The 280,609-nt window shown below is 36.6% G+C and overlaps 28 protein-coding genes, 3 long non-coding RNA genes and 8 pseudogenes across 55 annotated transcripts; 18 read left to right on the top strand and 21 right to left on the bottom strand.

Moving 5' to 3' along the window:
- Window positions 1–16,950: 16,950 nt before the first annotated feature.
- Window positions 16,951–18,193, top strand: LOC104757156 (cytosolic sulfotransferase 7 pseudogene; annotated as a pseudogene). Its single transcript, XR_015585937.1, has one exon. The product of XR_015585937.1 is annotated as a cytosolic sulfotransferase 7 pseudogene (transcript).
- An 18,822-nt stretch (window positions 18,194–37,015) lies between these two features.
- LOC104757157 (cytosolic sulfotransferase 7 pseudogene) lies at window positions 37,016–39,895 on the top strand (annotated as a pseudogene). The gene is made up of 2 exons (XR_015587209.1): window positions 37,016–39,195; window positions 39,562–39,895. The product of XR_015587209.1 is annotated as a cytosolic sulfotransferase 7 pseudogene (transcript).
- A 353-nt stretch (window positions 39,896–40,248) lies between these two features.
- LOC104757158 (GEM-like protein 1) lies at window positions 40,249–43,862 on the bottom strand. The gene is made up of 4 exons (XM_010479883.2): window positions 42,101–43,862; window positions 41,877–41,978; window positions 41,211–41,482; window positions 40,249–40,616 (listed from the first exon to the last, which is right to left on the bottom strand). Exons 1-4 carry the CDS (start codon window positions 42,315–42,317, stop codon window positions 40,437–40,439), a joined length of 771 nt encoding a protein of 256 aa, XP_010478185.1. The 5' UTR covers window positions 42,318–43,862; the 3' UTR covers window positions 40,249–40,436.
- On the top strand, window positions 42,569–43,840 carry LOC147923992 (uncharacterized). Its single transcript, XM_087496584.1, has 2 exons — window positions 42,569–43,560; window positions 43,837–43,840. Exons 1-2 carry the CDS (start codon window positions 42,569–42,571, stop codon window positions 43,838–43,840), a joined length of 996 nt encoding a protein of 331 aa, XP_087352710.1.
- Window positions 43,863–46,949: 3,087 nt separating the features above from the next.
- LOC104757160 (chaperone protein dnaJ 1, mitochondrial) lies at window positions 46,950–52,884 on the top strand. Of its 4 annotated transcripts, none has more exons than XM_010479885.3 (19): window positions 46,950–47,348; window positions 47,450–47,507; window positions 47,948–47,989; window positions 48,094–48,188; window positions 48,266–48,349; window positions 48,441–48,479; window positions 48,556–48,666; window positions 48,750–48,785; window positions 48,893–48,980; window positions 49,418–49,482; window positions 49,594–49,656; window positions 49,742–49,814; window positions 50,199–50,290; window positions 50,681–50,752; window positions 51,220–51,276; window positions 51,434–51,482; window positions 51,564–51,633; window positions 52,007–52,096; window positions 52,545–52,884. In XM_010479885.3, exons 1-19 carry the CDS (start codon window positions 47,331–47,333, stop codon window positions 52,570–52,572), a joined length of 1,230 nt encoding a protein of 409 aa, XP_010478187.1. In that variant the 5' UTR covers window positions 46,950–47,330; the 3' UTR covers window positions 52,573–52,884. The 4 variants fall into 4 exon arrangements, 2 of the variants coding, with proteins under 2 accessions (XP_010478187.1, XP_010478186.1); XR_015587211.1 differs by having other exon boundaries at window positions 47,090–47,348; window positions 49,616–49,656; XR_015587210.1 differs by having other exon boundaries at window positions 47,090–47,348; window positions 49,616–49,656; window positions 52,581–52,884.
- Window positions 52,706–54,305, bottom strand: LOC104757161 (purine permease 3-like). Its single transcript, XM_010479887.3, has 2 exons — window positions 53,448–54,305; window positions 52,706–53,347 (listed from the first exon to the last, which is right to left on the bottom strand). Exons 1-2 carry the CDS (start codon window positions 54,132–54,134, stop codon window positions 52,997–52,999), a joined length of 1,038 nt encoding a protein of 345 aa, XP_010478189.2. The 5' UTR covers window positions 54,135–54,305; the 3' UTR covers window positions 52,706–52,996.
- Window positions 54,306–54,887: 582 nt separating this feature from the next.
- LOC104757162 (purine permease 1) lies at window positions 54,888–56,419 on the bottom strand. The gene is made up of 2 exons (XM_010479889.3): window positions 55,504–56,419; window positions 54,888–55,432 (listed from the first exon to the last, which is right to left on the bottom strand). Exons 1-2 carry the CDS (start codon window positions 56,197–56,199, stop codon window positions 55,064–55,066), a joined length of 1,065 nt encoding a protein of 354 aa, XP_010478191.1. The 5' UTR covers window positions 56,200–56,419; the 3' UTR covers window positions 54,888–55,063.
- Window positions 56,420–57,762: 1,343 nt separating this feature from the next.
- LOC104757163 (putative hexosyltransferase MUCI70) lies at window positions 57,763–61,778 on the bottom strand. Its single transcript, XM_010479890.3, has 9 exons — window positions 60,864–61,778; window positions 60,306–60,569; window positions 59,970–60,183; window positions 59,760–59,869; window positions 59,431–59,630; window positions 59,001–59,104; window positions 58,592–58,779; window positions 58,301–58,500; window positions 57,763–58,191 (listed from the first exon to the last, which is right to left on the bottom strand). The coding sequence occupies exons 1-9, from the start codon at window positions 61,105–61,107 to the stop codon at window positions 57,958–57,960; spliced, it is 1,758 nt and encodes a 585-aa protein (XP_010478192.1). The 5' UTR covers window positions 61,108–61,778; the 3' UTR covers window positions 57,763–57,957.
- An 11,735-nt stretch (window positions 61,779–73,513) lies between these two features.
- LOC147923993 (uncharacterized) lies at window positions 73,514–76,423 on the top strand. Its single transcript, XM_087496585.1, has 6 exons — window positions 73,514–73,891; window positions 73,977–74,082; window positions 74,195–74,472; window positions 74,825–75,444; window positions 75,537–75,636; window positions 75,695–76,423. The coding sequence occupies exons 1-6, from the start codon at window positions 73,514–73,516 to the stop codon at window positions 76,421–76,423; spliced, it is 2,211 nt and encodes a 736-aa protein (XP_087352711.1).
- Window positions 76,424–80,262: 3,839 nt separating this feature from the next.
- On the bottom strand, window positions 80,263–81,201 carry LOC147923994 (uncharacterized; annotated as a pseudogene).
- Window positions 81,202–82,228: 1,027 nt separating this feature from the next.
- LOC147923995 (uncharacterized) lies at window positions 82,229–83,126 on the top strand. Its single transcript, XM_087496586.1, has 4 exons — window positions 82,229–82,363; window positions 82,453–82,723; window positions 82,798–82,909; window positions 82,991–83,126. The coding sequence occupies exons 1-4, from the start codon at window positions 82,229–82,231 to the stop codon at window positions 83,124–83,126; spliced, it is 654 nt and encodes a 217-aa protein (XP_087352712.1).
- A 13,504-nt stretch (window positions 83,127–96,630) lies between these two features.
- On the top strand, window positions 96,631–97,795 carry LOC147923996 (uncharacterized). The gene is made up of 5 exons (XM_087496587.1): window positions 96,631–96,765; window positions 96,852–97,116; window positions 97,321–97,396; window positions 97,485–97,627; window positions 97,707–97,795. The coding sequence occupies exons 1-5, from the start codon at window positions 96,631–96,633 to the stop codon at window positions 97,793–97,795; spliced, it is 708 nt and encodes a 235-aa protein (XP_087352713.1).
- A 7,969-nt stretch (window positions 97,796–105,764) lies between these two features.
- Window positions 105,765–106,987, top strand: LOC104757164 (uncharacterized). Its single transcript, XM_010479891.3, has 3 exons — window positions 105,765–105,908; window positions 106,012–106,169; window positions 106,531–106,987. Exons 1-3 carry the CDS (start codon window positions 105,828–105,830, stop codon window positions 106,610–106,612), a joined length of 321 nt encoding a protein of 106 aa, XP_010478193.1. The 5' UTR covers window positions 105,765–105,827; the 3' UTR covers window positions 106,613–106,987.
- A 45-nt stretch (window positions 106,988–107,032) lies between these two features.
- On the bottom strand, window positions 107,033–111,392 carry LOC104757165 (nonsense-mediated mRNA decay factor SMG7-like). Of its 4 annotated transcripts, none has more exons than XM_087496074.1 (6): window positions 110,703–111,392; window positions 110,195–110,333; window positions 109,604–110,104; window positions 109,408–109,530; window positions 109,142–109,317; window positions 107,033–109,036 (listed from the first exon to the last, which is right to left on the bottom strand). In XM_087496074.1, exons 2-6 carry the CDS (start codon window positions 110,273–110,275, stop codon window positions 107,224–107,226), a joined length of 2,694 nt encoding a protein of 897 aa, XP_087352200.1. In that variant the 5' UTR covers window positions 110,276–110,333; window positions 110,703–111,392; the 3' UTR covers window positions 107,033–107,223. The 4 variants fall into 4 exon arrangements, with proteins under 4 accessions (XP_087352200.1, XP_087352202.1, XP_087352201.1 ...); XM_087496076.1 differs by having other exon boundaries at window positions 110,195–110,276; window positions 110,703–111,219; XM_087496075.1 differs by having other exon boundaries at window positions 110,458–111,213.
- Window positions 111,393–113,883: 2,491 nt separating this feature from the next.
- On the top strand, window positions 113,884–114,790 carry LOC147923997 (protein RALF-like 4 pseudogene; annotated as a pseudogene).
- Window positions 114,791–117,775: 2,985 nt separating this feature from the next.
- LOC104757166 (VQ motif-containing protein 4) lies at window positions 117,776–119,239 on the bottom strand. Its single transcript, XM_010479893.3, has one exon. It carries the CDS (start codon window positions 118,836–118,838, stop codon window positions 118,044–118,046), a length of 795 nt encoding a protein of 264 aa, XP_010478195.1. The 5' UTR covers window positions 118,839–119,239; the 3' UTR covers window positions 117,776–118,043.
- A 1,343-nt stretch (window positions 119,240–120,582) lies between these two features.
- LOC104757167 (non-classical arabinogalactan protein 31) lies at window positions 120,583–184,259 on the bottom strand. The gene is made up of 3 exons (XM_010479894.3): window positions 184,228–184,259; window positions 121,606–122,368; window positions 120,583–121,149 (listed from the first exon to the last, which is right to left on the bottom strand). The coding sequence occupies exons 2-3, from the start codon at window positions 122,270–122,272 to the stop codon at window positions 120,839–120,841; spliced, it is 978 nt and encodes a 325-aa protein (XP_010478196.2). The 5' UTR covers window positions 122,273–122,368; window positions 184,228–184,259; the 3' UTR covers window positions 120,583–120,838.
- On the bottom strand, window positions 131,034–133,998 carry LOC104757168 (B3 domain-containing transcription factor LEC2-like). Of its 4 annotated transcripts, none has more exons than XM_010479895.3 (6): window positions 133,253–133,998; window positions 133,070–133,144; window positions 132,222–132,322; window positions 132,061–132,107; window positions 131,858–131,931; window positions 131,034–131,559 (listed from the first exon to the last, which is right to left on the bottom strand). In XM_010479895.3, exons 1-6 carry the CDS (start codon window positions 133,697–133,699, stop codon window positions 131,260–131,262), a joined length of 1,044 nt encoding a protein of 347 aa, XP_010478197.2. In that variant the 5' UTR covers window positions 133,700–133,998; the 3' UTR covers window positions 131,034–131,259. The 4 variants fall into 4 exon arrangements, with proteins under 4 accessions (XP_010478197.2, XP_087350400.1, XP_087350398.1 ...); XM_087494274.1 differs by having other exon boundaries at window positions 131,034–131,541; window positions 133,070–133,141; window positions 133,253–133,883; XM_087494272.1 differs by having other exon boundaries at window positions 133,070–133,141; window positions 133,253–133,883.
- LOC104759475 (uncharacterized protein At2g29880 pseudogene) lies at window positions 138,087–139,163 on the bottom strand (annotated as a pseudogene).
- LOC104757170 (S-protein homolog 21-like) lies at window positions 146,559–147,353 on the bottom strand. Its single transcript, XM_010479896.2, has one exon. It carries the CDS (start codon window positions 147,198–147,200, stop codon window positions 146,796–146,798), a length of 405 nt encoding a protein of 134 aa, XP_010478198.1. The 5' UTR covers window positions 147,201–147,353; the 3' UTR covers window positions 146,559–146,795.
- LOC147923998 (uncharacterized) lies at window positions 159,176–163,027 on the bottom strand. The gene is made up of 2 exons (XR_015586359.1): window positions 162,858–163,027; window positions 159,176–159,476 (listed from the first exon to the last, which is right to left on the bottom strand). It is a non-coding gene; the product is annotated as an uncharacterized LOC147923998 (long non-coding RNA).
- Window positions 166,862–168,890, bottom strand: LOC147923999 (dof zinc finger protein DOF1.4). Its single transcript, XM_087496130.1, has 2 exons — window positions 168,605–168,890; window positions 166,862–168,399 (listed from the first exon to the last, which is right to left on the bottom strand). The coding sequence occupies exons 1-2, from the start codon at window positions 168,668–168,670 to the stop codon at window positions 167,452–167,454; spliced, it is 1,014 nt and encodes a 337-aa protein (XP_087352256.1). The 5' UTR covers window positions 168,671–168,890; the 3' UTR covers window positions 166,862–167,451.
- On the bottom strand, window positions 176,048–180,425 carry LOC104757172 (glyoxysomal processing protease, glyoxysomal). 4 transcript variants are annotated; one of them, XR_015587213.1, is made up of 14 exons: window positions 180,023–180,351; window positions 179,874–179,920; window positions 179,572–179,752; window positions 179,425–179,472; window positions 179,281–179,340; window positions 178,957–179,085; window positions 178,694–178,804; window positions 178,474–178,577; window positions 178,272–178,357; window positions 178,088–178,182; window positions 177,324–178,015; window positions 176,910–177,099; window positions 176,590–176,681; window positions 176,048–176,487 (listed from the first exon to the last, which is right to left on the bottom strand). XR_015587213.1 is itself a non-coding variant. In XM_010479897.3 (14 exons), the coding sequence occupies exons 1-14, from the start codon at window positions 180,086–180,088 to the stop codon at window positions 176,240–176,242; spliced, it is 2,136 nt and encodes a 711-aa protein (XP_010478199.1). In that variant the 5' UTR covers window positions 180,089–180,425; the 3' UTR covers window positions 176,048–176,239. The 4 variants fall into 4 exon arrangements, 3 of the variants coding, with proteins under 3 accessions (XP_010478199.1, XP_087352204.1, XP_087352205.1); XM_010479897.3 differs by having other exon boundaries at window positions 177,324–178,002; window positions 180,023–180,425; XM_087496078.1 differs by having other exon boundaries at window positions 177,324–178,002; window positions 178,694–178,823; window positions 180,023–180,244.
- Window positions 181,736–183,773, top strand: LOC104757173 (uncharacterized). The gene is made up of 4 exons (XR_762377.3): window positions 181,736–181,976; window positions 182,218–182,378; window positions 182,580–182,778; window positions 183,346–183,773. It is a non-coding gene; the product is annotated as an uncharacterized LOC104757173 (long non-coding RNA).
- A 1,294-nt stretch (window positions 184,260–185,553) lies between the features above and the next one.
- Window positions 185,554–187,131, bottom strand: LOC104757174 (dormancy-associated protein 1). Of its 4 annotated transcripts, none has more exons than XR_015587215.1 (4): window positions 186,767–187,128; window positions 186,453–186,666; window positions 186,088–186,214; window positions 185,554–185,924 (listed from the first exon to the last, which is right to left on the bottom strand). XR_015587215.1 is itself a non-coding variant. In XM_087496080.1 (3 exons), exons 1-3 carry the CDS (start codon window positions 186,873–186,875, stop codon window positions 185,888–185,890), a joined length of 366 nt encoding a protein of 121 aa, XP_087352206.1. In that variant the 5' UTR covers window positions 186,876–187,131; the 3' UTR covers window positions 185,554–185,887. The 4 variants fall into 4 exon arrangements, 2 of the variants coding, with proteins under 2 accessions (XP_087352206.1, XP_087352207.1); XR_015587214.1 differs by having other exon boundaries at window positions 186,453–186,672; window positions 186,767–187,102; XM_087496080.1 differs by lacking the exon at window positions 186,088–186,214 and having other exon boundaries at window positions 186,453–186,672; window positions 186,767–187,131.
- A 7,957-nt stretch (window positions 187,132–195,088) lies between these two features.
- LOC109130178 (defensin-like protein 153) lies at window positions 195,089–195,872 on the top strand. Its single transcript, XM_019239380.2, has 2 exons — window positions 195,089–195,176; window positions 195,495–195,872. The coding sequence occupies exons 1-2, from the start codon at window positions 195,116–195,118 to the stop codon at window positions 195,674–195,676; spliced, it is 243 nt and encodes an 80-aa protein (XP_019094925.1). The 5' UTR covers window positions 195,089–195,115; the 3' UTR covers window positions 195,677–195,872.
- Window positions 195,873–199,070: 3,198 nt separating this feature from the next.
- Window positions 199,071–200,349, top strand: LOC147924000 (uncharacterized). Of its 2 annotated transcripts, XR_015587217.1 has the most exons (3): window positions 199,086–199,353; window positions 199,448–199,516; window positions 200,167–200,349. It is a non-coding gene; the product is annotated as an uncharacterized LOC147924000 (long non-coding RNA). The 2 variants fall into 2 exon arrangements; XR_015587216.1 differs by having other exon boundaries at window positions 199,071–199,516.
- Window positions 200,350–218,187: 17,838 nt separating this feature from the next.
- LOC104757176 (receptor-like protein 4) lies at window positions 218,188–222,079 on the top strand. Its single transcript, XM_010479900.2, has 9 exons — window positions 218,188–218,559; window positions 219,015–220,070; window positions 220,276–220,423; window positions 220,627–220,698; window positions 220,828–220,899; window positions 220,992–221,063; window positions 221,177–221,254; window positions 221,365–221,546; window positions 221,641–222,079. Exons 1-9 carry the CDS (start codon window positions 218,490–218,492, stop codon window positions 221,769–221,771), a joined length of 1,881 nt encoding a protein of 626 aa, XP_010478202.2. The 5' UTR covers window positions 218,188–218,489; the 3' UTR covers window positions 221,772–222,079.
- Window positions 222,080–222,386: 307 nt separating this feature from the next.
- LOC104757177 (tyrosine--tRNA ligase 2, cytoplasmic) lies at window positions 222,387–228,132 on the top strand. 2 transcript variants are annotated; one of them, XM_010479901.3, is made up of 21 exons: window positions 222,387–222,525; window positions 222,900–222,978; window positions 223,103–223,256; window positions 223,377–223,660; window positions 223,738–223,834; window positions 224,001–224,106; window positions 224,190–224,272; window positions 224,351–224,496; window positions 224,683–224,788; window positions 224,975–225,034; window positions 225,157–225,173; window positions 225,292–225,378; window positions 225,655–225,808; window positions 226,188–226,471; window positions 226,556–226,652; window positions 226,737–226,842; window positions 226,920–227,002; window positions 227,091–227,233; window positions 227,353–227,458; window positions 227,667–227,726; window positions 227,834–228,132. In XM_010479901.3, exons 2-21 carry the CDS (start codon window positions 222,920–222,922, stop codon window positions 227,852–227,854), a joined length of 2,253 nt encoding a protein of 750 aa, XP_010478203.2. In that variant the 5' UTR covers window positions 222,387–222,525; window positions 222,900–222,919; the 3' UTR covers window positions 227,855–228,132. The 2 variants fall into 2 exon arrangements, with proteins under 2 accessions (XP_010478203.2, XP_010478204.2); XM_010479902.3 differs by having other exon boundaries at window positions 222,440–222,525; window positions 222,906–222,978.
- Window positions 228,133–234,767: 6,635 nt separating this feature from the next.
- On the top strand, window positions 234,768–235,761 carry LOC104757178 (ethylene-responsive transcription factor 12). The gene has a single exon (XM_010479903.3). It carries the CDS (start codon window positions 234,913–234,915, stop codon window positions 235,492–235,494), a length of 582 nt encoding a protein of 193 aa, XP_010478205.1. The 5' UTR covers window positions 234,768–234,912; the 3' UTR covers window positions 235,495–235,761.
- A 2,795-nt stretch (window positions 235,762–238,556) lies between these two features.
- Window positions 238,557–239,589, bottom strand: LOC104757179 (ethylene-responsive transcription factor 11). Its single transcript, XM_010479904.3, has one exon. The coding sequence runs from the start codon at window positions 239,329–239,331 to the stop codon at window positions 238,822–238,824; it is 510 nt and encodes a 169-aa protein (XP_010478206.1). The 5' UTR covers window positions 239,332–239,589; the 3' UTR covers window positions 238,557–238,821.
- Window positions 239,590–251,791: 12,202 nt separating this feature from the next.
- LOC104757181 (B3 domain-containing protein At4g34400-like) lies at window positions 251,792–254,527 on the bottom strand. Its single transcript, XM_010479905.3, has 7 exons — window positions 254,298–254,527; window positions 253,189–253,558; window positions 252,953–253,096; window positions 252,626–252,838; window positions 252,507–252,530; window positions 252,326–252,417; window positions 251,792–252,228 (listed from the first exon to the last, which is right to left on the bottom strand). Exons 1-7 carry the CDS (start codon window positions 254,373–254,375, stop codon window positions 251,977–251,979), a joined length of 1,173 nt encoding a protein of 390 aa, XP_010478207.1. The 5' UTR covers window positions 254,376–254,527; the 3' UTR covers window positions 251,792–251,976.
- A 227-nt stretch (window positions 254,528–254,754) lies between these two features.
- Window positions 254,755–256,360, bottom strand: LOC104759476 (putative F-box protein At1g60180 pseudogene; annotated as a pseudogene).
- A 3,250-nt stretch (window positions 256,361–259,610) lies between these two features.
- On the top strand, window positions 259,611–261,223 carry LOC104759477 (putative F-box protein At1g33020 pseudogene; annotated as a pseudogene).
- A 3,003-nt stretch (window positions 261,224–264,226) lies between these two features.
- LOC104757182 (uncharacterized) lies at window positions 264,227–264,910 on the top strand (annotated as a pseudogene).
- Window positions 264,911–266,091: 1,181 nt separating this feature from the next.
- On the top strand, window positions 266,092–268,980 carry LOC104757183 (MACPF domain-containing protein NSL1-like). The gene is made up of 7 exons (XM_010479907.3): window positions 266,092–266,601; window positions 266,710–266,948; window positions 267,046–267,247; window positions 267,331–267,411; window positions 267,516–267,699; window positions 267,793–267,959; window positions 268,032–268,980. The coding sequence occupies exons 1-7, from the start codon at window positions 266,332–266,334 to the stop codon at window positions 268,722–268,724; spliced, it is 1,836 nt and encodes a 611-aa protein (XP_010478209.1). The 5' UTR covers window positions 266,092–266,331; the 3' UTR covers window positions 268,725–268,980.
- Window positions 268,981–269,518: 538 nt separating this feature from the next.
- LOC104757184 (serine/threonine-protein kinase-like protein At1g28390) lies at window positions 269,519–271,465 on the bottom strand. The gene has a single exon (XM_010479909.3). The coding sequence runs from the start codon at window positions 271,107–271,109 to the stop codon at window positions 269,694–269,696; it is 1,416 nt and encodes a 471-aa protein (XP_010478211.1). The 5' UTR covers window positions 271,110–271,465; the 3' UTR covers window positions 269,519–269,693.
- Window positions 271,466–272,445: 980 nt separating this feature from the next.
- On the bottom strand, window positions 272,446–274,633 carry LOC104757185 (protein NUCLEAR FUSION DEFECTIVE 6, mitochondrial-like). Of its 6 annotated transcripts, none has more exons than XR_762379.3 (5): window positions 274,121–274,554; window positions 273,901–274,016; window positions 273,143–273,184; window positions 272,802–272,867; window positions 272,446–272,605 (listed from the first exon to the last, which is right to left on the bottom strand). XR_762379.3 is itself a non-coding variant. In XM_010479910.3 (4 exons), exons 1-3 carry the CDS (start codon window positions 274,270–274,272, stop codon window positions 272,848–272,850), a joined length of 288 nt encoding a protein of 95 aa, XP_010478212.1. In that variant the 5' UTR covers window positions 274,273–274,633; the 3' UTR covers window positions 272,446–272,605; window positions 272,802–272,847. The 6 variants fall into 6 exon arrangements, 3 of the variants coding, with proteins under 3 accessions (XP_010478212.1, XP_010478213.1, XP_010478214.1); XR_015587408.1 differs by having other exon boundaries at window positions 272,690–272,867; window positions 274,121–274,367; XR_015587409.1 differs by lacking the exon at window positions 273,143–273,184 and having other exon boundaries at window positions 272,690–272,867; window positions 274,121–274,633.
- A 785-nt stretch (window positions 274,634–275,418) lies between these two features.
- On the bottom strand, window positions 275,419–276,904 carry LOC104757186 (uncharacterized). The gene has a single exon (XM_010479913.3). The coding sequence runs from the start codon at window positions 276,712–276,714 to the stop codon at window positions 275,686–275,688; it is 1,029 nt and encodes a 342-aa protein (XP_010478215.2). The 5' UTR covers window positions 276,715–276,904; the 3' UTR covers window positions 275,419–275,685.
- Window positions 276,905–280,609: the final 3,705 nt, after the last annotated feature.

Genomic DNA, 280,609 nt, shown 5'->3' on the forward strand with positions numbered 1-280,609 from the left:
AAGAAGTGTACTCATCTCTAAATTAAATATAATAATTCAAAACCAAAATTCGTAAATAAAAGAAGAAACCAAAAAACATAAAATCATAAAGTAAAACCATAAACTAATCTTCAGAACCTTCAAAGTGAGTTTGCATATTCAAAACTTCAAGACATGGATAGTTGATTAGAATCTGTGTACAGCTGCATGCGGTAGTAATCATTGTACGACCTGAAAACATAACATAACATTAGTATTTACTATCACAAAGTTACCATAATAGTTTAATTTATACACTCACCTTCAACATTATTAATTTGACCGAATCTGACTATGCATATAATAATGCCTTCATCAATTTGACGGAGTCTATCGTAAAAATACTCCAAATACCCTCTTCTCAGATGACATCTCAAACGTATACCACTTTAATAGGAACAGGAAATTAGTAAAAAATAATAAGAATACGAAAGAGTAAAATATTGTTTGTATAAATAATTAAAAAATCTTACTCTTCGTTTTCAAGTTCAAAAAAAGGCCGGTGTGCATGTTGTTAGCCAAAATGTATTCAGATCTTTCCACACGAGACGTCCAATTAAATCTAAATGAGAATAATTACTAACTAATCACTTTGAAATATTGAATTAAAAATATGTAAGACAACTAAAATAATTGATACACTACTTACCAATACACATATTCGGATTTATAGAGCCAGAAAGGACATCTTGGAAAGTTACGAATGAAAAATAATCTTTTTCATTCAAAGAGGGTATCAGCTGCGCTGAAGTCATGCCACTTGAGAGTATTTTGAATTGATGGGTAGTAGGCCTAAAAGTTCCAACAACGGGTGTTATATCAAAATTAGATAAGATCAACTAATTCCCTTCGTTAAAAAACGGTTTGAAGCGTTGAACCAAACTCCTTTCAAAAGATCCATGTATCTTTGAACCCTAGAGTGAAAACATATCAAATATTATTATAATTGCTTATCATTCGGAATAGATGTTTGTGTTATTACCTGCTCATCCGATAGCACAAACTCGATAACGTCATTCAACGCAGCACTGCAAACAAATCTTCTGATAATCTTTACCTTGATCCTTCTTGGGATGAGTAAAGGATGCAAGTCGGCAATATAAACACAGGAATTAGGATCAGTCGTCATGTTTCCGCGTGTCAAAAGAAATTATAATGCACTCAAAGCATCTAATGAACACATATATATATATATATATATATATATACAAAATCAACATACAAATAAAATATAGGGGGTTTATCATTATAAACATTTTAAGAATTAAAATATTATCTTGTGAGATAACGATTGATTATATTGTATTTTATCCAATTTTAGTTTAAGAACATTATAGTAACATATATCAATGCAATATTTAAATAAATTATGAAGTGTGAAAAATATATTTTTTTAGATTTGCTGTTTGAGAATCATATCTTTTTGTATATTTGTTTAGCATATATTTGTTTAGTTAAGTCTGTTTACCTAAATTTGTTTTCAATTATATTTCTAAATTTAATTTCGTGATTTTATTATTTTCCAATTCACAAAAAAACTCAATATCTTGTAATATAAACACGTTTAGGAAATTATACCAGGTTCGTTAGATCTATTATAAAGATATATGGTAATTGATTTCTGATAAGGGAAATATTTTACTCGAATTTTAAAAATGTTTAAACTGAAATTACAAAGATTGTTAACCATTAAATGGAATACGAAGTTTATCCCAATGAATTTCAGGCACAACACAATCTTTTACATCTTTCTCAAGAATATCCCTAACGTCTTCCAGCCTCTTACACTCTTCAATCAAATCGATGCGTCTTTCCAAAATATCATTCATTAGCGTCAGTTGAGCATCGACGGTTTCAAGTTGACAGGTGAGTTCCGTCGATTCTTCTTTCTTCTTCATGTGCTCTTTCACCATATCGATAATCGCGGTGAATCGTTTCGACGTTTCCTTCTGTGACTCATCTCTAGATTTCTGAAACACCTTCTTAACGATGTCGATTGCTTCATCCTAACATTGATAATCGGACATGGGTTCTTTGCGTTTTCTACAACTTTCACCTTCCATCGCGAAATTCGAACCTATAAAATTTAAAAATAGATTTGGTTTGCAAGTTAAAATCTGAACCAACAAAAAGCTTAAAAAATATCTGATAACTTACCTGAAAGTTACGGATGATAATAGGTGGTTAAAGAAGTTTAGAGGACTTTTTTGGTTAAGAAGAGACAACGAAAGGTCTGGAACTCACAATATAGGAGAGACGAAAGTGCTTAATATATGTCCAAGGAGTCGCGAAGCCTGTGCATGTTGTCGTCTCATGAGATTAGGCCCATTTAAGTTTATTAACACATATTGTTTGTGCATTTTTAATTACGTAAAGAAAAATTCAAACATTATGAAGTCATATACATTAATATTTCACTGGAATTTATTTTTAAAATACTATATAATATAATAGATAATTTTATAAATTTAAATAATATAAAATATAAAAATATGAGCATTCTTGTCCATAGTAACAATAATCCAGTATTGAAATTTGAAGATTCAAAAGTAAAGGTAAATAATTTTAAACATGTTGATGTCTTTTTTGGCTTTGTTCTTGGTGCGAGATGACTTCCAGGTATTCTTACAACAATTCAATCATTTTTTTGTGCATGCTCTCTTTCTGGTGTTCCTATAACACAAATCATAAATTAAAAATATATCTTCGGAACATTAATATAAGAAACTAACAATAAAGTGTAACATACGATCGTCTAAATATTTCAACTTCTGGAATCTCCGGGTTAAGTCTAACTTGAGTACATATAGTGTTGGATACAGACCTCCTTTCTACAACACATTTGATTTGGAATTCTGAATAGTTATGTATTATCAAATCTAATTTAAAACATTCTAAACGAATGAATAGAGTATTTACCTTGGAAGACATCAATTACACCCCATCGAATAACACATATAAGGCTTTCACCTATAGAATCTTTGTAAGTCTTATAGAAATCGTCAGCCGCTATTCCGGTTAACTCACACCGCAAAAGCATACCACTAAATAAAAATTTCAAAAATATCAAACGTTAATATATTTAAGCAGTGTCCATTGGATAATATGTTTAAACCAAATACCTGGAGTCACGAAGGTCAAAGGAAATTCTATGGTACATAGAGTACTCTCGTGTTTCGTTCCCTTTTGGAGACGAAACTTGCTTCTTATACTCTTCTTCTTCAGTCTCAGCATCTTCACTTGTTTCAGAATCATATTCGTCGTCTTCAGTATCATCTGTGTCATCCTCATCATCGCCTTCACTATCTTCTTTGTCTACATACAATATTTCACAAAAGCCTTCATCTTCTTTATCTTCCTCTTCTTCACAATAATCCTCATCAGAACAATTTCCGTCATCGTATTCATTTTTGGATACATCAGAGTCGACATCATCCGAGTCAGTGTCATCTAGATCATCAACATCGTTTGCCAAAGTATCTCGGCAGCACATCTTTAGCAACTTACGAATATGATCACTTTGTGATCTAAGCTCATACTTGTTGCCATCATTCGGATCCATCGAGTCTTTTTTATCGTTCCAAGTATCCATTTTACCAACATTGGTAACTTCTCCAATGACATCTTAAAATATAAGACGCAAACTCATATCAAAATAATGTATAATATATAAAGATAGTCAATTATGAAAGTTTCTAAAGTAGATAAATAAAATAACTCACCGATCAAGTAATCATCACAATAAGAACCATTTAATATTCGATTATAATGGATGAATTCAAAATATTCTTCACCTCCAACAATTGAAGTCTCACTAATCTTGGTCTTATACAAAATAATAATCTTGTATCGATGCGTGGTAGCTCTGCATGACCCATATTGATCGACAACTTTAAAATTTTCAAGCTCAATCCAATTGCCAACATGAAATTTGGACACAAATCTGTCATAAACATCACCACGAAAACTACACTGGATCTTTCTACCCTAATAAAATAAAACAAATATAATTAGATTTCTATCAAAATATGGAAAACTTGATTACCTAACAATTTAAACAATTAGCAAACCTGATTATCACTTAGGACCATCTCTAGGGTTGAACCAAGACGAAGAGTTTTTTCTTCCCATAAACACAAAATCCTAACACGGATTTTCCAATCATATTTTGAAGGATTCAAACGTGAAACACGATCAGTCGGAGAATTCGTAGCCATAATTTAACCTGCACCAAACGTAATCAATTATTATATACAAATTATGATTTTCAAACATAACTAAAGAATTATGTGTCGAAAGTTTTAAAGAACCTTGGAATATTCAAGAATTTTGGATATTGTACTTAAGATCTGTCAAACGTCTCTGTATATATATAACCTTAGAAATTAGTATATTTTCCTAAATACTAAAATAAAATATTATGAGATTCGTGTATTTATAATTAATAATAGATATATGCAAATATATCACATATATATCTCTTATATATTTTTATTTACTTATTTAGACAATATTTACTTGCATCATAATCTCTATATTATGTAAAATCTAATTAATATATTTCATTTCCAAAATATAATTATTTTTATGTTTATCACTTTAAGTTTTCAATAATTATTATCATTCAGTTAATGATCCGTATGAAAAAAATATATATAACATATTATAAAGGTATATATGTCATTCATCTGATTATATAAATGGATGCATCTGTCATTCATGAAAGGTACTGAAACAACCCGACCCCTTTTTTTTTTAACAATTAAATACAATGTAAACAATTATGCAGCCTATACTACTAAATTAAACCAATAACAACCAGTACACACAGCAGAAACATACCAACCATACAATAACAATCCTAAGCATTCTATCGATCAACCTATCATATCTCTAGCCAAGGTTCCATCCTAAACAATATAACAAAGACCAACAACACACAAACGAGACCCTAGTTCATCCTCCTCCTCATCGCCATGATTCCACGTCACATACCTGCACACCACAAACAACAATTGAGATGCGTAAGTATTATCATAAATACTTAGTGAGGCCGTCCTCCCATTTACTAGGTTTTACACACAATCATTTGAGAACCCCCAAGTCTAAGCAAGCAAACAAACACAAGCAATACATCAAACCAGGAAAAACAAGTCTCGGTTGAGACTGGTATCGACCGATGCTACAAGAGAGTGTCGACCGATGCTCCACAAACAGTGTCGACCGATGCCACAAGAGAGTGTCGACCGATGCTCCACAAACAGTGTCGACCGATGCTCCACCCAAGGTGTCGATTGATGCCTCTTCTGCAGACACGATCTGCGCGAATCCGAACGACGAACTTCCGATTCAATCCACCCCGAAATCGTCTTAAACTCACCCAAATGCCTCAGAAATCACTGGGAATCACGAAAAACAAAGAACCCAAGCAAGCAAACACCACAAAAGACAAGGAAACAGCCAAAACAAGAGAGATCTCATGCTTAGATCAACCATGGTCAAGCACTCACCTCAAAATACAGAAGGAAAAAGGTCGAAGAACGGTAGAGCAACTCCTTAGGAAGCTTCTCCTTCGTTCCCAGCAACAGAAAACTCAAGAATAGCCAGCAATCTCACTAAATCTCTCTTAGGAAACTCAAGAACACACTTTTCTCCCTTTTTCTCTCAAAAACACAAACGGCGACAGAGGAAAAAGACTAAACCCTTATTTTGTCGATCTCCCCTTTAAATAATCGGTTAAACCACTAACCAAACCATCCCAATCGAAAAATCGCGAATTTAAACAAACCGGTCGAACCCAGAAAATAGTGGTGTCAATCGATGCCACTAGGGTGTCGATCGACACTCCTCCCAAAATCACAAAATCAGGTTCGCGGATGTTACAATTCTCCCCCACCAATAAGGATTTGTCCTCGAATCCCGCAACACCGTCCATCCGTCAAGAACCTCCGTGCCACCGTCAACACGGCCCGCACGTCCTCCGACCGGACTAAATACCGTCAGCCAAGGTTTTCCATGCACTGTCGCAACAGCCCGCACACCTCCGACTGAACCATGAGGTCTCCCTCTAGTCAATATACTCACATCCTAGACATTATTTGCTCATAACTCAGTGCTTTCCCCGTCCGTGGTCGCAACCAACAAATCATGCCGGCTCGCTATTAGGCCAACCGCCTTAAGCTACGGCATCCAGAAAGTCACTCACACACACACTCCCCCCGCTCTCAGGTCGCAACCTTCGAGTCATACCGGCTCACTGCCAGGCCACAGCCTACAGCTACGGTATCCGGGGAGTCTCACACGCCCACTCCCCCCGCTCTCGGGTCGCAACCCTCGAGACATACCGGCTCAGTGCCGAGCCACGGCTCATAGCTACGGTATCCAGGGAGTCTCAAAATCCTGCTCTAAGGTCGTCACCCTAAAGCGCGCTCATGGATCGTCATCCAAAGCAAACATACCACTCCCACTCTCTGGCCACAAAGTCCATTGAGCTATCGGTATCACATGAGTTGGGCCCACACAATCCTGAGCAAATAAGTCCGATGTCAACGAGTATCTCCCGACTAGATCTACCTCAACACTTTCCATTTCTGGAAACTTCTATTTTTAGAAACTTTCCATTTATAGCAACCTTCTATTTATGGAAACTTTCCATTTATAGACTCCCGTGCTATTTCATTTCCAGTGATTTTTCACAAATCCCAAAACCAAAGAACTCCAACTTTTATTAGAACCTCAAATGCAATAATCGTTACAACTCCAAATGAAAATACATAATAAAAGAAAGAATACAAAAGCTAAAACTAAGCGCCGGAATGGACACCCGGTCCTCCCTTTGGCTGCGCCGCAACCTCCATCATCTGCCTCCTCTTAGGACAGAAAGGCCTGATATGCCCTTCCTCCCCGCAATGATAACACACTCGACGGTACTCCTGCGAATCACCTCCCCTGGCCCCGGTTGCCGACACGTGATCCATGCTCCCGCTCCCATAACCTCCCTGGCCACCTTGGTTTGCCACTGTCGTCTCTTCCCGCTTCCTTTTACGCCTTTGCTCCAACTGCCTATCCTTGTTTGGAATGCTCTGCTCCAATGTCTCCTCTAAACGAACCGCTGGACTGACCACCACTAACTGTGACCTCAAGTCATCCTCTATCCCAGCTGCAACCTCAACCAGCTCCGCCCTCGTGGCATAGCTCCTCACTCTGCACCGAGTCCTTAGATCATCTCGCAAAGCCAGCAAGAACCTCCGCACCTGAGCCGACTCTGGCTCCCAAGCCCGGCCTGCATACCCCACAAGCCGACTGAACTCTGCATCCAGCTCCCGCACTGTGCGGTCCCCCTGAGTCAACCCCAAGAACCGTGCCTCCATGCGATCAAGAGCCTCCTGTGGAAAATACTTGGAGTTAAACTCCCCACAAAATCTCCCCAAGACATACCCCGCTGCACCCTCCATGTTGTCACCGACCTCCACCACACACGAGCATCTCCTGACAAGTAAAACACTGCCAGATCCACCTTGTACCGGTCGGGAACCCTAAGCGAAAGGAAAATATCCTCCATCCGCTCTCTCCACTCATCCGCTACACTCGGATCGGTACTTCTTGAGAAATACCCTGCTCCCACATGCCGCAGCTGCTCCATCATCCGCACATACTGAGCATCCACTACCTCGGCCCCCGGCTGCACACCTGCCTGCAAACCCGCCACAGGCTGCACCGCTGGACCCTGCCCACCACCCACTGGCGGCACTGCTGGATCCTGCCCACCAACCACTGGCGGCACTACTGGATCCTGCCCACCACCCACTGGCGGCACAACTGCTGGAAGTCGCTGCAAAACCTGAGCTAGCAAGTCCATTAAGACATCCTCCCTGCCTAGAGCACCTCCCGCTGCAACCCCCACACCCGGGGCAACACCGTGACCAACACCGTCACCCAAACCAGCCTGGTCTCCAGACACTCTAGGATGAACCTGTGACTCCGCCACCTCCTCACTGGCCATGCTCTGGGCTACACTCACACTGGCCTCAGGAACCTGACCTCGTCCCCGACCACGACCACGACCACGCCCACGACCACGACCACGACCAACAGCACCCTCTCTAGCCATCTACACTACCCAGAACAGAAGGCTAAGCACACAATTCAAAAACCGCACATAGAGTACACATCTTACCGTGGAATCTCATTGAAGGCTCGAAGAGGATGATACTAGGACTCAATACCGCAAACAAATTTACTAACTGCTCATAATCAATTCCATCACACAACATCATGCATCAAGCAAAAGGAAAATAATTCACCCAAGTAAATTCCTAACCGCTCTAACCATCCATTTAACCATCCTAGAACCGTAAAGGCTCTGATACCAAAATGAAACAACCCGACCCCTTTTTTTTTTAACAATTAAATACAATGTAAACAATTATGCAGCCTATACTACTAAATTAAACCAATAACAACCAGTACACACAGCAGAAACATACCAACCATACAATAACAATCCTAAGCATTCTATCGATCAACCTATCATATCTCTAGCCAAGGTTCCATCCTAAACAATATAACAAAGACCAACAACACACAAACGAGACCCTAGTTCATCCTCCTCCTCATCGCCATGATTCCATGTCACATACCTGCACACCACAAACAACAATTGAGATGCGTAAGTATTATCATAAATACTTGGTGAGGCCGTCCTCCCATCTACTAGGTTATACACACAAGCATTTGAGAACCCCCAAGTCTAAGCAAGCAAACAAACACAAGCAATACATCAAACCAGGAAAAACAAGTCTCGGTTGAGACTGGTATCGACAGATGCTACAAGAGAGTGTCGACCGATGCTCCACAAACAGTGTCGACCGATGCCACAAGAGAGTGTCGACCGATGCTCCACAAACAGTGTCGACCAATGCTCCACCCAAGATGTCGATCGATGCCTCTTCTGCAGACACGATCTGCGCGAATCCGAACGACGAACTTCCGATTCAATCCACCCCGAAATCGTCTTAAACTCACCCAAATGCCTCAGAAATCACTGGGAATCACGAAAAACAAAGAACCCAAGCAAGCAAACACCACAAAAGACAAGGAAACAGCCAAAACAAGAGAGGTCTCATGCTTAGATCAACCATGGTCAAGCACTCACCTCAAAATACAGAAGAAAAAAGGTCGAAGAACAGTAGAGCAACTCCTTAGGAAGCTTCTCCTTCGTTCCCAGCAACAGAAAACTCAAGAATAGCCAGCAATCTCACTAAATCTCTCTTAGGAAACTCAAGAACACACTTTTCTCCCTTTTTCTCTCAAAAACACAAACGGCGACAGAGGAAAAAGACTAAACCCTTATTTTGTCGATTTCCCCTTTAAATACCCGGTTAAACCACTAACCAAACCATCCCAATCGAAAAATCGCGAATTAAAACAAACCGGTCGAACCCAGAAAATAGTGGTGTCGATCGATGCCACTAGGGTGTCGATCGACACTCCTCCCAAAATCACAAAATCTGGTTCGCGGATGTTACAGGTACTCTGTCAAAAGTATCTTTAAAAGACATATTTGAACATAAATTAAAAATCCCATAAGAATTATTCGCATAATATGCGAAAATATAGGTCCAATATTAAAACAACAAACAGCTGAACTTAATTCAATAATAAGTAAACGAAAGTTTTTTACGAAATTTAGGAATAAGCCAACAAATCTTAACATTAGATCGAATCATTAGAATCACTCTCATCTTCTTCTGAGCCGTTGTAATCTTCATCGTCTGATGTATCATGGAAACAAAGACTGCGAAAGATAAAGGAACATAATAACTAAAACATCTTATAATAAAGATTCCATATTAATAATCTGTCATAGTACAAGAAATTTAAGAACTTATAGTGCAGGATCTGTAGTGAATGCTCTTGCTTCGTTGCCAGGTAAAAATTTAGAACATCTTATTTGAGACATTAGACAACGCCGACCTTTTTAAAAAAATAAGTAAGTTCCAAATCTTTAATTTGATATATTGGCTTATCTAAAACAAATGCTTATATATTGCTTAATACCTTCAAAGACAGAGATTCTCCAAAACGTAAGCAGACACAATAGTGGTTCACTGGCATAGGAAGGACTTGCAACATGTTGTTCCCATTTTTCACGAAATTCCGAACATGTATCACCGACGGCAATACATTCAACCTGTTCGTTACTTTGCAGTAAAAAAAAAACAACAATTGACAACTTCAGTCTTAATAATTATGTACTATTTTCATTGGCAAAAATAAATCAAATGAGGTAGTACTTGTTTTTAAAATTTTAAAACTATAAACTTACTTGATGTCAATTACAATAAAGGGAAGAACCTCTTTCAGACCATTGAATCCAACTTCATTTTCTAGGAAAACAATTTTACGACCTTGCCTTACCCTTACCACCGTTCCACAAAAATCTGAAAAAATCAAAAAACTATGAATCTAAGGAAATAATGTTTTATAAAAACAGTAAGTTAAACAGTATATTTAAATTAATTTACCAACACAACAATTCCTCTCATCTTCTGCAGCATTTTCCACTGTTAGTGCATCTATTAGATGAAAAAAAATTGTCTCCACATCTAGGAGGGATCGGAGTGATGCGAGTTTGGCGAGTGATCAATATTTCGAAAGAATTGTTACAATTCCTGTAAATATTCTGATTTTTAACAACTTGGAACTTGTAAAGAAGAAACCATCGTCCTTCTTGCAATACGTCTATGTACTCAGCAAAGTAAAGCTGACTTCTGAATTTAGCTTGAATTCTTTTTCCCTAAATTATATGAAAAAACTAATTTCAGATTTAAACTTTAAGGAGGTGATGGATATAAATGGATTGTTACCTTCTCATCAACCAAGATCAAACAAATGTAGGTAGGCTGCATTATAATGATTTCGGGTATCCACAGCCTTAGTACTTTAACAGCAACACTCAACCTATCTGTTGATGGATTCAAATCTTCTATGTATGCAACCATCTCCTTGTTTGGTACTTGCTTATTTTTTAGAAAGAAGAAAGGTGAGAGGTTAGACGTTAGAAAGAAGAAAGGAGAATAGGAAGAGTGATTGGAAGTTATGTAAAACAATTATGTCAATTTGGTAATGTCAGTTCGAAATTGTTTTAACCAATGCGAAGACTTTGAAAATAACAAAAAACTTTTTTATTTGGACTTGCATCCATACATGCATTCGTTCATATTCTCGGTTTGGATTTTGCTGTTGCTTGAATTAAAGTTGTTACTAATCGCATATACCATAATTTTTTCAACGATCTCAATTTCTATTGAAATAAAAATATGAGAAATATGACGATAACAGCTTTATATTGTCTTCCACATAATAGCTTTATGACGATAAGTATTTTATATGTATTGAGAAGACTGTATATTTTACAAAACTCATTAAAGTGAAATAATTTCAAAAAGATGAAAGATAAATATAATAAATTTAAGACTACTGTTACATTTAAAGAAATTTTAAATTAATTTAACGAAACAAATATTATAGGAATATTGTATGGCGATTGAAATTGTCTTCTCCTTGATTTTCTCTTCCATATCATATCTCTAGGACACCAAACTAATGGTTTTGGAATTTCAGAATAAGTAATTCCTTTGGCTTGAGCAACTTGTGTATTGAATATAATCCATTCCGAGAATTTAGCTGTCGTAGCCATCAGACGATTCATACCATTATTCTCAGGACCATCTTCAATGTAGCATTCCCTAGGTGAAACCTGTTCAATATTTTAGTTAAAAGTAAATCAAAATTACCAAATAAAACATGTTTATATAACATTTTTAAAATGGATAAAACATGGTAGTATTTAAGTTACACATAAAATTACATAACACGATTATAAAAAAACGAAATACCCGTAAATCGAATCCATGGATATCTACGATCATAATAGTCCTGAAACATGGCAATCCAAGTTTAGACAAAACTATTATTTATTATAAACTATAAATAATTTAAAAAAGGAAAATACAATCGTGATAAGAATTATAATTATAAGAATTATAATTATAAGAAATAATACCTGATATTATTTAGTATCAAAGTCTCCTCCACAATACCTAAATCGAAAAATTATTATTATTATATTATTATATATGAAACAACCATACAAACAGGTACAATTACTCTGTAGATCTGTAGTGAAACTAATATATAGTAAAATCTAGTAATATATAATCTCTGGCTCGCAACCAATATAATTTTGAGATCATGACAAAAGAAACTAATGTAAATCATCATTCAAAATAGTAAAATGTTATACCCTTTTTTAAAGGTGAACCAACAATAACCGAAGCTTGGTGAGATTCGAATGTTGGTTCCCAAGAAAACACTACACGAACAGGAAAACACATTAAATTAGGTGAATAATACAAAACAGTAAGATTTGAAATTTTACTTTCCAAGTAACAGCTACACGAACATGAAAATAAAAGTGAATCATAAGAAACAGCAAAATCTGAATACAATTATTATAAATGAAACAACCATAGAATCAGGTAAATACAATTAATCTGTAGATTATTCATAAACACATTATAGGAACACCAATATAAATTTGAGATCATGACAAAAGAAACTAATGTAAATCATCATTCAAAATAGTAAAATATTATACCCTTTTTTAAAGGTTAACCAACAATAACCGAAGCTTGGTGAGTTTCGAATCTTGGTTCCCAAGAAACCACTCACAATCAGGAAAACACATTAAATTAGGTGAATAATACAAAACAGTAAGATTTGAAATTTTGCTTTCCAAGAAACAGCTACACGAACAGGAAAATAAAAGTGAATCATAAGAAACAGCAAAATCAGAATACAAATTAGAAATTGAGAATATGAACGAATCTATAAAAAACGATTTTATACCTTGATTAGAAGATAAACCAACAACAACCAAAGCTTTATGATTTGTGGATCTTGCTTTCCAAGAAACCACTATACGAACAGGAAAATAAAAGGGATCAGTCGATGTATCATTAAAAACAGCAAGATCGGAATACAAATAAAAATTTGAGAACATAATAAAAGAATTATTAAAATTCAAGAGAAGAATGCTTTTTTCGGGTTATGGTGAAAGCATACAAAATCATTGTATTTATAGTTGTAAAGCATCTATCTTTTTAGGGTTTCTAGGTTTTTAGGGTTTACAGAAAGGAGGTGTTTTCTCATCGGGCTTTTTCATGCAGAAACCCATAATTTTTATTTATGGGGATCTTTAAAAAAATGTAACCTAAGCCCATTAATTACCCAATTTATGCGTGTTATATTATGGTCATGTATCCTTTGATTAATCGTGAAAGAGATCTTATTCATAAAATTTAGGGATTAATTTAGCAAATTCTATTTGTGCAATTAACTTTTTATGCAATTAGATTATTTCTAATCCGATTTTTGATTTATTTTTAATGCGAAAAATAGGTAATTTTACGTCCAGAGGCAAAATATTTCAACGTGAAAGGCAATTTCATTAATGGTATAATGGTAAAATTTTGCTGAGATTGAATGTGGGACGTTTTCACTTCTCGTTTAATATAATTGATTTGAACCATTAAAAACTTTCAAACCAACAACTATTCCATGTCTACTCTATTTTCCTCATGAATCCTTTGAGATTTAGAGGGGTATTGAACTTGGTATTTTAAAAGAGTTTAGAGTATTATTAAAATCTTATGTTATTCATTTGATAATTTTTAAAAATCTTCTAAAATCCTATGTTTTTCAACTTGAATTTATTTAAAATTATTTAAACTGATCTACAATCTCTTGTTATTCAATCAGTGATTTAATAAACTTACTAGAAATCTACTGTTATTCAAAATTTCACAACTTAAAGAAAAACTTGATACTTTGTATGATTCTATGAGACTTTTTTTTTGTTTTTTAGTTGAAAAATATGTCTAATAAAATCACATCTTCTGAGGTAGGTTTTAAAAAGATTTCAGTAATAAAAAACTAATTGAAATAAAAAGATGGGTCACATCTTCTTGCTCATCCCCACTCCTCCGCTCCAATCCCACCACCCGAGAATTCGGTCTTAGTCCGTATTTCTCAATCCTCATCTTACTACTAGGCTTCCTCTCTCGTTTCTCTCTCGGTAATTGGAATGTCTACATGTTTCTGTTAAGCCGGTGACTTAACGGAGTGGACTGTTAGCGGCGTGACCAACAATCAGAGATAGAGTGAGAGAAAAATAAGGAAGAAGAGAGTTTTGGAACCAACTTGATTGTAATTACTTGGATACGGCAACCCTAGAATGGGATAGCCTAAATACAACTTCAACAATGTTTCACTTAAAGCGACAACGCTTCATTATTTATTAAACATAATAAAGACTCTCCTTGAGACCAAGTCTCTCCCACACTTCATCAGCTTCTTCTTCCTAGCCACTTTACTTGTCTTTCTTCGACCACCCTTGCCTTGATCTTCTTCCCTTCGTCCTCATCTTCTTCTTCATGAAGGCAATAGGAATCCTTAGCCTATCAGTTTCCTCTTCTTCTCTCCTTCATCCTCTCCTTTCTCTATCTCTCTCTCTCTCAGTTATATCTGATTTCAATTTCTCACATATCTAAAGTCTCCGTTCAAGCTAGTCAGTAGATTCCCAGATCATTCTGACATCGCCACTCTTCATGACAACTTTGAGTATGATTCAAAATCCCCCTTCTGCTTCTATATTATTTTTTAATCATCACTCTCTCTCTTTGATTACTAATGTTCTTGGGACTATGTAGGCATGCTGTTCATGATTTTTGAAGAAACTAGAGAAGAGTTTTAGGGAAAAGTCTTTATTATTGTGTTGTGCCTCTTAATCAACGATAAAGAGGGTTTATATAACACTAGGTATTAGGGTTTACGACAATATTACGGTTTATAATAACCGACATAACAAAGCCCAACATGGGCTATCGGCCCATACACCAATACTCCCTCGCACGACAAACATGGTACGCAACACGCAAACTTTGCAATAGAAAAGCGAAACACATATGTCGTGGACACTTGTCAAGGGTAGATAAATTATGTCAACAAACTCTTCCGGGCATAAACTTCAATTTTGAAAATAGGGGTAGAACATCAGCTCGACTTCGGTCTTTGGTAAAAGAGAATAACAACATCCCGTGGGTGCAAATCCTGCAATCTCCACAAATAATTGTCCTAATCTCGGACAGTCCACAAATCGGACTAAAAAGAAATTGACCTAAAAACATGAGCGTTCCAAACAACTCCCCTGTAATGGTAAAAACTATTATCAAATAAAAGCTCAGAAAGATTCATAATTCAAACCCATGTAAACCATAAACCCTAGAACCCTAGAACCATCATCAATAGTTTAAATAGAAAAAAACCCCAATTAATTATTGCAAAAAAAAAATCAAAACTATCTCCCTCTAACAAGCTGGATCGGAGACACCACACCAAATTCTCCCATCAAAACCATAAACTAAAAAGAAACAATGACGTAATTTGTTTTTTTTTTTTTGGAAAATCAAATAATACCCAAATAATTAAAAAAAAAAAAAAAAAAAAGAAAGCACATCTACGTCTTTGTCATCGTCTGGTTCGTCTTCATCACCACCATCATCTTCACATCCCATGATCATTGGATCATAAGAACACTAACGCGAAAGCTTTAATTAGTTTAGATTTACAAGAATCATCTGCTCTGCTCTGATACCATGAAGAAACTAGAGAAGGGTTTTGGGGAAAAATCTTTATTATTGTGTTGTGCCTCTTAATCAATGATAAAGAAGGTTTATATAACACTAGGTATTAGGTTTTACAATAATATTAGGGTTTATAATAACCGACATAACAGCCCAACGTGGACTATCGGCCCATAGACCAATAATTTTCGAGATTACAAGTATTTAGAACTCGTGTTCGTGTTGAGGGAACTGTGGAGAGTGAGCTGCTGCTAACACCTTTTCCTTTTTTGGATTGTGTAGGCTCTACCATTCTAACATGCTTTGAAGCTTCTTTGCTACATGAAAGACTGGAGTCTAATTCCCAAAAAGGTATTTATATACTCTTGTTGTGTTCTGGATTCTAGAGGAAAAGTGTTGTTGAGTTGTATATGTTTTTAATTTATGAATCATCCACCTTGGTTTTTCTCTAGCCTTTGCTTGTTAGGCTCTCTTATAGACTCTTTTTTGTCATCTTCTTCTTCTTGTGCTTCTTTTTTTTTTTTTTTTATCTTCTTCTCACTAACTACTTTCTCTTTTTGTTGTAGGTTAATCTCAACACTAACCTCGGTTTATTTTAGTATTGCAAGTTGCCCATATGTCGACGCAAGATGAATAATTGATCATTGGCGTAATATTCATCATTTTAGAGAGTACTAGGATAAGAGAGCCTGTGACTTGTGTATGACTGGGATAAACTCAGGCATTTGCCTGTCATTGATGCAAAATCATGGTACACAATCGTATATTTCAATAGCAAAGCGTGATCTCGTTTGCTAGTTGATCATTCTCATCAGAGCATGATCACTTTGCCTTCAATTATAACTATCATAAACTCTTCAACAGAAAACATATGTTGTTTAGTTGTGCCTTTTATTAGTCGAGCATAAAATCTCTAGACGTGCCTTTTATTTACAAAATGTTTTTTCTTTGTGCCGTGAAATATTCTAAAATCACCTAAACTTCAATAACAAAATCTCACAGAATATAAAAACTTTAAAAAATATAAAAACTTTAAAAAATAAAAACTCAATCAAAATTTTCAAATTCAATACCCCTCCATGTCTCTTAGGCATACCAATAATGTCCTACACGTTACCCGCATTATAAATACTGTAACTTCACGGTACAGCTCATCTGAATAAAATAACATGCTTATCCTGACTGATTCTACACGTTACCCGCGTTATAAGAGCGTTATCGAGCAACACAACAAATGGTCATGTTTTGCCTTAAACTAAACAAAAGTCAACGACACACTTGAAATCAAGAAACAAAAAATGGATGATGAGAAAGAGATCCCAAAGAACCTGCAGAGAGAAGACGACGAAGAAACCATGAATCTGATCTCATCACTTCCCTCAGACGTAGATTTTGATGGTAAAGAGCTGTTCAAGTATCAAGGATGTTGGTACGAAAACAAAATTCTGCTAGGAATCCTCAACTTCCAAAGAGGGTTCGAGCCACAAGACACTGACATAGTCATTGCTTCGTTTCCCAAATCTGGCACTACGTGGCTTAAAGCTCTCACAGTAGCTCTCTTGGAGAGATCCAAACACTCTTCTGATGATCATCCTCTTCTACTTGATAATCCTCATGGGCTAGTACCATACCTCGAGCTCATCTTCAAAACCTCAAAACCAGATCTGACCAATATTTCATCATCCCCGAGGCTATTCTCGACTCACGTGGCATTCCAAACACTGCGAGAGGCTCTCAAGAACTCTCCTTGTAAGATTGTGTACGTGTGGAGGAACGTGAAAGACGTGTTGGTGTCTTTTTGGCACTTCCAGTGCGCAATTCGAAAGATAGAAGAAGAGGGAAGCATGTTGGAGTCAATATTCGAATCGTTTTGCAGAGGAGTCATCAGTCACGGACCATTTTGGGAACATGTATTGAGCTATTGGAAAGGAAGTTTGGAAGATCCCAAGAACGTGCTTTTCTTGAAGTACGAGGAGTTGAAAACAGATCCTAACGTGCAGCTCAAGAAACTTGCCGAGTTCTTGGGTTGTCCTTTTACGGTGGAAGAAGAAGAGAGTGGATCTGTGGAAGAGATCTTAGACCTTTGCTCATTGCGTAACTTGAAGAATTTGGAGATCAACAAGACCGGAAAGATGCCTGGAGGGGCCTCTCACAAGATCTTTTTCCGTAAAGGCGAAGTTGGTGACTCGAAGAATTATCTGACTCCTCAGATGGAGGAGAGAATTGACATGATCATCCAGGAGAAGTTTCGAGGTTCCGACATAAAATTCTAAGTTATGAGTGGTTTTATTTAACCTTTTGTTGCTATGTATTTTATGATGTCTTTATCATTTGTTACTACTATACCTTGGTGTCGAATTCGGTTTCTTTCTTGAACTGAGAACAATAATGTTGAAACCAAAACCAAAGTGCAAAAGCATATTGGACACATCAATTGGTATAAATAAATGAATGAATACTTATTAGTATATAGTTTTTTCGATATTGTAATGTCTAATTGATCAATAAAGTAATCGGTAGTAACCGTAACACCCATGCACGTTCCCTAAAAATGAGAGAATTAACTTGGAGGCTTCATGTCTCGCAAGTTCAGGTGGCACCAACCTATTAGACTCAACAAGCTTCTGCCTCAGACCGTAAAACACATCTTTATCCTTAAGTTTGAAGAAACTTCAGAGAAATTTCGAATTACATCGTATATCGTGCAATAATTTCAGAATATAATGTAATTTCAAGGATCATCATGGTGGAACTAATATGGATCCAAATGGAACAATATAAGATTCCATGGGGTTGGTTTGTTTAATAAAAAGGAATAGTCATTCATATAAAAGCAAATGAACAAAAGCAACGACTATGTTTATAAGCAAACGCCAAGAAATTTCAATGGTATCAAAAGACTTAAAACACACTGTTCCATATATTTAACTAGGAGGTGCTCCGTGCTACGCACATTTGTCTTCATATTTTTCCGTAAGTTTAGATTTTAAAACACCCAATTACTACGACATTATTTTGTACAACCCAAATATCTATATATACATTTTGGGTTTCACCCTTTTATTTATATATATTTACAAAGTTAATCCTTAAAAAAATTCCAAAAATAGCATTACATCAGATTTTGTTTTCTAAATATTTTACATATCATTCCAACTAAAAAAATACAGCAAATCAATATGGAAACAGAAATTATGATATATTTAACCACACCTTCTATTTTGTATTGAAGATATTCTTTCTATGAATCTTTTGCAAAGAAAGAAAACAACAATTTAATTACTATTTTGTTTTTCAAAACCTGTGAGTTTTGATTCTTAACGTAAGAAAAACTTCGATTCACATCTATTTAAATATTATAATTAACAAAATGAAACAACCCTTCCCGTTTTTTTTTTATACCTTAATTTACTAGTGGTCCTATACCCACTAACATCCTATCAACAATCAATAACCGCGGCTAACCAAATAAAACAAATTTCCATTAAACCAAAAGAATTCCAACAATTAAAAACCAATATCCAATAACACCATAATCCAAATAAAGAAATAACCAAAAGCTAACATCCTACAATGTTCCATTGACTTAATCTAGCAACCTAACAACTGCTAAACCACAATCAATCAAGCCTCTAGAACATCCCTTCATCATCGCCTTGATTCCTTGATCACACTTTGCCTTTACCTGCACATCACAAACAACAATTGAGATGCGTAAGTATTATCATAAATACTTAGTGAGGCCGTCCTCCCATCTACTGGGTTATACACACAAGCATATGAGACTCCCAAGTCAACAAACAACAATAACACAATTAATACATCAAACCAGGAAAATAAGACTCGGCAGGTACTAGTGTCGACCGATGCTCATATGGCCAGGAAATGCGCAGACTTAGTCAAACGGTCCACAATGACCCAAATAGCATCAAACGTCCTAGACACAGGCAAACCCACCATGAAGTCCATCGTGATCAAATCCCACTTCCACACTGGAATAGGCAAACTCTGTAATAAACCACCAGGAACCTGATGCTCCGCCTTCACCAGCTGGCAAGTATCACACTTCGCCACCCAGTCGGCTACGTCCTTCTTCATCCCGACCCAGTGATAATACCGCTTGAGGTCACGGTACATCTTGGTCGCCCCTGGATGAATAGAGAACTTACTCGAATGAGCCTCTCTCAGTATCTCCTACCTCAAATCCTCACCCTTGGGCACACAGATCCGACCATGCACAAGGATAGTACCATTAGCAGAAACCTGATACTCTGCACCCGCAGCCTTAGAGGCATTCACCAGCCCCTCATAGCTCTCCTGAGCTAACCTCACTCTGTTCAACAAATCCGCTCTATCAGCTGCCTCCAAACCCAAAGGTTCTTGTGAGATAGCACACAAACTCAATGCACTAATCTCACCTACCAATGCCTCCATATCCTGCTCCTGAGCCGAAGCCACCCGCTTCCGACTCAAGGCATCTGCAACCAGGTTAGCTTTACCAGGATGGTAAGCTATATCCAAATCAAAATCCGCTACTAACTCTATCCAACGCCTCTGCCTCAAATTCAGCTCAGGCTGAGTAAAAATGTACTTCAAACTCTTGTGATCTGTAAATACTTGTACCTTCCCACCATACAGATAGGATCTCCAAATCTTAAGAGCAAAGATCACTGCTGCCATCTCCAAATCATGAGTACGATAATTAGCTTCATGCTTCCGTAACTGCCGCGAAGCATAGACTATAACCTTCCCTTGCTGCATAAGTACACAACCCAACCCCACTCTAGAAGCGTCTGTATACACAACATAAGGCTCGTCCTGCTCAGGCAGTGCTAACACCGGCGTGGTAGTCAACATCTGCTTGAGACTTGCAAAACTTGCCTCACACTCTGGTGACCACACAAACGGGACATCCTTCCCTATAAGCTTAGTCATCGGCTGAGCCATATTCGTAAAACCCCGAACAAACCTCCTGTAGTAACCTGCTAACCCCAGGAAATTCCGAATCTCAGTGGCGCTCTGCGGCCTCGGCCACTCCCTGATGGACTGAATCTTCTCTGGATCCACTGAAACTCCCTCAGCTGAAACAATATGACCCAAGAACCCCATCTCACGCTGCTAGAAACTGCACTTACTCAGCTTAGCAAACAACTTCTGCTCCCGCAGCTTCTCTAGAACTGCTCTCAGATGTACTGCATGCTCCTCAAAACTCTTAGAAAATACCAGAATGTCGTCGATGAAAATGATGACTGACACGTCCAGAAACTCCTGGAACACGCTGTTCATCAATCTCATAAACGCAGCTGGCGCATTTGTCAACCCAAACGGCATCACCACAAACTCGTAGTGCCCATATCTCGTCCTGAAGGCCGTCTTCCTCACATCTGCCTCATGTATAGGAATCTGATGATATCCTGATGCCAAGTCGATCTTGGAGAACCAAGTAGCACCCCTCAACTGATCCAACAACTCATCAATCCTCGGGAGAGGGTACTTGTTCTTCACAGTAACTCGGTTCAAACCCCGATAGTCAATACACAACCGAAAACTCCCATCCTTCTTCTTAACAAACAACACCGGAGCTCCCCACGGTGAACAACTAGGACGGATAAAACCCTTGCTCAACAAGTCCTCCAGCTGCTTCTTCAGCTCTGCCATCACTGCTGGTGCCATCCTGTAAGGAGCCTTGGATAACGGCATCGTCCCCGGTTCCAGCTCAATAGTAAAAGGATCCGACCGAGATGGTGGTAATCCCTGCAATGACTGGAACACATCCTCAAAGTCCTCCACAACCGGAATACCGCTAACCGTAGACTTCCCCACTGACTCTGGTATAGATATAGTAACTAGATAAGCCTCACGGCCCTTCTCGATCATCTTCCCAGCCTGAACGGCTGAGATCACGAGACTCCCTGAAGTCGGTCTAATGCCCTGAAAAACCAACTTCCCTCCTGGACGCTCAAACTCCACTCTACCCCGATAGCAATCCAAATGCACCTTATACCGATGCAACCAATCCATACCAAGAATAACATCATACAACGCCACTGGACTGATAAGCAACTCCACTGACCACGACTCTCCTGCGATCTGAATATCAACTCCTCCAGCTCGTCCAATAACCCTTAGGAACTTGCCTCCCGCAACTCTGACAACTCCTGAACGCTCTCCAGAATCCCCTCTGATCCCCGCACTCTCGGCACACTCTGGAGTAATGAAGCTATGAGAAGCTCCAGAATCAAACATAACATGGGACTTAAACCCGCCCACCAACAAGGTCCCTACACAAACCACATGTGTTGAGAACCTAACACTTGACCACAAGCAAAAACAAATATAATCTGAACTATTGAATTGACTAAGTTCGAATCTCAGAAGTTATACCTGTGATCGCTCCTGCACTAGTGCCACCGGGCTCCTGGGTCGAATACACCTGTGACGTCGGCTCGATCCAACCCACCGGCTGCACACCGTGCTGCACAGCTTGCTGCATCCCTGGCTGAGCTCCAGCCTGGAACACTGCTACTGCCCTCTGCTGCAACTTGGGACAACGAGACTTGATGTGCCCCGTCTCTCTGCAATAGTAACACACTCGGGTATCTATCCGCGGCTCCGTCACCGCCCGCTGCTCTGTCACTGCCCGCTGCTCACCTCTCTGTGGACAGCTAGTCACCTTGTGGTCCCTGCTACCACACCCAAAGCATCTCGCACCACCGTGCCTCGATCTCTGCATGACATCAAACTTCCGCTTCTGCCCCTGCGCAGGCTTGCCGCCCTTGCTAGGAACAGAAGGCGGCTGAGACTGCTGTGGCTGCACCGAAGAACTGACCACAACCACCTGTGACCTCAAGTCATCCTCTATCCCAGCTGCAACCTCAACCAACTCCGCTCTCGTAGCATAGCTCCTCACTCTGCACCGAGTCCTCAAATCATCCCGCAGAGCCAACCAAAACCTCCGCACTTGAGCTGACTCTGGCTCCCATGCCCTGCCTGCATACCCCACAAGCCGACTGAACTCTGCATCCAGCTCCCGCACTGTACGGTCCCCCTGAGTCAACCCCAAGAATCGTGCCTCCATACGATCAAGAGCCTCCTGAGGAAAATACTTGGAGTTAAACTCCCTCACAAAATCTCCCCAAGACATACCCCGCTGCACCCTCCGTGCTGTCACCGACCTCCACCACACACATGCATCTCCTGACAAGTAAAACACTGCCAGATCCACCCTGTACCGGTCGGGACACCTAAGCGAAAGGAAAATATCCTCCATCCGCTCTCTCCACTCATCCGCTACACTCGGATCGGTACTTCCTGAGAAATACCCTGCTCCCACATGCCGCAGCTGTTCCATCATCCGCACATACTGAGCATCTACTACCTCGGCCCCCGGCTGCACACCTGCCTGCAAACCTGCCACAGGCTGCACCGCTGGAACCTGCCCACCACCCACTGGCGGTACTACTGGATCCTGCCCACCAACCACTGGCGGCACTACTGGATCCTGCCCACCAACCACTGGCGGCACAACTGCTGGAAGTTGCTGCAAAACCTGAGCTAGCAAGTCCATCAAGACATCCTCCCTGCCCGGAACACCCTCAGCTGCAACCCCCACACCCGGGGCAACACCGTGACCGACACCGGGCCCATCCGCCCTGCCGTCACCCAAACCAGCCTGGTCTCCAGACACACTAGGATGAACCTGTGACTCCGCCACCTCCTCACTGGCCATGCTCTGGTTCACACTCACACTGGCCTCAGGAACCTGACCTCGTCTCCGACCACGACCACGACCACGCCCACAACCACGACCACGACCGCGACCAACAGCATCCTCACCTCTAACCATCTGTATCATCCAAGAACAGAAGGCTAAGCAAAGAATAATTCTAATACACAAAAACACAACTTACCGTGGAATCACAACAAAGGCTCGAAGAGGATGTTCTAGGACTTCATGCCACACACAATTGACCGACTCACACAGTCAATCACAGCATGGAATCCTAAACATCAACAGCAAAAACACAATGAACCCTAGACCTAGAACCGTAAGGGCTCTGATACCAAAATGAAACAACCCTTCCCGTTTTTTTTTTTTTTATACCTTAATTTACTAGTGGTCCCATACCCACTAACATCCTATCAACAATCAATAACCGCGGCTAACCAAATAAAACAAATTTCCATTAAACCAAAAGAATTCCAACAATTAAAAACCAATATCCAATAACACCATAATCCAAATAAAGAAATAACCAAAAGCTAACATCCTACAATGTTCCATTGACTTAATCTAGCAACCTAACAACTGCTAAACCACAATTAATCAAGCCTCTAGAACATCCCTTCATCATCGCCTTGATTCCACGATCACACTTTGCCTTTACCTGCACATCACAAATAACAATTGAGATGTGTAAGTATTATCATAAATACTTAGTGAGGTCGTCCTCCCATCTACTGGGTTATACACACAAGCATATGAGACTCCCAAGTCAACAAACAACAATAACACAATCAATACATCAAACCAGGAAAATAAGACTCGGCAGGTACTAGTGTCGACCGATGCTCAATCGGTGTCGACCGATGCTACAGGAACTGGTGCCGACCGATGCTGAAATGGTGCCGATCGATGCTACTCAAGACGGTGCCGATCGATGCTCCACAAAAGTGGTATCGATCGATGCCTCTTCTGCAGACACGATCTGCGCAAAACTCAGCGACGAACTCCGATTCCAATCAACACAAATTCGACTCCAAACACGTCTAACCATCTCGGAATTCACTAGAAATCACAAATACAATGTACCCAAGCAAGCAAACACCACAACCCACAAGGAATCACACAAAACAAAGGAGATGTCATGCTTAGATCAACCATGGTCAAGCACTCACCTCAAGAACAGGAAGATTGGATTGAGAAACGTGGGAACCAACACCTCCAGAAGCTCCCCCTTCGTTTCCAGCAACAGCTAACACTTCTACAGTCTCAGATCTCTCCAAAATCTCGAAGAACAAGCCCAGAAAATCTCAGAAACGTTTTTCTCTCTTTTCTCTCTTTTCTCTCTTTCTTTTCACTCAACGGCGACAACAATGAGACTTCCCCAAAACCCTTAATTCGTCTCTTAACACCTTAAATGCGATTTAGGGATTTTAATTGAACCAAACCGAACCAATCAGCAATTAAACCGAACCCGACCAAACCGGAACACATGGTGTCGATCGATGCCCCCAAGGGTGTCGATCGACACCCACACCAAAATTACAAAATTGGTTCGCAGATGTTACACAAAATATAAACTTAATAAAATTTTAAAATATTACGAATATGTAAAATTAAAAATTTTAAAATACTATATAATATGGTTATATAGTAGATGGGTTATAAAAATGACATGTTGAAATTAATAAAATATCATTAAATTTGTGCTAATACGAGTTAAATCCTTATTTTATTATTTGTCAACACTATTAATATTAGAATATTTGACATATAAAAATTAAGTTGATTTAACTAAGATTGTTTAAAATAATTAAATCATTAGGTAAAATATGACTTAATCATAGTATATAAATGACTTACTATGTATATAGATCCATTATTTTTTGTTATATTAATTAAAATCAAAATAGAATCTTAAACACTAAAAAAACAAAAAAATATAACAAACAAATGTTCATAAAGTATATTACGGGTTAAAAATTAATATAAACATTTAGCCGCACAAACGATCAAAAAATTTAGTTATTCCTCTATTTGGAAAACATCCAATATTTAATAAACAAATACAATATAAAATTATACTAAATAAAAGTATGAGCTATAAGCTTCTAAGGCTGTCCATCTAAGCTTTAAAACAACTAATAGGGATTCAACATGTCACTAATTAACATTTTTAAAAATTTACAGAATTATTTATTAAGAATTATTTTAAACAACCTATCAGGATTTGACATGTCATTCATTAACATTTTCTAAATTTCCAGAATTTTTTAGAAAAAGGAATATTTTAAATTTAAGGAAATAAAAAAAAAACTATGTACAATATCCCACATTGGCTAGAAAATTTTTAGACAATGGTTCAAACCAGTATAAATAAGATTAATATGCTTCCAACAACGAATGAGCAGGAAAGTTTGATTTATCAGGCGTCCAAGTTTAAAAGTTTTATTCGGTTTGATCCGGTTTTTTATTTGATCAAACCAAAACTTTAAAAAGTTTCAAAAAAATATTATAATATTTAAATTTTTAAAAAATTTAAATATTATAAATATTGAAAATTTTAAAAGCTCTTAGCTTTTAAAAAGTTTCTAAATATTATAATTTTAAAATTTTAATAGTTTAAAATATTATAAATATTGAAACTTCTAAAAGTTTTAGCTTTAAAAAGGTTTCAAAATATTATAATTTTAAAATTTTAAACATTTTTTAACATTTAAAAGGTTTTTAAAACCTAAGCTTTAAAACAACCAATAGGGATTCAACATGTCACTAATTAACATTTTTAGAAATGTGCAGAATTTTATATATTAAGAATTATTTTAAACAACCTATCAGGATTTGACATGTCATTCATTAATATTTTCTAAATTTCCAGAATTTTTAAGAAAAAGGAAAATTTTAAATTTATGGAAATAAAAAAACTATGTACAATATCCCACATTGGCTAGAAAATTTTTAGACAATGGTTCAAACCAGTATAAATAAGATTAATATGCTTCCAACAACGAATGAGCAGGAAAGCTTGATTTATCAGGCATCCAAGTTAAAAAGTTATATTCGGTTTGATCCTGTTTTTTATTTGATCAAACTAAAACTTTAAAAAGTTTTAAAAAAATATTAGAATATTTAATTTTTAAAAAAATTTTAAATATTATAAATATTGAAAATTTTAAAATCTCTTAGCTTTTAAAAATTTTTAAAATTTTATAATTTTAAAATTTTAATATATAATAATTTTAAAGTTTTAATAGTTTGAAATATTATAAATATTGAAACTTTTTAAAAGGTTCAAATATTATATCCAAACATTTTAAAAGTTTAAAATATTATAAATATTGAAACTTCTAAAAGTTTTAGCTTTAAAAAGGTTTCAAAATATTTTTATTTGCTTGATTTATGCTTATTTATCAGGTTTCCAAATTTAAAAGTTATTTGATTTATTTTAGCAGATTAATTTTTTTAAAGGTTTAAATATTTTTTATAGAATGTTTAGAAATATTATAAATACCTCCATAAAAATGTTAAAATATTATAACTATTTAAACTCTATAAAAAGTAAAAGTTTCATTAATATTTAACTCTAAAAAAAAATGTTACAGATAATTAAAATACATCTAAAGTTTGAAATATTTTAAATATTTAATCTCTTTTAAAAATTTAAAAGTTTAAGAATTACTAAATATTATATGTCAAATTTTTTAATATCTTGAAAATATCTTACTTATCTCCGTTTGTGCTTTATATATATCTCTTATGAGCTGTAAAACATGTTTTTGTGTATAACTTTATAGATGATTTGATACTTTTACAGTAAAATTTTTATTTTTAAGTCTAAGAAAGAAAGATTGACGTCGCAAGACATTGATTTGATGTTATTTAAGTTTAAAGAAGAAGGATCGACGAAAAGCACAAATATTGTTTTTACTATACATGAGTTCATATTACTTTCTCTGCAAGTAAGGATTTTGGTTTGAGAAATATATGGATGAAATTATCAATAATTGGGTGCATGTGTTGACTATGCTGGTTTTCATGAATTGCACAATTTTTATGAGAAAAAATGATTTTAGTCTTGGAGTTTGATGGGTTAACAAGTTGGGTGGTAGTCTAAAAAAAAAGGTTTTTTCAGTGAAAGAATGTGAAAAAGTTGACGAGGAAGCACAAGAAGAAGAGTATAACAAAGAACTGGACGGTAAAAGTAACGATGTGAGGTTCACCAGTTTGATCCGCCTCGCCTGGACGTCGAGTTAGATTCATGATTTTTTTTATCAGATTTGATTTTGTAACATCCGTGAACCGAAATCCCGGTTTAGGGGATTGCATCGGTCGATGCAAGAGGTGCATCGGTCGATGCATGTGCAATTCTCTGCGTTTTGACTTAAGTCAAACGCTGCGTTTTGGTCAGAAGAGAAAGGGGAAAACCCTTAGGGTCGTGTCTTTGTCTCATTAGACGTGTGTGGCCGTTTTTGAGAGAAAAGAGAAGGGAGAAAGAGTCCTTGAAAGTTCTTGGAGTTTTCTGGAGATTTGAGGCGTTTCTTGGTGAGATCTGTAGCTGGGATTGTTGTAGGAGCTTCCTAGAAGCGTGTTCTTGCTTGTTTGTTGTTCAGATTCGTCTTGGCACAGGTAAGTGCATGACCATGGCTTATCTAAGCTAGAGATCTCTCTGATTTGCTTGTTATGTGTTGTTAGGCTGGTTAGATTGTTATTTGGGACGTTAGGAAGCTTTCTTGTGGCTTGGGATCGAGTTTCGTGGTTGCAGGAACGAAGATCCGGCGAGAAGCTTCGGAGGAAAACGATGCTCGGCATTGCATCGGTCGATGCACTTTGTGCGTCGGTCGATGCAGATGCGAGGACGGCGCGTAAACTCTAGAGTTTTCGTGTTATGTCGAGTATGCATCGGTCGATGCATATCTTGCATCGGTCGATGCAAGTTAACCTTGCATCGGTCGACGCAGATCTTGCGTCGGTCGACGCAACCTCCATCTGGTGTCGGTCGATGCATGTTGGTATCGGTCGATGCAGAGTCCTGGTTTGTTATTGTTGATTGTTGAATGTTGTTTGATGGTTAGAGATGTCTCTATTGCTTGTGTGTATAGCCCAGTAGATGGGAGGATTGCCTTACTGAGTGTTTATAAAATACTCATGCATTGCAATATGTGTTTGTGGTGCAGGTAAAGGCAAAGTGTGATCGTGGAATCAAGGCAATGAAGAGGAGGATGTTCTAGGGACTCGGTTTTATGTTGTCTGGCTTTGCTAGGTTGCTAGAGTTGGGTCATTAGAACATTGCTAGGTTGCTGGTTCTATGATTCCTGTTGTTTTGGATATTGATTATGTTGGAATATGGTTATATTTTATTATTGGATTATTATTGAATATTGGTTGGTTATTTCCGCTGTTGAATGTGTTTGTGGTTAGGTGGCTAGTGGGTATGGGACCACTAGTTGTAGTTTATTTTATTATATTATATTTATTATTTATTTATTAAAAAAAAAGGTTGGTCGTTTCATTTTGGTATCAGAGCCCTTACGGTTCTAGGTTTGGGTTCACTAGGTTTCTGTTGTGATGTTTTGGATTGCATGCTTTAATTGATTATGTGAGTTAGTCAATTGTGTGTGGCATGAAGTCCTAGAACATCCTCTTCGAGCCTTCAATGAGATTCTACGGTGAGTTATTATTATGTTTCTTTGTGTGGTATTGATATGTTTTATGCTTGCTAGCCTCTGTTCTTGGAAGATCAGTGGTTAAGGTGTTTGAGTTGTTGGTCGTGGACGGGGACGTGGTTGTGGTCATTGTCGGGCGGGTCCCGAGGCCAGCGAGTGTGTGGTCCAGAGTTCCACGAGGAGGTACATCAGAGGATCGCAAGTGTATCAAGAGGGATCAGAGGGGGTTAGCCGGTGAGCATGCCGGTGGTGCTGGGAACCCAGGTGTGGGGTTGCAGCAGGTGGAGCCCAGGGTCGAGATGATTGCTTGGCGGATCTGTTGGCGTGCTGTTGGAGCGGTTACCGAGAGGGGTACCAGTGTAGGCTCCAGTTGTGCCGCATGTGGCGGGGTGCAGCCGAGGGCTGCGGATGTTGAGGACTTTCCACCTTATGTTAAGAGGTTGGAGCGGTTGTAGATGACCGGTATGAGATTATTTCTCAAGAGGTATCGGGCCTAGAGAGGCGGATAGGTGGACATTTGCAGTTGGAGCAGATATTTCTCTGCTTGGTAGTTAATCCAGTTGGATATTATAAGTTGAGTGGGCAGGTGTAACATTGCAATGTTATACTCGGACCACAGGAGGTAGTTGTGTCGAGAGATGTGTATAGTCGTTAAGGATTGTTGCTCTTGAGGGGATGGTGATTCCCCTAAATACCGATAGCTCGAGGGGCTGAGGGCTCCGAGAGTGGCAGAGGGGATTTTGTTCTCCTGAGGGGATGAGTAGTTCCCCTAATACCGAGATCTTGAGGATTGTGGTCCAAGAGTGAGACGGTATAACTCGAAGACGCTGGTCTGAGAGTGAGATCGGTATGACTCGAAGGTTGCGACCTAAGAGTGGAAGAGTTGGGAGCAAGCAATTCCTAGGACGTGAGTATAAACATAACGATTGAATGTAGACCTCGAGAGATTGACGGTGGTTATTCTCGGGTTTTGGATGTGTTGACCTTTGGGTGTTGACCTTTGGGACAGGGTTTTATGACCAGAGCGGTTATGAATGTTTGGCTGTGCGCCAGGATTGTGAGGCCGGTGGTGCTAGAGTCCCGAGAAGGGGAGTTACAGCAGGTTTGAGCCGGGAAAGGCATGGTTGCCAGATACATAAGTTCACGATAAGCCTTCATGGCAGGATAAACTAATCGTTGCGACGATGTTGGATGAAGTTCATTGGAGATGGACAGGGTTGCTAGATTCAAGGTTTTGGTAAGCTTGTTGGAGGGAATAAGTCAAGTGGTTTGAGTAAGCGGCCTGCAAAGCATTTGAAGCGGTGAATCAGAATATGCGAACGTATGGTACTTGTTTGTTTTATTACGTTCGTATTGATGATTTACTGTGGAAAATTGCCAAGCGAAAAGCTATCTTTGGAATAAGCTAACTTGTGGAAGTTTCCCTAACTGGCAAGTTACTAGAGGTTCTTGGAGGAACAAAAGGGTTGATATTCAGGTGGCGGCGAGTTGATGTCGGCATACTTGAGTTTTTTTTTTAGTTGAGCTGAGTAAGTAACTAAAGGACTTATGGAGCAAGGGATTCATACGCTCTAGTGTATCACCGTGGGGAGCGCCGGTGTTGTTTGTGTAGAAGAAGGATGGGAGTTCCAGGTGGTGCATTGATTATCAGGGTTTGAACCGGGTCACTGTGAAGAACAAGTACCCTCTTCCTAGGATCGATGAGTTGTTGGATCAGTTGAGGTGTGCTACTTGGTTCTCTAAGGTAGATCTGACGACGGGTTATCATCAGATAATGATAGATGAGGCAGATGTGAGGAAGACTGCTTTCAGGACGAGGTATGGGCATTGTGAGTTTGTGGTGATGCTTTTCGGGTTGACTAACGCGCCAGCAACGTTTATGAGATTGATGAACAGTGTGTTTTCAGGAGTTTCTGGATGTATCTGTCATCATTTTCATCGATGATATCCTGGTTTATTCTAAGAGTCCTGAGGAGCATGCAGTGCATTTGAGGGCAGTTATGGAGAAGCTGCGGGAGCAGAAGTTGTTTGCTAAGTTGAGCAAGTGTAGTTTTTGGCAGCGTGAGATGGGCTTTCTGGGTCACATTGTTTCTGCAAAGGGGGTTTCTGTAGATCCAGAGAAGATTCAGACTATCAGGGATTGGCCTAGACCGCAGAATGCCACAGAGATCAGGAGTTTCCTTGGTTTGGCAGGATACTATAGGAGATTTGTGCAGGGGTTTGCAAGCAAACGTCCTATGACTAAGTTGACAGGGAAGGATGTTCCTTTTGTCTGGTCAGAAGAGTGTGAGGAAGGCTTTGCAAGCCTGAAGGAGATGTTGACTACTGCGCCAGTGTTGGCTTTGCCTGAGCAGGGAGAACCCTATGTGGTTTATACAGATGCATCTAGAGTTGGTTTGGGGTGTGTTCTGATGCAGCATGGGAAGGTGATTGCCTATGCTTCGCGGCAGTTGTGGGTGCATGAAGGCAACTATCCTACTCATGACTTGGAGATGGGTGCTGTAGTTTTTGCCCTGAAGATTTGGAGATCTTATCTTTATGGTGCAAAGGTACATGTGTTTACAGATCATAAGAGCCTGAAGTATATATTCACTCAGCCTGAGCTGAATTTGAGACAGAGGCGGTGGATGGAGCTTGTGGCAGATTATGATTTGGAGATAGCCTATCATCTTGGTAAGGCTAACACGGTTGCAGATGCTCTGAGTCGGAAGAGGGTAGCTTCGGCTCAGGAGCAGGAGTTGGAGTCTCTGGTAGGGGAGATTAGTGCTTTGAGCTTGTGTGCTGTTGCACAGGAACCGTTGGGTTTGGAAGCAGTAGATAGAGCAGATCTTCTGAGTAGAGTGCGGTTGGCTCAGGAGAAGGATTTGGGGCTGGTGAATGCCTCTAAGGATGTGGATTCCGAGTATCAGGTCTCAGATAATGGTACTATCTTGGTGCACGGTCGGGTTTGTGTGCCCAAGGATGAGGAGTTGAGACAGGAGATTCTGAGAGAGGCTCATGCGAGCAAGTTATCTATTCATCCAGGAGCGACTAAGATGTACCGTGATCTCAAGAGGTACTATCATTGGGTCGGGATGAAGAAGGATGTAGCGAGTTGGGTTTCGAGGAGTGATGTGTGTCAGCTAGTGAAGGCTAAGCATCAGGTTCCTGGCGGGTTACTGAAGAGTTTACCCATTCCTGAGTGGAAATGGGATATGATCACCACGGATTTTGTGGTAGGATTGCCAGTGTCACGGACTTTTGATGCTATCTGGGTCATTGTGGACCGGTTGACTAAGTCAGCACATTTTCTGGCCATTAAGAAGACTGATGGAGTAGCGGTCTTGGCTAAGAAGTATGTGAGGGAGATAGTCAGATTGCATGGGGTGCCAGCGAGCATTGTGTCTGACAGAGATTCCAAGTTCACTTCGGTGTTCTGGAAGGCATTTCAGGCAGAGATGGGCACTAAGGTGCATATGAGTACAGCTTATCATCCCCAGACAGATGGACAGTCTGAGAGGACGATCCAGACGCTGGAGGATTTGCTGAGGATGTGTGTGTTGGATTGGGGTGGCCATTGGGCAGATCACCTGAACCTGGTAGAGTTTGCTTACAACAACAGTTATCAGGCGAGTATTAAGATGGCTCCTTATGAGGCTTTGTATGGGAGGCCATGTCATACACCATTATGCTGGACTCAGGTGGGGGAGAGGAGCATGTTTGGTGCTAGTTTTGTTCAGGAGACCTCAGAGAAGATTCGGGTTCTCAAGCTGAACATGAAGGAGGCTCAGGATAGGCAGAGGAGTTATGCTGATAGGAGGAGGAGAGATCTAGAGTTTCAGGTAGGAGACAGAGTGTACCTCAAGATGGCCATGTTGCGGGGTCCGAACAGGTCATTGTTAGAGACTAAGTTGAGTCCGAGGTATATGGGTCCATTCAGAGTGATTGAGCGGGTTGGACCAATAGCATATAGATTGGAGTTACCTGAGGTTATGCGTGCATTCCATAAGGTTTTCCATGTGTCTATGTTGCGGAAGTGTCTCCGTGAGGGTGAGCAGGTATTGGCTAAGATTCCTGAGGATCTTCAGCCTAACATGACAGTGGAGGCGAGACCAGTGAGGGTTCTCGAGAGGAGGATCAAGGAACTTCGGAAGAAGAAGATTCCTTTGATGAGAGTCCTGTGGGACTGTGATGGTGTTGAGGAGCAGACTTGGGAGCCTGAGGCAAAGATGAAGGCAAGGTTCAAGAAGTGGTATGAGAAGCAAGCCGCGACTTGAGCTTGTTTAGCCTGGTCCCATCTGTAATCTGTGGCTGGAGCGGGAATGGAGTATTCCAGCCCATCTCTCTTGTTACTCGGTCGCTTGGGGTGGCTGATTGTGCGACTCAGTAACAAGATGAGGTGGTGTTCGGGGTACAAAGTTTCCGTGAGACGGGGTTGGAGAAAAGTTCCCGGGATTAGGAGTTTCCAAAAGTGGAAAGTGCTAAATATGGAAAGTTTTATCGGAGTTAGAATTTGTCCATTTTAGCGGTGGGAAGCCTTGGAGGGGCTTTTGTGGCCTTTGTGGCGGACTTTCGAGTCAGAGTGCCTGTGTGTGGTGGTCTTGTTGGACATTGTGTGGCCTTTGTGGCGGACTTTCGAGTCAGAGTGCCTGTGTGCGGCGGTCTTGTTAGACATTGTGTGGCCTTTGTGGCAGGCTGTTAGCCAATTGTGTGGCCTTTGTGGCGGGCTTTTAGCCATTTGTTGGCCTTTGTGGCGGGCTGTTTAGCCAGAGTGTCTTTGTGACGGTCCTTCGGGACAGATGGTCTTTGTGACGGTCCTTCGGGACAGATGGTCTTTGTGATGGTCCTTCGGGACAGATGGTCTTTGTGACGGACCTTCGGGACAGATGGTCTTTGTGACGGTCCTTCGGGACAGATGGTCTTTGTGACGGTCCTTCGGGACAGATGGTCTTTGTGACGGTCCTTCGGGACAGATGGTCTTTGTGACGGTCCTTCGGGACAGATGGTCTTTGTGACGGTCCTTCGGGACAGATGGTCTTTGTGACGGTCCTTCGGGACAGATGGTCTTTGTGACGGTCCTTTGGGACGAGTGGCCTCGGTGGCGGTCCTTTTTAGGACATTTGTTTGGCCTTGGTGGCGGTCCTTTTTAGGACATTTGTTGGGCCTTGGTGGCGGTCCTCGTGAGGACATTTTTGTTGGCCTTTGTGGCGGCCCGTGTGGCGTGTATATGATCCTTGTGTGGTCATGGGGTATCCCGGTGAGGGGATATGTGGTTGGTAGGACATTGAGATGTTTTACGCGAGCCACGGGAAGGAAACCTGGATAGGGATAGGACTCAGACGTGTTCAGAATTGTTTGCTCGCGACTCTTGGGGGACTTAGGTTCTCCTAGTACTGCTATATTCAGAGACTTTGTGGCTCGGGAGTATGGTTGGTATATCGACTTCGGATGACGATCCGAGGGCGCGCTGTAGGGTGGCAACCCGAGAGACGAGTTTGGACTTTTCCTTATATCATTTGGCATGCAGACTTAGGTCTGATGAGGAGCCAATAAAAAACTCAAGGTTTAGGCCTATGAGTAAAGGGAAGTCCAAAAAGTCAAGAGCAAATGACGCCTGGAGCGTGAGTTTATCGCCTAGAGGTGACCTTCTGTGGATCGGTCGGAGGAGTGCGAGCCGTGGAGACGGTTGCACGGGAGTCCTTGGCTGATGGTTGTTTGGGATTCGAGGACGAATCCAGTTTGGTGGGGGAGAATTGTAACATCCGTGAACCGAAATCCCGGTTTAGGGGATTGCATCGGTCGATGCATGTGCAATTCTCTGCGTTTTGACTTAAGTCAAACGCTGCGTTTTGGTCAGAAGAGAAAGGGGAAAACCCTTAGGGTCGTGTCTTTGTCTCATTAGACGTGTGTGGCCGTTTTTGAGAGAAAAGAGAAGGGAGAAAGAGTCCTTGAAAGTTCTTGGAGTTTTCTGGAGATTTGAGGCGTTTCTTGGTGAGATCTGTAGCTGGGATTGTTGTAGGAGCTTCCTAGAAGTGTGTTCTTGCTTGTTTGTTGTTCAGATTCGTCTTGGCACAGGTAAGTGCATGACCATGGCTTATCTAAGCTAGAGATCTCTCTGATTTGCTTGTTATGTGTTGTTAGGCTGGTTAGATTGTTATTTGGGACGTTAGGAAGCTTTCTTGTAGCTTGGGATCGAGTTTCGTGGTTGCAGGAACGAAGATCCGGCGAGAAGCTTCGGAGGAAAATGATGCTCGGCATTGCATCGGTCGATGCACTTTGTGCGTCGGTCGATGCAGATGCGAGGACGGCGCGTAAACTCTAGGGTTTTCGTGTTATGTCGAGCATGCATCGGTCGATGCATATCTTGCATCGGTCGATGCAAGTTAACCTTGCATCGGTCAACGCAGATCTTGCGTCGGTCGACGCAACCTCCATCTGGTGTCGGTCGATGCAGAGTCCTGGTTTGTTATTGTTGATTGTTGAATGTTGTTTGATGGTTAGAGATGTCTCTATTGCTTGTGTGTATAGCCCAGTAGATGGGAGGATTGCCTTACTGAGTGTTTATAAAATACTCATGCATTGCAATATGTGTTTGTGGTGCAGGTAAAGGCAAAGTGTGATCGTGGAATCAAGGCAATGAAGAGGAGGATGTTCTAGGGACTCGGTTTTATGTTGTCTGGCTTTGCTAGGTTGCTAGAGTTGGGTCATTAGAACATTGCTAGGTTGATGGTTCTATGATTCCTGTTGTTTTGGATATTGATTATGTTGGAATATGGTTATATTTTATTATTGGATTATTATTGAATATTGGTTGGTTATTTCCGCTGTTGAATGTGTTTGTGGTTAGGTGGCTAGTGGGTATGGGACCACTAGTTGTAGTTTATTTTATTATATTATATTTATTATTTATTTATTAAAAAAAAAGGTTGGTCGTTTCAGATTTTAAAACACAACTGATTTTTATATTTTTAAAAATTATGTACATGAAATTTAATTTTTTACTTAATAGTAATTTAAAGTTTTGTGTAAAATAATATTTCATTACCGTCATCAATCATATATAATTTTTATTAAAATAAATCAAATAAACCCACACGTAGCGTGGGTTCAAAACCTAGTATAAATAATAATAAAAATTATAGTTATGGGTTTAAAATAAAAAAACGTAGCGTGGGTTTAAAATCTAGAAATAGGCATGTAGTTAATTAGATCCAAATTATAGTTAACTAGGTCCAAACAAAAAAATACAAGTGTCATAAAAATAGTAAGCAAGTGTCTATCTAGTTAGCAAAAATTGTGAAAAACCTTCTCATATTATATAAGATGCACAATATACCACTACGATATGCATTTACCATTGGACCTTCAAGGACCATGACTGCACCGCTTCTTGAAGGGTCTTCACAGCGCTTTCGTAAGTCACGAACCCCATAAACCAGAACTCGTGGTTGTCGATGGAAATCACTTGTATGTATTTCTCGGATGTGTTCACTCTGCTTGTTGATGGGTTCACTAATGCCTTCAGCTGGTTCAACGAAAGTATCACCTGATCATATGATACCATCAGTCACAGACTCTACAAAGAACGATGACATAAAATAGACTTTAAGGTTCTCAAGTAAAAACCCAAATGTCAAAATCTGTTTTGATTGATACAAATCAGCAATGCAGAGATCCTTTTGTCAACCCTTATACACTACATTTGAACCAGTCAAAACTCTCAAACCAACAACTATTCGATGGCTCTATTTTCCTCATGAAATAGCATGTCTTTTAGGCATACCAATAATGTCCTGTCCTACACGTTACCCGCATTATCAATAACTTCAACGCTTACAGCTCATCTGAATAAAATGACATGCTTAAATTATTTTATTTCGTATCCTGATTCACGTTATCCACGTTATAAGATCGTTATCGAGCAACACAACAAATGGTTATGTTTTGCCTTAAACTACAAAAAAGTCAATTCAAATCAACAAACAAAAAATGGATGAGAAAGAGATCCCAAAGAACCTGCAGAGAGAAGACGACGAAGAAACCATGAATCTTATCTCATCACTTCCCTCAGACGTAGATTTCGAGGGTACAAAGCTGTTCAAGTACCAAGGATGTTGGTACGACAGCAAAATTCTGCCAGGAATCCTCAACTTCCATAGAGGGTTCGAGCCACAAGACACTGACATAGTCATTGCTTCGTTTCCCAAATCTGGCACTACGTGGCTTAAAGCTCTCACAGTAGCTCTCTTGGAAAGATCCAAACACTCTTCTTCTGATGATCATCCTCTTCTACTTGATAATCCTCATGGGCTAGTACCATTCCTCGAGCTCATCTTCGAAACCTCAAAACCAGATATGAGCAATATCTCGTCATCCCCAAGGCTATTCTCGACTCACGTGGCATTCCAAACACTGCGAGAGGCTCTCAAGAACTCTCCATGTAAGATTGTGTACGTGTGGAGGAACGTGAAAGACGTGTTGGTGTCTTTTTGGTACTTCAAGTGCGCAATTCTAAGGATAGAAGAAGAGGGAAGCATGTTGGAGTCACTGTTTGAATCGTTTTGCGGAGGAGTCATCAATCACGGACCATTTTGGGAACATGTATTGAGCTATTGGAAAGGAAGTTTGGAAGATCCCAAGAACGTGCTTTTCTTGAAGTATGAGGAGTTGAAAACAGATCCTAACGTGCAGCTCAAGAAACTTGCCGAGTTCTTGGGTTGTCCTTTTACGGTGGAAGAAGAAGAGAGTGGATCTGTGGAAGAGATCTTAGACCTTTGCTCATTGCGTAACTTGAAGAACTTGGAGATCAACAAGACCGGAAAGACGGCTAGAGGGTCCGCTCACAAGACCTTTTCCGTAAAGGCGAAGTTGGTGACTCGAAGAATTATCTGACTCCTGAAATGGAGAAGAGAATTGACATGATCGTCGAGGAACATTTCCAAGGTTCTGATTTGAAATTCTAAGTTATGTGTGGTTTTATTTAACCAAAGTACGTACCTTTTGTTGCTATGTATTTTATGATGTCGAATTCGGTTTCTTTCTCGAACTGAGAACAATAATGTTGAAACCAACCAAAGTGCAAAAGCATATGCGAAGCATCAATTGCAATGTTCCCTAAGAGCAAACCCAATGCACATACTCTTGGGATGTCTCTGATTTTTTAAGTAATATAAACAAAAAAAAGAAAAGTTTTAATCGTTATTTTTGAGAGACACAGGTCTCTGCGGAGATCCGTTTAGATACACAGAGACCCGACACGTGTCCGACTTTTATTGGTTTAGTTTTGTTTTATTATTATTTTTTTTAATCTTTTCTTTGTTTTCTTCTCTCCCTCGACCAAATCGAAACGAGAGAAACACAAACGATACAATACATCTCGCCTCGTCGTCTTCTTCTTCCTGCGACTGTATTCATCGAGATCGGTTGATGAATACTGTGGAGAAAGAGATCAAAACCGATCTCGCCTCGTCGTCTAAATCGATTCGACGCAAGTCTTCGATTGGGTTTGTGTTTGGGTTTCTCGATCGGGTTGTATCTCTTTACTCATTTCTATTTACACTTCTTGTAGACCATTTTAATTGCTCAAATCCACTGTTTCATGTTTCATGTTTGTGTTGTTTGGTTCTGCTCTTGTCAGTGTTGTTTAGTTCTGCTCTTGTTTGTGTTGTTGGTTCTGCTCTTGTTTGTGTTCTTTGGTTCTGTTCTTATTAAGTGTTGTTTGGTTCTGCTCTTGTTTGTGTTGTTTGGTTCTGCTCTTGTTTGTGTTGTTTGGTTCTGTTCTTATTAAGTGTTCTTTGGTTCTGTTCTTGTTTTGTTTTTCTCATGTGTGTTGCTTCTTATTAAGTGTTGTTTGGTTCTGTTGGTTCTGTTCTTGTTTTGCTGTAACCAGCTTCCGTGAGTGAATCGAGAGTTGCTTTAACAGCGTCCAGCCCTTGCTTCTCTCGCAGGTATGATGCATTCTGAAGCCAACAAACCATCGTGAGTCCTGCTTCTTTGCCTCCAGCCGAAGCACCAAACCCAGTTCAATATTGCTGGTTCCAAGGGTACGGCTGTGATTATGTCTGTGGAGTACTTCTGCTGTGAGCGTCCTAATCCTATACTTCAGGTGAGAAATCTTTATTCGGTATTGTGATCAATTACAACAACCAAAGCTCTGCATCGTTCTTGTTCTTGGTTTTGGTTTCTAGAGTTAGTGATCGGACTAATTAGACATTAGGAGATTCAATTTAATGACTGATACTTCATGTTAAAAAGATCTTGAGTGGTTCTTTTTCATGAATTTGAGATATGGGAGGATACATTATTATCATTAGAGGTATCTAAGTGCTTACTTGTGAGATTAACACATGACTCTGAGAACTACTTTGTGTCTTTGTTTGGTGGTGAATATATTGAGTTTGATTTACGATGCATTGTTTTGTGGCTCAGTTGGATTCTAGTTAATTTAGTGGCTTTGGTTTTTGTATTTCAGATCGATGCATTGTGTAACATAGTACCGAGACAGGTGAAAGCTGAAAAGGCTGTAACTTTGATAAGGGAAACTGTTGAAGACCTTATTGCCAAGTGCAAAGAAATTGTTGAAAGAGAAGGGGAAAGAATCAATGATGAGGAGTATGTAAATGATGCTGACCCAAGTATCCTTCGTTTCTTGCTCGAAAGCAGAGAAGAGGTTTTAACTTTTTTTTCCTTTTAGTTCACGAGCAAACTTGGCCATTCATTATTGCAAATTGAAGCTGATGTTCAATTGTATGACATTATAAAATATACTTTAAACATTTTTTTAATAAAAAAAGTTAGACACCCAAGGATGACTAATGGGAGGACAAAAGTTAAAAGAAAGGATGTGAAGAAATTTGTATTATCTTTAGTATTATTAAAAGATATAGACACTCAAATGAGTATGTGCATTGGGTTTGCTCTAAAAATGAGAGACTTAGACTTGGAGGCTTCATAGGTGGCACCAAACTATTAGACTCAACAAGCTTCTGCCTCAGACCGTAAAACACATCTTTATCCTTAAGTTTGAAGAAACTTCAGAGAATTTCGAATTACATTGTATATCGTGCAAGAATTTCAGAAAATAATGTGATATATATCAAGGATAATGGTGGAACTAATATGGATCCAAATGGAACAATATAAGATTCCATGGGGTTGGTTTGTTTAATTAAAAAAGTAGTCATTCATATAAAAGCAAATGAACAAAAGTAACGACTATGTTATAAGCAAACGCCAAGAGGACAAAATCTACAACACATTGAGATAGTATCAAAAGACTTAAAACACACTGTTCCATATATTAATGCACAATACCACTACGATCTGCATTTACCATTGGACGGACCTTCAAGGGCCATGTGACTGCACCGCTTCTTGAAGGGTCTTCACAGCGCTTTCGTAAGTCACAAATCCCATAAACCAGAACTCGTGGTTGTCGATGGAAATCACTTGAATGTATTTCTCGGATGTGTTCACTCTGCTTGTTGATGGGTTCACTGCCTTCAGCTGGTTCACCGGAAGTACCACCTGATCATATGATATCATCAGTCACAAACTCTACAAAGAACGATGACATAAAATAGACTTTAAGGTTCTCAAGGAAAAAACCCAAATCTCAAAATCTGTTTTGCATAGCAGAGATCCTTTTGTCAAGAAGTTTTCTGCTTGGTTGGATTGGAATTCAGCTCATGTCTGGGATTTAACAATCCTTATACACACTACATTTGAACCAGTAAAAACTCTCAAACCAACAACTATTCGATGGCTACTCTATTTTTCTCAGGAATCCTTTAAGATTTAGCATGTCTCTTAGGCATACCAATAATGTCCTAGTTGGGATACTCAACAATATCCTTAGAAGCATCATGTACTGTCCATATAGTGTAGATAAGAAAATTCGCTACTGTCTATGTAGATGAAGTATTCTAGTACATCTATATGTATATATAGATTCATTGGAAATAACTAGAGTCACTAAACCCAATACTGTCTGTATATGATAACATGAAAGTAGTTACGCTATATGAATCTTTAGTCTCAAACTGTTCTCTTAGATGTAAAAAAGACATCAAAATAGAGAGCTCCAAAGAGAAAGGAACCATCACAGGACAGCCAAAATACCTTGTAATAGCTCCACTGAGTCTGCTCGCCCTCTTTGTAGGAGAGAGGATTGTCACTGCAGAAGGCAAGCTTGTGAGTCGAAAGATACATAACTCCCATGACAGGACCAGCAGATGTAGACAAGTAGCAAGCATAGGTCTTGCGAAGCTGCTCCTCAGGAAGGCAATCAAATGTTTGCTTGAAGACCTTTTCATATCCACCTTCTGCAAGTATCTTTGTCCCCTGAGCAATGCGCGAAACAGCAGCATCGGCTACACTTGGACCTGTTTTCACTGCAGAACAGGGAAATATATAAAAACGTTATATCTCTCAGTTCAACCATATGTAAATAAATACTAATTCCTCACAAAAGCAAGCAATAAAAAAACCAAAAGAGAGAGAGAACTTATGAATGATTTCATCATTTTCAGAGAGTCTTTTTCTAATTGCACTTGGCTTGAACTCTACAGGAAGAGCATATATATGACAAGTGATGGCTGGATTTGGTGTCGGTGGTTGAACGTGAAGTGAGATTGCGGAGTTTAAACGATGAAGAAGCATAGATTGATGAACACTAACTTAATTAGAAAACATAACCAATAGAACTAACTCTCCGAGAGACAGTAATCTCAGATTGATACGCAATTCATATGATCAAAGGGGCAGAAGAAGAAGGAAGACGCTTACAGTGTTGCCAAACGTTTCCGGCGAGATCCTCGGCCTTCTTGGTAGCTTCGGCAGCCATCTTCCCCCATTTACCTAGCGTATCCTTAACCGAATCCATCGTATCTGCCAACCAAACCAAGATCAATCAATATAAAACAAATCAAACGCAGAAATAGGATTAGGATGCGACGAATCGGATAGAGAGAAGAAGAAGAAGAAGAAGAAGAAGAAGAAGAAGAACTCACTCTTGGGAACAGGGGCAGGAGAAACGTAAGGATTGGACTCCGGAGGCATGGTGGTGGCTGCGGCGGGGATGGGCTGAGAAGGAGGAGGAGGAGCGACGTCGGTAGGGTCGAGCTTAGGGTAAGGAGCGTAGTCAGAGGAGTGCGAAGGTGGAGGCGGCGTGGCGGTGGCGGGAGTAGAAGAGATCCTGCTGGTATCATGATTCTCTTGCCCACTCATGATTTTGATTTTTCTTGGCGATTCGAGTCTCGCAGCGCAGGCAAACACAAAAATAAAGAAATTATTGAATTTTAAAGGATCCTTGGGAACTTATTAAACGGGTTGGCTCTGGGAACACCATTTCTATATGGTCTGATCCTTGGGTACCAGCTCAATTCCCGAGACCAGCTGTCAGTAAGGGTCCGTTAAAGGATCCTTCTCTTCAAATAAATCATTTAATTGATAGACAAACTAATACTTGGCGTATAGATATGCTCAATGAGCATTTTGATCCACTTGATGTTGCATTGATAAGGGCTATACCATTGGGTGGTAACCAAAAGGATGATCCTTTCGGTTGGCATTTCACAAAAACAGGAAAGTACACAGTCAAATCAGGCTATCACACTGCACGTCATGGTGTGGTTCGGACTTTTGCAGCCACTGGTTCAGGCCCGGACATTACCCCTCTACTCGCTAGTGTGTGGAGGGCCCGTTGCCCACCCAAGATTCAACATTTTATGTGGCAGGTTTTATCTGGTTGTATTTCGGTTTCGGCAAATTTGGGACGACGGGGTATTGCTTGTGATTTACGGTGTGTACGATGTGGTGCGGACATGGAGACTATTAATCATGCCATCTTTGTGTGTCCTCCGGCCCGCCAGGTTTGGGCCCTAGCACATGTACCGGTGGGACCAATTTCCTTCCCGACAGAATCTGTGTATGCGAATGTAGATCATTTTTTAGGGAAACAGAACCCTGGGGCTCATGTTGCGGCTTTCCCATGGCTTATGTGGTTTATTTGGAAAGCAAGGAATACACGTGTTTTTGACAATATTGTCGATCGGCCGGAGGATATTGTAAAGGTAGCAAAGGGAGAAGCTGCAGCGTGGCAGCAGGCTCAGGAAGAGGACGCTCCACTGCCAACTGTTCCAGTAGTTTCGGGGATACCAGTTAGGGTGGCTACTGCTTCACTCCCTTCGGTTTTTTCGGGATACCAATGCTTCACTGATGGATCTTGGAAAGCAGGGGATTTGTACGCAGGTGCTGGATGGTGTTGTACCTCGGCCCAGACAGCGTTGCCATTCTTGGGAGCAAAGAATTTCCGGCAGAGTCTATCTCCATTACATGCTGAAGTGGAAGCGTTCCTTTGGGCGATGCGCTGCATGATCGGCCATGACTTCAGAGACGTGGCTTTCTATACCGACTGCTCAGACTTGGTGAAGATGGTGTCCTCCTCTTCCGACTGGCCAGCGTTCTCGGTGTATCTTGACGACATCAAGACCGATAGGGAAGAATTTTCTTCTTTCTCTTTATCTTTAATATCTAGAAATGCTAATGTAAGGGCAGATTCTTTGGCACGCCAAGCGCGTACATCTCCGCACCAGGTTTTGTTTGTAAACGATTTTCCTACCAATTGGCTCGTTTGAGCTGATCTTTTGTTGACAAAAAAAAAAAAAAAAATTGAATTTTAAATTTGTCTGGCAGAGTTCTCCGCGTTTGTCATTTTGGCTCTGACTGGTAACATGGTTTTTTGAAGTTGAGTTGCAGAGAATATTATAATTCGATGTATCTTGCAGTAAAAATTATGTAGTAAAAATAGCAGTTTGATGTAATAAATTGCTGTAAGAATATGATTTATCAATCTTACCAAAATTAATGACTGGTGACACTTTTGTGGTAGATGTTGCAGTATGTATTATTTAATTAATTTTAATTGAAAATGATTAATAATTATAATTATTAAAAAGTATAAATTTAATAAAATAAAAGAAAATAAAATGTATTAGTAAAAAAATATTAATAAAATAAATTAAAATAATTTAATAATAAAATATATTAATAAAAATAACTACATGTATTTCATAATATTTACAATCTTATGATATTTAGATCTATGCCTAATTTGATTCAAATGATAAAAAAAAATTGGCAAAATATAAAAAATTCAAAATAACTAAATAAAGAAGTTATTAAATAAAATAAAAAGGTAAAATATATTTTTATTGATATATGAATTAAGCAAAAAACAATATTTTGTTTTATCTATATTATTAAAGCAGAAGTACTCTCTAGAGTAAAAATGGACAATGACTTGGTTTTGGTAGGTTTTTCATTAAAAATGATTAGAGAATCACAAAATTTAATCTAATTAACCTATAGTTTCGATTTCTTTAAATGACAAAAATACCCTCGGTGGATCACTTAAAAAATTGCCGGGTCGGGATGCGGATCCTAAAATATCCGACTACAGAAGGAAAAAAAACCCGCGGATCTGTTTGTATTCCAGAATAATATTTTTCGGATCCAGTATATTATTTCATTCAAGATTAGTTATTTAAGATTCCAAACAAACTCATTCGATATAGGCAAACACTCTGATTTCATTTTCTTTTAAGGTATTTAAATGAAAACCATAAATTTTAATCACCAAAAATTCGGATATTTCCTTAATTACCGAGATTGATCTTAACAGATAATCTTTTAAAAGGAATATTTAGTGATTCAGTTAAAATCTTTAAAAACGAATATTCAAGTTACCAAATCTGACTAAATTGCTTGATTTCCGATATTATAATATTTCCTTAACGAAATTATAGTAATTAATTGTGAGTAGTATAGATAGAAAGAATTAAAAACGCAGAAATTATATATATGTAAAGTTGTAAACTAATTTACAGAAAAGGTGTACTGTATATCCCACATCGACTAAATATTTTGGAATATGGTTCATAATCACTATATATATGTGACTAACAATGTTTTGAGTACAAATGAGCAGGAAACTTGGGGGGGGGGGGGTTATTGGTTTAGGATTTAGAAAGAATTTGAATGATTTTAAAAGTTATGTAAAATATGTTGTTATTCAATCAAGACTTTTTAAAATTCTTTAAAAATTTGGTGTTATTGGTTGTGGATTTGTAAAAAGTTATCTAAAATCTTGATAAATCTAGTGTTATTGGATTAAGAGTCTTATAAAGTCATTAAAAGTTTTATGTTATTCAATTAAAACAAAAGAATCATGGATTGTTAATGAATTCAAATTTTGTGTTATTGGTTTAGGATTTTATAACATTTCCTTCATAACAAAAGTCATGAAAACTCTTTCATCAAATAGAAAGATTTTGAAAGATTTTATGAAATATTTTACAAGATTAGGAAACACAAATCAGCAAGATTTAAAATAACTTCCTAAACAATCTCTTATAGAATCCTTCATTTTTACTTTCTAATTTTCTATGATTTTAAAAATCAGCAAGATTTTTAAAAACACAAAGTCATTAAAACTCTTTCTAAATCCTAAACCAATACCTCCCTCTTGATTTATCAGGTGTCCAAATTTAACAGTTTAATTTGGTTCTATTTGAGAATATTTAAATTTTTTAAAAGTAAACATATTATAATATATTTACATTTTTTAAAAAAGTTTAAGATATTATAAATATTTAAATTTTTATAGAATGGTTAAATTATTATAAATATTTGAACTCCGTCGAAAGTTTAAAATATTATAATAAATTTTAAGTCTATAAAATATTTAAGTAATATTAATATTTTAATTCTTAAAAATTTAAAATATAAAACTTTTTTGAGTTAAATCCGTTAAAACATGTATTTTTATCAAACTATAAATTAAGTCATGGAAGTAGGGTATGTCTATCCTCTTACGAAACTACTATCCGATATTGCGGAGTGTCTATTCTCTTACAAAACTACTATCTACTATTGTGATGTGTCTGTTTCTGTGAAAAACTATATTTTACAAACTACTTACTCTATTAGGATTTCCAATTTACTGTATAACCCCAAATATACAAATAAACACTATATAAACAAAGAAAATAAATCAAATAAAAAACTATATTACAAAAATACAAATTACAAAAAAATAATAACTAACAAAATATATAATCCCGTGCTGTAGCACGGGTATCACCTAGTATAACTGTATTTTCGTTTTATTTAATTAAAAAATTAGCTAACTCAACTTACCACATCCTAACTCATGAAAAATTCCATGATGTTGAATAATCTTTTGAGTTAACAATTTTACAAAGGATATACCTCAAATTTGTACATCAACCATAACACATGATTATTCAAACTCAATTTAAAAAAATTTAGTTTTATTCTTGATTGGTAACATTTTTGAATAAACTTTATTAATCGTTGATTTGTATAAATGTAATGTTTTTTTAGTCAAAGTCGGTTTAACATATATAGTGCATTTTTTATTCAATTGATTGAAACTTAATGCAATCAATCTGTCACTTTGTTATAGTCTACTCTAAGTTCTCTACTAGAGAGATTTCTCTCCATCGAAAAAAATAGTGATTAATTTTTCAACAGAACATCGATATGAATCTGAAAGCTACTAAAATTTAAACTAATTCATCATTGTTACAATGTAATTTTTTTGATTACTTAGTGAAATATTAATTACTACTATTTTTTTTCGATAGATATAGGTCGATGGTCTTTATATTCTTTTTCGTAATCCGGCTTCCGATAGTCATGTTATGCCGTGTTGAAAACATAGCGACCACACCCTACCTACACGATAGCTGCCATCGGACTCTTTGAAAGGTCTCATAAAACTGGAAGTAGAACATTGCAATCTTTAACAAAAGGAATACAATCTTAACTGATCCTGGGAACTTTAGCCATCCCATAGAGCTTGCTTTTCTTATGATCCAAGAGCACTCAGGTGCACAAAAAAACAAATCGTTCTCCAAGCTTTCTGACTCATTATTTTCTTTACCGCTACAAAATAATGACTGCGAGTTTTTATGTGGGTGTTTTTTTTTTTACCATTTCTTAAATTTACCAACCCATTTCGAATCTTCCGAATGAGGTAGAGAGACTGCAGACAAAATTGGGGGAAAAAAAGGCCAAAAGATTTAACGAACGTCTCTGGGGTCTTCTTCTCTGGAGTCTGGCATAACCGTAGGGTTTAACTCTCTCTCTCTCTCTCTCTCTCCGTATACACAAACCTCTGGGCTTCTCTGCTTTTTGAATCAATCCAATAGAGTCATGCGACGATTCAACTGGGTTTATTTCCTTCCTTCATACCCCTCTCTCTGGAGTTTTAGATTTTGATTTGATTCTCCGAGAAAGCTAAAAAAAATCGTCTGTTCATCCTTTCTTCGTAGGTTCTGCGGCATTTACAGGCACGACGAACATTTGATTCCTCGTTGGGATTTCGACTAGGTAATCAATCGATTATAAAACTGGGGATTATTGTTTTAGCCGGAGGAGATCATAATTTTTTTTTTTTTTTTTTTTTTTTTTAATTTGTTCTTGTTTCAAGAGAATCAAAAACAGACATCCATATATCATGTTCGAAGGTTTATGGCCTTATCCTGGCTGATTAAGGTGTTTATGTAACACTGCAACGGCAATGTCAGTTTATTTATGAATTAGATTTCCAATGTTGTGATGATAAGTTTAGCTGAAATGGGGGTTTTAGGGTTTGTCAGGCTCACAGGTTGATTTCAGAGAATTTATATGTTTTTTTCTGGAGGCATTCAGGATGCTGAGGATGTAGTTGTACTAGTTAGCATTAGGAAATTTCTAGTTGATGTTTGTGTTTTATCTATAGGAGGAATATACGCTTACTTTACTTGGAAGTCTTTAAATACACTTTGCAGGGTCTCAGAAGCCGTTGTTCGAGCGTTACATTCACGCTACAGGTCTTGCTTTTTTCGCCCTTTGCTTTCTCTTGATGGAGAAAGTGTGTTTTGTTATCATTTTCTTGTATTAAATGCTTCTTTTGGTTTTGGATAATGATTCTCAGGAATATCATGTGCCAGTGCTCGTAGTAATTACTATGATGTTCTCGGTGTTTCTCCAAAAGCTACCCGCGAGGAGATTAAAAAGTCATTCCATGAGGTGAGTCTATTGGTCCGTTGTTAGGAAACTGTCCTTCAACTTTACAAATTAATGAGTGAATGTACAAACTGTTGCAGCTTGCCAAAAAATTCCACCCTGATACAAATAGAAATAATCCTTCTGCAAAGAGAAAATTCCAAGAAATAAGAGAGGCATATGAGGTATTTATTTTCCCATCTCCCCAATCTGAAATTATCTGTGTAATTTGAATGTAACTTCTGATGTACTTTTGTGTTCGATTGACAAACTTAGACCCTGGGAAATTCAGAAAGAAGAGAAGAATATGATAAGGTAACCCTTTTCTTGTTGTTATTTATTCGGTGGTGATATAACTAAACAGATTTCTTTCTGTTATCACACTATACAGCTGCGCTATCGGAGTTCAGATCATGTAAATAGTGACGGTGGTGATGCAGAGAGGTTCAGACGTGCCTACCAATCCAATTTCTCGGACTCGTTCCACAAGATTTTTTCTGAGGTACAAATTTATTTCCAATTTGTCTCATCTGTTTATGTGACTACTGACTAGTCAAATCTCTAACATTAGTACACTTGATTCAGATATTTGAGAACGATCGGTTTCAACCTGATATTCGGGTCAGTTTCTCTGATTCTCGCTTTAATTTATACAATTGGAAGCAGGTTGACATATGCAAATCTCTCTTCAGTAATACACATGCTTATCTTGTTCTAAATTGAATTAGGTGGAACTATGGCTTTCTCTTTCCGAAGCTGCAAAAGGGTGCACAAAACATTTGTCCTTTGATGCATATGTCTTTTGTGATTCCTGTGGTGAGTAGCCCCAGCCCTAGAATATCAGATATCTTCTCTTTTGATTTACTAATATTGAAAAGCCAGTCATGGTGCGCAAGATTTCCTGTAAAGATGCTTGACAGTATATACACTTTAGCTCTTAACTCGTCATTGTAGACTATTGTTCAGTTCAGTTGCTCAAATAGTAAAATAAAGTCCTTCTTCGACCCCAAAAAAAAAGTTCTTAAAAAATAGAGTTTTCTCGAAATGGCTCTGTGATCAATCAATGCTAGTGTAAATGTAATGTACAGTTTTTGCCTCGCTTTTTTTCCTAATTTCTTGTAACATTTACAGCTTTTTTTCTTTGAATTTTTGCTGATTCTGTCAACTTAGAGAAGACGAATGAGTCACTTGGGTGACTGTAATATTGTTGCTAACCCATGACTCGCAATCTCTCATCATTTATCATTTTACAGATGGGCTTGGCCACCCTCGTGATGCTGCCATGGGAGTTTGTCCAACATGCAGGGGCGTTGGACGAGTAAGTGCCAACTACATATTATAATCTTTTTGTTTTCTTGGAGTTTGGAGGTTTAATAAATTATACAATTTCTATTTACAGTACTATGTCATCTGTCTGTCTCTTTAACAGGTAACTGTTCCTCCTTTTACAGCATCATGCCAGACGTGCAAGGGGGTGGGACACATTGTTAAGGTCTGAGAAATATGCTCTTTTATTGACGCTTCAGTAATTATCTCTCCGTCACTGGTTACAAGTATATCTATTGTCTATTCTACAGGAGTATTGCATGTCTTGTAGAGGATCCGGTGTTGTGGAAGCTACAAAGACAGTTAAACTTGTGATCCCTGGGGGTTGGTTTTAAATCTTCATGCTTTTTCTATCATTAACTTGGTTTTTGATTCTAAAACATATCAGTTCTGCTATGAAATGAGTTGCAAAATTTCATTCACACTGTTTACGTTCCTTTCTCTGAGGATTTGTGATTGAGATGATATTGGTCACACTTATTGTATGGCTGTATTGTCCTTTTATTATGGTTGGCAATGTGCATTTCCTGGTTAATTGTCTTTTGTCTGCACCTGGTATTTGCGGCAAATACCAAACAAAGAATTTAGAACTGTGATTTCCCGAGTATAATACATGACTTTGCTGGACTAGATAATGAGAATTTGGTTTTCGATGGCATAATTCTGTCAATCTCTAATTTGCTTTCTTGTCTCTAAACTTGACCATAGGGGTGGAGTCTGATGCTACGATCCCAATTCCAGGTGCCGGCCATGTAAGATCGAGAACAAGTCAACCTGGGAACTTGTATATCAAACTAAAGGTTTGTTAAAAACACCTTTATTTTTATCAAAGTTTGCTTGTATACATTTTCTGAGATGTGCTTAGAGAAGTTTGAATCGAACCCACCTTGACTTTGATCAATTAAGCCTAAGAGATAAGACAATCGATGCAAGCATCAAAGTCATATTATAAGTCATATATTGACTTTGAATGAATTCATTCCAAATATAATCTACACCGTTGTTCACAGATTTACACCGTTGTTGTCTCCAGTGGTCAACATATAATCAAGACTTATTTCATCTAGTAAATAGATTGTTTATGCTTCTTAAGCTTCATAGTAGTCTTATATGTTATCATCGCTCTTGCCCATGTACTACATGTAGCATTTTCCATTGATGACAAATACCTAATCTTCTTCTGTTCACAGGTTGCTGATGATTCAATTTTCACTAGGGATGGCTCAGATATTTATGTGGATGCTAACATTAGCTTTACACAAGTAAGCACACTGGTGACTCCTAATTTTGGGTTATAAGCAGAGCAGTACCTTCTATGTTTTCCCTGCATTGTGACACTTTGTGGTCAAAAGCCGTAAACCACTAGCTGATAAAGCTATGCAGTAACATAATTTAGATAAAAGTTATCTGCAGTCTAGCTGAAAATTAGTGAGTTTTGTTCTATTCAACTGGTTTATGTGCCAAAAGTTTAGAAGCATCTATATCATTATGTATAGGACGCTCTTGTCTTATAACTAGATAATGTGGCATATCGGTTCCAACTCAATTTGATGACAGCAGTGATAAATCTCAAGTGCATGCTGCTACAGTATTTTGTCACCAAGCCATAGTACCTCGGCTAGAGTATTTTTCTTATGTAGTGCATCCTTTCATGTCTTATGGTTTACGTTGTTTCTATTATTGTCTCCTTGAGCCATACTGGACATTTCTTAGAAAACTTACTTGACAGGCCATTTTGGGAGGCATAGTTGTGGTGCCAACGCTTTCAGGAAAGATGCAGCTAGACGTAAGATTCCAGTGATATTGATATAATATTTTGTTTGTTACAATTTGACATTTACGTTTGCAACCGAGTACAAGTTGCTTTTCATCCTCTTACCAAGAGGAAGGTTTAGATCTCAAGCCTTTGGAAATAATGAGGTGCCTTATTGTAAATATTGCAGATACCAGAGGGAACTCAGCCTGGTCAATTTCTTGTTTTAAGAGGCAAAGGTACATATATTTATCAGCCCGTATGGTCATTTTGTTTTGTATATATGCTTAGAACTCTTTTAAATAGGTTAGTTTGTGCAGGACTACCGAGACAAGGCTTTTTTGTAGATCATGGAGATCAGTATGTCCGTTTCCGTGTCAACATTCCTACGTAAGGTTTCTTCTATTTGGAGTTCAAGATATAATTTTGTTGGAGACACCCACATAATGCTATGCTAAAAACTCTACTGGTGTTTGGAACCAAAAAGCACTTTCTAGTTCTAAAAGTTGATGTTTTCGAATTAGTTTCCCTGCCTTCTCTTACTTTGCATCCGATTATAGAAATTCATGTTGAAATGATCAGCTACTTGATATTCTGGTGGCATGTGGGTTTGTTTGGGTTCTCTTCTTGTCATTTCCGTGAAGGAAGGACCGATACTACGTGCTTAATTTTTGAAATCATCATATAACAGGTTCGCTGAGCATATGTTGATAGATTTCTGGTATATGCTTATGCGGTGTACTTTTTTCCTTGTATTCTCTAGTGAAGTGAATGAACGTCAGCGTGCTATACTGGAAGAGTTTGCAAAGGAAGAAATCAACAATGAGTTGAGCGGTTCTGCTGAAGGAAGTTGGTAAGCAAATAAATTTTATTTTTACAATTGTATATGTGGCTAGACCTAAATGGATATATCTGGTATAATTCACCTCAGAGGAATGTAGTCGATTACAATAGAAGAATTAGTGATAAGTTGATGTTACTGGTGGATTTTTGCTAGGCCTAGATATTAGAGTTAAGAGAGCGGATATTTAGATAACAGACAGAGTTGAAAAAGGAGATAATAGGTTCTCTCTTGTAAGCATGTAGAATGATACTGTATCCGTTCTTGTATTTTTGATGCACTCATGTTTCAAATAGCTTGAAGCTCTAGGGGAAACAGTGTAAAGAACATGCTGTTAGAAAAAAGCTAAAAGATTTGTGGGGATTTTCCTTTTTACATTATTGATTCAACTGAATGTTATCTCCTCTCACTAGTGATTGTTCCTTATAGTAATGAAGAATCATGAAAATGAATCAAACAGGATTTACCAGAAGCTCTCTACTGGTTGAACTTACAGGTGGAATCAAACGGGTCCTCAGATCATACGCGATTTCTCGTTAGTCGTGCTGCTGGTGCTATTGTTCAACAAGTTAATGGGATGAAACCGCCACGAGAGATGAGAGATAAAATCATTCAGCAGAAGACAAAACAAGACTAATTTCATCTATTGCTGGGAAAAGGAAAAGTTCAACATCATAACAGAAAGGGCAAGGCTCATGATTTTGACTTAATATTCTATCACAAACTCATTTGATGTGAATAATAAGAGACATCCACAAGTACAGCTGATAAAAATAAGAAAAGACAAAAAAACTCCTTTATTTGTTGTGTTTTTTGCCGTAGTTCCACAAGTTCTCAGACATCCTCTAATCTAACTACTGGGCTGAAATGAGTGCTATGATGTCTTTTAAACAATCTATGATTCGTTTAGTTTTAACACTCACTTATGGTTCTTGATGACAAAGAACTCTCCTCCTGCTGAATTCTCTTTTTATCGTTGTCAGACTTTATCTCACCATAAAAGTAAGAGACAAAACCCCAAAGGGAGAGAGCAAGAGAGAGTCCCTTCTCTGCTTGAAACTTTTCATGGTAAAATATAACAGCTAAAACCTCCGTGATGGGCAAAAGGACTGATATCATGATACCCGAGACGAGAGAAGATGTGCAGAAGATTAATCCAATGGCTCCCAAGAAGAAGCCTTGCCATATTATAGCCGAAAACACAGCCACAACATAGAACAGTACCTCTCCAAGCTTGAACTCTTTTGCTTCTTTTGGTAGAGCCTGCAAAAGAAAAGAAAAATAAGGAGGGAAGGATTCAAGTAAAACCATCTCGTGTTGAAACTCTTTTGCAGGTTTAAGATTCAAAAGACTACTGACTAACCTTGAAATCACCAGCGATGGACATACCAATGAGGCTGACAATAGAAGCAAGGAAGCACAAAATCATCTGGAGAACGAGCGTATAGCTCAAGGGTTGCTTAGCTTTCTGGTAAGCAAGTTCCACTAATGGCAAGATAAAAGCATACACAACAGCTGCAGCCACGGTCACCAAGAACCCAGTAACGTATTGCTTGTGGGTCTCATGAACGGGCTTATCAGTTTCGGTATGCATTCCCAATACCGCAGCTCCAACAGTCAACAACACAACAGCATTAATGGTAAAAGGAGTAAACTTATGTTTAACCATGAAGAATGAGAAGATAGCTATAAAAGCTAACTGTGAAGCAATGATGAGAGCAGCCGTTGAAACTGGGAGATAAGCTATACCATATGCATACAAGTAATTATCAAAGCCAGAGAGAATGCCTATGAAAATAGCCGCGCCAAGAAGGCGCGGTTTGATAAGAAAGAAACTTGTTGCATTTTCGCCTCCATTGTTGTTTCTGCGCCGGTGAATGTAAGAGAAGAGCAAAGGGATGAAGATAACAGGAAAGCCAGCAGTTTCAAGAAATGTAGAGAACCAAATCCTTCTGCCACCATTGTTGAAGTAGAGACGCATAATCAGAGGACCTCCACAGTTTCCTATGGCTAGGATTATGCAGTTTATGATCACAAGAGCCTTCGCCATTTTTGTCTTAATTTTTTCTTCTAAAAAAATATTGTGGATGTTTTTGATTTCTTGTTGGGTGGTAATGAAACTTTTGGGGGTTGGTGGTGCTGGCAGGATTTAGTTATATGGTTGGTGTGGTTCTGTCTTTTCCATAGATCTTTGTGTTTCTTAACCCAAAAGATCCTCTCTAATGCCTAAAACATGAATTTTCCTAATTTATGCCCACGAATTTAGGTAACAGTTTTAATTTTGTATTCAAACGTAAACATGATCTCATAGACCGGATAATAATGATATCCATATTCATATCCATACAGTATTTAATTTTACGTTTTATCCAATTCTACAGTTTTTGACTATTGGATTTATTTCTTTTTCTAAATTTAGTGCAATGACGTTATGAATTATCAGTTCTATAATTGGAAGGTTTTAATGGTGAGTTTATTGGTTCTTTGACTCTCTTTATTACAGTATTATCTTTTTTTCTTCGTTGATTTAAATAATACTCCCTCTGTTTCACAAAGAGTGTCATTTTAGAGGGAAAATTTTTGTTACACAATGTGCTTTGATTAATTTTCAATGTGCTTTGTTAAACAGAGGGAATATAGTTTATTTCATACCAAAAATAAAGAACAAAAGGTTGAAAATTTTTGTTGAATAGAATTGATATGTACCATTTTATCAAAGATGCATGCATACTGTTTTCTCAATGTTTATCCAATTCTTTTAAGGAAATTATATCTTTCGTTTTTTGGTTTGTAGACTCATCACTTTAGCATTCTATCTTTACTACACGTGTACTAATTTGAGAAATACATTCATACATATACACTTAAATTATATAGACCATTTAGTTATACTCATAATCACACACATTCACACATGCTATTCAAAACAAAGACAAAACATAACAGTTATTATGTTATAGAAATGCGGAAAAAAACCTTTTAAGCAACAGAATCACTAACTGCAGGAAGAGTAGTAGGCAACTCTGTCTCCGTCTGCTGAGGTTTGTCGACAACTTTCTTGCCGGATTTAAACTCACCGTAGAAGTAAGAGACGAATCCCCACAGAGAGAGAAGGAGAGAGGCACATTTCTCAGCTTGAAACTTCTCCCGGAAACAAACGACGGCCAAAACCTCTGTCATCGGAAGCAGAACACTTATGAGAACACCTGAAGCTAGAGACGATGCACAGAACACAATCCCTATGGCTCCTAAGAAGAAACCTTGCCATATTATTCCTGTGATCACTATCAGTGCATAGTAAAACGCAGATCCTCCGATCTTGAACTCTCTTGCTTCTTTCGCTATCACCTGCAAAGAAACACACATATGATGATGATAGCCTTATTACTAAAATAAGACCATGAAAAAACTTTTTGTACCTTAAAATCTCCAACGATGAACATCCCAACAACGCAAAAGCAAGTAGCAGAAAGGCACATAACCATCTGAATCTCGAGCACAAGTGGGAAAGTGATTTCTTGTCGAGCTTTCTTGTAAGTGAGCTCAACGAGCGGCAATATGAAAGCATAGAGAACAGCTGCAATCACAGTCATCAAGAACCCAACAACATACTCTCTGTGGCTCTCGTTAGCCGGTTTGTCTCCGTCGCTGTGCAACGCAAGGATTCCAGTACCAACCGTCAACAAAACGACTGCGTTTATAGAGAAGGGAGTGAACTTTTGCTTGACCAGCAAGAAAGCGAAGAGAGCATTGAAAGCTAGTTGAGTTCCGATTATGAGGGATGAAGTGGAAACTGGCAGATACCGTAACCCGTAAGCGTATAAGTAGTTGTCAAGTCCTATGAGCAGCCCTATGACAGTAGAGGCGATGAACAGAGGAGTTTCCATTAAGAAAAGCTCTGTTTTCGCTACGTTTTCGGCCTTGTTGCGGTTGCGGCGGTTGAGAAAGGAGAACAAGAGAGGGATGAGGATGATTGGACAACCAGCGGTTGATAGGAAGCTCATGAACCAGATTCGTTTTCCACCATTGTTGTAGTAGAGACGAGTTAACAAAGGACCTCCACATGTTCCTATAGTGAGTATAATACAGTTTATGATCAACAGACCATACTTCATATTCTACTGCTTGCTGTTTGATGTGTTTGTTGTCCTTTGTATTGGAGTATTTTGGTGATATATATCTGATCATCAGAAGCTTAAGAGTGTCAACGAGCAATAATTATATGTGTTTTTCGTAGATTTTTTTGTTTTGTTTTGTTTGTTTGTGGTTTTGAATCGTGTGATAACATTATCACGTAGCGGTCGAGTTTGCGATTTCAAATGGCTGTAGTGTACTAGGATTTTAATTTTCAACTAAGGATGGTCCTTTCCTTTTTGTTCTATCGTGAAAAAAATAAAGAAAGAGAGAGAGACGTGTTAGTTTTTGCGCTACACACATTATGTATGACAAAACAAAGAGTTGAATTGTTCAAAATAGAAATCTTTTCTATTAAATTATGTGTTACATTAAAGAGAAATATCGTCTTATATACTTGGTTTTGACGACTTTTGATATTTTGTTATGAAAAAGTTAATCAATCAACCAGTTTACCATACTTGAATACATGGAATGCTATAGCTGACATAAGCTATTTTGTTTGTAGACTTGCTCTTGATTTTGATTTTTGGCCACTAGTGTAGTTGTTTCGTAGCTCTGATATTGTTCAACTCAGACTAGTCGTTTGGCTTGAACGAAGTGATTCAACTTGTGTGTTTCTACACCATTTTGTTTGATGTGTAAAAGTTCGACCATAATAAATAAACTTTGTAACATTTCCTCTTGTACATAAACCATATATTATAAAAGTTTCAGAAATATCGGTGTCTATTATTTGAGAAATAAATTTTACAATTTGATGGGAGTAGTTATAGTTACTTTTTCATGCATGATTGACGTATAATATAAGTTAAAATAACATTTTATAGCTTGGAGACCAATAGTCTAAGATAACATTAGGACTCAAAAATTGATGAAAACAACATGCTCTTTTTTTTTTTTTTTTTTTTTTGGCAAACAATGAAAACAACATGCTCTAGCTCACTTTATTCCACACTTAAGGCTATTGATTTTGACCCTCTTATGTAATGTGATGTGAGTCACATGTAATTCATGTATACATAAATAAAAAAAAGTAGAATTATATTCTTTATTAGAAAAGAACAACAATTGGTCATTCATTATTGAGCACCAACAAGTTGATTTCTATTTATGATAGAGCATGTAATCATGGCCTCAGAAAAGAAAGATTCCATTAATTCTAAGGAATTGACATGGTAGTAGAAACCAGAGAGACATATGCATAATGCATGCAAGCAAAGACCATAAATTCAAGATCGTTTAGTTGAACAGATAATGGAATTGGTGCAGCATACGCACATGACCAATCAATGTTGTATACTTTTTTCTTTTTAATTGAATATATAAATTGATTTTTCTTTTTTTTTCTTTTTAAGTTTTGCAAAAAAAGGCTGTCGCACAAGTATATCCAATTTTGACGTATACAGAATTATACAAATTTTTTTTTGCTCATTTTGATCATTAAACTGAAGGCTTAACGTTTGTGTCGGGTTTACTCCAAGACCATATACACCAACTTACAAAACCAAACTCGGGAAGTCTCTTAGGTAGGTCGATTTAACTTTCTTCAAAAATTCAAAACTATAATTTATTATCCAAGTACAAAATGTTCGTGTATATATATATACATAAAAAATTGATTTTGAATCCTTAAGAATCAAATAGAGAAACAAAAAATAAAATAAACATACTGTGTGGTAAAAATTTGCAACTTTGTGGGTTTGGTGATGAATGAAGAAGGAGAACCCCAACAACTCTTAAGCTGAATCTGGTAATCTTACAGGCAAATTAGCTTTCCTGTGACCCCTTTGAGACCTTCTGTCTCTTCCACGTCTTCTAGGTGGTGTTGTGCTAACCCTTCCACTTGACATTTTCCTAGGCAAATCGCTGATCATTAAAACCGGTGGGGGCGGTGAAGGCGGTGGAGGAGAAAAATTAGGCACCGGAGGTCGTTGCCTTGCAAATCTTTCTTGCTCTGCTCGGTGATATCTCTGCATTTGAGAGTCCGGGTAATGATAAAGTCAGGATCTTTTTTTTTACTACCTTTTCTTTAACACTAAAAGTGTCAGTCAGCATGAGAATGAGAAGAAGAATAATCACCTGAACTACAAAGTTGCGTCTTTCACAGTCAAGGAACATGCTTACTGTCCAGTTTGTTTTTGCTGCAATCTTATCTCTTACTGTTGAGAAACTGATTTGATCTCTAGAAGTGAATCGGTCAACTTCGTTAAACCAAAGGCAAGTAAAGAGGTTGCTGATGGGAACATGTTCTCTTAAAATGACACAGCCTTCTGGTACGTCTGCATAGCCCAACCATAGAGTTGTGTATATATAATAAGTGTTTGATCCCCAAAAAGGGAATTTTGGAAATAGTAAGCTAAAGAGACATACCGCTAGTGATTGGCAATTTTGCCACTGAATAAGGGGTTAACCCTTCATTCTTGTAGAAGTCCACCTGAAAGTCGATAGAAGCGTTATCATATTTACCAGCAGCTTTGTTTGCTTCGGCTTCCACTAAGACGTCAAATCGTTTGTAATGTCTAGAGATCGCAAAAGTAGCATTTTTCCTCCACAAGAACCTGATGAGAAGAAATGCAAGGTAAATAGCTGTAGTCCAAAAACATACTTACTAAGCCCTTTTACACTCAAACAGTGAAACTTATACAAAACGATTGGAATTTTTAACATTACTGGAATGTTAAGCACAAAACCGTGGCGGAATCTTTGTTATTTGGTAACTGCAGGAAGCTACATAGAAAACGACAATTAAAAGAAGGATCTACGATATGATAGGCCTCACCTTTCAAGAATTTGATATGGATCTACGACAAGCTCAAGCTTTCCGTCAATCCATAAAGAATAGCGAGCATTTGGAAACATCCTATGAACAAGAAGCTTAGGCACCTGCAAAGTACGAGGCATCAGCATAACAATGGCATTTATAATCTCTCTCTTTACTCTGTTCATTCAGCTATAAACCATGTAAAGTTAGTTGTAAACTCAAATCTGACTTTTTTTGGGTTTTTCTAAGAAGAACTATTTGCTCTCCGGTTAATAGTAAACAACTTCAAGCCTGGTCTAAATCAAAAGAATATAATTACAGAAATGTGGGTAATAACAAGGGGAATTATCTAGCAAGCCATTAAGTTAATGTTTCAGTTTGGAGTAACTTAATGGATTATTTCGTCCATAAACTTTCTTATTGAAAATATAAGAGAGGTGAATTTTACCTTTCCATTGCGTCTTCCATCTAAATAAGGGAGATTATGAACAACAACAACTCTCCATATCCCTACTTTCTTGTTTTCATCAAGGCCTCGTTCTTTCTTCAAAATTCTTTCCGTATCTTCATCGACAAACATGTAGAAGCAAACTGTTTCCTCTGAATATTTACTGATATTTTGTGGGGCTTTAACATCATCAAAAGCATCTACAAAAAAAAAAAAAAAAAAAAAAAAAAAAAAAAAAGAGACATTCTAACATTAGAAACATGCAAAAATTGGCACAAAAGCCTGGAATTTTTGTTGACAAAATAGAAAAGGATCATGCAAAGCTTTACCAAATACTGCTGAAGCAACAACTATCCCACGACATTGCTTCATTTCAAGAAGATCTGCCTCATCAATGTCAAATCCTGTATTCCGTCCAGGTTGAGGTCCTTTGACAAACCTGATTAGAAAACCATGGATAAGAAGTTAAGAACAGAAATATACTAAGATGAGACAGAGAAGGACCAGGGAATTACGAAAAGTACTACAAAGATACTTACCCACAGTGTACGCTCATTGTTTCTTTAATGTCAAAAGAATCATTCCTATGTCTCAAAGTAGGATAACCACCAAAATCTGACCCTCCAAACTCTGTATCTCTGTTTAGTGGTTCTTCGTATATATACGTTAAGTTTTTAAGAACAGGGGAAAATGACGGTGCACTTGGCATAAAGGAAACAGCGTCTTCTACTGGAAGGTAACATACAGGGCATGCTGAAACCAAAACCAGGCAGAACAAACCAATACTGATCATCACAACAACGATATTGTAGTGATCTCAGAAAAGAAAACGTAAATTGCAAAGAGACCAAAAAATCAAAGAGTAAGTATCTTACGGCGTGGTCCTGTTCTTTTTCTGTCTGCTGGTGGGGGAGGTAAGCTGAAACTATTACAAGGATGTCCTTGAGGAAGCGTATATCCAAGAAAATGCATAGGAGGAGAAGGAGGAGGGAACACTACAACATCTTTTGCCTTGAGCGAAATATTTCCAATATTCATGTTCTGATCTTCATTTATCTCTAACATGTTTGAAAAATGTACACCTGAACTGCCATTGAAATGAAGACTCGGTGGACCTTGAACTTCCTGACCATCTTCACCTAATTACAAAAAGAGCAGCAAAAGAACAGTCACAAGTCAGTTTCTAGTTCATCTTAACCATTGTATTACATTACAACATCTTAAAGCCTTACTCGATCACCAACTCTACACAAACTTTAACTCCACAATTCTAAACCCAAAACAAAACACATTGTTCCAAAATCAGAACTAAAGACTATTCCAGCCGAACCTAATACACGAACTCAAAGCTAATCCAAGTTCAAGAAGCTAAAAAAAAAAACAGAACATAAACAACCCCAACTTGTCTGAAAAAACAAAAAAAAAGTGAGAACCTTTGCCGACGTAAAGGACACGGAGGAAGACGACGGCGGAGATTAAGAAGAGAAGCAACATGCCGATCTTCTTACGACCAACGAATTTACAGATCCAATGTACAATACCTTCCCTCTCTTTCTGCATCTTAGATGGTTTTGTACGCGTGGTCGTAACAGTGGTCTGGATAGGGAAAACGACGCCGTTAAGTCCCGTCTTCTCCAAGGAACCATAGCTACTGGATCGAACGCCCAATCCAGTCATCGTCTTTTAAAAATCCCCACCGCCCACCCCCCCACCTCAAATCATCATCAAAAACTCGAATTCGATTGTTTCCCACTCAAATTCAGATCAACAAAGTTTAAAGCTTTACGATTTCGATTTATGCTGAACCCAAAAAAAAAACTCGATTCTTCTGGGTTCTCTCTCTGATCTACAAAAATTGAGCTCGAATCACAAAAAAGAATTGAAATTGGAAAATTCACACAGATCAAGAGGAAATTAAAAAGGTAAAATCTTTGGAGAAACAAAATCTAGGGTTTGTGAATGGGGAAGATAAGGGTTTTGATTCCTCTGAATCAAGGAATCGCTCTCACGAAGAAGACATTAACCAAAAATAAAGTCACTCTCTTCTTCGTCTCCTTCTCAAACATAAACATAAACAAAAATTAAATACCACTGTCAAAACAATTACATAATTCCGCGTTTAAACAAAAATGCATTTTTGATAAATCTTTTATCCAATTTTGTTGTCTATTTATTTTTCTTTTGTCTTTGTCTTTTTTTTTTTTTATATATTTTCATTTTAATGTGAGAAATATTTATGTGTATACAAATTTGGATTTCGGTCAAAACTTTGATATGATTAATGTTTTACAACTTTACGAAAAATTAAGCACGTTGTATTAATTTTTCTTTTTATAAATGTTACTACTAGTTAATAACCTCTGTGTGTTTCTACGAAATTAAATAAATAAGTTATCTTGTGAGTCGTAAATGGGACAGATGGCGATATGTAATTGATGGGATGGGGAAAACTTTAAACATCATTATAATAAAATTAAGAGGGCTATTATTATTGTTCCAAACACTCATGTAAGCATATCATTATAGAGTTTGTGAATTGTGACAACTAAGATTTTTTTTTTTTAAACAAAATTTAATGAAACGAAAACATTAGTTTAATCACTAACCTAGCAGCCACTCTTGAATCCTGTCATTATTATTCGTATCTGTCGCTCTTATGATTGTTTAGTTTTTTTTGGTTTTAATACATTCTGTTTCATAATAAATTTAGTTTTAAGTTAATTTTTAATGTGCTCTTTGATTTTTTTTTTGGTACATGAAATATTTACATAACAGTGTGTAATTCCTTAATAAAATTGATGTTATTTTTCCCCCAAATACTACTCTGTCATTAATATATTGAGTAGGATACAAAAAAAAATTGTTTAAATATAAAATTATTTTCATTAGTAGAAACATTTATATGAATGGATTTGCAGATGTTCGGTAAAAAAAGGTAAACATGCTCTTTTAAAAAATGAGAATTTAAATAATACTCCCAATTGCGACAATAAAGACATTGCATTTTTTTTTTTTTTTGTCAACACATTATACCATTCTGGAACTCTCTTTTTCTTCTTACAATTATTTTGTTGTTGTCAGAACTCCTTTTTTTTTTCTTGCTTATTACTGTATTACTCGTGTTTTATTATTACATATATACGACATATGTTAACTTAATTTAAGTGGGGATTATTGTTTTGATATGTGAATAGAGTTTTAAAGACTTTCAATGTTATGTAGATTTTGTTGTTATTAGGTTAAGATTTTGTTTAAGTTTAGTGTTACTAGTTTCTGATTTGTAAAAAATCATTTAAAATTTTAACAAATTTGTGTTATTGGATGACTTTTATAAAATCAATTAAAGTTTTGTGTTATTCAATTAAAACAAAAGAATCTAGAATGATTAATAAATTATTATGTTACTGTTCATGATTTTAGACACTTTTTTTATAAAATAAAATTATGTAAAATATCACAAAAATATAGAGATTGTTTGGAATACTTTACAAAATTTTTAAAAAAATAATCAACAAAACTATAGAATACTCTCTAGCAATCCTTAAAAATCTTTCACTTATTCACTTTCAATGATTTTGTTCCAACTCTTTAAATTTTTTTATAAATTAGAATCCAATAACACCCGCTGAAGCTTTACATTTTTATAATCAAATGAAACTTTTATTTCGTCTTAAACAAAACTATTTTAAATAGAAAATGGTTTAGAACTATTTAAAATTAATTTGGTCAACGGATATAATTAAGCAAGGTGAGCTATACAATCCCAAGTACAGAGCCAAAGATAGTGCATCATCGTAAGAAGATTTGATGGATTCATCCCCTCTCTTATATAAAATGATATAATTAAGCAAAATGAAAACTATAAGAAATAGAATGACATAAAAGTTGCATAGGTTGATTAAGACGTGTTTCCTATTGCTCCCATTAGCAGGATCATTGCTTATGATATGTACTCTCATACTCTTATTGTTTTTTTTTTTCTTTCTTTTGAATAATTAAAAGGTTCTACGCCTAGATTCATTTTTTTAATTAGGTTTTGAACGGTGGCTGCATACACTCCATACTACATAGTGCATACTAACATTTTAGTATGGAGTAGAATGGACTGTAGTATGGAGTAATTAGTGGTATGTACAATACCATACAATAGTATGCATAATACCATACCATTATGAATGGTAAAAATCGGACTATAGTATGGAATGGTGTGTACAAAAATATTAAAAACAATTTTAAAAATATTTTTAAGGGAAATTACTTAAAATATTGCATAAAAGTAGGTTTATTACTAGACTAACACGTTGAGATTTCTGCCTTACTAGAATAACACATAAAAGTTTGCAAATTACTTCTATATCTGAGTTGTGTGTTTTATTACGATTTATGCCATTCTCTTTTAAAACGAAGATCTTAAAAGGAGAAAATAAAAAGATCATAAACCTAAGTCGATCCCTTGAATCTTTGTGTTGTTTGTCTTACGATTGTTGGGTTGAGATCAGCTATTTTTAGATAGCTTGCGGCGTGAAAAGAATCTGTGTGGAGGACGTTTGGCTGGAGGACCACTGATGGCGAGTTGACGGCGAGGTGGTTTGAAGTAGAGGAGGAGGGAAATAAAGCGATTTGGTCAGAGGTAAATTTCTATATCGTGGTTTAGTCTCTATTGCTTACTGTTTTTTTATACCCGAGTATTACATAGTAGGCCTTGTATATTGTATGTTAGTTTTCTGTATGTTGTTGAGCTCTGTTTTTCGGAAGATATTTGTGTGACTTCATGTTGCTTTGTTGCTAATCTAAGCAATAAATGTTTTGTGATATTGAATTAATAACTAAACTAAAGCTTCTGTCGTAGATATGGGGTCAAGCAAGAGGTATCCAAGTAGGTTGTATGGGGTTGGAAATTTTCCACTACCGATGAGAAGCATGCACCACGATTGTAGTTTGTCCAATCTTGGTGGTTTGAAAGGCTTTGTTGGTGATGAGGTGAAACAACCCTTCCCGTTTTTTTTTTATACCTCATTTACTAGTGGTCCCATACCCACTAACATCCCAACAACAATCAATAACAGCGGATAACCAAATAAAACAATTCCAATAATATTCCAACATAAATAATCCAATAACATCATAATCCAAACAAAGAAATAACCAAAAGCTAACATCCTACAATGTTCCAATGACTTAATCTAGCAACCTAACATCAGCTAGATCACAATCAATCAAGCCTCTAGAACATCCCTTCATCATCGCCTTGATTCCACGATCACACTTTGCCTTTACCTGCACATCAAAACAACAATTGAGATGCGTAAGTATTATCATAAATACTTAGTGAGGCCGTCCTCCCATCTACTGGGTTATAAACACAAGCATATGAGACTCCCAAGTCAACAAACAACAATAACACAATCAATATATCAAACCAGGAAAATAAGACTCGGCAGGTACTAGTGTCGACCGATGCTCAATCGGTGTCGACCGATGCTACAGAAACTGGTGTCGACCGATGCCGGAATGGTGCCGATCGATGCTACTCGAGACGGTGCCGATCGATGCTCCACAAAAGTGGTATCGATCGATGCCTCTTCTGCAGACACGATCTGCGCGAAACTCAGCGACGAACTCCGATTCCAATCAACACAGAATCGACTCCAAACACGTCTAACCATCTCGGAATTCACTAGAAATCACAAATACAATGTACCCAAGCAAGCAAACACCACAAATAACAAGGAATCACACAAAAACAAGGGAGATCTCATGCTTAGATCAACCATGGTCAAGCACTCACCTCAAGAACAGGAAGATTGAATTGAGGAACGTGGAAAACAACACCCCCAGAAGCTCCCCCTTCGTTTCCAGCAACAGCTAACACTTCTACTGCCTCAGATCTCTCCAAAATCTCCAAGAACAAGCCCAGAAAATCTCAAGAACGTTTTCTCTCTGTCTCTCTCTTTTTCTCACTAAGCGGCGACCAAAAGAACTCCCCAAAACCCTCAAACTCGTCCTTAGACGCTTATAACACGATTTAGGGATTTAATTGAACCAAACCGAACCAATTCGGCAATTAATCAAACCGGCTGAACCCAGAAATTAGTGGTGTCGATCGATGCCACTAGGGTGTCGATCGACACTCCTTTAAAAATCCCAAAAATCCGGTTCGCGGATGTTATAATTCTCCCCCACCAATATGGATTCGTCCCCGAATCCCGCAATACCGTCCAACTGCCAAGGACCTCCGTGCCACCGTCAACACGGCCCGCACGTCTCCAGACCGGACTAAACACCATCAGCCAAGGTTTCCCGTGCCACTATCGCAACAGCCCGCACACCTCCGACTGACCCTCGAGGTCTCCCTCTAGCCAATATACTCGCATCATAAACACTATTTGCTCACAACTCAGTGCTTCCCCCGTCCGTGGTCGCAACCATCGAATCATGCCGGCTCGCTATCAGGCCAACCGCCTTAAGCTACGGCATCCAGGAAGTCACTCACACACACACTCCCCCCGCTCTCAGGTCGCAACCTTCGAGTCATACTGGCTCACTGCCAGGCCACAGCCTACAGCTACGGTATCCAGGGAGTCTCACGCGTCCACTCCCCCCGCTCTCGGGTCGCAACCCTCGAGACATACCGGCTCACTGCCGAGCCGCGGCTCACAGCTACGGTATCCAGGGAGCCTCACATATCCCGCTCTTGGGTCGTCACCCTCAAGCGCGCTCTCGGATCGTCATCCGAAGCAACATACCACTCCCACTCTCTGGCCACAAAGTCCATCGAGCTATCGGTATCACGTGAGTTAGGCTCGCACAGCCTTGAGCAAAAACAAACACTGATGCCAACGAGTATCTCCCGGCTAGATCTATCTCAACATTTCCACAAAACATTCCCTTTTTAGAAACTTTCTATTTATGGAAACCTTCCTTTTGTGGAAACTTTCTATTTATGGAAACTTTCCAAAAATAGAAACCCGAGCTATTTCTCTTTTCCCATGACAACAACAGTCAAACATAAAGAAAAATACTCATCTTATTAATCTCAAAAATGTCATAATCGTTACAATCTCAACGAAATTACATCAGAAAAAGCAAAAATACAACAACCGGAGCCAACAACCCGCATCCCGAACACCACCTCATCTTGATACTTAGTCGCACAACCAACCACCCCTAAGCGACCAAATATCAAGAGAGATGGGCTGGAATACTCCGTACCCGCTCCAGCCACGGACTACAACTCGGACCCGGCTAGACAAGCTCAAGTCGCGGTCTGCTTCTCAAACCACTTCTTAAACCTTGCCTTCATCCTCGCCTCGGGCTCCCAAGTCTGCTCCTCTACTCCGTCACAGTCCCACAGGACTCTCATCAAAGGAATCTTCTTCTTCCGAAGTTCCTTGACTCTCCTCTCGAGCACCCTCACTGGTCTCGCCTCTAAAGTCATGTTAGGCTGAAGATCCTCAGGAATCTTAGCCAACAACTGATCACCCTCGTGAAGACACTTCCTCAGCATCGACACATGAAATACCTTGTGGAACGCACGCATAACCTCAGGCAACTCCAACCGGTATGCCACTGGTCCCACCCGCTCAACCACTCTGAACGGTCCCATGTACCTCGGACTCAACTTAGTCTCTGTCAATAACCTGTTCGGACCCCGCAACATGGCCATCTTGAGGTACACTCTATCACCAACCTGAAACTCAAGATCCTTTCTCCTCTTATCAGCATAGCTCTTCTGCCGATCCTGAGCCTCCTTCATGTTCAGCCTCAAAACCCGAATCTTCTCCGAGGTCTCCTGAACAAAATCTGCACCAAATATGCTCCTCTCCCCCACCTGAGTCCAACATAATGGTGTACGACACGGCCTCCCATACAAGGCCTCATAAGGAGCCATCCCAATACTAGCCTGGTAGCTGTTGTTATAAGCAAACTCCACCAAACTCAAGTGATCTGCCCAATGACCACCCCAATCCAGCACACACATCCTCAATAAATCCTCCAAAATCTGGATCGTCCTCTCTGACTGACCGTCCGTCTGAGGATGATAGGCTGTACTCATATGCACCTTCGTGCCCATCTCCGCCTGAAATGCCTTCCAGAACACTGAAGTGAACTTGGAATCTCTATCAGACACAATACTAGCAGGCACCCCGTGCAATCTGACTATCTCCCTCACGTACTTCTTGGCCAAAACCGCTGCTCCATCAGTTTTCTTGATGGCCAGAAAATGCGCGGACTTAGTCAAACGATCCACAATGACCCAAATAGCATCAAACGTCCTCGACACAGGTAAACCTACCACGAAGTCCATCGTGATCAAATCCCACTTCCACTCTGGAATGGGTAAACTCTGTAACAAACCACCAGGAACCTGATGCTCCGCCTTCACCAGCTGGCAAGTATCACACTTCGCCACCCAGTCAGCTACGTCCTTCTTCATCCCGACCCAGTGATAGTACCGCTTGAGGTCACGGTACATCTTGGTCGCTCCTGGATGAATAGAGAACTTGCTCGAATGAGCCTCTCTCAGTATCTCCTGCCTCAAATCCTCACCCTTGGGCACACAGATCCGACCATGCACAAGGATAGTACCATTAGCAGAAACCTGATACTCTACACCCGCAGCCTTAGAGGCATTCACCAGCCCCTCATCACTCTCCTGAGCTAACCTCACTCTGCTCAACAAATCTGCTCTATCAACTGCCTCCAAACCCAAAGGTTCCTGTGAGATAGCACACAAACTCAATGCACTAATCTCACCTACCAACACCTCCATATCCTGCTCCTGAGCCGAAGCCACCCGCTTCCGACTCAAGGCATCTGCAACCAGATTAGCTTTACCAGGATGGTAAGCTATGTCCAAATCATAATCCGCTACTAACTCCATCCAACGCCTCTGCCTCAAATTCAGCTCAGGCTGAGTAAAAATGTACTTCAGACTCTTGTGATCTGTAAATACCTGTACCTTCCCACCATACAGATAGGATCTCCAAATCTTAAGAGCAAAGATCACTGCTGCCATCTCCAAATCATGGGTAGGATAATTAGCTGCATGCTTCCGCAACTGCCGCGAAGCATAGGCTATAACCTTCCCCTGCTGCATAAGTACACAACCCAACCCCACTCTAGAAGCGTTTGTATACACAACATAAGGCTCGTCCTGCTCAGGCAATGCTAACACCGGCGTGGTAGTCAACATCTGCTTGAGACTTGCAAAACTTGCCTCACACTCTGGTGACCACACAAACGGGACATCCTTCCCTGTAAGCTTAGTCATCGGCTGAGCCATACTCGCAAAACCCCGAACAAACCTCCTGTAGTAACCTGCTAACCCCAGGAAACTCCGAATCTCAGTGGCACTCTGCGGCCTCGACCACTCCCTGATGGACTGAATCTTCTCTGGATCCACTGAAACTCACTCAGCTGAAACAATATGACCCAAGAACCCCATCTCACGCTGCCAGAAACTGCACTTACTCAGCTTAGCAAACAACTTCTGCTCCCGCAGCTTCTCCAACACTGCTCTCAAATGTACTGCATGCTCCTCAGGACTCTTAGAATATACCAGGATGTCGTCGATAAAAACGTCCAGAAACTCCTGGAACACGCTGTTCATCAATCTCATAAACGCAGCTGGCGCGTTTGTCAACCCAAACGGCATCACCACAAACTCGTAGTGCCCATATCTCGTCCTGAAGGCTGTCTTCCTCACATCTGCCTCATGAATAGGAATCTGATGGTAACCTGAAGCCAAGTCGATCTTGGAGAACCAAGTAGCACCCCTCAACTGATCCAACAACTCATCAATCCTCGGGAGAGGGTACTTGTTCTTCACAGTAACTCGGTTCAAACCCCGGTAGTCAATACACAACCGAAAACTCCCATCCTTCTTCTTAACAAACAACACCAGAGCTCCCCACGGTGAACAACTAGGACGGATAAAACCCTTGCCCAACAAATCCTCCAGCTGCTTCTTCAGCTCTGCCATCTCTGCTGGAGCCATCCTGTAAGGAGCCTTGGATAACGGCATCGTCCCCGGTTCCAGCTCAATGGTAAAAGGATCTGACCGAGATGGTGGTAATCCCTGCAATGACTAGAACACATCCTCAAAGTCCTCCACAACCGGAATACCGCTAACCGTAGACTTCCCCACTGACTCTGGCATAGATATAGTAACCAGATAGGCCTCACGGCCCTTCTTGATCATCTTCCCTGCCTGAACGGCTGAGATCACGAGACTCCCCGAAGTCGGTCTAATACCCTGAAAAACCAACTTCCCTCCTGGACGCTCAAACTCCACTCTACCCCGATAGCAATCCAAATGCACCTTATACCGATGCAACCAATCCATACCAAGAATGACGTCATACAACTCCACTGGACTGATAAGCAAATCCGCTGGCCACGACTCTCCTGCGATCTGAATATCAACTCCTCCAGCTCGTCCAATAACCCTCAGGAACTTGCCTCCAGCAACTCTGACAACTCCTGAACGCTCTCCAGAATCCCCTCTGATCCCCGCACTCACGGCACACTCCGGAGTAATGAAGCTATGAGAAGCTCTAGAATCAAACATAACATGGGACTTAAACCCGCCCACCAACAAGGTCCCTACACAAACCTCATGTGTTGAGAACCTAACACTTGACCACAAACAAAAACAAATATAATCTGAACTATTGAATTGACTAAGTTCGAATCTCAGAAGTTATACCTGTGATCGCTCCTGCACTAGTGCCACCGGGCTCCTGAGTCGAGTACACCTGAGTCGTCGGCTCAATCCAACCCACCGGCTGCACACCCTGCTGCACCCCTGGCTGAGCTCCAGCCTGCAACACTGCTACTGCCCTCTGCTGCAACTTGGGACAACGAGGCTTGATATGCCCCGTCTCTCTGCAGTAGTAACACACCCGAGTATCTGTCCGCGGCTCCGTCACCGCCCGCTGCTCTGTCACTGCCCGCTGCTCACCTCTCTGTGGACAGCTAGACACCTTGTGGTCCCTACTACCACACCCAAAGCATTTCGCACCCCCGTGCCTCGATCTCTGCATAACATCAAACTTCCTCTTCTGCCCCTGCGCAGGCTTGCCGCCCTTGCTAGGAACAGAAAGCGGCTGAGACTGCTGTGGCTGCACCGACGAACTGACCACAACCACCTGTGACCTCAAGTCATCCTCTATCCCAGCTGCAACCTCAACCAGCTCTGCTCTCGTAGCATAGCTCCTCACTCTGCACCGAGTCCTCTAATCATCCCGCAGAGCCAACAAAAACCTCCGCACCTGAGCCGCCTCTGGCTCCCATGCCCTACCTGCATACCCCACAAGCCGACTGAACTCTGCATCCAGCTCCCGCACTGTACGGTCCCCCTGAGTCAAACCCAAGAACTGTGCCTCCATACGATCAAGAGCCTCCTGAGGAAAATACTTGGAGTTAAACTCCCCCACAAAATCTCCCCAAGACATACCCCTCTGCACCCTCCGTGCTGTCACCGACCTCCACCACACACGAGCATCTCCTGACAAGTAGAACACTGCCAGATCCACCCTGTACCGGTCGGGACACCTAAGCGAAAGGAAAATATCCTGCATCCGCTCTCTCCACTCATCCGCTACACTCGGATCGGTACCTCCTGAGAAATACCCTGCTCCCACATGCCGCAGCTGCTCCATCATCCGCACATACTGAGCATCCACAACCTTGGCCCCCGGCTGCACACCTGCCTGGAAACCCGCCACAGGCTGCACCGCTGGACCCTGCCCACCACCCACGGGCGGCACTACCGGATCCTGCCCACCAACCACTGGCGGCACTACTGGATCCTGCCCACCAACCACTGGCGGCACAACTGCTGGAAGTCGCTGCAAAACCTGAGCTAGCAAGTCCATCAAGACATCCTCCCTGCCTGGAGCACCTCCCGCTGCAACCCCCACACCCGGGGCAACACCGTGACCGACACCGGGCCCATCCGCCCTGCCGTCACCCAAACCAGCCTGGTCTCCAGACACACTAGGATGAACCTGTGACTCCGCCACCTCCTCACTGGCCATGCTCTGGGTCACACTCACACTGGCCTCAGGAACCTGACCTCGTCCCCGACTCCGACCACGACCACGCCCACGACCACGACCGCGACCAACAGCATCCTCACCCCTAACCATCTGTATCATCCAAGAACAGAAGGCTAAGCAAACAATAATTCTAATACACAAGAAACACAACTTACCGTGGAATCACAACACAGGCTCGAAGAGGATGTTCTAGGACTTCATGCCACACTCAATTGACCGACTCACACAATTAATCATAACATGGAATCCTAAACATCAATAGCAAAAGCACAATGAACCCTAGTTCTAGAACCGTAAGGGCTCTGATACCAAAATGAAACAACCCTTCCCGTTTTTTTTTTATACCTCATTTACTAGTGGTCCCATACCCACTAACATCCCAACAACAATCAATAACAGCGGATAACCAAATAAAACAATTCCAATAATATTCCAACATAAATAATCCAATAACATCATAATCCAAACAAAGAAATAACCAAAAGCTAACATCCTACAATGTTCCAATGACTTAATCTAGCAACCTAACATCAGCTAGACCACAATCAATCAAGCCTCTAGAACATCCCTTCATCATCGCCTTGATTCCACGATCACACTTTGCCTTTACCTGCACATCACAAACAACAGTTGAGATGCGTAAGTATTATCATAAATACTTAGTGAGGCCGTCCTCCCATCTACTGGGTTATACACACAAGCATATGAGACTCCCAAGTCAACAAACAGCAATAACACAATCAATATATCAAACCAGGAAAATAAGACTCGGCAGGTACTAGTGTCGACCGATGCTCAATCGGTGTCGACCGATGCTACAGAAACTGGTGTCGACCGATGCCGGAATGGTGCCGATTGATGCTACTCGAGACGGTGCCGATCGATGCTCCACAAAAGTGGTATCGATCGATGCCTCTTCTGCAGACACGATCTGCGTGAAACTCAGCGACGAACTCCGATTCCAATCAACACAGAATCGACTCCAAACACGTCTAACCATCTCGGAATTCACTAGAAATCACAAATACAATGTACCCAAGCAAGCAAACACCACAAATAACAAGGAATCACACAAAAACAAGGGAGATCTCATGCTTAGATCAACCATGGTCAAGCACTCACCTCAAGAACAGGAAGATTGAATTGAGGAACGTGGAAAACAACACCCCCAGAAGCTCCCCCTTCGTTTCCAGCAACAGCTAACACTTCTACTGCCTCAGATCTCTCCAAAATCTCCAAGAACAAGCCCAGAAAATCTCAAGAACGTTTTCTCTCTGTCTCTCTCTTTTTCTCACTAAGCGGCGACCAAAAGAACTCCCCAAAACCCTCAAACTCGTCCTTAGACGCTTATAACACGATTTAGGGATTTAATTGAACCAAACCGAACCAATTCGGCAATTAATCAAACCGGCCGAACCCAGAAATTAGTGGTGTCGATCGATGCCACTAGGGTGTCGATCGACACTCCTTTAAAAATCCCAAAAATCCGGTTCGCGGATGTTACAATTCTCCCCCACCAATATGGATTTGTCCCCGAATCCCGCAATACCGTCCAACTGCCAAGGACCTCTGTGCCACCGTCAACACGGCCCGCACGTCCCCAGACCGGACTAAACACCATCAGCCAAGGTTTCCCGTGCCACTGTCGCAACAGCCCGCACACCTCCGACTGACCCTCGAGGTCTCCCTCTAGCCAATATACTCGCATCATAAACACTATTTGCTCACAACTCAGTGCTCACACTATTTGTGGGAAGACCATCCATTATCTATTGTCCAATCAATTGGCAATAAACATTCCTTCGGAGGTATGGTTTTTGGTTGGAGGAAAGCCGTTGAGGTTCTCTCTATATGAATATGAAGAAATTAGTGGTTTAAATTGTGAGAAGATTGATGAAACAGAGTTTGAAGTCGATCATACACCTTTATGAGCGGCTTTAAAGGTGAAAGCTTTTAATGGACCCAACTGGGAGGAGCTAGTTGAGGGTTTGAGAAGCTGCTGTGGGTGGTCTGATGAAATGAAGACGCAGATAGCTCGGTTGTATCTTGTTCATGTTGGAGTGCTTGGTTTATCAAGGAACAGTCGGATTCCTCTGGAATACGCTAAAAGGGCGTTGAATGAAGAAGCATTTGAGAGTTTTCAATGGGGTAGGGTTGGATTCAAGAGTTTAGTTGATTCCATCAAAGTCCTTGGGTTACCTAACAATGCTTATACCCTCCATGGATGTGTCCATGTATTGCTGATATGGGCATTTGAGAGCGTGAAGGTGCTGGGGGCTAGCTACAGGAATGTAAGAGAAGGTGTAGATTTGCCTCTGTTAAGGTGGAGAGGAGGGAGGCCAAGGAAGGATATCGAAGCCTTCATATCCGGGAGCAAACTCCTTAATAATGGGGAGGTATGCCTTCAATTTACGTATACATTATTTGTCTGCATTTTTTCTTTGTGATAGATTATTAAAAGTTATGGTATCTGAAATGCAGCTTCAGACGAAGCATTTAGTACCTAAACCTTTGGAGTTCATATATCCAGATTGGCCAGGACAGTATTGTGTGTATGGTGTAGGAGAAGGACGTGATCAATGGCGAAGTGGATGAAAGAGAATGGGATTGTGTAAAAAAAAGGAAGGGGGAACATACGAAGAAGAGGGAGAGGAGGCAACATGTTGCAGGGGTAAGTGACGATGATTTCCTTGAAACAGCCCCAACCAGCATCCACAATGTCCCCAATAATGCGAAGGAGCAGAAAGAAAGTGTTGGGGACAAATGTTCAGCAGAGAAGGCGTCTGGAGATAAGCATTCAGGTGTGCAGGGTGAAGATGGTAGTAGAAGGTTATTTACTATGGTTGAAACACTAGGGGCGAAAATGGATAATATTCAGATATCGTTTTCTAGAGCAATAGCGGAAGTTGTGTTCAAACTTCAAGGTATGGAGAGTAGGATGGGTAACTTTGAGAGTGACGTTCAACTATTGAAGAATGTTGTTATCAACACAACGGATGGAGGAGCGCATACGCAAGGACCTCTTACATTAAGAAATGACGAACAAAAATAGAGGAGGTATGATCTGCGTACCGTATTGATAAAATTGTTATTATATATCTATTGTTCAGTATGAAGTCTTTGTATTTATCTATTCGAGGAAACAATATCAATTTCAGTTTTGTGAAGTTGTATAATTTTGTAATTATTTTGATATATGATTTTTTTCGTACACACAATTTAGCAATTTGTATACTTTGTCTCTAGTTTAACAGCGTCATATTATATTTCAAATGTCTTGTATATAACGTCAAATACATGTCTTTTGTTTCAAGTCATGGCTATATCAGATAAAGCATTCGGACAAGGATGGTTATAAAGTTGCTAGTTGTGTTAGGAATCCGTTAGCCATTAAGGATAAGGTCATGTGGTCTGGGAGTATTAAAATCGAACCAGAGGACAGTGTAGAGCGAATTCCAAAGCAGATGGTAGACAGTGTACAGCGTGTCAAAAGAGTACAGAGTTGGGAGACAGAGGAAGGCGATAAAAGAGCAAAGTATAATGACAAAGTTGATGGAGCAGGTGCTCAACCCGTTCCTATTAATGTTATCCATCCGGTAAGTGGTGGTAACCCTGGCTCGTCGGATCGAAAGTGCGAATCTGTTGTGGATTTAACCAAGGGGACCAGCAGTCCTGCATCGTCTCATACAGTGAAAGATAAGGAGAAAGCCAGGTATTTTGCATATTTGTTACAAAAGGTGTTTCCTCCATCAAGAGAGTTTGATCTTCTATTAGTAGATCCAGTGGGCACCAACATAGGGTTAAACCCTAATGACGAATCAATGCGAGCTGCATTAATGACCCGACGTGAAAGCCACATTGTAGTCCTATCTCCCGCAGTGTACGATCCTTTTAGTGAGGCAAGTCCTGAGAAAATTGCAAAGCTGATGTCCTTCCTAACTGATGATTTGTAAGTCTTCATTTAGAGTTGTATATAATTAGTGTCTATATTCGGATTTGAGGACTACGATCTATAACTGATTTGTTAATTTTGGTATTCAGGGCTAAAGTACCTTGCACTGGAAATGCCGAATTTTATTTTCGCCTCCTGACCCCTAAACAATTGTGGCCAACTACAACATTCGGCTGGTTATGGGATGCGGTAAGCTTCGTAGCATAACATTTGATGCAGTTAACTATGGTATACTAATGCCTGATAGATGTCACACGTGTTGCAGCACATGGTTACATGTATGCATATGTTCCGTATTAGGGGGACGCAAACGCCATCCCCATATAAAACAGATCGTATTGCTTTTCTCGATCCTTTGTTTGTTAGTATGTGGGCATTCGAATTCCCTAAAATGGAAGCCTCTAATCAATGGGTTTTTGGAGAAGGTTATTTTGAGACGTACGTGGAAAGGCTGCCAAAATACGGAATGACAAACAAGGTGTGGGTTGACGATGTAGACACCCTGCTCTTCCCATACAACCTCGATAACAACCATTGGGTAGCCATCGAAGCTGACTTAGTCCAGCGGAGGCTAAGAGTTTACGATAGCATAAACAGCGGTAGAACCGACGAGAGTCTACAAAAGAAGTGCAAACCGTTCGCAAAAATGATCCCACACTTGATACAAGCATATAACCGGAGGTACAAAGATCAGCATATCGGGGCGGCGGCATTTAGTTACTACCGGGTGAAAACACTCCCACAGAACTATCAACAAGGTGACTGTGGTGTGTACACGTTGAAGTGCTTAGAGTGTATAGCTCTTGGAGTAAATTACACAGGCCTATGTGATGCGGCCATGTCTTCTATTAGGATGAAACTTGCTGCAGACGTGTTTGATGAGGTCCCAGACCGAGACTGCTTTCTCCAACTAGATGCTACGTCGGAGACAGTAGATTATCCGGAAGCTGAGTTCAACTCGGGATCAAAAAGTTGAAGAGGTTCCATGTACATTACCGGAGCAGTATGATTTTGCAAAATTGAAGATTGGTTTTACGCGTGTTGCTAATAGAAGATGCGTGTTTGGTCATTTTTTTGGTAACATGTGGGATTTGAGGATGTCGTTCTTAGATTTTCCGAGGTCTGGTCACTCACATAGCTCCTATCGGTTGATTGTAAACCCTCTTCAGGTGTAGTGTTTTTTGTATATTGGAGGGTCTAGATATGTATCATTATGACGTCTTTCTAACCAGTATTAGTATATGTTAGGCCTTTATCAGATGTGTAGGTACCATCAGCTAAGTAACGGCCTTATTATGGTCTCTGTACACACGTACGTATATTCATATGTGTACGTACCATCAACTAAGTAACAGCCTTATTATGGTCTGTGTACACACGTACGTATATTCATATGTGATCGTACCATCAACTAAGTAACGGCCTTATTATGGTCTATGTACACACGTACGTATATTCATATGTGTACGTACCATCAACTAAGTAACGGCCTTATTATGGTCTGTCTACACACATACGTATATTTATGGTCTGTGTACACACGTACGTATATTCATCAGTGTACGTACAATCGATTTTCTAACGTTATAGACTTGATTTTTAGGTCCATGGTTGGTGCTTAGTTTCTATCCATTTTGAGCACACTAACTTGTCCCTACTGGCAATCCTATGATATGATGAGCGTGATGTGATTAAATTGTATTCAAATTCAGCGAACCATAATCATCCTAACAGACTGTTACGGATCATATGGACCACCTGCGTGAAAGTAATAAGTACAACCAGGAAGAATGTTTATTCGCTACTTAATTTATCGGACCAATAGCAGCTTCGTAGACGTCCATCGCGAACTTCTTTCGGAAATTGTCAATATTGTTGTCGGTGATCTTCAAGCAATCAGTCATCGGTTTGCCCATGCTCAACATTTCTAAAAACTTCATAGTAAAAGGTCCACAATCTCCCGTCCTCAAGTTTTGTCCTACTTGGCTAACCCTTTCAGCGGTAAATGGATCGAGAGGGTAATTGACATCGATAACCCTCTGAAGTAGGTACGGTATCATCTCACACACCGGCTTGATCCGGGACATTGCAAGAGTTTCTCTTGAGGAGGTCATCAAAGGATCGTAAATGGAAACATGTCTCTTTATAACATTTATGCCCACTCCTACCCAATGCTTAGATTTCCAGTTCATTGGAGCATATATAACGTCAACATCTGTAACCCACTTCAACCTTGGTTCGTGGTGCATCCTTTCCCTATTGACGATGTCAATGAGTACTTTGTCCCATCTGAAATTCCGTTTCGCCGTGCTCCTGTTGAATGCTTGGAACCTTCTTGTCAACTCGTAAAAGAGAACGGAGTCCAAAATTACGGTCCTTTGTTTTATCATTTCTTCTCCGTTTTTGTGCCACAGCGTTAGGGCAATCATCTCCATGTGCTGCAGATGCAGTTAAACGCAAACCGGTCGGATTTAAATCCAACAAGAAACCATGAACACCCCAAAATCGTGTAGTTAAAGTTTAAAATATGTACCTGACTATGGACCCATTTTTGGGACGATATAAGAGTAGAGAAGAATAGGATATCTGCCTTGCGGAATCCGAAAAAGGTGTGTACCCGGCGAAATTTTGTAATTATGAATATCCTATATCAATGAATGAGCATATCAATATGTCATCGGAGTAATATATACTACACTTACACATTATCTTGTTTTATCATCTCGGTGAATTTGGCGAATTTCCCATCAGCAACATCTTCCATAGGGTCGTATGAAACCGACCCTGCTTTTATCACTATGGCTTCGGATGGTTGACTCGCACGTATCTCCATTATCACTTCTTCTGCGCGTCCTGTTTCATCCACAATAATAACTGACTGCGGCACTAAATTGTCTGAGTCACCGGGAATACATTCCTCCCCGGGACTTTGATCTGGTTGACCTCTAGTCTCTTTACAGTCCTCTTCGACATCGCGTTCGTTGGGTATTGCTTGGTCTCCAGCCTAATAAGATGCACGTACATAGATTAGTTGTGACGTTCACTGGACCATCTAAGTAGACACTATAAATATGGCAAATATTCGAAATAAAAAATAATTTTGCACTATTGGAGGTTAACTGTTGTTTCTATTTGTACATGTCCATCAGTTTTGTTACAGCCCTCCTCGCCATCGCTTTCCTTTTGTTGACCGTCAACTGCAGTTTCATTTTCTACAGGTATTTCGGTTTTTTTACAACCCTCATCTGACTCGCCTTCCTGACGTCTTATGTCCCTTATGTTACTGTTAAACCACTCTACTTTCCCGCCTTCTTGATGCAGTTCTTCCCCATCCTCCTATTCAAAATAATGAAACTTTTAAGACGCGTGTTCGTAGTAGGAACTTGGTACAAGCTCAATTTTTCACACGTGTAGATTAGAGGAGGTAAACAAATAACCGAATATATATGAGACCCACAGATGGTTATCCCTTTTATGGTTACTTCCTGACCTACCATTTTGTTACAATGCAAATCAGGTTCCATTTTAGTATTCAGCTGCAGCAAAATCTGTTCAATTAAAGGTGGACAATGCTTTATTACGAATATAGTGTTGTAATCTCCATTCCATGTCAAATACTTACATCGGATACGGTTTTAGTTGGTGATAGCTCGACAGCAATGTCCCCCGCGTCATAATCTTGGCGACACTCATTAACTCCATTGTCCGGGGATGGTTCGTTCATGCCACAGTCGTTATTATCGGTTACCCACTCATTAATATGAGTACGGGTTGTATCCTACGGTCAAATATATAAAGTGTATATGATAGGTGCATAAGCAAAAACACCCCCATTACGTTGATTAAGTCGCATTCTAAAGAGGATCTTGTTGTCCATTACCTGGCCTCCAACTAAAGAATCACCACTGACAGAGTGTTGACCATCTATGGCATCCTTCGAACCATCAGTATTCCGATCACCCTGTGCACACCACGATAGCAACATAATTTAATATATGTAAGTAGTGAAAAAATTACAACCCTTAAGCTATTTGTCATATCAACCTTAGCAGTGTCAGCGCATCCCCTGTTTCTGACCTTCTCTCCCTTTTTTTCATAACCATTACTGAACTCATTCTTCGAAACTTTATAGTTTTCCCTCTTCTTTTTTTTGAATACTTCTTCTCTGAAACTGTATGCGAAGCGTAAGAAGGTTCCCCATGTTCGTTTCTTTTAACCTCCAATAGTGCAGCTCTTATCTCCTTGCGGATCTCTGTACGTACGAAAATCTCCATGTTTGCCTGATTTTCCTTCATCAGTGCTTCTTGTTTCCTGTAGAACCGGCTTAGTTCCGCCGCATACCTTTCAAATTGGTCATCGTCGAAACGTTCATCAACAATGGGCGTACCCCCCGGTCGCCCATCAGTTCTCGTGCTCTTCTCTTTCTTATTGTCAATTGTTGCGGTGTCTGTTCTTTTCCTCTTCCGACAGTCAACTGTAACTATATCACCAATTAACCATTAATTTAAAAAAAAATTATCTTTATAGTGAAGCCCTTTGTAATGTATAAATGTTTTTAATACCTTTCTCTTCGGGACGTGTCTGTTTTGGACACCTATCATCACCTCCCATCCATATTGCCTCATCCCATTTGTGGCCAGCTTTAATAAGATTTTCAATGTTGTCAACTTGATGGTCTTCCTCTTCGTCACGCCACTCCAATTCTCCACTATCACAATGCTCCCCACTACCAACCATCCGTCTAATAACTACCTATAATATGATTACAAATATATATACATTTGACGAAACTGATAGATTCAGGTCGTTAACGTATTATATCAACCAAGTACATACCTCTTTAGCAGCCTCGCATGCGAAGATGTCTGCTGTCTTGATTGGCCGCAGTTTAGCCAGATTGTGGATCGATCTTTGATTAAACGCCTGATCTTGAACGTCAGATGGTACTAATCTTGCAATTGCTGGGACAGATTGGAAAGCCAGCAGCTGGAGTGCTAGAGGAAATCCATGAACAGCAACTGATTGTTGCTTGAAAGTTTATACTAAGCTGTCTACGTCTGCTGGACATTTAAATCCTGTAATAGTCTCCAGCGTCCGTTCAAATGACAACCTTCCCCATGGATATTTGAAAAAAAAATCAATATTCTTCGTCATCTCCACTGTCTTCGGATCTGGTTTTACTGGTTGCGTGGCGCATGTTAGAACTCCATCAACTATTATTATCAGCGCTAAAGCTAGTTTCTGCCACGTTTCCATTTCCTCAGTCTCCAACCTTTTGACCAACTCGGAGATCGTTGGTTCTATGTTTTCCCCGAATAGAACTTCCCAAACAGTCATACATCCTTTATCCGTTTTTGTAGCTCTTTCCACATCACTCTTTTTTGGATAATTTCCACATTCGAGACCTGTCAACTCTACAAATTCCTGTAATCCAAACTTGATTGGATTGCCACCAAACACAATCCACATCTCATGCCGCTTTTTGGTCACCAATTGACGGCAAACAAATCCATGAACTAGTTTACCGGAGAACGAGATCTTGTTAGCAGGGATACGAAAAAGCTGCCCAAATGGAGACTCTAACAAGTTTTCCATTTCTTTTGTTCCACTCAGCACCCTCGATATTGTAGAAAGATATTCCGGTTTTGAATACGCATTTATCTTGGTTTTGAGAGGGTAATGGTCAAGAGCAAATAACCTCCTCGGTAGATCCAAGCTCAATTGAGGAACGATCTCTACAGCCTCGGGATCCATCCTATCACCTTGAAGTAACGTACATATTAATATGTACGTACACTAAACCAATTAACCCTAATACCAATGTCTACCAAAGTTTAATTCTGTTGACGATTACGGTTATTTATCCTCTGCCCGCCACAGATACACTACTATTCATCAATTTCACATCCTGGGCTACTCAAAGCGATTCTTAAATGTATTTGCTATATACTCTTCCAACCTAATATAGAATTTGGGGGTACTATCTCTCTTCCAATTTAAAGTAAGAAGCCAAGAGAAACACTTACCTTCTGATTCAACACTGGTGATGAAAGAGGGATCGAAACAAGTCGCCTTTCTCTGATTTCACCCGACCTCTGTAATCTCTTCTTCCTTAAATGTTCCGTCGCCGACTTCTATGGAGTGTCGTTTTGTAGTACTTATCCCAGATCTAAACACCTTAATTCAAAAAATCTACTTGTAAAACAACCCTATCGGACATCCGAATGCGCTGTCGCAGCTGAGGCCTCAGTTTTCCGTCTATTACTAAGAACGAAGATTTTGCCTCTACTACTAAACTATTTTAAAATAATTTTTTATTTATAAACAGTGCAATGGCTGAGCTTTTCTTTAAATATTTTTATTCAAATTATACAGTTCTTCAACGTTATTGGTTCATTTGCACTATATATCAGCCTTTATTCGTCTGGTTAAACCATCATTCACTATTCCTTGATGATTTATAAAGTTTTACATTGAATTGGTTTGTTAAATGAACCAATATATTTTCCGCCAATATATAACGTCGACTATAGGGTCATAATTAAGTAGTGCGTGCAATGTGTCGTCTTCGCTTAACCGGCAGTTACACATGTTAAATATCTAAATGCGATGAATCTGTATGGAATGCAGTCACGACGTTTGAAAAGCCATAATATTGATAATCCATTTGTGTTTGTTCGCTGCTTATATAAGAAGACAAATACACACCCAGTGACCTATGTATTCGTCTCTCAAAAACCAAAATATCACATCACAAAGTAAACATAAGTGCAACAAAGTCATGGTGCATTTCGACAGGCTATCCGATCTCCAGACGTGGCGATCTGATTGGAAGGTTTCTGTTAAGATCATCCGCAAGTGGAGAAAGAGAGAAGGGAACATCGTCACCTTTGAAATGGTTGTTTCGGATGTTTTCGTAAGTGACTCGTCTCATCATCATATTATATGCACTTAATATTAAATGATACATGTACATCATGGTTGAACTTTTTTCCCCCACCGTAGGGAGATAAGATGCAGGCAACAATCAGCGAGGACCTGTTGCCCCAGTTCTGTGCGGGGATTGAGGAGGGTTTGTGGAAAACCTTCTCTAATTTCGTCGTCACTAACGACACATCCGCTGTGAAGGTCGTGGCTTTCAACTACCGGATCAAATTCACTGCTGACACGGTTGTGGACAACATTCGTTGCTTGTCGACCAATCACTACATCGATTACGTCCCCTTCGACCAAATTTACGAACGATGGCCTCGTTGGACCCAGAACTGCTGCTTAGGTAACGTTGCATTGTGTTGTTCCGGTTTTTAATATCATATCCAGTACCATAATTCTAATGACATGACACCATAGACACGATGGGGAAAGTTACTCACGTCGAACGAAGAATATTGGTGGACCATCCAACTGCTCCACGTTTTGCCGAGAGAACCCGGTTGATACGGTTTTCATTGACGAATGATGAGTGAGTCGTTTTCGCCATTATTAGCTTTCACACACTTTAAAGATATACCGGGCTATTAACGTAAGGTGTCTCTGTGTGTAGGGGTCATCACTTGCAATGTGTGGCTTATGATGAGATGGTCGATGATTTCGTCCGCAATATTTGGCTATGCGGAGGCAACCCAGTTGTAGTCTTGCGATTCTGGAGGCCCAAGTTTAAGGATGGAGGTACTGATTAGCCAAACTTATTTAAAACAATTCAATCACCTTTTAAATATAAGATTACTGCATAAAACTAATTTTGGTTACCCTTTTTCCTTATTTTTCCACACCGCAGGAGGGATGGAAGTGGTTAGTTAACCGGGTGTCTCTAAAGTGATATTTGAACCACCCTTCCCTGAGGTTAGAGATTTCAAACTCCGGTTGGAATACTTCGACCAGCGCGAGCGGACTGACGACGATTCGTAGCCTATGTTTCCATTTGTCAATGTTGCTTACATTCCAAACTTCTAAACCACGTTGCTGGACTCTTTATATTATCTTCATTACCTACATCCCAACAATCTATCTTACGTGGATAGGAATAATTTGATGTAAAATGTTTGTGTGTATTACGCATGGTTAATTATATATTTTTTATTTGGTAAGCATCTACCTAATAGTGCCAACCTTTAATGTTAGACGTATGTGTAAAAACGTGTACAAATGTTTATGTTTATGTTTAATTTCAAGGGTTTGGTCGATAATAATAACACGACAAGGTTTCAAACAGTCTTTATTTTAGACGATAAAAAAATGGGAGGAAACCAAATAAAACGTTTATAACTTGATGTTAAACAATTAAACCACAACCCAAAGTACTACTAATAAAACGACCAAACTACTTTAAAAAATAGGTCATTGTTGCTAGTATAACCAAAGTCGCAACAAACACATTGGTCAGTTTTAATTCCATAGTTAATCCATCACTCTTGTACGCAATCAACGCCTTCATCATTTCCAACTCCATCTGATTTTCCTTGTGCATATTTAAGATGTTAGCAATCTCCTCTTTTTGTCCCTGAAGCGCTTCACGCATTTGATTCAAACTAGTTAACTTTAGAAGATCTTCCTTCACTGTTTTCAGTTCCTCATCATAGCTTCATCCCACCATTTAAAAATGTGATAGTCCCCATCCTGCATTTTTTTGCTTATAATGTTTGTTAAAACGAAAACCTCAAGTTATACAAATAAATCTGATCTTTAATCAACCTCGGGGAAACTGTACGTTACTTACCTCTCTATTTCTACAAGTGTAGTGGAGCCTCCCTGGGTTTGTCCTTGTAAAAGAAGGTTGTAGGTTTGGCCTTTCACCATAGTAACAAATCCAACATCTATGGCAGCGGCTCTCTCTGTTTCCCCCAAATCAGACATTAAGAACGAAACTGATAACGTAATTGAAGGAGGGAAAATAAAGAAAAGAGGAACATTAAACTATTAACCGAATATCCAACTCTCTAAATCTAATCCAACATCTATGGCAGCGGCTCTCTCTGTTTCCCCCAAATCAGTTCAATGAACCCTAATTTCCCTGAATTTTATAAGATATCGATTATATTCGGTTAGCTTTTATAGAACATTCTGTTTTGTGCCGTTTTTTGTATTCTAAAACAACATGAACTTTTCCAAGCTGTGTCGTTTTCCACTAGATACGAACGGCGTCGTAAGCTTGATACAGTGCCGGTCCTTTAATAAAGCCCGTAAATCAAGGGCTTTATGCTACAGATTATATTACCGATTTTAGGGGAATCAATATCAAAAAAGGTGCGGTGGTACAGTGGTAGGATTGGCCTTGACTGTCCTTCAGTGTCACGGGTTCGAGCCCTTGTAAAGTTGTAGTAGGAACTTTTTTTTTTCCTACTGTTTGTTAATGGGCAAAATTGGTTGGGCCGGCACTGTTGATAGTTTTGTGTGTTTGCCCGGTGAAACTAAGTACACGTCGTCTATATGGATGGTTTGAAGCTAGGGAATTGCCATTTTAGACCTTTTCGGAATATAAGGAGCACTACGACATCTAGTACACATTTTCGGAACAAAAGGAGCAAAACGACCAAAACGACAGATATTGGCATACACGTTAATTAACATCTTCATTACATAGTAATTTAATTATCTAATGAAACATACGTGGCGAGGTGAAACGCAACACAGAAGGGAACCGACGATACACCTAGAGGATTTCACATATAGATTTGGCCACCCACCACACTCCGCAATTTACACATATGATGTCATAATAATGTGTGTCATAATAACTACTCATGGCACAGTCCAGGAAAGGGATCAACGAACTGGAGGGATATACAAAAGAATCTTTGTACGTGTTTTGACGCGCCGTCTTAAACATACTCAACCGTTGGAACAGATCTTCCCCGATAAGCCGTACTCCCTCTGATTGGAGTGGATAGTGATGTGCATCAAATTGGTGAAGAAAACGAACCGCCATCTGCTCGTCCCCATATAACATAGAGAAAATTCCACATGCGAGAGTGGACTCGGCATCTTCGGGAACGTTGTTTTTTAGTAGTGCGATACCGCGCTCAATGTCTCGCTCCTCGGCAACGATCCGTAGTCCCTCGTTGTAGATTGCTATTCTGTTCCCTGCGTCTAAGCATTTTTCGAAAATACGCCTGTGAATCCCTTCTTCCTGGAGTTCACCATTTGGCTTCCTTGTCGTTTGGAATGAAGAAGGATGTTCACAGATTTGGTAGATGCTGGCAACCTTCAGAACTTCTCGGGCAAGCACCGTATCCACTCCTCGCCGAGCAGCCTTTAATAATGGGCCTGCTCGCCAGAACCCATCAACTACGAGATGCTTGGCTATTTTTATCAAGATCTCGTCTGGCAGATCAGTCTTCTTACGGCTAGAAGTCACCATTTTTTGGGAGTTAATAGCCAAAATTTCGAAAAAAAAAAATTTCCCGCCAAAATTTTTCCCGCCAAAAAAAATTTACAAGGTTTTTAAAAGGTTTTACAAGGTTTCTACCTTATAAAAGCCTTATAAACACCTTGTAAAGGCTTTTACAAGATTTTTTAAAGAGTTTTAAAAGGTTTTTTAAACAACTTGTAAACGCTTTTACAAGATTTTTAAAAAGTTTTTAAAAGGTTTTAAAAGGTTTTTAAAAGGTTTTTAAAAGGTTTTCAAATGGTTTTTAAAAGGATTTTTAAAAGGTTTTTAAACACCTTCTAAACCCTTTTACAATGTTTTTAAAAACGTTGTAAAAGTTTTTAATAACTTAATTCCCTTGATTGAGCTACAAACCAGTTCTTACGCTGCGCCAAGTCCGCGGCAGCAATCAAACTTGAGTTTAGGCAGCATCTTCCAGTGAGACTTCCATTGTTTAGACAAAACACTCGTGGCTATGGAAAGTTTGGTAGGAAGCAGAGACAATATTTGCAGAATCAGAGCTTCAGGCAACTCACTGATCCTGTCCTCATTCACAACACCTAGAATATTCATGTTCCCACCATCTCTTTTGCTGTCAAAATCCAAAACGAAACAAGATTAATTAAAAGATGAGTTAGATTTTGAAGCTTTAACTATTACACTTGTAAGAAACCCTAAAAACAGACAAAAGAGACTAATCATCGTTTCATTGGATTAGAATTTTGTTGAAATCCCCTTATTCTGTTGAATTCTCGCACAAACAAGACATGCGCTTCTTCGACCTCCAAACGCAGAAGAGAATCAGAGGGTTTCCAACGAGACTCCGTAGAGAATGGGGTATTTTGTTTTGTTTATTGTTTTGGGTTTCTAACTAGCTTATATATATAATAATCATAAGCAATTTTTTTTTTTAATGATAAAATTAAAGTTCAAAATATTATTTTCATTATAATTTTGCTATATTGACTAAATAAGTTCAAAAAACCCTTTTACAGCGTTTACAAGTTGTTTAAAATCAACAGATAAATTGTTATACATCAAAAACTGTTGAATTTAGCGAAATAAGAAAGACTTGTTCAGCTAACCTCTTCGTCCACAAGGAGGAGAACTCGTTTTATAAAGCATTCGTGAATCGACCAAGCGTTCAACACCTTGGCGTGGATACACCAACACCAATTCCTTCTCTTGCGGTCCAATTCAGCAATATGATCGGTTCTGAAGCTCATGGTGATCTCAGATTTTGGATATCTCTTACTTTAAACTGTGTTAGGAATTGACGAAGGTTGAGAGCAATTAAAATCTTTACGGAGAGCGAAATCTCGAAACGGCGCGGCCTTTCAACTTTCCATGGTGTCCGTTTAATAAGACCCTAAATGTACGTACCTTCCCAATGTAGTATACGTACATATGTATAGTTTGTATATTTACAAGACTAACAAATAACCGAGAATCATAAATTAATAACGAGATCCCGACCAAAACGAAAGAGGATATCGCTAAGCCCACACCTTAACCATTAAACTCATAAATATTAACAAACATCGATAGACCAAAAATATGTTTCCCTCAATTTGAAACCCTGTACCATAATTGTGATAAACACTTTAAGAGATGGTTTACTCGGGCTTGTTTTAAATAATATTCGGTTATTAGCGGTTTCAGATTTACAAGCAGAGTAAAGGTAGATCAAATATTTAGCTGTTCAGGTCTAGATTAAGGGTGAAGAGCATAATAAAAAGGTATACAATTTATGCATGTATTTCTCATGCATTAACCACAAAAAAGACAAATAAACTGCAGTTAAAAATAATATCTATCTTGAATGGTAACTTATAAAGTGATGACAGGACTTGATGCTTTTCGCCCTTGATCTGCACTTGAACAGCCACATATTTGATTTTTTAGAGAACTAGTGTAAATTTATTTGTAAAATATGCTAGTACGGAAACGTGTCTTTTTCTACAAACCGGATTTGAGTCAAATTATATACGAACTACACAACTTTCCAATTTGACGTCCGGAACAGCCAATAGCTATAGCATTAAATGCGACAAGTACATGCAGGGATTTGACATCTTCTTTTGTGGAAAGTCATTCTTACTTATATTTTGAAATGACTATTATCTCATCATAGTGTTTACTGATCACTTTTTAAGCAAGTAATAATTATAAACTTTGCCCAACGAGTACAGTATATATTTTTGGTTACCGAGACGAGGAGAGAAAAATCTTTATCGTGTGAACCAGTATGATGTTGCGTAAGCATTACGTACACCTTTTCCCAACTAATTACTCTGTGTAACTTATTCTTCATTATGCATTGTGCTAAAAGGACACGCAGAGTAATTATATTGTACAGTATATATACAAATTTCACAACCTACCTCCTTTATTGTTGAAGCATATATAATAGCTCCGATAACGAAATTAAAAAAAAAAAAAATGGCGAAAGCACACAATAAGCTCCCATATCTCCCTGATGATATTTTACTCGAAATCTTTAGGCTTCTCGCAGTAGATGGGCTGTCGCACCTTGCTCCAATTTTAAAGTCGGGTCGGCGAGGACTGAAGACGGTGCTCGACCCCTATGTTCTAAAGGATGCAAACATCTACAACATCTGTTGGCATCCGTTATTGATCCAAACGTCAGACGACCCAAATGGTGGCCCTCAAGATAAAGGGATTCATAGGTGTATATTCAAAAAATGCTTCAAAGCTGGAAACGAAGTTGCAATCTACTACGAGGGCCTCCGGATTGTTGCGGAGGAGAGAGACATCAAGCGAGGCATTTCTGTTCTATCTCGTAACGTTCCCGCAGACGCTGAGGCAACACTGGCATGTGGTATCTTTTCTATGTTATATGGAACCGAACAGATGGCGGTTTATTTTCTTCACTTATTTGATGCACATCACTTTCCTCTCAAATCGCATGGGGTCAGATTTGTAGGCAAGTCTGTGTTTCGCCTGTTGTTTACATACCAGGTGGCACTTCAAAACACGTACAAGGATACATTCCTCTATCCATCTACTCACCTCATCCCTAACCCGGATTGTGCCGCCATTTGTTGTATCCAATCCAGTTTCTTCTCTATAAACTTTCGAGATTACGACATCTTGTGTACTAATTGCGGACTTTGGTGGTTGGCGAAATCTATATGTGAAATCCTTTAGTTCTATAATCTCCAATGGCTGCTCTTTAAAGTTTATTTTTTTTTGTTTTAATGTGCTGTTGTATACGTCTGGTACGTACATGTGAACTTATATGAGCGGTGGTACGTACATCGATAATTTGTAGGGTATGTTATTAAATAAAACAGAACAATATGAACGGGACTAGTCAATGTGTACGTACACGTCACACACAATAGAACTGGTTTGGAACCGTGTACAACTATGTATTTATGTACGATGCCCTGTTACGTTGTACGTACACAAATACATAGGTGTGGCACCGTGTACGATGGCGGGATAATACTAAATAGAATACATATGTTGATTATAAAATAAACTCCGGCATACACCGGATAACGGTTCGAGGTTCCAAAAAGAAAAAAACAACCATCAAGTACATAATATTTCTACATTAACCTAGTTGAAAACGTCTTCACTAAGGTTAAGCCGCAAAAAAATAAAAACATGAAAAGAGGATCTTAAAAGAACGAGCGCAACTCCTGTGCATACCAGTAGAAAAAACAGGACTTACACCCGGTGAGGTAGCTACTGCAAGTACACCTACGGTGGTGGAAGAGAGAAGGCGACGATCTCACTTCAAAAAGGGGACCACGGAGATGGAGGTTCGCAACATGGAACATAACCAGGCCAGCGACTTCAACGGCGGTGTTCATGTGAGGGACCATGAACCAGAAAATATTGCCAAACGCCTCGGCCTCCATCACTTGGCCGGTAAACATTGCGAACAGCACATAAGCGAAATTCGCATACGGATCCGTTGGTGCAAAATAGCATAGCTTTGCCATACCTTCAGCAAAGGTGGGGGAGTTTGAAGCTAGCCTAACGCCCTCAAGATAGTTCGCTATGTTGTGGCCCCTGTAGAGGATAAGCTCAAAGTAGGGCCTGAACTTAGACTCCATAGTGATGAACTGTGGCCACGTGATGAACGGACAAAGTTGAACAGTTTGGAGGTCGACAGTGTTCAGCGCCTCAACCAAGGCGGGGATAGGAGTGACAGATACGGGTATAAAATGACAAGGAGGCTTGTAGGGTTTGGCAGCTTGATGGCCAGGAATATCTCGTTCGGAGGGGTGTTCATTGTTTTTTTTTTTTTTTTCTTTTTGGTTGGAGACGATATGGGCTGTGGATGGTATTTGCTGTGTGTAGGGAATAAAACATCGTCTTACGTACACACATCTATATATAGTGAGAGCAGTGGTAATTTTATTTTTACTATAACAGGTAATTAACTTGATGGTATTTAACAGTTAAATGTACTGATTGTATAGGAATATATTTATACAAAAATGTAATGATTTAATTATGTTTATTAGCCACGCCAAAAGTATCCAACAAGCTCTGTTGGTTCTTTGGTACTCGTGTACGTATATAAGTAAAATTACATAACTGATATTTGACATCTACAACCCTGCAAGTCATATCGATTCAAATTGACTTATATGGACGTCAAATCAGTTGGCCATTGCATTAAAAATTGCAACATGTCATTGCATTAAATACGACTACTAATAGATACAAACACATTGTTAATTTCCCTATATTATATATTAAATATAGTGGTTTCAGTTTTAAGTATAAAAGGGTACAATTCAATTCAACCTACACGGGCATGTAACTGTTGATGTAGGTCTTAGCCATGTACAGAATAAGATATTCGATAAACTATTAGTTTTCATGGAACTAATAGCCAGTTATCACATCTAACAAAGTTCGTGGTTACCTTTATTAGCTTGCCTTATTATGCAAAGGTGCATCGCTGACAAAATACTTCGTTTAATATTAAAATTAGAATTGATAGGAGATAAGGTGTACACGGAAACGAGGAAATGCAAACATGTTTCGTTATAACTACCAAAGCATTTGACTAATTCGGCGAGCGCACCACCAGATTGTGCATTTCCTGCAACGATGCTTGTAAGGGCCCACCATATTGAGTACGTCTTTCTTCCTCATTGAGAGCGCGCATTTTAGTGCGCACGAAGGAGTTGTTATTTCCCCATCATCAGGGTAGTCAAAAAACACACCATAAGTTGTATTGTGTGATGCTCCATATTGAATAAGCTCAGTGATGAGTTCTTCACACATATCTCCAACCTCTTCGGAGTCAAGTGGGTAGTGTTTTATAGAAAACAGCTGAAGCAAATGACCCGCCTGGACTCCGGACCCTTTACAGATGCACAACATGGCAGACGCAAGAGTAGCGTCGGCATGTGGTTGTACGTTACGCAGGAGTAAATTTACGGCCCCTTCAATGTCCCCATCTTTTGTTGCAAGACGAAGGCCTTCATAATATATGGCCGTTGGATTATCCGCATCAAGGCACCTTTCAAAAAACTTCCTGTGTCGACCACCAAACATGATATCATCGGGGTCACTGCACATGTTGAAGATGTTTGCCTCTTTCAAGACATCGCGACGGTAAACTATAGTTTTGCCTCTATTTCCCGAACGTAGGAGTGACTGCATGTACCACCAGTGTTTTGCTGCCATTAGTTTAGCTATTCGCGCCAACAGATCGTTAGGAAGATTTGGGTTGGTCATATTTGTAGTGAAAGTATTATGTGCACATTGTGCATGCAAACGATTTTATAATACGAACTTGTTGATATCGTTGGGGAAGTATTTGGTATGGATATAAATGATACTTGATATAACTGCGTGACAAGATGGCGAGGTGACATCAAACCACTAATTTAATTATTAAGATTTTAAAACATCCACTAACAAAATAGATGGAGTGTCGTTTTGAGAATATTAATGGGCCGTTAATATTTTAGGCCCATTTACATCATAACCATATATGATCCCCCACATCCCCTATTAGTATACACGTGTCACAATTTACTATCTCAATCTCGATTATTCACTACCCGCTCAGCTTAACGTAGTAGCAGACATGACACCAGTTGGCAACTGCGATGTGACAACTGATACCCGCAAAAGTCGTATATGCGAAGACGTAGAAGAGTTGTTTAAGAAGTAAGTAGAGGGATGTGATGTGTCTTGATGAGTACGTTTAATATGATGTATTTGTAATCATTACTAAGTTACGAAATCTGGTCACATTGTGAACTAAATATGTTTCTGGTTAGCATTCTATATATATTCACACATGGTTTGTATGGAACAATGATTACTACGTATTTAGGCTATAGTTTGACCTCTCTCTATGTCGAATTATGTGTTGATTTGTAACTTGTATTAGTATTAAATAAAAAGAAAAATCAAATTATTGCTTTGTTCAGTGCGGAATTTATTAAACCGCTGGGTAAATGGTAGTTGGGTAAAGTATATGCGGTTCATGGGTTAATTGATTGTTTTGGAAACCGCAACAGTAATTTGTTTTTTTTTTTTAATTACGAAAAATACAGAATATTTCTTGATTGGTAACATAACGCGGATTTAAAAAAATAAAACTTAAAAACCGCACTTATGCATGTCGCCGTTCATTGCCATAAATTATTAAAAAACCTGCAACTCCCAACTACAACTCTCCCTTTATTTAGAGTACCCTCCACAAGTTGCAACACATACGAAACATTGTTTTACAAAAATCTAGTGAAAATGCCGCATGCAACTGGAAAAATGCCCGAGATACCCGATGAAATATTGATTAAAATCCTCGGCTTTCTCGCAGTTGATGGTTTGGAGTACCTTGCTCCAATACTGAAGGCAGGTCATCGAGGTGTAGAAACGGCGCTCTCTCCCCAAGTTTTAAAGGGTGCTAACATCTTCAGCTTATGCTGGCATCCGACGATGTTCCAAACACCACATCACCCAAATGGTAGAGTCCAAAATGAAGGGGTCCATAGGTGTATTTTCGAAAAATGCCTAGAGGCTGGCAACAAACAGGCAATTTTTTTCGAAGGTTTCCGGGTTGTTGCTGAGGTGGAAGACATTAAGCAAGGTATCGCACTTCTAACTCGTAACGTTCCCACGGAACCTATCTCGACACTAGCTTGTGGGTTTTTTTCAATGTTAGTTGGGAACTGCGAGATGGCTACTCATTTTCTTGAACTGTTTGATTCACATCACTACCAAATTAAATCGGAACGAGCAAGGTTTCTGGTCAAGGGGTTGTTTCGGTTGCTGTGTAGATATCAGACGGCGCGAGTAAACACATACTGGGACACATTCGTCTATCCTATTGCTCCCTTTATCCCTAAACCGGAATGTACTCGATTGTGTTTACGGGAACATGGTTTCTACTCTCTCCGGTATGAAGATTATGACATTGTCTACACAAAGTGCGGCCTCTGGTGGTTGGCGAGAGCTATATGCGAGATCCTGTAGGTATATTTTATCTTTCAGATGTTTCGCCCTTAACGTACTATCTGACGAATATCTTGTTATCAACGCAGTTCTTAAATCTTCTACAATCCATGTAAGTACTATAAATCCGGCCTTTAGTTTAGAATGTCTCCTGGTGTACTAAACTTGGTTCATGTAACACCTAATGTTGTATCCTTTATAAGAACGCGGTATCTATCGATACTTATTATGTTGTTTAATAATGGTAAGTGGTTGGGTGCGTAAAGGTGGCCAAGGCATCGGAGATGAACTATGAATATAGAACTATATAATTTGTTCTTCACTTTGCAAGACCACTTAAATATGATAGCAAGACGTACACAACCTGAAAGATGTTAGTGTAATAACAACGTTTAAAATTTCAGTGTACGTTCAAGAGTAAGTACGTATAGTGTACGTACAAAAGTTTATACTTTAAGACAAGATGGCGAGGTGACATCAAACCATTAATTATTAAGATTTTAAAACATCCACTAACAAAATAGGTGGAGTGTCGTTTTGAGAATCTTAATGGGCCGTTAATATTTTAGGCCCATTTACATCATAACCATATATGATCTCCCACATCCCCTATTAGTATACACGTGTCATAACCATATTACGGATTTGAAGTCTACTAGTATAATCTACTATCTAAATCTCGATTATTCACTACCCGCTCAGCTTAACGTAGTGGCAGACATGACACCAGTTGGCAACTGCGATGTGACAACTGATACCCGCAAAAGTCGTATATGCGAAGACGTAGAAGAGTTGTTTAACAAGTAAGTAGAGGGATGTGATGTGTCTTGATGAGTAAGTTTAATATGATGTATTTGTAATCATTACTAAGTTACGAAATCTGGTCACAGTGTGAACTAAATATGTTTCTGGTTAGCATTCTATATATATTCACACATGGTTTGTATGGAACAATGATTACTACGTATTTAGGCTATATTTACGAATATAAAACTATATAACTCGTACCTAAATGTGACGTTGGGTGCCTAAATGTGACCATCGGAGATGATTTATGAAGATAAAACTATATAACTCGTACCTTCCCATTGCAAAACCAATTAAATATAATACTAAGACGTACACAACCTGAAAGATGTTAGTGTAATAACAACGTTTAAAATTTCAGTGTACGTTCAAGAGTAAGTACGTTTAGTGTATGTACAAAGGTTTATACTTTAAGGCCTTGTACGTATTACAGTTTGCAAATTGCGTGTACGTAGAATGGGAAGGAATAGTTCGGGCATTATCTCCCTTCATGCAATTTTTATTATGCAAATTAAATATAAATAAAGGTTTCTGACGCAGATTCTTCTATTACGTATCTACGTGGCGCCACCATAATAACGGATGTCAAATGCGTTATACACTACTTGGACAATTATTTCTCTTAAATTCCGCTAGGCTCTACTTAGGGTACACATGACAGCAGTAGGTTGGACGAAGTGACAACTCCTACCCCCAAAGTCGTGTTACCATAAACGTGATGTGATTTATTTCTCAGCGAGTTTTAATTAAACAGTAGTAAGTGACGTATGTCTCGGCACATTACAACAATGAACGGGTATGGTGTTAGCGAAATAAGTATCTCGTTAGCGTTCCATAAATTATAATTACCAGTCCCACTGAGTGCAACCTGAACTTTGAGTTCTTCAAACACCCTTCTGTACAAGTTGCAGTTCCTACTTAAAAACCACAGCAAGCTGGCGTCTGCGTCTCAAAAAATGCCTCATCTACCAGATGAGATGTTGATTATCATCTTCGGGTTTCTCGCAGTAGATGGTTTGAACTACCTAGCTCCAATAGTCAAGGCAGGACCTCGGGGAGTCAAAACAGCGCTTACGCCTCAAGTTCTCAAGGATGCTAACATCTCCAGCATTACTTGCCATCCTTCTTGGTTCCAAAAATTAAATCATCGAAATCGTAGAATAAGAGAGGAAGGGATGCACCGGCGTATCTTCGAAAAATGTCTTGAAGCTGGGAACAAAAAGGCAATCTATTACGAAGGTCTCCGGGTTGTTGCCGAGGAAAGCGACATTGAGGGAGGTATTGCACTTCTAACTCGTAACGTATCCGCAGAAGATGATGCCACACTAGCATGTGGGTTTTTTCTATGTTACATGGGAACCTCGACATGGCGGGTCATTATCTTTACCTGTTTTTTGCATACCACTACCAACTAAATACAACTCAAACAAGGATTTTGGACAGGGAGTTGTTCATGTTGCTGGGTAGATATCAGACGGCGCGAGAAAACACGTACAAGGATACATTCATCTATCTGATTGCCCCTTTGATCCCTTCTCCGGAATGTGCTAAATTGTGTTTATTGGAGCATGGTCTGTACTCTCTTAAGTATCGAGACTATGACATGGTGTGCAACAATTGCGGCCTTTGGTGGTTGGCGAAATCTATATCTGAGATCCTTTAGTGATATTATCTCTTTAGATGTTTCGCCCTAAACGTTTCATCTAAATGTCTTCTGTAATAAACGCCGTACTAATATCTACGTCATAGGGTTTACGCGCACTGAATCCGGCCTTTTGTTTCCATGGTTTTCGATTCTAGTTATTTTTAAGCATGTACCAATTGATGTTGGCTCCTTTCCTTTTTTAACTGTTCTATCTTGCAAAAGAACTATACATAATTGATATATCTGCCTATTGTGTATGTACAACAAAGTGTGTGTGGGTACATGGGTGCTTACGTTTGGTACGAGAAATGTATTGTTTTGTTACAACTGTGCATTCGGTTGGTGAAGTCAGATGTGTACACATCTCTATGATACATAGGTATCGGGCCTCAATTTTAGTAAGCCCATTCGGTATGGATTTGTTGTTTATTTTCTTAAAAATAAGGCCTCAATTTTAGAGTTTGCGTTGAGGCCCCATTTAAAATTTTAAATATTACATCGGACTTACTGAGATAAACAATTTAAAAGTAAACAATACTTGATCTTTTCGTATTGGACCACCCAATGTTGTCGTAGTGGGTGGGCGCCAAAACGTAATTAAGAAACCATTGGGGGGGGGGGGGGGGAAGCATACATCAACAATAAAAATAAAACAAAACCACGTACAAAACGTAAATTAGTTGTCTGTACGTACACTACGAATTAAAGTAAATTTGAAATATAAACCCGAACAAAAACAAAGAAAGCGAAGAGTCGCGCTTATTAGAGTAGGAGAGAGGGGGAGTCGGTAGAAAGACAGAACTACTACTGGCGACGTTTTGTTTTATTTAAATAGCATCACCCTTTCTCCTTTCAAAACCCAGGGTAGAAACGAGTAACACGAAATTATCAGAAAAAAACCATGGAGTTTAGAGTTGATGCCATCGCTGATCTTATACCAGGAAAAACGAATTGGATTATCCAAGCGAAGGTCTTGAATTCGTGGTATGTTACTGAGTTCTTTTGGAAGCGGGTTCTGCTCCTTGCTGATACACGGGTTAGTCCACTTTGCTTTGAAAAATATTTGCACGAAGTTGTTAACCAACGCAGTGGTCTTATACACAATTGATATGCAATTTGTAGGGTGACACAATCGAGGTGGCGTTTTTACCAGGGACCTATAAGAAAATGAGGAAGTATATCTATGATGGTGATTGGTATGAAATTAGGAATTTCAAGGTCATCCAGCCAACACTTAGGGAGAGGAATACACATCATCCTTTCCAAATCAAATTTACTAATGAGTCGACGTTGGGCCTGCTCTCACCGGTGAATCAAAAACACTACTTCCGTTTCGAAGATTTGGGTGATATATCTCGAGGGAGAATTACCCATCCCATATCATTCGGTACGCTTATCTTCAATTTTCAATTACACAAATCGTTTGAAACAACGTTAACAAACGTTTGCTAATTGATATATTTGTGATTATCACTAGTTTTTAGGCCTCATACTAAATAAATAGGTTAGTAGACAATTTCATATCAAAATACATAGGTCGTAACATTTAAAGTATGTGTCTACCCCGAATCAGATGTCTGTGGGTGTGTAGTTGGGGTGGAAGACAGAAGATTGCTCGAGGGGGCAAATGCGGCCAATGAAGTTGTCCTCACCCTACTGAATGGGAGGTAAAGGAGATTTGTGCTACCTTTTCAATACATTTACATTTAAAGTTTTTTCGTATGCCCATTCAATATTAACATGAGAAAATTGTAGGAATGAAACCGTCAAGTGTCGTGCCCTAGATGATTATGCTGCTCGCTTCATAAATGCTTGGGAAGCACTCGGGTGTCATCTTACTTTTACATCCGAACCCGTCTTTTGTATTTTGCGGTTCTGGAAGGTTGGAAGCTACGAAGGTATGTTCGATTTGATAGATCAGATAAGGAAACCAGCCTTGTGAAACCATATACAACTAATTTTGTTAATGTTTTGAAGGTGCTCCTTGCCTCGTCAACACAACCGCCTCTTCGTTGTTCTATATAAAACCAGATTTCGAGGGAATGGAACATCACAAGGAGATGTAAGCTCTTTGTTTTCCTACTAAAATATCTAATTGTATTTGTTGCTACTGTCAAATACGTTAAACACTTTCTATATTTACCGCAAATCTGAAAATGCTGGACGTTACTATATAGAACATATAATGGAGCACGTAGGGGAGAATGCAGTACCTTGAGAATAAAGGAACTAGATGGGCGAAAGGGAGAACTCAGGGAGTTTAGCATATTTATTTAAAGAACCGGCACAGATCTATGCAATTTATTAACTTTTTTTTTCCCCGGTGTGTTTGTACTTTTGAGTGAACCCAATGTTACGCTAATTATGGATAATATATGGTTATGTTTTGTCAACAAAATATAAAATTTAGTACTCCGCAATATATGTACGTACATAACAATAGGTATCTACGATAAGTGAACATGTCAACACTATCCAAACATCGCATTATGTCCTCTCTAATGGACCATATAAAGCCCACAAACAGATATATTTCGCTTTAAAAAGCTTCTTATTCAAACAGAAAACCGTTTGCTTGAGATTTCTAAAAAGCCCACACGAGTAATAGACCCATCTAGGACAGCCGGGAACAATTTCTCCAACAATTATAGTTAAACAAAAATGTGGGCTTAGAAATTAAAAAGGGCCATCATAAACATGTTACAAAAAGCTATGTTGGCACTTAGGAAAAAAGAGTATTATCCTCACGCCAAGAAAAGATAACACGTCTATTGTCGCCCATGCACTACGTATTAGCTGGAATTGTTGTACGGTTGTGGCCAACCTGTTGACACTGAGAACAAGCATGCTGTTTGCGGGGCCGCTTCGTCTCCAACGCAATCTCGACAAAAGACTTCCTCCTCGTCATCTTTGGCCTTCCTGGAGGATTCCTAACAAAAGGCGGTTTACATCTGGACGGTGTAATATCAGTAGGAACGATGCAGGATGTATCTATCGGCATTATCGCCTCCGCATACCCACTGCAGAGGCTGTCTCTGCGGAAGTATGGATGGTGCTGGTTTATAACTGATACGTTGGCAGTATATGCGGCTGCGATAGCATGTACGCATGGCATCCTCTCTAGATCAAAACGCCTACATGAACACCTCTTATACCTCAGATTGACAACATGCGTTGAGTTACCACCACTTACTTCAAATCGATCTTCATCAATTTCTTGAACCTTTAGACGCCTTGACTGTTCAATACGTGCCTATGAGTATATCAAAGCGTAAGTTCATATAACCAAAACAACACAACATATCCACTAACATTTTTCATGCCTTTCGTTAACATATATATCGATGGATATGTTAATGAATGTCACACCTGTAACAGGTTCTCCACTCCTTTGGTGAGTAAAGTTGGCATTGCGGCAGCTTGTTTTCTCCTTGTAGCAAACCAACGTGTCAACATATTTCGAACAGCTTCTAGTAACTCTACAATGGGATAGGCTCTGGCAGGATTCAGTACTTTGTTTAGCGATTTTGCAATGTTGCTCGTGGTGAAGTTGTACCTATCACCAGGAAAGTGCGCCCTGCTCCACTAGGTTACATCTGCACGAACCAAGTAAGCATGCAGTTGCGGATTCGCTTCTTGAATTTGCTGGAAGATTTCTTCGAAATCAACTACACGGTACGCTGCAGCTGCTTTTTTTACCAGCCGGAATGTTTCGCTCCCACTAAATCTCAGGATAATATTCTTGTGAAGATGATAAGTGCAGATTCCTCGACTTGCCAGGGGGTACACTTTAGCGATAGCTTTACCAATAGATTTATGCCGGTCAGATATCAGTGCAAGCTCTTCATCATCAGGAATTACACTACTTAATTGAGTAAAGAACCATTCCCACGACACGTCGTTCTCTGTATCAACAACCGCATACGTCAGAGGGAAAAATATTAAAATTCCCATCTTGTGTTGTCGCTATCAGAAGAGTCCCTTTGAATTCACCTTTCAAAAAGGTTCCATCTACAACTACAACTTTCCGCATATACCTGAAATCCTTAATGCATCTAGCAATTGCAATGAAAACATACTTGAATCTGTCTTCTGCATCAACGACCAGTCTAGTAAGGGTCCCCGGATTAGAGGACCTCAGCCTGTATAAATATGCCGGTAATTCAGCGTATCCACTTTCAGGTGTACCCCTAACATACTCCCGCGCCTTTATAAGTGTACGATGTGCCTTCCAGTAGCCAAGCTATTATATGAAAATAGTCAGTAAAAGACATCAGCACTAAACAATATCAACTAGATCGAATTATATATATGTGCAGTGCAGGCCATAGAATCAACTAATTTCTGACAAACTCAACAAACTTAAGCTACGATCTGTTTGTACACCCTATAAACAAGTACACTCACAGAGCCAACCATAAAACAAACATATTAAAGTATTCCAGTAGCCAACCTGTACACCATATCGTAGGTTGAGCCCATCCCCAATAAGATTTGGCACAACAGAACTTCCCACACCACCAACATAATCCTTGTATAATTGACCTAGGATTGGTGGTTTAGCATTACGGCTACGACCATATCGTTCCATAACAGAGCAAGTATGTTCATGACAATATCTGCGAATATGAAACACCGGCGAATCACCCATGGTTGAAGCCCGTATTCTCCATTTACAACCTTTTACCCAACACACAACGATTAACAAAACGGGCGTTGAATATCGAACATTGTAATCATATTTATCTAATACACTCAGCACCCTCAACCTTGCCACCAACGTTTCTTTGCTATCAAACTTATCCCCCACAGCAATATCACCACCTCCGTTTTCTATTTTGCGAAGCTCCTTCTCAATTGCATCAGCTGCAGAGTTAGTCTTGCGGGTACGGTTATTTGATTCTGTGTTACACACATTTTCCTCTATACAAGACCCACCCCCAGGTCCGTCGTCCAATGATTCCTCTGCTTCATCCGGGGCGAAGTTGGAGTACAGCAGATAGTCTTCATCCCCTGAACTTGCACCATCGCTGTCGTCACAGTAATCAAATCTACTGTTGTCCTCGTCATCTGCTTCATCTTCATCTAGATCATTTCCTACATTATCTTCACCGTCTTCCTTCCGACTCTCGTACTCATCATCTTTCTCTCCCATTTCCTCTGCCACGCCTACGAAATCATCTACAACGACTTCAGGGGTCTTGGGTGTTGGTTCTGGGGTTTTCGGTTTAACTTCCTCGAACAAGGTTTCACCAGATTTAGCTTCGATCTCAATGTATAGCCGGATGAGTTCACTCCTATGCTGTTTGAGAAAGTTTTGAAACTGCCGACCATTCGAAACAATCACCGGTGGCATATAACATCCGCTTTTTTTATATCTATCTAACATATAGCTCAACTTTATCGCGGAAGTTCTTTCACAGAAACCAAAGTCATCGTACACCATAACAGTAAAGTCTTCAAACTTTGTTTCTTTATCGGCAACTATAATCCTGCACCCTTTCCTAGTATCAACATCAAACAACCATCGCTTTTTGTCTACCTTCCACCTCCCACACGCCAATACGATATCTTGCTCTTCCATGGATGAACCGAGATCAAAGATTAAAGAAACTGAGTAGGAAAAAGACGTTTGCTCCGGCAGACAAACAGAACACGATTGATGAATCTGCTACAAACACCATAGATCGGAAGAACAGTAAAGGTGTTTAGATCTTCTTCCAATAAGTCTATTGCAACGCTCGACTGTCTTTGCCAGCTCAAACAAATTCGTGTTATTCTGGTAAGACTTTACAGCTGTCAATCTTGCTTACTAAATCTACCACGGACAAGAAGCCTACCACAACACTACGAAAACTATTTCAAAAAACAAACAAAGTATACCAAAAATATCTGTAAGGAGAGAAGGCTGTCGCATAAATCTGTCGCAACAGGCCATTAGTCTACCATAAATATCTTCCCACCCTGTTACGTTTGCCGCTACACGCGCTTAAAAAAAAAGTCTATCATCAAAGGGAAATTCCTCTACCAACTTAATCTAACGAATCGATTTCATGGACGTCGACCGATAAGTGTACCAACACTACAACTAAGTGTACCATCTACAGTGACCGATAAGTGTACCAAGACTACAACTAAGTGTACCAAAAATATCTGACGTACACCTTTAATCAGTCCACGTGTATATATCTACCATCAAAGGATCAGTAGACTTAGTCCCAACTTCCAATGTTTTTTTTTTCTAATGGCATTAGCCGTAATTACGTTTTTTCTCAACACTAGTTTCAGGGGTAGTATAGGTACAATGTGTTAGTCTAGTAATTACAAACAATTGTATGTTACTTTTGTAATAAGGAAGCTTTTATGCAATATTCTATTAACTCACCCTATTTTTAATCATAATTAACTAATAACTATTACAAAATGTTTTTAAAAATTACAAATCAAAATCTATTATTTCGATTATCCCATAACATATTAGCAATATTGTCTCGTATGTTTACCATATATGGTCTATCTTTTCTCTTGACCTCATCTTGTTCATTTGAGTCATTTTGCTCGTTTTCTGTATGCACTTCTAGAGAATCTTCAAAGAAATATGTATCCAAAAAATTCGAAACTCTAATAAAGCTGTGGAATCCCATCGTGGCGATAATTTCTCTCTTTTGCACTTCTAAATCATATCTAGGATCATCCCTAAGAATCCTCCACTTCTTCTTCCATACTCCAAAAGTTCGTTCTATAATAGAACGTAAAGATGCATGAGATCTGTTAAATAACTCTTCTTTGTTCACTGGCGGAGGACCATTGTTAAACTGTGACAAGTGGTATCTCACAACCCGATTTCATGATGATCTGTAAGGAGCTAAGAAACCTTGCTTATTTGGATAGATAAATAAAGCTTGAATCATTAAAAGTTACCCGTCTTCCGTCTACGTATGCTGCTTGAGATGTCAAAGCCAGATACACATGATTTTAAACAATACACATGATTTTAAATTAGATAGATAAATAAAGTTTGAATCATTAAAAGTTACCCGTCTACGTATAGGAGGATCCATGTTACGACCTTGTGATGACATATCTATAATCACAAACAATATGAAGTTAGTTAATAAATATAATATTAAACTAAAAATTAACTTAAAACATCATATATAAACTAGCTCATCATGCTTAAAAAATTAACTAATAAATTCTCAAATATCTACTTTAAACTAAACTAAAAAGAAAATGAGGTGAGAAAATAAAATTTACTTATGAATTTGAGATGAGATAAATGGTTGATTCAAAAAAGTTTTAGATTGAAGAGATTCAATGAGTAAAGAGAAGAGTTTCTCTCTAGATCTAGATTTTGTTTTTGGGAATATGATTTTTTTGTGGTGACTTTTAATATTTATGAATACATTTATATTTATACTATTAATTGGGGAGTACACAAAAAGATAATAAAAAACAAGACATAACATATATCCATGTTGCCAAACAAACCAATTTACTTACATAATTAAAAATTAATAAAAAAGAACAATATATGGTAAACAAAAACTGTTAAATGAAAATCTAATATTTATGAAAAACAGTAATTACGAAATTAATCTATACTAGTATTTTTGTAGTAGTTTTTGCTCAAAAATATTTTTTGGATTTTTTTTTACATTTAATACATTGACTTTAATATTGGTTACCAAAACTTCAAAATTAATTATAGGTAAGATTTTTAAAAATAAGGAAATCTTTCTACCTCATTCAAATATAAATATATGATTCCTTTTCATTTTGTATTTGAATTTATATTTAAATTATCTTGAATTATTCTATAATATATTTAGTTAATAAAAATTGTGATTTTTCCTGCATATGATGTAATACAAAATTTTAAAAATAAACATATATTACTCAATAGATGAATAAAAAAATACGGATATAATATCCCACATCGTCTAAAAAATTGGCAATGGTTCAAAGTCATACTATAAAAGAGACCAAAATGATTCTGAATACAAATGAGTAGAAAGCTTGATTTATCAGGTATTCAAACTTTGAAAACTTTTATTTGGTTTATTCCAAGTTCTTTATTTTAAAGATTTTTAAAAGGTTAAATATGAAAAATATTTAAAACCTTTAAAAAGTTAAATATGATAAATATTTTACTGTAGATACACAATAAATATTAAAAATTAAGATGATATAGTATGAGTTAAAATATCTCGGAACGGGGTTATATAGTGGGACGGGTTTTATCGATATTTATATAAATAAAAAATATCATTAATTCGTGTTACAGGGATAAAATATCATTTCATTATTTTGTTAACAGTGTCGGTATCAGAGAATATACATATCTAATTAAATTGATTAAATAAATATTATGTAAAAAATAAATTATATTACGGTATTATATGATTTATTTAACAATTATTATACAATTATAACATATTTAACCAACAAATACAACTTATAATTTAAATATTTTAGTTATAAATAAGTTTGCCCCGCGGTGTACCACGGATCCTAATCTAATATTCATATATGTAGAAAGTACAAAGAAACACAACTTTAACCAATGAGATAAAAGTACTAGGATTCAACTAGTTTGAACACGTTTTTACCCAACTTTTACTATTGGTATGGAGTTGGTATGGAGCTTTTATGGAATAAACTGAAATAATCGGACTAATAATATAATTTATACATTCTGCAGTTTTTTTTAATTCCAAACTAGTATGGAGTGCATACTAGTTTGGAATAGTGAATGGCGTACTAGCTGCGAACTGGTCCGAGTTTGGTCTGGTCCGGAGCGTATTGTACAACCATTCACAACCTAAGTCTAGAACCAGATCAGACCATGTTATATGATCTTGTCTCAGGAGTCATTTGAACCCTGAAATCTTTACTAGTTGAGATATTAACTCTTTCGTTACTTTTATTGTTTTGTTCATTACAAAATATTTTTGGTTTTAGATATTTGATGGTTGCGATTGAAAACTGAAAAGATTTTATGTTTTTTTTTCTTTTTTTGTCGGCAGATTTTATGTTTTTTTTTTTAATATTTTTTTCATCCTCTTTTTTATTGTAACCATTTCTTTTATTTCTAACATAAGATAATTCGGACCAAACTCTAACTTATATTCGGGTGAGTGTAAATTTCGATAACTTATTCAGGATTTTCCCATAAATTTATCATATTCGATTGATCAAAACCCATGGGTGCGAGTCTAGGCTGTATACCGAAAGTGTTTTTTTTTTTTGGTAAAAACATAGTATAACCTAAATTCTCAACTACCAACCACCATTTTTTGTCATATAAATATGATAAATTAAATTGTGTGCATCAAATAAAGATATGTTGTAAATGAAAAGTTATTTTCAATGGTTGATCCTTGTTAATGGTTTTAAATGATGATACTTGTAGGAATTAGATTAAAAACTTACAATTTTGCTAAAACATTAGTTTTTACATTAAAGTTTATTGATACGTTTAAACAAAGTCTCACACTCTTATATTAGATGGAATGTACTTACTTTTAGCTTTGGTTATCCGTAAGTTTTGGTTAAGACATCGTTGTTGTTGCCCCCGTAATTGGATTTGCCACCATAAGATTCGGCAGAGATTTTTCTTTTCTTCTGTCAATATGAATGTTACAAGAAATTTTGGAATTAAGTTATACAATAAAGAAAAAGTTCTCCCAAAACTGAGTACTATAGTTACAACTTACAAGTAGTGAGAATGAGACGTTATTAAAATTCCTAATTAATCTTCCAAAACATTATGATCATTGCTTCTACTTGTAGAACTTAACTTCGTCTCGGTTAATAAATCATAATCGTTTCTTTGAAAGTTTAACTCTTTATGACGAAGTCCGATTATTATTCCATACCATATATATATATAACCATAAGAACCGGTTAACGTGATGAAATATGTCCTAAAGTCAACGGTCAATGATATAAACATGGGATTAAATCAAACCAAATTTACATCAACCGGAATAAACCGGTATACAATATCGGTTTAAATTGATCGTTTCCTCGGAATAAAAAAAAAAAAAAACCAGATTCGTCGTTGAACTCAGATTGATTCCGCGAAGAAGAAAGATGGAGAAGAAGGAGGAGAAGAAATCTCAGATTTCGTCAACGGAAGCTGTTCTTCTCGGAGCTCTAGCTCCAGGCGTTAACGTCCGTACATCTTTCTCTCTTGTCTAATTCTTCTTTCACCCCTTTGTGTGATGCTTGCTTGCTTGGTTATAAACCCTAAGTTCAAATCGTGATTTTTGTACAGGGTCCAACATGGAACACTCTGAGATTCGCGTTTCTACTACTGGGTCTTTGTCTAGCTTTCATGCTCTCTGTAGCTTTCACCAGTGGCCAGTCTATGTTGCTTGTTCATGTTGGTTTTCTGATTATCATCGCTGCTTCTCTCTTTATCCTTCTCAATTGGTATGTCAATCTCTTTAACTCAATTTTTTGTTTTAGAACTATTAATCGATTCCTAAAGTTTCATTAGTGTGTCGTATTGTTGCTGATCAGTTCTTGAGTTGTTTTATGTAAGGATTCAAACATATTCCTCTGCATTAATGTTAGCTAGGAGCTGAAGGTGTTCCTGTTTCCATATCAGATCAGGATTTAGGGTTTAGTTTAGAAAAGATCTCATCTTTGTGTTACTTACTTGAAGTCTCTGTTGACCCGTTTTGTAAGATTTTTTACATTGATGAAGATTATGGAAAGAGATGAATGTTACTGAAAGTATGCATCTTGAAGAGCATATAACTTTTGCTTACAATGCCTTTTTGTTCTGTAGGTTTCTTGATCAGACAGGCTTAGTACAAGTGGAGACACAAATGCAAGAGCTGAATTTGCTACCTAATGATAAAACCAAATGACACAAATGCACACACCGGTAGAGGCAGACACGTGTGTAACAGAACAGTTAACTACAGATACTCTTTCCTTGGTACTAGCATATAGGAGGATTGGATTTGGTACAACAAGAAGATCCAGTTTCTATTGTTGGTACATAGCTTTTTTGGCACTCTTTCTTGTTACTCTTTCCTTGGTACTCTCTTCTTGTTTCCTTTTCTTTCTTTGGATTGAGGAAAGAACAAGGGAACTGAAACAAGAACTTCGTCTTGATCAGGATTTTACTTGCTCGATTCTCCAACATTAGTTCCTCTTTTTTTGGTTTCCTTTATTCCTTCCATGTAAGAAGATTATTATTATTGTATACTGATTGTTATCATACGTATACTTGTGTCTAATGGTCTCAAGACTAATCTAGTTCCTCAAGAAAGAAAAGAACTTGATGAATTTAAAAACTTTTCAAGTTTCCTTTCTTTGTTTGCTTATGTTATGTACAACCCAATCCTTCTCTTATTATAGGTTTCAATTCTCTTGAAAAATTGTGCAACAAACACGAGACAAAACAATAACTACAAGTGGTCACGACTTGCCAACTTGGAGATAGTTTCTTGTTAACTCACTCACTTGTGCGTCTTTAGTTGTTCATATGTGCAGGAGAAGGTTCTCTTAACCTCTGACTATTCTCATTCAGCCACTCTTTCTCTCTCAGAAATCTAAGAAACGGTCCGGGATCGTCACTGAAGCCATAAGCATTTGTTGTGTTTTGTTGACCGTTGTAGAGCTTCTCTCCTCTAGAATCATTTTCTTCCATGTAGAGCTGAGGGTAAAACGTTGGGTTTTCAGCAGAGACCGTCGGTTGTTCGTTTGGTGTCCCGTACTTGGCTAAGAGACTGATCTTGGAAGACCCATGAGCCAAGAAGTTTCTCAAATTGTTTGTCCCTTGAGCTTGATAGGAATAGGCTGGTCCAAGATTCCGACTTTCTCTGTACCGACGTAACCATTCAGAAGAAGAGATCCCAACAAATGGTGGATTTGTGTATGGCTTCATAACACCGGGTTGTTCCATATATCTTTTCTGGTCATAGAAGCTCTCTGCTTTGTTAGTACTAACGTCATTATGAAACCAAGAAACGTCTTCAGGCAGTAATGGAGCAGACGGAGTAGGAGGTGAATAGGAAGACGCAGGATGCTCGGGGCTGCTACTAATAGAGAGACTATCAAAGGATGAGACGGGACCTGTTTCATCAATAGGGCCCAACCCGTTTGGTTTATTTAAACCATGTCGTCCATTCTCTTTGTTCTTGTCAACCACCCACGCGCTCAGCGATGGAGGTCTCCCTGAGACAGTGCCTTCTTCTGGATGCAAATGTTGTGGATTCGTGTCCTGAAGGCCTTGCGTAAAGCTGAAACTTTCAGAGCCATTATCCTCTAAGCTATGGTTCACAACGAGTGATAAGGTACGCCTTAGGCTTTCATCGGATGTAGTTGTTACATTTCCTGAAGTTGTGCTATCGGAACTGAGTGGCTGTGTTGCAATACCAGAAGAATAGATTGGAGCAGATTGACACCTTACGAGCGGCTTGAGAAGAATGACTTCTTCCTCTTCTGCAGGCACAGATCTTTCATTCTCAGAAGGAAGGATTTCAACCGGTCCTATTATAACACATTTTCTGTTACTACTCTCTCCATTTCCATGAAAGAGTTCTTCTTTGCATTCCAGTTCACCTGAAGCTGTGTAGAACTGAGTCCTTTGCTTGTCAAAGAATAGCCACTTTTGAGAACCCTTCTTCTGCCTACTTGTGATCTCAATTGCGGCATTAATAATTCGTTGAAGACGAAGCTCCTTCCCTCTATCAAAACTCTCTCTTAGATCCATTTGACGTGAGAAATCCAAAAGTACATGTATGGGAGCCAGAGGAGCCAAAGACTTCAGTTCATGATCTTCCCACAGAGCTACCAACATTTTTGCAGAGCAGTCTTTGCCTTTCACTTCTAACCGGTTCAAGAAATCAACAAGTTCGCCAAAGAAGTAAGATATTGCACTCTCGCTCTTCTCATCAAACCTGTATTCTTCTTCGTCTACCTTGTGAAGCAGAAACGGTAAGTAGTCTAGAAATACAAGTAGAGCAGGTAAGAGAGGGCAAGAATCCAAGGGACTTGTCTTCAAACATCTCTCAACAACTCGCCCCATGACAATGAACACCATAGTTAATGCTAAATTTAGCTTATCTTCCTCTTTTACGTTGTCTGATCCATTAACCTCGGCGAAGTTGTGGAAGATGAAGATGAAAACCACAACAAGTTGGAGAATTTTATAAGGTCCCTTTCTCGCCGTGTCCATAAATTGATAAGACTCCAATATGGCTTCTACATTTCTATCATTTGCTGCAAACGCTGCATCCAGTTCTCTTATAGTTGAGGCAAATGCACAACCAAACTCATCTAACCTGAAACAAACCAGAAAGAATTGAAGAGAAGAACAGTTTTGGAGAAAGGCTTATCAAGAACTTGAGCTAAAAGATGAGAAAACGTTACTAATGATCCAAACTTACCTGGCTTTGAGGAAAAAGAAGCTAGTCGTTCGAACAACCAGGGGCCATAAATCAACTCCAGCCACTAGTTCTCCTTCCGCTTTTGACAAATCCTTCACAGAAACATTTCTCTCTGATGGGTTTAAGAAGTTAAACTGAGCATCAGTAGACAGAGACTTCAAAGGAGAAGATCTGTTCTGCAGTAGATAAAACAAAGCATTTTGAGCAATGTAAGGCAAAGATAACCCAATTGCAGATATATAGAAAGGTATCAGTGAATCAATCACCTTCTCAAACAACAAAAGAAGATTGTTCAAAGCACCAGGAAAAGGTTCTTTCACAGCTAAGCTTCTTACACAGTGATACAGAGCCAAAAATTCATCACCAACATACGTCGCCACAACAGCTAGCTACACAAATGTAAGAGAATCACTCAGAAATGGCAATAAAACAAAACAGAGTAGTGGAAGAAGAATTAGTTACCTGGTTATGAGGATTCCCACTATCAGGCCAAGACTCTGCAGCTTCAAGATAGTATGTAGCTGCAGTTGACCAATTAGGATGTTCTTGCGTTTTCAGATATTGTTCTTTATACCTTTGAAGATCTCCAAGACAGATATAGAAACGATGACACAAGAATCTGCCTTTTTGTACTCCAGATTCTTCAGAGAGTCTGTGGTAATATTCTCTGACTTTGGAAATCAGATTCTGGTAAAACTCAGCTGCTTTTAACAGAAACAACTTGAATGCTTTCATATGCTTGACATGATCATCTGTTTTAAGGCCTTTACGAAACTCATCGATGTGTTTATAGTGAAGTTTCCAGAGACAGAACTCTACTTCTTGAAGCTCTTCGTGCTGTAGATTGCTTTTAAAGATTTGCTCGTAGGTGGAGCCTGTTTTCGCGTATAATTCAGACACATCTGGATGCAAGATACCCTTTGAATGGATTAATGTCCATAGCTGCTTCTCAATGTTATTTACCTGACAAAAGACATTATTCAATTTTGTGTGTTCAATGTTCATACACACAAACAGTTAAAGAGATGCTGTAAGCAAAAACAAGAAGCTTACCTCTACAAGAAACCTAGGGTTATGTTTCTGATCAGCTGAATTGGCATTACTCTTGCGTAATTTTCCAGTAGAAGCTTCCATCCTATTTGGAATCAGACAATAGTGGTTCAAAATTTGGAGACAGAGCACAAAAGCAGGCCTGAGAAACATTGAAATACTAACAAAGATCAAGAATTTATCATAAATAGTAGAGAAAAAAAAGGAAGAAGCTTAGGACTATAAAACACATGAGTGCTTGGTCTACAAGAAAACTATCATCTAACCTGAACTGGATAAGCTTAAAGACAGAAGCTTTGGGTGAAACTAAAGAAACTTAGATGATGAAAATCTCCAAGAAATAAACAGTAGCTAAATTCAAGGATTACAGAGACAAGAACATCAGCTAAGAGAGATATCACAATCAAAGAAGCAAAGTAAAGAGAGAGGGGGAAGATGAGAATCGGAGGAGAGAGTGAATCTTTTTAGAAGGAAAACGAAAAGACAAAAGGGAGAAGAGGATGGACTTTACCAGAAGAAACTTTGACGTACGGAGGTTAGAAAAGAAGAAGCCAAGCGAAGTGTGTCACATGGAAGAGAGAGAAAGGGAGAGAGAGGATTTGGCTTGCTCAGTTGTGAAACGGACAAAGTAGAAAGGTAGCTGATGATGATGTTGATGAATTGATTATGATGGTGATGATGATGATGATGATGATGGTGATGAAGGAATTGAGCTGCAAAGGTGGATACATATCTAATCCATTATTCCACTTCTTCTTCCAAGTGCCCCAACTACTCATTTGTTTCTCCTCCAAATAGTTATATATATTTTTAGTTCATTTTTCTCCTTAAAATTTCTTCAAGGATTCAGCTAAATGATTAGAAAAAAAACAAATAATTTATTTTACTAGGTTTGGTGAATTGGTGATGATGATGATCATGATCATGATGAAGAAATTGAGATGCAGAGGTGGATACATATCTAAATCCATTATTCCACTTCTTCCAAGTGCCCCAACTACTCATTTGTTTCTCCTCCAAATAATTATATATATTTTTTGTTGTTGTTTTCCTTAAATTTCCTCAAGGATTCAGCTAAATAAATTATTAGACAAAACAAATAACTTTTTTTTGGTTGAGTACTTTTTTGAACACAAGTATGTTTAATGTTTTTAATACTAGGTTTGAGATTTTGAGTTCTGGAATATGCAAATTATGCATAGATAAATTTGGAGGAGATATCTAGTGTAATAATGCATGTAGAACCATATATATATATATATATATATATATATATATATATATATATATATATATATATATATATATATATATATATATATATATATATATATATATATATATATATATATATATATATTACAATATATTAGATAAGTAAATTTTAAATAATAAAATAACATGTTATAAAAATATGTTATTTTCTTGAATTTCATAATACCTGTAAAAATAATCCTGTAATTAGTATCTAAGATTTTGCTACCACGTTGGCACGTCATTTTAAAAAATGCTCTAGTATCCGACTTATGTAATGCATAATGCATCTAATCCTACTAATAAAAAAGGAATTTAGAGGAATCAAAAGTTACCCACGCCACATTTAATATTCCTTGACGTTTAAGCCAGACCTTCCTTTATCCTTAACTTTAGGGATAAAGCATATAATGAGCTTTCAACATTTGTCAGACTCGGTGATATATGATAAATTGTCTGACTAGAATTTGGATAGTTAATTTTGTCTAATCAACAGTTGTAGTCTTAAAAAAAAAAAAACAGTTTGTTCGAAGACCCAAAAATAAGTTATATAATAACAAAACAAGTAGAGATATTCAACTTTGTTATAGAATCGATAAGTTGTCTTATTCTATTCCATAAATTTGGAAATCTTCTTGTTCGACAAAATAAATATTGAGAATAAGACTGTTTTAAACTCATATACTTGGTATATATTGGCCCAAACAAATTAATTTTAGATTGATGGATATTTTGTGTGTGTGTGCGTTTGTGTGTTGATCAATATATTCACATATGATCATCTAAACTTTTATCAAATATGAAAAGATGGTAAAAGTTAATAATTCCCACGAAATCTTCACCTTGATCTTAATTTTAAAATAAAACCTGTTTAGTTAAGAAATTGATATCCCACAAATCATAGATTAGCTACAATATATTTGTTTACTTGACATCACCTCAAAAGATGACTTGTCTTTTTGGTTTTATATGTATGTGATGGACCCATTCGTATTAAAAACAAAGACAAACAATGCACGTAATTGAATGGAAATTTACCAACACAACTTTCTTCATTTTTATCATTTTTAAAAAGAGGAAAATATCTTTCATGATTGATGTCGATATTTTGATGATAGATAGATACACATGCGTTATTTTTTAGTGACTTTCTTTTTTTCTATAAAAAAACATATTAATGTTGGAAATTATGTCGATGGTGTCTATGTATGAACTGCAAAGTAATTAGCCTTCGAAACTATCAAAGAGACACTTGAAATATTTCCAATTCTTCAACTTCACAATTACTTACTATTCTGGCTCAAGATCATACTTTACGGCAGTTGGAAACTGTATTCGCGTTATACATATTTTGTGTGTTGTCTTGTCTACTTCGTTTGGTAAATAGATTGCGACGATAAGTACGAGACTAGAATAGTGTGCTTTTGGTATTGACTTTTGCTATTTAGTTATAGAATAATTGTGTGATTTAAGTAACTTCTTAATGACAATAGACATAGTAACCAATGAGACGCGGGCAACGAACGTTGTAGTAGTTGGTCGCTACGTGATTTGACCCATTTCTATAACATGCATCTCTTGATTTTCTTGTCATTGTTATCATTATGAAAAAAATATTTTGAGAAACATAATTGACCGACATCTTACACTCTTTTACCAACTCTACCACTACTCGTCTTTGCTCTTCCTGGCACTTTAATTTATGGAGTACTATATCTATACCACATCGCAATATTGCATTTGTAACTACATTCATAGTGGAAATTTGTATATCATGATAAATGGACGTTTGTCCGAGATTTTTTTTGTTTTTTTTTTAAAAAAAATTTCTTGAAAATTCTAATTTAAAAACTAACTGATTATATATAGGTCTAAAAATTTGACAGACGGTCGATTATTGCCCGGCTTGGTACATATCTAATATGAGATTAAAAATGTGGCAAGGATCCAAAATATGAAATATGTGCTAATTAATAATGAGATCGATCTAATGAGAATATGATCAAAAACAAAAACAAAAATGAGATCTATGAGAATAGAGTTGACGAAATATCTTTATAGAATATGCAAAAAAACTGACGCATAGTTTATGAAATTACGGGGAAGAAATTCCAAAATATTATTATGATAATATGATCCTACATCCTCTTATAGGAAACCAAAATCCAATAAATCACCCATTCACTCTTAAACTTGTTTTGAAATTGGTTACAAAACTGATAATAGAATTACATGCTAAAGTTGAGCATTCGATTAATACTTTTAGAAGGAAAAGAAAAAAGAAGCTAGCCGAATAAAAAGCAGAGCCAGAAATAACTTAGAACAAATATAGATCTAACCACCGAACGGAAAAAATGGAGAAAAATAGTCCTAAAAAAGAGGTTAAAACCCCCAATTTCAAAGTAACAGAATTAACGACCACAAAATAATAACAAGCAAAAATCTCAAAATCTGTCTTAACCTTTTTTTACCACCCAACAAAACCAATCTCTCATTTGTTCTTCTGCACAATCTCACATACTTCTATTTCTCCCTCTCCTTGTCACAAGGAAAGGGCGTAGAAGAAACCAAAAACCTAAACAAAAGGGTAATAATTAAATAACTCATTGTAAAAAACCAAAAAAAAAAAAAAAAAAACAAAAAAAATGGGTATCAAGATGTTACTTATCTTCGGCCTCTTGATCTTAGCTATGGTAGCTAAATCCGCCAATGCCACCTATCCACTGACTAAATCATGCATCAACGGGCAAGGTTGCATCGGAGAGGACGATGAGCTCGAATCTCTAATGGATTCAGAGACAAACCGACGTCAACTCGCAAGAGGACGTCGTTACATTGGCTATGATGCTCTCAAAAAGAACAATGTGCCTTGCAGTAGACGTGGCCGATCTTACTACGATTGCAAGAAGAGAAGAAGGAATAATCCTTATAGGCGTGGATGCAGTGCCATCACGCATTGCTATAGGTACGCACGCTAAAATGATAGAGAGAGGAAGGTTTGATTCATCAACGTACGTACGTTCGATCTTCTTTCTTCATTCTTGATCGTTAAATATTAATTTCCCCTCCTTAATTTCCACCTTTTTCATATATATATATATATATATATATATATATATATATATATATATATATATTTTTTTTTCCATTATTTCTTAACGTATCCTATATGTTATACGTATGATCTTTATATTCTCCTTTTGTTATTTTTTTTTTTCCTTTTAATTATTTAATCATCATCATGATGCATATAAGCTTTTGATTCATTGGTATATCGCTTCTTTTCCTTTGTTGTTGTTCTTTTAATTCGTTTCGTTCATATAATTAAGTTCCGTTTTTCTATTATATACATCATGAATGTTTTAGTATCTTACAATTTGTTTTAAGACGACGGAGCCAAAATGGACATAGTTTTCCTTTCTATATCTTCTTTTGTATTTTATTTATATCGAAACAAACGCGACACATCAAGCTTCGGGTTACTTGTTGAGATTGTTAATGATCATGGAATGATCAACCGATCGAACTAAAAAATTGAATGCATTCTTATTTTATCCAACAAAAGGATCGCCAATAACCTTGACTAAATGAGAAATCATTATTTGAGGTTTCTTTGCTTAAATTTCCAAGATCGAGGGTAATATTTCGGGATGTATCCACATGAAACTATGACTTTGAGATCATGGTTCACATCACATCGTTTTTTCAAGCCAGTTACCGAATATTCAAGCCAGAAGTTCGATTCACGTTGACCTTGGGAGGGGTCTACGTGGCTACATGGTTTGGACCTCGTCTTAGAGCTTACGGCGATGTACACCACGAGACCAGAACCTCGTAATCATTAAGAAAATGTGATATATATATATATATATATAACAAAGTATATACAGAAGAAAAAAAAATGAAAATGTAATGGCTAGATAGAAGTGTTTTGGGGTCTCAAAGCAAACTTGTTTTTGGATTGGAAAAGCCCAAGTCCGAGCCCAAATAAAGCGGGCACCTTCATGCCGTCACCGTAGGAAAAGTCTTTTGGGGTTCAATTTATGATTTTAAATCAAACTTAATTCAACTTCGCAGTTATAAACAAATCGAAGAGTTTCATTACTAATTAAGATCCGTTTTTAATGTTTTTAATTGGAACTGCAGAACTGATATGAAAATGAAAAAAAAATTACAAAGTTTAGATATGTGTTTTATACATAAAAATTGGATAGATTTTGTTAGTGAATTGGTCAAAGTAGAAAATAGAAATTATATTTTATATATGAAAACAAAACAAAAAAAACTTAATAGAGATGAGAGTATATATTAACCGGTCGTACTCAAAACAGCTTCAAGTTCATGGGGGGCAATAAAAGAGCCCTAAGAAAACGTATAATGTTCTCTGCTTAGGCCCATCCTGTGCTCTGACTCAGTTTAGCTAACTGTTAAAAAAAATTGTTTGTTTGTTTGTCTGAGGAAATGTTTGGTAGTTTCGTGGTCACAAGACCCACCCACCTGCACTACTACTTCATTCAGCACTGTATGGTCTTTTTCCAAATTTCATTAAAATTAAGAAAAGAAAATAGAGAGCCAAAGAAGACTTTGAAGTGAGATGAGAGAACCTAACTTTGAAAACATTATTGCTATTCACACCACATCTCCATTACTTTTTTTTGACTTTTCTATTATTTCTTTATAGGAGTAGTTTTTATATAATACACTAGTGAACGAGATTTTTACAAGCGAGCTTTTTTTTTTAATAAACGCTTTTCTAGTTTTTTTTTTGGTTTGGAATATATTCTTTGTTGTAAAAGAAGAAGAAGCCATCTAAATCTTGAAATATACTCTGTAATTTAAGGAATTTAGGTAATATAACATCATCAAAAATCCGGATTGGATTCTAGTGGATAAGATTTTGCCAATAGAAGAATTAGATTGGATTCTATAGTGGGTAAGATTTACCAATAAAGGAATATAACAGTTAAAATATTTTTACAAATGAGTGAAAGAAAAGAAAAAAAAATCTCTTTTATACTTTAAAAAAAAAAAAAAAATTTAAAAAATGAGTCAACCGCAATCGTTATCATAGCACCACTAATAGTGGAAATGGACCACACAAGTTCAACTCTCTTCACATGAGAATTTTAAATATATTTTGGAGAGAGATGAAAAAAGATAATAATAGATTAGATCCGGTCCACCATGAGAAGATTGAGTCAAGTTTAATTTTAAAAACTTTAAGTTAGTCATGAAAGACCATTTAATGACAAAAAAAAAATACTAGTAAACAATTTAAGCATTAATCGTTTCCGTAGACCACGTCCCTTTTGTGCAACCAATTGAAGCACCTAACTAATATTTTTGAAAGTTTCTCTAAATAAAAACTTTGACCAAAGAAAGATTCAAAACAAAGATTTATAAAGAAATGCGATGGGGCCATTTTGCTTGCATATTTGCCCATTACCCTCAATCCATATGCCGCCACTAAAGTTCACCTTTCAACTAAAACATTCACCATGATTTTTTAACCCCAAGAAGATATTACTCTCTCCGTTTCAAAATATAGGATGTTTTGAGTAAAACACGCAGATTAAGAAAATACTACTTTATAAAAGTTCAACCAATCATAAACAAAACTGCATAATATAAATTATTAAATTAATCTAAAAGCTGCATAAAAACCTGAAAACATCCTATATTTTGAAACATCAAATAAACCTCAAAACATCCAATATATTGAGACGGAGGGAGTAGTATTTATTTAGACCCATCAGTGACCACAACTAAAGATTTGTACTCTAAATGTATCCAAACCACAATATTGTTATTGCTATTCATTAGGCTAAAAATATAGGTAAAAAGGGGTCAAAATCTCAAAACAAAACCCTATCTATCATCAAAATCATGAATATATGTATATATATAGTCAAAAGATTCCTTACCTCTCTTAATTAATACTCTCTCTTTAGACAGCTAAGCCCCACTTCCTTCTATCCTCTTTCTTTCTTTCTATTTTCAAAAGAAGATGGTGTGCCCTGTTATTTACGAAAAAAACTCCTTTTTCCCTTTCATCAATACTTAGCAAAAGAAGGTTGGAGGACCAATTTGGTTTCTCTCTTAAGTCTAAGAACAACAATGTAGGAAGCAACAAATTGTGTGTGCTTGCTTGCTTATATACAGTTATTATTACTATAAGATCATTTCAGTCAAATTGGACAACTAATAACTGAATTCAATAAGAGTAGGAGTGGAAAAAAAAAAATACTAATCTGATAGTAATTGTTTTCGTATTCAATTCAATCAAACACATCACAATAGTTATTGAAGCCAAAGCCAAATAAGAGCATATATCAAAAGCACCATATATAGATAGCGAGAAGAGAGATTAATAGTACAATTGAAAGGGCTAGGATTTTTTTTGAAAATTGAGCAAACATCTCAACATTACAAATTTTGTTTTTTTTTTTTTTTTTTTCTTTCTCGTATAATAATAATAATAATAATAATAATTCTCATCAGGATTCATTCATTCATCTCTCAAATTCCCAATTTATATAATATATAGTAATTAAAAAGAAGATCACAAAAAGAAAAAGAATTAAAAATTTAGGGTTCTTCAAGAAGTAGAAGAAGCTGCTGATGAAGAAGAACCTGAGACACGAGGTGAAGTAACAGGGAAAAGAGGAAGAAGGCGTGGCTCTGGATCCATCGGAGTAGTAGCCGGAGACGGATGCAAATAAAAGCCTTTCTCTTTTATAGCTTTCTCTTCGGGGCTCTGGTTCGATGATGACCCGGATCGATCGAACGGGTCGGGTATAAGAGGCGTGACGGGGCTGAGGACGAGAGATGGGAAATCGAGGATGCTCGGGGAGAGGATCTCGTGTTTCCTTGGGGAGAAAGCTGAGTTAACCGGGTTAAAAACCGGGTTTAAAGGATTGATTTTGAGGTTCTTCATTGAATTACGACGCTCGTAGAGACGAAACCCTGAAGCAGAAGAAGAAGAAGAAGAAGACTGTTTCTTGTTTGGTACGGCTTTGATCGGAGGGATTGAGAAAGAGGAGGAGGAGGAAGGAGTGGATCTTGTTGTTGTCGGGTCGGGTTGATGATGATGATGATGGGTGGTCGGGTTTGGTTTAAGGGAAGAACCGTGTTTGGGTCTGTCGGAGGATCCGGTTAGCATCTGAACGACTTGTTTGAAGGATGAAGTGTCTGCTTGAACGAATGTTGTCGGGTACGGGTTGCCGGATTCGGATCTTGTTGTTGTTGTTGTAGTAACGTGTCGGGTTGGAGTTGTGGGTGGTTTGTTACTCTCACTGCTACTGCTCATACTACAGCTGTTGTTGTTGTTGTTGTGGCATCTCGGCGATGGAATCAGATTCGTCGCTTCTCTGTATCTCGGCGAATTCTCCATTTGTGTGTGTGTTAAGAGAGAGAGAGAGAGAGAGAGAGAGAAAGATAAAAATTGTGTTTTTATTTTTTTTTGAGTTTGAAGCTTTTTGTGTTTTTTGGTTCGGTAAGAAAATGTTTTCGGTGGGCGCTATTGGCTCTTTTTAGTCTCTCTTTCTAAAATTTCTTTAGGTCTTCGTTCACGCGTTGACTTTGAGAGTGGTGTACACGCGCCGTCGCCAAAAGAAGGGAAGTGTGATTTTTTTTGCTATTCTTGTTTGTTTGTGTAGTAGACTCATTTGGTTATACTAGTCTTCTTGGCAATAAATAATAAGAGGTAGCCGAGAGAGAGAGACACTATAATTTCTACAAAGAACATTTAATTTTTAATCGTTGGAACTCAAATAAACCCAATGATGGGTTTTTTTTTTTTTTTTGATGACTAGGAAACTCATTTATGTGACCTTTTTTTTGGTCAATAATATTAATAAATATGTAGACTCGAAATGATGTTTATAGTTAAGTTGATTTTATCTACGTGTCGTGTTTGAATATACTATATTCAGTCAATCAAGAAATGCTTTTCTTGGAAGTAATCTAATCATTGGGGTTTGACTAAGTAAACTAGTACTAGTATAGACTTACAATTCTATTGCGTGGCTCGTTTGCTTGTGGAGAGACACGTTGGGCTTTATATAATTTGGGCTCTTCTATTTGTTATACTATTTACTAATTGGATTCGGTGTGAGTTAAGAAACCTATCCCTTGTTGTGTGCATTTTATCTGGGCCATGTCTTTATGTAGTTTATCAATATAGTTAGTCGATTGTAGAAATGATCAAACCTTTATGAATATCTCTAGTGGACATTTATTTGATCTCTCGTCTGTTCAAAGAAAAGAGTGAAGTAAGAAAGGTTAACACCGCAATTCTTTCGATCATTGAATTGGTGATCAACGCTCGACAACTACATCTGAATTCTCGTAACAAGAAAAAATATATGTTCAGTCGCTATAAGACCATAAAAGCAACAACATAACAAATTTGATTCCGTTGAACTGACATGTAAAGGCCTAACCGGTGCATAACAACAACCCGGTTAATAATTTTTAAGAGAGAAGCTCAAGTTATGAAACTAAGTCGAATCCTAATGCATGACACCACATAAATACATATACAAGAAAAGCAAAAGACAAATATATACAGTATGTATATATATAATCAGTAAATCGCTCCGCCACAAACCCATCTTGTTAATCACTTTTTCTAATTTCAAAGTTTTTCAAACTAGCCGTTTTAACTAAAACTCTTTATTAGTAGTAGTGAATTATTTCTTGTCCTTGTTATAAAACTTTGAGATGTGATGGGAAATGATGTCAGCCCCGTGGCCGACAATTACGCAGCTGATTTTTCTCCGAATCCAAGAACAAACTAGAAACCCTATTCGATGATTCCCCTTTCCCATCGAGCTTTTCACCTTACTTAGTAATCATTTTTTTTTTTTTTTTGGTCTGCATCATAATTTTTCTTATCTTTTTTTATTTGATCCAAGTTGAAAAGAACAAAAAAATACAGTACAAGCTATTCATTAAGTACAAGCAATAGTAGTATAAAACTGTATCGTTAAACTAGCGCCTGGACGCTTTCATTTATTGGCTATTAACTAATTTTTCTCTTTGTTCATTCAATGTGTTATGTTATCTAGTGGAATCATTTCACTCTAGTCATTCACTCATTTGCAAGCTTGAATAAAATCGAAAAATAAATCATCTGTAAAAGCTAGTAGTACTATTTTATTCAAACGAAACTTAATCAAAGTCGCTTAAAAAGAGAGAGAGAGAATACATCATAATTAAAATCCAAGCATTTTTAACTTAAGAAAAAAACTAGCTAACATTAAAATTCCAACGCACATAACTCTCTCCCTCTCTCTCTCACTCACTCACTCTTACACTCTTCTTGAACACGAGATTAATCTTAACACAAACACGACGACGTAATCAAGAAAGTAACCAGAGGGTTCATCTTCATTTGGGGCAAGCCGGGTTAAAGGCAAATGGACCGACGTTAAAGATACCGTAGGGCAGCTTGTTGATCACCACCGTGGATTTTCCTGGGCTTCTCTCAGGCTTGAGCACAGCGCCGACATCTCCACCGAAGAGCTTGGAGACTTTGTTGCACTTGTAGTCCTTTGATTTCACCAAATACACACGGCATCCTCTGAAACCGTAGTTAGTCACCGTCTTCGGAGCCAACAAAAAGAAGTATCCGTTCTTGTCTGTTGTCGCCTCCGAGATTATGTTCTTCTTGCTCTTGCACACTAGTCTCACAGTAGCACCTGCACGAACCATAAAGAAATAAAATATAATTAATACACGTTAGATCTGTTTTTTGAACTAATGGGAATAGTAATATGCTTTTGGGAAGTAGTGAAATTTATGGGCCAGACTGTAAAAAACAGTGACTGATGAGTGCAGAAGTGTACATAGTCACTCTCTTTTATTTTTTTTACCTCTTTTCGAAACATTGACTAGTTACGTACCAAAAGGTCCCACTTGTAACGTTTTGAAATTTTGAATTATTATTATCGAAGTGTGCGTCATGATTTTTGGTATGAAATACTTATTATTCTATAGACAAATATACGTATACAGTACTGAATGAATAAATGCGTACGTATTATTCTATAGGCAGGTCGAGTTGTTTACAAGACTACTATTACTGAGGTATTTATGAGTGTATGAAATAATTAACGAAAGTGAAAGAAGTAATAAATAAAGAAAATGGTTCAAACCTTCGACTGGTTTAGCGCCTGTGAGTGAGTCGAACGCAGCGTATTTGCAGCTTTTGCAGAAGACTGTACCACGAACGGCGACTAGGCTACGGTTGAACTTAGGCGGGTAAACCGGCGGCATAACCGGTGGCTTAGCGGGAGGAGAAACAGGTGGCTTAACCGGGGGCTTAGTTGGTGGCTTCACTGGAGCTTTGGTGGGAGGGTAAACCGGGGGCTTGACCGGAGGTTTGGCTGGTGGGGAAACTGGTGGCTTAACCGGGGCTTTAGTTGGGGGTTTAACCGGAGCTTTGGTGGGAGGGTACACCGGGGGCTTAACTGGAGCTTTGGTTGGCGGGGAAACTGGTGGCTTAACCGGAGCTTTGGTTGGGGGCTTAACTGGAGCTTTGGTGGGAGGGTAAACTGGGGGCTTAACCGGAGCTTTGGCTGGTGGAGACACTGGTGCCTTAACCGGGGGTTTAACAGGTGATTTGGCCGGTGGATGAGGATGTGGGTGAGGGTGGTGGTGATGTGGAGGGTGTGGGTGATGGTGACCGTGGTGGTAAGGAGCCGGCGCAGGAGCTAGAGAAGGGGTTTGAGACACATGGTTCACTTCTTCAGTGAAAGCAGAGGAAGTGAAGCACCAAAGTGCTACAAGACTCACTAGTACACTCTTAGCTACGAACCCCATTTTTTTGTTTGGTTAGTGATATGATTTGTGATTATGAAATGGGTCTATATATAATATAGGAGAGAGGGTTCACGCTTCTAGTGTCATGAAATAACTCTTTATTTTTTTTATTCTTCTTTTTTTTTTTTTTTTTGTAAATAGTAAATCAAAAATGATCGAAATGAGTTACTCCGTTATTAGTTACTTTTTAACTACCACATTAGCCACTCTTCTTACATTTTACTACTCGTTTTTTTTTTGTTACTCTTTTTTCTACTATACACTCTAGATGAAAACTTTATTTATTTTTGTCAAAGTAAGATGAATCATTAAATATCGATTCATAAACTTTTTAATTATGTCCACAAATAAAGTTTCTTAGCTCACCGCTGAAACCAATGTGTTAAATCTTGACCCATCTAGTAAATATTTAGAATAAAAGACTCGGTGTGAGATTTAGATCGTCGATGTCAAGTTGCAGTATTTGTTTCTCGATTATTCTGGTTAGAAATATATAACTCTCTCTGTATTAGAATAGATGATGTTTTAATTTTTTTTTTTTTGTATCACAAAAGATTATTTTATTTAGTTTATTTAATACATTTTTTATTTTTAAAACCAAATAACTATTTAATATTTTTACTTTTACAATACATAATTCAATTCAATATATGGAATGACAAGAACAAAATAACTTCACTATTTCTTTGTTTGTTAAAGGATCTCGATATATAACTTTACTACTATCACTGGTGATCCATCTAAACAGAACATTATTTAGATACTTTAACAAAAGTAATATATTGGAAGAGTATAAAATTTAGAGAAATTGTTTTATAGCGCGAATCATTGTAATGTTGAATATGAATTTCCATTATAATTTGTTTTGCGTCCTTTTTGTTTTGACATGATATCAAAGAAAGCACTTTTGTTTTTGACATGATGATATCAAAGCAATTACATGCAAAAGTTTTTGATAATTTATATGTGTGGATTTAGGAAAATCAAAGTATTGATAGCTATTTTAGTTGCAGAACCATAGTCTAAGAAACTACCAACTTATACGATAATATCATATTAGCGGGAGATGTGTTTCATGTATGATCGAGTAAAAATTTCTGATATTTAAGCATCAGAAATGTACTTTATAATGGGTTTTGTCAAACAAAAAACAAACTCTGTTTTGAAAGTAGTAGAACATTTGATTGGAGTGCATTGTTGCACAGATTAAGCCACCCTTCTACAAAAGGTATTTTGCAAATGTCCTACCAAACATGAAATCTTTAACTATATATTTTTATACGTAAGTAGCCTCGAAGTGAGTTTGCCATTAGTTACATTAATTGTGATGAATGCATGGAAACCACATTTTATGAAAATCTGATGTTGTTTTAACTAATTTCTCACAATATATCGCTGATCGGCTGATGACATCTTTTGGAGACTTTGACCGTAATTGCTGCGTTACGTTGCACATGTTCCCCAATTGCTTAAAATAGATTTTTTTTTTTTGTATCATACATCAAAATTTGATCAGGTAACTCCAAAAGTCCTACGCAGGCAACTAGCTAGGATCAGTTGCCGATAAACATGATAATAAGTAATACTCTAAGACAACTCTATAATACAAATATCACCATGCTCGAATTTAAATCCATTATTATTGAGAAACTTTTTCTCCAATAGTTAAAACTTAAAACTGTTACGTTTAGATATTTTTCCTTTACCTGTCGTTTTGTTTGAATTGTTTTTGTTCTTTTCTGTGTTAAATAAATGTTAAATGTCTAAAGCGATTCACGAAAAAGGTCCAAACCCACCATTTCTTTCTACAATGATCAATAATAGTCACGAACGGGGGTAACTTGAATTATTAACGTTGCGGGATAACTATGTTTTGTCCGGATAGAGACATGTCATGTTACATTTTCGCGTTACCTGCAAAAGTATGGGAAATATGATAGACCCACCCTATCATTATTATTATTATTTTTTTTTTCAAATTAAAACCTATCTTTGGATGCTTTTGTCTAACGTTTCGCTATAGATCATATAACACAATTATGAGCCATAATTGTTTAAATGTTTAAATCGGAAAACGCGAAGATGTGTATCATTACGTTTACAATGTAGACTAATTAATCATTCTTGTCGTTGGAATGATTCTCTTTGCTTTTATGATTTTACTGAATTTAATAAAAACAATAAGTATATACGTCCGAAAAAGTATGCATCGTGAACTTACCACATTTTCCTCCAAAAAATATGGCTACTTTCGTGCTAGTCTTTGTTCTTATATTTTTCATCAGTGTATAGGATAGTATCATAGTGTTATAGTTAGGTTTATCAATGTCCGACATGATTGTCGGATCTTTACAACATCAACGAAGGGTTAAGTTCCACAGCAACACAATTACATATTCTAACAAAAATTATCAAACAATTTCCCATTGAGAATCTAGTAAGTTGATTGACAAAAAATTTGGAACCGGTTAAGCATAATATGAAGTATGCATGTGGCATTCAAGCTTGGTTTGCATCTAGGCAAACGATGGATAATCTTATTTGGGAGTTGTTTTTAAGAAGTTTTTTTTGAAACAATTTTCACAGCTAAACACGCCCTACAACCAGCCACAACAACAAAACAACTTTGAAATTAAACCGATAGAGAAACATAAACAAACAGCTTTGAAGATTGAACCACATAACGAAAACTAACTGTCCATTTACAATCTCCACCGTTGAAAAGCAAGCTTTAAATATCCCGGAGCTGCCCACAAAGTTTTGTGACGATCAAATTCAAAGTGCGATGAACGATCACAACTCACAAGTTCACAGCCCATATATACACACTTGTGAACGTTCATACATTGTTTCATAGTCCACACATAACATATCTATCTTAACATTTTTGAAGTACATTTTTGTGTCATCCTCTCTTATCTTTGTATCCAAACAAGTTCCAACTAAATTCTCTACAATCTTTACAACCAAACAAAATCATTTCCGTATTTGATAATATTAATTTCTTAAAATCTATCTACCTAATTTAAAGCAATATGTTATAATAAAATAGAATTCTCCTTTCACTTTTATTTAATCTTACATTTAATTATTTGAATTACTATTTAATATATAAAGTTAATAAAATTTTAGATTTTTTTCAGCATATGATGTGATTTGAATTTTTATAAACGGATATATATTTAAAAAATTGTTTTAGGATTTTTGTAACCAAACAAGTATTTCCAAATATATATTATTTTACATTTGAGTTATTTTAATATATAATGAATATTTACAATTAAAATTTAAAATAACACGCAATAAAATTATATTGTGCGAATGATTTGGATCAATATGAATATAAATTTAGTTATCATTAATTTCGTGTTACACAAATAGTTTATCATTTCATTATTTTGCTAACATTATCAATATTAGAATATTAGATATGTTAAATTGAGAACAAATTATTTTGCGGTAAACTGTGGGTTAAATCCTATAATTAACAGTCAAACTGTTAATTTCTTTAGAATGCACGGGGTTATTGATTTATGAAACAAACAAAAAAAATAAAAGAAATGGACTCGTGGTGTACCACGGGTAAATTCTAGTACTATTACATTGCACATTTAATGTCTAAATCGAAATTCCACGCTTCCTACGTTTTTATATTTAGGAGCTTGAGTACTTGGGAGTTGGAATCCATTATAATTTAATGAGACTATGATTTGAAAAATGGGGTAATAGTTAATAAAATTTTAATATCAATGTCAATAAATTCACCCACTCGGAGTAGTACTATTTTTTTTAAAAAATAAGGTTAGTTAGTCATTTATATTCCTAAGTTATACTAACAGTTATGCTTGTGTAAATTTGTATACTTACAAGACTAACGAGGTTATATATTTATGTAGGAGGTTTAAGAATGACGATTTCAATCCAAATGTGTAATTTTTTGAATTTAGAAATTTTACTTTCTCCTAATTTATACTAGTATTAATCTAAAAAAGTAGTACTTTTTTTTGGTTGTATTAATATCCAAGCGCTATAAATGTAGAATTATTTTATGGTTTGTTGTGCATAGATCTAGATGTCAACTATTACGACCGAATAACATTTAGTCAACTAGGAGAAGGATCCTATCTATTACGTAGTAATTAGTGAAACAAGCTCACGTAGTCACGTGAAATTCTGCAATCATCCTTCGGAGCAAAGCGAGGAGCCTATCCCGGAGAACACCAACGATATGCATGGGATTTTTCATTTTAGTGCGATCGTGTTATATCCAAGATCTATAGCGTAAGTCCAATGAGAGAGAAAAAAAAAGGAGTCAAATCGTAACTTGGTATGCATTCTGGTCTTCTACTCACTTGCATATGGGTATTTGACTACCTATACATGTAATGTCATAAACCATATCAAATTTGACTGATAAGTATTATTAATATGAAAGTTGTTTGTCATGTGAAATTGATTGTAATCAAGAAACTATATAAATATTTTGACTGTACAATTTATTTATAAATAGTATTGAATACCGATCGAGTGTTACTGTGGTTACAACTTACAAGTATACAATACATGTTGCATGAGAGATTTTATCTCTATTTTTGGGTTTCTATAAGGTTCGGTATTCTCATTAACTGGGTAATGGGTTTCTCCGACAGAGTGACAGGGCTAACTGTCCCAGGTTGGTTGGTTTGGAGTATTAAGTAACTAATTTGGGCTATGTAATTAGAGACTATGGGCTATGGTTTAAAGAGCTCCGCTGTACATTCAGTTTTGACAGTACAGTGGTAATAGACTAATAGTTTTGGGCTTCGACTAGAATTTAGGCTAGGGTTAGAGCGTCGGACTAACAAAGTCTAGGTTTAGGGTTAGTGTTAGGGAGTCAAGTTTGAGTAATTAGGCCGAATAACTTATCTTAGTTTTCTAATTGTGGAAAATAAATTTTCTCTTACTTTTTGTTTTGTCTAATCGTTAAAAAATGCTATTAGAATTACTGACTTCTATATGTGCATCATCCTTCTGAAAACTTGTACGTGACACTCTCTTTTCATCGCGTGCAAGGCAAGACAAAAGTTTATTATCAAAACAGGCACTCCAAGAAATCAATCTTCAGATTTAGGCATCACACATCGGGAGGCATGAAAAAAAGTCAATATCACATTGTAGTAGACATATTTACCCTTCAACAAAGCAGACTGGATATTTAGATGCGAACTAAACTGTTGATGACATATTTACCTTTCGAAGTTTTGGCAGGATAAATAATTAGATGAAAACTAGACGATGTCATGACAATTAGGTATGAGATTTGGTTAAAAGAATATAATTTGGCACAAATTATTTTTTATCTGTTTTATTCCACCAAATGAAAATTCACCAAAACTTAAAGAAAATAGTTGTTATTTGCTTTCAGTATTTAAAAGTTTATGAACAAATATTATTAGAGCTTTGAAGTGTGTTTTTCTTCTTGTAATCATGAATATCTTCTGATCCACTATAATATTGATTTTGTGAAACTTCCTCCAAGACGTAGCTCCAAACTATTTGATCCGTCAACGTCCATCTCCCCCATATTATTCGAATGTATCTTAAGAAATCAGCTGAAACAAAGAAGATTATAAGAGTACCAAGCTGAGGAAGGAAGCAAACAACTCCCCATGAAAATGAGATTACTGTATTGTCATACCTTTAGAGGACGATGAAGAGAGTTTAACATTTGTTTAACCTACACATCTTTATAATGCTTGTTATATAACTAAGTTGACAACTTTAACATGCATCAGATGTTGGAGATATCTCAATTTTTTTGTCCATCTAGGCGAGATAATGTATGTTCATGTTTCTGGGTGTTGGTGTTCAAAACTATATACCCTAAAGCCAAGATGGTTGAATGAACCCAAGGGAAACCAATTTAAAGATGGGTTGTGTTCAAAACTATAACCTAAAGGCAAGAGGATGACTAAACCCAAGGGGAAACCAATTCAACTTTGCTGTAGTGTTCAAAAATATACCATAAAGCCATGATAGATAACTGAACCCAAGGGGAAACCAAATTAACCTTGCGGTTGTGTTCAAAACTACACCTTAAAACGAAGACAGATGACTAAACCCAAAGGGAAACCACACTAGCATTGATAAAAATACGTATTGCCAAATATTTCCTTACCTTCATATAAAGAGTTTGATTCCTCAGCGATTGTTGAAACTGAAACGAGTAAGGAATACAAGTAAAGAGAGCGTGAATCACAACACAAAAATTCACGAAACTGCACAAAAAAGTACCAACTAATTATGAAACTGGAGTTTGGTGATTTCAATCAAACAAGAAATGGATAAACATGGGGCTTCAAGCTTCCTCTTCGATTCCAAGTGCCGAATCAGGCGAGCAGAAAGGCGGGTGACATAGCCGATTACAGACATGGAGTCAGTGGCGGATCCAGAAAACAAATCAGTATGGGCACATTTTTCAATTAACAATTTCAAAATTTATATAACAAAAATTAATGAAAATAATTTCTAATTACTTTTAATATATTAAAATAATAAAATCAGAATAGACACAAACTTATTTTGGGTTCTAAATATATTTAATTACATATATCATATAATATAATTTATTTGCTAAGTTACAAATCATAACACATGTAATTTTTTTTTAAGTATAATTGACATTTATAAAATATCACATAAATCCAAACTCTATGAAATAAACTACAAAAGAGATAATAAAATGTTTACTTAGTTACTCATTTTACTAACATTTTTATAATTCAAATGTAATCTTTACAGTTTAAAAATAATAATTTGTTTCAAAAGTCAAAATGGAATTACAATGACTAAAATAAAAGTATAAAACTAACATTTATTTGAGAAACTATAAAAGTGTAAATGGAATAAGGAAATTGCCCTCAAGGCTCAATCAGAGAAATAAAAATATGTTAGAACTTAGAAAAGACACTAAAAAAGACCAAAATAGAACAATAAAAGTATATGAGAAAAAATAGAAAACAGAACAATAAAAGGAAAAATAAATGAAGACAGCAGAAAAAAAGTTTTAAAATTGGGCATCGAACAAGACACCCGAAACTTAGGGTGGGGCACAACGTAACCAAACGAGCTACAAGATCATAATAACCACTACTCACTTAGACAAAATTTAACTTAGTACGTGCCCCACCCTATGACACTGTAGATCCGCCCCTGCATGGAGTCGTCTATGACGACGGCTGAAAGAGCTTGTATGAGTAGCTGAAACTTTCTGTAGAGCATGTAAACGTGATTTCGAGGGTTTTTTAATGGTTGGATTGGCCATTTGTAACTGCGGTAGACGAGATCTGATCCTCGTTGTCACCATCAGAATTGCGATTTGGAGTTGGGCTGAAGGATGGAGAATGGAGAAATGGGGAAAAGGATAGAACTGAACGAGCGGTTCAGATTAGGCGTAGACTTATTAATTGTCTTAATTGTTTATTACTTTATCGTAATGAAACTAATGTAACTGTGCAGTTTGGGAGATTCATTTGTAGAGGCAAGAGTTACTGTAACAATTATAGGGACAACAACGTCATTGTACATGGGAGGAGTACCTATATTCGAAGATGAGTACCCACAATACCTAAATTCGAAAATTAGTTTGTTGTCGTTGCTCTTTTTGTAAATAACTCGCAAGACAATCTTTCCAAGTAACATATTTTTTAACCAAAAAGTACTTCCAAGTACAGAAATAATTAACTATACACAGTCTAATTTGACAATAGTAACATATTATTGACAAAACATATCATTCAATTTTTGTTTTTGATCATTTTCCGAAGCTTCCTAGTTCCCACACAAGCTTGTGATTTTTTTTCTCTTTCATATATAGCTAACGGTACAAATTAGCTCTGAAAAAAATATACATATTTAAATTTAATGAATCAGTGGAGTTGCGCCATGATTGTTTTGTTGTGGTCTAATGAGCCGGTTCTAAGTATATTTATGTTTAAAGCCAAATTTTTTTTTGAACCCATTAACAAAAAAAGACTCAAAACGGTTCATGAAAAGTTCAAATTGTGAACTTCTTTCGTTTATAAACTCGGGTTGACCATCACAAACTCTTTTCTAAAATTGATGCTCATTATAAATTTATAACATATGTATAATTATGTCTAAAACACCTGCTTCATTGGCTTTAGCCCAAAACGGAGCATGGCAAAATCGTCTATCCGATAACTCTCCGCTTATGAGTTAGTTTTTGGATTAAGTTAATCAGTACCCATGATTGGTCCAACAAATTTCCCTCAAAAACAGTTTTCCACCGGTGTGACATGCATGTACGCTTCTTTTGATGTGGTATTTCCGAAATCTTAGATTTGCGCGGTTCTGTTTGAACCGTTTCGTCCCACCCACACAGGGCCGGCCCGACACTGTGGGCCGCCTAAAGCCAAAAAAAAATTTATGCCCATAAATACAAAAATTTAGACTAATGTTACACCATAGACTCGAACACACTACATGAGGAAACACAAAATCTGGAATAACCGCTGCACTATTAAGAGTTTTTGCAATATTGATGCCCTTAAAATTTATATAATAATTTAGCGCCTAAAGCCCTTGCATGACGGGCTTTAGGTCAGGACCGGGCCTCCCACATCACAGGAAGACTTATTAGAGTACAAAATGTCCCATGCATGTCCTTTGTCAACAAATATTTTATCATATATACAGTTATTTGGTAAATCTCAAAATTTGATATAAAAAAACATATCTCCAACAAATAAAATGAAAATTGTTTGCTAAAAAGATGTTAAAATATCTTCCGGCTTATAAAACTCAAAACGAATCTTTAGTAAATTACATTATGAACATAAATGATAATTTCTCTTAATTAAAAAACTCTCAAATGGGGGTAAATCTCAGATGATGAAATATACTATCTTCTTTTCTTTTAATCTCTCTTCTTTGTATAGCCCAAGGTCCATTTTCACAAGGGGGTACCTATATGAACTTCCACTACATCACCACACAATGTCGTCAAAGCTCACTTGATCATCGAGTGAACCCACGTGCGCATAATCCACAGATAGCAACGAGGACGCGGCTTGATAATGCTGATGGTCAACGGTGAGGCCCATGAGATCGTTAGGGTTGGGATAGTGATCGTTTAGATTTCCGATGAGCATTGCAATAGAAGCTTCTTCTTCGTCTCCTGGCATGAAATCATACATTATCTCTTCGTAGTGGTTCCTCTCGTTCACTTCCATCGACTTAGCTCCTCTTCCTCCATTTTGTCTTCCCGGCTTTGTAACGGCGAAGTACTTTAATAAGAAAAAGTGAATAGATATTGTACACACAAATCATAAGTCATAACCAAACCAAATCAACCCAAAAAAAGAAAATTATAAACTCGATGTAACTTCATGTTATCATTGACAGGAAAAGGCCAATAAAAGGGCAGTGAAGTTTTTGTCTGTATGCTTAACAAACTAAATTCAATGACTACTTTTCAGATTTCCAATTTCAGTCTACTAATTAATAAATTTTCAACTTATTTTTGTCTTTTTATAATAATAATTAAAAATATAGGGGAAAGGGAGTTAACAAGAGAGAACTCACGAGATTCTTGCTTTCGTCCTCGTATATTGTTAAAGTATCTCCTGACTCTACTCCATTTTGCCTCACAAATTCTCCTTTAGTTATGACCACAAAAAAATAAAATAAAAAATCCATACAAGTAAAAGAGTAGTTTACTAGTTTTACATGAATTAATAGTACTATTATATACTTTTAAAATGATACTATTGAATTCCTTAATTTACCTGTGTTCTCGAGGACATACATTCTGCTCTTGTTATTGGACCAGAACCTATGGCATTAATAAAGCTTTAAGTCTTTCTTGTCGTAAAATTATTCCCTATTGATAAATAAAAACAACTCGAAATCTAACAAGAAGTCGTAACAAAAAAGTGATGAGACTAACTTGTATTTGAAAGACCAGGACTGCAAAGAGAAAACATCTCTCATCCCTAAAACGATTCCTTCTTTATCAGATAACTTCGGAAGCTTTCCTTCGGCTTCTCTCTGCAGTCCATAGCATATAGGCGTCTTTCTTACTTAGAAAAATAACAACGATCGATATGACCATTATCATTAAAATAACTTTAAATCAATGTTTAATTTAAAACCAAGATATGTAGAACCTTTTCCATGATGTTTTTTTTCACTTTCCCATGCCATATAATGGTTTCTCGAGGTAAACCATTTAATAGAATCCATTAAATAGGAAAGGCATATTGACGACTTTCCATTTTCTTCAACCCCGTAATTTAAAATAAACTCATTTTCACATCTTCATCTTAGTTAAATTTTAAATGGATAGCAAAAATTGTGTGTGATACATAAAATAAGTTCAATCTTAAACTAGTACTATAAAACTTTAAATTAATTCATATATACACTACATGCTAATGTTAAAATTCAAAATACAAAATTACGTACAGAAACCAAACTAATTTGATTCTATACTCATGTTTCATACTCATCTTGTTTTTCGGGTGATTACTTTTAAAGACGAAAAACTTATTATTGGTTAGACAAATACTACTATATTAGTATGAAAATGAAATGTGAAATAAATACTCAGTGAAATTGCAATGAGAGAATCTGAGGCCACAGTGATTTTTGTGCTATGTTCCACAAAATATTATTTATAAAATGGTGGTAGTCAAATCCTATAATGAAATGTTGAGTTATTTTGAAAACGAAGAAAAATAATGAAAACAAAACGAATAAATTTCTGAGTGAACTGAATTGAAAGAATTTACATACCTTTGGGAGAACTATCCTCCCAAGAGCCCCAACATCGCTGTTCTTCAAAAGCTTCACACACGAAACCCTAAGCTTCTACCACAACCAACAATCAATTTTTTTTTTATAAAAAAATTATCATAGAGACAAAATATAAACCCAAAACCGTATAAATTCAAAATTTTGGACCAGCAAAAACAAAACCTTGTTATCGAAAGTGGAGTGAGGGTAGAGATCTTTTCTCTCAGGGATCTGCACGTTATTTCTCATGTTAAGCATCATCACCTGTCTCTTTGACTCAACCACCTCATCTGGACTAGAATTAGGGCTAGAGTTGTTTCTTGATCTGATCATCGCGTTCTTCCTGTTGATCCTGGCCATCTTTGTCGGATCAAGAAACAATCCACCTCTCTCTGGTCTCAAACAAGGATTAGGATTACTAACCAAAGAACAGACCTCACTTCCGGGTTGCGAAACCGGGATCTGAGGAAAAGCATCGGACGAGTAAAGCGGCTGATGAGGATTCATCACGGCTGCCATCTGCTCCATCGGGTAAGAATACAAAAGGTGCGAGAGATTGTTGTTAGCATCCATAGCGAATTCTTGGACAGAGTTTGCGTTAGAAGAGGAAAAGGGAAAGAAGTTATCCATTTTTCCCGGGGAGAGAGAGAGATATGAATTGGGGGGGGGGGGGGGGGAAGAGAGGTCGTTGGGGAGATTGATTAGGAGAGAGCGAGTGAAGAAGAGACAGATGTTGAAAAAAACACAAAAAGAAACGAGTCAAAATGTTGCAGATGGTTCGATGTTGCAGCTTATGGGGATACGCATCTCACCACTCACACAAGGAGAGAGATATGAATATATAAGGGCTAAGACATATACATACAGTCATACATATGTATATGTGGCGCCAGATTGTGTTTGAATGTATATAATGGTTTTTATGGCACAGAAGACCACGAGAAGCTCATTGGCTGTTTGTGTTGTTTTTTTTTCTGAGAGATAGAGAAGACTCTTTTTTATTTTATTTATGAGTTGCCTAGCTCTCATCCTCATATTTACTCTGTTAAAGGTAATCCTTAATCTAAAGAGTACTATTTAAGTTTTTTTTTTTTTTTTTTTTGTCGTGCACATTATTTAGTTCAAACATTGAAAAAATGAATCTTTGCAGCTTTAGTAATTGGTTTGATAGTTGGCATATTAAACTTTGAGGAAACTCAATTAACAACCATTCATGATTCGTCAAATATAAATTTACTCCCCAGTCCCCATTAATATTCTTGTGTCGCTTGTACATATTTCAGAAAACGGTTACTTATTATAATAACCTTAATTTAGAAAACTTTTGAATTCAAAGACGAAAAAGACAAATTCATTAATATTTACACATTAAAAGTTACGAAAACTTCATAAATTGTTACTCGTATTTTGTTGAAACTCAATTAATCGTCATAGGTATACCTTTTATAAACATACTTTGGCAAAAACTTTCTTTTCAATATATAAATACATACTAAGGGGGTTATTGGTTTGGGATTTAAAGAGAATTTTAATGACTTAAGAAGTTATGTAAAATATGTTGTTATTCAATCAAGACTTTTTAAAACTCTTTTAAAATTTGGTGTTATTAGTTGTGGATTTGCAAAAAGTTATCTAAAATCTTTATAAATATAGTGTTATTGGATTAGGAGTTTTATCAAGTCATTATAAATTTTATGTTATTCAAATATAACAAAAGAATCTTGGATTGTTAATGACTTCTACTATTATGTTATTGGTTTAGGATTTTATATTCTTTTCTTCATAAAAAAAGTCATGTAAACATTCTCATCAAATAGAAAGATTGTGGAATCATAGTCCATGACTTTTTGGGAGGCAGATAAGAAGAGCCATTGACGACGTCGCAAATTCCCTGCATATTCTCAGTATACAAAGTGTCCATTAATCTGATGTCAAACCGAAAACATAACAATTTTTTTAAACATCTAAAATGGGTTGAGAGTCCAATGATGATGTCATTTTACTAGGCTGAAATTGGAAGACACGTGACGGGAGAAAGAGAATGGGAGGTGTACAAAGTGTTGATCAACGAAGAAGACAGCTTACATGTCCCAATAAGCAAGATAGAGTAACAAAGGTGGAATATTTAATGGGTTGAGGGTAATTAATAAATAATAAAATTTCATCAGACTTCAGGATCATCAACTAACCTCAGACTCTATATTATGATGCAATGAGTATGTAGAAGATGATATGTGGTTATATCGTTATATATCCTATATGTTGATAAATTGAGATATTGTAACTATATAAAAGAACAAAAGTTGTAAATGAGTGTGTGAGTGGTTTGATAGAAAGAAGAACTAGAGAGAAAGAGAGAGAGAGAGATAAGAGGAGAAGAAGAGAAGAGTCGTGGTCGTTGGGAGTAGAGTAAAATAGAGAGAGAGAAAAGAGGAGAAGAAGAGAAGAGTCGTGGTGGTATTTTTATTGGCTGTCAACAATAACAAACAAAATACAGTACAAGTCGTCACAATGGCAACGTGAAGAAGACGACGAAGACGACACCAGTGAGGGAGAGAAGAGAAGCGAGTGAAACTCTCTGAATATGGACGCGTTTCCGACGGAGAACCAAGTGATCGGTGGCTACGACGAAGCCTTTCCGACGACGGGAGACACAAAGACAACGATGAAGTCGATTTGTGCCAGATTTGCCGATCGCCGGAGCTACCGAGACAACCTCTTGAGGTTCTCCATCAAGTATGTTCACCAACAATGTCTCCTTCTCTGACTCAATCGCCGTGGATACAAGCAATGCGAGGTTCTCAAACTTTGTTTTCTTACTTTAGGTTTCAGTGTTCAATAACGTTTAATCGATTTCGAACCATAAAAACAAAGCAAAACAGAACCAAAAAAATTATAAAAACCTTCAACATAATCAACAGATCAAGAGAGGGAAAATCGAGTTTAGAAAGACAGAGAAGAAAGACAACGTTTAAAGCGAAAGAAAGACAACGTTTCGTATCACCGATCCAACACAAGCAAAGAAAAGACCAATATTTAAAAAAATTTAAAAACCTTCAAGAACTTCACGGCATGCTCCCTGTTCCTGTAGCCTCTGCCCACATATTAGCAGCTATTGTGTCTCTCCAATTATTAGCATAATCTTTTTGCTGAGATTGGAGAGTTCCCGTATCTCCATTTTCCTCATTACTGTTTTCTTCGTGACCAATACTGGTTTCTTCATCATTGTATTCTTCGGGAGGAAACTCATCGGACCGACATTCTTTACGGAGAAAGTTATGTAATCCAGCACAAGCTATTACGAGTTCTGCTTGTACCTTAAAAGGAAAAGGCGGTGCTGATTTGAAAATTAGAAAACGAGATTTGAAGATACCAAAAATTCTCTCGATCACATTTCTCAAAGATGCATGACGCAAGTTGAATAACTCATTTTGATTACTAGGATCACAACCTTGACCTCTAAAATCTTGTAGATGGTACCTTGTACCCCTGAATGGAGCTAAAAAATTGCGTCGATTTGCAAATCCACAATCAACTAGATAATATTTTCCTGTAAATCATATATGAATAGTAATTGTTATAAAGACGAAAGAGAAGTAACAATGTTTTGTGTAATGCATATGTATATACCTTCGGGAACAGGTAGCTTGCTCTTACTTCTCGCTACAGCATCACTTAATACTTTTGAATCGTGAGCTGTACCTTCCCATCCACTAAGGACATATATGAATTCTAGATCAAAGTTACAAGCAGCAAGAACATTTTGTGATGTATATCCTTTCTGATTTCGATAGCTTGATGCATCATTAGTAGGCACCATTGCATGAATGTGTGTACCGTCGATAGCGCCAACGCAATCCTGTAAAAATCATGATAACAAGAGTTCAACGTTCATTTATTTGTTTTATCAATTATATGCGAAAGAGATAATAATTGTAATGCAGCTAATGAGTCCTCGCATAATTTTCTCTTTCGTCTTTGATAGTGTTGCTCTGATTTTTCTAATAGACTTTTCCACTATGTAACTTTGTTTGCACGTTTTTGGCTTCCACAAAGCCAATAAAATAATTCACTACTAATTTGACCAATGAAGAAATAATGAGATACTAGCAAAGATTAGAAAAACAACCATATTTAATAATCAAGTAAGGACAAAGAAAGACAACACTCACATCTATCCAAACGTTCATGAGAAGCACAACACGTACCCAAGCAAAACTAGTCCTAATAGTTTATAATTATTGAAACATATCTTGAATTCGTAGTAAACATACCTTGAAGTAAGGATAATAGCGAGTGCTTTCTCTTATTTTTGCAGGAACCGTGAGTCCAGGTTTGGCCATCCAACTTGGTGCAATCATATTTAATGCATCTAAAACCTTGTGAAAATTTGTACTTGCAGCAAACTTTGATCTCATAAATCTGCTCATTGTATACTTATATCTTGAGCTTTGACCAATGGTGAGCAAAAATGTAGCCACCATTTCTTCAAGACAAGTCTGTCGGGTATCTCTTAAAGACGTTTTTTCTCTAATAATATCACATAACTTCAAAAATACTTCAGGGTACATACGGTATACCTCTCGAAAGATTTTATGATCTTCCTTAAGAAGTTTCTCGAGGTAAATGTAGCCAATTCTCGTGATAGGCTTACGTATCGGACGCTCGATACGTTTGTTCATACAGTAAGCTATTGTCGTATATTTCAGTAGTAATACCAAAATGTCTATTTCTGATTCGTCATCTTCATGATGAGATTCATCCTCTCTCACAATCGTGTGATCCATGATAAACAGTCCCTAAAAAAATTATTTATTAATCAGTTAGATGATAAAAAAAAAAAAAAAAATTGACGTGTTTATGTTTGTTAAACGTAAGTTATAGGCCACAATGCATCAAACATATAAACACAAAAGAGAATATCTGGGAATAAAAATAAAATTCAAATCCAACTAGCAAAAAATTGTCTCACCAAACAAGAGATAAAAAAATATAAAAGAAAACTCAAAAGCAATAATCATATAGAGCCAACATTGCTCTGAACCCAACCAAAACGTTCTTCTACCGACATGTCTATGAAAACATCTTTCATTCCAAGTGAGTGAATCAAGGTAACTGCTTTGTAGCGAATCTGATTTTCTAAGTTAGGAATTTCCTTCATTGCTTCCCAGACATTGTTTTTTTTTTTCACAGCTTCTTTTTCCTCAGCTTCCCGTCTTAGATTTTCTTCTCTTTTCTCAGCTTCTCTTTGTTGTCGTTCTTCCCTTTGTTGTATGAAATTAAGGATCTTATTACTAACTATGATCATAGGATCCTCCTCATCAGTTTTCAGCTTATCCACATTGCTAGTAGCTAAGGTTCTAGGCCTCTTCTTTGAAGGAAGTTTATTCATCCGTCCTTTTGGATTTGTGCCTTGAAAGGGTGGTGACAGATCACATTCTCTTGATGCTGATGGATCTTGAGATGAATGTTCAAAATCCTCATCAATGATTATGCTATCAGTCACTCTTTGACTCTCCCCAATAAAGCTTGGAGCATCCGTGGTATCACCCATTCCAATTGCGGAACCACCGGTAGCTAAGCCACATCCAAATATGAGTTGAAGATCCTCAAATCTTTCATTTGACTCATATCGTAAATGTTTATGTCTAGGATGTTTCTGTAGATAAAAAAAATATATAGATATATCACTCATACAATATGTACATTTAAATAATGTTGTATGCTTAATCATATATAATCAAATACATACCTTGAAGTACTCTTCCCACACTTCATCCGAAGCGGTGAACCTTTTCATTTCAGGATCCCATCCAAATCCAGAACTGAAACGTTGAAGGTCTAAATAATTGTTGTACAGGCCTCTCAAGTATTTCCATCTACTTAGGTACTGACTGTGATTTTTTTGGCATCCAAGTCTTTCATTAAGAACTGGTAAAATTTTTTACTCCACAATTAGCTTGCTAAAGTTACCACTATTATCACGCCAGTTTCGGTGAACTCCATCAACAAGTAGCTCTACTAGCACTTTTGTCTCTTCTGGTCCCCATTGACTATATGGACCCTTTTCCTTACTCTTTTGGGAATCTCCCATTAGCTAAGCATATATTTATAAACAATGTTAAGAAAAATGTTGATAATCACTAGATTATCACACTCGGTCAAAGAAACAAAGAATCAAACACCCAAACATAAAAAGATATAATAAACGATGCAATATGAGAAACCAACGATGAATACAAAACCAAAGATGCAATATGTTACCAATTAATATAACCAAACGATATAATAATCAACAGGAAGATGAGAAAACCTAGCTATACCTGTAGCTTTGGAGATCGGGTATGTTTTCTTTTTGATAAAGCCAAAACCAACGAACGAGTATGTCAAAAGGTGTTGAAAGATATATGATTTTGGCAAAAGATGAGATAAGTAAGAGAATATTCTATAATATTGTTTGAGAAAGTTTGCAAGATTTGATGAGAGTTTTTACAAGATTAGGAAAAACAAATCACAAGATTTTATAAAAACTTTGTAAACAATCTGTTAGAATCATTTATTTTAGACTTTCTATTTTTCAATGATTTTTAAAATCAGCAAGATTTTAAAAAACATAAAGTCATTAAAATTCTCTTAAAATCCCAAACCAATAACCCCCTAAAGTTTTAGATTTCGAAATTTAATTTTGTGGAATATATATATATATATATATTCTAAACCAAATTATTTGATTAGAACAATATCTCTATATACTTATTTAAGCAATGTTCATAGAATTTTAACCAGTTTTGATGTGGCATATTACGAAAATATCATTGCATTTAGATTAATTTTTTTTTTTTTTTTTTTTTTTTGTCAACCATTGAGCCACAACTGGCCGGCCCATTAGCCAAACTCCTACATTCGCAGGAGCCAGGACTCGATCCCGGGTGTGATGGTGACTTCTACAAATGGACTTACCTTCTGCCACTGCACTAAGGTCACTTCACTCATTTAGATTAATTTAAGAACTAACAAAAAGAAACTGATATTGGTTTATAAATAATATTTTTGAAATTATTTAACATATTCGGTTTATTGTTTCTGAAATTTTAGAAAACAATAATAAACAATTTAATTCATAAAAAAAAATTTATATACAATATTTTTTATATAAACAATACTAAGTGTATTAATCAAACAATCCAATATTTGCATGATACCAAAGATTACCAATCCGATAACTCTTTCCGATTATCGTCCAATTGGATAATGTAATGTTTTATACAAAATTATCTTCAAATGCGTTTAAAAAAACATTTGAACTCCATTGTTTCGGATTCTCAAGTGGCCTACATTCCTAGCCGACTAATCACAGACAACATGCTCATTGCACATGCAGTTTTGCATGCCTTAAAAACTAGAAAATTCGTCTCACAAACATATATGGCCGTGAAAACATATGTAAGCAAGCCGTACGACCTCATATAATGGAATTTCTTAGAAACCACTATGCGATTATTTGGCTTCTTCGACAAATAAATTCGTTGGATCATGGCCACAGTGAGCACTGTCAATTGTTCTGTCCTTATAAACGGGTCTTCATATTGTTCAGTACAGCCAAAGTGTAGTATCCGACAAGGTGACCCACTTTCTCCATATCTCTTCATATTGTGTGTTGATATCTTGAGCCACTTAATACGCATGAACACGGCCTCTGGTGATATATGGGGAGTTCAAATTGGAAATAGCGTTCCACCCATCACTCATTTACAGTTCGCAGACGATTCTTTATTTTTTTGCCAAGCTAACAGACAAAATTGCATTGCATTGGAAGAGGTTTTTGAGGTTTATGAGTACTACTCTGTTCAAAAAGTAAATACTTTAAAATAAACAATCACTTTCGGCTCAAGAGTTTTTGGTTCAAAACAAAAAGGCTTAAAAAAGATTTTAGACATTCCAAATATTGGTGGCGGAGGTAAATATCTGGAACTCCCAGAACAATTTAGTGGCAAAAAAAGGGAGATGTTCGAGAACAAATAGCTGCAATGCAAAATACCTTACACAAGCAAGCAAAGAAATCATGATTAAATCTGTTGTCCTGGCTATGCCAATTGATTTAATGTCCTATTTCAAACTGCCTCAAGGAATAATTTCGGAGATTAAGTCTCTTCTAATGCAATTCTGGTGGGAAAAGAGTGAAAATAACCGAGGGATATCATGAATAGCTTGGAAAAAATTACAACTATCAAAAGGAGAAGGAGGACTAGGCTTTTGTAATATTTCAAAATTCAGTGACGCATTACTTGCGAAACAAGCTTGGCGGATAATTCGGTCTCCTAATTCCCTTTTGGCAAGACTACTGAAAGCAAGATATTTTCCTGATGACACTTTCTTAATGCTATACCAAAACGTAATCAGTCCTACGGTTGGTCTTCAACTTTAACAGGTCTAGAAATTATCAAAAAAGGGTCTAGATACCAAGTTGGAGATGGTCAGACCATTCATCCTACAAATGATAATGTCACCCCTACCAACCCTCCTAGACCTATCAGTTTTCATACTCCGCCTCATGAAACAAACTTAAACAACTTCATCTCTCATCGTGGACCTCATCATTTTTGGAATGACTCTATGTTAGACACTATTGATGCAGATGATCATGATTTCCTTAAAAGAATCTATCTCCCAAGACAATTGACTTCATATAAGCTTGTTTGGCATTATCACAATTCTGGGGAATACACGATGCGCTCGGGCTATTGGTTTACTACACATGATCTCACTTCTACACAAGCTCCATCACCCCTCATGGTTCTGTAATCATGAAAAATGCCGTCTGGAAATTACCTATACTTCCAAATATCAAACATTTCCTTTGGCGGGTTCTATCAAAGACTTTAGCGACAATGACATTGTCGAATACTCGTGGAATGAATCTTAATCCAATGTGTCAAATATGTGGTCTGTCATATGAAACCATAAATCATTGTCTTTTTACATGTCTCTCCTCAGCTTTAGCGTGACAATTGTCAGATATCCCTATACCTTTATCTCAACTAGCATAAAAAAACTTGGAAAGCAATCTATCCCATTTATTAAATCTCCAGCAGGGAAAGAAACTTCTATCTTTTTGGCTCCCATAACAGATTTGGCGTGAAAGAAATAGTTTAGTTTTCAATAAAATACATGTTCTCCCTTCCAAGGTGTTTTCACAAGCTCAGTCAAATGTAAAAGAATGGTTGGACGCTCACATTCATTCTCTCTTAAATAGTTCAGAAACAGATGTACAGACAACCAATACCACTTCTTGGACACGACCTCTTCTATCATTCATTAAATGCAATTATGATGCAAGTTTTGATCCTTTATCAAACAAAACAATGGGTGGCTGGGTTATTCTAGATCATGAAAGAACAACAAAGGCATGGGGTTCCGCTCGTTTACAAGCTACAAGTTCATCATTGGAAGCAGAAGCTTTGGCTCTCCTATCGTTGCAACAAACTTGGATTCGAGGTTTCACAAAGACACACTTCAAAGACGACAATCAAGTTTTGATATATAACATAAATAGGGTTCTTACTGATGACTCTATTCAAGGAATTTTGTCAGACATACATTTTTGGGCTTCGAAGTTCATATCTATATGTTTTACTTATGTCAAAAGAAATTGTAATAGTGTTGCTCACAATTTAGCAAAGTTTGGTTGTATTAATTCATCTTTCTATTGTGGTACTTTTAATTCGCCTATTTGGCTTGCGAACAATTTGTATATTGATTTCCTTAATTAATAAAATTTAAATTCGACGAAAAAATAGAAAACAATACTAAGTGTATAAGGTTAACTATTCATATTAAAATCTACATCTACGAAGAAAATAAAATCTATTTTTTTACCTCATTCCTTTTTTTTTTTGGTTCTACACATATTACCTAGATTCAACATGCACCACAATGTTTGCAAATCCGAGTGTAATTTAACTATATAAAAAGAGTTTTTTAACCTATAAAAAAACTTTGACAATATATATACATAATATAATTGTAAATTTAGTACATAAATTTAATATATACTAACTTTTTATATCAATAACTACAATGGTGTTAATATTAACACCAATCACGATTGTAAATTTGATATATTAAGATCTCTAAACACGATCACATCAATTTGTAATACCGGATCATGAGTATATACTAGTTTCTTTTAAAATTTACTAAATTTGTAATAAACGAATTTTGATATTATATCCAAACCAAAATAGTGGTTCCGACTACGGGTAAAAATCAGAGTATAAAGTTAAGTAAATTAAATATATAAAATTATAAAATATATAGAAGAAATATTTGTTTTTACTACTATTTTGTAATTAACAAATCTACATTTACGTAAATATATCCCTGCTCTGTAATAGCGTGGGTCACTATCTAGTATATAGAATATACTAGAATTTGTACCCGCACATGCGTGACATTTTAATTTAAAATATTTTCTATCAATATAAATTATTTAGCTTAAATATAATCATTCAAACTTTTGAGTGTAAATCTATACAAACACTAAACTTACTTTACTAAGTGATATACAACACATATATTATTGAAAATAATGTTTCTTTGTTATTGTTTAGTAAAATAACAATATCATAGCCGACATTTGTTATGTGTGCTTTGTGGTTTGGTCATTGTGGCTTGTTTGTGATTGTTGTTTGTGCTTAGAGATCTTATTGCTTGTGTGTATAGTCCAATAGATGAGAGACTTGTCTCACTAAGTATTTTTGGTAATACTTATGTCTTTCTTTTGTGTTGCGGCACAGGTAAAGACAAAGTGTGAACGTGGAATCAGGACAATGAAAAGAAGGATGTCCTAGTAACTCGATTGTTTGTGGTTTGGCTTCTGTTAAGTTGCTAGAGTTTAGTTATAGAATATTGTTATGATGCTGATTGTTTGCTTCTTGACATTGTTGGTTTTGAATTGTTAGACTCTTGTTGATTTGGTTATTTATTAGAGTTATATATTGAATTATTGGTGTTGTTTATGTTATCCGTTGTTGTTGAATTTTGCTACGGTGTTAGTGAGTATGAGATCACTAGTTAATTGTCATGTTAAAAAGCAGAAAAAATAATAGGATAGGTTGTTTCATTTGCTAAAATCCCCTGTTATTAAAACTAAGATTTTAAAATCTGTTTCCAAATCCCATGTTATTGAAACTGAACTTTATGTTATATCACTCAAAATCACTCACAATTATATGTTACTAGGATCGGACCCGCGCTACAGCGCGGAGGAATATTTGAATATATATATATTTTTTATTATAGTACTATATGAATCATATATTTATGTAATGAGTTTGAATAGAATAATAGAAGAAAAAAAGTGAGTAAACTGGAAATATAATAAGCGCGAACGAATATTTAATTTAATCATTTTTTGTAGTAGAAGTATATTTATGTAAAATATAATAAAATATTTCATCTGTAAAAATTACTAACTCACAATTTTTGTTATGACAAACCAACCCGCAAAGGATTGCCTTTGTTAAAATATCAATTTTAACCCGCTCTATCATGTGATTGTGAGTTTTGCAAGTAAGTCAATGTACTTTTTAAAAGAAAAGTGATATGAAAGTGAGTAATATTTGATCATTGTTTGTAGTTAAAGTAGGAAATACCTAATATAATCTTACATTTATAATAAAAACTTTTCATTTTACAAAAGAAAATTTTTAAATTCAAAGAAATTAAAAAATGTATTTTAGAATAACATATGGAAGGTTTCTACTTTAAAAAATTAGATATTTTAAAATATAAGATTTCATCGTAATCTGCATTATAATTTGCTAAAATATTGAATGAAATTGTGTACATCTCGCATAAGATGAGTTCCATAGATTTACAAATAATGAAATATTTGAATTAGATACTTTCCATATCACAAAATAATGAAATATTCAAATTATATATATATATATATGTATTAATGATGTATATTTAAAATAATATTTACATTAACGGACTAAATTCAGAAATATTTTTTTTATCTCTCAAAACCTTTTTTTGAAAGAAATAACAATCGCAACTAACATATATTTTAAACTTTAATATAAAATAAAGAGTTAAAATATTAATAATACTTAAAATTTTATAGAGTGTAATTTTAATAATATTTTAAACTTTTTACAAAGTTTATAATAAACTTTTAAAAGTTTTGATATTTATAATATGTTTAAATTTTAATAATTTAAATATTATAATATTTTAAAACTTTTTAAAAGCTTAGAAATTTTAAAAAGTTTCAATATTAATAATAATAATAATAAAAAGTTTCTCATAAGAAAAACAATCTACCCTTTTTTGTGGTTAAGAAAATACAATTTACTGTGTTTGTAAATTAGTTTATTAATTATCTTTTAATAAACCAATCAAATAATTACATCCACTCCGAAATATTTGTGATCAAGAATTCCCAAAACTGAAAATAACCACAAAACAACTAAAAGAAACTTTGTGATCCTTACTATTTATAAATTATAATTAAAAGCAACATAAACTCTCACATATATATATATATATATTGATATACCTTTAGAACGTATTATAAATAATTATTATATCTAACCATATTATTTTATTTTGAGCTAATTTATCTATTTATTTTCCTCGAAAATATTATTTTATTTTTGACTTATATCGACGCTTACAATCTTATATGTAACATGTTTTTTAAAAGGCATTAAAGTGTGTTTTACAATATTAAAATTTTAAAAACAAAGAAACGTAATGCAATGTAGATGAACTAGACATAAAATAATAAGAATAAAAAAGTCAACTAATTTTGTAATATTGTTTTATTATATGATATAGAAATATACTATGAACTATATTTGTGTTTGTCCCAAATTGTATTTTGGTAATTTTTGTATTCGTTCCATCCCGTTTCCAATCGGGAATAATTTTTTTGTCAAATATCGGAAATGTCATATATCGAGAATCTTCACTATTGGGAATGCATTCTCTATACAACTAGAATTCAGGTATAAGACGAAACATGAATTACATCCACTCCAAATATTTGTATCAAACATGTTTTAATTATTTTATATTTTTTTACATATACTCTTACGTCTTTTTAAAAAAAGTTATAATATAAATGCTATATCAAGTCATTATTTTTGGGTACTCGGTGTACTAATCGGTTTTCAAATTTGTAACCCGCACTGACCCGAAGCCGATAGTACCCGAACTAAACCGAACTCATATATTGAAAAATACTTACTAGGTTCTATTTTTCTAAACCCGTTTAACCAAACTTGATCGGGTAATATCCTAACCTGAACGGGTTACGTGAAGATCCAACCCTACTAAAAATAGGTTTGCAAAAATGATCTATATATATATTATATATTGCGAATTTAATTACTAATTTAGTTTTTGAAATTAACCCACACGTACGTGCGGGTCCAAACCTAGTATACAATATATGGTACACCCACAACCAACGAGAGTATTTTGTTAAGTAGAATATCAAAATAATTTATTTTTGAAAAAGAACAAATATTACATAGTTATAATAAATTCACGATACAGTATATCTTTTCCATAGAGTGGAAGTATATGTACAAAAATTGAAGAAATAAAAATAAAATGTAATTATGCTTAAACGACAATAATAATATTAGGGATCAGAAGATTAATACCAGTATAATAGTAATTTTTACGGTAGTATCATCCTTTTTTTTTTTTGTCAAAGCGGTAGTATCTGCCAATCCCACACTTTATGGAGCGGCTTTCTATTTTTTAACTCAAAATAAATACCATCTTTTTTTGCTCTCCATATATAGGTCCCTCCCTGAGGCACACCCTTTTCATATTCATACACGTCAAATTTACGTCCTCTCTTCCAATCAGGCCCTTGTCTTACAGTACACCAAAAAAGTGTCGTCTTCCAAAAATTATCTCTTACAGGAAAAGGATATAGTTGTCCAGGCCGCTTATACGCTCCTTTTATGTCGGAACTTCCGGATTTACAATGCACATAGACGGTTACGTCCAGATCGTTCCAGACCTGGAGATGGTTTGTTTGGCCGCCGGATACATTACCAATGATGCATTGGCCATAAACAATTAGAAAAGCTAATAGATATTTCATGCTTCTTTTCAGATGTTTAGATTTTATTTTTCTTGTGTTAAATTGCTTTTGTACTTGCAATATTTATATATACATCTGTATATTGCTAATTTTAGATTTACAATTTTTTATTAATCTAAGGCTATCTTGTTTTACCAAAAAGTTATTATAACAAAAAATAGCAAATCACTGGACACAAAAATTTCATTGACTAATCTAAGGCTATCTTGTTTTACCAAAAAATTATAACCAAATAAATTTCTGTGGTCCCCTGATGGGATCAAATCTGAACCACAAATATATTTTTGTAGGAGACGGCATAAGAATCACACAATATAGGTCTTGATCGGAACAACAGATAATAGAGCATTAGCATTATGCAACATAAACGGTAAGTTGCATAAGCTTAATGCACTTATTAATATAACACATTTAATTGACTGGTGGAGAAGTGAGTGATTAGATATTATATTTATATTTAATGTATTATATTAACAATATATATAATTTAAATGTGTTTCATTAAAAAAAATATCACTCATTGCTAGATAATATGTTTAATATATTTCACATTTAATAAATATTATGATTATATATATATATATATATTTTTTGTAATTAAATATTATATATATAATGTGACACATTAATTAAAAAATAATTAATACATATTATTTTTTCTTAATAAGACATTATATCTTTATTAACATTTTAATTTCAATAATGTTTTAAAATATACTCCCTCCGTTTCAAAATATAAGATGTTTTAACTAAAACACGCAGAATAAAAAGTTTTTACTTTTAACAAGTTCAACCAATCAGAAACAATACTGCATAACATAAAATACTAAACTAATTTAAAAGTTGCATAGAAACTTGAAAACATCCTATATTATGAAACAAAATTTTTTTCTAAACATCTTATATTTTGAAACGGAGGGAGTTTACAACATAACAAATTTATCTAAAATATAATAATAATATAAATTATAAACGTTATATTTACATTTATATTTTTAATTTTAATTTTCTGTATTAAATAAATTATTATATTATTTTAAATAATAACATTAGTAAGTTACTGATAAATGTATCTTATAATAGATAAATTTATGTTTTTTTGAAATCATAAATTTTTTTATATTTTTTTTACAAAATAAATGAATTATATATAATTATTTAAGATATATTAACATTTTAGAGGTAAATGTTTAACAAATGCTTCAGGTGAGTTTTTTTAAAAATAGCATATGAAAAAACATTGCAGCTTCTAAGTGCTTCCTTATACCGGAAATAGTACTAACGCCAGAAAAAAAAGTTATCAACTAATACTAGGTTTTATTAAATTTTTATAATTTATAATTTAATATTTCAATTATATTATTAGGTACTTTGGTGTTATATATATATATATATATAACAATGTTATTTTTTTTACGGTTTTTATTGAGTATTAAAGTTATGTGATTAAACTTTTGTTTGTCCTAGATTTAACTCGTAAAACATATATAATTTAGTAAAATAAATTATTGTTGTGATTGAGTGCAACTAAACAATTAGAAGTATCAAATGATATTAATATTTCTATTTAACTAATCATAGATCAGACCAATTTCAATTCTAGCCCGTTTAAAAATTTGATCGGTGAGCTCTTAAAATAACTATTATTTTGTATTGTTGTGCTTTAAATAGTTATATGAATATATGAGACAGAGAAATACTTTGAAAATCGGTTGTATCAATTAAATTTGAGAGATTATAGCATTTATAAAGATACTGTTGAAGATTTTATTGGTTAAAACTTTAATGGTTAGAGTTGCTTTTGGAAAACGCGAAATGTATAGATGTTTTTAAGATTTTATGGCAACAAACGTAACAAATATTGGTCAATTTAAGAAGTTTTAGTAATTGAGTTTCTGTGCAATGTTATTTTTGGAAATTTTTGAAGGGTTAATGTTGTAAATAAAATTTTAAATAAGCAAAACTAAAAAAGCATAACACAAAATATATTTCTAAAATGTTAATATAGATATGGCATGTAGTAGAACAATCTCCTGGAAGCCAAGTAAGTAACCAAACAAATCAGGTATTTTTTTGTTTATGTAATTATTATTATTTTTTTTATCTTATTGCATTTAGATTTAATTATCTAACATCCCATATTCCTCCTATTAATCGTAAGCACAATTATAAAACAAACATTAGTTTTGTAAGTATGTACAAAGGTATGCCAATGCAGTTAAGACAAAGTAATGGTTTTTTGCCAAGGGTAAAATGATCTTTTAATAGTCACCCTGAAACGATTGCATCTGGATTCCAATACTCGCAATGGACACACGGCAACAAAACTCATCGGAAACTTATAATTTCGACGAGACAATTAATCGGTGTCATCACCTTCTTATAAAACCTTCCACAAATACATGTTAGATCCATCTAGCCCTTAATCTGTAGCTACCAACCACATCCATACGAATGTACATTAATTAGCAAGCACCTGAACTATTCACAAACTCAAAATCCTCCTCCAACGGACCACTTCGTGATCCACCGAACAAGCCGCTTAATTCCACCTCCTGGAACAAGTTTCACCTTAACATGTATACCAAACTCCAGCTCATCTAGTTACTGAGTCGCAAAACCAATCACCCCTAACGATCAAGTAACAATAGTGGTGGACTGAAATACTTTATTCCATCCAGCCACGGAATCACTTCTCCGGTGAACCCACCGATTCACCGTCATAGCTCTAACCCTGCATTCTTGAGCTCTAACTTGGTTACCCAACTACCATGACCTTGCTCCATAAGCCATGAAAGCTCTTACAAAAGTTTCAGCTCTAACCGAGCTCGTTGGCTCACCAAACAATACAAATTGCCACAAATCAAGACATGAAACCTCCACATCTAACACTCAAAGAAAACAGAAACTAACCGTTCAAATCGTAATTCTACCGTTGGATATGGAGCCCATACTATCAAGAAGAGTCTCTCCACCAAATTTCGTCTCGATCAGACTAGTTTTGGACCGTCAAAAAACGCCTAGAAAGAACCATCTCAGAGCAATTTCTAGGGTTCATACTTCATATTTCACAGTTTCCAGCAATTACTTGGCCAGGAAGTAGCCCACGTAACTCCTCCAAGTTAACTCCTAATGAACCTCTGTCAGCTTCTATGGAATCTTCACTTGGTGCTAAACTGTCTGGTATCTTTATCATACCATATTGACGTCAACTCCAGCATTGACAGACCTCCAAAGTTGGCCCTCCACACAGTCGTTGTCACTACTTTACCTTTCACTTCCTTTAATTATTTAATTCATCTTCACAATGTCACGATTATGGTTTAAGATAACCAACCCCCAGCCTTTGTTTAATTAAGAATAAAACACACACTTTAATAATCCTAAACTCACAATTACGCTAACATTTTTCCAACACAACATATCGACTCACGTGGTCGGTGGTTCACATAATATAGCTCGGTTTAATGGGCTTCCATAAACCAAGGATTTCCGGTCTAGAATGGTTAAATCTCCCGGTTCAATAAACACCACAACAACAACACGAGAATTAAGGAGTAGCCGAACGATATCTTCTCGACAACACCGGTTACACACGACGGCACAAAGCTGTACACAACGAGGATCGATCTCCCTCTTCCTCACCCGCCAACTCCACCTCGGCCTTCTCTCCTCAAACGACCCACAAGTCGGACAACATCAACACACGCAACAACGTGATAGAAACGACCGCTATGAGCACAAAAATAATTGGTTCTTAGTTTAGGCTGGTTTAGTTTGGTTCCATAAACAAGACTCAATTAAACCCTATGAGCACAAAAATAATTGTGCTTGGTTTAATAACAACACTTTCTAAACCAACCGGACTAATCATATTACACCATGATTTAGCTAAATCAACTGGATCATGAAATCGATTCCACTCCAATTTCTAACATACAACCAAATCTTCCATTTTTTTTGGGACACGGACATTACACATCCAGTCGAATAAATGCTCGGATCCATTCCCGGGTCGGATCTTATTGACTTTTATGTTATAATCTCAGTTTCCCATTCAAGTGTTTTTTGAGCAAAAATCCCAGCCGTTCATTTACATACATTTTACTAAACCGAAAAACTTTTTCTTTTGCCTCTGCTCTGAAGTCTGGATCTTCGTCTCTCCTAATTCGTTTTGATTTTAGGAGATGCACCAGACTTTTAAAAGGAGTCGGATCATTCCCATACCTCGGAAGTCAAAACTATTTCTTTGTGTTTCCTCTCTCTCTCTGGATTTCTCTCAAACCACTTTCAATTTTTATTCGTCTCTCAGATTTTGAAAACTCTCGATGCATTGAACGACTACAGATATAAAAATCTAAAGAACAGTTTTGAAGAAGTTGGCTAGAATTGATTTGTTAGCGACAACAAGGTAATTCGATTTTGACCTAAACCCAAATTGTTCTCAATCTGCTCTATGTATTACTCTGATTTTTTATATTTGGGGGTTTTAAACTTTATTTTTCATGGTTTTCAGGCGTAGAAATTAATGAATTCTTCGTTTCTGCCTGTTGTTGGAATCAACAATTGAAACAGATATCCAATTCATGAGTTTTTTTCATGGGATATATAAATTCATATATTAGAAATGTGGCCTAACTAATCCCAAAAGCTAGCTCAAGGGAGAAGGATTGTCAATTCATTTATATATTGTCCAAAGATCTCTATCTCATCTGATATTGAACTTTGGACTCTTATAGCCCCTCTCGAGGTGTGGGTGAGAAAGAGTCCAACACAGAAACTGTCTGAACCCAACATCTCAGAAATATCACAACAAGACTTATATGAGCTACATAAGTGAGAAACCATCGTTTTTGTGAAAAATTGCTTGTTGGACCTAACTATGGACAATGATACCATATAAGGAATGTGACCTAAATAAACCCAATAGCTAGCTTAAGGAAAAAGGATTACCACATCCTTTATATATTGCCCAAAAAGTTCTATATCCCATCCGATGTGGGACTTTGGACTCTAATATCATACTATAGTGGCAGAGGACTTCTCATGCCTTCCCCAAGACTTTCCCCTGCAGCCGCCATCAATTTGTGGTTCCTAGCTAGATTGCAAGAGATAATATAAAATTATTAAAGATTATGTTTATGAAGAAGATTCATTGTGAAATTGACTTTCTTAAGGAAATAGAGAATTTTAGAAATGTTTACATGTATGATACGTAGTTTTTGACAATGGAAGGTGAAGATGATTTGCTTTGAATATGATACAGATAAATATTAACAAGTTCTTGATGTTAAAAAAGTTAAGGTTAATTTCGTTTATTTAAGCCAATTGTTTTTACATATATTCTACCACTTAAACAACAAGCGTTGAGTTTTACCTAACTTAAGTGATTTTTTTTTTTTTTTTTGTCTCTATAGGATTAGAGAGGCAAAGATGGTATGAGTAGAAAAGAGAAATGAAAAGTGATCAATTTGAAGAAGAATAACCACCAGATCGAATCCGAAAATGAGTCCAACCTTAGCCTAACTGCACTTTTGTAAATCTCTCTCTCTCTCTCTTCTAGGTCAGTCCCTTTGACTATTCATCTTTCATTTTCTACGGCGATTTTAGAATATCAATTAAAAGTCGAAATGCATAGAGGGAAATGATCATCAACCAGCATAAGTTCAATTCGTATTGTCCATATATACGGCTTTATTCTACCACAATAGCCCATGGAACTGTGGTAAATGATTAAACCACAATAGCATATTGTCGACTTCTGTTTTTGCATAAACTAGATTTTAACTCGAGCTATCCGCGGGACAAATTTTTAAAAAATAATAACATTTTGATTTTTATTTGATTTTTATATTTAGTTTGTTTTGTTTAGTTAAATAATAATTTTGTTTGGATTATCAATTATTAGAACAATAATAGGGGAAATAAATACATAAATATGTAATTTATAAGCTATTGTCGGATTATGTCACAATTACCAACGATTTAATTTTTTTTGCAAAATTTTAGTTAAATTACCCTAATTTAATAATATTCTTATATTAGTGGTATTGACCAAATAATTAAATGAAGATTTAACCCATGTTTCAAAACCGAATTAATAATATTTTATATTTATACTAATGTTAATTCAAACCGTCATGTTAATAACATGTCCCGCCATATAACAACAAACTGTCATATTAATGGTTTAACCCGTGTTTCAAAACCGTCATATTAGTGGTTTTGGTTGTGGGTGTTGTGTTTCGTTTGTGAAGTTGATATTTACGATCCGTAGCAATAAAAGAGAGATTTTAGTGTTTTCTTATTTGAGTTGATAACATTACCGCAGAATAATATTCAGTTTCTTAACGCGATATATACTATATTAAATGTATTTCTTGATGCTAAAGTTAAATATACCCAATTTATTGAGTTTCTAAAGTTGGGTTCTCGTTTTTATGAACTTTATTTACATTATAATAATTATTACGATTGTAATCATTTGTTACTCAAATTTGGTTGTGTCATTTAAATTTAAGAGATCATACAGTCTCTAAAGATCAATTAAAATAGGTTTGGAGATTTTTATGAGATTAAAAAATTAATGCGTAGAGTTGTTTTTAGAAAAATCGAAATGTATAGATGTTGTCAAGCTGTTTATGGCAATAAACGTATCAAATTAGGTCGATTTAAATAGTTTCATTAATTGAGTTTCTAAGAAATGTTATTTTAGGAAAATCGTTCGGGGTTAATGTTGTAAATAAAACAAATTAAATAAGCAAAACTTAAAGGGCGTAAACCAAAATGTACTTCAAAAATGTTAATATAGATGATTAAACCAACTCTCATGAAGCTAAAAATGGCATAACTTTTTTATAATGGAAAGACATTAGCTCATTCATATTGTTCATACATCGATTAAGCACTCTCTTATGGTGTTACCTCTTTGCCAAAATCCCTTTTTATTTGCAGTGATTTGTGGATTGATGTATCTTTTGGACTGATTGATGTGTCTGTATTATAGGATTTTAACCATAATTTTTACATTTGTTTTGAGTCTTTTATTGAGTCAAAGTTTTCTTTTAAAGTCTTTTTAGTGTTTTGTGAGTCTGTACAGATCTTAGGTCACGTTGGAAGGTAACTGAGCGTTTTGGGGATGAAAACATGCATTTGTACTAGCTAATTTGGTGAAGACTGGTCAGTTTAGCAAGCAGATGGAGCGGATGCAGAAGAAGCACCCAGGATCGACCGATCCCATCCCCGACTCAAGTTTTCCTTTTTCGTTTTAAACCGACTTTTAGGATTTTATTTTGATATTTAAGTTAGAGGCTCGGCCTCCAGAGACATAAAATTTATTTTCTGAGACTATTTTGTATTAAGAGCTAGGGGGGAGAAGATCTCTAATCCTTCTTGACACTTTGGAGAAGATCTCTAAACCCTATTTTCTATTCTTTTGCAATTCAATTATGCTCTCTTCATCATTGATTTGTTGTTTCTGTTTCTCCATGTCTGAGTAGTTTCTCAATTGGGTGAGGGTTTCAGAAGAGTTTCTATGATTAATTGATGCTAGGTTTGTTAGATTAGGGATTGATCTTATTGTTCTTCATCTATTATTGTTCTTAATGCTTAAGCTAGATTGATCACCTAGATTAAGATCTTAGGTTTAATTCATCGGGGCACCAAAAGTGTTGTTGAGTTGCTGGAAAAGAACATAAGTGAGCAAGGTGATCCTTAGCCAATGAGAGTTGAAGTTAAGGCATTTTTTGAACAAATCAAACTTGAACTTGTTAATGCTTGCTTAGTTTGCTAGATTCAAACGAGAGTTTAGGATCTAGCTAATTCATTGCTTAGATAGTTAACGCTGCGAGAGTAGGCGAGCTTTACAACTGTGATTTGAGTTCGAGAACGGTGTTTAATGCATCCCTATCTAATCATCTAAATTCGTGAGCATATTTCCCTAATGATTCCCTACGCCCAATGCCTTTTTAATTCATTGATTTAAAACACTCTTTTATTTACTGCTTTGTTAGTGACTTTCAAACACAAACCCTTCTTTGTCTTAGCTATATTTAATCTTTATAATTTCTTAGTGTGATAGTTTGGTCTCTGTGGATTCGATCCTGAAGTGTTACGACGATACCCCTAGATCGTGGTTGAGTACACATTAGGTTATTAATTGACATTTGATCACTGATGAACTAACCACAAATGACTATATTACAATTGAAAAAAAAAAGAGGAGAGATTCACTATTGTTTTTTCAATCAATCAGAAGTTGTTGGCTTTGCTGCGCATGTGAAGCAACTAGGTCTTGAGATGATAAATATGCAGAGTGAACTTCACAGGGAAGAATATTTGGTTTCCAATTTTTCAGGATAGGTTTAATATAATAACAAAAACAATTTGCAACAGTTCATAGGCTCCAATGATAGTGACACGTTTGAAGCAAAGAACAATGAATGGGCAAGATTAGTCAAAATTTCAGAAAATTATCTACTCAAGTATATGAAATGTTTTATGTGCTCAGTTTTTTATGAGTTTGAATTGTTTTTGTTGTTTCGGCTCTTAAACCATTTTTTATTATGTTGTATAGTTTTTTAAAGTTTTTTGTTGTCTAAGCTGCAGTGTTTTGATAAATAATTTGCAGATTTTTATTGTCTAAGTTGTAGGTTTGGTTTGTCTAAGCTATAAACTGCAGATTTTAGTGAATTAATTTGCATAATTTGGTTGTCTAAGTTACAGGTTTTTATCTAAATTATGAGCTCAAGTATATGAACACATATGACTACTCTAGATGCTAAATTATGTGAATCTCTATTGAGAGTTAAGGGCTATGTTTGCTAAGCCGAGTATAAGCAACTTCATGGGAGGGTGAGAGGTTGATTTTGTTAGAATATTGAGAGGAAGAAGAAAAAAACAGAGTAAGAGACCTTTTGTCTCTTCTCTTTGAAGAAGACAAGATCGAAAACTGAAATATTTATTTACATGAAACTTGTTACATACATCAACGACAAAACTGACACTAGATCATAATGAGTTGTGTCTCTTTGTCATTGTGACTCTCAAGTGATGGTCTGCCTCTTCTCCCGTATGAGAGTGGTGAAGAGGTTGATTTTTGTATTCCTGGACCAAATGTCAGCACAGCTTTTATCAACTAATTTACGAGGAACTTAACACATATAGTTAATGACAAATGCACCAAAACTTTTATAATGATGTTTTAGGGACGTGTGAACCCTTGTGATTTCACTGGCATTGTGAAGAGTCAGCAACATGTTACATGTGTACATAAAGAGTAGGCATTTCCATTTCACATGCTGTAAATTTGACTTGAGCTCGAGTTTTGTATTCCATTTCTTTAATTCTGAATTTGATTCACGGGAGATGTGGTGAGTAACCATGACTAAAAATTATGTTCTAAAACAAATTTTTTAGTTTTGTCTTTTGTTAGACACCTGAACAGTTGCACAAAGAGAGCATGCATTTCAGAAAATCTCAACCCCACAAGGTAAAAAAAAATAGTGTTGGATTGATGTTAAAACTTATGTATAATAATGTGTATAACTGTTAGTATCAGGTACTCCAGCTGGAATCAGAAAGGCCTTCTGCTCTAACAAAGCCTTCTTTCTATTCTCCATGCAACATGTGTGACCATAAATACTCGCAACAATTATAATTACACAGACTGCAACGATTAAGAGAGAGAATGGCGTAATCAAACTTGGTTAAAGCTAGCCACAATGTACAGTTAATATCTGCCAACGTTTAAGCCGTCAAACTCTTAAGAGTTTACTACCAGTAGAAAACATGACATTGAGTTCAAGCTTACAGGTATAGAGTAATTTCGAAAGGTGAAAAGCATTATGAGAGTGATTTGGATTTTATATTACAGGAAATTGTATCTAAATGAAAAGGAAGATAAGAGCGATGAATAAGTTTTCGCAGGACTTCACTTTGTAATATAATCAAAGGTTTTGCACTTATAATTGGTTTTGTAATTTAAAGAGAATGTATTTTAATTGTGGACATGATTTTTATTTATTTGAAATTGTATTATTCTTTTGTGGGTGTTTTAACTGGGTTTTAAAACTATATCCAAACTATTATTCAGGATAGCTAAAGTAGCTCCTTATGACACAATTGTAGATTGCTTTAGTTTGAATCGGTTTAAATTTTCAGTTTTCAAAAACTCCTTACTACTGTATATTTTAAAATAAATTTAACACCATGTGTTAAAAAAAATTAGCACGGTCATTATAAACATTTTGAAGTATGAAGTGAATAATAATAGTATACAGCTTGGCCAAAAAATTCCTAACAATATTTTATGTTTGCAAACTCATTATGTATTAGTAGGGTTTTGATTTTTTATTGATTATTCTAAAACTATATTGTAGTATTTATTTAAAAATAGAAATAATTTTAGCTCATGATGTTAAAAACAACTTTAGCTTCTGATTTCATAAAAGAAAAACTCAGAACATTATATAATATTTATACTGTTTTCTAAATATATATTTACATTCATAATGATTACACTAGGTAAACAACCCGCACATAGTGAGGATAAATCAATTCAAATAAAATTATTATGAGTAAAATTATTATTTGAGATCTAAGATTCGTTTGTATAAAACAAAATATGTCAACTAATTTTTTATTATTATTCAAATTGTGACTATTTTGTGTAAAAATACATTTCACCCGTGAAATATTTAAATGTAGAAAAGAATTTTAACGTGGTGGAGAAATTTGTATGGACTTTATTTTAATAAAATATGAATAATTATCAATTTTAAAAAATAATTTGTTGTTTTTTAAAGAATAGTAATATAGTTTCAAAATAAATGGCTACAAATAGTTTTAACTTATGTAATAAATTTTGATTTAAATCTATAGTGGCATAGATATAATTAGTATAATTAATGAGGTTTATTTGGTAAAATGTGCTTCGTGCTCTCTGGCGACGACACATCAGCATTTTTTCAAGAATGCTTCTCTATTAATATATATGGGATGTATTAATTTGACCTTGGTAAACTCAAAACTTAATTATCGTTTCAAAAAAATAAAATGTACTACAATAATGTAGAATGGATATTCGACTTATATAAACATTAAAAAGCGGATATTTACAAGGTCAAGTAATGAATCCAATAACGGATTGGATAATGGGATGAGTATTAGAAAAATAAATACTCGATACTCGATTTTTACCCGCAGGTAATAGAATTATAATACTCTTTATCCGAACCTAAGATTACGAATACCTTTTTTCGAGATGGGACGAATACGGATAACGAGTATTAGTGTCTATCTTTATACAACTAAAAATTATAACAATCCATTTAAGAACATTAAGGGTATGAATGGTGGTAGCGGTCAAGGTGGACAAATCCGTCAGTGGTTTGATCCAACCTAAAAATTGAAAAATAGGACGGAAAACAAACCACCGCTGCCCAACTTTATTTGTACATGGTTAATAACCTTTAAATTCATGAATGGTTGACAACAAATCACTGCTGGCCAACTCTATTTTGACATTGAAATTCATGAATGTTAGGATTATTCATGGTTGATAACCCAACAATCATGATTTTCACTGAAGTTATATATAGATAGGAGAATGTGGCTCTCTTTACTTGTTATGATCTTCTTATTAAAATGTTTTACATTAGAAGTGTAAATGATTTTACAGTTATACATACTTTACACCAAAAATATAATTATTTAATCTATTGTTTACCTTGTTAAATTTGTTTGAAAAAATAAGAGAGTAAGAGAGTTGTTTAGATGATTATGTATAAGGAAATGATTTATTTAGAGATTTGTTAAGATGTGCACCGATTTGTAAGAAAATAACGTATATACATTTATAATGTTACAAATTATAACTTTAAGTTGTGGTATTTATTGAAATAGTAAGAATTTATTATTTAAATCTTATAAATATAAATATTAGCAAATGTGCTTCCGTTGTAATAAGTAGGCGATTTCTGAAACAACCCTTTCCATTTTTTTTTAAATATATCATAATCTCTATTGTTTTCATGTCCACTAACAACCTAGCATTAATCAACAACAACGGATAACCAAGCAATACCATTAAACCAATAAAGAATCCAATAATGAACAAACCAATAAACCAACAAAGTCAATAATCAATTCCAACATCCAACAATGTTCTATCGACTCCACTCTAGCAACCTAACAATAGCTAGACCATAATCAATCAAGCCTCTAGAATATTCTCCTCCTCATCGTCTTGATTCCACGATAACACTTTGCCTTTACCTGAACCACAAACACAAATTAAGATGCATGAGTATTATCATAAATACTTAGTGAGACAATCCTCCCATCTTCTGGGCTATACACACAAGCAACTGAGATTCCAATGTTAAGCAACACAAACAACACAACAAACTAGAGAAACAAGTGTCAGACAAGTGGGTGTCGACCGACACTGCCTCTCAGTGTCGATCGACACACCTCCTTGGTGTTGACTGATACCCACCTTGTGGTGACCCTCACTAAGGGTAAAAACCCAAAATAATATTTTGAAGAAAAAGACCCGGAAATAACTCAGAAAGAAGGAGAAGAGAAAAATAAGAGGAACGATTGAAAGAAGTCCAAAGAATCAGTAGGTCGGAGAATGGTCGATGGTCAAAAGTTAGAAGAAGAAGAATAGCCAAGTCAAAACCAAATGAGCCAAGGTTTCGATCGAAACCTGCATTTCCACGTGAAATTATGGACGCGGGACGGATATGGTACGAATGGGACATACACGGGATGGTAATGGTAAGGATGCGAGACGTACGCAGAACAAAGATGGTACAGACAGAATAGACGCGGGACGTACATGGTACGGACGCAGGATGGACATGGTACGTATGCAGGACGTACGCCGGACAGACTAAAGAAGAAATAGACTTAGAGAAAAATCAAAGATTCTTCTTTGGAATCGTCAATTCCAAATATTTATATAGAGAGAAAGAAATGAGACACTTGGGAGAAGAAGTTTGCCATTTGTAATGAGAGATACCATTTGTTGAAGCAAAAACACCACTTGTCACAAGATTCGCCACTTGTTGAATATGCGCGACACTTGTGCAGTGAGTGCAATGCACGCACGCCATGCATCACATGCAGCGCTAAGTGTCTGGCGATTGAAACGCATGCGCGCCATGCAGCGCATACAGCGCCAAGTGTTAACAAATTCTCGCCATTTGTCCAACGATTCCAAGGGAAAGAAGGAGGCATGCACGGCTATAAATATGAGCCTTCCAGCCTTCTTTTTCGTCATTCTCTGCTCAAAGAAACACAAAAATTCTCTAAGTGTTCGTTTCCTCTAAGAAGAAGAGGTCGGAGCTCTGGACGTTGAAGGGACGCTGTCTGGAGGCTAAAGAACGCTGTCTGATCCGCGGTGTTGTGAATTCCAACCAAATCAATCCTCTGCTGAATCACTGTGAGTCTGTGGTAGTTTGCTTGGGGTGCTGCATGAACTCTAGGGTTCATGTACATACTTATTGCTTGCTGCATTTAGACCAGGATTCATGAGAATCAGTTTAAGATGTTGCATGATTAAATTGGTAGGATTCATGCTAGATTCATGTTGAACACATAGAATTTATGCTAGGATCACCATGCATGTTGAGAATTGAAGAGATATGACCTCATGTTTACATGATGAAATTATGTTTACTTGATGCATTTTTAGCAATTTGGCTTGCTTAAAAACCGGACCATGGACTTGCATGCATGATTAAATTGATAGATTTTTAACTGCAATATTTTCTTGCATAAAAATCGGATAGGATGGTTGCATGCATATAGAACAATCTAAGTTGCTTTAATTTTTATTCTTGTTGCTTGTTGATTGTTGATTGAATTCTTGCTTGTTTTGGTTGATTTCTTGCTTGAATTGCTTGTGGTTTATAGTACTAAATTCTTAGCGTTTGTACTAACCCTTTGAATTTGAGTACTTATTTTACCTAGCCTCTTGAATTAATTTTTCATGGGTCCTAGCTATAATAGAGTGGTCGATCTTCTGTTCCAAGTGTAGAAATGATGTCTCGTCAAATTTCTCCTTATGGATACTTGCACTAAGGGACAACTTGGCGTCTAGCTCGATACTAGACCGACCGCTGCATAACGATGTGGCTTTCGTGATGGCTCATGCTGGTTACCTTTGTGGTTTCAGCATGAGAAGTTGTATGGAACAAAACAGATTATCGAGGACCCATAGGTGAAAGAGTCTAGTGTAACGTCCCGAACCGTCCTAAGGCTGGAAATACCCAAAACGGCCCTGAGACATCACTAGGAAACGATCACCAACGACCCAGCCTAGGTTCTAAACCCTTTTATGGCCCAGACCGGCTCATCGGTGAGGTTTCCACCACTTTAGACACCACTTAGTTTATACCTTTGTGATGCCCAAGTGTTGCACAGTCTCGGACAATGATCTATGAGCCGTTACTCGTATTCGAATATTAAACCGATACTTTATTAAATAAAATATTTCACAAGACTTAACAAAATATTTATAGCGTTTATGGCCAGGCATATTGCCAAAAAAATTATACAGATTTTGCTTATAAAATATAACATACTTTTTCTTTACACAAAGGCACAAAATCTACTTTTTGAGCTCCTATCGTCCAACACGCCCTCTAACACCCTCTACTGGTTGCCTGCAGGACAAACACTATCATAAGTAATCTAAGATTACTTAGTGAGTTTCAGGGGTCCCTGCAGAAGATTAGATTCCCATCCCAACCCCAAATCACAAGGAATCAATCATGCAACACACAACAAGCAATCACACACAACAATCAATCAAGCAAAGAATGCATGCAAAAGCTAAAAAGCAACAAAATGCAAGCAATCTACAACATGCAAACTTGAATAAAAAGAGATATTTTAAAACAAGTTTACTAGGGCCCAGATGTACTGCCTCTCGCCAAACACCCATTTTTGCCGCATTGCATCCTCCCTAGACATGCAATCGAACTTTCACATAAACTACACCGTCGTGTAGAGCTCCGGCCATGGTAGCTAACCAAGTCTCTCCGAGCATTCGACATGCAACACAACACCCTTGTTTGCTGCATGTCGTAACCAACTGGGCGAAGGTCAGATACATCTCTGTCTTAGTGTGCTTATGGCCGCTGGACCCCCCTGTCACTCGCCACACACTAAGACCTTCCATATCCTTATCGGTACTTGTGTTCATAAGCCTTATAGAACTTATAACACCCCAAGTTCTCACCAAAAGTGGGTATTCAAGTTTATAAGCCTTAAAGAACTTATAAAACACTAAATACCACCACTTAACCTCACATGCAATAGATCGTCAATGCAGATCCGCAATCATGCATAAGATCTACCATGGAGTACATTTCACATTGAGCAACCAACTCAAGTGCATGCAAAACTCAAGAAATTCATCCAAGACAATCAAGCAGAAATGCAACTATATACACATGCAAACTGACACTAGATTGATTCGTCACTCCAATCTAGTTCAGATCTATGCTCCCTGAATGTGCATGCAAAACTCAAGAAATTTACCCAAGAAAATCAAGCAGAAATGCAACTATATGCACATCCAAACTGACACTAGATTGATTTGCCACTCCAATCTAGTTCAGATCTATGCTCCCTGAAACTCACTGATTTTCGACGAACCCAAGAGAATCCGCTGAATCTCCCACTAGCTTCGATCTTCACTTCACAGATGCAACCACTGATCGGCGAAAATTCCTCACAACAATTCTCCAGAGCTTCGCTCTCTTCTCTTCTCTCCCACTCTCGCCAGCCCTTGGCACTCCTCTCTTATCTCTTCTCCAAATGAGATATAATGAGGCTATTTATAGAGTCTTGAATGAAGTTGCGGAGACATGCAAAAGAGGTGAGGTGTCGCCTTCTCCTTCTTAGGCGTGTGGTGATGACACCTCAGGGGGCGATGTGTCATACTGACATTAATCCAAGTTGCATGACATCAAAGAATATGCCTCTCCACTCACTAATTCCTCCAAAGAATCAAGAATATTCTCCTCCACTCACACTCTTTCGATGGCATCTAGGAATATTCTTTTCCACTCACACTCTCGAGTGATTAAAATAATCCTCCACTTCTTCAAGTGACAAAAACCGAGTGGGAGGGAATATTCCTCTCCACTATCTCTCCACTAATTAAATAATTCCCTAGTGGTTCCTCCACTATGAACATTTAATTATCTTTCCTCCACTCCACTAACTCTGCTTAATAAAATATTATTTTTAGTGGGTTTCTTCTCGTCTCCCGGAACTTCTTCCTTTTTGATACCCTTCCGGGGCAATTCTTCAGGGAAATTTTATTTCGTAGTGAGGGTCACTATATCTAGAGTAGTCGAGTCATCTTGATTATTCTAGTCGTCTATGATCGTCACGTAGGATTGAAGTGTCTAGGTTTATCGAGTCCAATCTTGATTGATCTAACCTTCATTGCTTTGCTTGTTGTTTGTTTCTGCTTCCGCTATGTTTCTGCTTGTGCTGCTATGTTGCTTGCTTTGTTTCCTTGCTTGTTGGGATAGTCGGGCGGGGAAAGTAGAATGCATATCTAGGAAAAAATGTATCCAGCTCATTGAATAATCTTAGATTACTCATGATAATATTTTGTCTTGCAGGAAGCCTAGGATGAGTCTATAGCTTGAGCAAACATTAGGGTGCCGGACAAGGATTTTTAAGTGTTTTTGTAAAATCCTATATTTTCCAACTATGTATTCCTATGAAAGATTCCGACTATTATGTATATTGTTTTGGTAACTTATTTTCAATGTATTAATTTACTATAAGTAATATAATCGGTTTTTGGGGGAAAATGACAAGTTGTATTTGTTACTTGGCCTTGTCCGGGCCAAAACAACGCGCCAGGACGCGAGGGTTGCAAAGCCTAAGCGAAACCTCGGCCGTGGGCGGAGTCGTGTCCTGGGAGGATTGGTCGGGAAGCTGCAGCTTCCGTCCCTCGGCCGGACCACCCTGGTGCGGTTCCCACTGTAGCATCCCATGGTTGTCCAACGGTCTCCGCAGACACACCTGGTGTCGATCGACACCGACTCCGCAGACACGTTCTACTCAAAGCCGAAAGTCAAATCTCCGCTTCTATCCATCTCCAATCAGTCCAAAACTCGACCCAAAGCCACAATAAACTATAGGAACCATGAAGCAACCAAAACAAGCAAGTAAAACCCCACAAACAACATAAAACAACCAAAACAAAGGAGATTTCTCAGGCTTAGATCAACCATGGTCATACACTCACCTCTTTTTCAGAAAGTTCTGACCCAGAAACGACGAATCCAACACCTTAGGAAGTTTCTCCTTCGATCCTAGCAGCAGTTCTCCCCTCCATAGCAACAGATCTCACAAAACCAACCAAGAAACTCCAAAAACTCTCAAGAACACTCTCTTATTCTCCTTCCCACTCTCTGGGAACGCTAAGAAGGCGACAAAAATAGGTTTTTCCTTCTCCCAATGTCGACTTCCCCCTCAAATATGTCGGTTAAGGATTTCACTTGAACCAAACCAGACCAAATCGACAATTTAAAGCAACCCAGTCGAACCGGAATTTGTTGGTGTCAATCGACACTTACCCCAAAACATACTATCTAGTTCGCGGGTGTTACAATTTCTCTATACTATTAAACTTGCAAATTAAAAATAGATGGAGTATTTTTAAGCTTTATTCCCTAAAGGTTATATGGGATTTATCACCATTCATTGAAAAAAAGCAAACATAGAAATTTGATGTCCAAAAAAAAAAGAAAAGACGGTAAAGAAAAAATGATCATAGATTTTGATCAACCCAAGTAAAAAAAAAGGGTCCAAAAATCACAAGTCAATAATGGATTGGTGAACTAAAATGGATAGCTGTTAGGAGAACTGCGAGTGATGAATCGCGATCAGCCGCTGAATCCCAACCGTTGGATTTGTACCTCAAGACTCTGCCACTTGGTCGGAAGAACTTACTGCGGCCTTCTCTATCCACCTTTATGACATTCTAACTCCAACCACCAAAATCGGGATTCAAATTGGTATCCGAACCAAACTACATTTTGATTAGTTGGTTGAATATAGACATGTGTTAAAAAAAATATTTTTGTAATTACATGGTTTTATAATTATATGGTTATCAAAAAAGAAAATCACAGTTTCAAGTATTTAGATTTAAATATATATTTCACTCAAGACTTTGGAGATTGTACATACTTTCTCTGTCTCTAATAGATTGATGTTTTAGAATTTTGTCTTGTTCCTAGAAGACTGATGTTCTATATTAAAAAAATTAAAGTGAACTTTTATTTTATGTTTTTCTCCACATGACATGTTATCTAAGGTTTCTATTTTTTCGTTTTACCAAAAATTAATTAAAAATTAATTCATCAATAAAATTTTAACCTTTTTTAATATATATGAAATGGTCAAAACATCAATTTATTAAAGACAGAGAGAGAGAGTATGATGTAATACATGTACAAGACAGATGAGATTGGGGCACATGAAAATAAAAGTCAAATGCAAAACCCTTTTGTAGGATTGTAATAACTATATGTATCAGTAGGTGCGTAGTTAGATTATAATTTATAAGTACATGCGTACTTGTAAGCCCGCATGGTTTATATTTGGTATGTGTTAATGTGATTTCAAGCTTAATCTTTAAAACTTATATGACGGCTGATATGCTTTATATCATGTGCGACTAGAAAATGTTGGTTCAAGGATCGAGTTGCATCGTAATTTGTTAGCCAGATGCATACCGAAACAGTTTGGTTTACCGGTCATTCAAGATAGAACATCTTGTTGTAACGGCTCTTGATCATGCATATATCGGAAAAAACAGTATATAATAGAGAAAAGTTAGGGATTACAAGAAATTAACAAATAGATAGACAGTTGAAACATGTTGTAAAACCAAAGGCTAGGTCAGCCAAAAAATATATACACATAATCGGATAAAAATCAAAATGCATGAACGTCTGATGCTCTCGATGAGTTTCGACGCATACGTGGTGGAACTGCTTATTACGCTCTATCCATAACAATTATAGGAAGATCTGCGAGTCGGGACACTTTGAGAATATGTGCTATTTGAAATTAAATCCGTAAATCATCCGCACAAAATTGATGTGTCCAAAGGATACCGACTCAAATGTTTGACGAATAAAAAAATCTCCAACTCTTGCACGGAAAGAATCATTACAGAGAAAATGACATAAAGAAACTTGTAACGAACTCGTGCCCACTTTACAAAGACACCACACTACACTCCAAGTCTGGACCAGAACTTTCGTTCATGTATATAGCTCGCTTATGTGAAACCTTGAGTTATAGCCAACATGCTAAAGAACAAGATCATCAATATGACATAATTATGAGCAATATATGTCATATTAAATATCTAACCAGGTTTGTTCGCTTTGTCGGTCTAAGTATATACACGTACAAAATAAAAATATTCTACATATGTCTCGATTCATTTTATTCATTGACGTCGCTTCTAATAACTTTAACGTATTTAGGGAATCTCCCATTTGACATTAGCTAAAGGACATTTTCATTTCAGCCAATTCAAGTCATCCACATTTCCTTCGTTGTTCTATCTACCGTGATAATAAATATGTAAACGGACATGCATGTATCGAAAAGCACCGTAAGAACATAACTCATACATGAATAACCAAAGTTATAACAACACAAAACCACACCCCTCCATCTGTTTGTATACCCAATGAAAGTCACACAAAAAGAAATGTGAAACAAAAACAAGATATATAACTTGAAAACTATTGAGAGTTCTCGGACCCCATGAGAAACCCAAATTAAGCCAAATATACCCTCCTAATCCCAATGAAAAGAAACACCAACCCATGTGGTGGACCTTAGAATTACATAAACGAAAAGGAAAAAAAAAACGATCAAAGTCAGGACCATATTATGTACATACACATATAATTTACCTCGAGTAGATTTAACAGTAGACCATAGTAAACCTTGAGCCAATCTTGAACCTCTTTTGTTTTTCTTGAACAACGCGAAGGAAGAGATGATTGAGATGGTGAGATGAAGAGGATCCGAGGGAGCTTTATGGTGCAAAAATCAACTTTTCTCATGATTAGATCTCTCTGATCCAAGCTTCTTCTCTCATCTCAAACCAAAAAGGAAAAAAAAAAAGTGGTGAAGGTAAACCCTAGCTAGTTATAGATGATCATATAACCAAAGTTTTTGTTTATATCAAGGAGGTGAGGGAGGATCCAACGTTATTATTTGTTGGATCAAGCCATGCTCCATTGACAACACTTGCATTATTCCACATGTTGTTGTAGTTTGAAGGATCCAAAGATGATGATGACATGAACCCATTAATGTTCCCCGAGATCTGATCAAGCTTTCCTCCTTTGTTCATGTCTTCATTGTTACCTCCAACATGCAGATCTTCAAGAGATGCTAGGGTTTGGAGATGGGATTGTCCCAGCATGTCACTACCATTGTTCATGGGCTTGTGTGGGTGCTGGAGAAGAGTAGAGGAAGAAGAAGACATCGAGGATCCGAACAGACCCGATAGAAGAAAAGGTTTGTTTGTTGTGGAGTTGTTGATGAAGCTACCATTAATGGTGTTGTCATGACTCATATGATGCGGAAGACCTAATCCAAGGGCACTAAGACTGCTAAACCCAGATGAGAGAAACTCACTCTCTAAACCACTTGATGAAGAAGTCTTTGAAGAATCACTGAAACGGCTTGGAATCATTGGAAGATTATTACAGCTACTCACATGGTCTGATAAACCATAGAACAAAGGATGATGATTCATGGAAGAGAAATGGGAGATCTGATGAGGGTTATTAGGGGACGAAGAAGTCGTCGTCGAGACTGTGGAGGCAGTGGTTGCGGTTGATGTTGCTGGCCGCTTCATTCGTTTGTTCTTCCGGTAGCTACCACCTACGGGAACGTTCCTGAGAGTCCCACCTCGCGTCCAGTATCTCTTGCAAGCCTTGCAAAAGTGACGCGGCTGTGAGAGGCTGTAGTTATTGTAGTAACAGAACTTTGTGTTCGACGAATCGCAACGAGGGCATTTAAGTTGCGGTTGCGGCTGCTGCGGTTGTTGTTGTTGTTGCTGCTGCTGCTGCTGATGATGAGATGAAGCCACGATCATGTTCTTGCTCTGCATACTCGCCTGAGAAGAGAGGAAGAAAAAGAAAGAGAGAAGAGATTTTTAGATCGTGTGGTTTAACTAAAGGCAAGAGAACAACGAGAGGACAAGAGGATATTATTCGGATCCAAAAGCTAAGAAACAAAAAATTTAATGGGTCATATTATTTAGAGAGATGGATAAAATTATAAAGGTAAGAGAGAAGAGAGAGAGAGAGAGAGAGAGAGACCAGTGGATTGGTGTTGGGAGAGCTGATGATAGGCATCTTCTTCTTCTGGTCGCAATTGCCAAACATATCTTTCTTGATTAAGCTCTTTTGATATTTTTTTTTGTTTTTTGGTTTTTCTTCGCTTCTATAAAAGAGAATCCTTTTAAAACCAGCAGTGTACAGACAAAGAGCTGTTGGCTACTGAAGCTATTATTACTGTTTTAACTTTCAAAGATTGAAGAAGCACAAAGATTCTTGACAGATGGTTTATTAAGCTCCTTATTTTTATTTTTATTTTTGTAATATTGTTATTCGTGCCACTATTGATTTTACTATATAATATGTGTGAGTTGCACTAGGGTTTTCTCGAGTTGTACTTAACATATTGCTACTAATTTTTAAATAAGATTTGCTACAGAGATGTTCAAGATGGCCTTTGTTCTATAAATGGTCCTTACACCGGCTCATTTTACTGTAAATACATTAACAAATTGAGTTTTCTGTACTAAAATAAAACATATTTTTCCTTGACCGACTTTTAGTAAAATCGTTTTCATTATTTTCTAATTTAAAACATAAGATAAAGTATCAGCGATTTATCAAATTTTAAAATAAAATTAACCGTGAAAGTTTTAAACCTTTGATCCACAAATGATTTGTATTAGTTTAGACATTAAGATATTGTTTTGCCATCCAATTAATTTCATAAGTATCTGATGATCTGTATTTAAATCTAATTTATTAGAATAAAGTAACAAAATATGTAACTTTAACCGTGTAATAAAATACACAATCAATTGAAAAATATATATCAAAAATAAATTGTTAAACCTTTTGTTAATAAAGAAGTAATATCCCTTAATTTTACCCGCAATTATAATGTTGTCTTTACGTATCTTATGGTCTCCACTGTATATCTCCAACTTGTCATGGCCTGGTTGCCGGAGTGCATTGCCCTTAAACTTCAGAAATTGTATAGGAACAAATATACTATATATGACTCTCAATTAGTAAAACAACACAAAAATTTTAGAAACCTTCATAAATTGGTGATGAATACCCACTCATCATCTTCTCTTTATTCCAGCTTGTATCTTTGTAACATATTCTTTTATCTATAATCCGAAATTAAAACCCTAAACCACTATCATTTCTAATAAAATATTTCTATTCTTAACAAAGAAAAAAACTTGATGATAAAAGGTTCAAAATGTGTTATCTGATAATAAATTATTTTCAAATATATCGAAGTTAGTGGAAGACTCTAAGTTATGTTTTCTCACGGTAATTGTAAAAGTCATATCACTAATGTTAATATGTTTTGAGCTAATTCTCTTTCACACTTTTTGGTCGTGAATATAATAAAGTTAACATTGTATTGCTGCAGAAAATAGGCCTAAAGTCGTAAAAATAATTAGTCTGTCTAAAGAATATCATTTTCTCAAATAATCCCCAAAGAACTCAATGAATAAGCCCCAAAGAACTCAATGAATCATCGATAGATAGATATGATTAGTCTGTCTAAAGAATATCATTTTCTCAAATAATCCAGTGACAACTTTGATAAAATTCTATCCTCTTTGTTTGTTCTACGCTAATTTAAAAAGCACAAATTAAGAACTAATTTCCACACACACAAAAAAACTCATTGTTTCTTGAATTCGAAAAGATAGTGATCTCAATGGGTTTATATCAACTGAACTACGAAAATACTGATACTCATCAGAAAATTAACTAGTTTCCCAAACATCACTATTAATCAATTTGGGGTACCAAAACAAGTCTGATGAAATATTAGTAATTATTTTAAACATAACCTAGCTAGTTGATGTTTTGGTTCTGTTCTCCATTTATTTGATTTTAAAATGATGAAAAATAAAATAGATACTAATTGTAAATGCTTGTGCGAATCAAAGCAAGTAAATACTCCCTCTGTTCCTTATTAATTCAATTTTTAGAATTTTCACACATATTAAAAACTGATTTTAAATGTAATATTTTTTTGTGATTAACAATTTTTCATAACTTGAACCAATAGTATTATGTTAAATTTGTTGAAGTTTACAATGTATCATTAATTACTTATTAAAAATGCATAGAAAACCTTAAAAATGTATCTTTTTGCAACAATATTTTTTCATTATCTACGGAAACTTTTTTGTCTTTAGTACTAGCCCTGGTATTACATTATAACAAGGCGGGTTAATATTGACATCTCTGTAATCGTATCTTAAACTGAACCTAGATCCCCCCTAATCGAATAACTTAGATTAAATTAATATATATTGAAAATGTAATAGTAAGAAAAAGATAGAGACAATAAAGGAGAATGTAACAGGTGAATCTTTCAGAGGGATCGAGGAACTTCACTCATCACGATAAGTGACATTCTTTTGCATATCGTGGAATTGGAGTGAATCCCTAGACCCACATCACCCTATCAATCCCACTTCCATCTCTTTATTTTAGCATATATACATTCCAATAAAACATATAATATACACATATCTATTTTATTATACAAGCTCACTATAGTTTATACGCGTCGGTTTGAATTATTATATCGTACGCCTCCCCCTACAATAATAATAATAGTTGCACCTTTTAAGATGTTAGTAATAATTCAAGAGATTTCTTACAATATTTTTAGCAAGTTGGAGAATGTTTAATCAATATATACACCCAAGAATGATAGCAATGAACAATATAATACCCCATATTAGAGAATTAACGTGCATTTGAAATAAATCTTAGGTAGTTTGAAATATCAGTGGTTATAGTATTGATCAAAGTTACTTCATATTGATTGACGTCACAAAATCAAATCACGTTTGGGTGACTACGACGGTCTTGGAAAAGTCATGCCTTATATTCCGAAATAGCCACTATTGTCTAATTGTATTTGAGACTGTATATGCATGGTAGATCAAATTATCACATCATATATTATTACTAGCTAAGTCATGAATAGAAACAAAACAATCAGAATCTTTAAGAATTAAAATAAGAAATGGGGTTAGATTAGAGTTGCAAGAAAAACAAATGAGAAGAAGGTTATCGAGAAGTGAAAGCTCCAAGAGGAAAGGGACAAAATAGAGCATAAGTGCATGTGATGTTCCATCTCACTCACTGCCAACCCCAAATGGGTTCACATTTCCAATCTTTACTTTATTCTCCCTCGTCTCTTTCCTTACATTATCTTTGCTTTTCATTACTTTTTAATAAAATAAGAGAATTAGATCTTAGGACTATGTATCGAAACTAAAACATATCACATCTTGCTACATGTTTACATTTGCGTTTAAACTATATATACTATTGCAAATTTTTCAATATTTTAGTGGATATATCATGAGATAACCATGAATCAGAGAATCATTTAGCCAAAGATTAGCGTTGTAAGTGAATTAAAAAGAAAGGTCAGCATTAATAATTATACATTCAGGATGTATATCACTGGTTGATATAGTTTTCAATGTAAAACCAAATATTTATTTTTTAAATGGTTCAAATTTCGGTTTATGTAACATATTTTTTTGTACATAAATGGTGCTGCGATCAGCCGTATCGATTATTTCCGATATGGTTATAGCTACTAGGTTTGCATATTCTTGTACTGATATGAGAGGATTGAAAAAAAAATCTCATCCAATTGGTATGGTTATAGAAAATAAATGTACACATACAGAAAAACTTCTGTTTGCAATAATACTATGTCAATCAACAACTAGTTTTTGCATGAGCCGCAAAAAACCCTCGCTCTTTCACTCTCTCGACTAGCTCGATTTTTACATATGTACATGAAATCCTCATATCTTTCTTTTTTTATTTATATCTCTTCTTCCTAGTCATCGTCCTCTCTTTCTTGGTAATAATTTCTCACAACATAACCACAAAACAAAATCCATTCACCAAATAACTTATTAGAAAAAGTCATTACTCATTTTCAAAAGAGTATACGCTTTATCAAAATTAAATGAGGATATACGCAAATACTTTTAATGCATATATGGGTGTGTGTATGCACGTACTACGTATGTGTCAAACTGTCAATATATATTAACGATGATGCATGTGGGAGGCAGATTGGGAAAAAGAAAAGCAAAAGCATTAGCATAGGGAAACTAACGAATTTTTGTATAACTCCAAGGGATTTTCTCATTCTTCCCTAAAGTTCCATTCTCTTTTAATTACAGCAAAAAAAAAAAACAAAAATTCTCGTCTTTATTTAGTGTATTACTACAGTACTCCTTCCGTTTCAAAATATAGGATGTTTTAAGCAAAGCACGCATATTAAGAAGACTTTACTTTTAACAAGTTCAACCAATCAAAAACAATACTGCATAATATAAAATACTAAACTAATATAAAAGTTGTATTGAAATTTGAAAACATCTTATATTATGAAACAACAAACTTCTCAAAAACATTTTATATTTTGAAACGGAGATTTTTGTCAGATAATTAATTTATTTTGTAATTCCCCTAAATTTCGTTCTATTTTCTCGAATTTCAATGTTACTTTGTCTTCTCGAGATTGCTCTTTTTCTTGGAATACTTGCTTTTTGCCAAAGAAGGTTAATGTTTTTTTTTTTCCTTCTTTTCATTATTTTGTTGTTTTCTTCGACAGTGTTCTCGCATAGTTTGATTGGCAGTTGATTTCGATTCTTTTGCATCACAATCAAAATATTAAAGTAAGCATATTCAGTTATTATACCAAAAATAAGAAAAAGAATGTTTCGTTTTGTTTCTGTCCAAGAACTTGCGAATACAGGACAAACAAAGGAATGATGTTATACATTTATTGTTCATAGTTTTAGATGGTTATAAAATAAACATAGGAGAACATTATCTTTCTTTTTTTAATTTTAAAAAGGGAGGAAACTTTTTTTTGTATGTAGTTTCAAAAAACACAAAGTTCCCAAAAATGTATATTCAAACAACGCAATATCTTTTTAAAAAGCAAAATGCATAAATGGATATACTTGTAAAAAGCAACATATTAGTATGGCTATTTTTCAACTTCAATATCTAAATAGTAACAAGTTGATAGATAGATTCTACTTAATCTCTAATGAAGTAATTATAACCAACTGTAGTAATAGTATGTTTTATCTTTTAATGAAAAGCTGGGTTTTTTATTTTTTTTTTGTCATCTCAAATTTTATTAATGAACGTTTTGGTACGAGGGTGAGATACAAAGCCGGCAGACAACATAATGTCACCAGAGTCTAAGCCGGCGAAAAAAAGAGAATTCCCCGAAGTCTAAACATGAACACAAAATACATAAAACAAAGCCAAAAACTGAAACCTAAAACGAGAGAGGACAAACCCTTAAACCATAAGCAAAGGCAACTAGGCTTAAACCTTACTAAACATACTAGTCTTAATCAGCAAGAGGAATTCTTCTCTGAAGTCCTGCAGAAGAGATTTATCAAGGATGCCACGGCCAATCCAACAATAACATCAGCCACTTCCTATCCTTTTGAGAGCTGATCTCTCAGAACCAGAACCAAGCCTTCATAACCCGACAAGCGAAGACATGAACACGCTTCCGGATACGACGACGACGACTGCAGCGTCCTTTACCGTCTAGATAGAAGCCTTCCAAAACGCAATCAGATCTAACCAGATCTGCAAAGCAGAGACAAGGAGCGAAGCCTAACCACTTGCACACTCAAACTCAAATGAGAACAAGGAAAAGACAAGAAGCTATCAACAACAAACGAACAACAAAACATGAGAAGAACCAACAACTGCCAACTTAGAAGACTAGCATATCTTCCCAACAAAACAGAGCCCAAGCTTAAAAAGGGAAAGAACCAAATGGGAATCAAAGGAAGGTGAGCAGACCAAGGGTGAAAGGAACGACAAAGGCTGGGCGGGTAACACAATCACAACCAAACAAACAAAATTGACGGCTTCAGACGATGAGATACAAATGAGCAGCGTCAACACTAGGGAGGGATCAAACAAAGAAGGAAAATTAGTCTTCGAGTCGCACCGTGGATCTACCCGATCCGGAAAGTACTAACTTCTTCTTTGCAACCACAAAGCCCAAAAGAATTGACAGCTCCATCCGCCTCTTCAACAACCAAGCTCTAAACACCAAACAAACCAGAAGATTCCCCAATCGAAGGCCAAGTTTCTGCTTAAAAGAACCCTAAATTAAAAACAAACTAAGCCGACTAGCAATCTAGCAGATCAACGAAGAAGCCAGACCAAGAGATCTACTTACCAAGCCAAGAAGCCTACTTCTACACCAAACCAAACCAGATCGAACAAAGTCGGAGACAAAGACACCAAAAACTAAGCAAAGAGAAAGGGACCCTCTCACGGCACCAGCGAGGAGTGCCGGCTACCGGAGAGGGTAAACGAATATCAGAATTCGAGTTACTCGGCGGCTAGGGCGAACTCACTGTTAGAGAGAGAAATAATCGTCTTTTTCTTTCTAAAATTTAACATATAACTTGTTCCAAAAATCTGGGTTTAAATTGACAAAGTCATGTGGTTCTATTTATCAAAAGAGAAGGTATGTGGTATTTAGTGTTGTCACAATATATCATTGATGTTAATGTCAAGGAGAGATAGTAGAAGTCTAGAGAGAGATGACCCATTAAATTAGTTCATATGTAGAATGTAGTGATAGTAATTGATCAATCAATACTCTGCTTATGTTGAAGATCGGTACCTTGTATGATATATGAAGTTCTGTGTTAAAAGACCTTAGTATCAACGTTAAATTAAGATCTATTAGAGATATAATCCTTGGTTAAGGCTGGTTCGGTTTACTGACATTTGCCCCTGGCTCAGTTTGGTTAATTACCCATTAAATTTAGTCAACATATTTTTCTTTCTTAAATTCAGTCTACATATGATTTTTACCGACACACCACATAAACTCCAACGGATGTATATACTATATACTCATCTTTGTTTCCATTCAAATATGAGAATTGGAGAACACATAAAAGGATACTATGCTATCACGAGCAAAGAAGACAACTACATTAATTGTGCGGAAGGATTCACTTCATGGCCAGCTAATCAATGTTGATGCATGAATTCTGACAACTTTGAGACCACAAAAGATATACGCAATTTAGCCTTGTGAAAGCAAGGTGTGTTTAGTGGAAAGTTTGTGGATATAGTTCATTATTAGTGGCTGAATCAAGGTTGGATATGGTACCGCCTCTTTGTGTTGGGTAGGGCTTGCAACCACGAGATGGAGTGGGGAAATTGTGGTCTTAGAGATGATTATTTGTTTATCAAAGAGATGGTATGTTTCACAGAAACAAACATGATGGGATATGTAGTTCTGGAAAGAGAATATATGCAATTTTCTAGTAATATCTTTTTTCATGTTCCTCCTCCAGATTGTTATCGATAATCTACATACTACATGCAATTTTCTAGACGACGCACACAAGCTCATATGTAGTATATTATTATGCTAATAACATATGAGGAGCAGAAGCAGAATCGCAGTTTGAAGACTGATAAAACAGTTGCGACCATATTTTTACATATTTTACAAGCGGATGAATCCAGAAACAGTAGCAACACATTGTAATACCTGTCTATACAAAATTTAAAGTTGTCACTCCAACAAAAGGGGGAAATGAAGGCACAGACTCTGCAAAGAAGCCAATCTTGTCATAACTTGCTAGGGATAACGTCGCGGGAAAGCTTGGCCGGCTTTACAAACATGTCTTGGGTCTCTGCAATGAACTTTGCAAACTGAGATCCTTTCTTTTGTTTGTTATTACCATCTTTGAGTAACTTAGGCAGACTGGGAAGAGACTGCTCAGTCTTGGGTGATAGTGATGGCATCAAAGCCCAAACGGATGAGAGTTCTTCGTTTGGTTGATCAAGTGTTTGAAGGAGCTCCATGTTTTGCATATCTGTTTTAAGATGGAACAACAATAAACAAACACTTTTTGATACAAGTACATACTTTCCATTCTCCTTCCATAAGCAAAATAAACCAACAAGATTAGACAAACCTTCTGCAAACTTGAAAATTGGTGCCAAGACTGCGCATGGGATGCTGAAGTTGAGATGCGGTATAACTTTCCCGGCTCCATGTCTTGCGTTGCTGCATAATATATATTAAAACAAAAAAAGGACGCTTTATCTTTGGAACAAGAGACTACTTTAGAGACAAGTATATAGCATCTACAATAAAAATCTTGTAGTAAGCAAACCAATAAACAATCAACTACCATTCCTGATTAGAGAAGTCTTCATTGCTGTATCAGTTCTGTCCGTTTCTAATAACCCATCTCATATCAAATTTTATTTGAGAAGAAAGATTGTCTTTTACCTGGTAACAAGTCCAACCATATGACCACTTGAATTGAGAACAGCACCACCACTACCACCAGGATGCACAGCAGCTGTTGTTTCAAGCATAGCGGGGAACTCTGTGACCTCTTGCGAAATGGATTGCGTCAATCTCATCTTTGCATGAACTACCTTTGCTACAACTCCAGAACATATGGACGGAGAAAGCCCTAATAACAAAACGAAATGTTAGATAACACAAACTATCACGGAAGAACAAAGGGGATCTTTTCTTTATTCCATTTAAGGAAACTTAGCACATGTAACGCACAAGAGAATGTAGATTCAGGGTGTGCAAAGAAATCTATGCAAGATTACGGAAGCACAACATAAGCAAGAATTGATCAAAAATCAGATTCAACAAGGTAATTTTAGGATTAATAAAAGTCTTTACCACATCTTGGTCCGAAGAGTCCATGTCCAACAACATGTGCCGTTGTACCCAAAGGAGGAGAAGAAAAATTGGCAGCAATCGGTTGGAGCTTTCCAGGAGCATATTCTAGCTGCAGTAAGGCAACATCTAACTGTGACTTGCAAATATAGACCACGTTTGCAGGAAACCAAGTCCAAGAATCTTGGTGACACAACCGTACACGTATGTCTCCATGCGCAGTCTGAAGCAAGTTGTGTTTGTATTCCCTGATGTTTTCTCCAACAGACGAATAAAGATCTGCGGGAGCTTTCCGTGGCAATGTTTGACTCTTCTGTTCCCAAAATTTACTTCTCGTGGAAGAAAACCCCTCAGCTCCTAAGACATAGGGTTTTAAACCAGTGTCGTTCCCTTCACCATGTACACCACCTTTTCCATATCTCCACGGCTCGAGCAGGTGAGCATTTGTTAGTATGAGACCATGTTCATTTAGAAGAACTCCGGATGCCCATACACCATCATTGACCGTAATAAGACAAATTGATTCCATCGCCTTCTCAATAGCCACTTGTGCAGGAATATCAGAATCTGGTTTAACACTTGGTACTTCACTCCCCCACTGCTTTGCTTTCCCTTCTTCAGATGGTTCCTCAAGTAGCAAGTGGCTGCAAGCAGTTGTGATTGCTCCCCACGGAACCACCAGCTGCTACCGAAGGCTACAGTTTTGCATGAAACATTACAATAAAACTTCAATGACCATACAGGAAATGAGGTTGGCGTTGACAAACCTGAATTTCAACGCCACTATTCTTTTGCCTTAGTGGTCTAATCAAAATGCCAATTAAGTTCCCATTCGTATCAAACACCGGAGCCCCTTCCATTCCTGAAAGAAATGAACCGGAACGGAACAAATATTAGCTCTTAAGATGAAACAGTTAGAGCTATAAAAGAACTACTGATAATTGTACATACCAGGGAGACATCGAACATCAGCTATCATCAGTGACGTGTTTAGGGATCCAGAAGGATAGCTATTAGCAATGGAGCCAGTTGATACGCTGTTTCAAACCAGTTTAGACTCCTGGAGTTAAATGCTGACACTATCAAGAGAATGGAAAACTTGACGACCTCTAATCAATTATAATATAGCAACGCTAGCGTAGCCATTATCTACCTGTTAAAAAAGTTAACAGGTGAAAGGATTCCAAATGGAGATCCTAGTGCTACAAGTGTATCACCCTTGCTACTCGATGAAGCAAAGCTCATGTTTGGCTGACCCTGATTCACAAATATTTGCATCACGACGCATAGTAAACTATGGTTAGAGATAAAGTACAAGGTACAGTAACATTAGGATGAACTACAAATCCGAGGAAAATCAGGGAAATATTTACCAGTAAACTTAAGGGGACACCTAGAAGAGCCATTCGAGTGGCAGACTTGGCCATGAACTTAGCATCGAGTGGTTCATCAAGTTGCATTAAGGGCTTGCTGTAATGTCCAATCTGGAAAAATGATAGAAAACTGAATCCCAGAAATTTTCAATTCAAAGAAGGGAAATGCAAACACGAATCATGTACTCAAGCAATTACAGGTAGAAGTTCAAACAATCAGAATGGTTCCCTTGAAATGAGCCAGGGGTTTCGATTTGACTTACTTTGATTGAAGGCTGGGAACCATTAGCAGCAGAAACCAAAGACCAACCAACATCCCATCCGGAATCTTTTGAACCAGAACAAGCTTCAATAAGCGATTGAAGTGCAGCGGAAGATACAGGAACATCAACCTTGTAACATATTAGTAGCATCAGAACAGAAAAACAAATAGAGGGAACTACAACATTTCCATACAATCTCAACTGCTTTTGGATGCATGCATGAAAGAAAGTTAAAAAAAAAAAAAACACATAATATCCTCACAGGGAATCACCAAGAATGAATCACTAATAGCAAGGTAAAAAAAAGAGTACTTTCACCCATACCAGCGAAAGGAGTTGCGCAGGCACCCAAAAAGGAGCTTCCTTCTCTGAATTTAGCTGACCCTGAAAAGAGTAACCATCTAAATCACACCCGGAAAACTCCAAACAACTCAACATTCAACATAAACTATTCAAATATCAGTATACCTCCACCATAATCTCAATCCGAGCACCTGGAATAAACTTCACCGGGTCCTTTACCGAAAAAAGAAAAAAGACACAGAGATTGAAGTAGCAATCAAGCAAAAACATGTAACATCCATAAGCATATATATATATATATATATATCAAACCTGAGAGATGCTAGTTGTTCTGTGGCCTAATGTTAAGAATGGTTCAACAACAGAAGCAACAGTCAAAACCAGGGCCATGTCCTGACCAGCTTCAGCCATAAGCTTTGCCGCAACCTCACCACCACTCAAGCTTCGTCTTGGAAACAAGATCCCAGAAGCTGAAAGTGATGTATTACCAGAACTTCCAAAAACAAACAAAAAAAATTACAAGTCACATTAAAAGTTCCCAAGAGAGAAAACAAAACTACAGAATCTTATGAAAAAAAACAAACAAAAAAAAAGATTTCATCTTTATGCTTAACTGGTATTGATGAAAAGCATGCTTCCTCATCTTCAATCCCTTTGGGTCCTTAACATCGACACCAAGTATGAAAAATTAGATTAAATTTGATGGATAGAATCTGAAAAATACGAACTGGGTAAGAGAGAGAGATTAAGGGGGCTTGCTTACAGGTCCTTCGACTTTGACCAAGACGGCGAAGTTCCGAGAAAAGCTCACAACTTTCGACACATCCATGATCGGAAAGAGATGGGTTTTTTTTTGTCAATCGGACACCTAAATGCTTTCAAGTTTGGATTTTGTTGAATCTGTTTTTGATTTTTTTTTTTTTTTGGAACAAAAGGGGGAAACGAAGATAAGCAGCTAATCACGATTCATGGAAATGGCGGCTACAATTTGCACCCATCATCAATTCTCACGCAATATTAAACGCGAATTCAGAAAGAGACGCGATCAGGAGAGTTAATTTTATTTTATTTTTAATAAAAAAACCTAATTGTGTTTGTGTTTTTAAGCTATTTTATACTAGTAGTATATTTTTTTTGTCAATCGTTTTAGGGACATTGGTCTATCCATTTTTTTTCAAAATCCTTGCCAATATATTTAATATAAAAAAAACAAAGTATACAGATAATTAATAAAAGATGAATTTCTCAAAATACCATATTTTAATATATGTTTTCTCCAAAAATACCTATTTTAAGATTTTTTTCTAAAAATACCACAAATTTTTTTCCAGAAATACAACAAACACAGTAGATTAAATTTTAAGTATATAGAATTTATCCTACTATATTAATTGGGAAATAAAAATATGAACTAACTTTAAAATGTGTAAAACTTACATTCAATTGTCATTAAAAAAATTTAATTAAAATTAATTAAATAAATATAATTAATTTAAAACGAAAATTAGGGACACATTAAACAAAATAAATTGTAGAAAATTAAAAAAAAAACTTTTAGAATCAAAAATAATTCATAAAAAAAATTTTAAGATTTAAAAATATAATCGAATAAAATCTATATAACCACAAATTTTAATCAAAACACTTTTCCAGCACAGGTTAAAATTTTTATCAAAAATTTAATCGAATAAAATATAACACGGCTTAGATTTTAAAAATTAATTAAAAAAATAAAAGATATAGATATATTATCTTATCTATTTTAAAAAGTTATATTTTTCTTTTAGTCACCGTTCTTTAGAAAAATAAAACTAAGTTGAAATTTAAATATATTCAATGTTTGAAGGTGCTTATTACACACAAGAAAGGGAAGCCACAAAAAAAACAATAAATGTTATTTTCAAAGAGGTTTTTCAGAACTTTCACTAGCTATATTTAGTTGATTTATTTACATGTTAGTTATATCTTTTTACTTACTTCACAACTATAACAAGAATTGTGTTTAATTGACAAAAGTTTAAACAATTTTTTTCATTACATGCAAATGTTTTATTGACAGGTTTTCAATAAACATTTTTAAAATACAAAAAGTTTAATATAAGCAAACCGAATTTTTAATCACAAACTATTATAAATAACATAATAACAAAATAATTTTTAGGGGTAGGGTTTAGTGTTTAAAATTTAGGATTTAATTTTGAATATAAAAGCTTTAAACTCATTTTGTGGTATTTTAAAAAAAAAAAAAAAAAACTAAAAGTTGTAGACCCAACTAGATAATAACCGTCTCTCCCAATAGTCACATGTGATATTTGTTTCCTCACAAACAACATAATGAAAAATATTCTTTTTACAAAGTATATAAGCAAATGAACTATTTTATTTGCAAGAGTTCCTCTCCTGCTCCACACATGCTACTCCTCCTTTATAATTTCTTCTTATATACACCTGATGAGGCTTATCAATACCCCCTTTCAAAATGAAACGTGTCCTCAAACGTTCTGTAGGAAACTGTTTCTACAATTCTCTGACCACCTCCCAAGTGTTCTCATGATCAGGCAAACCTTTCGATCAAACTAATGCCTCCATCACAGCCTTATCATTGTAATGGGTGTTAAGTACTTCCTTCGGTTCAATTGACAACTCCTCGGATTCAGTAAAAAGATCTGGCAGAGGAATAATCTGATGATGCGCTTCCAAGACCTTCTTAATCTGAGGTACATGAAATACTGGATGTATTTTTGAGTCATCTGGTAACTTTAGTCTGTAAGCCGCCTTTCCAATCATCTCCATAACCTCATAAGAGCATCTCCATTGGTTGCATTTAAGCAAAAGTTGTTAGCAGAAAAAGCTTTAAAAGAAATCAAAAATCCTAATTAACTAACAATCGATCTTTAGCTTAGACATTTTAGGAACGATGCTTAGCTAACACGTGTCAGCCACTCAATAAAATTTTAGGAGAAGAAAGAAAAAAGAAAAAGCAGTGTTTTTGGCGTTTGTTTATCCCTGTCTTTTCTCTTTCCATCATTGAGGAAGAGCTTCATCTTGATTGAATAAGAAACTCGTCATACATCCATGGACGATTCGGGAAACCCAAGCAGGAGTCTAATCTTAATGAGGTATGATCCAATTTCTACACTTGTCTCTATTGTCAATCAACGTTTGATTTGAAAAAAATAGATCTTTGAAAGTGATATCTCTATTGTTTGTTTATTATTTGTTTTGATCTATTTGGTTAAGATTAAGAATTGCTAATTAGGAATTGAAAATTATTTAGTCGATAGGAAATTGTGTGTTTATTCTTTGTTTTGATCCGGCAGATATATATGAAGGCTAGGAGGATTTAAGGATCCGAGCTCGGAAGCAGCTATGAAACACGGCAAAGCTTATGCGGATGAAGGCGAAGGAGAGATGGTGGAGAAGCTAAGTGGAGCTGTTACTTCTTGTCTCGCTGGTACGACCGAGGAAGTGAGGCAAAAGGCTACACAGTCTCTTCACAGTCACTTGGCTCCATCGTTGGTAAGGCCTCTTTCTGTTACAAATATCGATTTCAGCTTGTAGCATATGTGATGACTTTTGAATCAAAAGTTTTGAGTTTTGGTGTGTAAATGGTTTAGGTTGTTGTAACTCTGAAAGTAGAATGTAGAATTGAGGTTTGAATCTGATGTTGTGTGTATATGAGATGAACCAGAGCAATAGCTATGAAAAGCTAAATTCTTTCTTCTTCTTCTTCTTATTCTGTCTTTGTAGTTCGATTATTTAGATTTACTTGGGTCAAACCCAAATTTGCTTTTTTTCTTTTTCTTTCCATGATTCATCAAGTCTAGATCTTTGCTTTCTCGGTCCAGAAACGACGATTCATGATATGAAGTAACAACCTTTATTTGCTTCTGGGTCATGGTTTTGTCTGCTTTTTGTCTTTTTTTGCTTTGTCTGGATGGATGATTCATAATCTCTGAGATCTAGTAATAATAAGCTCAAGATTATTATGTTCACAAGAGTTGATCTTAGGAGTAGTTCAGTATCTTTCTTCAATTCGGATTTTGAGTTTCTGAGATCTTTTTTTTTTTTTTTTTGCTTTTGTAGAGCTAAAGAATCAGATCTGAGGAAGAAGTTGACTAAATAGATCGAAGATGTTTAAGCAGATACTTGGGAAGCTTCCAAAGAAACCTTCTGCCAAGTTTTGGGATAATGGTGAATCCCAAACTGCAGATAACAACAATAATCAAGGAGGATGTGATGAAGCTTTGAGTCAGAGATCATCATCAAAGGGAGATTACACTGATTGTGTTTCTTTTGATGTGTTGCCAAGGTTGAGAGATGCATCAATATCTGAGAAGCAAGAACTGTTTCTTTGCTGTGTAGTGTTTGAATTCGCCGTGGAGCCAACCAAAAACCTCAAAGAGAAAGAGATCAAAAGGCAAACACTTCTTGAAGTTGTGGATTATGTTATCACTTTTTTAATTTATTGTACTATTATAATTTCAAAAATAATAAATTTAAATTAAGGACCATAATTTTAGATACTACAAATGAACCATAAAAATAGAAAGTTTCTTAAGAAGTTTGTTAACTTCACTTTTATTCACTTTTATTCAAAATTAATGTTTTTAGCAACTTTGTTTAAGTGCAACCAATGGTGATACTTACGATCTAAAATATTTGGCCACTAGCTTCTGACAAGCATGTTTGGTGACAGACTGTTGTTATGGTCTTAGTTTCAAGAAAACCCAAGCACCTACTTCAAATTCAACATCTCGTCTATGCTTATCAGCATTATTTTTCATCAATGGAAATGGCGGCTACAATTTGCACCATCATCAGTTCTCATGGAATATTAAAAAAAAAAACTACACGCAAATTCAGAAACAGTTGCGATCAGGAAAGTTTATTTTATTTTTATTTTTAATAAAAAAACTAATTGTGTTTGTGTTTTTAAGCTATTTTATAATGTTTTTGTTGTCAAACGTTTTAGAATTTCAATGCAAAAAAAAAAAAAATTGCTGTCGGATAATAAAAATGAAAAGAAACAAAATTTGTTCAGATATTGGTCTATCTATTTTTTCAAAATCCTTGCCAATATATTAATTACAAAAAAAAAATACGGATTAATAACTAAGAATTCCTCAAAACACCAAATTTTAATTTGTTTTCTAGTAATACCACAAAATATTTTTTAAAAAAATACCACAAACACAATAAATTAAACTTAAGTATGTAAAATTTATTTTTCTAGGTCTCGATTGACAAATTTAGATTTAAGGTATAGTTTTTAGGGATAGGGTTTAGTTTTTAAGGGTAGAGTTTAGTATTTAAGATTTAGTGTTTAGTTTTGAACATAAAAACTTTAAACTCAATTTTTTGTATTTTTGGAAAATAAAACCAAAATTGAAATTCTCGAAATAAAAAATATATTTTAATGATATTTATGAGAAGTGTCCTTAATAAATCTTGTGATCAACTGGAATTTTTTCTTATTCTAATGTGAATTGTTGAAAATTTGCTTTACTACTAAAACAAAATGTTAGTTATAACCAAAAAAAAAAAAAAAAAAAAAAAAATCCATGGCTAACGGCCATGATCTGTGTGTCTATTTTTGAGTTGGTCATCAACAGCCGTTGGAATGCCTATCGTTGGACCTTGGCAGTATCATCAAACAAAATAACAGCGCTTTCAACAAGCACATCCATCTTCAATATCCTCCAAATAGTTCAATTTGATCCAAACCATGGCTCAAACCACTTAACGAGAACACTAAATCAAAAGACAACTTTATTATAATTGGGACAAAATCATAAACCACTGATTTGCAGTGCTAATTAAACTAAATTGTGGTCATCGACTCATCGTGTTATGTTACATCGTTACTCTTTCTAATTTACATAGCTAGTATTTATTAGAACCAAGGACCTCTATTGGTCGAACACTCGAACTTAACTTGTAACTCCATCTGTTTTGTTAAAAGACTTTTGATATTGTGTTATTAGCATCGCCTTAGTAGGTTATATATATAAAAAAAGCTGATTGGTTGTTAGATGACTATGGTTAGAAGTTAGAACAAAATAACCGTTCCCACAAACAACGTGGCTTAAATTATGGTACCATCTTTGGACAAGGAAACCTCAAAAAGGTGCTAACCTGAGAATCATTTGGCTCACTATAGATACAACGAAATCTCCCACTCATAGTAAGCGTTACGCCGGTGAGGCAAATTTTGTAAACTTTAAACCATCTTAGATATTTCTATTCATAAGAGAAAGAAAACGCGAATGGGTACTTCGTAAACCGAGGCAATGGTAACAAAAATAGGCTTATTTATTTTACATTAGAGGCACAGCATCACCACCGACAAAATCCAAGGAGACAGTGAAAGATCCAACCGCCACTTGCAACTACGCAACTCAAAAAAAAACTTGCAAACATAGTCCCAAAAACAGAAAGCTAACACGCATTGTGTAGGCAAAAGACAGTTTTATGTACAAAAAAGTTCACTACCAACTCTCTAATAAAGTACAACAAATAACTTAAGGTTAAAAAAAGTAAGTAAACAGACACGTGGCGGAAGATCTGGTCACCGTATTTACATCACCTCACCCGCATGTCACACACACTCCATCCAGACCAACCCCTAACGGTGCTGACTCCTTGACTCACCGCTGTACAACCTGCGAAAAACCACACGTGCTATCAGTTAGTGAAACCATCGACTCCTGATCTGACTGAACCCTCCGATCAGCAATCTTAAACACTTAAGTCACCGGCTATGAATGTTATTACCACTCTAAAAAGCTTTGGTTACGAGTTATGTAAGAGTTGATAATATTATACCATATGCACAAAAACGAAGGTTGCTGATTGATTTGGTAAAACAGAATAATTTTATTTTTTTCATTTAATCCACGCGCCCACTAAACACAGTGCCACGTGTTCCTTCCTTTGAGCTTCGTTATCAACGCTGACACATACCAAAATATCCCGTAATATGTTAAAAAACAAAAAACAATAACGGGACTGAATCCACCTAACCGAATCATCCGATTCTTTGTTTCATAAGTCAAAAAATCTTAAAAGTTAAAGCAGATCAAATAACTTGCCTCTCAATTACTAAAACATCTCAACTCTCAAGTAGTCTAAAACTTAGGTTATAATCATATACTTACTATATGAAATTAAGATGAAAAAATCGTAGTTACCAGTCATAGACGGATGGAGAATTTGGATGCGTGGGTTTATCGAAGATGTTGGAGCCGATGGCTCTAGTGGCGAGGTTGCTTCCGGGATTAAAGACGCTCCTCCACACGTTATCCTTACGTGGCGTTGTTGGAGTGGTCGGAGTCGTCGGAGTTCCGGGGCTCACTGCCGCAGGCATAGTCAACGACCTATGCATCACCTTACTACTCCCTTCTCCTATTTCTTCCAATATCCACAAAAATACACTAATTAATATTTTTACTAACTTTAGGTTTTGAGATACAAGTGTTTGTATGTATATACTACGATAACTTACCTTTGATATTAATGGGTTGGGTGGTGATCTTATTACGGAGGCGGCCAAGGCCACGGTCAGGCTGAGCTCCAGCCACCACATCATCCCAAAGCTTATCTAGCAGAACCATCCTTTCTCTTTTTTTTTTTCTTTTTTTTTTTTTTTGCTCTTCAATGATTTTGTAGACAGTGAAACACTTTTGGTGGTGCGCATATGACTTTTATAGACACCTTATCAAAATATCTTGATTTTTTTTTCATATATGTAGTATTAAAATTGTTTTCTTTATATAATAAGACGTGAAGATTCCAAATAAAAAATTAGACAGATTATAAAATTTAATCTTAGGACAAAAGCAAAGGAGTGATGAGAGTGTGGAAAGTAGCAAAGTGCAACGTGGAAGGTGACAGAGATATAGATAAGGATGATGAGTCATGAAATGGGACCTGTAAATAAAGTATCCTAGGCTCGATCCGTGAAATTATCACTACTAAATGGTAATTATTGAAACTTCGTCAAATTCATAATACAATACATAACTTCGTCTTGACCATTTATTAGTACACCCTTTCATGACAACCCTTAAAATTCTCATGCACACAAATGATCAAATCAAACAAACAATAGAGAACGTGAACATATTTTCTTGTGCAACAAGAACTTGAACTTTAATTAAGTATTGGAAAGTGGAAGGCAGTGCTAGTTATGGTCAGAAATTTTGGGAGCCAAATAGTTACATTGTCCGTGTCTTATAGAATGGGCAAAACTAAAGGTTATACAGTATGCAGGATTCAGAAGAAAAAATAAATAATTATTAAACTTATCTAACGACAGTAAAAATAAAAGTAACACTTATGAATGATGGTTCAGTCAGTGAATTAATAAGGAGCCTAAACCAAAGTTAAATAGCAGAAAATACATTGTAGTGCTAGGAGGGATACGAAGACGACATAAGTTTCTCTCCTGGCTGTTTATATAATGAAATCGATGTTCCATCAAAACTCAAAAGTATAGAATGGTAAACTCGGGATCTTCAGTTTCTCATCATTGTTTTCTTTAATCACATTGCTCGTTTTCCTAGAGAATATGGTTTGCTCCTAGGAGTAGATTAAATCTATTTGGAAAAAAAAAAAAAAAAAAAAAATGAGTACTCAAATCTATGCATATCATTCACAAATGTCCAAAGGCATGGGAAGAATTGTTGGACATGGGCTGCGCCCCAATATGCCACTCGGCCCAACAAGATAAGTTCTGTGATTTTGGCCCGACGAAATCAGATGAAAGATATTAATAATCTGTAAAGGGCAATCTCGGGAATTCACGATGGGAACCCTAGAAAACCCTCGGTCTACAGTCCACTATATAAAGAAACAGTACTCATTGGAGAAGGGGATCAGACCCTCGAACAATACACAGAGAGCAATACTTTGCGTCTAAACATTGTTGTTATTTTCTGTACAATTTCCTGTTAGCTTCCGAGCTCGTCGTGACTCACTTGTCAGTTCTCCTGTGAATTGACGAGCACGATCTTGGCTCGTTTTAGTGACAACCTCGCATCCTTATCGTTAATAAAGAACAAACTTCACTCTTTCCCCTAAAATCGATATTTATTTAGTGTTGTGCAATCCCCAGTACAAACAATTAGCGCCTACCGTGGGGCAAGAGTAGAGCGCTTCTTTTTGACGAATAAATACCGACGGTCCTCACTTCCTCGAAGTTTCAAGATTCATGACGAACCCTAGCGACGATCTCAACGAAGCAACGGAGCAGCGATGGGGGCGAACGAGAACGCGAACTGTCCCGCCTCTACCCTCCTCGATGATCTCAACCGAACGCTCCTTGCCGAGCACGATCCCTCCACCAGCGCCCAATGCACCCTTCGAGCCTCTCGCAACTGCAAACGCCGGACCTGCACCTACCACCGACCAGCGGGTAACTAACGCCGCAACTCTCACCAACGTTGCCGCTCTCCCCAGCGCCGCTCTCACCAACGCTGCCGCTCATTCCAATTCTGCCCTTCCAAATGCTTTGCCCACATCACAAAGGAGCGGACTCGATGACCCGATGCATATCGTACTCGATGGGCCAATCCCACCTCTTGCTGCCGCACTTGACGAGCATCGTCAAACCGTGGCTACAGCTGTCACTGATAACGCCGCGCTCCCAGCTCTCTTGCTTGCTGGACAGAGGAACAACTTCGACGATATGATGCAGACTATCCTCGACAAGATCAATAGTCGGGACACACGAACAGCTGAGAAACTCGACGCACTCGTTGCAACACAAGAAGTATTGCAGGACCAAATTAACAGACTCCAGCAAAGAAAGCACGATCGTCGACACACTAGCTACCCTGCCGACCTGGACACACTACCATCCCTGTCACCGCCAGTCGAGGAACGCTCAGAGAGTCACAGAGGCCGACTGACGTCCATCATCGAAGGATCCTTCGAAGACCAAACGCACCATCGTAGCAAGCGTAGTAGGAGCCAGCCGACTCCAACACTGTCGAACCACCATCCGCGCGACAACCTGAAAGATTACAAGGATTTAAAAATCCAGCGACTTGAAGCGATCGTAAAGGACATCTCGGCCAAGATACATCGAGCAACAAGCGCTGCCCCCAACTTGGAGAAGGTGCTCGAAGAGGCTCAACGCTCACCCTTCACGACAAGAATCTCTAGCGTCCGCGTTTGTTACATCAATAAGTTCAAGTTCATTCCGTACAACGGGCTAACTGACCCAAAACCTTTCTTAACATCGATGAGTGTTGCAATCAACCGAGCACACTTTAGTCCTGAAGAATACGATGCCGGATGCTGTCAGATGTTTGTGGAAAACTTAGCCCTTGACGCACTAAGTTGGTTTTCTCGTCTTGAAGCCAATTCGATAGATAGCTACTACGAGCTCACCGCTGCTTTCCTGCAACACCACTCGACCTTTATGATAAAGGGGGCATCTAACACTGATCTCTGGACGATGTACCAAGAGGACGACGAATCGCTCAGAGAGTTCATGGAACGATTCAAGAAGGTTGTTTCAAAGCTCGCCATTGCAGACGATACTGTGATCTCTGCTCTCCGAAATGCTCTGGCATATGGGTCTCGCTTCAGGGACGATATTATCATATACGAGCCTCTGACACTCGACGACGCACTGCACCGGGCTAACAAGTACATCGAGGTATAAAAAAGAGAAAGACGCAAGGTCAAACCATCCATCAAGATAATCGGTCGTTGAACTCAGCCAAATCGAAGAATAACAAGGCGCCTTGGGCAAAAAAAAAAAAAAAAAAAAAAAGAACGCTCGTCATACCGAGCTCTCCCTTCGCAATATGAACTACGAATGGCTTGATCCTTTCTAAGGGTACGTAGGCAGCCCATCAAAAGGCACAGCTATACCAAAAAAAAAAAAAAAAAAACAAAGTTTGAACACTTCAAAACCAAAACGAGCTCTCTCGAACGAGTCCGTCTCAGCGAGATGTCCAGCTCTTACATCGACCCTCTGGCCAAGGAAACGATTTAAAACGCGTTCCTCATGGATGTAGCGGTGAAATAATCCGCACAAAATAAGCCGACCCAGATCGCATTCAGCTAGCAGGCGGTTAAGTTTGTATAAGCCAAGTTCTCACTTGCACTTTCCTGCCGACCTCGTGGCACACACAGGGTAAGCCGGACACCAGGGCCGCACCTAAAAGGTATGACGAGCTCATCTCCATTACCACCCTAAACATTTGGTATTCGACACACATAATAGGATAAGCCAAGAGACGTCTTGCACCGTAAAGTACAACTCGATACCAAAGATAGGAAGAACACAATTTTATTCCATAATCAAAGAGCAAACAAGTTCAAAATAAAAACCAACAAAAGTAAGCAATGCTTGGCATAGATTCAAAATAAAATAACATAAAGCCATGCTCGGCACAAGCATCGCGCACAGACAATCAATCTTCTATCCCCAGATCGGCATTGGAAGGCACATCGAACTGCAGCTCATCGACCGTCTCCCGAAAAGATCGGCAATCGCTATGCAAAGCTCCCCATTGCCGATCTCAACATTTCCAGGCTCGTCAATGCCAACCTCATCACCATTGCCGAGCTCGTCACTTATATTGCCGAGCTCATCAATGCCGACCTCGTCGCACCACCCTTCGATCCTCACAAGGCCAACCTTGACGTTTCTTTCATCAACCACATTCCCGGATATTGCCTTAGACCGGCCTCCCATCATCAGATCGGCATCGCCATCATCCGAACCACCATCGTCTTCACTCGCTGAAAATCCCGTGGTCGGCGTCAACGCCATCGGATCTTGCCGATCTGACGAACCGCACTCAACATATGCCGACCTCCCGAGAGCCAGTCGCGATACCAGAGCCAACCCCGAGAGGAACCGGAAGCCACCTTCGATCTCGCCGAGCTCAAGCTGACAAACTCTGCGCGGCGACCTCCGACTTCACCTCCGCCAAGCTCATCAGTGCGACCCCAAGTCCTTCCTCATCGACCTCTATTTCCCTTATGCCGAGCTCATCTCCTCTTAAACCCGTGGCGACCGCAAACTGCTGATAAACAACCTCATCACTCCCACGAAAGGAGATATGCCGCTTTCCGCCGAGCTCGCCACTCAAACTATCTCGACTTAGCTCGCAGCCTTCATCTGTAAACCCAGCACGCGGATCTCTCGAGTCGATCTCAGATTCTCTCGACACGTTGACCTCGGCGCCAATCTCCACATGCCGAGCTGACGTCTCGCTCGCAGGAAACCCGACTTCACTAACGCTGAGCTCATCGGTGTCGATCACGTTCTCCTCGCCGCTCACTCACGCTCTCACGCTCGCTACCCTCACGTTCGACGTTCTCGCGCTTGCCTACCTCACGCTTGCCGCACTCAAGCTTGCTGCCTTCATTCTCTCGCGCTTGCCACCCTCATGCTCACCGCTCACTCACGCTCTCGCGCTCGCTACCCTCACGCTCGACTCCTTCACGCTCGTCGCACTCACGTTTGATGCTCTTGTGTTTGCCTCCCTTGCGATTGCCACTCTCATTCATGGTGGCGATCTCTACTCTTGTTTTCAGTGGAGACCTACTCTCTTATTCTCGGTGGAAACCTCCACTCTCATTCTCGGTGGAGTCCTACTCTCGATGGAGACATCCACTCTTCTACCTCGTGCTGACCTGCATTCTCAAGTTTGGTGCCGATCTCCAGTCTCCAGCTTGGCGCCGACCTCAATCTCACTCTCGGTGGCGACCTCAAACTCACTCTCGGTGGCGACCTCACTCACTCGCCGACCTCAATCTCACTCTCTCGCTCGCCGATCTCACTCTCGGTGGCGACCTCAAACTCACTCTCGGTGGCGACCTCACTCACTCGCCGACCTCGACCTCACTCACTCGCCGACCTCAATCTCACTCTCTCGCTCGCCAACCTCAATCTCACTCTCTCGCTCGCCGACCTCACTCACTCGCCGACCTCAATCTCACTCTCTCGCTCGCCGACCTCAATCTTGATGGCGACCTCAGACTCACTCTCGTTGGCGACCTCATTCACTCGCCGACTTCAATCTCGTTGGCGACCTCAATCTCAATCTCGCTGACCTAAATCTCACTCTCGCCAAGCTCACCGCCGAGCTCATCTCGCCGAGCTCACCGCCGAGCTCATCTCGCCGAGTTCATTACCTCCGCTCATCTCGCTGAGCTCACCGCCGAGCTCATTACCTTCGCTCATCTCTCCGAGCTCACCGCCGAGCTCATTACGTCCGCTCATCTCGCCGAGCTCACCGCCGAGCTCATTACCTTCGCTCATCTCTCCGAGCTCACCGCCGAGCTCATTACCTCCGCTCATCTCGCCGAGCTCACCGCCGAGCTCATTACCTTCACTCATCTCTCCGAGCTCACCGCCGAGCTCATTACTACCGCTCAACTCATTACCACCGCTCAAATCATCTCGGATCCTCAACGACGCCCAGCAAGATCGATCGAACCCGCTCAAAGTCAAGTCATTGCGGTGACCCCTGTCCGATTCCACATCATCAGCACCGTGCCGATCTCCAACTGTGGAGTCTCGCTGATTGCCGATCATCAGCAATCTCACAAGCAATCCGAGACGATCTGTGCCGAGCAGGCATATTAACAGAATTTCAAGCACGCCCGTTGATCGCAGAAGAACTGCCGCTCTCCGGACTAAAGGGGGGACTATTGTTGGACATGGGCTGCGCCCCAATATGCCACTCGGCCCAACAAGATAAGTTCTGTGATTTTGGCCCGACGAAATCAGATGAAAGACATTAATAATCTGTAAAGGGCAATCTCGGGAATTCACGATGGAAACCCTAGAAAACCCTCGGTCTACAGTCCACTATATAAAGAAACAGTACTCATTGGAGAAGGGGATCAGACCCTCGAACAATACACAGAGAGCAATACTTTGCGTCTAAATATTGTTGTTATTTTCTGTACAATTTCCTGTTAGCTTCCGAGCTCGTCGTGACTCACTTGTCAGTTCTCCTGTGAACTGACGAGCACGATCTTGGCTCGTTTTAGTGACGACCTCGCATCCTTATCGTTAATAAAGAACAAACTTCACTCTTTCTCCTAAAATCGATATTTATTTAGTGTTGTGCAATCCCCAGTATAAACAAGAATGGAAGATGTTTCCATATGGACAGCCTAATTGGGAACGAAAGTGAAGAGATGTTTCCACGTGGGCCGTCAGATGCAGCCATCACATGACTGTTTATTAACCATATCTCAAAATTGTATTTTATCTCACGACCAAACGTAACCTTTAGGCAGTCCCTAAAAATGACAATATAGAGAAATGTACATTCTAACATACTTTTTGAAATTGTAGTTACACTCTTACAAAATAACATTTTTGTTAGAAATTAATTAATCAAAACTTAGAAACTATAAATAACTACCTTCATTGACTCGATCCACAGCTAGTTTCAGTTTCATAGTAAACATACACACTACGAGGTTCTTCGTTTTGTCGTCTCAGGAACTTGGGGCTGCGGCAACCGCAAGTACTTTTGTTTATTTGGCTACCACATGTACATGAAACATGCAACATGCAGCTAATATTTACAGTAAAACCTCTATAAATTAATACGGTTGAGACAATAAAATTTTATTAATTTATAGAGGTTTTAATTTATCGATAAATTAATAATTATTAATTTATGAAATTTTTTTTAATTTTTGTAATTTTGAACATTTTGAAAATTTTACAATACTTTTGTTATCATTCATATTTTTAAAAAGGTTTCTTAATTTATAATTTTGCCTATCGTAATTGCTAAATTTAGAGTTTAAGTAAAAATGATACATGTTAGAAATTTAGTGTTTAGAATAAATTGCTACTAGTATCATTCATGGTAATAATGAAGTCGGAGATGATATTGCGGTAATTTTATAACCAATTACACGTAAAAAAGCAATTATCGCATTTAGAACTCTCTACAATTTTTGGATGCAATTTGAAAAGACAACAATGAAAAAGATAAGATATGAGCTCCAATAAAAAGGCAAATTCAAGAATATGCAAAGAACAATAGAGTCATATTTCACTAGAGTTTCTTAGATATATATATATATATATATTTTTTTTTTTTTTTAAATATAATTTGATAATTAATTTATAATATTGATGGGACCATATTTTTACATAGGATTTCTTAAAGAATTATTATCTTATTAATTTATCGAATAGTGTACAAAATTACACTAGTTCCAACTTAGGACCCAAAATTTTTATTAATTTATAGATATTATTAATTTATCAAGTATTACTTTATAGAAGTTCTACTGTATAAACATTGTTTTGATTCGGCGGTCAAAACGTTGACACAACCACATCTGCGTGCAGCAACCAAACGAACAAGTCCTACATATATGAATTTTGTTGGATTATATCTAAAATCATTCTGATGCAAAAAGACTAAATCAAAACTCTCATAATTTGAATATCATTATAATTTAAGAGATCTTAAATAAATATTAACAAAGACCAAATCTGAATCGAAATGAACACATATAACTCAAGTTCTATTAAATTCCATAACCAAATGATATATATGTTATATTAAATTTTAAAACTAAATCACTTCATTTTTCTATCACAAAAACATATCTTTATTTAGAAATCTATTTTGCGGTTTTCTCCTCTATATATATATATATATATATATTTTACATTTTTCAGATTTGCTTGTAACCAATCCATTTAAATCGGAATCCAATAGCTAAATTTAGGTATGTTTAAATATGGAATACATGTAATTTTACACACATATATATATATATATATACCTTTATGTTTTCTACTTTTTTATAAAAAAAACATCAATTCATTTATATATCTTGTAAAATGCACAAAGCACCTCAAGTCTCGTTAACCGTTCTACTTATCTTGTCCCTTCTTGTGTTAGGTTTGTTTTTTTTTAATCTAGATTTGATATAATAAAATTCATTTACAATGAATTTGATTAAGCAATACCATTATGTTTCCGTAATATATCAATCAAACTATATTATATTTAAAACTGATTTCAGAATTAAATTTCATCATAGAAGTCCATTATAGTTTAGTTATTTTTATTTCAGATTGATGTCAGATCCAAAAACTAATTAACTGTTTTGTCTTAGATCTCGAAATTAATCTCCAAATATATTTTGTAAATTTTGGTTAATTCTCTTTTATAAATTGTATATACAGAAACTGAGATTTCTGTTTGAAATATCTACAGGAACAGGAGTTGAAGGAAAAGAATGTACCGTGCGTTCTAAAAATAAAAATAACACATGTTCATTCACAAAATGTGACGCTAGGTGTGCACGGTTGTATAGAGGCTATGGTGATTGCCGTCATGGTCAGAGAGTAACAGACAAACCAGGAACATTAAGGTGTTACTGCACTTATTCTTGTTGAAAGACATCACGAGTGCACACGCCTGCCTTTTATCGTTGCCGTTAACTTTTGTTATGTGTACCGTAACCATCATATCATATTCATGACAGTTGCATTTATAATATAATAAAACACTAGATTAGTACCCATGCTAGAGCACAGATTGAAATTTCTTTTATTTATATTATAATTTTAAAATAAAGTATAATTTATATTATTATTTTAAAAGTTTTTTGGATAAAACATTATGCAATAAAATCATATGTTAAATGTGATGGCTTAGAAAAACATCTATTTTGTAAGTTTTATATTGTTAATTTTGTAATTTTATGTATGAGATATAGGTATGTTTGTTGTTTGTTTTATTTTAATTTTTGAACATATTTGGTAAAAATATTTTAATATGACCCGTGTTTAGCTAATATTTTATTTTTAACTGCACAATAAGATCCCAGAAATCATGATTAAGAATGATAAATTGCCAAAATTTTATTTTTTTATGCCTAACAATATATATTTTGTAACAATACATGAAATACTAAAGATTTTATTTTGAAAATTGTATAAATCATTGGAATATTATCTTTCAGAGGATTCTTTGGGATATTCTTACATATATATTGACCAATTAATCTATAATATTTTTTGTAACCAATCTATATTTAATCTATAACATATTTTGTAACAAACTTATAAAAATTATATAGTCTACAAAAAAAAGTTGTGTACTTCCGTTTTATTATATAGGGGATATGTATGGTCCAACTTTTTGTATTAGTACCCCAACTGTTTCAAAACAAAACATAATATGTTTTTAGCTTTAATTAGAAATATATACTTATAAAAAATTTATACTAGTATTTTTGCAGCAGTTTTTGCTCAAAAATACTTTTTGGAAAGTTTTTATATTTAATGTATTAACTTTAATGTTAGTTACCAAAACTTCAAAATTAATTATAGCTAAGATTTTAAAAAATAAATAAATCTTTCTACCTCATTCAAATATAAATATATGATTTCCTTTCATTTTTTATTTAAATTTATATTTAAATTATCTTGAATTATTATATAATACATTTAGTTAATAAAAATTGTGATTTTTTCCTGTATATGATGTAATACAAATTTTTTAAAACGGACATATATTACTCAATAAATGAATAAAAAATACAGGTACAATATACCACATCGTCTAAAAAAATGGGCAATGGTTCAGAGTCCAAAATGATTCCAAATACAAATGAACTAGATAATGTCCCACGCTACCAGCGCGGAGAAACTTTTTTTTATTTATTATTCGTTGATAATTTGTTTATGTTGTATCATTTATTTACATGTTATATAATATAGTACTATATGGTGAGTTTTGATTCCTATTAAACTACTAATAGATAGACCTAAAAACTATTACCGATACCCATATTAGCCCTGTTTTTCGGTTTGTATCCGTCCCGAAAAAAGGTACCCACAGCTTTAGGGTCGAGTGAATTGTATAATAATTATATCATCCATGAATAATGATCGAGTATCGGATATTAATTTAATTTTTGAGCGTCTCGTTACCCGTCTCAATACATGTTTATTACCCAACTCATAAATACACGTTAATATTTTGTAGAATAATATTACCAGCGTGAGGAAATATTGATGTAAATTTGGATTTGTTTGTTACAAAATAATAGTAGAAAATTTATTAATTATATACATTTTATAAAATTATATATTTAATTTACTTAAGGTCATACTCTGATTTCGACCCGTAGTTGGTACTACTATTTTGGTTTGGTGCAATATCAAATTCATTAATTATACATTCGGTAAAGCCAAAAAAAATCCAACAAAACATGTATTGACCTGTGATTTGGTATTACAAATTGATGTGATCGTATTTAGAGATCTTAATATACCAAATTTACAAATTGAAGTTATTGGTATAAGATGTTATATATTAGTTTTATAGGTGAAAATTACAATTAGGTTATGTATATTATCAACATTATACACTTAGTATTGTTTATATAGTGAATATTGTGTATAAACAATTAAGTTTTAGCCAATTAAATTGTTTGTTATTATTTCCTAAGATTTATGAAACAATAATTAGAGTTTTCTTATTTTGTAAACAAATCTAAACTTTTCTTTTGTTAGTTATTGGAATAATTAAAATATAATAGCATTTTCGTAATATGTCACATCAGAACTGGTTAAATTTTTAACAACATAGCTTAAATAAGTATATAGATATATTTCTAAAATATAAAGAATGTTTTATCCTAATTTTAATATATATTTGTTATTATTAAATGATTTAGATATGTAAATATTTAATCTTAGTTCTATAAATAAATTTAAATTTTATAATTTTCTAAATAGTTTGTTATTGTTTCCTAAGATTTCTGAAACAATAAATAGAATCTGTTTAATTATTTTATTACATAATTTCAAAATAATTTTATTATTATTTTATTAAGTAATTTCGAAATTATTTTATTAATGATTTCTTGTAATAAATTAATAATTATTATTTTTTTGGATAATCATTTTCTGGTTACAACAAATTAATATTAAGATTCTGTTATTATATTTTGTATTAAAATATAATGGTATTTTATGTAATATTTTACATGAAATAAGGTTATTTGTTTAAAGGATTGCTTAAATAAGTATATAGATAGAAAGCTTGATTTATGAGGCATTCAAACTTTAAAAACTTTTATTTGGTTCATTCTAGTACTTTATTTTAAAGATTTTTAAAAGGTTAAATATAAAAAAATATTTAAAACTTTTAAAAAATTAAATATGATAAATATTATAGCGTGGATACACAATAAATATTAAAAATTAATATAAGAGAAATTCCTTTAAATACCACAAAAAAAGTTTTTTTTCCAAAAATACCACATTTTAGTTTTTTTTTTCCAAAAATACCACAAAAGTTTTTTTTTCCAAAATTACCACTAACACAAAAAATTGAATTTTAAGAATGTAGAATTTTTTTTTTTATGTTTGGATTGACAAATTTAGTTTTAGGGTTTAGTTTTTAGGGGTAGGGTTTAGTATTTATAATTTAGAAATTAGTTTTTAGTATAGAACTTTAATTCAATTATGTGGTATTTTTGGAAAAAAATACATTTTAGTGGTAGTTTTGGAAAAAAAACTAAATTGTGGTATTTTTGGAATAAAAACATATTTTAGTGGTATTTATGACAATTGCCCTTAATATAATATAGTATAAGTTAAAATATCTCGGAACGGGTTATATAGTCGGACGGGTTTAACAACCCGATTTTTATGATTTTAATTGGGCCGGTTTGTTTTGTTATGAAGATCGGCCCTTAAGGCGAAAAATATTAAACGACAAAAGGATGTCGTGTGTTGTGTGTGTATATGTATCTCTTCTTTCTTGTGCCGTCAAAGAGAAAATCAAAACCTAAACCTAAAAGCAGCCACCACTTAAAGTGGGAATGAGAGAGAGAGAGCTGAGCCACCATTGTTGTTGTTAATCCGTTATAGTTGCAGTTCCGTGATGAAGCCATCGTCGAGTCCACCAGTATTGTTGTCCGAGCGCACCACTCGGATCTTCTCTGTTGTCGTCAATGTCATCCGTTCACCATTGTTCGTAAGACGGCCACCGTGTCACATCACAGATGTCACCGCTGTAATTGGAGCAGCCGTAGCCCTAGTCGAGGCCGTTAAGGGTAAGGAAACCCTATATTTACTTTATAACTTGCGGAAGAAGTTTCTGATGTTTGATTTGTTGCTTTGTCTTGTTCCATATTTTTGTGGCATGAGGACCAAACCATAGTGAGCTAAACCGTTTCGTGGAGCCGCCGAACAGATCCGTGGAGAAAAGTTGCAGAGGTAATAGCGAAGCTTTTTTCTCGTGTTGTTAATGTTGTGTGATGGTGATTATTGAACCAAATCCTAAACCGAACTAAACCATAGTGTGTATTAAAGTCGAGAACCGATGCAATACGTGAGTTGATTTGTGTTGGTGTGGTCACGTGTATAAGTTGAACGGTGGTGTAATGGATAATGTGCTGTAATTGGTTATTGATTAAACTAAGGCTGCAAATGTCGAAGAGATTGAACAGGTTGAAAAAAATTATTCAACTAATTTTCACCATTTGCATTGTAAAAGTTGAAGAGGTTGGAAAAAATTATTCAGCCCGTTTAACCCAAAAAGTTGAAAAAATAAACTAATCCTACAGTAAAAATCTTCAACTTGTTCAACCACTATTTTGGAGATGAATGAGTTGAATATTATTCAACCCAATTTTATTCAACCTATTTTTTCAATTTTGTTCAATTTTGTGCATCCATTTGCAGCCTAAGTTGTATGATTGTGGTTATTGAACCGAATCATGGTCTCGTGGAATTATTAAATTATTGGATTTTGGTTTGGTTTAATTACTAAGCTAGATCTAATTAATTAATTGGAATGATACCGAATCAAGTTAAATATATATTTTGGGTTGGATTGGTTTAATGGATTATCTAAACCGCTGCAGATCGAGGATTATTGCTGAAATGGGTTTCTGTTGTTGCTTTTTCTAAACCAAGGATTAAATCCAATGGTTAAGGTGAGGGTGGTATTTGCGGATATGCATTAACCTCTTTTCTTATATATATTTTTCGATAGTTGCTGAGTATAGACTCAAGAATTGTTTGTTAATTGAATGTGTTTGCGTGGATCTGTGTGCAAGGTAAAGTAGGTTGTTAGTAACATAATATATGTGAAGCACATTAGCTACATGATATGATGTTATTAATTAACTTATATATTATATTATAAATATAATTATGAACATACATGAGAATGAGAATGAGAAAGGAAAAGATACTTGAGGATGTTGGACTATAATGAACCGTCGGTCATAAACCGCTGACGAGCAGGGGAAGAATCGAGCTATTGGCCGTGGTCTTCTAAGAAGGGGGTTTGGGAGCCAGAAAAAATGTTAATGGCCAAACCTATAAGGAAAGTAAAACTTATTAAGTAATGTAAAGAAACATAAATGTTTGAATGCGGTAATTGCCATAGAAAAATAAGATGTAAGTTACTGAGGAGAAATAAGATGTTTGTTTGTTTGTTTGCTTGGTAGATATTCTGAATTTATGCTAAGTAATGATTGTTGATTATATTTGGAACATGATTATTGTATGTCCAATGGGCAGAGTTTGATCTCCTCACTGAGTAAACTTGTTTACTCACCCCCTTCTTTCCCTTTTTCCCAGGTTAGTAAGTTCAAGAGTTACAGTTTCAAGTTTGTTCGTTGGTGAATTTTAAAGAAATAAACGTTTTTGGCCAGACCGGATGGATTACATGTTGTTCTGTCTTTTGCGACGGTACGGTGTTACATTTGGTATCAGAGCCGGTTAAGGCCACTCTGGTGCTGACCCGGAGGGTCAAGATTTCAAAAATGATTTTTATTTTTTTTTATAAAAAAAATGTTTGCAAGGAAAGTTTCCGGAAACGAGTTTTTTTTTGTGTAAAGATTTTGAATTCACCAACAACAAACTTATTTTTGACTTTCATTTTCTGAAAGTTAGTAGGATTTTAATCTTAATCTTAATTTTTATGGCGAGTGGAAATCAATCCTCAAAAGCAGTGTAAGACCCTGAACCGTAGTTGGGAGAAATGTGTGAAGCCAAAAACTGTGCGATAAATCGTTTTTAAAAGAGGAAGATGAGGTGTCAATACTGTGCGAGAGTACTAGGGATAATTCCTCTATTGGGGAAGGTTGGTGATGAAGAAGACAAAGACTTGATTCGTGTTTTATGTTTGTGTGCTTTGTTTGCTTTGATTGAAATTGCCTGTTGCATTATTTCTTTGAGTGAATTATCTATTGCGTGTTGGATTATTATTTTAGGGAGTCTTAATTACAACTTCTAGTTTTGTAAATAAAATTTGAGGCCCTTGTCTGTAAGCTTAAAAGAGAGGGGAAGAAGTTTCAAGTGAAGATCAGTTTGTTAGGATAGTCAGGAAAGTAAAGTAAATTTGTTAAGAGGGACGGAACACCCTAAGATATGTGTGACGACACTAAAGTGATAAATAACATGGAAAGGAGCCCTATAAACCGTAGATGAAAGGAAAAAAAGGGAAAAATGGGAAGGAATCTCATATGGAAGATAACACCATATAAGTCGATATGGTGTTGGCAAGAATGTATACTTGTGCGACATACAGTAAGGTTAAACAAACTACTCAACTCGTTGGAACCTGAATGGACGAAGGAGTGTGGGATTGTTTCTAAAAGTTGAAATGTAAGTTGACTTGGAGAAGTTAACGTTGAGGACCACGAATGCTATTAAGGTCGGTAGTTTTCGGTAGTTTTCTTTGAGTAGTAGATTACAAATGGAAGTTTGGTAAATGATATGCTAGTAAGGCTAAACCAATTACTCAACTCACATGGAAGGATGTGTTGTTCGAGTGGACGAAGGTGTGGGACACTAGCTTATAAAAGTCAAATAGACATTTGACAAAATATTGGTGTTAATATAGTGGAAGGACATTTTTTGAGGTGGACCACAAAGTTTAAAGATGAAGTATTGTATAAAGATCACTAGTCAAAGCTATTCTAGTGCTTGTAGAGCACAAAAAGGAATTGCAACAGAGGAAGTGGAAAAGAGCAATGGGAGGACACCACACATTAATGTGGATTATGGACTTCAACAGAGTATTTTATGTAAGCGTTACAGATATATATAAAAAAAAGAATGTGTTGTGACAATGGAGATAGGCTGTTTATAATTTGAAGTTGTCTTAACCCGAATGGGAAAGGGTATGGAGAAAATGGAGATTGTTGGTGGATTGTTGCGGACGACTAGCAGTAAGGAGGTAACTTGGGTAGTTGTAGAGCAGGATGAGTCAAGACGAAAAAGGTTAAAAATAAAAAAAAAAAGTTGTTGATTATAATATTGGGGCTTTAGAGAGAACTTTAGAAAATAGTTGTTATTCTAAACAGAAAAAAATGATTTGAAGAAGAAAAAGACGCTAAGTCTACAATGTATGGAGTTTTGATAGGTGGTACAAGAATCCACTAAGGATAGCGAAATGAAGATCACTAAGAACTATGAGGAGGCAACATTATTTTGATTTGGTGTTTGAGTAATGCAGAATGGTCATTATGTGGTGAATGAGGATTATATGTAAAATATTACTTTGACAGGAAAAAAAAATACATGGAAGTGTGAAACCCAAAAGGAACTGGAACAGTAAGAGAGTGTTAGGAAAAAACACTATGTTAAATTTAACATTGGAAAACTTTCAAAAGGATGTCAACTTTACAGGGTGAACGCAACAGAAGCTTGGTGGATCATTTAGCTCTATGTTGCACAAAACTGTAATGGTCATGGTGGATGTGTACATGATAGACTAGTTTTCACCAAGGGTATCAATTCCCTATGCAGTTTTAGTACAAAGGGTTATCAATCCAAATGGTTGTTATGCTAGCAGATAGGATGCAATCAGAAACAAGCAAGTCAAGCCAAGCAATTGAGGTTTTGGGTTCTAACAGTCCTAATATAAACAAAGTAAAAGAATATAAAAAAGTAAACCACACGACCTAAGCACTTGATGCAAGCAATCAAGTACAGGATCGAGTGGGGTGATCGAGTATGCAAGTGAACTATGAACAGCTCGAGGTATTACTCGATGCAGGTTATCGTGTACCTGATCGGGTACGTGGTCGAGTAAGTAAGTAAAATGCACGAAATGAAATACGAAAGTTCCTAAGGATGGGGATAATCGAATCCTAAGTGTTCTAGACCAATACGGATGCCTTACATGCCTCAAGCAATTATTTCCTAGACAATGAACCTCTAAAACCTTGTCACCACACTGTCGCACTAGTAACAATCAACCTTGAACATACTACCACACTATCGCACTAGCAATATGAACAAGCAGGCATTAAGAACAATTCATTTTTGTCAGTATACTTAGACTTATCTAATGTTGTCACTCAAAGTTAAGTATACCTCTATTATTGACCTAATCAAGCATTTTATCTACTCCTTTCGACCTGTAGCATTATAAACGCCCTAGATCTAATCTCAACCTGTCGGTCTGTTGACCGCATTAAGAACATCAACCTAGAAGGAAATTTATATATCATAACAATCAACTAAAGCATCCTAACCGATCAAGAACACCTAATCATCTATCCCATCCCTAGAAACGTTGCTACACTACTCGGACATAGAAACGAATGATAAAGCCATAGAAATAAACGAAAATGACATTATTAAAAGATAGAGTAGAGTAGAAAAGAGTAGGGATAAAAGATCTATGAAAAACTACAAAATAAAAGTACAAAAACAAGAAAAATATGTTGAGTCGCTCAGTTCTCTCACAGAAGCTCTCGCTCTCTGGTTTGAGGGTCTACGGCATGCTTGTTTGCAAGCTAGGGAAAGAGGGGGTTTATATATGGAAACCCATTTGACCTAGCTTCTCAGACCTGCCCGATAGTCTACTCGATGGGGTACACGAGGCTTGAGTCGGGTAACTCCTCAGGTGGATCTTCGGGTTGCTCTTCGCGCTCTTGGATCCTCTTCGATTGTGTTGGGGTTCGGACTTGTTCTTGTAGCTCGATGGCTCCTTCGGGTACATGCTCGAGTTGTCCTTGTTTTTCCCTATTTTTGGCTCTTTAGCACCTGTTTTCATCCAATATATGCAAATGCAGAAATGCAACACCCTAAATGCTCTAAAACTTGATTCCTACAGTAAATGGTCTAAAAATGCTAAGTTAGAGGTATGAACAATGCAAAATATGGACAAAAAAGGATGCTAAAAACATGTAAATTAGAGTGTTATCCGCTAAAGACAAATTTTCTGGAAAATGAATTTGTAGACAAAATTTCCGGAAATTACATTGCAATAACTACGCACTAATGATATTCTCAATTGTCAAAATTATTCTGAATACAAATGAGTAGACCCTTGATTTATCAGGCATTCAAACTTTAAAAACTTTTATTTGGTTTATTCCGGTTCTTTATTTTAATTTTTTTTAAAAGGTTAAATATGAAAAATATTTAAAACTTTTAAAAAGTTAAATATGATAAATATTATACCGTAGATACACAACAAATATTAAAAGTTAAGATGATATAGTGTGAATTAAAATATATCGGGACGGGGTTATATAGCGGAACGAGTTTTATCGTTATTTATATTAATTAAAAAATATCAGTAATTCGGTGTTACACGGGTAACACACCATTTCATTATTTTGTTAACACTGTTAGTATCATAGAATAGACATCTAATTAAATTTAAACAAATATTATTTAAAAATAAATTATATTGCGGTATTATATGATTTATTTAACAATTATTATATAATTATAACATATTTAACCAACAAATACAATTTATAATTTTAATATTTTAATTATAAATAATTTTGTCCTGCGGTGTACCGCGGGTCCTAATCTAGTTGAAATTAATACACAAGTTTATTCCGCTTGTACTTTGACAGAAACATTAGTTCTTGGTCAAAGCTCTTCAACAATCGTCTCTCTTCACACTTGATTTGACATATTAATACAAAGAAAAGCTTATTGTTCTCGAATTTCTCTTAGCTCACTTAGCCGAGTTACAGTAAAACCAATAAGAAGAAGGGAAAATGACACCCACACCCACTTTCTCCTAAAGTATTGACACTTACACCCACTTTCTACTATCCCTATATTTTTCTTATGTCAAATTACAACTTACACCCTCTAACTAAACTAACCTTCTCTTTCTACTTTTTTTTTTCCTTCTCATCTCTCTCTCTAATTTTTCTCTTTCTTTTCTAATATTTTTTTTCTTTAACATTTATTTTTCATTTTCATTACTAAATTTTAAGTTTAGTAACTTTAGTTGATGATAAACATACTAAATTTTAAGTTTTAGTAACTTTAGTTGTTGACAATTATATAATAATCATACACCTTGAACCCTAAATCCTAAACCATGAATTAAAAATATAGACACATCATCCACATACCTAAACCTAAACTTTTAACCTTAACCCCTAAATCCTACACCTTGAACCTTAGACAATACAACTTGAACTCAAAACATAGACATTGAATCTATATACCATCTAAAGTCTAAACCCTAAACTATGGTGATGTTTGAACATGCAACAAACTTGTCAATAAATTTCATCTGGATTGCTTGTCCACATGGTCAGAGTTTGGTGGATAGACTTAGAGATTAATAATGACCATGTTTGTTGTGTAGTATGCTTCTAGTGACACTTCTAAGTTCTAATATCTCTAATTTTAGCTTAAAAATAGTACAAAAACATTTGGCTAAAAGACATCTAAGTGGCTAAACTATAGTGATGTTTAAACATGCAACAAACTTGTCAATAAATTTCATCTGGATTGCTTGTCCACGTAGTCAGAATTTGGTGGTTAGGCTTTGAGATTAATAATGACCATGTTTATTGTGTAGTATGCTTCTAGTGACACTTCTAAGTTCTAATATACCTACTTCTAGCTGAAAATAGTACAAAAACATTTAGCTAAAAGAAATCTATGTGGCTAATTTATCTTGGACAAATTTCTGCTCATGTAAAAAATGAGCAAGATATTATAAGATAAGTATCCATAACTACTAATCCACATGATTGATATTCAATGTTCTAAATAAATCAATGTTGTTAATTTTTATTTTGTTTATTAACCACTTATGAGTGTATATGTTTCTGGACCAACACAAAATATGAAGCAAGGAGCTCATGGTGTCTATGGATTTAATTGTGTGGATGTTGTATGATGATTCTTTGGTCTGTCTACATTGGTATCCACAAAAAAATATCCACATGATCACATCCATAGCCACCATTCAACTGTTATTCTTCAGCTTAATGTCCAGATATGCTTTGTAAATCCATGGAGACCTATCCATAGTTTTTCTATCCACTAAACTTTGTTTATTTTTTTTTAAAGTGAATAGTTTTGGTTTTAGGTTCAAGGGTTTATGTTCTAGGATTTAAAATTTAGAATTAAAGGGTTTTGTACTTATTTGGTCTATGTTGTGTTATGGATAATATGCTATGGATAAAGATCTAACCAAATTTATGTATGTATATTTTGTATGAATAAACACAAGTAACTATCTATTAACAATACTGCAATTGATTATCCACTTATAATTGAACAAATGTTCAACGACTGATGGATACTGTATAATCTAAAAATTCATAAAAAATATAGCAATATGTATCTTAAAATGTAGAAAATATATAATCATAACATATTTTATATATATAAATAGAAAATTTGTTTTATGATAACAAATAAATATATTTTACTTTGTTAAAGTGTTAACAACAAAAAATAAGAGAAAATGAGAGAAAAAAAGGAGAGAAAGAGAAGATGGGCAAAATCGTCCAAAATGTGTGTGTATCTTTACAAAATACTTGTAAAAGTATAGGAAGGAAGGAAAGTGGGTTTTGGTGTCACAACTCAACACTAAAGTGGGTTTTCGTGACATTAAGAACATGGACACACACCTTTCCGTCGTGGTTGTTCTTTGTGGAATTAGTTGATAGTACTGATATGTACTACTAAAGTAGTGATAGATGTTGTGTAGAATGGAGAAGGAGAGCAGTTTTACAATGTTCGATTGCGTAAAAGTATAACATTGACTTTTTAGATATGTTTTCAATTATAGTAAGGATTTTATATGTATAATATATAGTATAAAAAGATGTATGGGTAACGACTTCTTATTTGGTCCAAGGAAGGGACTCGAGTGGGGAACGCTTTTGATGTGCATACCGAAGATTGCGCATCAATCAATGTTATAAAGTCAAAAACTAACCGGAGCTATATATTTATATACATATAAAGAGATTACGACCATTAATTCTCAGCCGTCCGGTAAAAATGGAGGGTACTATTCTCAAGTTACAAGTTACAACTAGCATTTCTGGTGACCCCGAGACCGGGAATGTTCGTCACGTGACGATTTCGTTGTCGTCCCACCAAACATTTATCGTTATTATTACAAACAAAACCGTTCTTAAACTAATGTTTAAATATCACAAAGCACTGATTTTATCACAAAGCACTGATTTGTTCCAATTAACTACTATTAATTGCAACAACTACAAAAGACTACCTCCACGGATCCACCGACTCCACAATTTCATATCCATAGTTTTCCTTTTTTGGTCTTAACTCCAGAGTGTGTTTTTTTTCTAACACCACCACAACTCGAAAGTTTATATCCATAAATTTGGTACATCTTTTAATCACAGTTTTAGATATATGTATATATATATATATCGTCTTTTTCTTCACGAAAATTCATCCGAACACACAAAAATGGTACTTCTCCATTTAAAACATTCATATGAACTAATCATAATTCAAATTATAGTGAAAGATTTGAATCTTAGTTTTATCCAAAAAAAAAAAAAAAACTTAGTTTCTCAACTATAAGTTTGCTGTAACTCTATACAAAATATGAATAAAAAATCTAATAAATTCAGAATGGTGAAATGAAGCATTCATCTATATTTTGGTGAAATTGAACCGTTTACGTAGAATATAACGTAATAAATTTATTTATTTATTTTCTATATTTTCGTCTTTTTTTATTGAATATTTTTGTTCTTCTTTACTCGTCAATTAGCGTACAAATATTTTGTTAAAGTTAACAAAATTCTAGTATTCGACAAAGATGTTTTTTTTTGTTTCCGTACATTTTGTAACGTATGAAGATTGGTTTGAATTAATCTTTCAAAATTCCGGTGATGGAGATATATAGGTGTGATCACGATTACGAGTTAGGACGTTTGTGGGGACGTTGGTGATTCTAGGATTAGATCGATGTTTTAGCATTAGCAAGTAGTTAGGTTTTGTCTCTAAATTTTCAGACCTTGTTTTCCACATCTTAAGTAATTCATGCTGAGTAAAAACAAAAACTAGACTGATCGTTCTAAATTATCTAGATCTCACGAAGATTTACATAACTTTTGTGGTATATTATTGGTTTAGTATATACTTTTTTCAATGGCCCCTTACTAGAATGAGCAAATTTTGTTTGCTTTGATGAAGTGTAATGAGGACCAATATATAGTTGACCCCATATCAACAACAAATGAGTTTAGGCTTAGTGGTTTTATAAGATCTTATAAATATGGTCAAATTAGTCCGCTTAAACATTACTATAGGTTAGTTCACTTAAAGAAAAAAAAAAGATTAGTTAACTTACACGAAAGGATATAGGAAATAAGGCATGCATGAACTTGTGGACGATATTGCCAAAGCATAAGATCGATCAATCGATCCAACGGTTGGTGATATTAACGCTACAGCACATTTTGAGCTGTCGGATTACATTTACATACACACTTTGACTAGTAACCATGATAACTTATGTGCGCATCAAAACATTTGATTATTCCTCTCTTATTAATACTTCATCCAGAAGGAAAAATACAAAGAAAACTAAAATTAAAAGGAAGATAACAAAATTAAGGGTCTGAATGGTAACTGCAGTCAGTGCGGACAAATCCGTCTGCGGACCAGACTGCTCTGTTTTAAGGGTGAAACAACCCTTCCCGTTTTTTTTTTTTATACCTTAATTTACTAGTGGTTCCATACCCACTAACATCCTAACAACAATCAATAACCGTGGATAACCAAATAAAACAATTCCATTAATCCAATAAAATTCCAACATAAATAATCCAATAACCAATAACACCATAATCCAAACAAAGAAATAACCAAAAGCTAACATCCTACAATATTCCAATGACTTAATCTAGCAACCTAACAACAGCTAGACCACAATCAATCAAGCCTCTAGAACATCCTCCTCCTCATTGCCTTTGATTCCACGATCACACTTTGCCTTTACCTGCACACCACAAACAACAATTGAGATGCGTAAGTATTATCATAAATACTTAGTGAGGCCGTCCTCCCATCTACTGGGTTATACACACAAGCATATGAGACTCCCAAGTCAACAAACAACAAGAACATAATCAATACATCAAACCAGGAAAACAAGACTCGGCAGGTACTAGTGTCGACCGATGCTAACTTGGTGTCGACCGATGCTACAGGAACAGGTGCCGACCGATGTTGAATGGTGCCGATCGATGCTACTCAAGACGGTGCCGATCGATGCTCCTCAAGAGTGGTATCGATCGATGCCTCTTCTGCAGACACGATCTGCGCGAAACTCAGCGACGAACTCTGATTTCAAACAACACAAATTCGACTCCAAACACGTCTAACCATCTCGGAATTCACTAGAAATCACAAATACAATGTACCCAAGCAAGCAAACACCACAAACCACAAGGAATCACACAAAACGAAGGAGATCTCATGCTTAGATCAACCATGGTCAAGCACTCACCTCAAAATACAGAAGGAAAAGGTCGAAGAACAGTAGAGCAACTCCTTAGGAAGCTTCTCCTTCGTTCCCAGCAATAGAAAACTCAAGAATAGCCAGCAATCTCACTAAATCTCTCTTAGGAATCTCAAGAACACACTTTTCTCCCTTTTTCTCTCCAAAAACACAAAACGTGGCGACAGAGGAAAAAGACTAAACCCTTATTTTGTCGATTTCCCCTTTAAATACCCGGTTAAACCACTAACCAAACCATCCCAATCGAAAAATCGCGAATTAAATCAAACCGGTCGAACCCAGAAATTAGTGGTGTCGATCGATGCCACTAGGGTGTCGATCGACACTCCTCCCAAAATCACAAAATCTGGTTTGCGGATGTTACAATTCTCCCCCACCAATATGGATTCGTCCCCGAATCCCGCAATACCGTCCATCTGCCAAGGACCTCCGTGCCACCATCAGCACGGCCCGCACATCCCTAGACCGGACTAAACACCGTCAGCCAAGGTTTCCCGTGCCACTGTCGCAACAGCCCGCACACCACCGGCTGACCCTCGAGGTCTCCCTCTAGCCAATATACTCGCATCATAAACACTATTTGCTCACAACTCAGTGCTTCCCCCGTCCGTGGTCGCAACCAACGAATCATGCCGGCTCGCTATCAGGCCAACCGCCTTAAGCTACGGCATCCAGGAAGTCACTCACACACACTCCCCCCGCTCTCGGGTCGCAACCCTCGAGACATACCGGCTCACTGCCGAGCCTCGGCTCACAGCTATGGTATCCAGGGAGCCTCACATATCCCGCTCTTGGGTCGTCACCCTCAAGCGCGCTCTCGGATCGTCATCCGAAGCAACATACCACTCCCACTCTCCGGCCACAAAGTCCATCGAGCTATCGGTATCACGTGAGTTGGGCCCGCACGGCCTTGAGCAAAACAAATACTGATGCCAACGAGTATCTCCCGGCTAGATCTACCTCAACATTTCCACAAAACTTTCCTTTTTTAGAACCTTTCTGATTCTGGAAACCTTCCTTTTGTGGAAACTTTCTATTTATGGAAACTTTCCAAAAATAGAAACCCGAGCTATTTCTCTTTTCCCATGACAACAACAGTCAAACATAAAGAAAAATACTCATCTTATTAATCTCAAAAATGTCATAATCGTTACAATCTCAACGAAAATACATCAGAAAAAGCAAAAATACAACAACCAGAGCCATCAACCCGCATCCCGAGCACCACCTCATCTTGATACTTAGTCGCACAACCAACCACCCCTAAGCGACCAAATATCAAGAGAGATGGGCTGGAATACTCCGTACCCGCTCCAGCCACGGACTGCAACTCGGACCCGGCTAGACAAGCTCAAGTCGCGGTCTGCTTCTCAAACCACTTCTTAAACCTTGCCTTCATCCTCGCCTCGGGCTCCCAAGTCTGCTCCTCTACTCCGTCACAGTCCCACAGGACTCTCATCAAAGGAATCTTCTTCTTCCGAAGTTCCTTAACTCTCCTCTCGAGCACCCTCAATGGCCTCGCCTCTAAAGTCATGTTAGGCTGAAGATCCTCAGGAATCTTAGCCAACAACTGATCACCCTCGTGAAGACACTTCCTCAGCATCGACACATGAAATACCTTGTGGAACGCACGCATAACCTCAGGCAATTCCAACCGGTATGCCACTGGTCCCACCCGCTCAACCACTCTGAACGGACCCATGTATCTCGGACTCAACTTAGTCTCTGTCAATGACCTGTTCGGACCCCGCATCATGGCCATCTTGAGGTACACTCTATCACCAACCTGAAACTCAAGATCCTTTCTCTTCTTATCAGCATAGCTCTTCTGCCGATCCTGAGCCTCCTTCATTTTCAGCCTCAAAACCCGAATCTTCTCCGAGGTCTCCTGAACAAAATCTGCACCAAATATGCTCCTCTCCCCCACCTGAGTCCAACATAATGGTGTACGACACGGCCTCCCATACAAGGCCTCATAAGGAGCCATCCCAATACTAGCCTGGTAGCTGTTGTTATAAGCAAACTCCACCAAGCTCAAGTGATCTGCCCAATGACCACCCCAATCCAGCACACACATCCTCAATAAATCCTCCAAAATCTAGATCGTCCTCTCTGACTGACCGTCCATCTAAGGATGATAGGCTGTACTCATATGCACCTACGTGCCCATCTCCGCCTGAAATGCCTTCCAGAACACCAAGGTGAACTTGGAATCTCTATCAGACACAATACTAGCAGGCACACCGTGCAATCTGACTATCTTCCTCACGTACTTCTTGGCCAAAACCGCTGCTCCATCAATTTTCTTGATGGCCAGAAAATGCGCAGACTTAGTCAAACGGTCCACAATGACCCAAATAGCATCAAACGTCCTAGACACAGGCAAACCCACCACGAAGTCCATCGTGATCAAATCCCACTTCCACTCTGGAATAGGCAAACTCTGTAATAAACTACCAGGAACCTGATGCTCCGCCTTCACCAGCTGGCAAGTATCACACTTCGCCACCCAGTCGGCTACGTCCTTCTTCATCCCGACCCAGTGATAATACCGCTTGAGGTCACGGTACATCTTGGTCGCCCCTGGATGAATAGAGAACTTGCTCGAATGAGCCTCTCTCAGTATCTCCTGCCTCAAATCCTCACCCTTGGGCACACAGATCCGACCATGCACAAGGATAGTACCATTAGCAGAAACCTGATACTCTGCACCCGCATCCTTAGAGGCATTCACCAGCCCCTCATCGCTCTCCTGAGCTAACCTCACTCTGCTCAACAAATCTGCTCTATCAGCTGCCTCCAAACCCAAAGGTTCCTGTGAGATAGCACACAAACTCAATGCACTAATCTCACCTACCAACGCCTCTATACCCTGCTCCTGAGCCGAAGCCACCCGCTTCCGACTCAAGGCATCTGCAACCAGGTTAGCTTTACCAGGATGGTAAGCTATGTCCAAATCATAATCCGCTACTAACTCCATCCAGCGCCTCTGCCTCAAATTCAGCTCAGGCTGAGTAAAAATGTACTTCAGACTCTTGTGATCTGTAAATACCTGTACCTTCCCACCATACAGATAAGATCTCCAAATCTTAAGAGCAAAGATCACTGCTGCCATCTCCAAATCATGAGTAGGATAATTAGCTTCATGCTTCCGCAACTGCCGCGAAGCATAGGCTATAACATTCCCCTGCTGCATAAGTACACAACCCAACCCCACTCTAGAAGCGTCTGTATACACAACATAAGGCTCGTCCTGCTCAGGCAGTGCTAACACCGGCGTGGTAGTCAACATCTGCTTGAGACTTGCAAAACTTGCCTCACACTCCGGTGACCACACAAACGGGACATCCTTCCCTGTAAGCTTAGTCATCGGCTGAGCCATACTCGCAAAACCCCGAACAAACCTCCTGTAGTAATCTGCTAACCCCAGGAAACTCCGAATCTTAGTGGCACTCTGCGGCCTCGGCCACTCCCTGATGGACTGAATCTTCTCTGGATCCACTGAAACTCCCTCAGCTGAAACAATATGACCCAAGAACCCCATCTCACGCTGCCAGAAACTGCACTTACTCAGCTTAGCAAACAACTTCTGCTCCCGTAGCTTCTCCAACACTGCTCTCAAATGTACTACATGCTCCTCAGGACTCTTAGAATATACCAGGATGTCGTCGATGAAAATGATGACTGACACGTCTAGAAACTCCTGGAACACGCTGTTTATCAATCTCATAAACGCAGCTGGCGCATTTGTCAACCCAAACGGCATCACCACAAACTCGTAGTGCCCATATCACGTCTTGAAAGCTGTCTTCCTCACATCTGCCTCATGTATAGGAATCTGATGATAACCTGAAGCCAAGTCGATCTTGGAGAACCAAGTAGCACCCCTCAACTGATCCAACAACTCATCAATCCTCGGGAGAGGGTACTTGTTCTTCACAGTAACTCGGTTCAAACCCCGATAATCAATACACAACCGAAAACTCCCATCCTTCTTCTTAACAAACAACACCGGAGCTCCCCACGGTGAACAACTAGGACGGATAAAACCCTTGCCCAACAAATCCTCCAGTTGCTTCTTCAGCTCTGCCATCTCTGCTGGAGCCATCCTGTAAGGAGCCTTGGATAACGGCATCGTCCCCGGTTCCAGCTCAATAGTAAAAGGATCTGACCGAGATGGTGGTAATCCCTGCAATGACTGGAACACATCCTCAAAGTCCTCCACAACCGGAATACCGCTAACCGTAGACCTCCCCACTGACTCTGGCATAGATATAGTAACCAGATAGGCCTCACAGCCCTTCTCGATCATCTTCCCTGCCTGAACGGCTGAGATCACGAGACTCCCCGAAGTCGGTCTAATACCCTGAAAAACCAACTTCCCTCCTGGACGCTCAAACTCCACTCTACCCCGATAGCAATCCAAATGCACCTTATACCGATGCAACCAATCCATACCAAGAATAACATCATACAACTCCACTGGGCTGATAAGCAAATCCGCTGGCCACGACTCTCCTGCGATCTGAATATCAACTCCTCCAGCTCGTCCAATAACCCTCAGGAACTTGCCTCCCGCAACTCTGACAACTCCTGAACGCTCTCCAGAATCCCCTCTGATCCCCGCACTCTCGGCACACTCCAGAGTAATGAAGCTATGAGAAGCTCCAGAATCAAACATAACATGGGACTTAAACCCGCCCACCAACAAGGTCCCTACACAAACCTCATGTGTTGAGAACCTAACACTTGACCACAAACAAAAACAAATATAATCTGAACTATTGGATTGACTAAGTTCGAATCTCAGAAGTTATACCTGTGATCGCTCCTGCACTAGTGCCACCGGGCTCCTGAGTCGAGTACACCTGTGACGTCGGCTCGATCCAACCCACCGGCTGCACACCGTGCTGCACCCCTGGCTGAGCTCCAGCCTGCAACACTGCTACTGCCCTCTGCTGCAACTTGGGACAACGAGGCTTCATGTGCCCCGTCTCTCCGCAGTAGTAACACACTCGAGTATCTATCCGTGGCTCCATCACCGCCCGCTGCTCTGTCACTTCCCGCTGCTCACCTCTCTGTGGACAGCTAGTCACCTTGTGGTCCCTGCTACCACACCCAAAGCATCTCGCACCCCCGTGCCTCGATCTCTGCATAACATCAAACTTCCTCTTCTGCCCCTGCGCAGGCTTGCCGCCCTTGCTAGGAACAGAAAGCGGCTGAGACTGTTGTGGCTGCACCGAAGAACTGACCACAACTACCTGTGACCTCAAGTCATCCTCTATCCCAGCTGCAACCTCAACCAACTCTGCTCTCGTAGCATAGCTCCTCACTCTACACCGAGTCATCAAATCATCCCGCAGAGCCAACAAAAACCTCCGCACCTGAGCCGACTCTGGCTCCCATGCCCTGCCTGCATACCCCACAAGCCGACTGAACTCTGCATCCAGCTCCCGCACTGTACGGTCCCCCTGAGTCAAACCCAAGAACCGTGCCTCCATACGATCAAGAGCCTCCTGAGGAAAATACTTGGAGTTAAACTCCCCCACAAAATCTCCCCAAGACATACCCCGCTGCACCCTCTGTGCTGTCACCGACCTCCACCACACACGAGCATCTCCTGACAAGTAAAACACTGCCAGATCCACCCTGTACCGGTCGGGACACCTAAGCGAAAGGAAAATATCCTCCATCCGCTCTCTCCACTCATCCTCTACACTCGGATCGGTACTTCCTGAGAAATACCCTGCTCCCACATGCCGCAGCTGCTCCATCATCCGCACATACTGAGCATCCACTACCTCGGCCTCCGGCTGCACACCTGCCTGCAAACCCGCCACAGGCTGCACCGCTGGACCCTGCCCACCACCCACTGGCGGCACTACTGGATCCTGCCCACCAACCACTGGCGGCACTACTGGATCCTGCCCACTAACCACTGGCGGCACAACTGCTGGAAGTCGCTGCAAAACCTGAGCTAGCAAGTCCATCAAGACATCCTCCCTGCCCGGAGCACCCTCAGCTGCAACCCCCACACCCGGGGCAACACCGTGACCGACACCGGGCCCATCCGCCCCGCCGTCACCCAAACCAGCCTTGTTTCCAGACACACTAGGATGAACCTGTGACTCCGCCACCTCCTCACTGGCCATGCTCTGGGTCACACTCACACTGGCCTCAGGAACCTGACCCCGTCCCCGACCACGACCACGACCAAGCCCACGACCACGACCACGACCGCGACCAACAGCATCCTCACCTCTAACCATCTGTATCATCCAAGAACAGAAGGCTAAGCAAACAATAATTCTAGTACACAAAAACACAATTTACCGTGGAATCACAACACAGGCTCGAAGAGGATGTTCTAGGACTTCATGCCACACACAATTGACCAACTCACACAATCAATCATAGCATGGAATCCTAAACATCAGCAGCAAAAACACAATGAACCCTAGACCTAGAACCGTAAGGGCTCTGATACCAAAATGAAACAACCCTTCCCGTTTTTTTTTTATACCTTAATTTACTAGTGGTCCCATACCCACTAACATCCTAACAACAATCAATAACCGCGAATAACCAAATAAAAAAATTCCATTAATCCAATAAAATTCCAACATAAATAATCCAATAACCAATAACACCATAATCCAAACAAAGAAATAACCAAAAGCTAACATCCTACAATGTTCCAATGACTTAATCTAGCAACCTAACAACAGCTAGACCACAATCAATCAAGCCTCTAGAACATCCTCCTCCTCATTGCCTTTGATTCCACGATCACACTTTGCCTTTACCTGCACACCACAAACAACAATTGAGATGCGTAAGTATTATCATAAATACTTAGTGAGGCCGTCCTCCCATCTACTGGGTTATACACACAAGCATATGAGACTCCCAAGTCAACAAACAACAAGAACATAATCAATACATCAAACCAGGAAAACAAGACTCGGCAGGTACTAGTGTCGACCGATGCTAACTCGGTGTCGACCGATGCTACAGGAACAGGTGCCGACCGATGCTGAATGGTGCCGATCGATGCTACTCAAGACGGTGCCGATCGATGCTCCTCAAGAGTGGTATCGATCGATGCCTCTTCTGCAGACACGATCTGCGCGAAACTCAGCGACGAACTCCGATTCCAAACAACACAAATTCGACTCCAAACACGTCTAACCATCTCGGAATTCACTAGAAATCACAAATACAATGTACCCAAGCAAGCAAACACCACAAACCACAAGGAATCACACAAAACGAAGGAGATCTCATGCTTAGATCAACCATGGTCAAGCACTCACCTCAAAATACAGAAGGAAAAGGTCGAAGAACAGTAGAGCAACTCCTTAGGAAGCTTCTCCTTCGTTCCCAGCAACAGAAAACTCAAGAATAGCCAGCAATCTCACTAAATCTCTCTTAGGAATCTCAAGAACACACTTTTCTCCCTTTTTCTCTCCAAAAACACAAAACGGCGACAGAGGAAAAAGACTAAACCCTTATTTTGTCGATTTCCCCTTTAAATACCCAGTTAAACCACTAACCAAACCATCCTAATCGAAAAATCGCGAATTAAATCAAACCGGTCGAACCCAGAAATTAGTGGTGTCGATCGATGCCACTAGGGTGTCGATCGACACTCCTCCCAAAATCACAAAATCTGGTTCGCGGATGTTACAAAGGGTGTGAATGGTTGCAGCGGTCATGGCGGCCAAATCTATCTGCGGACTGGACCGTTTTTAATTTACCATTCAACAAATATAGTCCGCAGTGGTGCGGTCCAATTAAAGTAGAGACAAGACCGCTGCAGACCAACTGCGGACCGCTTTTGTATACTAATAGAGTTGGTCCGCAGCGGTCTGTAGTCCGCCCCAAAAATAGAGCGGTCCAGACCGCAGACGGATTTGGCCGCCCTGACCGCAGTTACCATTCAAACCCTAAGTGTGGACAACAAACCGCTGCGGTCCAACTCTATTTGTAAAAAAAAATGGACCACAGTTGGTCCGCTGCGGTTTTGTTTCTATTTTCTGTAAACTGCAGTAGTGCGGACTATAAATAATGAATATAAATAAAAAATGGTCTGATCCGCAGATAGATTTGTCCGTCCCAACCACTGCAACCATTCACACCCAAAATATAAGAAAAATAAAGAGGTGGGAGCATTAAATAAGATTAAATATATAATTTCAGTACCGGAGCTTTGTTTTTACCTGCACTCACGTCCCCTTGCTTGCTGCTCTCTCTATCTCTCTCTCTTCCCTCAAGTCTTACCGAAAAGGAAAACAAAACAAACGAACCAAATAAAGTTAAGTCAGTGCTAAAATGGCCAAATGAGAGACTCTTGCAGATAGAGAGAGAGATTCGTGTGTGAGAGAAGAGGAGCAATATAGTTTTGGGATTCTTCTTGTATAGAGAGATCAACAAAAGATGCTTCGATTTATCCTCTCATGTCTTCTCTTTTTCTCTTTTCGTCTTCCCTCTTCGTCAGCTCGACCAGGTTCGTTTTTTTCTACCAGATTCTTGACTACTCTCCCTTTACTTCATTCTTGGCAACTATCTTCTTTTCTTGAATCGAAATCTTGATTTGCATTTCACTTGAATTAATTACTACTCTGTCCTTTTCTTTTCACCGCTTCTTCTTTCCCGATCAATACTGACTTTGTAAAATTGGATTCACACCAGCTTTCTTATTCTCTTTCAACTGACATCAACGATTTTTGAAATTCTTGATTCTTCAAGATTTACGAGTTGCTATTTCTTGAAACATGTATTTGATTGAGAGCATATTTGATCTGCGTCTAGTACTATTTTTATCATACATTGACCTGTTTTATAAGCTCGAGCATCAAAGGAAAGGTTTTTACTATGTTTCTAATGAATATGAACTGATACATTTTGTGGATTTGTTGAATATCCAATGATTTAGTTTTTTTTTTTTTTTTGCTTTTGAAGCTCCATATGCCTTGCGGATTAGTTGTGGAGCTCGAAAAAATGTCCGAACCCCGCCAACTTATGCTCTTTGGTTCAAAGATATTGCCTACACTGGAGGCATACCTGCCAATGCAACATCTCCTAGTTATATAACTCCTCCATTGAAGACACTTCGATATTTCCCCATCTCTGGAGGTCCAAACAATTGCTACAACATTGTCCGAGTGCCAAAGGGACACTACTCAGTTAGGATCTTCTTTGGAGTTGTTGATCAGCCTAACTTCGACAAAGAGCCTCTCTTTGACATATCTATTGAAGGGACTCAGATTTCCTCTCTCAAATCCGGTTGGAGTAGTGAAGATGATCAAGTCTTCGCTGAGGCTCGCATCTTTCTTATGGGTGGGACAGCTACAATATGTTTCCATAGTACAGGTCATGGTGATCCTGCCATCCTTAGTATTGAGGTTCTCCAGGTTGATGAGAAAGCTTACAACTTTGGTCAAGGTTGGGGCCAAGGAGTGATACTTAGAACTGCCACCAGGTTGGCTTGTGGTACTGGTAAGCCAAGGTTTGGTGAAGATTACGGTGCGGATCATTGGGGTGGTGATAGGTTTTGGAATCCGAGGAGATCTTTTGGTAAAGGCGCTGATTCTCCAAGATCAACTGAGAATACTATCAAGAAAGCATCCGTTTCGCCAAACTTTTATCCGGAAGCACTGTATCAGTCAGCTTTAGTTAGTACAGACGACCAACCAGATTTAACATATAGCCTGGATGTGGAACCAAACAGTAAGTACTCAGTGTGGTTGCACTTTGCAGAGATTGATGCTACAATCACTGCTGAAGGCAAAAGGGTGTTTGATGTTGTGATAAATGGCGACACTTTCTTTGAAGATGTGGATATCATAAAGATGAGTGGCGACAGATATGCAGCACTTGTTCTCAATGCTACAGTGACTGTGAGTGGAAGAACCTTAACAGTCGTTCTACAACCCAAGGCTGGTGGTCGTGCTATTATCAATGCAATTGAGGTCTTTGAGATCATCACCGCTGAGTTTAAAACATTACGAGATGAAGGTACACAACACACGTTTTATGATCATTGCTGTTCTTTTACTTGAATAGATGCTCATTAAGTTTGGCTATCTGAACGTGTGTGCCTCTTACTTTCTTCTAGTTAGCTCTTGAATATCAAGCTGGTTGTTTGATTTCTTTCTTTTTGGATCATTGGATTATAGTTTCACGCTAACGTCTTATACTTACTCGCTATTTTCTATTTCAGTCGGTGCATTACAGAAAATGAAAAAAGCTTTAGCACTTCCATCAAGGTTTGGATGGAATGGTGATCCATGTGTTCCCCCACAACATCCATGGAGTGGAGCTGATTGTCAGCTGGACAAGAACACCAGCCGATGGTTCATTGATGGACTGTATAGCTCCGTTCCTTTTGTTTTGTGCATATACATTAATCATATAATTTATATGAAGTCTAAACATCTACATAAGTCAAGAGATATATGAACTCTTTCTTTTTATTTAGGTATCTCATTAGTTTAGAGTTAAAGGATCTCTCTTTGAGTTTCTGGTCTTCTATCAGGTTTTTGAATAGACAAACCTTGTTGTTATTTTGCAGTGATCTTGATAACCAAGGTCTGAAAGGTTTCCTACCAAACGACATATCAAAACTAAAACATCTTCAGAGCATGTAAGTCAATACATTCTTAATACTGCAAATGACTTGTCGTGTCGGTGTCATTAGCTCTGTCATTCCTGAACTTGTTGAATTTCTCCTTACAGTGAAAGCATCTTGATCAATATCTTTTTCATATTTCAGAAACTTGAGTCAAAACAGCATTCAAGGAGGAATACCTGCATCACTTGGAAGTGTTACCAGCTTGGAAGTATTGTAAGTAATCAGTTTGTTTATTAATTTGAGTACTTGATGCGTTAACTTTTCGATTCTGAGCCCTGAAGCTGAATCTTTATGTATCTTTGCAGAGACCTCTCTTACAATTCTTTCAATGGATCTATCCCTGAAACCTTAGGAGAATTAACATCCCTGCGGATTCTGTAAGATTATTCAGTTTCTCTCGATTTTGTTCTTTCTTTGGTCCATATCATTTTTAGTAGCCAATGGAGTTGACATGGTCAAGCAATATAAAATCTTTTAATTGTGGTTGCAGGAATCTCAATGGAAACTCTTTGTCAGGAAAAGTACCAGCGGCTGTAGGTGGGAGGCTGTTGCACAGAGCAAGCTTCAAGTAAGAATATTTTCAATCAGAGTCTTTAAAATGTTTGGATTTGGCATGTGAAGAATGCTGTTGGAAAAAATCACTCACTCAGCTGGTAACTGTCACTCTTATCTCTGCAGCTTCACAGATAATGCAGGTCTTTGCGGAATCCCAGGGCTTCCAGCTTGCGGACCTCACCTTTCTTCAGGAGCCAAGATTGGGATAGCATTTGGTGTTAGTCTAGCATTACTGTTGATTGTTGCATGTGCAATGATATGGTGGAAAAGACGACAGAACATTCTTCGGGCACAGCAGATTGCAGGTAAAACATTCATTTCTGTCTTCTGTAGACACTAAGAAACTGTATTTAGTCTCTGAGAAAACTTATATGAGCTGCACTGTAAAAATAAATGCAGCAAGAGGAGCTCCGTATGCAAAAAAGAGAACACATGTATCTCATGACATACAAATGTCAAGGCACGGGAACAATAATAACCACGGCCAAGCTCGTACTGCTGTGGAAAATGGACCAAGCTTGTTGTCGTGATATACTTCTCCGGAAGTTGAATCTTCTCTGGTTTTGTCAGCAATACCAATCCCAAACCCCACAAGGTGAAAATGTTCATATCATGTGTTACCACATTGCTCCCCCACAAGAAGAAGACCTAGAGGAAATACATTTGTAAATGGTCTTGGGGTTCTTTTAAGTTCTCTTTAGATATAGGATTCGATTTTTCGTGTTTATTTTTCTTTATGGGATTAGTCCTATGTTTCTTTTGTCTGGTGGGAGTTTAGAGGATACTAGAACATAAAAAACATTACGTTTTAATATATCATTACACATGTTAGTTGAAACCAACCCAAACAAAAGTTGAGAACTCTGTCAAAACTCAACTTTGATACAAAACTGAAACTCTGAAATATTGTATGGTTACATATCTAAATCCAAATAAACAGATCTCAAAACAGGACTTTGTCCCCAAGAAGTATGGCTATTGATGGGTTATTGAAGAATGCTAAAAAGTTTGTCTTCAAGTTCTCCAGAGCAGAAATAAGAGAGCTGAAATAAATGTGTCTTTTTCCTAATCTTAAAGAGTTTTAAAGTGTTGAATGAGATGAGCACAAGAATCTTAACCATAATAAACCGAATTTTAGTGAACCGGATCAAACCGGGTTCTGATTTATATTTCCTTTTTCTTGGAGTCAAAAGGGTTTCTCTTCTCTGTTTCTTCTTCTTCTTCTTTCCACAAGGTTTCAGACTTTTCACGGAGTGAATACGAACGCCGACGAGAATCGCAGAGGTCAGTTCAAATTGTCTTCCTATTCGAATCCATGATTATTTTCTTTACCCAGAAGTCGTTTCTCTGTTCGGTTATATTGGGAGATTTTTTGCAATAAGAGTTCTGAAATTTAAGAGTCAATGCCAGTTTCTAGATTGAAGTCGATCTAAAAACACACAAAGCCCAGATCGATATATATGCTAAAGCTTCCAACTTTGTATAAATTACTTTGTGTTGGTGATACGGAGGACTAGTGTGAGTAAGTAAGAAAAAAACAAGAGCTTGGTAACAATATAGATAGAGGAGAAGATAGGATAAGGTGTTACTTCTGTCTGACTCCTTTTCTGCTTAAAGTTTCAAACTTTGATTCATTTTTTTGTGTTTTTGATTCTCAGAAACAGCTCTATCGTCAGAGATGGAGGCTCTTTCCATCAATGAACAAACTCAGGCTTCTTCTTTGCCCTCCGGATTACAGTAAGTTTCTTCTCTCTTTCTCACCTTTACTTTTCTTGCCTAGGATCCAAAAAATGAATGAAGCCAATGTTGGAGTTTATATTTTCATTTGTTAGCTTAGCGGATTAGATCTTTATTGGTTCAGGATAAGTGAGGAGGTCGAAAAAAGATACAATGTAGTCAGAAGTGTTGGCGAACAATGCATACATGATGATGAGCTGCAGGATCTTCTGGCTAAGAAGGCTGCTCCGGTTTGCTATGACGGTTTTGAACCATCAGGGAGGATGCATATCGCTCAGGTAATAACGTTTCTCATATCCTTGTTTTATATTGCGTAGCATGCTTTGGAATTCTTTCATACTTCTTTTTTAAGTGAGAAGCTTCTGCTAGTGTGTTTAACTCTGCTATTACCTTGGCAGGGACTGATGAAGATCTTGAATGTGAACAAATTGACTTCTGCTGGTTGCCGAGTGAAAATTTGGATTGCAGATTGGTTTGCATATATGAACAACAAGTTAGGAGGTGACTTGAAGAAAATCAGGATTGTCGGAGACTATTATAAGGAGATATTTCAGGCAGCCGGGATGAACACTGAGAATGTAGAGTTTCTATGGTCATCCGATGAAATAAATGCTAGGGGGGAGGAGTACTGGCCTCTTGTGATGGATATTGCGTGCAAAAATAGTCTCGCCCAGATAAAACGGTATAGACACATTTCATTTATGCAGTTATGTGAATGGTGATGATAGACATTCATGAGTATGTTTCTGGTCTTATCAGGTGTATGCCTATTATGGGTTTGAGTGAAACTGAGGAGCTGAGTGCATCTCATATTCTGTATGTATGCATGCAATGTGCTGATACTTTCTTCCTCGAGGTACTTTAATATGTATTTTGTTTAAGTTGCTCCCACGTTTAGTCTTACTCTCATTAGTCGTCTTTGGATCCTGACAATCTGTGTTTAGCTGCGCTCTGATTTATCTATATCAAGTGCATCGACCTTTTGATTAATTGTTGTTGAAACGTTCTCTTAAACTTTGCAGGCTGATATTTGCCAGCTTGGGGTGGATCAGCAAACTGTAAATTTGCTAGCGAGAGACTATTGTGATAACACTAAGAGGGGAAACAAACCCGTCATCTTGTCCCACCGTATGTTCTACATTTTGTAGTTGAATTTGTACTTTTGTGTATCCTTTCAAGTGTTCTTCTGAGAATCTCTATCTGTAACGTAGATATGCTTCCTGGTCTTCAACAAGGACAGAAAAAGATGTCTAAGAGTGATCCTTCATCTGCCATCTTCATGGAAGATGAAGAGGTAAAATAGTCAGTTCAAATAACCAACAGAGAGGAGTAGTATAGTTGTTGAGTGGTGTTTAATGATCTTGACTTCCAGGCTGAAGTTAATGTGAAGATTAAGAAAGCTTATTGCCCTCCCGACGTTGTGGAAGGTAACCCATGCCTCGAATACGTCAAATACATCATCTTACCCTGGTTCAGTGAGTTCACAGTTGAGCGAGATGAGAAGTATGGCGGTAACAGGTGAGCTTTTACCTGTTCTTTTAGACCTTCTGTGTTTAGTGTTCGGTTTCTGGGTTTACTCTCAAACTTATGGCTGCCATGATATATTTCCTATGGTCAAATTTTCTCAGAATACATGTTTCTTTTGTCAGTTTATTTAGTAATGCAAGTTACTAACCTTTGAAATGACATTTTTTCAAATGTCAGGACTTTTAAAAGCTTTGAAGACATTGCCGCTGACTATGAAAGCGGCCAGTTGCACCCTAAGGATCTGAAGGACGCTCTGACAAAAGCATTGAATAAGATACTGCAAGTGAGTATTTCCTTCTATTGCAACAATGCAGTTACAAAATTAGCAGAAATTTAAACTAAATGTTACCCTTTTGTTTGGATTCAACTAAATCATCGTAGAACATAGAAAAATACACCTTTTTAGGTAAATAGGTCACTGATTTTAGGGTATTGAACAATTTTAATCTGTCTTTGACCCACATTGCAGCCTGTTCGTGATCATTTCAAAACTAACAGCCGCGCCAAGAATCTGCTCAAACAGGTCAAGGTAATAACAGATCTTTCCACTCATTTTTCAAGTTTCATCAGTTACTTGTAGAAATTGCTTGGACATTCCTTCGCAGCCTCTGAATTTCACTCTCCTTTTTTGTTTATCATGTGTTATTGTAGGGATACAAAGTCACCAGGTAACAAAATTTTGGAGCAAGAAGCCTACGCAGATTTCAATACTTCAGCAACGCCTCTCATTAATCAAACTTTTTATAACCAAAATCTAGTGTAACTCTTGTATTTATTGTCTGTCAGAGTCATCCCAACGGCTTCATCCACAGAGAAGGAGTCTCTTTCCGTCAACTCATCAAGCTCAGCATCTTCTTTGGCCGCCGGATTACAGTGAGTAATCTTGTAGTTATCTCCTATTCAATTACTTTCATGTTTCGTTTCTTAGTGTTTGAGAAGATGAATGACTTAGTAGTGTTCAAGATGAATGACTTTGGTTTGTTTGTGAAACTTGGATTTAAAAATTCTTGCTTTAGTTACTTAATAGTTCCTCGTGTCATTTAAATAGACGACTCAGGAAAACAAAGCACAGACTCTAGTTCAAGTTTGTGAGTTTTCCTATCGTATTATGCACGTTCGGTTTAGCTGGTTAGCACAATATTAATTCAGGATGAGCGAGGAGGCTGAGATGAAATACCAGACTGTGAGGAGTATTGGTGAGGAATGCATACAAGAGGACGAGCTGAAGAATCTTCTTGCAAAGAAGCCTGCTCCGATCTGCTACGATGGTTTTGAACCATCAGGAAGGATGCACATTGCCCAGGTTGGTTATCATTCGATTATGCTTGCTTCAAATTGCTTAGAGATTCTGAGTGGCTAATTATAATTGATGCGGACATTCTCTCAATTTTTAGGCCTTTTTGGCGATGCTTTAGTCAAGGTAGAAAATGCAGCTTAAGAGTTGTTGAGTTTTAATAGTATATCTATTCTGTGTCATCATTTTGAAGGATTATAGAGTTTGAATGATAAGATAGCTCATTAGGACAAATACATGTAATTGTATATGTTCGTAAGTTTCATTAAGTAAATTATTAGCAAAACTCAAAGTCTTGCTGCTGTTTTGATTAAATTTTATGTATAGATTTGTTCTTTTTTTTGTTGTATGAGAACTTGATTGTTTCACTTTGCTATTTCCTTAACAGGGAGTGATGAAGGTCACCAATGTGAACAAATTGACTTCAGCTGGTTGTCAAGTGAAAATTTGGATTGCAGATTGGTTTGCTCAATTGAACAACAAGTTGGGAGGTGACTTGGAGAGGATTAGAGTGGTTGGAGAATACTTCAAAGAGATTTGGCAAGCGGGTGGGATGAACAACGACAAAGTAGCATTTCTTTGGGCATCAGACGAAATTAATGGTAAGGGGAATAAGTATTGGCCTCTTGTGATGGACATTGCTCGTAGAAACAACCTCCGTCGAATCCTGAGGTAATTAATTAATTCTCACTGATTGGTTCATGTATAATTGCGATAACAATGGATTTGAATGAAATATGTCACTTTATCTTACAGGTGTGGGCAGATTATGGGACGTAGTGAGACCGAGGTGCTGAGTGCAGCTCAAATTCTTTACCCATGTATGCAGTGTGCGGATATTTTCTTACTCGAGGTACATTAAGCATTTTTGGATTATATGTATATATACAGCACACTTATATAATTGCTACTGATACTTGTTGTTTCACCTGTGTAGGCTGATATTTGCCAGCTCGGGATGGATCAGCGGAAAGTAAACATGTTAGCAAGAGAATACTGTGCTGACATTAAGAGAAAGAATAAACCCATCATCCTGTCCCACCGTATGTCTCTTTGCATTTTCTCTTTCTTATTTTCCGGTATTGTTATCATCTTTAGCTGTTTGTTAATGGCTTTTCAGATATGCTTCCTGGTCTCCAACAAGGACAAGAAAAAATGTCCAAAAGTGATCCATCATCTGCCATTTTTATGGAAGATGAGGAGGTAAATTAGTAGCTATAAAAGCTTACAAAACAGAAAAGAGTTTTTTGTAGGTATCTGACATGTGTTATTATGATCTTTTGTATTCCAGGCTGATGTTAATGAGAAGATCAACAAAGCTTATTGCCCTCCAAGAACTGTGGAAGGCAATCCATGTCTTGAATACATCAAATATATCGTTCTGCCACGATTCAATGAGTTCAATGTTGAAAATGAAAAGAACGGCGGTAACAAGTGAGTAGCTGAAACAGTAATTTTGAATATCTTGGTTGCAACTTTTGGGGTCTCTGAATCACATATAGGATTTGCAAATCACATCTCATACTGATCTTTGAAATTCTTCCAACTGTCAGGACCTTCAAAAGCTTTGAAGACATTGCTGCTGACTACGAGAGCGGCGAGTTGCATCCTGATGATCTGAAGAAGGCCTTGATGAAAGCGTTGAATATAACCCTGCAAGTAAGTACACTTCCTTCTATTAATGACTATTTCTCACAACAAACATGAGCAAGCAATTGTTATTAAAAAAAAGTAGTTTTCTCTAAGTTTCTGACATCAGTAGAAAATGTAGAATCATCATGGAACATTGAAAGTCGTCTCCTATCAATCTTTCTTTGATCTTCGAGTTATAATTCTGAATTATATGATTTGCTTATATATATCTCAGCCTGTTCGCGATCATTTCAAAACCAACGAGCGGGCCAAAAATCTACTGGAACAGGTCAAGGTAATAAAATCAGTGGCCCCTCTTGTTTACAGTTTGATCAAAACCCATTTGCTTGTGTAAAGTGGTCTGACTCTGTTGGCATATTCGTTTTACTTTTGTTTATTTAGGCTTTTAGAGTCACTAGGTGAAGAAGTTGCAGAAGCAAAGAAGAAGCATACTTCGTTATGTTTTCATCCGTACAAGCTTTCGTAAGGATTTTTGGGTTTACTACGAAAAAGCTTTGCAAATCTTTAAAATATTCACATTTTTGTTTTCTTAAAGAGATGAGCCTCTTAGATTGGGTGATTGAGTAATCAAATTTTTTATTTATTCTGGTTCAGCTACGGCTTAGCAGACAAGAAAACTCATTTGGTTCTTGATGCTTTTTTATAATTTTCTTAATAACGATGATAAATTTTACTACTAATGATGGAGACATGGAGTAGAGAATCATCACAACGTCAAGTAAACGAAACTTCCAACAGTTACAAGTATTACAAGAATCTCAACAGCTACAGTTTTTTATTTTTTTAAAACTCTAATCGAATAAAGCGATCACAGTGATGTAAAGAGGTAAATGGTAAAACGTAAAAAAAAAATGATGATAGTAACACTTACTATTAGCTTAGCTGAAAAGTGAAAAAGAAAGAGAGAAAGCAACAAGTAGTCAAAAAAGAGGCGCGAAAGTCAGGATCAGGTGTGTGTGGGAGGGGGAGAGGGGTTCATGGAATGAGAAGACAACACGTAAGCAAAAGAGAGAGAGGCATCGTATCGTATCGTAGTCATGATTTCGTGTGTGTTGTGTTCTGTTTCTGTAGGCAGTCAGCACTTAGCTGATGATGATGATGATGCTCCTTTTGTCTTCTCTCTCTCTGAGAAGAGCTGCACAACAAAGACACGTCATAAAGCTCATAAGTAGCACCAGGCTCACGTGAACACGAAAGCCAAATACTACTACAATTTTCTTGAAAATGATTATTATTAGACTCGTAGCTTAGCTTTGGGATATTATTTTTTACTTTACTTCTAATAGTAGTATGGTAGGGTTAATTTAATAAAGTACTTAGGTAAATACATTTGTCAGAGAGATGTCAGACATCAGAGTTCGCACGTGTATAAATTTTGTTAGATATGGACGAAAGCATTTGTTCAATCAAAACTACAGAGGCCAAGCCTTGTCACGTGAAAGGAAACACACTTCTTTTCTTCTTTTCTTTTTTAATAAATCCTTCAAAACAAACAAACCTCTTAGGACATTTTTATAGGGAGCATACAAGAGGTATTCTTAATCCATTAAAATTATAAATATAAGGAACAGTAGCAAAAGAACAACAAGATCAATTTTTGATATAGAACTGATCTTGCATCAGTTCTAAACTCACGTGGCAAATTGTAAATAGATACAATTTTTTGCAAACAATTTTTCACAAATTAAAATTTGGACATTAAACTATATATTAATTAAATAAAATATTTGTGCGCTTTAATTAAGTAATATGTTTGGTTGTTTTTTTTATTTTTAATGTTTTTTTTGTTTCATAAAACTTTAGTATTGTATTTTGAATTTTAGTAAAAGTTTTATTAGTTTGCAATTTAAATGTTATTTTATAAGTTTTTATAATTGTAATATGTTTAAAAAAATTATATTATTAAATCTTATGATCTTAAACATGTTCTCCTAATAACTAACTTTTTAATAAAAGATTTTAACTACTAATCTTACATTATTTTCATAATATATTTACTCTAAAAACACTCAAAATAGTTTTTCTATAAAGATGCTCTTACTTTTCTTTTGCGTTTATTGTTAGATTTTTTTCAAAATAAAAACCTAATGAAACTCCAGGTAATAAAAACAAAGAAACCTCGTGATATAAGTTGGTTTTAAAAGCCTTGTCTCTTCTTTCAAAATTATACTATGCTACTACTTCAATTGCTTTATAGTTTGACTCCTATGATGGACTAAATTCGAAATCTTGTTTGAATTTGGTACTTTTAGTATAGAAAATATCCTGAAAATTTAATTAACTGCGTCACTAGGGAAAAAAAAACAGCCTATGTACTCTACTACGTACAGTGAAGTTACATAAGATGGGCTAATTAGATATTTTGGACAAAAAGAAAAACAAAATCAGTCAGAGCTATAAGATAGATAGTCTAGGAGTAGTTGTGTCCAAGTTACTTTATTTAATGATCTCTCCTTGTAGCCCTCGTCCTCGTGCATCATAATCACATCATAAATATTATGGGGGTGCCAATAAAAACCCCAAAAGAGAGCATTTAAATACTTGTGAAATAATAGAGAGAGATAGAGAGAGCTACAAAGCAGTAGGGTTTACGTCAGCATCCCGATGCCACAGGTCCAGTCAAAGAGGCGGCCCATTATTTCATTCGTCTTCGTGTGGACAACTTTTTTTTTTTTTTTTTTCCTTTTATGATTTCTCTATGGTTGGTTGGTTTAGCTGCTATGAGAAAATGCATCTGAGGTTGTTACGATCGATATAGAACCTGAAATGTTTTACCTAAAATGTTTAGTAAGTTAATATACCAATAAGTTACAATGGCAACGAGGTCATTACGAATTGGCTGATTAGAAATTTATTTTCTGCTTTTACAAAATTTTGAATGCACTGGCTTTAAGAGTATAGAACTCAAACATTAGTTTCTAACATTACGTCCAATAATCTTCTTTAATTATAACAAAACTTAAACACGTAACTGATACTGCTATATAAGAAAAAAAAGAAAACAGTATCCGCATCAGAAGAAGACCCTTTTTATGTCGTACAACTAGTCTATTCAATTATTCACTTCATAAGAGATCTTTTTTTTTTCTTCTCAAAACAATAGTATAGGTTGGTGTAGAACTAGAACACCCACGTGTAACAATCTCTCAGTATACCACAGTCACACATCGCCCAACAACAAAAAAGATCGAACGGTGCTTGATCCTTGCAAAACCTAGATAAAAAACCTCGATCCTAGAAATCAAATTACTAGTAGTAGTATTCAGTTTTTAATTTACTGTTAACTTGGCAAAACATATTTTATATAATTGCTTAGAACAAGAAGAAACTAGCCCTGGGCATTCGGGTTTCGGGTTCGGGTTCGGGTTATCGGGTATAGGAGTTTAGTACTCTATAGGGTAAATCTTAAAAATCGGTTTCGGTTCGGGTAGGATTTTTTCGGGTTCGGGTCGGTTCGGGTTAGAATTTTGATACCCGGAAAAAACCCGGAAAAAATCGGTTCCATATCGGTTCGGTTTATGCCTACCCGAATACACTAATTTTCTACCCGATTCTACCCGAAAACCGGAAATTTGCCCTTATAAACCGAAAACCGGTTTATAGCCGAGACTAAGTGACCTGCAAATTGATTATACACAACACAAGTACAAGCACTTATTCCTGCAAATTTGACACCAATACTCAATAGATAATAGAATTCATCAATGAAAATCCAACATTCCAAGTCATACAAATGGGAGAAACAGTACTAGATAGCAGAAAATAAAGAAAAGTTTTCAAATTCTTGCCAAAACAACAAATCCAAGTCTAGGACTATGGAAAACATCAAAACAAATAGTAGGAAACTGGAAAACAAAACACAATAATGACTTGGTTTTGCTCTCCTTCTGGACCTAATACAATAAAAACCAAAGAACAATATTAATCCATTGGTAGACAGAGAGAACAATATCAATCATTCAATCCATTAGTCGAGACTCGAGTGTATAATATTAATACCTCAGTAGCTCATTCCCTTGATCAGTTTTTCTACTGATCTTTCAGTCTTCGACAATGAAACTAGGATCAAACTCTATCAAAGAAGAAAGAACATAAACAAAACAAGGTTAGAAAATAGAAATCAATAAATCATAATACTTGAAGTATAACTCAGAAATCAGAACTATAAGAATCAATAATTACCTCTCATAAGCTCATCTTGCAACTCTAATTCAGCAAGCATTTGTTGAATGGTTGAGACTCCTCTTTCATTGATATTAACTTCACATTTTAACCATTGCTCAGTACACATCAAGACTACAATGCTGTAATCTGTCAAATAGCTTCTGCATGAATGTAAAACTCTTCCACTTGTGCTGAATGCAGATTCTGAAGCTACCGATGACACTTGCATAGCAAGTATATCCTTAGCTATTAGAGATAGAACCGGAAACTTTCCACTATTGACTTTCCACCATGACAGCAAATCATACTCTACGCCACTTATAAGATTTGGCTTCTCCACATTTTCTTCCAAGTAAATCTCCAACTCATTAGCTGAATTGTGAATTCTTGTTTCCATAACAATCTCATTCCATACACTGTCCATTGGTTCATAGGCAACACGATTGCCAAGGACTGTTCTCTCAGTGAATCCACTTCCAACTTGCTCTTGAGACTGATATCCTCCTAGTCCTTGTTGTGATTGAGACTGAGATTGAGAAGATGATCCACTAGTAGTTCTAATCACTGAACTGCTATACTCATCATAGAGATTCTTCAAGATCTTTTTGACTGAATCATAAAGATGAGTAGCCTCTGCAGTCTTTTCGCCGTAGAGTGTATCAAAACAGAGCTTCAAATAACTCATCTTCTTCCTAGGATCAAAAACTGTAGCCACTATCAACAGTTTGTTCATTTCCGTCTTATCCCCAAATGGATCCCAATACTTCCCCAACTTCTTTAACATACCTGAAGCTTTCGTCTGCAGTTTTTCCTCAACTCCAGGACTAAGACTTAACGCCGTAATGGTTTTAGTAATGGTGACTATCTCATTGTAGATTTTATGAGAGGCAACACTAGTTGAAGCTGAAAGAACCAATGTAGACTTGTAAAAAATGATAAGAGTCTGAACCAACCTCTCAACTTCATCCCAATGATCTCTAACTGGTGGTCCAATCCTTTTCTTTCCATCGACCTTTTCCTGAAAATAATCATTGTAAGGTTTATCTTCAGCCTCCATCTTCTCAAATGCCAGTCTGAACTTTAGAGCTTGTTCTAACATGAGGTAAGTTGAATTCCATCTTGTCTTCACATCTAAAGGGAGGCTTCCTCTTTTGATCTTTCCTGTGTCAACTCGGAAGTCAAACGACTTGAGTCTGTTTGTTGAAGACCTCACATATTGAATACCATTCCGAATTGCAGACACACTGCTATCTATCTCTTGCTGACCCTCCTTCACAATCAAATTCAGAATATGAGTAGCACATCTCAAATGTAAATAATCACCTTTCAAGACCATTGAATCATCTCCAATCTGCTCCATTGCTTCCTTGAATTTCTTCATCGCTGAACTATTAGCTGTAGCATTGTCCACAGTGATGCAAAAAACTCTCTTAATATCCCACTCAGCCAAACAGTCAAGCAGAACCTTAGCAATCGTTTTACCTTTATGATCATCAACATTCTTGAATCCTATGATCATCTTCTTTAACCTCCACATAACATCAACAAAATGGGCTGTTATTACCATGTAGCTTGATCCAGTAGTCGGAGCAACCCAAATATCTGTCGTCAGTGACAATCTCTGCTTGTTCTGTCCTAAAATCTTCTTCATAGCTGCTTTCTTTGTGGCATACATCTCATATATGTCTCTTGTGGCTGTTCTCCGTGAATGAGGCTTATACAACTGAACCTTAGAGCAGAAATGTCGAAAAGCTAAACTCTCTACAAAAGACAATGGTAATTCCCCGATAACCAACATCTCATTAACAGCCTCTCTAAAGATTGATTCAGAAACCTTACTAACAATTAAACTGCCACCAACACTATCAGGAGTAAACACAGTTTGAGTTTTGTCTTGATTAGCACTCGCCCATACCTTGTATGCTTTGCAGGTTTTTCTGATATGATTCTTCAGAGTGGAGGTTCCAGATTTGGTTGCACAAGCCATTTCTTTCTTACAGTAATTGCAGTTGCACTTGTCCGGATTTGCTGACTGTCTGGTGAAGTGTTCCCAAACCCAAGATCTTGTCTTCTTTATCTTTCCCCTTTCTTTATCCTCATTGTCTTTATCTTTACCCTCACTTTCTTTATCTTTCCCCTTTCTTGTCTTTCCAGAGATAGGCGTTTGAACATCAGATTCAGCATCATCATCTGTTGAAACATCTATCATCGGATCATCATTGTTTGCTGGATTATCACAAGAAGCCATCTGCATCAGCATGAAGTAGAAGTTTTAAATAAAACAGTCACAAGGCACAAGTTATAAGACAAAATGAGGAAAATCGAAAATCAAACAAGTTAGACACTTAGACACATCTAATTCTAATATGAGATGAGACCATCTAATCCAATACCCAAAAATCCAACATCTAATTGACTAATTCTAACATGATTCAATACCCAGAAATCAATATATAAAACTCGATTAAGACTAAACTCATCAGTCATCAATGATTAAATTTGGTTTGAATCACAAATAGAAAAATGAAAAACAGAAAAGTAGAAAACAATAAGAGACGGTGGTGGTGGAATTTACCTCCAATTGGTTTCTTGACAAGGCGGAAGGTGGTGAAGTGACCACCGGAGATTGAATGGTTTGAGTTAGGGTTTCCAGGTTTGCGTTTGATAATATATTGAACATAGACATTAAGAAAGGCAACAAAAAATTCGATAATCGAGGCTAGAAGGAAACTCAATCGACAATCTTGCCTAACCCTAATTCCCCATGCTCTCATTCTCATAGGTTGGTATACCGCGGTGCCGTCCAACATTTATGAAGGGTTATAGAGAGTTCAAAGTAGAAACTAGAAACCGAAGGCTATAGCCTATAGGATTACTGTTTCGGGTTTTCGGGTTATCCTTTCGGATATAGGATAAAAACCGAAACCGAACCCGTAACCACGGGTACACATATATAAAAACCGATGGTGTAAAAAGCCTAGAACTGGACCTGCCCGAAACCGGGTTTTTCGGGTCGGTTTCGGTTCGGGTGCTCGGGTCCGGTTTTTTTGTCCAGGGCTAGAAGAAACAATAAAGATAAAATTGTCAAAGAAGCCGAGGATTACGGGTGTTCTCAGGTGGACCTACTACAAAACACACACACACACACTTCTTCCTCTTTTAAACTCACTCACTCTCTCTCTTTCATTTTGGGTCAAACAAGTCAACAAAAGCAAAACCTCTTTCTTCCTTACTCTCTCTCTCTCTAGATTCTCTCGTCTCTCCTCTGAAGAGAGAGATTCTTTTAAGTCTTAACAATGGCGTCGACGACTTGCGCAAAAGAGGTGCATTACAGAGGAGTAAGAAAGAGACCATGGGGTCGTTACGCTGCTGAGATAAGAGATCCTTGGAAGAAAACTAGGGTTTGGTTAGGCACTTTCGACACTCCCGAAGAAGCCGCTCTTGCTTACGACGGCGCCGCTCGTTTCCTCCGTGGTATCAAAGCCAAGACTAACTTCCCTTCTCCTCTTTCTCTCGACCTCAACCACATCCCTTCCGCTCCCTCCGCCTCTGCCGCAGATAACCAACACCACCACCAACACCATCAACATCAACAGCTCTGGTTCGCCGCGCCTCCTCCTCCTCCTCCTCCTGTCTCCGACCACCATCACCAACACCACCGGATTTTTCTACGAACCGGAGTACTAAACGACAAAACTTCAGATTACACCTCCACCGAAGCGCCGCTTTACTTCACCGCCTCGTCTAACGCTGCCACGTCGTCACCTGGTGGTCGAGTTGTTGGGTTTCCTATGATGAGTCCTTCCCCTTCTTCCCCTGCTGCGGTGAGACGTGGCTTAGCCATTGACCTCAACGAGCCTCCGCCGCTTTGGCTATAAAACAAAGGATCATTATCGATGTAACGGCGCCGTTTTGAGCGGACTTTTCTATACGGCGCCGTTTTTAGACATCTTTCGGTGTGGAACTATTTGTTTAACGTTTAGTCTCTTCTTTTTAGCAAATATCATTTTTTAGAGGTTTTTTTTAGTAGTTCTTTTATCCTTCTTTTGTTCGTTATGTAAGAGACGGATAAGATCGATCGTTATGAGATCCATGTTGCGGGAAAAACAAAAGAAACTTATTTAATTATTAACAAGCCTTGTGTATATTTAAGGATCAATCATGTGCATCTAGAGAAAATGATAATTTTGATGTTTGTGGATTGTGTTACGACCGTCGCTTATGTCGGTTTCGAGGGGGGTTTGAATCTTATCGTATTCTATGGCGTGTCGTGAAGTACGGACTGACTTGTGTGCAGCTCTTTGCAAGAAGTCCTGTTTTTGACTCACGCGCCCTCTCTCTCTCTAAACACGACAAAAGACTGTGAAAAAGGAAGGAAACAAACAAAAGAGATAGAGACTAGTGAGAGACATCAATACAGAGCAAGCGTGTGAGTTTGGACTGGCATAATTCACTTACGGACAAGTTATGCGTCTATTATTATGAGTATGAGTTTTGTATTATATAGTTTATTCGAAATATTTCATTTCACCATAGGAATGCCAACAAAAGTATTCCCATAAAATTACAGGAATTTTGTTTTTCAATTGTTGCATGATTTATCAGCTCATGTTTTACCTATGTATAGAGAAACGTCTAATAAGATAAAATACTACTCCCTCTGTTTCACAAAGAGTGTCATTTTGACCAACTAAACACAACTTAAGAAAAAATTGAATTATACATATACGTCTCTATTTAATGAGTAGTTTATAATAATTGAAATTCAATAAGAAAAATTTTGGGTTAAGGGTAAATTAGAAAATTTAATGTTAAAAATCACATTGGAAATACAAAATGACAGTTTTTGTGAAACAAAGAAAAACTCCCAAAATGACACTCTTTGTGAAAGAGAGAGAGTATGTATTGTAGATAGATATGATAAAATTCACGTAACAATATATCTATGTTATTTATAGGGCTATTATCGCACACGAGTAAAGTAATAATTAATAACTTTGGAATTAATCTTTTAGTTGTTTATTACTAGTAATTGTTATCTAGGCTAGGCTTAACTTAGGTGATTGCGTTGGTCCTTCTTTATGAGTCTACCGTCGTTTTTCATAAATCTACGGTTTATTTAATTATTTGACAATAGAGAAAGTCTTACAATTAAGTGGCGGCAGTGGCCGACCATTTTTGAGGTTTTTAATCAGTAATGCCTTTTCCGTGTATGAATTGGTTCGAAGATATGTCCAAAAGGAGAGTCCAAAACAAAAACAATCCCTGGTTTTGGGAAAATTGGGTTTCTGGTATTGATAGTTGAATATTTTGCCTATTTTAGTCTACGAATTTAGAGTTATTTAGTCATAAAGCCAATATATCAAATCTCATTATGTAAGCTTAATTGAAAACAGTGGACATTGTTGACAGGTGTTTTTTTCTTTTGGTTTCTGAAATGGAGCAAATTCCAGCAACCGCTACTTTACTATTTTGAGAGTTCTCTTACATTTTTCAACATTAAATGTGGTTCTATGTTTGGGCCAAAAAGAACTGATGGGTTGTTAAGCAATTGAGGTCCAAGTATAGTTTGAGTTAACAAGTGAAACATTTGATGGCGACCTGTCTAATTAAATAATCAATTGTCGACCCACGAGGCTCATTGCTCGGTGGTTGGCAAGTCTCCGCCAGTTGAGAGACTCAGCCGCTTTGAAGTCAAAGTTATCCATTCTGGGGATATTCTGATTACATAGTATATTTTACTGAGTTGTGTCGTAAACCTAGTTGAATGCTTTATATCATCTGACAATTATAATTAAACGCTATCGAACTTAGTCGTAGACCTTCTCGGTAAAAGAGTATTACCAGGAATATAATTTACCAGGGATTAAATTCATAATCAACAAGGCTTGAATGAACGGATAACTCCAAATTACTAGAAGATGTAATTACTTTATTGCACATTAGAAGAGACTGAAATTTAAGGGAAATGGTTTTATGGTACTGTGTGGGATCAACTCAAGGAAAGTGCTGCAAACTGAGAAACCCTTTGGTTTCTTAACGATGATGTTAACAATACTATTGACAAGTGACAACCCAGAGAAATCAGAAAGGCCATCTCTTAAATCATATAGCTATTGACTATTGTTATATACATAATTAATATTTAACACATCAAAATTCTTAAATGCAATTTTGCTTTATTCAACAAAATAGTGAACATAACATTAATATAATACAACAAACTAGTGAATATCATGTTCACCACATTAAAAATAAATATTCAGATATGTATAGAATAGTGGTCTATGTGAACCTTCATCTATGTATGTCAAAATAAGCAATTTACCATGTATACAATATAGTAGGTTTGAAGAAATAGTCATATAGATATCAAACTGGAATGCTAAGCCTAAAACCTAAAATAAATACTTTTATCATGTTTTCCAACAGTTTTACTATTAAAATATATTAAAAATGTGATTACATCTGGTTTTTTCCTCTATTATAAATTTTGTTTTAAGATATAATATCTATGTTTTTTTGCTCTCTCTCTATCATAAATTTTTATTTCATGATTAATTAAAATACATCCTCATATAAAAAAAAAATTTACATTCGCATATGATAAAGTAGGAAGTAAAATAACATAAACAATGAAAATCATACATACCCATGTGTTGTTTAGACAAGAGATATGTTTTTAATAACAGCAGATTAACTTAATTTATATACCTTCCATAAGAACAAGAAACAATATAACAAAATTATGACTGATTCTGAAACAACAAATTAATTTTTTTGACCAATAATCTCTATTTTCCCAAATAGAGTTTTTTCTCCATTTGTTCATTTTTTTTTGTGTGTGTCAAGAAAAGTAAAATTCTACGATTTCATCAAAACCAATTGGGTATGGATTAAAACATAAGATCAACTTACTTAGATGTGTTCATCAGAGAGATTGATGCCAAAACAAGAGTATTATTTGATCAGAACTAAAATCAATTACAATTCCATAATAATAAGACATCAGCAGATTAGAACAAAACACGTTCTCAGCAACTAAAATTCTTTTAAACAATCTGCTGATTACAAAAAAACAATTGGCACCACTTAAAACTTAAAAATCTTTCTAGTATACTTGATGATCAATTAATACTCAATCAAGAAACATTTTAATTAATTATTCTAATAATTATAATTAAAATCCAAACATACAAAAATCATTAGTTCTGATCAGGTGGAGGAGGGAAGTTAAGATCCAAGTCCAAGACGACACGTTGTCCTCCTCCTCCCTCAGAGCTAAGATCCATTACCACAGACGAGGACGATTCAGATTCACTCCTTTCATCAAACACCATCATCCCAGACTTGACCTGAATCTTCGGGAAAGGGAATCTGGAACTGATGGAGTCAGATCCTCGGTTGTTGAGATCAGGAACCGATGATTCAACTGTGCTATGGCTCAGGCTCAAGCTCAAGCTCTCGTTGCTGTTGTTGTTGTAATAAGGGAAATTGGTTTTGGCTTTGGCACCACGAAACTCGATGGCACGTTTGTCGTAGGCACGAGCGGCATCTTCAGGAGTGTCGTAAGTACCGAGCCATACACGAGACTTCTTGAAAGGATCTCTGATCTCGGCTGCGTAACGTCCCCATGGCCTCTTCCTCACTCCTCTGTAACGGACTCCGTTACCGTCGTTGGTTTTGACGGCCGCCGTTTTAACTGTCGGCGTCATGTTAACAAAATAAAATAAAGATGAGGAAGAGAAGCTTGAGAGAGGTTTGTGGTGTGTGAAGTTGTGAGGTAAGAGAGATTGATTTATATAAAGAAGGGAGACAAAGACAACAACGTATGTATAAGTCAACCGCGGTTTTGACTAAAGGGGCGGCCGAGTGGCAGTTTTGGTAATAAGATCCACTTACGTGTCATCTTGCTTTTGTCTCCACGAACCGGGAAAGTGAGAGAGTGATATGAGTTTTTTTTTTTTCTTTTCTTCTTCTATTATCTTTTTTGTGCTTTTATTCTTAAATGTTTTTTTTTTCCATTCATAAATATTTTTTTCAATTTTGTTATATTAATGTTTTTAACTGATTTTTGTATTATATGGATTTTCTAAATATTGTGTGCGATGAGGAGCCCACGCGCTTACTTGGCACGTGTCGATTTATATTGTCTTCTTTTCTAATTAATTGGTATAAAGCAAATTGTAATGGGACACACGACGTGCCAAAATGATCTATAAATTGGTAATCTTTATGTACTAATTAAAGCAAAACATAATTTGTTACTAAAAACCGGGATTTAAATTGTTGCAATCTTTGTTTTTAAGGGGAAAGAGTAAAAATCTAGTTACAAATACTTTTGAATTAATATGGGTCCACCGTTTTTTTCAAAAAAAAAAAAAATTACACTTTTTTTTTTTTTACGCAAAAAAATTACACTTTTTTTAATCCTAAAATACAAATAAAAGTAAAAGGGAAGGTGAATTTTCATAGCAATTTTTTGCTCCAGCTATATGATTTAACTAACTTCAGACATGTGTTAGTTAACATATTAAATATAGATATAATTTTGTATAAATGTTTTGTTAAATCAAATTAATTGATTTATAGTTACTTATCTTTATTAATATTTTCTTAGACTATCTGTCGAAATAAAATATTTTAAAATTTAATACAATCATATACTTTACATCATATCTATTAATTAATATCTCAACACTATTTATAACACTCTATATATATGTTTTAAAAGTTGAAAATTTAAAACTTTAGTAAGCTTAAAGTGCAATCTATAATTACATATAATATTATCCAATCAAACTTTAAGCCTTGATAGTCTAATTAAATAGGTAAAAGTCAGTTCATTATTTTTGATAAAGCAAACGATAAATAAAAAAATCATTTTCCAACCATGATATATGTCAAGACCAAAATCCGCTTAAATTAGTGCTAAGTTATTTTCAAATTATATCTTGATTAATATTCATGAGTTAAATTTATTTAGTTATTTATAATTGATAATACTTTGTTTAGGTGGTTGCAGTGTATCCCAAGAAAAATAAGTTTTTCTTAATTAAGTATAGAGATCGAAATGCTCTTATACCATAAAAAGGCGTTGTAGTTTATAAAATTTAGATCAAAATGCTCTAGTATCATGTAGGATAAGAGAAACACTTCATTTATATTAGATGTACAATTATATTCATACAAGTGTGAGAACAATTCTAATATAGTAAATCTACAATGATCAAATACATACACAAATAATAATATACTTTAACAAGTTATTTTAAAACAGTTGTTGTTCCAAAGTACTTATAGTTCTGGTTTTCATAGCCTAGTAGTAATTGAAGTTGACGTTGCTTTTAGTTATGAGTTGAGTTTCATAGGATAATAAGTTTTTGGTAAAATACGAGGCTTGCAAACAAAATAAATAGTAGCGTTTAATCTTTTTCCAATCTCGTTTGTCTTTCGGATGGAACTTATGTGTGGAAACAAAATAATAATATAGGTTTATATACTCTTAGAACAAGAAACAAAAGCAATATATGTCATCTTTCGTATGATGTTGGTATGGTGGTTCTGGTTGGTGTTTCTCTTTTAAGAGTAAAGAGTGTTTTTTTTTTTTTTTTTTTTGCTCAACAACAACTTTCATTCACCTAACAGGTTACACTCTGTTTATCCACCATTACAAATTGCTTGACCCATAAAGGCATTATCGAGTATAACTTAGGATCATAACTCCCAAAGGAGAGAGATTCCCTTGCTACTCGGTCAGCCACACAATTACAGACTCTTGAAGCATACACAATTTTGAATTCTTGCAGAGACGAGAGCAGACCTTTTATATCGTAGAGAAGGGGAGCATATGCTGGCCAAATTTCCTCACTGTTTAACAAATTAACCAAGCCCAGAGAATCCGATTCAAAGATGATCCTTATATAACCCAAACGGTTCATTGAGCTTATTGCCCCTCGCATTGCTTCCATCTCTACCTCCATCGCTGATATTGCACATCTAATGGCATGTGCTCCCATCCACAGTACATCTCCACGTTCACTACGAAGGACCCACCCTGTTCCACCCGTTGTATCTTCTCCACTCCAGGCTCCATCTGTATTACATTTAACCCACTCTCTTGGGGGAGGTTCCCACTTAACATCTTCATTCCTTCTTGGTGCAGGGTGGCCATTAGGTACTAAATCATTCCCATTTCGCTGCTCCCATTCATCTGCATCCTCTAACGCCTTCACCAGTGTATCCTGAGCATTAAAATCTTTACCTTTAAATATTAGCTCATTGCGAGATTTCCAGAGTCTCCAGAGCATCCAAGGTACATTCTTATCCATATCATCTCTTTGCGGATAGAGCGAGGCAACATTGAGGACATAGTGCATATTGGCATAAAGGGAGTTAGACCAACTCCCTCCTGGAGGTGCTGGAACAGGAGATAACGCCCAAAACTGTCTGGCATAAGTGCATTGAAACAAAAGGTGATTCGTCGTTTCTTCTTCATGAGGGCACTGTACACAGTATGCATCACGAGAAAGGTGACGGTAAGACAGATTCTTTGCCACAGAGAGACAATTTGAGAGACATCTCCAGAGGAAATGTTGTATCTTTGGACTTGCTTTTGTTTTCCATACCAGACTGATGAGAGGATCAGACTAGGTTGGGTCACTTCCTGAGGGCTTTTCTGGATTTTAATGATCTGAGTGAGAACCCAATATCCAGACTTTACCGAGTATTGTCCTGTTCTTGCATAATCCCAAGTATACCCATCCGCCTTATTACCTCCAACAGGCCGTATATTTTCAATTAAGTTCCTGTCTTCCTCATCAAATAGCATGTCCAAAAGATCCCTTCTCCAAGTCCATCTATCTTCCTCCATTATATCTTTAACCTTCACCATTTTTGAGACTGTAGAGTGCAAATTTGGGTGAACATTGTTAACCTGCTGGATACTCCGGGCAGGTTTGGAGTGAAGCCATTGATCATGCCATAGGTCGACAGATTCTCCATTACCAATTATGGCTCTTGCACCCTGCCACAACAGTTCTTGTGATGCGTGGATACTTCTCCACGCAAAAGAAGGTCAGGAGCCAAGCTTTGCCAAAAGAGGGTTTGAGTAACGGAAATAGCGACTCTTAAATACCTTAGCCAAAAGCGTGTCAGGGCAAGTCAACATTCGCCAAAGTTGTTTACCCAGGAGAGCAACATTATAAGCTTCAACATCCTTAAATCCCAGGCCTCCTTCTTTTTTTGGCTTGCTAAGATCTTCCCAGGCTTTCCAATGCATGCCTCTTGATTCCTTATTATTCCTCCACCAAAAGTCAGCCATAACTGATACTAATTGCTGATAGACTTTCTTTGGCAACTTAAAACATGACATTGTGTGAGTAGGCAACGCCATTGCTACCGCCTTCAGGAGAATCTCTTTACCACCAAAAGAAAGAAAGTTTGTCTGCCAACCCGAGACTTTTTGTTGCAGTCTCTCCTTAAGAAATTTTAGATTGGTAATCTTGGAACCACCAAAAGTCTCTGGTAAACCCAAATAGAAGCCTTCACCCCCTTCCTCAGTGATGCTTGTTAAGGTCTTTATATGGTCACGCCTCTCTTGAGGAATTTTCTTCCCAAAGTAAATACTGGACTTTTGGTAGTTAATGCGCTGACCTGATGCGAGGCTATATTCATCCAAAATGCTGATCAAATGTTGGAGTTCTTCATCTTTCTCCTTGCAATAAAAGATACTATCGTCCGCAAACAGGAGATGAGAGACTGGAGGGGCACCTCTAGCAACTTTCAGCCCTGTGATCCTGCTTTTACTCTTCGCCTCTTGCAACATACGTACCAGTATTTCAGAGCACAAGACGAATAAGTAAGGAGACAAAGGGTCTCCTTGGCGCAAGCCTCTGGTCGGATTGATTTCTCCATGAGGTGCTCCATTGATTAAAACCTGATAATTAACTGTTCCCACACAAGCCATGATTAGTTCAATCCATTTCTCTGAAAAGCCCAGCAGCTTTAAAGTATCCTGTAGAAATGACCATTCTACTCTATCAAACGCTTTGGATATGTCAGTTTTTATGGCTATGAACTCCTCTGAACATTTGTTTGGTGAATCCAGCGCATGGAGGAGCTCGTGTGCAACAAGAATGTTGTCCGTGATTAGTCTCCCTTTAATAAAGGCAGCTTGAGTTTCTGACACTACTCCTGGCAACACCTTCTTAAGCCGATTAGCTAAGACTTTCGCAATGATCTTGTAGACTACATTACTAAGACTAATTGGCCTGAACTCAGACAGTCTCTCTGCTTTCATCTTCTTTGAGATTAGACATATGTTAGTCTTATTCATCTCTCTATCCATACTACCGGAGCTGAAAAAGCCTTGAGTAAAGAGTGTTTGTATGGGTGAGATTAAATACAAACAAAAGTTTTCGTGTCATATAAAAAAACAAAAAAAAAACTCCGAGCCAATATTGCAAATACTCAAACTGGTCTCACATGCGGCTGCTGAATGGCTTGACGAAGTACACATGCAGCCTTGACGCCTAATAAATAATTGGTAGAAATAATTAAACCATATCTTAAAATATCAAATCTATTTAGAAAAACAAAACAAAGAATGATTACTAACTTATGTGTTATGTTAAAAACGGACATATTTTGACAAAAACAAAATAAACAATGAACAGGTTGGTTTAGACCAGAGAACAGAAAGATCGGGCTGGAACCAAAGACACAGGGCTGCAAAACTGTCGGGGAACAAACACAGATGAGATACTTAACATAGTTAAACGTAGTATATAATACTGATGTCTAAATATATTAAAAAAATGGGATTATGTTACCGGTTTCCAGGATTGCACACCGTTCAGATGCAATGAATTTACTCCTCATTGTTTTCAAAGTTTGATAGATTCTTCTCCTCACAATTTCACATTATTTAATTGCATTTGGACTTTGAGGCGAATGGACCACAAGTACTTGGCCTTCACAGAAACAGAAATGTACTACTATTTCTCCTATATTAGATTTAAATTTGATGCGTATTACAATTTTAAATCAAAACCGGTCGGACTACCGATAACTAATTCAAGTTTTCTGAGAAAAGTGCAATGTTGTAATTAACTGAGTTACTAGCAGAAGTTATCAAAAGTAATATACTTAATCTGAGTTCCTCACTAATACTTTTTAGGCTTTTACACGTATATTAAAAATTTATTATTTTTTGTGATTATAATTTTATATAACTCTAAACCAATATTTTACATGTCCCAATATAAATGATGGTTTAGATTTTGTTATAAGATATCTTATTATATAAAGTTAGATTTTGAAAGTTAGTCATTAACAAGATTTTGACATGTGTCAATTTATCAATCTCAGATTTTTGACATGCGTAAAAGTTAATATTCAATAGGAGAACTATGATTACAACAAAAATAAATTATTTTGTTTTAAAAATATTAATAATGTAAAAAGATAATTATCAAAAATTACAGATTTTATAAAAAAAATACAAAAGTTTTTTAAATAATAATAAAGAGATTATATATATATATATATTTCATAAAATTCGAAATTATAGTATTATTTACTTATTTTAATTTTAAATTATTAATTTTACAAAAAAAGGATTAAGGATATTATACAGTTAATTATTAATTCTAAACTTTTGTAAATACTCACTTTTATATAAAGATATATCCTCTCATAATTAAATAATTTATTCAAAAACACTGCTTTCAATTTTATTTAATTAGAATTTTTTTTTAATGGGAAGTTAATTTTTTTTATTCTTTTAAACCAAAATTTTCTCCTACTTTCTCCTTTTTCAGATGGGAAATGGTAAGATTAATATGTTAACCCAAGAAAAATATTAATAAATGCATCTTCTTTTCCTAATACTGTATTTTAAAATTTATTGTAGTATTTTTAGATTATTTTATTTAATTTATATTTTCATCTTTGAATTATTTAAGATTCATACATTACCGTGTTTATAATATTCTATTGTTTCTTTAATTATGTCAAATTATTTGTTTTAATTTCTCAACCTTGATTGGTTGGTCATAAAACCTTTCTTATTTTGCAAACATAATTGTTACTATTATTCATTCAATCCCAAAGGGAGATAACGAGTAGAAGCTCATCAACCTAATGGATGGATAAAATAGGCTAATCAAACACAAGCTTACAACAAACATATATAGATAGATCGTTGTTGATAGATCCATATGAGCTCAAAGACTGTGACATCCTGATTTGCGGAAAAGGTATAAAAGAATTGATTTAGCCACATATGTCACCAAAATGCACTTATTTTTTTGGTCAAGGATCCTGAGAGAACTTTATGATTGGTGACCTTCCTGGAAGTGATTGTCGAAACTGTGCGAGTGAGGACAAAACACAAGAAAAGATCATTTGTAGATTTGTAGGGTCGGTAAACAAGTTTTTAAAGTCTCTCTGACATAACAAACCGGCCATCAAATATGGGTGGGTCCATGGGCCGGGAAAGATATAGGGCACACTTAGGAAGGCGGGCCTATGGACTGAGAGTGGACATGGGCTCACTAAGCAAGGTGGCGGTTGAGGCGTTACAGAGACAAAGCAACATCATGGTGTGTCAAAGACACTTCCACGAATACATTGGGAAATTTAACATTAGTTACTATCAAAAGATTTTGTGACGTCAAAATTTTTTTTTTACTTTCATTAGTTGTCGGAGCAAGCCATTTTGAGATAGCAAAAAAATGTGAACATATTCTCTACACAGGAGGAGGGCAGAGCCAAGGTTCTTTCTATAGTGGAGAAGGTTGCACACAAGGTTATCTTCCCTAGAGAGGAAGGTGGAGGAGGTTAGACGCAATGTTATCTCTCCAAGGGAGGAAGGCGGAGCCAAGATTTTCTCTATAGTGGAGGAAGTGAGACGCAAGGTTCTCTCTATAAGGGATGAGGGCGGAGCCGAGGTTTTCTCCATGGTGGTCATACATTATTGTGATGGTACATAATTGATTAGTATATTATGTAATTTATTTTTTATTCAAAATATGTTTTGAGCCAACAATTTTTGTAATTAAAAAACTATGAAGAAGTGAAAGTAAAATAGTTGACTTAATGTGTTCATATAAACATTTTCTAGGTGGTGATAAAGAATAAATTTGTAACATAGAATATAGTTAGGTTTTAAAAAGTACACTTTTAATAGTACACATACATAAAATATTTGTAAATGGATATAAATCCGTGTATTATAACAAACGTACAACACATTTTAATATATTTTTTGTTAAATTTAATTTAATTTATAAAACTTTAAACCCGCACATCGGGCGGGTCCTCATCTAGTTTTTAATAAATAACGGGGGTCGACAAATTAGGATTTTGTAAAATGATCCCTTACTAATGAGATTATTTTCTATTTTACATATAATATTTGATTTAATGAATAAAAATAATTTGATGTATTTTGTGATTATTTTTATTTTGAATTTTACATATAATATTTGATTTAATAACTATTACATTACATAATATAAACCATCACAAAATACAATAAAATTAGTTAAAAGCTTGTATAAACTTAAAAAGAATATATATCTATATATATATATATTGAAACAGGCTAGTATGGCTAAATTTTGGGTTCAAATTGGCTATGGAAAGTAAAATTAAGAAGACTGAAATTGCATAAATTTATTTTTGCGGTGGAGGCTAAGGGTTTTCTTAGGACTGAGACAAAACAACCATTAGCTTAGCCCTCCTTCAAATTTCAATCCGGAATTATATTAATATTTTGAATCATATTTTGGATTGGAGGGTAGATCATGAAAAAATAAATGCAAACAGAGGAATCATTTCCGTAGCTCCGATACTATTGTATGTTGTCAACCATACGTAGCTAACCTAGTTTTAGTTACATGAAATGTTCATTATCTTTTTTTTTTTTTTTTTTTTTTGGCAAACGAAATGTTCATTATCTATGATATGCATTTGATCTCTTTTGTGATGACTGTAACAAAACTGATCCCTAACTAATGAGATTATTCAGACGAAAACAAAAGACGCACCACCTCACACACGGTAGTCGTATCACTCTATTCGGATTCATTTATTCTGGACAACAACTGTACTATTCCTAATCAGAGATGTAATTATTTACGTCTTACGCGCTGAATGTTTTCTTATCTTTTTAATCATATATAACTTGTATAATAGTGTTTGGAATGCCAAGAGTGGAATAAAAAAGCTTAACGCTTCAGATTGGACACAACATACAAAACAGTGGTTTGATCTGATGCATGAATGATACTCACATGTTTGATAAAGTTTCTTAATATTTTTAAAAAAAAATATATATGCTTTATAAAGGATCTTAGCAAATCAAATTAAAATATTGAAGGTGCCGGGAAATATAACAAAGGAGGAGACTTGGGATATAATTTGGTGTGGTCAAGATCGGGACATGGGAGACATTTGGATCAAAGCGTGTCCGTCGTTGACTAAATCTCATTTATTCGGCGCGTATATGGTTAACTTATATATAAATCATTCAAAACACATGTTAAATTATTACTATGAATCTTGAAACTTAGGCCATGAATGGAGACATTAGAAGTGCGTATTTCAAAGCACGTTTTTGTGAAACTTATTTTAAACACCAATCAGCAAAACAATTGTAATTTGCGGTTTTCTAAAAAAAAAAAAAAAAAAAGTTAGTTGCGGTTTTGTAAGTTTCATGTTAGTCATGGACCGCACTAATTATCTGTTACTGCTTATACCCTGCGTTTTTGAAAAACGCACACAATTTTTTTTTAACATATAACTTTTTTTTTTTCTTGTGTGTGATTAAACTGTTTCTTGTCTTTTACGTGTAATTTTAACACATAACTTATGTTGAATAAATAAAGTTAAAAAACTAACACATATTTGATTAAACAAAAATTTTATGTGTCTTTTTTTTCTCGTTCAAATAGTTCTAAAATGCATTTTCAAAAAAAGATCTTTTTTTCATTTATCCTTAAAAGAAATTTCAAAATGTAATATATGAAAGTAATTTTAGTAGTATGCATATATAAGTAATTTTAGTAGTAGTATTCATAATATAGGATGTTTCCAACTTTCTATGCAACTTTAAGATTAATTTTATATTTTATATTATGCACTATTGTTTCTGATTGGTTAAACTTTTTAAAAGTAACTATTTTTTAATATGCGTGTTTTAACTAATACATCCTAATTATTAATAAATTTATTAATAATTAGCTGATGAGCTGATGGTACAGAGAGAGTAACTTTTTGTCAAAGAATTTTTTTCATATAATTTTCCCTAGATATAAATACTTTCTGATTTTCCAAGATATAATGTTCAAATTCAGAAAAGAGTGGTAATGGTTATAGTGGGACTACATAATTTCATTAGGATTTCAAATTTCTCGGATGCAGATTCCGCAGATGTAACGACTGAGACGAACAACAACCAAAATTTTAAACATGATATAGGTGACATGGATGAAACAGAGATATCAGATGGAGAAGCTATAACGCAAATAAGAGATACTAATATGTTATGGAAAAATCAAAGTAATCGATAATTTTTTTTAAAAAATTGTATCTTTATATAGTTGAACTTTTTATCAATATGTCAAAAAAAAATTTACTTTTTGATCGACTATAGTATTTAAGGTTTATAAATACAATTATTTTTATTATTAATTCATAATATACAATAATATACAAACATACTAATTATTAATAAATTTATTTATAATATATGTCGCTTTTCCTTTTTTTACCATTCACACAATTAATACTGAACCGCAAATAGTTTTTTCACCAATCAAATATCATTCTGTACCGCTTATTTTGTATAAACCGCACTTGTCCCGCAAACCGCACGTACCGCAGTTGAATCGTACCGCACTCCAAAACAGCTTTCCCCGCACAACCAAAACCGCGATCACCATTCGGACCCTTAATTTTAGCCTCATACTCTCATTCATCGTATATCCTTTTCCAAAAATACACTACCATTATTTTTGCTTCTATGGAACGTACGTATAGTCAAAGCAAACTATGCGTTCATAAGAATGCTTTGCAAATACAAAAATACTCTGACAATAATTTTGGCTATCCAATTTCCAAAGTTTTGTTAAACATACATGCCCCAATTTATAGAGTACGTATAGTAGTGACAAAAATTATTGCTGATGTCAAAAAAATTTTTTGGGAAAATGTATACTAGTTGTTAACATTTATTTTCGACAGTTATTAACATTACTAGGATTAGGCAGTGGGAATCATATACTTGTAATCCGTTATTAGTATATTTACTATCATAGCGGAAGTTACTATTTTTTGGACTCGAAACAGAGTAGGTGCTCTGTTTTTATCAAAATTATTTCTTCTTTGTTCCTTCTCACTTCTGGTGAAATTAGGGATGTTGTCGTGGGTTTAAAAACCCAGCCCAGCCCAAACCCAAAAAAGCCTGCCCAGAAAAAACCCAAGTTTGAAAACCCAAATGGGTTTTAGGTTCTAGTGGGTAAACCCGAATGGGTTTTTAGTTTTGTGGGTAAATCCGTGGGTACCCAAATTTTTTTTTGTCTTATATGATGTATTTTGCATTATGTATTTTTGTGTCTTTAGCTTTAACTTTTTAGTACCAAATATGATTTATATTATGTATTTTGTTTATTTTATTATATCTATGACAATTTTCAAAAATTTATAATTTTATATCATATAGATAAAGTATACCAAATATATTTAAGAGTTTTGTTAACATAGATAAATATCAAAACAAAAAACAAAGTCACAAAAACAGCAACAATTTTTTTTCTCATTCTTCCTCCTACGGTTCTTCTAAAACATGATCAGAATCTAAACAACAACAAAACAATGGAATTTCAGTCAGAATTTCATAATTACATCTTTATTCTTAAGTAACAATCTTAATTATTTTTTACCTTTGGTCTCATACTCCTGAGCTACTAGTCACAGATGTGGTACCTTCAACCTCATCATCAAAGTTGTCTTCAATGTCATCTATAATTAAAAAATATAAATTCTTACTTCAACCTCATCATCAAAGTTGTCAACCAAGCAAGGGAAGTTAATTATGAATTATTAAAATATGGATTCTTACCTTCTAATTCAGCATAACCACGTAACCAGTTTCTAGTACATAACAAGGCTTGAACATTTGTTGGAAGGAGACGGTTCCTGTAAGGAGTCAGTACCCGACCTCCAATGCTAAACGATGACTCTGCTGCTACTGTGGTGATTGGAATACTGAGCACATCACAAGCTAGAGAAGCCAAATCACCATAGCGTTGCCCACTGCCTTTCCAATAGCTCAAAACATCCATGTCAGTGAAAGACTTCAAATCTAGCCTTGGATCATCCAAATAATTTTCCAAATTTGTTTTTGTGTTGTCAGAACCGGGTTCTATGCTCCTCTCAAGCTCTAAGATATTCTGTATAAAAGAGATATGAGGATGTGTAAAGATGTGTCACAAGATATAGGGTATAAAAACTAAATGGAGAAAAATACTTACAAAATTTGGAAAGATCTAAACGACATAGTTTTGGTTTTTCTTTTTTTTTTTCTTAAAGTCTCGTGGGTACCCATAACCCAGTAAGATAAACCCGTTCGAGATTCTACAATTTGGGTACCCAGATCGTTTTTAACCCACTTATTTTTAACATAAAAAGCAGATCTTCGGGCCTTCTATTTTTACATGGGTCTCGGGTACCCATTGGGTTAAAACCCACTATTAACATCCCTAGGTGAAATAGCTTCCAACCAATACAATCAACAAGGCAATCTCACGTGGATGAAGAAGGAAGGTACATATTTTAATTACTTTCTCTCAAAGAAGTCATATTTAGTGAACGAGTCAAGTTTCAATCGTGCCAAAAACAGATGGTAGTAAAAGAAAATCTAAGAATAAGATACAGAGTTTTTTCTACCTTTGTTTCTTCTCCTTTGAGTTTTTTACCAAATGACCGATGATCTCATCTTTGCATTTTACTCCATCTGAAACACTCAAGACTAATAATCTATTGTGTTACTGACTCCAGTTCTTGTTATGCTTCGCATATTCTATCAATTTCTCATGTAGCGGTTTTACTGTCTGAAAAACATAAGTACTAATGTAAACTAAATCGGTACAACACAGCTACAACATATCTCAAAGATTAGATCTTGTCCTTTAAAAATAAGATTCATACTAGAACAAGAGAAACAGTTGATTCATCTGATGATGTAGACAATAATGGAAACTCATAAGTTTGGTTGACAATGGGTCTTTTCTTGATCACAACAAGATCATATGGGAAACACAATCTCTCTCTACTCATACTAATGGCGGCGTCTACAGATTTTTTCCGCGAACGATATGGAGTTTGATCGCGTAAACGAAAGAACCCCTACGCAAGAGCTCACACAAAACGCGGTCCTCTTTCTTCAATCCGTGCCTCTTGCATATGCGCATCCATCTTTTGATACACACACGTTGATCCTTCCATTTTGCTGTTTTCGCTCTAAGTTTCCCGAATCTGTCAATGTAGTCAACATAGTCTCCAAACCTCAAGCAATAGTCTTTCACCAATTGTGCATGAACCAACTGTTTTTAAAGGCACACAAATCAAACAAATACGTTAGTTAGGTTAAAATTACTAGTATCTTATTAGGACCAGTTATATATAATTTGCAGTTCTTACCAGCTCGTATAACCTATTTTTCACGTTCGTCTCAAAGTGTATGTTCTTTGGATCATCAAGATATCTCTCAGGGTTTTTGATCTTGGGCTCTACTGTAAAAATCTCAAGAGACAAAAGCATTTCTATATGAGCATCCCATAAATTAATCTCACCTTATAAAGTAAGAAAATGATTTGTTTACCTTTCTTCCTCTTCTTTGCCGCCTCTGGTTCCACATAATAAGAGACAAAACAAATGTTGCATTAATATAAGCATCTCACAGACAATCAAACTGATGAAAGAAGTTTAAATGTATTTTACCTGTCCTCTTCAGATTTGGCACCTTTGCTTTGACGCAAGTGGTGCTGGCGGCTGTGTCTTCTTCCTCTGGAGCATAAGAACTGTCCTCACTGTTGGATTCGTCTTCAACATCTAATTGACCAAACGCTTCTATATAATCACTGTCACTGTCACCGTCACTGTCACTGTCTTCCTCAGAAGACTCTACAGGCACAGCTTCCTCTTTCTTCTTTCCTGGAAACATCACAGCAAAGAAAACAGACTTATCTACAGAAAGCAATTAACATAAAACAACTCAAGTGATGAAAAGAGCTAACAATGGGTGGTGGTTAAAAGTTAAAACCTAACCTTTGTTCTTGCGTTTGGGGGTTGTCTTGCCTATCTTGAACTCAGAGTCACTGTCAGATTCTGTTTCTGTCTCTTCGCTGCTTTCAGAATAAACACTATCCTCCTCTTCATCAGAATCATCCACAACTTCCACTTTTGACTTTCCTGAATAAAGATCTCAAAGAGTCATCAAAACAGAAGATTCACATGAAACAATCTTAAGTGATGAAGAAAAGCTAAGAATGTGTTCATCAAACCTTTGTCTCTGCCTTGTGGCATTGGATTCTCCATCTCAGGTTTTGAACGAGTGTCTGTGTCGTCACTGCTCAGAGAACAAACACTGTCTCCTTCGTCCTCTTCCACTTCAAAGACTTCGCTAGTCTCTTTACATCCATCGCTGCGATAGATACTGACCTCGAATATGTCATCACCATTATACACGAAGGTCAAAAAGTCTCCGTCGTTAAGAGTGTTATCCTCGATGAATTTGGGCCATCCTTTTGCAAAATGCACTTCATCTCCCCTTATCTCGGTCGCTACGTTCCAAGAGCATCCTCCAGGTCCTTGGAGTATCACCTTTTTGGGTAAAAGACGTGGAAGCTGATCGTAGTAGGGGATTGGGATCACCTGCTCAACTCAAAAAAGCCAACACTCAAGAAAACACTCATAGAAAAAGAGAAATAGAAAGCAGACAAAAATCAAAGTCAGATTGAAACTTCTGACCATAGCAGAGGGTTTTTGCAAACACATATAAGCAAGATTTGGTTTCAATCAAAAGCGTAGGGACAGTTAAAACTTAAAAGAGTCAACTTTCCGGAACCAGACAAAAATCAAAGCATACAGTCTCAAGAAGTTAATCCAAACCCTATAAGAAGCTTCTCAGTAAAGAAATTACAACTTTAAGCATTCAGAGAAAAATTAAAATAAGCAGAGAAGCTTCTGAAAGCAGAACACATGTATAGAATCTATTCATCAACAGGAAAAACAGAATCTGAGCAAAACTACCTCTACTTTGATAGAATCCAGTCATAATATTCAAACATTTCCAGATTTGAGTTTATAAAATAAGCTGACTCATACAGAAAAGTTATAATCTTTACTCAATAGTCAAAAAAAACAGAGGAAACCAAAGGGGTAAGAAGAAACAGAGCAAAACCCTAGAAACGGCAGAGCAACATCTATACTAACAGGAGCCTAAATGCAGATAAACCCACCGAAAAAAAAACTTAAACCACAGTGTTGTTTCATCAGACGTAGTTGTAAGGAACCAACAAGAGTAAGATAATCTTTCCAACCCAAGAATGGTTTGCTCATGTACAGATAAACCTGGAAAGAAAAAAGAAAAAAACTAAAGAGAACATCTTACCATGGAATCTGAGCTGAAAAGGGAGACGAAAACTTTGAAGAAACGTGGGGGGAACTGGAACTCAGTAGCGGCAGCCATTGAAGAGGAGGAGATGTTGGATCTGTGCTTCAAAAGAGAGAGAGAACAACTAAGAACAGAGAGATAGAGAGAGAGAGAGAGATAGAGAGATAGAGAGATAGAGAGAGTGAAGACTAGTAAATAGAAAAAGTAAGGTAAAATTGTAAAGAGAGAGTAGTACGTTGAAGGTGAGTCAAATCAACGTTTAAGTTTTTGCAGAGAAAGAAGGTACAATCCTCAGTCCCTCGTATTCTGCGTGACATTTTCAAAGTATTTCTTATCTTCTTATAAAAAATGGGTGTAACGTGTAAGTGAAAAAAGAAAAAAAAAACACTGTATATTAATTAATTGAGGTTCCATGTAACTGTGTAAGATGTTCATTAAGACTCAAGACTAAATCCTATGATTCACAACTCATATGATGTGTGCCATTCTGCGTGGTTGAGAGCACAATGGAGACAGTATTATTGTGAGGAAGTGTTTGAAGCAACTCTTCAAACTTAAACCTAGGGTAATCTCCGTATAACTGTAGAACCATCTTGTCTAATGCCTTTGCGTTTTTAAGCACAAGTTCCACAAATGAAGCCACATGCTTCGACTCTAATTCCCAGCGGGATCTATTCCAAGAGGGTTCATCTTTTGATCTCCAACCTCCCACGCCCACGAAGTCGTTACGACAGTTCTTCTCAACAGAAAAAAAAAACATGATTATTCGAACTCGATGATAGTTACAAGGGAGGCTTAAGGAAAATAAAAGAAGAAGTTTATGGTAAATATACGAACCTTTGTGTTTGCATGAACTGTCACCGTCTTTAAATTAGGTGAGTTTTGCAACAGTCTTTCTATAACAGGAATAACACACTGAAAGATCTGTGTCTCAAGAGTCAAAGATTTTATCTTCAACATCGGAAAAGTAATACCACGAACTTCCGCAACAGATAAAAGCTAGCATAAGAGATAGTCAACCACAAAACAAAATATTTCTTAGTACCATTCGTAAACTTATACAGGCCTCATGAAAACTAATCCATCGGCACACGTTAACTGTGAAACCAACATTAGTAAAGTAAGTAAGAGAGTTATAGACATTAGATCCTAAAACATACCTGAATAATGGTGCACCCAAAAGTAAGCTTCTCTGCATTCTGCAACTTCTCTAGCATTTCACGAAGGAATTGAAATAGATCATAACCATTGATTGTCTCTCGAACTGATGAGTAACAGGAAACGTCCACTTTAGCTTCAGTTAAAGACGAGACATCAACTAAAGCACATGCTAACTGATAGTTGTACCACAATCTGAGAGAATGGACATGTGGTGCCACAATCTGCAGTGACCCCGACAAAAAACGATTGCAGGCTATTTCTAATGTTCTCACGCCCAGCGATTTGCTGAGATCAAGAACCCTAAGATGTGGACAATGATCCAATTTTAAGCTTTCGAGAATCGGACAACCACATAGAATCTTAGCAACAGTTTCATTGGAGAGAGAACAGTTATACAAGGACAACTCCTTTAGGGATGTCCAAGATACAGAACATAAGGGAAACATACGAGAATGTGGTAACTCAAAGCTGAGTTGCTTAATAGAGGAATTGATGTAGAAGAAATCAGGAATCTGGTAGTAATAAAAATAATCACGACTTAGACCGATGCAGAGGGATAGATTCTCCACGTTGCGAGACATGACGAACTCCATCCACCTGTCTATGTCGGCAACAGTGTGATACATTCTGCTTTTGAGATGAAACTTGGTCATCTTAAGAGCTGTGTAGCGATCTAGGGTTTTGTTTATCCAAGCAGCATGCGCTAGCGGCCTATAACTATCATCAAAGGAAAGAGAAGGTGTATCGGACCATACATGCCTCCATCGTCTTGACAAGACAGAAGTTGTGATGGCTAGTTGCGTCGGAACAAAGAAAAGTATATGTTGGAGTATCGCATCGGGCAAGGAGCTGATTAAGTCCATATTCCGGCGATGACCACCACGACGACGATCGTTAGTCCGTCGTTACACAATCTTAATTACTTTATTAACCTAATATTTTGTTCGTATCTTTTTTCTTCTCTGACTCTAACACAATCTAATGATTTCTTCTGTTTATTTTGTGATTTTTATTTAAATCACTATATATATGATTGTTTTATTTGTTTTAAAAGTTTTTTTTCTATTGGGATGAAACACTATGCCATGAAATCATGTTCCAAATATGACTTCTGAAATAATATATATTTTGTAAGATCTAGTCTATTAGATTTAGATTTTGATTCGTGGTACACTGCAGGTTAAGTTATTTGTTAAAAAAAATATTTGTTTGTAAATTTAATTTGATTTGTTTAGTTTTTAAAATTATATATTGTATTTTGATTGTTAATTCTATGAATTAACCCACAATATACCACATATTAATTTTAGGACCAAATATGTAACATATATTTGACAAATCAAATTTAATCTGATCTGAGAAAACGTCTACCAAATAACATTATTCCAAACTTTAATTTAATCTGAGAAATCATATTTTCTAAAATTTCAACCCATACTTTAGCAAGAAATCATATTTCTTAAAGTTTTTTCATTCTATAGTGACATATTATTGACCTGTGTTATAACAAATCAAATTAGAGTGTTTATAATTTTTAGTTTTTTGATCTATCATATATTTATGATATTCTTAAAATTATCAAATTAAACTATTTTTAAATACTTCCAATTAAATTATTTAAAAAGGTTATTATAGTATATAAAATTATACAATTCAACAAAAGAAATATATAAGATTGAATTTAAATATTCAAATTTTTACTCGTTAATCAGTCAAAATTTTAGTTGAATAGATACTTTTTAAAAGAATAATATTATTGAAGATTGAATATTTTATAGATTAAACAATTTATATTGGTTATGACTTTGAAGTATGACTTTATAATATGATTTCAATGCTGATAAATCAAAGTTCATGCTCATTCGTATCCAGAATCATTTTGGTCATTTTTTTATAGTATGATTTTGAATCTTTGCATAGTTTTCTTAGGCAATGTGGTTGAGACAAGTTCTACATTTTTTTATTCATCAATTGAGCAATACATGTCCGTTTAAAAAAAGTCTAAATTACATCATATGCAGAAAAAATCATAAATTTTATTGACTAAATATATTATATTATAATTTAAAATAATTTAAATATAAAATCAAATAAAAGTGAATGAAGAAGAATCACATATGTTTGTTTTAATTAGGTTGAGAGATTTCCTTATCTTTTAAATATTACCTATAATTGATTTTATATGTTACCATAATTAACTAAATGCATATTATCCCTAATTACCAAAAATCAAACTAACATGTATATTATGATGCACCTAAATCATTAATGTCATAAATTTATAACCAAAAAATTATATATATATATATATATATATATATATATATATATCTATTATATAGTCTAAAAAAAAAGTCATTTACTTCAAATATTAAATAGGGGATTATTATAGAAAGACTTGACAAATAGTAGTATACTAGGATATATCCCGTGTTTAAAGCATGTGTCAATATTTAAAAAAAAAAAAAAAAAAAAAAAAATTATTGTTTTATTTAAAAAAATTATTTTGTTTGAGATAATATTTATTTTTAATTTTTATGTAAATCTATTAGTCTATTTGAATACTAATTATTTTAGAATATTATAGTACTTTATTTTTGACGTATTATTACAGTTGATATTGTTTATTTGTTGTATTTGCATCATTATTTGTGAAATATAAAATAATAATTTTAATATTATAATTGTGAGTAAATAAAAATTATTAATTTATCATCTATATATAAATTTAGTTTTACTAATCCGCCAATGTGGAAATTAAAACAGACATTTTCATACATTGAGTAATATATATTCATTTTAAAAAATTCAAATCACAACATATATATGCAGAAAATATGCATTTTACTAATTATAAGTATTATATAAAAATTTCAAACAATTTGTAAATAAAGTAAAATAAACATGATAGGAGAATCATAATTTGAAATCTTAACAAAATTTTTGAATTTAGTTATTAACAATAAGTGTATTGTATACTTGGATATAAAATCTTAGTTTTTAAAATTCTGATTGGTTTATATATTAAAAAAAAAAGTAATTTCGTCCATAATTTATTAGAGAGATAAAATTTATTTTTAGATTTATTAATATTTGATTTGTGAGTGTTTTTATTTTTAATTAATTATATTTATTTAAATTAGTTAATTAAGCTTAATTAATTTTTTTAATGGCAATTGGATGTAATTTTTTTATACATTTTAAGTTTAATTTCATATTTGTACTTCTCAATTAATATAGTAGGATATAAAATTTTATTAACTAGTTAACGATAATTTAAAGTCCTTAATTTTTCCCATATGTTTTCTATTTATACACAAAGATCTTCGTTGTTGCTTCATTAATTGCGTCAAGTTAATTTCCAATTTTAAAAAATTGGGTTATATTGTAATTTTACAAAACCTTTGGGGAGAGTTTAGAATTTAGTAGAAACACATGGGTATCATCTGAAAAATGATGAACTTGGGTCTTGGGGGAAGTTTGTCTTCGTTGGTGTTGCCTGCCTGGAGAGAGAGAGATACACTGAAAAATCTGTGGACTTTGGTTTGATCAATGGGCGGAGTCAATTCAATTATTTTCAGTTCAATGGCGGATACTGGCACCGATCATCATCGCTTTACTTTTGTATATTCCGATTGTCTCGGGAAGTTTCTTTAATTAAACCGTTCAACGTTAGCTACGCCTACGACCACCAGCAAGAGGCGTATGCTCGTCTCCGCTGGAATTCACACAACCCTCACCCTCCTCAAGCCAGTCCTGAAGTAACTAATCTCTTTCACGGAACTTTATAAATTTCAGTAGCTCGACAATTTCTGATTTTTGTTCCTTGCTATTGATATTGGACCTATTGGTTGGATCGTTAACGATCTTGAAATTGGTGTGCTTTTTTTTTTTCAGATGTGGTCTGATCTCATTGAAAAAAATTAGTGGGTTCCCAGTGTGGCAGCGTGATATTCCTGTTGGATTCTCATCTTTGATTAGTCTGTTACAAAGAACCAAGTAGAATAAGAAGAGAGATAGAAGAAGAAGTTGCAGAAGGAAAAAGGAAGAAGAAGAAAGTCTTATGTTTTTTGTATTGTCGAAGAAGGTAAGAGGCCAACTAGGCGAGAAGCATGTCAAGGCCCAAATAATTGGGCTATGTTGATTAAGGCTGCCATCGTGAACTAATGTTGTGTACTGTTTAAGTAGGTTAATATATCTTGTTGTAATGATGTTATCAATTAAGGAGAAAGAGGTTTAGCGTAGAGGCTAAGCAATTTCCTTCAATTCGTGGTAAGAAGTTTCGAACAGATAATCATAATGGATAGAGGAGAAAATTTCGATTCCATCCCGATTGATCTTCTTCTCGAGATATTCTCGAGGTTGTCTGCAAAGTCAGCCGGGAGGTGTCGTTGCGTGTCGAAGCTATGGAGGTCCACACTTGTCCGTCCATATTTCACCAAGTTGTTCTTTACCAAGTCCACGGATCATCCACGTCTCTTATTTGTTGCCAAAAGAAACGGTGAGTGGCTCTTCTTCTCATCGCCTCAGCCTGATCATAATAATCTTTATGAGAAGTCTTCGTCTCCGGTAGTAGCCGCCGCCGATTATCATGTGAAGATTTCTGAAGACATAAGCCGATACGGATACGAATGTAGCTATGTTTCTGGTTTGATCTATTTTCCTAATAGTTGGATCCGAAAGGAGGGTCCGGGTTCACTGCGGGTGCTATGTAACCCAGTCACGGGACAATATTCCATCTTACAACTGGTAACGTAAAAAGAGATAAGAAGCCTTTTAGGGTTTGATCCGATTGACAAACAATTCAAGGTATTGCGCATGAGTTATGGATGCGTACACCATGTTCTGACATTAGGAACCGGAAAAATGAAGTGGAGGAAGATCCAATGTCCCTTAGCCCATTCTGAGCCTATAGGGAAAGAGATATGCGTCAATGGGGTTTTGTGTTACTTAGCTAAACCAATTGATGGAACAACGTCTTTGTTGATTGTTTGCTTTGATGTTAGATCTCAGAAATTTAAGTTTATTGAGCAACATGCTTTGGTGAAGGATTACCACAATTGATCAACTATAAGGGTAAATTAGGTGGGATTATTTGGAAGTGTCACTACATTGGTCCAAGGCGTACCCTCCTTACCTTGTGTATGTGGGTTTTAAAGGATGCCGAGAAAAAAGAATGGTCCAAAAATACCTACACTTTGCCGAAGAATCAATTCCGTGATTCCTACTATTTCTCTGTTGCTGGAGTTACTGCTAAAGGTGATATTGTTTTTTTGGACTCCGTAACATCTAAACCGTTTTATGTTTTCTACTTCAATCCCGAAAGGAACATTATCCAACGCGTTGAAATCCTTGGTGACCATGAAGTGTTTGCCAAGCCGTGTCTAGTTGACGCCTTTGTAGACCATGTAGAGGATCTTAGTGTTAATATTATGAAGAAAACATATGTTGCGACATCTATAAGCCCACCACCGCCAGAGCAGAAACCTAACCCCACGAGCACAGAAGCATCGTCTAGAAAGGTTCATCATCATGTAAGGACCATTGCTCACCGGCTACAAGATCGTCCTTCGTTTGAGAGTATTAATAGATTTAATGATTTGCATCTTTTAGACGATGATGATGAATTTACTACTGCTCTCCCGGGACAGAGTCAGTCGTGATACAGGAAATGAGATGAGAAGAGGGGCGTGAGTGGCACGTGAGAAAGTAACAAGTAGATGGAGAAATCGGGAGCTGAATCTTATAAAGAGTAAGCAAGAACATTTGGAAAAATAACCAGAAAAATATCAATTTGTGTGATCGTCTTCTTGTTCAATTCTCTCTGTAAACTCTTTAGGTTTGTTGTTCCATTGTTGTTAGAGCTGATTCTTCTTCTAAGCTCTATCACTTGGAATTTGAATTCTCGTTTTATGAACACGATTCAATTTAGTGTTTTTGATTTGAATTTTCATTTGAGTTACAGTTTCCCTGTAACACGTCGTTTATTTGAGAGCATTAGCAAATTTGAAGCTAAGTGTCCTCTAGAGGTTGATGAATTCACAGTTGTCAAAACCTGTGAATGTGACACTTCTCAAAAGTTTCGCATGGGCTTTTTTCACTCTCTTGGCGTAGCATATTGTTTTTTTCTGGTTATCGTGTTTATGTCTTATATGCTGCAACATTTATAATCCCACCACCAGAAGAGAACCTAAGCGTATACCCTATGAGCACAACAGCATTGTCTTGAAAAGATCATCAATTGAGGACTGCAACGTAAGTTCATCGTGTGATGGCGGTTGATCACCTGCAACAAGACCTTGTACGTTTCTTGACCCCCAAGACAGCTAAAACGCTCACTATTTGATACAAGTTTGTATTCTTTCTTAAATCTGATCAAGTTATCAAAGAAGTTCTTTATTAGAAACTAGGACTCAGACCCCGTGATGTCGCGGTGAAATATTTTAGAAAAAAAATAATTTAAATTTAAAATTATACATTATGAAATTATTTGAATGTAATAGAATAGTTTAAATACATAAACTGTTAATAAAAACACAATCATCAAAATAAAAACTTATAACAAAAATATTATGTAGAATAGACGCAACTTTGCAAAACATATTGTTTAAAGTATTATAAATATAAGATATTTTTATGAAGAATTATGGTAAAAAGCTACAATTAAAAAAATCATTATGACAAAGTGATCTTTACTGAAATTAAATATTGAACTAAGGATTATAATGAGTAATGTAATTTTCTATTAAATAACTATAATTAAAAATATATTTAATAATGAGTGAAAGAGTATCAACGGTAAATTAAAATTAAAATACACAACTCTTAAGAACAAAATAAAATAAAATTTAAATATTAAAATAGTTTTTAACAAAATGTTACGATAAGTAGACGCAACTGTAAATTCTATATTAAGTTTATTAAATTTCTATATTACTATAATCATTTCTAAAATATTAGTTAGATGATAGAATAACATTGAATATTAGATATAAAAATATTATTCAAATTATTTAGATTTAACATAAAATGAAAAATTTGTTTCAACTAACAATGATTTGTTAGTTATTGACGAAGAAACAAATATATAGAGTTCAAAAGATATGACTATTTAAATAGACACACCTATTAGAACAAAAAGTTGTGATAAAAAAATATGAATAAAATATAGTGAAAGACACAACTATACAATGAACAAATACAATTGTTTGAGTTTTTTAAAAAGAACAAATAAAACCAACTGTTTTACAAAAAAGGTACCACGAAAAATCGCAACTGTTGTTCTCATTTATTCAGATTGTTATTATTATTTTAAATATTAAAATATTTTTTTTAACGGAAGTTAAGATAAATAAACATAACTGTAAATTCAATAGTAAGTTGTATAAAATTTCTCTATTGCTCTACTCAATTCGAAAATTTTAGTTAGATTATACAATATATTCAATTATCTAGACTCAACATAAAATGGAAAATTTGTTTTAACGAACTTGTTAATTAGTGATGAAGAGAAAAATATAAAGAGAGTTCAAAATGCATAACTATTTAAACAGACACACCTATTAGAATAAAAGTTGTGATGAAAAAATATAAATAAAATATAGTGAAAAGATATAACTCTACAATGAACAGATACAATGGTTTGAATTAAAAAAACATTTTTTTACCAAAAGGTACTAAAAAAATCACAAACGTTGTGTCTGCACTTGATTATACCTACAAACTCATATAAACTGCTTTTAAATAGAAAACATCTTTATTACCATATTCAAAAGTCAAATCCAATTATATAATCCATCTAACTCTTGGATATTTTATCTAGAGCACTCAGTGTTGACTCGGGCAGTATTATGGTACTCATAGCGTGGACCGGCAGAGACGATAGGACCACTTTTGTAAGAGTTATTCTCCCAGCTAAACTCATTAGTCGTCCTTTCCAGCCAGCCAGTCTTGAATTCGCTCTCTCGAGGATTTCTCCAAAGGTGTTCTTGTTAATTCTCTTGTGGAGAATTGGCATTCCCAGATACTTGCCCAGATTCTGTGTCATTTGTATCCCACTCTCGGAGCTGATCAGATTACGGAGATCTCGGCTCACATTTTTTGAAAAAAAGATTTTGGACTTCTCTAGGCTCACCTTCTGGCCTGAAGCTTGACAAAACTTTTCCAGAACGTTCCGAATCACTCTTATTTGACTGACAGAAGCCTCAACAAACAAAATAAGGTCATCAGCGAAGCAAACATGAGACAGTTGTGGCCCACCTCTCGATAAACAAATTGGTTTCCATTCCTTCAGACCCACAGCCTTATCGATTAGATGACACAGTCGCTCCAAACAAAGAACAAACAAAAATCCTATACTTTGAATACTTATATCAAATATCTATATTATTTTATATTTTTAAAATTAATAAAACAATAATAAAATAACAAATAAATACAATATAAATTTAAATTTTTTTTTTTAAATTAAAAATATTATCCCACGGTGTACCGCAGATTAAATCCTAGTAAACTTGACAAACAAAACCTAAAAGGGTAAAAAAAACATATACGCAAAAGCTAATTGAAACCCTTATTAGCTAGCCATTATAGAATAAAATGTTGGGCCTCATCATACTACTAGGCCTAAACCTTGGTCTATGTTGAGAATTCATACCCAACGTAGTATCGATCGTTTCCGCGTATAATGTACAAACAAGAAAGAAAGTACATGCAAACCTCATGAACTTTCTCATTCATATGACGTGATAAACCAAAAAAAGACACCACTGTCTCCTCAAATTCCCTCTCTTAATTACACTATACATTTGACATAAAACATGTTTGTTTTATAATTATATAAAAATTTACATAAATAAAACAAGATATGAGCTGTAATCCTCTATCTAATCTGGTTTAAAATAGCTTTGAAAAGGTAGGAACATCATGCAGATCGTAAGAGTTCCTTCATGATAATGGTTTTTCATGTATCTTACATGTCAATGTTTCGCATAACTACCCTTGCTATGCTCATCATCTCGACCGTCATGGCAAGACCCTCTATCTCTATCAACAAACATCCATCTCAAGATTTAGATTCTTCTTCCTTAAAGGTGAAATCCAAGAGCTTTCTACCAAAGTTGTATGGTGATTACGGGTTTTGGAATCCGAGCCCGGTTTACGGAGGAGGTTTTCCCGGGCCAGTTCCTCACGGCAGTCTAGGTCCGATACAGAGACATAAGAAGCCGAGATGAAACCCGAAGGATATATATATGTTATTGTTGGATATGTTCTTCAACTTTGCTACTTACGGGGGTAAAGCTTTTGATATATGGGTGTTATATAAATAAGGTAGTGCTAATTAAGACTTGTGTTTGTACTTAATTACTGCATATAAATAATGTCTTCGTTTGTGTTTTGTTGTAGATACAATCATACAAATAGACATATACACATCTTGTTCCACTCTCTAGATAAACCATATATATATGTGTGTGTAACATAGTAACATACTATAGGAAAACCGAAATCATGTCACTATTCAACTAATGAGCAAAGATTGTGTACAAGAATTATTCATCTAAAATAACCGTACCAGGAATTTGAGCACGAGACAATTATAAGGAAACGTTTTCTATAAAGCCTACGAGTTCAGTTCAAACAAACGAATGGATGAGAGAAACGACACACAAAACCGTACCCACCGAAAACTAGCTATCACAAGTCTTACTAAATTATTAATTGTTCAAATAATCTTATACGAATTTGAATAATCTTATACAAAAACTATCACAAGACTTCAAAAATTCACTTGCGGTCGACGGTGGTTTTATCGTCAAGTTTTACACATTGGCATTTCGGGTTCAAACGCATGCATGTAAATTATTTTATTGAAATGTTTTAGGTGTTCTTTTAAAAAAATTGTTTCATAGCGAGCGTTTTAGAGTTAATTTCTTGTTAAAAAAATACGAAAAGTTCAAATTGCAAAGTTTGTAAGTGTTAATTCTAGAGAGTAGAGATTTCGAAAAGAAAAAAAAAATTATTTGGTCCAACGCCGCAACTTTGTCAATCACAGAGTAACATGCGACGACTAACGTGTAAAAAAGATGTCATTGCCCATCTATACCAACTACACTACAGTGAGTTTGACACCCAATTATACAAGCACAGCTAATGATAAAAAAAATTCTTACAGGGAAATAAAATATTGAATCAATGATGTAACGCCTCTCTGCCTGATCACAGCCTTGCACTATCAGAAAAGTCCACCAAAGAAGGTTTGGTCTTCATGACATCCGCCAGAAGTTTGATTTACTTAAGCATATGTTTAACACATACTGAGATTATCGAAAAGACAAATTGTAAAACACTAGACAATAGTAACCATCAATTTCGTTCTTCTTGAGTTAGAAAATTGGACAAAAAAGCTACAAAACAAATCTGCTGATCATGAATTTTTACATTGTCTTAGTCAAATATCATCAGCCTAACTGCCTAATAATAAGTGTATCCTCAAACAAGATATATTATTAAAATAAAATAAATATCATTATGTATTAGTAGTTGTTGCTACTAAATCAACATTAAAAAAAATTAGGTAAAAAATATTATTCTAAGCATTTCATATTCACACACTTTTAATATCATAAACAATTCAAACGTTTTAAAACCAAATAAAGTCAAAGTAATTGCGTGTTGACTAAATATTTTTGTTTCCTTTGTATGAGTCTCTTTGCTCTTTTGTGAGAGCCATACACCGTTGACCACTTCAAAAATGGCTTCTTCGTTCCTCGTCTTCGTCTTCTTCACCACTCAAAGCCTCAATCTTTTTTGAAATTTTACTCTTCCCCTTTTGTTTTCATCATCATCATCTCTCTCTCTCTCTTATCCCATGGCTTACAATTTCACTCGCCTCGATGCTCAATCCGCCGCTGAGAAAGCCGTATCAGTGATCGGATTAGGTTACGACCTCTGTTCCGATGTTCGTCTCTCTTATTGTAAAGCTACACCAGACGGGTCTAGGCTAGTCGAGATTGACCCGACCCGGAACCGTGACTTGTTTTTCCCCGGTGGGATCGTTGTTAATAACGTCTCCAGCTCGATTAAGTGCGACAAAGGCGAACGTACTCGATTACGCTCCGATATACTCTCTTTTAATCAGGTTTTAGTATCATAAAGACTTGATTTTTATTTTCTTACTGATTCGTGTTTGTGGTTGTAGTATGTAGTAAGAAACTATTACAAAGTTTTGAGTTTGTTTTGTGTGTAGATGTCGGAGAAGTTTAATCAAGATATGTCTCTGTCTGGGAAGATACCATCGGGGATGTTTAATACTATGTTTGAGTTTAACAGATGTTGGCAGAAAGATGCGAGCTCTGTCAAGACTTTAGCTTATGATGGTTGGTTCATTAGTTTGTACAGTGTAGAGCTCGTTAGGTCGCAAGTTACTCTACGTGATGAAGTCAAACGTGAGGTTCCTTCTTCTTGGGACTCTGCTGCACTTGCTGGGTAAACTAATAAAGTTTTTTTTTTTTTTAACTGCAAGTTTGGATCTTTTGTAAAGGGGTAAGATTTGAATTTTGGTGTGTGTTCTGTTTTATAACAGGTTTATTGAGAAATATGGTACTCATATAGTTGTTGGAGTGACTATGGGAGGCAAAGATGTTATTCACATGAAGCAGCTGCGTAATTCGAATCATGAGCCTGAGGAAGTCCAGAAACTGTTGAAGCAATTGGGTGACAAAAGATTCTCTGCTCATCCTGTTGAAAGTATCTCTTCTGCTGCTGTTCATTCCGGAAAGCGAAATGTAAAAAACAGTCTTTTACTAGTTTTTTCCATCGTTCTTCATTGCATTCACAATGGAATCTGACATGTTTGATGGTTCTGCAGGAGGACAATCCTCTCCAGTGGGGATTTCAACCATTAAATGCCTCCGTTAGTCGCCCAGTTATCTTGCGCTCCAAGAACGAGGTCTGCTTCTTCTTTCCACTACTAATGCAGTGAGTCATATGGGTGTTCTTTGTATGTTTAAACTCGGAAGTTAAAAGAAAAATGTGTACTTTGCATCTTTATAGGATATGGTGAGCATTTGTGTCAGAAGAGGAGGTGTTGATATCGGACAAAGTCATGATCAGTGGCTCTCAACAATTTCACAATCACCCAATGCCATATCAATGTGCTTTGTTCCTATAACTTCACTCTTGAGTGGTCTCCCCGGAACAGGATTTCTTAGTCATGCGGTTAACTTATACCTTCGATGTGAGCACTTTGTATTTTGGCTTTTGTATGATTGTATCTTAGGTAGTTACTCAACGGTTCATTCAGGTAACAAGGTTGTATATAATGTTGTAGATAAGCCACCGATAGAAGAGTTGCATCAGTTTCTGGAGTTTCAACTTCCACGACAGTGGGCTCCTGTTTATGGTGATCTCCCTCTTGGACTACGCCGCAGAAAACAAAGTTCTCCGTCCCTTCAGTTCTCTTTGTTGGGTCCAAAGTTATATGTCAACACATCAAAGGTAACACATGTTCTTCACATTGCTGTAGATAATAAACGTTTTGCTCGATTCTCAAAAACTGTTTTATTATAGGTTGATTCATGTGAGCGACCAGTAACCGGACTACGCTTCTTCCTGGAGGGGAAGAAAGGAGATCATCTAGCAATCCATTTGCAGCACCTCTCTACATGTCCTCCAAGTCTGCATCTCTCACACGATGACACCTATGAACCCATAGATGAACCAGAGGAAAAGGGGTATTATGAACCTGTGAAATGGGGAATATTCTCACACGTTTGCACCTTTCCAGTTCAGTACCACGGAGCACGGGCTGATGACACCGCATCTATTGTAACCAAAGCCTGGTTAGAAGTCAAAGGAATGGGTATGAGGAAAGTTCTCTTCTTGAGGCTCGGTTTCTCACTCGATGCTTCAGCTGTTATACGTAAATCATGCTGGGATAATCTCTCAACAAACTCTCGCAAATCCGGTGTTTTCTCGATGATTAGTACACGACTCAGCGCAGGTTTAAATCCAAACCCGGCAACAACAAAGCCACAGTCTAAGATTGATCTGAACTCTGCAGTGTATCCTAGGGGGCCATCTCCGCCTGTGAAACCAAAGCTGCTAAGTCTTGTGGACATGAAGGAGGTGGTGAGAGGTCCAGAGGAACCACCTGGATATTGGGTAGTGACTGGGGCTAAGCTTTTTGTTGAAGCAGGGAAGATCTCAATCAAAGCTAAATACTCTCTGCTTACTGTTATGTCGGAAGATTCGCTGGTCTGAAGGATTCATGCAGTTCCAAAAGGACATGGAGGGGAGGGGTGTCTAAGTGGGAACACAAAAGTAGTAGTGTGTCTGTTGGATTTTTGCAGGTTTCAGTTTGTGGTTAGCTGCGTTTGATCACGTGTTTTTGGGTTGTGAAAATTTTATTTATCTGTTCATGTAAATGCTTCGTTGTATATTGGATACTGTTGGATTTAGATATGCATTCGTGTAGAACATATTTGGATGAAATTGAAACGGTTTTGTGTTTCTTCTCCTTTAGAAATTTCACTGGATCACAAAATCTGTTTGCTTCACAACTTTGTCTTTGATGTCAATGACACGTCAAATGATAGCAGCGAGAACTCCTACCACAGATCGCGGCAAGTGCGACGTGATGTCGTGTTTGTGGACCGGAGCGGATACAAGTGCGACGTGAAGCTAAGTCTTTGTTTGATTATGCAAAACCAGTTAAAAAATACAAAAGAAAACATGATTTAATCGTTGGTCATTGACGCTAAAGAATACAAAACAAACAAAATCTTACTATTATTTTTATTATCTGCAGTTTTAAAAACAGACTTTGCGAGTCTTTTGAAAATAGAGTACACTAGCCTAGTACCAAAGATTCATACAAATTTAGGTATAAAACCAACTTCATCTTGACAAAACAGAGTTTTAAAGAAAGAAAAAAAAACTATTCAATGTGACTATTGCTCATTTTTCTAATTTAACTTTATGATATTCAAGTCTACTCCTTTCTTTCTTTCTGACTTTTTAAAAAACTTTATGTTCATATCACCTTGAAAAAATTGTAGCATAACATACTTTTTATTAAATTCAAATTACAAACAAGGAAATCCAAATATTAGCTCTATAAATAATAATAAATAAAAACAAACAAAATGAGACAAAGAAATAAACAAAAATAGAAAACAAATCAGGCAACGGTCAAACAAAATAGCTGACTTTCTTTTAGTAAAAACACATTTAATATCTCTTACGCGACGCCATTTTATTACTGCGTACAATCCCCACCGACCTCGACTTTCTCAGCCTCATCGCCGCCGCCGTCACCGGTCTTTCTTTCTCGATAAGAACTTTAAGTGTAACCACCGTCTCATTATCTCCAATGTCGTCATTAGGATCCGGTCCAACTTTCGCACCCACTGATCTCGACCTCAACACAAAATTCCGACGACGAAGCTGCGGCGGCGGAGAAAGCAACGTCTCCTCCTCCGAAACTACTCTCTCGTATAACACATTACTATCCTTACGATTCTTCCTGCTGCTTCCTCCTCTCACGATCCTCACATGGATCTCTTCTTTCATTTCTTCCTCAACCGCGAAAACGTTTTCAGATCTTTCTTCACTCCCCCGCCGCAGACGATTCCACGCCGGAGAAGCCTGAGATAGCTTCCTCACCGTTTTCAAACACTCCACAACCTCTAACATATCCGGACGTTTCTTCGCCGTCGATCTAACACACCTCGCCGCCATAACCGCAAGTTTCCGAATCACGGCGGCGTAAGGACGGTTCTTAATCTTCGGATCACAAACCGCGCCGAACTCGCCGCGTTTTATCAACGGAACCGCCCAATCGACGATACACGACGGACTATAACTCACATCAATGGCTTCTCTGCCGCTGATCATCTCCAACAACAATATCCCAAAGCTGAAAACATCGGTCTTCGCCGTTAGATCCGCCGGCGCTAAATACGACGGATCTAAATACCCCAGCGTTCCCGCCGGCGGCGTACATTTTAAACGCTCGTCGTCGACGTTTCCGATCAAAGCTAATCCGAAATCTGCTAACCTAGCGTTACCTTCACCGTCGATGAGGATGTTCGACGACTTAATGTCGCGGTGGATCACTGGAGTCTCCGCGGCGTGAAGAGCGTGGACTACAGTCGCGATCTGGAGCGCGTGTTTGGTTCTCCGGTTCCAAGTGAGCGGTGGATGTAACGAACTACTACGAGAATGTAACTGATCGTAAAGTGTACCGTTAGGCATGTAATCGACGACTAAGAGTTTCGTTTTTCTCCGGTGGTCAACGCAGTAACCGATTAAGTTGACCATCCAACGGTGACGAACTCGTGTTAGGATCTCGATCTCATTGTCCGCTTGATTCGCGTTGTTAGTGGTGGTGGTTGTGAGGGTTGTTCTCTTGACGGCAGCGAGAAGCTTTCCGTCGTCAAGAACGGCTTTGTAAACTCTGCCGTGGCTTCCTTTTCCTAGGAAGTTTCCGGCGGAGAAGCCGTTAGTAGCGGCAGCGAGTTCGTCGTAGCTGAAAATACGGAGTTTTGGAGGATGATGACGTTTTGATCGTCGACGAGGGTTCAAGTTGTAGGAATCACAGATCGCAACAGCGGATTCGCAGTTGCAAGAAGAGAGATAACCCATGGGAGAGATTTTGAAAATGAAAATGGAGGAGGAGCATGGTTTGAAGAAGAAGAAGAAGAAGAAGAAGTGTGAGAGGAGGTTACTGTTGAACAGCTTTTGGTGCAAGAAAGCAAGAGAAAGGTATCATAAGGTGTGAATACAAAATCAAAAGTTGCTTTATTTTTAATTTCAAAGTTGCTCAAATGATTTAATTTGTAATTTACCAAGGTTTTTACGTATGAGTGTGTATCTGTGCATGAGTTAGTGAGTGTGTGTAATCATTTATTTCCTTTTTAAGTTTTTGATGATTTTTCTAGTATTATTTTCCGGCTCAATGTATTGTTTGATTTGTGATAATAATGATACACTTTTTAGTAAGTAAAGATTTTTTGCATGCATTATTATGATTGGATGATTCATCGCCGGATATCTTGGTGGATGATTGAAATCAAGAAACGTATAACAACGTGAATGGTTGCAGCGGTCAGGGCGGCCAAATATGTCTGCAGACTGGACCGCTTTTAATTTATCATTCAACAAATATAGTCCGCAGTGGTGCCGTTCAAATAAAGTAGAGACAAGACCGCTGCGGACCAACTGCGGACCGCTTTTGTATACAAATAAAGTTGGTCTGCAGCGGTCTGTAGTCCGCCCCAAAAATAGAGCGGTCCAAACCGCAGACGGATTTGACCGCCCTGACTGCAGTTTCCATTCAAACCCAAAATTTTCTTTTTTTTTGGCATGTGCTAAATGTGTGGCTATACAAAAGAACTTACAACAAAACAACCAAAATATTACATATTTTAACTTTTAAGCTAAGATACACTTACATAAGATTTTTTTTCTATTGAAGATGGTGGATGTAACATATCATTGGCTCACGAAATACTAGTATAGTTAGATATGATCATAATTTTCCACCTCGGACCATAGACTATAATTTGTCTCATACGAAAAATGTCTTTGGTCTAAACTGTAGATTCTTATATCTTCTCTGAAATTGGGACCACGCAGGAATAAGGATGAGAATGAGGAATTTGTACACCCATTTTGGAAAATTTACATGACTTTCTTGTTCGTTTCCGAGTCACTGAAGTCAAGGAATCAAATTGTATACTAAATTCAGCAATACGTGTGGACTCTACGTTCGTCACATGTGATGTTTTAAGGCTTTGACTACTGTGGCTCCTTGGTGGTCTTTTTATTTAGACAATATGAATATCATCAAGTCAAATCAAAATCTAGCTATGATGTCTTACTCTATATTAACATTGCCTCTTCAGTTTCAAGAGATATAATTTCGGATGCATACAAAGTAGAAGGCGATGTGATGTAAGAAGTAAGAACTCATGTTAACTGATTCAAGAAATTCACTTGATATTTATAAAGGTAAATAAAGTAGTAGAAAACATTTGCAGGAACCACTTCTTATGGTTTAAAAATCAACACAAGTGGTCTAACAACTCTTAAAACAAATCTTCCTGGCTACTGCAATGGTGAGAAGAAGAGTCATCCATCTACAACAACAGAATACAAACACTCCATTAGAACTTTTCGACACAATTTATCAAAGTAAAACAGAAAATGGTAAAACTTGTGACCTAAAAGATGCGACTCGGTTATTATCACTTCTAATGGTTTCTCTCTATAAACTGCCCTAAGATCAAGTTCAAGAGACCAAAGAAAAAAAAAACAGCTTCATTTCACCACCACCTTGTCTTAGACTGCATGCATCGCTGACCTCTCCCCAGTAATTTCATCATACATCATCATTGCAATCTGAGTGAATACAATTGTGTATCAGTGTGATTCTTATGCCGATGACAAGTGTTCTACTCCCAGAGGTTCATAGAATATATAACAGCATGTCAATATTCCAAGCATATTCAATCTCATTAACAACGAAGCCTATCACACAGAATCAACCACAAAACTAACCCATTTTTCTTGGAGTTTTTTTTGCTTAAGAAAATCCCTTTTTGAAAAAATCTATAACTATGATGGCAAATCAAGTAAAAGACCTAACTCCAAGACCAGAGGATAAATTGACTCACATCACTCTTGTTGATAGTTCTTTCATCTAGTCTCGTCTAGCCCTACAAAGGAAAAAAAAAGATTGATTTTTGGCTCAGTGAATGCAACACATTGGACAATTGGGTAAAAATATGTAGAAAAGATGCCAAAAGACAGACTCTGCTAAAGGTTACTGATACTTGAGTAGAATGTTATACTATTCTAGGAAAACATTGGATGCAGAAGAAAAAAATTTGTAATAAAAAAGGACTTCTGATCCTAAGAACATCAAGATCTCAAGGGCATAGACCTATTAATACTAATGCTGGGACAAATCCAGACATAAGGAAAGTAAAATCCCATAAGAAACTTAGGTGCTCATCAATACTGCACACAACAAATAAAACTCAGAGGTGCCAGAGAAGTGTAGAACTAAAAGAAACCATGAACTCATAAAAAAGCCACATTCACTACACTAATAGAGTCACGATCCACGACTGTTTATGTACAAACATAACAACTCTAAACCGAACCCACACCAACAACCGGAACATGGGAAAATCCACAAGCACATGATGGATATATAAGAGCTAACATATGATCAATGGCTGAATCATTACCACTATTTTGCAACAAACTGACGAATCAAGTCAATTGTCTAATCAATAACCTAACATTCACCTAAAAGACTAGACTAAAACAAAAGTGGCATTTTTTAATTAAAGTTTAGTTGGTGCATTTCAATCATCGGACAACGAAACTGACAATACAGGATCGCGATAAGAACAGAGTGAGGTACCTTCAACGATCCAACCACGGCGTGAAGCTGAGAGCATCGAATTGAGCAAAGCTGAAGCAGTGGCAGTGTGGTAAGGGAGCATCGTCTCCACACAACTGCTCAGTTCCACGGGTGATCTTTCATTCCAAACAAAATTCGCAAGTCAATAAACTCAGAACTGAGTATAGAACGAACTTAGCGACAAAATCAGTGCTCTCTGGGTTAAGAGAAGATTTTTTACCTGAAAATGCGGTTTGAAAGAGGGCTCTGTTTAGGCATCCGAAACGCGGAACGTGCCGATGATGGCATAGGCTTGGGTCCGGTGGAGAACCTCGACGCGGCGGCGGATGCTCGGCTTGCGGCGGAGCGGAAGACTGACCTGGCGGCGGACATTGAACGATTCGGATCTTTCGATTTGGGGTTTTTTTTTTTCCTTCTTGGAGAGGAGAGAAAGAGATTAGGGCTTTTGCGAAGGGTTTTTGCGTAAGGGATCAGATGCAGCTGCGCTTACTGGAAGCTTGGTGGAATTGCTTGCGAATAAGTGACACGTGTCAACTCACTTATTTAAAGTTTTTGGTATGGAACATGTAGTAGTATTTTGCGCATGTTGGAAAATTTTGAACATTCATAGTTTCACTTGCAGAACCTGGAATTTTTTTTGTTGAAGTGTCACTCAATCTATCTAAATTCTAAAGACACACACTGTTGTTTTAGCTACGATTTCACGATTAACACAGAAAAATATGTTTAATATAATATATAAACTAAAATTTGTAAATATTTGTGCCGGCATGGTGGTAATATTTTTACTATTTAATAATTTGATTTCTTTTAGGAAAAAGTTAATAAATCCAGAAAAGGAAAAAAAGGGGTTATAATTTGTGCTTTATGTTGGCCGTGATTAGCGGAATTGGGACTTTTCTTTTCCTCGTAAAGACTCGAGAGAGTGGATTCTTATTGCTAATGTTAAGTGAGTGCCTTTGGAACTGTCGTTGTCTTTTACTTGTCCCGGCGTTTCTCTTGGTCTTTTCCAGGCCATATTACCCCATTACACTAAATTCCTATTGTATACTAAGGACACTACTATTTAAGGAGACCATATATATATACGAATGTCATAAACGTGATTGAAGGTAATAAATGTTTATTGGTTTGACAACTTTGATAGCCGCCTAATACGAGTGTGGCAAACTGTTGATGCACCCAACTAAACATTAAGCCACATCTTTGAGAAGATTTTTGTGGCGTCGACAATAACTATTTTCGATTTCAATCTAGTGGAGTATATGTTTTCTAGTTCCATTAAAATTAAATATTTGTTGTGCAAGTAATTATTACTTTCTCTGTTGCACTTACGCAAGGAGGAAGAGGCATCTTCATGTCCCCCCATTATAAATCATTATAAGTTGTCACGTTTGGTCCCATTTTAATAATGGAGATCCACACAGTCTTTAACTAATTTTTTAATTTCTTTATAACAAAATTACCAAAAAGTGATTAAATTAACATCAGAGAATAATAGCATAAAGTAGCACCATATATATAAACTAGTATCTTTCTTTTCTCCAAATAATATATGCAAACGCAAACATCAAAGTTCAAAAACCCATAAAAAAGCAAACCCACCTCAACTTAAAAAAAAAAACACAAACCCCTTTCACTTTTAATTTGTTGCAATGATAACAACGATATAGTTTTGACTAAACAACGATAAGTAATATAACTTAGTTGAAAATAAAAGAAAGTGCTTCTGAAGAGTGTTGTAGCTAGTCGTAGTCTTGAGAGGAAATCAAATAACAATCTTCATCAAGGCTTGAACTGATTAGTGCCTTGCCCCGCAACAAACTCCTCAGGCTGTTCGTTCTCCCACTTGGAGTTGTATGGATCCTTAAAACTGTTCTCCTCGTTGTTGTTGTTGTTGTTGTAGTTGTTGTTTCCGTACGAGTACGATTGCTGGTCGTAGTTAGTCTCTGTCGCCGGAGATGAATAGAAACCGGCGGGGCTTTTGCTGTGAGGCTTCCGGTAGTAATGGCCGTGGTTTCTGGCGTTGTAAAGGTCGTAATAGTAGCTACCTTTCTCCATGAACCTTGTGTCACTCATGCCTTGTCTCTCCAAATTGTGGCTGTAACCTTTGTACGGCGTTTCACGTTCTAGCTCTGTCCCGTAAGCGTTAGAGTTGTAGAAGCTTCCTTTCTTGTCTCCATTGTTCTGAGAGAAAGAATCTTCCTTGACGTTTTCATCGTACCTGTTGTTGTTGTTGTTGTTGAATTCTTCATTGGCGTACTTGTTGTTGAACTCTTCCTTGGGGGTTTCATCATACTTGTTGTTGGTGTTGAACTCTTCCTTGAAGTTTGCATCGTACTTGTTGTTGTTGTTGTTGTTGTTGAACTCTTCGTTGTTGTAACCGTTGCTGCCGTAGCTCTCTGTATCCTTCGGGTACTTTTCGTCATAGTTGTTGAAAGACTCCTCAGTCTCGCTCAGGCTTGGAGTAGAGAAAGTCTTGCTGTTGACTTTGTCATCGTACTTGTTGTTGTTGTTGTTGAACTCTTCTTTGTTGTCATTGTAGGTGGTCTCGTGACCATACAAGCCATAGCCGTTTCCGGACTCGGGGACAAAGGTAGGATCCTGTTCTTGCTCTTTCTTGTTGGGGATGGATTCATCTACTGTTGTTTTCTCGCTGGTCTCGAGAGGGATAACATTGTTAGGGTTTTGGTCTTTGGGAGAGTCTCTGTGGAATTTCCCAAAGAAGTAGCTATCTCTAGCATGGATTTGAGTGGAGAGAAGAATAAGTGTAGTGAAGAAGAAGAAGAGGGAGCTTCTAGTGGAGAAAGCCATGATGTGTGATAGTGTGATAGAGAGAAGAGAAGGGACAATTAGATATTGTGGGTTTATGGAGAGCTAGTGTGAGCTTTATATATATCGAAAGATTCTAAGCTGAGCCTTTTTTTTTTCTTTGTTCTTTTACTCTTTTTCTTTAGAAATTGTGGACTTTTTTTTTTATGTGTTTTAATTTGAAGTCGTTAGGTGGAAATGGGGACTGGATAGGTGATAATGGTTGATGGTGGGTCCTTGAGGATGAGATGATTTTTCAAAGAGGTAGCTCAGCTTTCTTGCCTATAAGATTAATTTAACAGAAAAAGGTAATTAACCATTTTGGTTTGTTAACTTTGACAAACAACAATTATCGACTAGTTTAGTTGAGGTGATCATCTCATGAGAACATGGATCGTATTTTAGTTGGTTTGTTGAAAACAAATATGGACTAGGAATAGACAGGGATGCTTTTGTTTTTTCCCCTTCGTTCATGTCATACTGTCATTGTTTCTGATCAGCAGCTTAGGAGTTGGAACCAAAATTTAAGTCCTATCATAAAAGTCTTTCATATTGTTAGCATTAGTTGGAACTTGGAAGTTACATATTTTTCAAGAAATCCAAATTTATTTGTTTTCATATTTGAATTGCATTAGACTAATTAACTTTCAACAGAATTTTTTTTAATAATGTAATACATCTAAGTATATAACCCATGAATCAATAGTCAAATTAAGTTTATAAGTTACCCAATTGATATGATACATTTTATACATAAGAAAACTGTTATGCATCAGGCTCAAATTGCACTAGGCCAATCCACATGGTTATTACTAAAACTTTCATAGTATCTTAATTATATAGTCTTAAGTGATAAACATGCATACATTTTTTTTGTCAGTATTTCGAGAAAACATGGAGTAGCTAGAAAATTTTGTGTTGTTTATAAACATTATTCTTCCTAATTAAGCCCCCTAAAAAAATCGACATAATAGTGTCAAGTTGATAATTGAATAGCCTCGAGATGCTTTCTTATGTAAAAATCACTTTATAGTTATGTCTCCAACTTTCCCGATCTTCAAGCAAACTTCTATTTGATTATTTCGGATGGTCAGACAAAACCACATTTATATAAAGCTGATTTGAAATGCTCCAGTAATCTTTATTCATCATGTACTACTCGTAATCATTCTTGCTTTATCCTACGACCAAACATGAATAATATATATCGGGCCATTTGGTCCGATCAACATAAACATCCAAAGAAGATACTATGTGAATCTGTTATCAAATGCTGTAGGAAAAGGCAATACTCCGATCTTTATATTAAGAATTTCAATTGTTCAATGGCGATTGTAAGTTGCAAACCTAAACAAGACCTAACAAAGATAATTATTTTGCATTGAAAACTTTAGCAACACAATTCTTCGGCGAATAAATGAACCAGTTGTATCATTGGAGCAACATAAACTTCTGTATAATAGTAAAATGTTAGAAAAAGAAAAACGGATGTTACAAATTAACCCACTGCTGGCAGTTAACTTTTTTCTATATACTTTTTTCTTGAGCAAAACATTTTCTATATACAAGTATATTATAGTTATGAAAACTTAATATTTGGAAAAATATTGTATCATTCGACGAATTATCATAAATAAATGTATTTAGGTGCGTATTTCATAATAAATTGCAAAAATTTGAGAATGAAACTGTAACCAAACAATAGATTATTAATTATAAAAAAATAAGATCATTTACCTAATTAATTTGGTAATGACCCAATTTGGAACGAGTACTTTGAGAATTTTGGGTATTTTTAAAAATAATTAGATAGTTTTTGAAAATTATAATTTATTTTTGGATAATTTCGACCGGCTAACTAAAATTAAATATTCAGCAGAGAATTCGAATCTCCTGTTTATTTTTTTTACCGAATCCCTATTAATAAATATTTTTTATTTATGAAAACAAAAAAAAATCAAAAACAAATCTCAATCTTCGTCCCTTAGCTCCGTTCGTATCTTACTCCGAGCTCAGCCCAGCATCAATGGCGACCAACTTACAGCATGTGGATCAGCAACTTAATGAGATGCAACTCCTTGATCCTTATTAATAAACATTTTCTAATGAGTAATTCTTTAAAGAGAAAAATCATAGGATTTTGGTAATTTTGGATATTTTTGAAAATATTTTGAGAGGTTTTGAGAAGTATAATTTCCACTAACTATTTAAATTAAATATTCAAATGAAGACTTTATATATTTCGTGAAGTAATTAGCCATTTTGGAACATGTACTTTCAGAATTTTGGTATTTTTGAAAATAGCTAGATAATTTTAAAAATGTAATTCTTTTTGGATAATTTTAACTAACTAAATAAAATTATATATTCAAGATGAATTCGGTTATCCCATCTAATTTTTTTACACAATCTCTATTAAAATAATTGTCTAACGAGTAATTATTTAAAAGAGAACGATCATAAAACAAAAAATTCTGATGGATATGGGACGAGGGGAGACGAGATGGAACATAATAAACGAGACAGGACGGATAGAAACGTATTTCCCGTTCCAAAATAGATACGTCTAAGTTATAGACGCATAATAATCCAAACTAAAACCAAATTGAAATCTGATATTTGGATTTTATACCAATATTATACAAATACTTAAATTATATATTTAAACTAATACAATTATATGAAAATATTTTGTCCGTGCTGTAGCACCACTACCTAGTACAATAAGTCAGGGCGAATGAGCCATCAAAAACATGAACAATCGAAATATTGAATTATCTCCAATGGGTTTGCAAATGTGTTTTTTCCTTCTTTTTTATAAAGCAAATTAAAACTTGCTCGTCCTTCCTCTGTGGTGTGATTTCATTTTGTCCGGAAAAGGAGAAAGAAAATATGATAATAAAAAGAAAAAAACAAAAAATAACAAAGAGGGGAGAAATTGAGAGGCGAGTAAATAATGCGAGGATTGAGGAAGGGTTAGTGGGATTGCCCCCAATCCCACTGATCACAATGGAGACACTAATACACATATCATGTGACCCTAAGCCACTACTCTCGCGCTAGTCTCTATTGTGTGTGACAAAATTTCGTGGCTCTATATTTCGTCGTTTATACAGTATATTGTCTTCATCATACAAACTACAATGATACATTTCTAACTTCTAAAAGACATGCAGTCAAAAATTATATAAAATATCAAATTTTGTTTCTCGGTAATTAGATCTCTTTGTAGCTAAGTAATATACATGAACAAAAAATAGTACTAGGACTTATGAAAAGTAGTAGTTAAGAAATACAATTGTCAACCGAAAGATGAAAAAAAGAAGATAAATATGTCACTAAATAATTTCAACAACATTGAGTAATTTGCGGGAATGTGTACGAGAGAGTAGGTATTTTCTCGTTTTCAGACATTGAGAGACATATCAAGGAGCACTCCAACCATTTAAGAAAGCTAAAAGGATCATTTAACATAATAATAAAAGCTGAAAGGAATATAAAATGAGAAGAATAAAGTATCCGTAGTTTCTTTTATACTTATAAATAAGAGAAGGATACAATGAAAATAAAAAAGTAACACCATTCAATAAAAGGGTTTAAAAAAAAAACATAAGTAGTTTGACCCCCCCCAACAAAAATACAAGAGTAATGAAATTAATCAATCAAAGACTCGAAAGTGTTGAGAGAGATGTTGTGGCGTGACTAGCGGAAATGGGACAACAAAAGAGGTCGTGCGGTGGGAGTGAAGACTTGAGCTGTGTAGGACCTTTCGACAACTACAAGCAATCTTTTTAGAAATCCATGCTACACATAACTAGTCAAATTATAATTTCATTCATCTATTAACTTCAATGGTTTTGTTGCCTTATAGTATCTCTTTCTTTTGATCCGCCAATTC

Source organism: Camelina sativa, chromosome 17 (genome assembly GCF_030686135.1).
Source record: "Camelina sativa cultivar CO46 ecotype springtype chromosome 17, ASM3068613v1".
Taxonomy (NCBI): domain Eukaryota; kingdom Viridiplantae; phylum Streptophyta; class Magnoliopsida; order Brassicales; family Brassicaceae; genus Camelina; species Camelina sativa.

Bases quoted from the DNA above. Each gene is read 5' to 3' on its own strand.
- LOC104757158 (XM_010479883.2), bottom strand. From the start codon at position 42,317: ATGAGTGGGCAAGAGAATCATGATACCAGCAGGATCTCTTCTACTCCC. The intron at 41,979-42,100 runs GTGAGTTCTTCT...TTTGGTTGGCAG, and splicing joins TCCTGCCCCTGTTCCCAAGA to ATACGATGGATTCGGTTAAG. The intron at 41,483-41,876 runs GTAAGCGTCTTC...CCTGTTCTGCAG, and splicing joins CGGAAACGTTTGGCAACACT to TGAAAACAGGTCCAAGTGTA.
- LOC147923992 (XM_087496584.1), top strand. From the start codon at position 42,569: ATGCTCAATGAGCATTTTGATCCACTTGATGTTGCATTGATAAGGGCT.
- LOC104757160 (XM_010479884.3), top strand. The intron at 48,350-48,440 runs GTATTTATTTTC...TGACAAACTTAG, and splicing joins AAATAAGAGAGGCATATGAG to ACCCTGGGAAATTCAGAAAG. The intron at 48,981-49,417 runs GTGAGTAGCCCC...ATCATTTTACAG, and splicing joins TGTCTTTTGTGATTCCTGTG to ATGGGCTTGGCCACCCTCGT.
- LOC104757161 (XM_010479887.3), bottom strand. From the start codon at position 54,134: ATGGCGAAGGCTCTTGTGATCATAAACTGCATAATCCTAGCCATAGGA. The intron at 53,348-53,447 runs GTTAGTCAGTAG...TTTCTTTTGCAG, and splicing joins CCATCGCTGGTGATTTCAAG to GCTCTACCAAAAGAAGCAAA.
- LOC104757162 (XM_010479889.3), bottom strand. From the start codon at position 56,199: ATGAAGTATGGTCTGTTGATCATAAACTGTATTATACTCACTATAGGA. The intron at 55,433-55,503 runs GTACAAAAAGTT...GTTTCTTTGCAG, and splicing joins TCATCGTTGGAGATTTTAAG to GTGATAGCGAAAGAAGCAAG.
- LOC104757163 (XM_010479890.3), bottom strand. From the start codon at position 61,107: ATGACTGGATTGGGCGTTCGATCCAGTAGCTATGGTTCCTTGGAGAAG. The intron at 60,570-60,863 runs GTTCTCACTTTT...TTTTGTAATTAG, and splicing joins TGTCCTTTACGTCGGCAAAG to GTGAAGATGGTCAGGAAGTT. The intron at 59,105-59,430 runs GTAAAATTCACC...CGTACTTTGCAG, and splicing joins ATGGAAGACGCAATGGAAAG to GTGCCTAAGCTTCTTGTTCA.
- LOC147923993 (XM_087496585.1), top strand. From the start codon at position 73,514: ATGAAGACGCAGATAGCTCGGTTGTATCTTGTTCATGTTGGAGTGCTT. The intron at 73,892-73,976 runs GTATGCCTTCAA...TCTGAAATGCAG, and splicing joins AACTCCTTAATAATGGGGAG to CTTCAGACGAAGCATTTAGT. The intron at 74,473-74,824 runs GTTGTTATCAAC...TGGCTATATCAG, and splicing joins ACGTTCAACTATTGAAGAAT to ATAAAGCATTCGGACAAGGA.
- LOC147923995 (XM_087496586.1), top strand. From the start codon at position 82,229: ATGGTGCATTTCGACAGGCTATCCGATCTCCAGACGTGGCGATCTGAT. The intron at 82,364-82,452 runs GTAAGTGACTCG...CCCCCACCGTAG, and splicing joins TGGTTGTTTCGGATGTTTTC to GGAGATAAGATGCAGGCAAC. The intron at 82,724-82,797 runs GTAACGTTGCAT...ATGACACCATAG, and splicing joins GACCCAGAACTGCTGCTTAG to ACACGATGGGGAAAGTTACT.
- LOC147923996 (XM_087496587.1), top strand. From the start codon at position 96,631: ATGGAGTTTAGAGTTGATGCCATCGCTGATCTTATACCAGGAAAAACG. The intron at 97,397-97,484 runs GTAAAGGAGATT...AGAAAATTGTAG, and splicing joins CTCACCCTACTGAATGGGAG to GAATGAAACCGTCAAGTGTC. The intron at 97,628-97,706 runs GTATGTTCGATT...AATGTTTTGAAG, and splicing joins GAAGGTTGGAAGCTACGAAG to GTGCTCCTTGCCTCGTCAAC.
- LOC104757164 (XM_010479891.3), top strand. From the start codon at position 105,828: ATGGAGAAGAAGGAGGAGAAGAAATCTCAGATTTCGTCAACGGAAGCT. The intron at 105,909-106,011 runs GTCCGTACATCT...ATTTTTGTACAG, and splicing joins CTCTAGCTCCAGGCGTTAAC to GGTCCAACATGGAACACTCT. The intron at 106,170-106,530 runs GTATGTCAATCT...TTTGTTCTGTAG, and splicing joins CTCTTTATCCTTCTCAATTG to GTTTCTTGATCAGACAGGCT.
- LOC104757165 (XM_087496074.1), bottom strand. From the start codon at position 110,275: ATGGAAGCTTCTACTGGAAAATTACGCAAGAGTAATGCCAATTCAGCT. The intron at 109,531-109,603 runs GTAACTAATTCT...ACATTTGTGTAG, and splicing joins GTGGGAATCCTCATAACCAG to CTAGCTGTTGTGGCGACGTA. The intron at 109,318-109,407 runs GTGATTGATTCA...TATCTACTGCAG, and splicing joins TTCTTTTGTTGTTTGAGAAG to AACAGATCTTCTCCTTTGAA.
- LOC104757166 (XM_010479893.3), bottom strand. From the start codon at position 118,838: ATGGAGAATTCGCCGAGATACAGAGAAGCGACGAATCTGATTCCATCG.
- LOC104757167 (XM_010479894.3), bottom strand. From the start codon at position 122,272: ATGGGGTTCGTAGCTAAGAGTGTACTAGTGAGTCTTGTAGCACTTTGG. The intron at 121,150-121,605 runs GTTTGAACCATT...TGGTTCGTGCAG, and splicing joins AGGCGCTAAACCAGTCGAAG to GTGCTACTGTGAGACTAGTG.
- LOC104757168 (XM_010479895.3), bottom strand. From the start codon at position 133,699: ATGGATAACTTCTTTCCCTTTTCCTCTTCTAACGCAAACTCTGTCCAA. The intron at 133,145-133,252 runs GTTTTGTTTTTG...TGGTTGTGGTAG, and splicing joins ACTCCACTTTCGATAACAAG to AAGCTTAGGGTTTCGTGTGT. The intron at 132,323-133,069 runs GTATGTAAATTC...TATGGACTGCAG, and splicing joins GGAGGATAGTTCTCCCAAAG to AGAGAAGCCGAAGGAAAGCT.
- LOC104757170 (XM_010479896.2), bottom strand. From the start codon at position 147,200: ATGAAATATCTATTAGCTTTTCTAATTGTTTATGGCCAATGCATCATT.
- LOC147923999 (XM_087496130.1), bottom strand. From the start codon at position 168,670: ATGTTTGGCAATTGCGACCAGAAGAAGAAGATGCCTATCATCAGCTCT. The intron at 168,400-168,604 runs GTCTCTCTCTCT...CTCTCTTCTCAG, and splicing joins CTCCCAACACCAATCCACTG to GCGAGTATGCAGAGCAAGAA.
- LOC104757172 (XM_010479897.3), bottom strand. From the start codon at position 180,088: ATGGATGTGTCGAAAGTTGTGAGCTTTTCTCGGAACTTCGCCGTCTTG. The intron at 179,086-179,280 runs GTATGGGTGAAA...ATATGTTACAAG, and splicing joins CTGCGCAACTCCTTTCGCTG to GTTGATGTTCCTGTATCTTC. The intron at 176,488-176,589 runs GTTTGTCTAATC...ATCTTAAAACAG, and splicing joins AATTTTCAAGTTTGCAGAAG to ATATGCAAAACATGGAGCTC.
- LOC104757174 (XM_087496080.1), bottom strand. From the start codon at position 186,875: ATGGTTCTGCTAGATAAGCTTTGGGATGATGTGGTGGCTGGAGCTCAG. The intron at 186,673-186,766 runs GTAAGTTATCGT...GGATATTGGAAG, and splicing joins CCAACCCATTAATATCAAAG to AAATAGGAGAAGGGAGTAGT. The intron at 185,925-186,452 runs GTAACTACGATT...GGTTTTTCGCAG, and splicing joins TCTCCATCCGTCTATGACTG to GTTGTACAGCGGTGAGTCAA.
- LOC109130178 (XM_019239380.2), top strand. From the start codon at position 195,116: ATGCACAAAGCACCTCAAGTCTCGTTAACCGTTCTACTTATCTTGTCC. The intron at 195,177-195,494 runs GTTTGTTTTTTT...AAATATCTACAG, and splicing joins CTTGTCCCTTCTTGTGTTAG to GAACAGGAGTTGAAGGAAAA.
- LOC104757176 (XM_010479900.2), top strand. From the start codon at position 218,490: ATGCTTCGATTTATCCTCTCATGTCTTCTCTTTTTCTCTTTTCGTCTT. The intron at 220,699-220,827 runs GTAAGTCAATAC...TTCATATTTCAG, and splicing joins CTAAAACATCTTCAGAGCAT to AAACTTGAGTCAAAACAGCA. The intron at 221,255-221,364 runs GTAAGAATATTT...TTATCTCTGCAG, and splicing joins TTGCACAGAGCAAGCTTCAA to CTTCACAGATAATGCAGGTC.
- LOC104757177 (XM_010479901.3), top strand. From the start codon at position 222,920: ATGGAGGCTCTTTCCATCAATGAACAAACTCAGGCTTCTTCTTTGCCC. The intron at 226,472-226,555 runs GTAATTAATTAA...TTTATCTTACAG, and splicing joins AACCTCCGTCGAATCCTGAG to GTGTGGGCAGATTATGGGAC. The intron at 226,843-226,919 runs GTATGTCTCTTT...ATGGCTTTTCAG, and splicing joins ACCCATCATCCTGTCCCACC to ATATGCTTCCTGGTCTCCAA.
- LOC104757178 (XM_010479903.3), top strand. From the start codon at position 234,913: ATGGCGTCGACGACTTGCGCAAAAGAGGTGCATTACAGAGGAGTAAGA.
- LOC104757179 (XM_010479904.3), bottom strand. From the start codon at position 239,331: ATGACGCCGACAGTTAAAACGGCGGCCGTCAAAACCAACGACGGTAAC.
- LOC104757181 (XM_010479905.3), bottom strand. From the start codon at position 254,375: ATGGCTGCCGCTACTGAGTTCCAGTTCCCCCCACGTTTCTTCAAAGTT. The intron at 252,531-252,625 runs GTAAAATACATT...ATGTGGAACCAG, and splicing joins GCCAAATCTGAAGAGGACAG to AGGCGGCAAAGAAGAGGAAG. The intron at 252,229-252,325 runs GTAAGAACTGCA...CTTTAAAAACAG, and splicing joins AAAATAGGTTATACGAGCTG to TTGGTTCATGCACAATTGGT.
- LOC104757183 (XM_010479907.3), top strand. From the start codon at position 266,332: ATGGCTTACAATTTCACTCGCCTCGATGCTCAATCCGCCGCTGAGAAA. The intron at 266,602-266,709 runs GTTTTAGTATCA...TTTTGTGTGTAG, and splicing joins ATATACTCTCTTTTAATCAG to ATGTCGGAGAAGTTTAATCA. The intron at 266,949-267,045 runs GTAAACTAATAA...GTTTTATAACAG, and splicing joins GACTCTGCTGCACTTGCTGG to GTTTATTGAGAAATATGGTA.
- LOC104757184 (XM_010479909.3), bottom strand. From the start codon at position 271,109: ATGGGTTATCTCTCTTCTTGCAACTGCGAATCCGCTGTTGCGATCTGT.
- LOC104757185 (XM_010479910.3), bottom strand. From the start codon at position 274,272: ATGTCCGCCGCCAGGTCAGTCTTCCGCTCCGCCGCAAGCCGAGCATCC. The intron at 274,017-274,120 runs GTAAAAAATCTT...TTGGAATGAAAG, and splicing joins CTTTCAAACCGCATTTTCAG to ATCACCCGTGGAACTGAGCA. The intron at 272,868-273,900 runs GTACCTCACTCT...GTATTCACTCAG, and splicing joins CCGTGGTTGGATCGTTGAAG to ATTGCAATGATGATGTATGA.
- LOC104757186 (XM_010479913.3), bottom strand. From the start codon at position 276,714: ATGGCTTTCTCCACTAGAAGCTCCCTCTTCTTCTTCTTCACTACACTT.